Source organism: Stegodyphus dumicola, chromosome 9 (genome assembly GCF_044657685.1).
Source record: "Stegodyphus dumicola isolate Sdum_Otavi_A_Nest chromosome 9, ASM4465768v1".
In the NCBI taxonomy this organism is placed as follows: Eukaryota; Metazoa; Arthropoda; class Arachnida; order Araneae; family Eresidae; genus Stegodyphus; species Stegodyphus dumicola.
Window position 1 is genome coordinate 179,765,805 of NC_140776.1, and position 203,304 is coordinate 179,969,108.

Consider the following 203,304-nt stretch of genomic DNA (forward strand, 5'->3'; position numbering starts at 1 on the left):
ACTACATTTAGTAAGGAATTATAAGCCAAATAAAATAAAAACATCTGCCCTGAAGATAAGGATAGTGCTGACAGATCAACTTCCAATTCATTGGGCACCGCGGTGTGAAATTGATAAACAGATTTCAGAATAGTTAGAGAAACAAAGGATATGCCTTTATCCATTTTTTGCAGCAATTCCACTTTTTGTTTGATGGACATAGAAATATACTTTCGCTTTGTAGATCCTTTGGGAGCTCCAGCATTGGAAATTCTATTTGACATAATCGAAAGTTCAAGCTTACTTTTATAAAATTGCTCTTACAGTCTGCAAAAAAGAATAAGCCGGATCCAATTCGAAGATTAAGGAACAACTCAATCTGCAACATTAACTGAAATAGATAATTTTAGCTTATACCATCCGTTATACATTAAACGCACATGCGTAAACGCCTATGCGCGTGCATGCGCAACGCATGCGCAGAAAGTTTGTACCTTTGAGGTCTGGATTATGGGTGTGCGAATTAACGACTTTTGATCGTATTTGCGAAATGCCAAGCATATTTTCTTTGCTTTCATATTGACGAAGGATTCCCTTGCAGATCTCCCATTGTATTCATGTAACAGTTTCAGAGATAATATTTATGAAACATGTTCTTCTATCTCCTCTAAGCTTCACAGCATTAATATGCTGTGAAGCTATTTTTTAATTTAAATTTAAATTTTAATTTAATTTAAATTTTTTAATTTTAATATTGGGTTTTGTTTGATTTTTTTTTAGAATAAATCTCCAACTCCTTCATCTTGGAATGTGGTCCTGACTTCGATGCATTTTGAACAGTTTCATGCAGTTTCCATTATTTAATAACATCAGAAATAGTTGAAAACTTTACACTAAGAATTACTTGGATGTTTGGAATACTTTTACCATATTAAAAATGATGAATAGTTAAATTTCTAACAGAACTTGTTAGTTTGTAGCGTCCTGTCATGTTCAATTCATATACGGAATTTCAACATATTTTGTTAAACAAGTTGTAGAGACATTAGGTTATTTCGAAGGAGAAGACATGAAAAATGAGTATTGCCCTCGCCGAGACTCGAACCACAAACATCTCGAATACCCGTCGAGCGTGCCGACCACTACACCATGAAGGCATGCTAAGAAGGCGGGAGAAATTTCTTATAACTCCCCTTTTAAAGGGCGACTGAGGATTAGGAACCCAGTCGCCAAATCCTGGTGGTGGAGAATTATCATCCACCACCGTTTTTTAGTTCGGGGGCCACTGTAGAAACATTAGGGTTTTTTGGAAGCAGGAGAGATGAAAAATGAGCAATGCCCTCGCCAGGACTCGAACCACAGACCTCTCGAATATGTGTTCACTGCACCATGAAGGCAGGCTTAGTAGGCGGGAGAAATACCTAATAAATTAATAATATCCAAATGCAGACTGTAATTCATGTGATTTATTTTGATTTAAAACAAAAAATGTGACAAGAAATTTCATCTGTTAAAATATTTCAACAAAAGTTTCAAGTGTCCAAATTACTATGCGAGCTACCAATGCGTTCGAATAATTTATTGTTACAAGGAATATTTTGATATTTATTTTGTAACCATGAGCCACTGTATTTCTCGTTAATGGCCATGCTTCTGTTTAACCCTTTGTGGCGCATTATACGTTAACGTCGGAATTTCAACAAAAAACGTTGTATGCAGTCTATTTAGTCCTAAAGGAGTATACAAGTAAAATTTTGTAAAAGATGCACTTACCGATTTAATTCTGTAGGTGTTCCATGAGGTGGAACACTGCGCCGCCAGAGCTTTCAAAAGTGCGACTAAGCGAGCATTGCAGTGAAGCACGAAAATGAGTAGAAGCGTTTGTATAAGAATGAAAAACTCTGTATTATGGCTGTATACATGGTTTCCTGGATATACACAATATTCTTGAATATATACGGATAAATATCTATATACACAAGTCCTATATACAAAAATATTTACAAATTTTCGGAAAGAGCGCTTGGGAAAGAGTTAGACCTCTCCGCGCCATTTATGGAAAATTAATAATAAAAAAAATTAACTACGATTAATATTAACAATAAAGAAAAATAAGCCTATAATATATACATACACGAAAAATATAAACACAATTATTGAAAATAAACGGGAATGAGACTAAAAAGCGACAGCAAAAAATTCGTTCTATTCTAAGTAAAGATGAGTCAAGCTACTAATAAAATTCCCGCCTAAAAAAACAAGTCCCACAAAATTCGAGATGCATATATTAGGGTTTTCATAACACAAAACACACCTCACCCCTCAATACTGCTTTGTTTGAATTCATTACCCACAAAAAACAACGGATGTTTTCCTCTAAGCACAGATGTTCTGATTCGTAACCACCATGAGATCGCTAAAGGAGCAGTGTTCCCGCTAATGGAACACCCGGGTTTATTCAATGATTCTGCGTATGGTTTTTGTCTGAAAGATTTAAAAAAATATAGAACAAATAATTTGGAGTACAGCCAGCAAAATTATGCCTCATTTTTTTGTCCAAATAAAAATGTTTATATCATTAAAATAATAGAGAAAATTATTTGAAAAAAAGTGGATTTTAATAACACATAATAAATGAAAATTCTGTTTCTCCTTGTGATATGCTGCTATGTACTATTTAAAAAGAAAAGTTCAAAGTATATTATAAGGCATTTTTATCTATTTACGGTTGAATTTAAAGGTTTCAGGAGCGATTCAATTTGGGTGTTCCATGTAGTGGAACACTGAGCCGCAAAGGGTTAAAAGTCTGAGAAATCACTCCAAAAATTATGGTTATTTTCTTTCTCGTATTTATTTATACATCTCTAAGAGCTTTATTTAGTTTGACCACTTATTAATTCCGCCTTCATTAGAGGATCATAGTACAAGACCATTGCTTCATCACTAGTCACGATCCATTGTGAAGAATGTCCCCGATTTGCACATCTCCTCGCACCAAACGATAATTTTTGCAAAGTTGCAACATCTCCTCGCACCAAACGATAGTTCGCTACTTTTGAGCTGTTAAAAGAAATCGAGGTACCCAGTGTTGCAAAGAATTTTTTCGTGTACAGACGTTCATGTAAGAATGTAAGGAACATTTGTTTCAAGTAGATACAATCTGCAATCTCCTTGACTTTCAAATTTTCTCTTAAGCACTAGCAATATTTTCTGATGTCGATGCCTCTAGTGGTCGTTCTTCACGGTAATCATCTTCTACGGATTCTCGGCTCCTGATAAATTATTTTAACCATTCGTTCATTAGAGAACAGAAAGGTGGCGAACACCATATACATGGTTCAAGAGTTGTTTTATTTCTTTGGGTTTAAAATCTTCTTTTGTTGAAAATTTAATCACAGAATAATACTCAGCTCTAAGTATTTTAAAACAAATTAACATGTTACTTCATTTAGTAAGTACTCAAAAAAATAATGCAAGTGATTTCACAAATATATTTTTCAAATTTATTCATTTAGTATTCCCGTTGCATGTCAGTAAAAGGAATTTATTGCCATGTAAATTTTCACTTCCTTGTACGAAGTAAGAGAAGTATTTTAATCACGAAAAATTCCGGGTACCATATTTCAACGAAAATATACATTTTGACCGCTATCGAATGCAATTTAACGATATTTTTGCGTGGCATTCCTACGTAAAGACAGAATAAAGGACTTTTTTTTTTTTTTTCCACAAACGAATTATACAACTGATTTAAAATGGATTCAGAAGAGATATTTTGTGGCGCTTATACGTACGTACGTATCTTGCATGTCTCAAAAACGAGTAGCCTCAGAACATTGAAATTTTGTATATAGGACTCGTATAACATGTAGTTCTGCGCCTCCATTTTTGGCTGCAGTCGGCCATACCAAAAGTATATAAATACATAGTATATATAAAGTAAGAAATTTAGAACTAATATTTCACAAAGACCAGAAATTGGAATTCACAATTAATAAATTTCAAATAATCATATAAATGCAACAAAGAATTTTAAAACCAAAACTGATTGATTTCCTCTTCTGTTTTTGTTCATTTTTCATTAAATTTCATAATATTTTTAAGTGGGATTTTGCTTGTTCCAAATGTTTTGGTTTTAACATTTAAAATTCTTTGTTGCATGTATATGATTATTTGAAATTTATCAATTATGGATTTCAATTTCTGAAAATAATATTTCACTAATATTTCATAAAAAAATTCTGATGTGTACACCAGATGACTCCTTGTACGGAATATTAAACTATACGCATTTTTTCTGCATTCCATTTAAACGTATTTCCTCGAATTTCATTAGAGATATATTTCTCATTCAATTAATTCAGTTCTTATTTCTCGCAAGCCAAAAAACTCAAAATATTTCCATTAAATTTTTTATGAAATATTAATTTCTGAAATACATTTTTTGTGAAATATTAGTTCTAAATTTCTAACTTGATGTATTTAATGATAATTTTTCTGCAGCTAATGTGCAAAAATACTGGTCATGTTTGTGTTTTGTAAATATATATATTTCACAAAGACAAGACATATGTACCCACTCTGTTACTTGGCTCAGTGAGCTCAGTTTTTGTTATTCTTATATGTTGGTAAATTATGCATTTTTTGCTTTAAAAATGATTGAATTACGTTATTTTTATATTCTAGTTAAGGTTTTTATGCCTTTAGTTAATCTGCATGCAATAGTTGTAGAATTATCAATAATTTAGAAGTTGTTTAAGTGCTGCTAAGCCTGATGTTTTTACCATGGCAGTCATATTTTTTACATTTGAAACTTAGCAGAATAGAGAATTAAATCTTTCTGCACCTTCATTGTCTTTTTGCCCAGTGTGACCAAAGGAAACTTTTAGTTTTGTGCACCGAATAGTCTGCCTTCTAGCGTGCTCGCCAAATTACTTGTTTTTGTATAGAAACTGTAATTTTAATTGTGTTAATTGCATTTGGTTTAAGTTTTTCTATATCTTTCAATATTTAATGGAAATATTTTGAGTTTTTTGGCTTGCGAGAAATAAGAACTTAATTAATTGAATGAGAAATATATCTCTAATGAAATTCGAGGAAATACGTTTAAATGGAATGCAGAAAAAATGCGTATAGTTTAATATTCCGTACAAGGAGTCATCTGGTGTACACATCAGAATTTTTTTATATGACAGGTCGGAAACTTGTGTTCTACTTATGTAAATGGGCACAATTCAGCAAGGTATAATTTCTAAGTTACACGTACGAACAAATTTACTGCGTTTTTAACATTTGTGTTATGTTTCATGCGATATGATTGGATTGCAAATAAAAGCAACTGTAAATAACAGGCATCATTAAATAAAATGTTTTGGCACATTTTTTACAGTGGCTCACATTTGTTTTCGGGCACTGGGCATTTTGAAATTTATTTCCATAGACCTTGTACTAAGTATTCAAATACAGACTTCAATTTTTTTTTAGCCCAAAAGGCGTTAGCCCAGAAGGGCTGTCAATTTTGTTTTGGCATTATGCATCGATTCACTATAAATGTCGGTTCACTTTTCAAATTGTTGCCACCGAATATTATCTCCCTGTGTTATCTTTAAAGAAATTAAGTAATGAAGAATCGGCATAAAAGTATGTATGCTTTCTCACACTGTGATAAAAACGACTGTACTATCAAATTTTGAATGAATAACGTAATTCTCCAACCGAATATGGGCATCTGGAAGCTCAATTTGGATTTTTTTTATTACCTATTTCATATTTTGTAGAACATTAACAAAGTTTTAATTAACAAATTGAACGATTTCAAAGCGAGCAATGGCAACACTGTACAGGGGGAAAAAATTCTTATCTCCAGCGCGCAAGTCTGTGTGGTTCAGAAATTCTAAAAGTACGCTCTTTTTAAATTATTTTGTGATGTTGGATTGAATTTTATGGTTTAAATGCGAACATGATATTTAATAGGTAAAGGTAACAAAAACGTTAAAAATACTCCCCTTTGGAAATAAAAATAATAAATATAGCCTTCAGATTTTATTTTTTACATCTGAAACTTTATGGGAATAGTGAATTACTCCTAAGTCAGGTGGAGCAACTAGTGTGTCTTTTTGCCTACTTGAGACAAGTTAACTTTCAAGATTTTGCACCAAAATAAACGGGTCTTCCTGCCCGTTGGCCGAATTGTTTGTTTTCCCGGACACATTTATATTTTAATTTTTTAAAAAAACAAACTAATTGTTTTTAACTGTATTTGGCATTTTAAGTTTTTCTACACTTTTCAGTTTCAAATTCTATCAGTTTTTAAAAAAGTAATTTTGAGTTTTTATGTATTTTTGCCTTGCAGCGAAATGAGAATTACATCTCTAAGGAAATTCGAGAAAATAAGTTTAAATGGAGTGGAGCAAAAGAAATTGAAGTCATAAGCTGTTCACAACAGATTTTTACTATTAATATAATGTAATGCTATTTTTATTCCTGTGTTGCAAAATTAGTTGAATATTAATTCGTAATAAGAAAGAGACATCAATCAACTCCTCAGTGCATTACTGAATTTTTCATTTTAAGGGAGTAATACAACAGTTAATTAAATGCAGGAACTGACACAAAATGTAAAATTTAATCTCATGCACTCAGCAGAAAAACTTTTTATTACTTGTGATCTAAAAGAACAAAAGTAAATAAAGATTATCACTAGACTCCAGAAATTATAAGCGTGTAGCAGTTTTCGGCAATGAAAACGCGTGAGAAATAACAGCTGCATACTTATCAATAAATATCGGTATTAGGAAATTATACTTATTATTATGAGACGCAGAGCACCTGTCGTATAAAAGACGCTTCGAACAGATATATTACCGATGTACTTCCAACATATTTCAATGACATTCGATTATCACGTATATGTTTTATATCGCAAGCAAAAATTTTGCAAAAGTGTAGCATTTGGAAATGACATTTTGATAACACACAACAAATAATATACGCTTTCCTATTTACTAGTCTAAAGGAACAATTCCCCAGAAGGACTATTAATTTCGTTTTGGCATTTTGCATCGATTCACGTTAAGCGTTTCACTTTACAAATTGTTGCCACCAAATGTTATCGCTCTGTATTGTATTTAAAGAAATTAAATAATGAAGAATCTGCATGAATGTATGTATGTTTCTCGTATTGTGATAAAGCAACGGTACCGAGAGCCATCAAAATTTGAATAACGTAATTTTCCACAGAATATGGGCATGTGAAGGCCTAATTAGAATTTGAAATTTGTTTTATAACCGCTTTCATATTTTGTAACACTTCAACGAATTTCGATTTCAAAGCGAGCAATTGCCATCGCTCGCTTTGAAATCGTTTAGTTTGTTAATCAAAAATACAGTACAGTGTTTCCGTGCGGTGTTTGCCACACTGTACGAAAAGAAAAAACATTTTTATCTCCAGGGCGTAAAACTGTGTATCGGAAATTCCAAAGATATGCTCATTTTGAAATTATTTTGGATATTGCTGTCGAACTTAATTTTATGGTTTGAGTACGTAGAACGTGATATTTAATAAATAAAGGTAACACAGAAAACGTTAAAAAAAAAACGCCCCTTTGGACGTAATCTAAAATCTGAACCCTTTCAGACTTAAATTTTCCTTTTTAGTCCAAAGGAGCTTTGTTCCTGACGGACTGTTGTTTTCGTTTTGCGATCTTGCGTCGAATCACTATAAACGGGTATCACTTTTCAAATTGTTGCCGCCAAATGTTAGAGTCCTGCATTATATTTGAAGAAATTAACTAATGAAGAATCTGCATAAATGTGTGTATGTTTCTCGCATTGTGATAAAACAACGGTACATAGAGCCATCCAATTTTGAATGACGTAATCCTACTGCGAATATGGGCATCTGAAAGCCCAAATTTGAAAATTGTTTTATTATCGATTTCATATTTTGTAAAACTTTAACGAATTTTTGATTAACAAACTCAACGATTTCAAAGCGAGCAATGGCAACACTCTACGCCGGGGGGGGGGTGGACCTTTTTATCTCTAGCGCGCGGAACTGTGTATCGGATTTTTTTTTTTTTTTTTTTTACTTGTATCTTTTTTGGATTTAAATCAGCTTCCGATCAAACAGAGCCACATTAACAGAGCTCTGCCTGCTATTAAATTAAGTTTGTTTATTTCCGAGTGATTGAAAATCTATCGAAACCGCTATAGATATCTGCAGTTTGAAATTGTTGACGTAAAATACAATAGGGTGTTGGAATGCGGGCGGTAACTGCAATAATAGCAGAGGATGACTGTTAGATGAACTTTGAAAAAAAAAAAGTAATGTTTTAACCGGTCTTTTTTAGGCGAGTCTGAGCTCAGTAACATTTCTGTTGCAAATATTCTTTTTTAATGCTGTTTAAAACCTTGTTTCTTCATTTCGAGTAAAATATAGTCTTCCGTTATGTACAGGTTTTTGTTTTGCTTGGTTTCGTTTTGTTTCGAATTTTGATTTAATTTAGATAACCAAATAAATTTATTATCCAGACACTGGTTAGTTGGTTGTTAACTGTCCAGAAGAATACTGTTAATCAAGGTTTGCATCAGCGTTCCCCATTGGTAAACCCTTGTGCCAATATTCATGTTCTAGGGAACCCCAGCGTCCATGTATATATATTTTTATTGAAGATCATTAATGGAAACAAAAAATCTTATGTGTACACCACATGACTTCCTTGTACGGAATATTAAATTATACGCATTTTTTCTTGCATTTCATTTAAACTTATTGGATTGAATTAAATCTACTTCGCCGACAGCGCATAAACCACAATAGAATAAATGCATTCTTTAAAATTCACTCTAGTATTTGTTTACCATAGCGACACTCTGGCGCTAGATTCACTTAACAGTATTATATTTCGTTCATATTATAACTCAGAATGCTCAAAATTTTTATCATTTAAAGAATTATCTAATCGTTGCCACATGTTCTATTCAAATACTATATTAAAGCTAGAACGACGTATAAAAGAAATTAAACAAACAAAACAAAAAAGAAACAGTTTTTCACAGACGATTGAGTATTTCTCATTCAATTAATTCAGTTTTCACTTCGCGACAAGGCAAAAATACATAAAAACTCAAAATATCTGTATTAAAAATTACGAAGTAAATCTTAAACGCTTATTTCCTCGAAAAAATTCCAGAAAGGATTAAGCACGATTTAAATAATAAATGAAGGCGTTATCTTTATTGTTGCGAAGCTAAGTTTCTCTAGATTGACAACAAATCCGCTATCCTGCTGTTTCAAATGTAAACAAGAGCAATGGCCGCCTTCAAAAACATTATTAGGCTTAGCGGCACTTAAACAATTTTAAAATTCTTGATAATTCTAAAAATATTGCATACAAATTTACTAAAGGCATAAAAACCTTAACCGGAAGATAAGAACAACATAATTCAATCATTTTTAAAGCAAAAAAATATATTTATATACGTTTGGTGCGGCCGATTGCAACCAAAATACGAGGTGCACATCTGCATGTTATAGCAGGCCTATATACAAAATTCTGAGGCTACTCGTTTTTGAGTTATGCGAGATACGTACGTACATACCTTCGTACAGACGCCACGTAACATTCTCTTCAGAATTCATTTTAAAGCAGTTTTATAATTTTTTTGGAGGAAAAGAATCTTTTACTCTGTCCTTACGTACCGATATCACGCAAAAACATCGTTAAATTGCATTCGATAGCGGTCAAAATGGATATTTTCGTTTAAATATGCTGCGTGAAACTTTTCGCGATTACAATACTTCCTTTTACTTCGTACAAAGAAGTAAAAATGACTATCATTTTAGTATTTTTTTTCCATAACAAAAAAAGTGCTGTTACATGCAATTTGTTTAATTCTAAATATAATTAATTAGGTATAGGTAAATAATCTCTTTAGTATAGTTATTTATAAAAAAATATTAATGTGAAATCTGCGCCTGTTTTTTCGGAATATAAATGTTGAATTTTTAGTCTCAATTTCGATATACATACTCAGATTTAATCTTCAACAGAAAGGAGATGATTTCTATCTTTTCTCTTAAGACTTGTTAAACCAAAAAGGGCCTTTTTCACACATGTACGATGTTGAAAACTGTAGCAATTTGCTTTCCTAAGAATTGCTGGATACTCACTTTCATCGGAAATCCGGAATTTGCTCAAAAGCGTGACGGTTTTCAAGCCATCCGATTGTAAGTCAGAAAGTTCTTCCTCTTTTAAAGTTAGATTCTGCAGGTGAAGGGATCTGCAAAAGAAAGGTTTCCTCGCCTGATTGCGTAGTTCTGTTGACAGGGATAGAAAATAATACGACTGCTCCTCTTGGTAGTACATAATAACACTCGAAATTTGTTACTATCAATCTTCACTTTTTAGTCTCGCCAGTAATTCAAGCATATCAAGATTTCCTATTAATTACCACATTGTAACAGTTTAAATTTAAAAAAAAATTAAAAAATGATAAACAAAACCGAATAGAATACTAGTAAAGTAGTAGTAAAAATAATAGTTTAAAATAAAATAAATAATAGTAAATAATAAAATACGCATTAGTACTCTGCTTAACCAATTACATGATCCTACATTTTTGCGAACTATTCTAACTACTTTCATGTTGACATCTCTGTCCAAGTTAGTCCCTATGGACACTGTTCACATGTATGCGGACGGCAGTAAACTTGTTAATGACAGTTCTGGCAGTGGCATTTATATTAGATTTCGGGATCAAGAAATAAGAATTCAAAGAAGAAATCCAGACTTCTGCTCGGTATTTCGAAGCGAGCTTATAGCAATCCTGGAGGGTCTGGACTCCATCATGTGGCTTCCTCGGTTAAAAGATATCTGGATCTTTTCGGATAGTAGACGTGCCGTCCATCACTTGGCTGATTGGCATAATGTGAGGAATAGTACAAGTGCAGACATCCACAGGAAACTAAAACAACTTTCCCTTTCTCTCATCGGATCCACTTTCAGTGGATTTCATCCATGTCAACGTTCCTGGAAGTGAAATTGCAGACAGCTTGGCTAGAGCTTGTGCTAGGTAGACCACAACGCCTGCCGCTCCTCTTACTTATATGGAACTATTTTCTAAATGTAAGCCAAAGAATAAGGCCGTTTCGATGGTCCCACTAGTGCACCCCTGGTATCAGAGTAAGTGCTCTGGTGGCTCCTTGGTTCCTCAGAGCAGCAATAGACGAGATCAAACTGCACTTACTAGATCTGTTGTCAATGTTTCCTTAGTGGCCATCTGTTGTCAATGTTTCCTTAGTGGCCATCTGTTGTCAATGTTTCCTTAGTGGTCATCTGTTGTGATGACTTTTGTCGGTGGTAATAAACACTTTGAAATATGCACTAAGTGTTCTACCGCACAGGCCTCTCCTGATCACATCTTATCTTGTCTGGGGCTTACCAGACAGGATCTGGTTCAAGACACCCTTTTTGTACTGGACTCTTTCAGGGTGAATGGGCCTATGGACCTGACCTAGCTCTGCTGGTCACGAGGATGAGAAACAACAACACATTTTTGCATTACTAATACATACAGTATATACAGTACATAAATTCTAATCGTATATATATATATATATGTATATATATTAGGAAGCCCGGCGGTCATATGAAATGACGCTGTTCTAGATATTATAAACTAATTAAAATGATTTGTGCAAAGGTGTCTGCTAATTCAAACTGAATTACCCAGGGCAGGCGGCGAGGATGCCCCTTTGCTTACTGTCCCACGGGATTTCCCCTTCTACTTGCTTACTTGCTTAAAGTAGAGTGCAATGAAGGAAACCACTGCGGCGGTACATTTCTTAAGAACCACCGCTAGCTCAATAAATAAAGGTGATTTAAATAATAAAATGTTAATTCACATGTCAAAGATCTCTTTTCACAACATTTCTAGTGTAGCTCTTTCCATCAATTTTAAGCTCGCCTTGCAGAGGACCATCCATTATTTTTAATTTTACGTCCGCTCTTTCACGAACTCTTGAACAGGCAACATAAAGTTGACCGTGTCCATATGCAGGCTCAGGTTAAAAAAAATGCCAACACGCTTAAGCGCTTGGCCCTGAGACTTACGGATGGTGATAGCAAAGGCAAGTTTTACAGGAAATTGTCTATGTCTCAATTGAAACGGCAACCCTGTACCGTGGCAACTTCACCCCATTGGCTAGTACAGTTACGCAAGCAACAACCAATAAACTATCGACGACAAACAGAGACTTAAGCCGCATATATGGGGTGAAGTAACATCATCTTCCCCGAAACGGCTGGCTCCCGGGCTTAGCGAAGCACACGGTTTGATTCCGCAGGTCCGTGGCACGCCATTTTGACCAGTCGCGTCTTCGTAGTAGTTTAATTAGCCGAGATATTAATTAAAAACTAATTTTCCCTACATTTTCTACTTTCATTTTTGGGTTTTCCCTATTAGAGGGGTTTGTCTACGTGCCAAATTCTTTTTTCTCGAATATCTAAGGAACGTCGCCGAGTTGAAATTCGAGACGCGTATCCTCGGATTCCAAAAAAATTCTCCGAATCCGTCGACACCGTTCTCATCTTCATACGACTTTAATAGGCCGAAATATTAATTAAAAACTGCGGAAACATTAAATTGCGCACTCATTTTTCCGAGTGGCAACGATAAACTATCGGCGACACACACTTTAGCCGCTTATATATATAAAAAGAATTCTCTCATCTAAATTACAAGCCAGATTACAATACTGAATCAGGAAAAAAGTAAGTTTTCCCTTTTACGACATACGTGTTGTTTCCCAATTTTTTTCCGAACTATTAACAATCTTCCGCCAAATCCTAGTTGGGAAATTCTGGTTTAAATTACCGAAGGCAAACTATAACTGTAATTTGTTACCTTTTTTTATTGTTTGAATTATTAGCATTTTGAATTTTTCGAGTGTTTAGCTTTAAACTGCTAAAGATCTTCTCGTTTCGTATTTCAGTTTAACTTCCAGTTTCAGTAATTTAAATGACATATTATTCCGCAATTTATTATAAAACATTTTTTACTTGAATGATTTTATTCAGGTACAGTCTTATGCAAATTTTTCAAGTATTCTGAATGTAACCAAAACAATCACAGAATATCACATGCATTTTTGAGTTACGTTGTATCCAATTCTCTATTAATTTTCTAAGATCCATCATAAATGGAGGAACAGTTCTATACTATTGCCACTCCTTTTCTTCAAGAAAGATTTAACATCGAGTTTTCTAATTAAAATCGAGCATGGATTTAAATTTAACTATTAAAACCAAATCGAAATAAAAGCATCGTTCAACTGAGAAGCACTTATAATGCTCGTGTTTGAAGTTTTTACAGCAAATGTCTAGTTAAAATCACTTATATAATGTAATACTACCAGTTTCTAATTAGACGTTTTTATAACAAGTGTTCAGTGAAACTCACTTATAGAATATTGCCACTTTCTGATAAGATCTTTACAAATTAATAGCTCTTCTATGATATTGCCAGTGCTAGCATTTAGTTACAAACTTATTTTACATTGCTAGTTTATGATAAGTTTTTTACAGAAAGTGTCTTGTATGGATCATCCATACTTTACTAAACTTACTTTACTATACTTAAAAATACCCATATTTTACTATACTTAAAAAGTTGGCACTAATACTGCCAACTTTTTAATAAACTTTTTGGAAAAAGTATCTAGTTAAAACACCTGTGCCAGTTTTTGACAAGATTTTTTACAGCAAACATCTAGTTACAATCACTTAGATGATATTACTAAATTTTTATAAGATTTTTAGAGCAAGTGTATAGTAAAAATCACTTTTTATTGGCAATTTTTTGATAAGATTTTTACAGCAAATGTCTAGATAAAATATCTTCATATAATACTGCCAGTTTTTATAGTAATTGTCTAAGAGTATAAATTAAGAATACTTATGTAACGTATTATTGCCAAATTTTGATAAAATTTTTACAGCAAGTATCTTTCAAAAATTACTCATATAATACTGGCGATTTTTTATACATTTTTACAACAAATCTCTAGATGTAAACACGTGTCTAGTAATGTAATACTGCCAACTTTTGATAATATTTGTACAGCAAGTATTTTGCAAATATTACGTGAAAATGTTTTATATAATGCCGCCGATTTTTAAAAACTTTTTACAACAAGTGTCTAAATAAGAACATCATCTGTGTAAGATAATCTTGCCACCTTTTGATAAGATTTTTACAGTAAGTGTCGTCTGATTAATTTCAAACTCAAATTTAGCTTTAACCATTATTAAAACCAAACTAAGAGTTTTTATAAAAGCAGCAGGTTTTTCATAATTTAAATAGCATTAGATAGGAGGATGGATGTATATCGTGTTCCCTTTCAGAGCGGGCGGTATTAATTGCACATGAGGGGCAAGCAGCGGGGCTGACTCTTTACGCTTCACTTCCGGCGGGACAATTGGTATGGAATTAACTGGTCTACCGTAGAGAAAATGCGACATCTTTCTCTTGTCGAGCCAATCTGAAATCAATCAGATATAGATTCCATGTTCCCCATGTCAGCTGCCCTTTTAGCTGCTTTCTTCTCATCAGGATTAGGCCTCCGACACTAATCTCCTTTCTACACTCCCCACGTGTTATTGAAATTTAAAAGCTGGGGAAATAAAGTCGTCAAAACTGATCCTCCCCGCTGGATTAAAGCTGTGAGGGCAAACGCTAGAGCGCAATTGTCAGTGGTTAGGGTTGAAAGACGAAGGGTGAAGTTTATTTTAAATATTTCCGAGGTACTTTTGTGGACCCTCAAGCCTGATTTTTATAGAAATTTCGCATTTGAGTCTGTGGTATACAAATAAATGTGTAGGCGCATTGTTAAGACAGATGGGGCGTAAAAGATTCTTTAATTTTTCTTTGAAAAGACTAAATTCATTATGCTCTACGCATTAACTTAGAATTTTTACAGCAGATAAGGTCAGTTTAACGGCCTAGCTGAAGTGAGTCCAGTGGTCTTCCTGCATATCAAAGGATTTCTAAAATGTCAAAACGGCATTTAGGGAAACAAGTTCTGTGTAAATAAAATATAATTCTATGCTTAATTTTAATAAATAAACCTCAATTCCAACGTTCTAAAGTGCGCTTTTGCTTGTTTCTCTGTTAGCAAAATCGTTGATGACACTCTAGAGCTTGTTTCATAACTTCAGTTTCTTTTCTGGAGACAGTACAGTAAAAATTTTTAAACGCAAAGTACTCCTTCGTTTTTTACGTCTTAAGCGTTTTTTTAATGATTTTGTAATTTGAAAAACTCATTTCATAACTAGCGACACTTACAGCCAGTTGCGAGGAAAATTCGTAGCAGTATTACCAGTACTTGGAAACGTTTTCTCTGAAGATTAATTTAGAACAAACTGCAAAAGTTCAAAGCCATGAAGACGCAAGAGAAACAAGCCGATGTGGAAAATAAAACAGGCAAATCGACAACCTTGTATTCGGCGTAGATTTTGTAAAATCCCAATCGATTCCGGGGGCAAAAACGGGTCCCCCTTCATCACGAGCAAAATATTCTGCTAACCAAGAAATATAAACAAAATAAGAAACTCACCAACTTCCGAAAATAAGAAAATCCCAATCGATTTCGAGGGTAAAACGGATCCCCCTTCATCAGGAGCAAAATATTCTGCTAATCAAGAAATACAGTGTCTCACAAAAGTGATGGGACACTTGTGCTTTACAAAAGGAAACTGTAATAAAATAAATTAAAAAAATATGTCAAAATTTTTTGTGGATGTGTTTCATACTTAAATTTAGTAACAATTATTACATAACACGTTTTCTCAAAATATTAAAATATTAATTTAATAAAAATACAGGTGTTTAAAACGGAGCAAAAAATGGCTCACATAAGTGATGGGACACCATTGGATATTACTACGTACTACAATAAAAATATTTTTTTGGGTTTTTATTTTTACTCAAAAGCAATTGGCAATAATTTATAAAATCGTCTGCAGTATTTCTCTCCAGTTTGTTTTGGAATTTTTGTGTTTTTCAGCTCTGTGCGGCCATGAATGCTAAACGAAAAGAAACTTTGCCTGAAATTCGAGAATTAGTTATTAATTTGCATATTGAACGTGAAAATTCTATAGAGAAACTCCTGAAACATTTAACTTAAGTCATTCAACAGTTTACAATATCATTAAACGATATAAAAAGAATCATATGATTCAGGATAAAAGAAGACCTGGCCGACCATCAAAGCTATCCGATGGAATAAAGCGAATTATCGTTCGAAATATAAAAAATAATCCAAGAATGAGTGCTCCTAAAGTTGCTGCTGATTTACAAGCATTTTATGGAGTAATTGTTAAACCTGAGACTCTGAGACTATTAGAAGAGTAATTCGATCTGCTAGATATCACGGTAGAGCAGCCAAGAAAAAATTCTTCGTAGGTGAAAAGAACAGAAAACTCAGACTGGCTTTCGCAAAATCCGACATAAATAAGAATTCTGATTACTGGAATGAAGTTATATTTTCTGATGAGAGTAAATTTAATATATTTGGTTCTGACGGTAGAATCTTGGTGTGGAGAAAACCCAGGGAAGAATTTCAAAAACAGAACTTGGTGCCAACAGTAAAACATGGTGGAGGAAGAGTTATTGTATGGGGGTGTATGTCGTCCGTTGGAGTTGGTACTCTTGTTTTTATTGACAGTATAATGGATCAGTACAAGTATATTGACATATACTTGAATCAAAATTTGGATCAAGATTTGAAATTTAAATTTGAAAAATCAAAATTTGAAATCTTCAGCGCGAAAATTGAACCTTCATAACGATTTTAAATTCAACCAGGACAATGACCCCACGCACACTGTTTTGAACATTAGACTCTGGCTGCCGTATAACTGTCCTGAAATAATAAAAACACCACCACAATCTCCAGACTTAAATCCCATACAGAATATTTGGCAATAATTGGAATCAAGAATTCGCAAACACACCATTTCTTCAAAACAACAATTAAAATCGGTGCTTCAAGAAGAATGGGGTAAAATCTAGAAATCACAAAAAAAAAAAAAAAAAAAAAAAAAAAAATAGTCGAATCCATTCCAAGAAGATTAAATCATGTTTTAAAAGTAAGAAACATCTTCTTGGAGGACTTTCTAAGAAACACCTTCTTGGAGGACTTTCTAAGAGAAACTAGCTTGTATTCAAGCTATGCCTGAGGAACACTATTAAATGAAATACAGCCAGCCGCTCGCCTAAATTTAAATCTGATTCGAACTATTACTCTTTAGTGGTCTTATCAATTCGGCTGTCTATAAGCTCCAGGATCTTGAAGATAGAGAAACTGGGACAGGCAAAAGATTTGGTATTTTAATCAAGATCTCATTCATTTCTAGATATTAAAAAGATCAGGCGTTCCCAGAAAATGTAATTTTCAATTGTTTTAATAACCGCAAAAGATTAAAATACCCGATGAAAATAATCAGAAACGTATAATAGTAATGTTTCGTTTATTTCGGGGGTTCCCGATCTTCTTCACTCGCGGCCATTTTGTTTTCTCTAATCATATTTCAGTATCCATTCAAAGCCTCCAAGAATAATTAGAAACGTATAACTCTTCAGCTGTTTAAAAATAGCGTTCCAACGAGCTTTTCACACTGATGAGTCTGAATATTTTTCTACATTTTTATCGGAATCTTTAGGTTATGTTCTTTTTAGAAGTTTTTGTTATTTAGAGATGCAATTATTACCTTTCTTTTCCATGCACTCCAACCAGCATCTAATATTTCTCTTTGGCGTTTACATCAAGAACTGTGGAATTTCCTTTAATGATATCAGAGTCATTTCGTTCTTTTTCTTTAAGGGGGCTCATACACCTTAAACCCCTTATGATCTTCGAATATGGGACTGTTGCAAGATTTGGGATCTTTTATTTATTTTAAAAGCCATTACTTCCAACTTTTTACAGTTGACTACATAATATAGCTGCTTTGGAAACTGGTAACCAGAAAGTTTGTGCTGCCACAAATATTTTTTGTAATTTAATCCGCTTGATGACAAAATATTTCGTCACGTTTCCACCTTGCGCGTATGATATTTTAAAAATGGCTAATGGTACATACTTGAAATTGGATGGAATTCTTTATATGGGCACTGTTTTCCAACTGAACCAAAAATCGGATGAATGTTTTAATATTAAAAAATTTTATACACGAAAATATTACAGATTTTTTTAATAAAGTAGATTTTATAAACTCGTCTCCAAACAAAATAAAAATTTAACATGAAATTTTTAGAATTTTTGGTTCACAGTAGTTTCCAAATGTTATATAGAATTAAATTATGCAACAGAATGTTTTAAACTATGCGCGCAAGGTGAAAACATGACAAAAAATTTTGTCACAAAGCGGATTAAGTTATAAAAATATTTGTGGCAACACAAACTTTCTGATGACCATTTCAGAAAGCAGCTATATTATGTAGTCAGCTGTAAAAAGTTGGAAGTAATTTCTTTTAAAATAAATAAGTTATCCCAATTCTTGCAACAGTCACATATTCGAAGATCTTATGGGCTTAAGGTGTACGAGTCCCCTTAAATGTCTGCCAGAACCCCATTTTACACAGCCCTGCTTCATCATTTTATACTGTCACTGATACAGCGCTATGGTCCATTAAATTTGCTGGCATATTTTGCTGGCAGACGAACCGCGATTTTGAATTAACTGTTGTCGATATTCTACCGAGAGGTTTTACCCTGGTAACTCTGGAAGAAGTCTACTATATTTAATTTTTCTGCTGTTTCGATAATTACTTGCATAAAAGGTTACGTTATAAGGTATTTCTCTCGCCTTCTTAACATGCCTTCGTAGTGTAGTTGTCTGCACGCTGGGCGTGTATTCCAGAGGTCCGTGGTTCGATTCCCGGTGAAGGCGTTTCTCATGTTTCACTTCTTCTGCACGTTATGTTATTGGAACTTGGGAAAGTACACGAGGGATGTCTGCTTAAAGGGAGTAACGACTTCATGCAAGACTCCCTATGCGAAACAAGCCCGTATTCAAGTTTGGCTTGGGAAAATTGACGAAAACAACCATGTTGCCAGTCTCTTCGCCTGAGATCGAGCCCGGGTCGAACTACCAGTATTCAGCGGCTTTAATTGATCGGCCACTTATGGGTCTGCTACCTTCAAAGTCACAATAGAAATTCTCAGAAACGGAATTATATTTCTTTTGTTTGTGACTTTGCTGATTGTCTCAGGGAGCATAAATCGAAAATTTAAAATTATTATGCACATCATGTGATTCACAAAATTAAATTTCCGATTATTAAGAAAAGTACTTATTTTCGTTTCGAATTATATGAATTATATTTAAAAAAATTAGACTCTTGTTTTTTGCAATGGGAGCCGCGTTTAAGAAATCAAAGAGCCTCGATTTGGCCATACCTTCCAATACACAAAGAGAATAAATTTTTCATTGAAAATTCTTTGCGTATAAGAAAAAGTACTTCGAATTGAATGATTGGAGAGTTAGGTTTGGAAGCAACTTCCCCTTGATAAGTCTGTCCTCTGCCTGCTCAACAGTCATTCACTTATGCATTTTTTTAAAAAATTGTATGGATTAATTTTAATTTGCTAAATTTATGAATTTATTTTCATGGATTGGTTTTGCACTTGATTTGCTTATGCTTCTGAATTTAAATGATACTGTAGATTAGTTCGAGAATTAAATCTTTTACATGTTTACACATTTTTTTAAATATTATATATATATATATATATTTAAATTTTTTTGGCTTTAAATTTGCTTTTTTTAATTTTGGCTTTAAATTTGCTTTTTTACTTTTATACGTGTTTCTTAAAATTTAAATTTAATTTGTTTAAATTCTAAAAATATATATATATTAGTAAAGTTCTTTGATTAGCATTATTTTACATAACATTTATACTTTTAAAACTATTTTTTAATGTTTATAACTTCTCACGGGACCATTTGAAGATTTCATTTTCAAAAGGTGGTCAATACTCAATCCGATTGATCCATTCATTTTCTCTGCAGAAACACGACGAGACAGAACGGCGCAAACTGCAAGTGAGTCATTCATTTTTCTTTGTCGAAAGAGATCTGGAAAAGGGACCTCCAGACATGGCAAAAACGTAGCGAGATGAACCCGAACAGGTAGCGGAGAGGAGATTCGGCATCGACCGGCCGGACCAGCTGCGGACCTCTTGCGCCATTCCCACGGCGCGCCGTGCTCGCTTCATCTCAGAGTCAGCATTCGGTCCTCTCACACGAGGATTATTCTCTTACATATCGAGTGCCTCCTCTCGGCAGATCGATTGGAACTCTTGAAGAGAGCCTGCCGACAGTCTCTTCGGAGATAAGATAAACTACGACGGCAGACAAAGGAAATTAGGATCTAACAAATTTTTTCTTTTATTTCTGGATTCACAAAAACCCTTCAGTAGTTGTTAATTATGCTTAACATAATCCTGTTTCTTTCGTTTATATTATTCAATCGCTATTATTTCTGTTCTGAAATTGTGAAGGATGCTTTCTTCAAGTTCAAAAGCGATCTTCATTAGAGTGCTAGCACATCTTTATGATGAGACACCATTATGAAGACTTCTGTCTTGGAGAAACAGTGGCCCACTTTCATAAAGTTCCGTTACCTTTATGAGAGCACTGCTGAGAAGAGCTTCTGAAATCCTTATCTTGCATACAGACACTGGCACTTTTACTTTGGCACTTACTTATAAAGATTTATGTTTTGTGCAAAAGCCAACAACTCGCATAAAAGTGACAGAACCTTTATGATGCCGCGTTAATGCTCACTGTTACCCATAATGGCAGCATCGTTAAGATGGGCACTTTTATTCATAAAAAATCTGATGTGTACACCACATGACTTCCTTGTACGAAATATTAAATTATACGCATTTTTTCTTGAATTTCATTTAAATTGATTAGATTGAATTAAATCTACTTCGTCGACAGCGCATAAACCACAATAGAATAATAAATGCACTCTTCAAAATTCACTATGTTTGTTTACTATAACGACACTCTGAATGCACAAAATTTATATCATTTGAAGAATTATCGTTGCCACATGTTCTATTCAAATACTATAATAAAGCTAAAACGATGTATGAAAGAAATTAAGCAAACAAAACAGAAAAGAAAGTTTTTCACATACGATTTAATATTTCTCATTCAATTAATTCAGCTCTCACTTCGCGACAAGGCAAAAATGCATAAAAACTCAAAATATCTGCATTAAAAATTACGAAGTAAATCTTAAACACTTATTGCCTCGAAAAAATTCCAGAAAGGATTAAGCATGATTTAATTCGCAATAATAAATGAAGGCGTTATTTTTGTGTTGCGAAGCTTAGCCTCTCTAGATTGGCAACAAATCTGGAATTCTGCTGTTTCAAATGTAAACAAATATGTCCGCCATGTTATTTAAAACTTAACCGCACTTAAACAGCTTTTAAATTGTTGATAATTGTACAAATATTGCTTCCAGAATTACGAAAGGCATAAAAACCTTAACCGGAAGAAAAAAACAACATAATTCAATCATTTTTAAAGGAAAAAATGTACAATTTACAAACATATAAGAGTAAAGATACTGAGATCACTGACCCGGTAACAGAGTGGATATATATATAAATATATTTATATACGTTTGCTGCGGCCGATTGCAACCAAAATACGAGGTGCACATCTACATGTTATAGCAGTCCTATATACAAAATTTCAAAGTTCTGAGGCTACTCGTTTTTGAGTTATGCGGGATACGTACGTACGTACATACGTTCGTACAGACGCCACGAAAAATTCTCTTCAGAATTAATTTTAGAGCAGTTTTATAATTTTTTTTGGAGGAAAAGTGTCTTTTATTCTGTCCTTACGCACAGATATCACGCAAAAACATCGCTAAATTGCATTCGGTAGCGGTCAAAATGGATATTTTCGTTGAAATATGGTACCTGAACTTTTCGCGATTACAATACTTCCATTTTTCTTCGTACAAGGAAGTAAAAAGTATTATCATCGTTAAGATGGGCACTTTTATGCATAAAAAGTGCCAGCATCGTTAAGATGGGCTCTTTTATGCATAAAAAGGTGGCTCATCTTTACAGGTATTCTTAGAATCCTTATCACACAGAAAGGTACTAGCAGCTTGTACCGGAGACACCTTATAAAGGTTTCTGTTTCGGAGAAACGTGACCACAAATGTACCTGAACATTTCCGATGGAGCCCAGTGTTCGGTTTTAATATTTACAGAAATTTGCCTACATATTCAACTCCCGATTTGCCTTATTAGTACTAAAGACGACGACCACGGTTAACTCAAAATCATAATAAATCCGAGGGCATTTAAAAAACGCAGGAAAAAGAAGTAATTGACATTGCAGCTGACAGAATATCAGTATTATGAAAAATTTTACCTGAACTTTAAAGCAGTTTAATTTGGAGAATAAGTTCATTCGGCTAAGTAAATGAAATCAGTATTCAGAACATAAATAGTTTACTGCAAATAAAAAAAGAATGCATGTCGTTAGAAACGAACGACTACTTCCTGTCTTTGTCAGCAAAATAATAATCTCCAGAAGCTGTTTACTTATTTCCTAACACTTTTTTAATGCACATTTCATTTGAATAATTTGGCAACACTGCATACGTGTCATTCACACATCTTCGCTCCTGTAGCGATTTTAAGACTAATAGATATGTAACGACTTCTTATCTCTGCTAGCACGCGACTTTCGAGTGGAAAAGTGTTATTGGTGTCGTGAGAGTAAACATATCGAGTATTTGGTTAGTTTTCGGCCAGAGATCTCACCACGGAGACAAACAATATTTTCTTTTTTTGAGCAGCTGCGAACCATTGAACGACACTTAATTGCTGTGTCAATAATATTAGGGTACTTGTTAAACACCCGTTAAAGTGCAGATAATCGAAGTACCACGAAACGGAAACTCTAACCGGTAGCAAACGAGAGTTTTATCTTTTATTTGAATTAGCCAAAGCAGCCGTTCCATATGATGATAACGGAGTTTAAAAAAATTCGATTTGCTTTAAATTATTAATTTCTATGAAGATCTAAGTTAGGTAGTTTTTAAATCATTACCTTTCATCAAATCTTACAACTTAATAGAAAATGCAGAAAAACACATCTCTGACTCCAGTAACCTTCTTTACAAATTCTATATTCTACTATAAATTAGGTAGTACGATTAGGTTAACCTGATCCATAAAAACAATTAGAAAAAGATGTAAATTTATAAGATGATTAAGACAATTAGAAAAAGGTATAGAGATAATTATATTAAGTCATAATTGGTTTTAAAAGCAAACCAATTAAAGCTAAACCTAATTGTCTTACTTTCCAGACATGGAAAGCTAAAAGAGATAATTAGGTTAAATCATAGCTGGTTAAATGGCAATTAAAGCTAACGCCAACTGTCTTGCTTTCCAGAAATTAGAAAAAGGTAAAAAAGATAATTAGGTTAAATGATAATTGATTAAAAAAGCAAAACAATTAAACCCAACTCTAAATATCTTTCCCTCCAGACAATTAAGATTAATAAAGAATAGTTAAAATTAACAGCCAGGGTCTTAACACAATGAAGACAATACGGTTCCACGTCGATTTAGAATATCATATTTCAAAGAAAATATTCATTTTAACCGCTCTGGAATCCATTTAAATGATGTTTTTGCGTGACATCTGTTCTTACGGACAAAATAAAGGACTATTTTTTTTTTTTTTTTTCCAAAAAGGATTGTAAAAGGGTTTTAAAATGGATTCAGAAGAGATTTTTTAATGACGTCTATACGTACGTATCACACATAACTCAAAAACGAGTAACCGTAGGACGTCGAAATTTCACTTTATATGGGGCTGCTACAACATGTAGTTGTGCACCTCCTTTTTTCGTTGCAATCGGCCGCACCAAATGTATATATATGTTACCGTGAAAGACCGAAATTGGAGAATGTCAACATTCACCAAATACGTCGAAGAAAGATCGAATATTGCATTACATTCTTTTACATTCGGACCCTCACCGGTGTATGTCGACAATCGCAGATATGCTCTGGTGTAGGTTGGAAAGAGAGGTAATAAAGTGTTATAATAGTTTAAGTTGTTGCAATAAATAAGATTTGAATCACATAATTTAGTAAGTTTTTTATAACTATTATTTCATTTTCTCATTTAGAACGTACTGTATAATTAAGAAAGTTTTTAACTTCTATTATATTCCTTTCTCATTTTGAATGTACTGTGTGTTTTAAGTTCTTATATTCTTAAGTTCTTATTTTAAGTCTCAAGTGCGTTTTTTCGCAACTGAATTTCGGAGAAGAAAATATAATATTCTTATATGTTCAACATTCACCATTAGTACATGGTGAATGTCAACATTTACTGGTGTAAGTCAGAAATAAGAGTATTTGGAAAATATTTCGGACATACACCAAGCGACTATGTGAATGTTAACATTCACCGGTGAAAGTCGACATTCTTCAGATTTCGGTGTTTCACCGTAACATATATATGTGATAATAAAAGAAAGGAGAACAAACTAAAAAAAGATCTTTGTGGTTAAGAACCTTTTGCGCATTGCTCTGCAAAAATTAGAAAACAAGGTAAAAAGAATATTCTTAATGCTTCCGCTAAAAAGTTGCTTTGATACTTTGGTTCCGGTGAAAAAATTTTTAACATAAGGAAAATAAAATGCAAAGAAAAGCGTAAACAATATTATCACTAGAATATTTATAAATAAAATTCAAATCTAATTGTAATATGTTGATCTAAGTAAGGCAAACTTTAAACAATAGAATAAAAGTGTAACATAAGACTTAAGTAAAAATACAAAAACAAAAAAGCGGTAAATGGTAAATTAGCCCAATTCGAATCTCATTATTGACTCTTCAGGGGAAATTTATAATGATTTTCGAACCCAGCTAATTCCATATTGCGTTATATAACAGTGTATTACGTGGTTCTTATGTTCCGGTTAACGTTTTTATGCCTTTAGCTAATCTGCATGCAATAATTTTAGAATTATCAACAATCAAAAAGTTTAAGTGATGCTAAATCTAGCGAGACGACCATTTGTTTACATTTTTGAAACTGTTAGTATAATAGTGAATTAAGTCATTTGGTGTGACAAATTCAGCGCCTTTTTGCCCAGTGTGACCAAAAGTTAACTTTGTGTAACCAAAAACTTTGTTTTGCTCCCGAAGCCGAATTGCTTGTTGTTCTGTTACTCTTTTAAAGTAGCACGCTATAGTTACCTTCACGATACTAGAGTCGTAGCTAGGGTTTTCAGCGCCCAGGGACAACTGAAGATTTCGCGCCCCCTACTGCTTGCCAAGAATGGAAAACATTTAATTTTAAAATGTCGTAACATCAGTTTGGCGCCCCTTGGATTCTGCGCCCGGGGACAGATGCCCCCCTCTAGCTACGCCCCTGCACGATACGATCGACAGAATAAAAAGAAAAATTTTAAGTGATGAGTTAGAAGACGAATGCACATTTATTACCTGCACAGAGTCATCAAAGAAGTAAAGCTCTTCATTCGGCATAAAATCGACGCGACATAGAATCGACACTGGCTTAGGATCGGCTCTGGGTGTCATCGAAATGGGCATATGTAGATGAAAACAACTGGCAAAGGCGCCTATAAGGGGACAAAGAATTCAATGAAATTATTTTTTTAGGTTGCTTGCATAAGATCGACACCGTCATAGGATCGAAACAGATTTTGAGTTGTCGATCGCGTAGAAGCCGAGAAATCTTCGATTATTCGTAGTGTCAGTCTTGTGCGGCGTTCTAAAATAAACACCCAAGCAGAATTTTGTTTCCGCCAATTTGAAAATCAAATTTTCGAGCTGCGATAATTTATACTCGTATTTTTTTTTAAATGTTAATAGAAATAATTTTCCTCCTGTTCTTAACGGCACGTATTCTTGGCTCATCTGATCAAACAGAGGAAGAGGTTCTGAAAACCGATCCATTTTTTCCGTATAAACCGAAACCCGGGTTTCATTGTGGAAACCGTCCGCTACTGTTTACCGACATTTCACCCTGGCCCTTGCGCTTTTGGTGCCCCCGTCACGTGCGGTAAATAAACGCACAATGCACGGGGAGCGCGCACAAATGGAGGCAAACGAATCTCTGCACCTATTTCGAATAGGCAAACTGCGGTTAACGGCCACATGCGGCTGTTTGGTTCGTTAAATGCTTCTCGCGTTGGATCTGGCAGTAGTTTTGTTTTCAAATAATATATTGCAGTGCTAAGACTTAACACTTTTAATAATGTATAATTTAACTTTAAAGGGGAGAAGGAAGAAATTAACCTTCCACAATCGATTTTTTAATTTTCATCTTAAAAAATGGGGGGGGGGATATTGGTAATTGCAGGCTTAGATTTGAAAGGCCACAACCTAGAAAACTGTGGTGTAAAAGCTATGAATAGCAAAACAAAGTCCCTATTAATATCCCAAACAAATATCTAATATCCCAAACAAATATCCCAAACAAAGCTATGAATAGCAAAACAAATTTTAAAGAGACAATATTTGAAAGGTTTCTTTTAAACAGTTTTCGCTGCGATTTTTCAATATTTTTTCTAATTATTACTCTATATTTATGAAAATAGTATACCGCATATCCACTCCATTTTCAAATCAGGTTTAAAAAGAAACTTTTCAAAGATCTGAGTTCAAAGCAAATTTTTTCTGAATTTACTTTCTGTACTATATAGAGTTGAAGACACCTATGTGTTAAAAGAAGATAATTTTAGTAGATGGTGTGTTCAGAGCCTCAAGGATCCATCCAATAAGTCTAAGGCATTTCGCAGAAAACTTAAAACAAAATCTATTTTTCAAAGTTGAACCGGTGATTCAAACAATTGCTCAAACAGAACTCCTTAAAAGGCTAAAATAAAAGGATTGGATTATTGGATTATTAATTTATGACAAAGCATACGAGGGCTATCTGCCTAAAGGGAGGGATGCCTTCGTGGAGGACTTTCTAAGGGAAACTGGCTCGTATACACGTTACACATGGGGGAAAACCACGAAAACGCCCATGCAACCAGCCCGTTCGCGACTAAAATAAAAGGAAAAATTGAAATTACTATACTTTTTTTCTAATCGCGGGCACTTGCCTCTGCCGCCATCATCCACTCGTTCTCGAATTGTGATAAACCAACGGTATCTGAAGCCATCCAATTAGCCATTCAATCATTTGAATGACGTAATCCTACTGCGAATATGGGCATCTGAAATCCAAAATTTGAAGTTTGGAATTTGTTTTTATTATCGATTTCATGTTTTGTAAAACTTTAATGAATTTTTTATTAACAAACTCAACGATTTAAAAGCGAACAATGGCAACACTCAACAGGGAAAAAAAAAAAAAAAAAAAAAAAAAAAATTATATCTCTAGCGCGCGAAACTGTGTATCGGAAATTCTAAAGATATGCTCATTTTATAATTATTTTGCGACATTGCTGTTGAACTAAATTTTATGGTTTAAGTGCAAAGAACATGATTTTTAATAATAAATAAAGGTAACACACAAAACGTTAAAAAAAAAAAAAAATGCCCCTTTGGACGTAATTTAAAATCTGAAACCTTTCAGATTTTTTTAATTATTGTAAAAGGTCATATTCTGACGTTGAAGAAAGTCCAAGATTGCATGTGACGTCATTGTATGTCAAATTTTTTTCATTAATGCCAGCATTTTAAATAAATAGCTGCTGTCAGCAACTTCTTTATTTCAGGTTAGTATAATTGACTTATACTGAAATATTTCTATGCATTTGTTTTCCATGGGTACATAGGACTTATAAATTTTGCTTTGGCTGTAGCCCGCTCATCTGGAGGGCTTGCACGCTAGTAAGATGTTAAATTTTCATTTCAAATTTTATCTCTGTATTGCTGACTGATAAACTAAGCGATTTAAACGCAATAGATACAGTTTATTTAATCTCTGTTATTAAACTAGCTGTTATTAATTTCTAGCTGGACCTATGAAATGAACTCTTTCCATTAATATAATTGGTAAATCTTTACATTATGGTAACTTGGCGATTTTTTGGCGAACATTTGACAACCAACCCTGCTAGTTTTGTTTTGGACGCCATTTTATTTTCACGAAGTAAATGCTTTTTTTTTTCCTTAATATTTTTTCCAACAATCTGCTAGCCAAATTACGCTTATACTAGAACTTTTATGGAACAAAAGTGCTTAATCATGACGAAGATTAGGTGCGAAATCGGGAGAAAGTGCAGAATCGCCCACTGCTTCGCGCGTTTTTAAGAATTCCACATACACGGTATCCATGCACACGTCGATCTATCTTCACTTAAAACACATCCCAGAATTGCACAAAAATGGCATTGCGCACACTCTTGACTTTATCCATGTACACATCGACCTATTTTCACTTAAAAGTCAAAAGAAATGTGACAAAAATCCAATTCTTCTTAATCCTGTAAAAAGCGCCAAACAAATAAGTGGACGATTCTGCACTTTAGCAGCGAAATTCTTTCTAAGTGTTTATTAGCTAAAACCACGATCGGAATTTTCCGGACAATGTCACATGATATGTCTCATGATCTCTCATTTCTCTGAGACAAAATAATCTGTGATTCGAACTATGCACTTCTCAGATTATTGCTAAAGTCATAGCTAGTAACCTTTATCGCCTTACCGAAATGTCGCCAAACTACCTGTTACCATATTCTAAAGATTAACCATATAATTATATATATATATTTGTAACTATTCGAGGCGGCTAATGGAAATAAAACACAAATAACTCCCTTTATGTGAATTACTGCCGTAGCTTCGTTGTTTTTAGAAAATGCAGAAAACACGAACGCGTCGGCACTACACTGCACTATGTTATTATCTAATTTCATCGATTGACGTTATAGCCATTTTTATGTATATAGAGTTGCTTCGTGCATTAAATTATATAATTCCATCGACGCAGATCAGACCGAATAAATTAATCAAACGATTTTAGGAAAGGTTATTTTCGGATCATCCTGAACCTGTTTACCACATACACCGCAACAGCATACGCAAGGAAAGGCCATAATTTTTTAGAGATTTAATTACTAACCTTTGTATGTGAAAATTTAAACTACTATTTTTCATTCAAGAATGCAAGTCCATTCAATCGATGATTTATTTTCTAATAATTTTTGCAAATCGATTGCAGCTTCCCCACAATACGCTGTTCCATTGCTAGTTTTATTCTTTCCATGTGTTTGTTCACAATAAAAAAAAAAAAAAAAAATCTCATGTGTACACCACACGACTTCCTTGTACAGAATATTAAATTATAAGCATTTTTTCTTGCATTTCATTTAAACTTATTAGATTTAACTAAATCTACTTCGACGACAGCGCATAAAACACAATAGAAAAAATGCATTCTTTAAAATTCACTCTAGTATTTGTTTACCATAGCGACACTCTGACGCTAGATTCACTTAACAGTATTATATTTCGTTCATTTTATAACTCATAATGCACAAAATGTATATCATTTAAAGAATTATCTAATCGTTGCTACATGTTCTATTCAAATACTATAATAAAGCTAGAACGATGTACTCGTATAAAAGAAATTAAGCAAACCAAACAAAAAAAGAAAAATTTTTTTCACAGACTATTGAGTATTTCTCATTCAATTAACTCAGTTCTCACTTCGCGACAAGGCAAAAATACATAAAAACTCAAAATATCTATATTAAAAATTACGAAGTAAATCTTAAACACTTATCTCCTCGAATAAATTCCAGAATGGATTAAACATGATTTAATTCGCAATAATAAATGAAGGCATTATCTTTGTTGTTGCGAAGCTAAGTTCTGGCAACAAATCCACTATCCTGCTGTTTCAAGTACAAAAAAGCAATGGCCGCCATCAAAAAATTTATTAGGCTTAGCGGCACTTAAACAACTTTAAAATTGTTGATAATTCTAAAAATATTGCATACAGATTTACTAAAGGCATAAAAACCTTAACCGTAAGATAAGAACAACGTAACTCAATAATTTTTAAAGCAAAAAATGTACAATTTACTAACATATAAGAGTAAAGAAACTGAGATTACTGAGCCGGGTAACAGAGTGGATATATATATATAAATATATTTATATACGTTTGGTGCGCCCGATTGCAACCCAAATACGAGGTGCACATCTACATGTTATAGCAGTCCTATATATAAAATTTCAACATTCTGAGATAAATCGTTTTTCAGTTATGCGAGATACGTTCGTACAGACGCCACGAAAAATTCTCTTCAGAATTCATTTTAAAGAAGTTTTATAATTTTTTTGGAGGAAAAGAGTCTTTTATTCTATCCTTACGTACAGATATCACGCAAAAACTTCATTAAATTGCATTCGATAGCGGTCAAAATGGATATTTTCGATGAAATATGCTGCCTGAAACTTTTCGCGATTACAATACTTCCTTTTTACTTATTTTATTTTATTTTATTTTATAGGTTGCTTATCTCGAAAGAAACGTTTTCAGGTTATTATTGAAAGCAAAAAGTCTTCTTCCAATTTCATTGAAATTGATGTATTCAACTTTCGATTTTTGAAACTAATACTGAGGACGACTTCCAGGGTTAATTTAAATTAGGTTCCAGGGTTAAAAGGGTGTGTTAATTAAAAAATAGCATGTGGCATTGCTTAAGCATATTCTGTAAAACTTCTTCCGAGTCAATCTCTGTAAATGGAATTATAAAAGATTAATGACTGTAAATCTGATTTAATTTTATGGCTGATCAAGTTCCTTTTAATGCATGATTTATCAGTCTTGTTAGTTATTACAAATTATTTACAATTAATTATTATTATAATTAGTTAAATTACGTACTACTGTGGCTAAAATTTTACGATTTTTTAGAGCTAAGTTTTAAAGAAAATTAGGTTTAATTGGAAAAGACAGAGAGATGAAAAATTAGCACCGCCTTCGCCGGGAATCGAACCACAGACCTCTGAAATACCGGCTCAGTGTGCTGACCACTACACCCCGAAGGCACGCTAGGGAGGCGGGAGAAATACCTTACAAGGTTTTTCGTCTCGAATTTAAAGCATTTGTTGCGAATTGTCTAACAAAACGTAGTGTGAGAACTTAAAAGTTTAATTACATATATTCGTTTATATTCGTTTTTTCATATACTAGCAACAATACTAAATGCTTTCATGACCTACGCTTGAGCTTTGCGCAATGATTTGAGAAAATGTTCGTTTGTTTCAGTCTTAACTGATGCGGCCAATCACAAAGAAATAAAACTTTTTCCAATACTTGTTAGATTTATAGTTATTATTGTGGAGTTACAGTAAAAATTTTAGAATTTAAATCGGTAAAAATATATTTTAGGGTACCCCTTGGAGAAACTTGGCAATTTTTGGCGGTACATGGACACCGAGTTTGTACGATTTTTGGCGCAAAAATTGTCGCTACGCAAGCCAAAATAACAAGTCAAAAAATTTCACAAACTCGGTATCCATGTTCACATCGCCCTATTTCCACTTAAAAAAAAAAAAAAAAAATCCCCGAATTGCACAAAAATGGCATTATGCACTCCCTTGACTTTATCCATGTACACATCGACCTATTTTCACTTAAAAAAAACATCAGAGAATTGCACAAACTATGCTTTACGCACTCCCTTGAGTTTGTCCATGTACACATCGATATATTTTCACTTAAAAAGTCAAAGGAGCACCCAATTCTACAGTAGAGGAAAACAAAAAATACATAATCTCAATAAACTACATTTTAAACCAAACAATAAAATAACACAAAAAAGGGTACTATTCGGTTTCGAGGGCCGTAAAAAATCGCCAAACTGTTGTTGATGCCAATGCTGCCAAAAATAATTGCGGCAACCCTAATAATTGCGGCAAGAAAGGCAGTATAATAGTAAATAACTACAGTCAAAAGTCGTTAATCTGGACTCGTCGGGACTTCGGCGATTCCGGATTATCGATTTTTCCGGATTATAGATCATCAGTTTAAATCTCGTAAGATGGCATGCAGAAATTCTAAAATTAAAAATATGAAACCGTAATTTATGAAATAAAGAACAATTATGATCTAAAGGGTAACAAAATTTACAAAAAAAAGCTTAATATTTATTTGTTTACTTTATTAAACATTTCTATCAATGTTAGTTGTTTAAGTTGTTTCGTTTTATGTGATAATACTTTCTCTTTAATTCTATAAACAGACATAATTTCTTGTTCAGTTACAAAGTTCCGTTGTTCAAGTCCTATAATTGCGGTGTCGAGAATATCGACTAATTTGTCAATCGAAATTGTTTCGTTTTCGGTAACGTCTGTGTCACTTTCTTCACTATTGGAAGCGATATTTTCTGGATCTAGAACCATACTACATATTTCGCTGTCCGTTAATTGATTGATGATTGGTGCATTGTCGTCGCAATGAAAAACTTCTCTTATATCATCTTCATTTATTACCGCTTCTCCACATTTCTTTACAAAATCCAATAACTGAAAAATTTCACCTTTAGTTTGCGATGTCCGAAAACCTTCAAATTCGCCGCTATCATCTTCATTCTCCTCACCATGAAATATGGTAGATGGCCATAAATTATGCCAAGCATTTTTTAACGTACTTGAAGCCACATCCTCCCACGATCTTGCGACACGGCAGATTTTATGCTAAAAAATTTCAAAAATTCTTGAATAGTCTTGCCACTGTTCAAGAAATTTAACATAGATTTTAAAAATGCTGTTTTATATTTGCATTTCAGCGCGTGCACTATTCCCATAGTCATAGTCTGAATGACAGACGTACAATTTGAAGGGAAGAATAACACAGATACACTATCTTTCACTAAAACTTTAAGTGAAGTATGCGCCGAAAAGTTATCAACAATCAGAACTATTTTTGAGTTATCAGGTAAACCAACTGAATTCAAATGTCGCCGAGCCTCGGGTATAAAATGATTTTCAAACCAATCATTCATCAACACTTGTGTCATCCATGCTCTTTTATTTGCGCGATATATAATAGGGAAAATCGTTACTCCTTTAAAAGGTCGAGGTCGTGCATGTTTTCCGATTACGAAAAGTTTGCACTTGTGCGTTCCTGCAGCATTTGCGCACGCTAAAATTGTTAGTCTCGCTTTGGAATCTTTGACACCAGTTGGAGCCTTTTCTGTAGAGGTTGCCAAGGTATTTCGCGGTACATATTGCCAGAAAAGACCAGTTTCATCAGCATTGTAAATTTGTTCTGCACATAATTGTTCACTAGTAATGAATTCGATGAATTCATCTGCAAATTGTTCAGCAGCTTCAGTATCAGCTGAAGATTTTTCACCAGAAATTTTTAATTGTCTTATACCATGGCAATTTTTAAATTTGGTTAACCAACCTGTCGAATATGTGCACTCTCCGTTTAAGTTCATTTCTTCATGAAATATTTTGGCTTGAGCCATTACCATTGGACCCGTCAATGGCACGCCCTCGCTGCGACGCTGTCTGACCCATTCAATCATCACTCTGTCGTGATCGTCACTTTTAGCATAACGTACCCTTTTTCTGTTACTCATTGCAAGTGGGGTGTCGGAATCCACAAAAAAAATCAAAAAGTTCCTTTTTCTTTTTGCTTATGTCATATACAGTTGACTTTCCAATGTTATATTCCTTGAATAACTTTGAGACAGGTATGCCTTTATCCAATTTTTGCAGCAATTCCACTTTTTGTTTGATGGACATGGAAACATACTTTCGTTTTGTAGATCCTTTGGAAATTCCAGCATCGGAAATTCTATTTGACATAATCGAAAGTTCAAGTTTACTTTTATAAAATTGCACTAACAGTCTGCAAAAAGTAATAAGCGGGATCCAATTCGAAAATTAAGAAACAACACAATCATTAACATTAACTGAAATAGATAATTAGATCATTTTAGCTTACACCGTCCGTTATACATTAAACGCGAAGGCGAAAACGTATTCTGCACCTGCGCGCACGCATATGCGCAGTCATCCAAATCTTACGCGCACGCGTAAAACGCCTGTGCGCATGTGCCAAAGCGGCGCATGCGCAGAAAGTTTTTAGCTTTGAGGTCCGAATTATAGATCATTCCGGATTAAGGGTGTCCGAATTAACGACTCTTGACTGTATTTAAGATTGATGTTTTAATTTAGATGAAAGGTTAATTTCATATAATACTTTTTTATCATGATAATTTATATGAAAAAGTCTAAACATGACTGAATGGAAGCATGAGTCAATAACTATTTCAGATCATTATTATAATTTATATAAAAATTGCTAAACGTAACTGAATGGATGCCTGCATCGCTATTTCGCTACCGACTTATCGCTAAAGGATAATTTCATCTCGTTGGTTGTTCAAACGGTAATTTTCTATAATGAATGATGCTTTTTCTTTGAAAATATTCTCGTTAAAGTGCAGAATCGCTCACTTATTTGTATGCCGCTTTTTACAAGGGTAAAAACAAGGATAATTTCATCTCGTTGGTTGTTCAAACGTAATTTTCTATAATGAACGATGCCTTTTCTTTGAAAATATTCTCGTTAAAGTGCAGAATCGCTCACTTTTTTGTTTGCCACTTTTTACAAGGGTAAAAACAATTGGATTTTTGTCAATTTTTTTTTACTTTTTAAGTGAAAGTAGGTCGATGTGTACATAGATAAAGTCAAAGGTGTGCGCAGTGCCATTTTCGTGCAATTCTAGGATTTTTTTTAAAGTGAAAATGAGTCGATGCGCACATGGATTACGAGTATGTGCAATTCTTAAAAACGTGTCAAGCAGTAGTTGATTTTACACTTTACCCAAAATTCTATTGCCGAGTTTTCGTCATGGGCAATTCCCAAATTGTTAAACCCATAGGCTATCAAAAAAGGATTTAAAATCAAAAAAGGATTTAAAAATTAAACTAGTATTGCAATGGCGTCTTAAGAAATATAGAACTGTATAAACTTAACGCAATCTGAAATCAGCGCTTGATTTGGCGCGCTGTTAAATGGGCGCGTTTGCTAGATTTGACGCTTTTGCGCGTACATTTTCATTGCAATTTTTTACGACCCTCGAAACCGAATAGTACCCAAAAAAGAAAAAATCTGTTATGTATTTTAGCACTGCACAAAGCAAAAATCCCTTTACCTTATTTAGAAATTCTTTCGTCTTCAGTCTGTGGCACACAAAATTCCTTAACAGCAGCCAAAAAACTTCCTAACATTATCTGAACTACAATCCGTATATCGCGTCTATATACTATGTAGTTCTGGACTATGGCTACTAAGTAAATCTTCATTTACACAATTTATTCACTTTTCCCCTTTCGTTTCCAAATCGTACAGAAACTTCAAATTAATCCTACTACATTCAGCCATTGTATTGTCTAAACAATGGAACAAGCAATGTACTTCCTAAGCAACACACACCACAAAAGCCCTTGCAAAACATCCCATGATTCAAAATTTCCCAGAATAATGCAAACGATTATATCATAATAGGGTACCCATAACATTCAACTACTCGGGTTGCCATAAATGATACAACAAGTTGGCGATAAACGAAACAACAACTTGGCTATAAATGAAACAACAATTTCGCGATAATACAAGGGGTACCTTAAAGTCAACTCTAACCTTTAAATCCTTACCTGGGGAAACATCCGATATTGTCGGCAAATATTTAGCTACCTATCTCGAAGAAAATAATTTAAAAGAAAAGGCTATTGGTCTTTCTGCCTATAATACAAATTCTAACTTTGGAGAAACTGATAGACGTGGAGAAAATAACGTTTTCTTTAAACTGAAAGGAAACCTTAACCATGGTTTAACTGGAGTCGAATGTGCAGCTCATATTATCCGTATAACACTATAAGAACATCAGCTCATATTATCCTCATATGTTTTGCTATTTGATATCCCAAGTAGCACATGACGTAGCAAAGACGTTACCACGATCACTTTGCAACCTTTTGGACCAGTTTGCAACGTCTTTGCTACGTCATGTGCTACTTGGGATAGAAATGATTACTTCTAAGATATACTTTAGATCTTAAACTGTTAGAGTAGAAACATTGAAAATTTTTTGCAGTCTCCGCAGAAATGATCGCCCAGCAATTCTACGTACCGAATCATATTGAAGGAGGTTGGTACAAGTACCAAAGATCCCAAACACTGCCAACAGAAAACACCCCAGATCATGATTAGACCACAATAGCCTTGTACAGTTCTAACCTGGCATGAAAGATCCATGGGTTCATGAGCCTGACGCCCCATTCTCAGGCTTCCGTTTGTGTTAAGTAGTTGGAATCAAGACTCATCACTTCATGCTATTCGTTGCAAGTCCTCCGAGTCCATTCTCTGTATTCTTATGCTCAGGCAAGATGTGCAGCTCAATGACATGCGTTCAGCAGTGGTACTCTCGGGGGTCTACGGCTCCCGACATACTCTTGACACTGTCGACCTTGAAAATCCTAGCCCTCTGACGATTTCGGAAACTGAATGGCTCATGCGTCGAGCGCCTACTAGAAAACGAATTTTCAACGAAAATTAGGGTATCGTTAGCATTACTTCCTGCCATTGAAAGTGTAATCCAAATATTTTTACCACTGAAGGCTTATTTCAGTATCGAGAAAAAGTGTCCCATGCTGATTTTCAAATTCTTTGAAAATCCAGTGGCAGGTGCTTGGCTATATTTTATTATGACTCAAACTTCAGTATTTCATAAAGTTGTTACAACGCCTGAAAATCAAACCGCATCTGTATTTGATGCAACTGCTTCAACGCATGCTCTGAAAACTTTACTATTGAGCAAGAAAGAAGATAACTGTATTCCAACAAGTATTAAAAAAATCTCTAGAAAAATTTGAAGAGAATGCAGACGTGCCACAATAAAAACTTATTGAATTTCGAGAAGCTATTTTTTTATTTTATCAGAATGCTCCTACATATTCGGAGAAATGGACCAAAAAAGGTATTCCAAAAGATGGAAACGTACAGCTGGATCATATTAAATGAAGTCCCTTCTTGGAGTCAAGTTGAAACAGCTTTTTTGTTAATTAACAAAGTGATCCCAAGTCACAAATTATTGGAAATTGATATACACTGAAGTGCCAAGGATAGCAATTCAATAATGAGTTGGGCCTCCTCTGGCCTTAACAATGGCTGCCATACAAGAAGACAATTTCCGTACGATTGTGGAAGCATTCTACGAGAATGGATTGCCAAACATTGGATAGAGCTGTACATAAAAATAAGGAAGGGTCGCTGTTGTTATGTGATGTGGTTTCACACCTTTCTCCAAAATATCCGAAAGATGCTAGGTAGGCTTTAATTCAGGGCTTCTATGTAGCCTGAAAGATCCATGGCTTCAATTCATGGCATAAAAATCAACAGGAATGCTCATACAAACAGGCAGTAACGAACAGAGACCTGTAAGAAGCACAATTATCTTGTTGGAATATTCCATTTCAGTATGAATGACAGGACAACATAAATGGATGGAGATGATCGCCCAGCAATTCTACGTACCGAATTATATTGAAGGAGGTTGGTACAAGTACCAAAGATCCCAAACACTGCCAACAGAAAACACCCCAGATCATGATTAGACCACAATAGCCTTGTACAGTTCTAACCTGGCATGAAAGATCCATGGGTTCATGAGCCTGACGCCCCATTCTCAGGCTTCCGTTTGTGTTAAGTAGTTGGAATCAAGACTCATCACTTCATGCTATTCGTTGCAAGTCCTCCGAGTCCATTCTCTGTATTCTTATGCTCAGGCAAGATGTGCAGCTCAATGACATGCGTTCAGCAGTGGTACTCTCGGGGGTCTACGGCTCCCGACATACTCTTGACACTGTCGACCTTGAAAATCCTAGCCCTCTGACGATTTCGGAAACTGAATGGCTCATGCGTCGAGCGCCTACTAGAAAACGAATTTTCAACGAAAATTAGGGTATCGTTAGCATTACTTCCTGCCATTGAAAGTGTAATCCAAATATTTTTACCACTGAAGGCTTATTTCAGTATCGAGAAAAAGTGTCCCATGCTGATTTTCAAATTCTTTGAAAATCCAGTGGCAGGTGCTTGGCTATATTTTATTATGACTCAAACTTCAGTATTTCATAAAGTTGTTACAACGCCTGAAAATCAAACCGCATCTGTATTTGATGCAACTGCTTCAACGCATGCTCTGAAAACTTTACTATTGAGCAAGAAAGAAGATAACTGTATTCCAACAAGTATTAAAAAAATCTCTAGAAAAATTTGAAGAGAATGCAGACGTGCCACAATAAAAACTTATTGAATTTCGAGAAGCTATTTTTTTATTTTATCAGAATGCTCCTACATATTCGGAGAAATGGACCAAAAAAGGTATTCCAAAAGATGGAAACGTACAGCTGGATCATATTAAATGAAGTCCCTTCTTGGAGTCAAGTTGAAACAGCTTTTTTGTTAATTAACAAAGTGATCCCAAGTCACAAATTATTGGAAATTGATATACACTGAAGTGCCAAGGATAGCAATTCAATAATGAGTTGGGCCTCCTCTGGCCTTAACAATGGCTGCCATACAACAAGACAATTTCCGTACGATTGTGGAAGCATTCTACGAGAATGGATTGCCAAACATTGGATAGAGCTGTACATAAAAATAAGGAAGGGTCGCTGTTGTTATGTGATGTGGTTTCACACCTTTCTCCAAAATATCCGAAAGATGCTAGGTAGGCTTTAATTCAGGGCTTCTATGTAGCCTGAAAGATCCATGGCTTCAATTCATGGCATAAAAATCAACAGGAATGCTCATACAAACAGGCAGTAACGAACAGAGACCTGTAAGAAGCACAATTATCTTGTTGGAATATTCCATTTCAGTATGAATGACAGGACAACATAAATGGATGGAGATGATCGCCCAGCAATTCTACGTACCGAATTATATTGAAGGAGGTTGGTACAAGTACCAAAGATCCCAAACACTGCCAACAGAAAACACCCCAGATCATGATTAGACCACAATAGCCTTGTACAGTTCTAACCTGGCATGAAAGATCCATGGGTTCATGAGCCTGACGCCCCATTCTCAGGCTTCCGTTTGTGTTAAGTAGTTGGAATCAAGACTCATCACTTCATGCTATTCGTTGCAAGTCCTCCGAGTCCATTCTCTGTATTCTTATGCTCAGGCAAGATGTGCAGCTCAATGACATGCGTTCAGCAGTGGTACTCTCGGGGGTCTACGGCTCCCGACATACTCTTGACACTGTCGACCTTGAAAATCCTAGCCCTCTGACGATTTCGGAAACTGAATGGCTCATGCGTCGAGCGCCTACTAGAAAACGAATTTTCAACGAAAATTAGGGTATCGTTAGCATTACTTCCTGCCATTGAAAGTGTAATCCAAATATTTTTACCACTGAAGGCTTATTTCAGTATCGAGAAAAAGTGTCCCATGCTGATTTTCAAATTCTTTGAAAATCCAGTGGCAGGTGCTTGGCTATATTTTATTATGACTCAAACTTCAGTATTTCATAAAGTTGTTACAACGCCTGAAAATCAAACCGCATCTGTATTTGATGCAACTGCTTCAACGCATGCTCTGAAAACTTTACTATTGAGCAAGAAAGAAGATAACTGTATTCCAACAAGTATTAAAAAAATCTCTAGAAAAATTTGAAGAGAATGCAGACGTGCCACAATAAAAACTTATTGAATTTCGAGAAGCTATTTTTTTATTTTATCAGAATGCTCCTACATATTCGGAGAAATGGACCAAAAAAGGTATTCCAAAAGATGGAAACGTACAGCTGGATCATATTAAATGAAGTCCCTTCTTGGAGTCAAGTTGAAACAGCTTTTTTGTTAATTAACAAAGTGATCCCAAGTCACAAATTATTGGAAATTGATATACACTGAAGTGCCAAGGATAGCAATTCAATAATGAGTTGGGCCTCCTCTGGCCTTAACAATGGCTGCCATACAACAAGACAATTTCCGTACGATTGTGGAAGCATTCTACGAGAATGGATTGCCAAACATTGGATAGAGCTGTACATAAAAATAAGGAAGGGTCGCTGTTGTTATGTGATGTGGTTTCACACCTTTCTCCAAAATATCCGAAAGATGCTAGGTAGGCTTTAATTCAGGGCTTCTATGTAGCCTGAAAGATCCATGGCTTCAATTCATGGCATAAAAATCAACAGGAATGCTCATACAAACAGGCAGTAACGAACAGAGACCTGTAAGAAGCACAATTATCTTGTTGGAATATTCCATTTCAGTATGAATGACAGGACAACATAAATGGATGGAGATGATCGCCCAGCAATTCTACGTACCAAATTATATTGAAGGAGGTTGGTACAAGTACCAAAGATCCCAAACACTGCCAACAGAAAACACCCCAGATCATGATTAGACCACAATAGCCTTGTACAGTTCTAACCTGGCATGAAAGATCCATGGGTTCATGAGCCTGACGCCCCATTCTCAGGCTTCCGTTTGTGTTAAGTAGTTGGAATCAAGACTCATCACTTCATGCTATTCGTTGCAAGTCCTCCGAGTCCATTCTCTGTATTCTTATGCTCAGGCAAGATGTGCAGCTCAATGACATGCGTTCAGCAGTGGTACTCTCGGGGGTCTACGGCTCCCGACATACTCTTGACACTGTCGACCTTGAAAATCCTAGCCCTCTGACGATTTCGGAAACTGAATGGCTCATGCGTCGAGCGCCTACTAGAAAACGAATTTTCAACGAAAATTAGGGTATCGTTAGCATTACTTCCTGCCATTGAAAGTGTAATCCAAATATTTTTACCACTGAAGGCTTATTTCAGTATCGAGAAAAAGTGTCCCATGCTGATTTTCAAATTCTTTGAAAATCCAGTGGCAGGTGCTTGGCTATATTTTATTATGACTCAAACTTCAGTATTTCATAAAGTTGTTACAACGCCTGAAAATCAAACCGCATCTGTATTTGATGCAACTGCTTCAACGCATGCTCTGAAAACTTTACTATTGAGCAAGAAAGAAGATAACTGTATTCCAACAAGTATTAAAAAAATCTCTAGAAAAATTTGAAGAGAATGCAGACGTGCCACAATAAAAACTTATTGAATTTCGAGAAGCTATTTTTTTATTTTATCAGAATGCTCCTACATATTCGGAGAAATGGACCAAAAAAGGTATTCCAAAAGATGGAAACGTACAGCTGGATCATATTAAATGAAGTCCCTTCTTGGAGTCAAGTTGAAACAGCTTTTTTGTTAATTAACAAAGTGATCCCAAGTCACAAATTATTGGAAATTGATATACACTGAAGTGCCAAGGATAGCAATTCAATAATGAGTTGGGCCTCCTCTGGCCTTAACAATGGCTGCCATACAACAAGACAATTTCCGTACGATTGTGGAAGCATTCTACGAGAATGGATTGCCAAACATTGGATAGAGCTGTACATAAAAATAAGGAAGGGTCGCTGTTGTTATGTGATGTGGTTTCACACCTTTCTCCAAAATATCCGAAAGATGCTAGGTAGGCTTTAATTCAGGGCTTCTATGTAGCCTGAAAGATCCATGGCTTCAATTCATGGCATAAAAATCAACAGGAATGCTCATACAAACAGGCAGTAACGAACAGAGACCTGTAAGAAGCACAATTATCTTGTTGGAATATTCCATTTCAGTATGAATGACAGGACAACATAAATGGATGGAGATGATCGCCCAGCAATTCTACGTACCGAATTATATTGAAGGAGGTTGGTACAAGTACCAAAGATCCCAAACACTGCCAACAGAAAACACCCCAGATCATGATTAGACCACAATAGCCTTGTACAGTTCTAACCTGGCATGAAAGATCCATGGCTTCATGAGCCTGACGCCCCATTCTCAGGCTTCCGTTTGTGTTAAGTAGTTGGAATCAAGACTCATCACTTCATGCTATTCGTTGCAAGTCCTCCGAGTCCATTCTCTGTATTCTTATGCTCAGGCAAGATGTGCAGCTCAATGGCATGCGTTCAGCAATGGTACTCTCGTCGGTCTACGGCTCCAGACATACTCTTGACACTGTCGACCTTGAAAATCCTAGCCCTCTGACGATTTCGGAAACTGAATGGCCCATGCGTCGAGCGCCTACTATCTGTCCGCAATCGGAGGTGTATAAATTAGAATTTTTACCTATACTGGCAATTCAAACAATTTATTAACAAGAATCACAGTGCTAGCTTATGCAGCTACCACAACGACCTCAAATGAGCATAAATGCGGAGAAGCGCAACAAAATTTGCACAGCCATGTCTATCCCTAATTCAGTGGCACTTCGCAGTATATGAGGAATATATTTAATTAGTATATTGCAGAAGAAAGGTATTGTAATGGTGAAAAGATAAGATGCACCCAGTTCAGAGGTGGATGGAAATAACTGCATAGTTTATTAAAAATTGCATTCCTCGTTCAAATGTTTTAAAAAATTGCCGGAATATTTCTCTTGTCTTCCAGGCACTAATGCTGAAACTGAGCGAGTATTTAGCATTATGAATACTTATAATACTTTTTGGACTAGCGATGAGACACACCTTAAAGCTGACATTTTGTAGGTTACTATATATAAATATATATGTAATAACAGCACAATTTTGGAAGCCCTGATGTAGGAACACTAAGACGTAGAAGCATAGCAATGATGTCTAGCGTAGATACTTTAGGCTTACATCCATTTTGAAGAATAAGCAGACGAGCCGAATTAAATTCCATATTTATTTAAATTCACATTTTGTGGCCACAATTCACTTGCACTCCTACAGTTCCTATTTCAAGAACATTTTAAATGCTAAGACAATGGAAGCGAACATAGATGATAGCAGAAGTGTCTTAACATGGTGAAAGCATAAGGGTGAAGAGAGAGTGTAGCAGTAGTAAAGCAGAGAAAAGAAGGGAGGGAGTCGAAACGTTTCAGTTCGAGTTAGTTTTGATTTACAATTATTTTGATTGAGAAAGAGACATTTGCATTAAACGTTACGTTTCAGTTCGAGTTAGTTTTGATTTACAATTATTTTGATTGGGCAAGAGACATCTCCATTAAGCGTTACGTAAGATCGCATGATTAATTTGAATGACGTAGTTTAAACTTATGGCGTTATTTTTAGACAGAGAGAGGAAGTCCCCAAATTAAATAAAACTGAAAGAGGTTATAGACAATTAAAATTAGAAGTTTGTGTTCATATATTTTATCTTACACATTCCCCTCTTTCAAAGAGAAAAAAGCGGAGCGATAGAGAAGCCTTTTTGAGAGAAAAGAGCATTAGAGCACCAAAATTAGAGAGATATAATTTTGAATATACAAAATATTAAATTAGCTTTTGAACAATTAAAAATTATTAAGTCGTAAAATACTGAATTCAATAATAATTTTAAGCACCATATTCTTTGAAAATAATTGCACATTTTTTTTTAAGCTGTAGAGACATTAGGTATTTTTTGGAAGCAAGAAAGATAAAAAAAATTAACAAAACCTTCGCCGAGAATCGAACCACGGATCTCTGGATACCTCCCAGCGTGCAGAACCACTACACCACGAAGGCACGCTAGGAAAGCGGGAGAAATACCTTATAAAGTCTTATTAAGATTTGAGTTCAATCTGTAAAAAGTTTTTGTTTCTGGAACATTCACATCGCAATTTTGATACTTCAGGGAAGGATTTCCAAAAAGTTTTGCACACCATATCACAATTATAAAAATTTTATATATCCATTAATTATTACGAATAATCATAAATCTTAAAATTTTACACCATACTAATCTTCACATTTATCAGTAATATTTTATCATTTGTAATACTATTATAGAAATTATAGTTTTTACTTTATAGAAATTATAGTTTTTACTTACTTTGCGGAAACTGGAAGACCCCACAGCTTTCTCTTAGTTACACATATATCCAGTTATTTGGGCATATCCACTTTAACAAACTCATGTACTAAATTTTCATGAGCGGTTAGTATTAAAAAAAATAATCACATTCTATTAAAAGGCAAATAAAATTCCTATATAATAAATTAAATAAAGTGGGAGCCTTCTAAGTTTGTATTATATGAGGAGGGTAAAAGGAACTAATAATGCAGAGGTAAAACAAGCCTCTGTTTCTGTTTCATACTACCTCCACCACAATAATAATAATAATAATAATAATAATAATAATAAAATTTCTTTGTAAACAGAATTATTTAAAAAATTTTACATACATATATAGCATTTCGAATTCGAACTTCGAAATCTGGCCGCTTGAGGCTAAAAGCATCTTCCAAACATACTACGACATCATCCGCTACCACTGCTGTTATACCACGGATCATTATTATTATTGTAGTTTCTGTAGATAGTTTTGTTTTACGCTGATGATTTTTGTGATCGTAATTGTTCCATCCTTCTGTAATAAATGAGCATTTTCTTGAGACAGGATCCGTTTAATCTTCAACCGGATTGTCCGTTTTGTATTCATTTATTTAATTTTTTTTTAGGTAATTTTTATGAGAACAGTTTAAAACTGTTTTTACGATAATTTAAATTGCTTCGTTTTAAAACTGATATGCACATATACATCCCCCCGACTGATCATTTCTTCGAGGGGTAGCGGAATAGAAAAGGGGGGGCAGGTGCAAGCAATGAATAGCGCTGCCCGACGTAGCAGTGGATAAGTATGGCACTTATTATACCATTATCTATGTTGTTCTTACCCTCCCCGGCGGTCGGCGCGCACAATTGAGGGGTGGGCGTGACGTGTTTCTCTTCCCCCTTCTTCATATTCCCTCTCCGATATGTGACTGTGGACAATTGTGACTCCGCACGCCAAGCGATACGACAACGTCGCGCGCAGCAGGTGACAGTTGTTGGACATTCGCCAAGCGATTATTTATTGAAACTTCGTCTGCAGGTAATCAAGTGACGAGTCTCTATCTTTTTTTTTTCCGCTTATACGCAAGGTGCAGTGTTGTTCTTCGTCACCTGCAACCGCAGCGCAGTTCGCTCTGAAAAGAGAGTAAATAAAATCGTAGATCAAGTGTGCGTAAAAACCCGAATATGCTATTAACTCTCACCTGTGGTTTGTAGCCGTCATGTCGGAATTAACATTAAAAGTAAGAAAGTTCGCAACCTCTGATATTTTATAGGATAAAGGAGGAAATGTGTTCTTCTTTAAAATGCGCTTCTGAAAAAAACATCCGCTTCTTATTGAAAACTATGCAATTTAGAATTGTTTATACTCAACAGACCCTCAAAAAAAGTGTACAAATGAGAAAAATATATAATCGAAATTCCAACTAAATATAATATGTATGTTTTATCCATTTAAGTTGTTAGACTGCAGCCAACTCTCGATTACATCAGCGTAAAACAAAACTGTATGGAAGATACAGAAAGGGGGATAGTCTGTGGAATAATAGCAGTAAAATCAGGGGATGTCTGTCAAAACACAGATTGCGGTAATCGACACATTTAGGGTATTTAAAACTGATGATATTCTTCAAGATCTCTTGCAAAAGTTCAATTTACTTTCAAACATTTTTTTTAAACTTATTTAAAACTTTTTCTTCAAAGACTCATTTAAAATGCTTCAGATAACTATCAAAAGACAAGTGAAAAAATGAATTAACTCATCAGGAAACTTGACCAAAGTAAAGAATAGAATGAAAAGAAGCTAAGACATGCAAATATATGCATTCGTAAATCTAAAACTCAAAAAAGAATTTTATGTAAAGTCTAGACTAATCTAAATCCGTCCCCCTTACCCGGAATTTTGCATTAAATTGGTATGCATCTCATAAGCTGATAAAAATATGACGTCTGATTTAAAAATTCAATTAAATACACAACCCTATTTACAGTTCATCAAGGAAGTTCGACCCATTTTCGATCCTAGGTGAACGGGCCGACCTGCACGTGTGGTTTTCGTAGATTTTCTCATGTGAATACGAGCCAGTTTTCCTCAGAAAGTCCCCCGACAGTGACATCCTTCCCTAGACTAGACAGACAGCCCTCGTGTGCTTTGCAGTATGCATATAGTCTAGCCCACCAGAGGGCGAGCGGTAAAGTCGCTGAACACTGGTAGTTCGGTTCGAGGTTCGAATCCCGCAAACAGGCTGGCTGCATGGACATTTTCGTAATTTTCCCCATGTGTAACGTCTATACGAGCCAGTTTTCCTTAGAAAGGTCCTCCACGAAGGCATCCCTCCCCTTAGGCAGATAGCCCTCGAGGCTTTGCCATAATCACACATAATCACACACACACACACACATGATTTTGTAGACACCCAGTAAAACTATAGGTAAAATCTTTGGATTTCAATGTAACCTCTAACATGACTTTGCCATAATTAAATAAACCAAACCAACATATAGTCTAAACGAATCGGTAGAAGTCAAAACTTTTTCATAAAACCATGTGTACTCTCAGGAAAATATATGATGACGTTTTGCGTTATATAAGCTCGAATTTTTTTTTCGATTTATTAGAATTTTCTGTTGCATGTTGATTCTGAAGGAAAGCGCGGAACTATTTGGCGTTTGAGCTCAAAAGCTGTTTCCCAGATCATCAGTAGATTTATTTTTTTGTGCACTGAAAGTATAATTTCTTTACTCTTCCTCTTTTATTCGACCAGTCACTTACACGGCCAGCTTAAAAACTGCCATCATGAAAAGAAGTATGTAATGATTTTTAATGAGTTTAATTAGCTTAATTTAAAAATATTTATGACGGATCAAAATTTAATTTAATCAATCGTCCAAGTCCGAAAATCCTTCAGTGCTGATGCTATCAGGTTCAATGTTTCTTCTAACCTTTTTCGGGAACATACAAGGACCTGACTAGGAACAGAGAGCTTACTAAAGCTATGTTCACTAATTGTAGTAAGTAGACAGGATACAGACGAAGGGTATAGAAAACCCTTTATTTTTCTTTATATACAATGACTTCCGTACTTCGGAATACAATGACCCTCCACTCGGGGTCTAACGTAAAAGATATCAAAATAAAACTAAACTCTGATTTAACTTTAGAATAATACACGTGGAAGATTGGCCTTATAATAACAGGAAACGTATGTAGCACAGAGACTGTGAACACTACAATACGTTTAATTTATTAAGAGGATTAAAACCTCTGGCCTGGAAGGCAAATAGCAACTGCGTAACTTCTAAGGTAAGCCGCCTGCTTCGAACTCACTGCTTCCTCTCTTTCGCTTGGCAAAAAGGCCACACTTAAATACTTGGCGTTCGCCAGACAAACTTTGCATAAAATCCTTAACGCTTATAATTCTGGCCGGAAGTAGAAAATAAGAAGTGATAGTAAAGATTTAAAATAAAATAAACGTTAGTAAAACTTAAGATCCTTACAATGCAATAAAAATTATACAATGACCTGTAGTGATTACTACAGCTCGTTATGCAATTTCTTTAAGGGGACGAATACTTTTAATGAAAAGAACAATGAAGACAAATGTTTAAAAGCATTCTATTTTTCACCTAAATAGAAAGCCTCTTATTGTTTAACAATTAAATGCGAGGAATGAAATAGGGGTAGAAGCTGTTAGATTTTGTTCAAACAATAAGCGTAAAAGACTATTAGATCCCTCGCAACGAATCCAGTTCGAATTTCGGCGAGCCGGAATTCGAACTGGATCTTACAAGTACAGGTAGAAGCTAGGCCAGCACCTCCGCAGTACTGGCCTAGAGGTATTGCTGAACCTAGATAGCTGTTAAACTTTCCATCCCAATTTTGAGGAAGAACACCCCAGGCGGTTGTCCAAGGTTCTCCCGCCCCTCCTTTTATACCATCAACCACTTACAACTTTCTGAGAAGAATAGAACTTACAACTTTCTGAGATTGTAAGGATCCTAAGTTTTACTAACTTTTATTTTATTTTAAATCTTTACTACCACTTCTTATTTTCTACTTCCGGCCAGAATTAAAAGCTTTAACTTATTTATGCAAATTTGTCTTGCTAACGCCAAGTACTTAAGTTGTGGCTTTTTGCCAAGCAAGAGAGAGGAAAGAGTTATTGGAAGTAAGTCGCTGCCATAGTAGTTTTACTCGGTTGCTGGTTGCCTTCAAGGCCAGAGGTTTAGTCCTCTTGATAATTTCAAACGTATCGTAGTTTTAGCAGCTCTCTGTACTACATACGGATTTTGTTAAATAACGGCCAATCTTAAAGCTAGGCACTTGTATATTAATCCAAAGTTAGTTTTAGTTAGTAGTTTTATACTTTTACGTTCAGACCACAAGTGGTTGGTCTCTGTATTCCGAAGTTCCGGAAATCTCTGTAAAGATAGAAAAATAAAGGGTTTCGTATACCCTTCCTGTGTGTATTGTCTACTTCACAATTTATTGAACATAGCTTGAGTAAGCTCCCTGTTCCGAGTCAGGAGGACAGTTCATGTTTCCAAAGCAAGTTGAGAGGAACACAAGTCCTGATACGATGTCTGACTTCTGGTATTAATAGTGCACACAAATCCTACCGAGAAAAGCCTACCTGTCCTTGAAAAGTTGAACAACTGGATGCTTCCAAAAGTCTAAATGTATGAACAAATGTCCTTTCTAAGGCGGAAGGTCTAATAAGCAGGTCTTTGGAGCTCCATTCCATCAGCATTGCGTAGCAAAGTGAAATTGTGGGAACATTAAAATAAAAAAAAAAAAAAAAAAAAATTAAATATATTTTTACATCAGATCTTACATCGAATCTAAGATTTCATCGGATCTTACAGCTGGCTGGTACTGACCCCTACCTCACACATTTTCATAATAATTTCTCAGCCAATTAATTAATGCTCAAAATGTAAAGCGTATTTTTTTTTTAATGGTCGAAATGATAGCCTTTTTAACCCAAAGAGCGTTGTCTCAGAAGGGCTATTAATTTCGTTTTGGCATTTTGCGTTGGTTCGCTATAAATGTCGGTTCACTTTTCAAATTGTTGCCACCAAACATTATAGCCTTGTGTTATATTTAAAGAAATTAAGTAATGAAGAATCTGCATATATGTATGTTTCTCGCATTGTGATAAAACAACGGTACATAGAGCCATCCAATTTTGAATGACGTAATCCTACTGCGAATATGAGCATCTGAAAGCCCAAATTTGGAATTTGTTTTATTATCGATTTCATATTTTGTAAAACTTTAACGAATTTTTGATTAACAAACTCAATGATTTCAAAGCGAGCAATGACAATACTATACGGGGGGGGGGGGTAATTATCTCCAGCGCACGACACTGTGTATCGGAAATTCTAGAGATACACTCTTTATTGCTTTTGTGGCTGTGTGTGTGTAATTATGGCAAAGCCTCGAGGGCTATCTGCCTAAGGGGAGGGATGCCTTCGTGGAGGCCTTTCTAAGGAAAACTGGCTCGTATAGACGTTACACATGGGGAAAACCACGAAAACGCCCATGCAGCCAGTCCGTTCGCGGGATTCGAACCTCGAACCGAACTACCAGTGTTCAGCGCCTTTACCGCTCGGCCGCTGGTGAGCCCTTTATTGCTTTTGAATTTATTTTCATGTAGTCTAAGTGCGAAGAACATGTTATTTAATAAATAAAGGTAACACACAAAACGTTAAAAAATCGGCTCCTTTGGGAATAATATAAAATCTGAAAACTTTCAGATTTTTTTTTTTTTTTTTTTTTATCTTTTTATTTTATTAATGATTTTCTCGTTCGCTTTAACCAAATACCTCATTGAAGGTGAGAAGTACAAAAGAAAAAAAAAAAAAAAAAAAAAAGTAAATCTGCTTTAATCGACATGTCTGCTAATAGGCGGTGGGGCATACACGGGGTTGTGGAAAGAGGCCGCACACACACAGAGAGACCCTCAATTTGAAGCGGATGCTGCACGTGCACGGCGCGTGCTGCCCCTTTTGGGGGGGGTCACTGGCAAGGGGGTACCTGATAGAGTGGAGGAGAGCCTAAGAGTAGCTATCTTAACGTGGAGCACGTGCAAGCAAGTAGCCGCCACGCTTTATTACAGTGTACGCGTGATGCGTGACGCGTTATATTCGCGTGCGTCGATGTCTGCGTCACGGTGGTTCGATTTGATGTTCATTCGAACGGAAAGACTGTCTAATTTTTGGATACAACTTTTCATTTCTATCGATTTTGCTTCTTTTTTTCTTTCTCTTTTTGTGAGAGAGATAAATAGTAGGGAAAAGGGGGTATTCATCTCATCATTACGAGTCCGTACTCTATGCTTTCGTTCATCTCCCCGTGGCTAATCAATTGTCAGACGATTCTTTATCTACCAGTAATACGTTGTCATCCCCCCCTGCAAATGCTCCGTTTTCTCTTCAGACCCAGACGAGAGTTCCGTGGGTTCAGAAAAGAATATTGCCACTCAAATCTCATTAAAATATTTTCGTCTGCTGCATTAAAAAACCCTATCAATGCTTTCAGAGGAGCCAAGTTAGTAACTGGATAAGATAAAATTTCAGCAGTCAATTTAATAATAATAATAAGAGCGTTTTTTGAAAACCATAGACTGCAGATGAAATGTGTTTCAAATAAAACCATCTTACACCTTGTTAAGCACAGATAAAATCTTTAATTCGTTTCAAAAGTAACCAAAGCCAAAATTAACACAAATGACGCGGCAGAATTTATAACTTTTAAGACAAGAATACAGCAATATACATTCACAATGTCACAAAATTTATATGAATAAGTCCAAACACGATAGTTTATACAATAAATACAAAGAATTATAAAGTCGAAAATTTGTAAAAAAAATTACTAAACAACTATATTTGAAATGCACAAATTTCAAAATAACAACACATAAAAAAGCAAAAGAAATGTCTGTCAAACGAAACTTAAGGAGGTACGAGGAAAAAATGTAATTATAATACTGAATACGGTTCCGATATATGTTTTAGATTTCAAGGTAGATTTTAGATTATTAGCTACAATTAATAATTTAATTACATAAGTTATGGAATTTAGTTTACCCTTCTTAAAAAGTGGAGTTATAGATGAAATAAACTTTATTTATTTCATGAACCCCTTTATGTTACTAAAATTCCCAAGTAGTAAAAAGTATTTCTACTAACATAGGATGAAGTTGTTATACCTAAAGATGAAATTTTAAGCAGGTATTCTAAACAATGATCTTGAAATACACAAATTCGAATTAAAAAAAGAAAAAAAAGTCTGAAAGGTTTTAGATTTCAAATTACGTCCAAAGAGGCGTTTGTTTAACGTTTTGTGTGTTACATTTATTTATTTATTATCATGCTCTTTGCACTTAAATTATAAAATTCAGTTCAACAGCAATGTCGAAAAATAATTTTAAAATGAGCCTATCCTTAGAATTTCTGATGCACAGTTCCGCGCGCTGGAGATAAAAAAAAAGGTTTCCCCCCCCTCCCGTAGAGTGTTGCCATTGCTCGCTTTGAAATCGTTGAGTTTGTTAATCAAAAATTCGTTAAAAGTTTTACAAAATATGAAATCCATGATAAAACAAATATAAATTTGTTCTTCCAAATGCCCATATTTGCAGGAGGATTACGTCATTCACAATTTGATGGAATAACAGGTTATTTTGTCTCAGAGAAATGAGAGATCATGAGACATGTCATGTGACATTTTCCGGAAAATTCCGATCGTGATTTTAGCTAATAAGCACTTAGAAACAATTTCGCTGCTAAAGTGCAGAATCGCTTACTTTATTTGTTTGGCGGTTTTTACAAGAGTTAGAATTGGATTTTTGTCAATTTTCATTGACTTTTTAAGTGAAAATAGGTCGATGTGTACATGGATAAAGTCAAGAGTATGCGCAATGCCATTTTTGTGCAATTCTGGGATTTTTTTTAAGTGAAAATAGGTCGACGTGTACATGGATACCCCCCCCCCCAAAACAAAAACTAGCGATTTAGAGAGATTTATCATCAGAAATTACTGTTTTTAGAAAAGGAGAAGTACCCAAATTAAAACAAAAAATTGAGAGACTACTACAAAATAAAGTTATAAGTTTGCTTTATATATATACGAGGGCTATCCAGAAAGTAGATTACGTTTTGGAATAAAAAAATAAACAAAGTATAGGAAACAAATTTTATTATATACAGATGAAAGCCACACTCAAATACTACTTTTCTACATAGTCACCATACAAATTAAGGCATTTATCGTAGCGATGTACGAGCTTGGAAATTCCTTCGTCGAAAAATTCGGCCGCCTGCGCCTTCAACCACTTCGTTACCTCTTCTTGCAGCTGTGCGTCGTCATCAAAACGCATTGATTGCAATTTCGTTTCACAGTTCACATGTTTCACCCATGTTTCGTCACCAGTAACGATGCGATCGAGTAAAGAGTCACCATCCTGATGGTAAGCGTCCAAAAAGTTCAACGCTGCAGCCATTCGCTGATTTTTGTGGTCTTCTGTCAAGATTTTTGGAATCCATCTTGCACAAAACTTGTGGTAACCAAGCTTTTCGCTGATGATTTCGTGCAACAAACTTCGCGAAATTTGTGGAAAACTCAAAGAAAGTTCCGTTATTGTGAAATTTCGATTTTCACGGACTTTAGCATCGACTTTTTCGAGAAGTTCGGCGGTCACTATGCTGGGTCTCCCACTTCGATCTTCGTCGTGAACATTGGTTCGGCCATTTTGAAATCTTATGACCCACTGACGCACTCCACCTTCAGTGATAATGTTGTCCCCATACACTTCACGAAGCTGCCGATAGATTTCTATCGGTTTACAGTTTTTTGCAGTCAGAAACCTTATTACTGAGCGCACCTCGCAGGATTTTCAATTAACGCAGACATTTCAAACCGTCACAGTATCTGAACGGAGCACAGCACGAACCTCTCACTAGCACGGCTAGATGCAGACTGAGCTGCGCAACGCTCTGACCCCAAGATGGCCGCGCTAGCCCCGCCCCTAGCGGACACAGACGGAAACGTAATCTACTTCCTGGATGGCCCTCGTATATATATATATATATTTGTTATATATATATATATATATGATGTACCAGCTTTTGTCCGGAATAAATAGATTGATGAAGAATCATAGATGTAGTCGTAGCTTAAATTATCAGACGATAAGTTTAAAAAACAGGATCCATTTATTATTATTCAGGAGAAATAGCAATTACAAAAATCTGATTTGCGGAGTAAATAAAAAAGAATTACTAATAACTTTTTGTATGAAGTTTACTGCATCGTTACATTAAAAAAAAAGACCCCGATATTCTTTTGCGAATCCTTTTATAGCCTCTGGAAACGCGCAGCTTCCAAGAAATGACGTCAGCCTCGTCAGCCATTCCAGTTCGCTTTAAATATCTCCAGAGCATTCTATAACTGTACGTGTAGAAAAGGCGGGAAAAACAACTTGACTACGGAGCTGTGGATTTAATTCCACGTACTTTCAAATAAGAGACCTTCGCGTTTAAAAATGAAAAAGAACATACAGTTAGAATTTCAAGTGTATTTTTGACTATGGAATTTTTTTATTACACACACACACACACATACACACACACACACACACATATATATATATATATATATATATAAGAAAAATAAAGAATATGTAAGAGATTAAATTAGCAACGTAAATTAATTTCCCTCCTCTATTCTAAAAATAGTAACCTCTATTAGCACGGCGTCATTCTAGATTAATCCATATCATATGACTCTTACATAATTCTGATGATGTAAATGGAACTAAAACTCACACAGCCAATAGCAATTTTACAGCAATATTAACTATCCAATCAAAATGCTTTGAGAATCAAAACTAACTCAGTCTGAATTAAGATTTCATCCTGAACATGACGCACTTGCTTTCTATGCTTTGGCCTGGTCGAACTGCTATCTGCCTGTTCCTTATTTCTTACTGCAAATTTATCTAAGACGTAAAGCTTTCCTGTATGGGCACGATTAATGTGCCAACTTGATTGCGGCCACAACATGTTTGCTGAAATAAAAATGAAGACTTAATCTGCAGTTTCCTATCATTATGGATCAATACTTCTACGCTATCCAAATTTCTGCTGGTTATTAATTCTGACTTTTATATGTTTTTATTACATTGTAGAGTCATTAGGTTAATTGGAAGCAGAAAAGATGAAAAAACATGCAACCGCCTTCGCCGGGAATCGAACCACGGACCTCTGGAATACCGGCCCAGCGTGCTACCGTTACACCACGAAGGCACGCTAGGGAAGTGGGAGAAATACCTTATATACTACCCTTTTCAAAGGGCGACTAGGGTTTTAGGGGACCTAGTCGTCAAATCCTTATTGCGGAGAATTATAATCCACAGCATTTTTAGTTCGGGCGCCAGAGTCATTAGGTTAATTGGAAGCAGAAAAGATGAAAAATATACAACCGCCTTCGCCAGGAATCGAACCATGGACCTCTGAATACCGGTTCAGTGTGCAGAACCACTACACCACGAAGGCACGCTAGGGAAGTGGGAGAAATACCTTATAACATCTATATAAAGTAATAATTTGTAAATGTTGATTTCATGCAGATGCTGTGAAAAAGAAGCTCGCAGTTATATCTGATTTTAAGATTCCTTTTTCATTTTCTTGTTAACAAACATTTCTAAGACGATACAAATAAAGAGGAGCAGTAAACGTTCCTATTCTGGAACTTTTTATATTTTTTGAATTTGTTGCGGAAAATTAGAGAAGCTACAGATATAGTTAGGAAGAGAAGATTTACCTAGGCCATAGCTAGGAATAGATCGCACATATCACAGCACATGCGATGTATCTGAGAGAAAGATTAATATTTATTTCATTTTGACTGGTTATTATAACTCTGAAAAGTCTCACTCATCATTAGATTTACGTAAGAATCATATGACAGTGACTATTTAAAAACGACGTAGTTTAGAGAGGTTAATCGATAGATACTATTTAAGGGTTGACATGGTATCCAAATTGAAGTGGAGAGTTAAAGGACTATTCCCATAGAAATTTACATATTTTTTTATCTTATATATATATGTAAAAATACTATTACGCTCTCTCTCTCTCTATATATACATATATGTAATAATAAAATTTCCATAGTCAAGAATACACTTAAAATTCTAACTGTCTGTTCTTTTCATTTTTAATGGCGACGTTCTCTTATTTGAAAGTACGTGGAATTAAATCCACAGCCCCGTAGTCAAGTTGTTTTTCCCGCCTTTTCTACACGTACAGTTATAGAATGTTCTGGAAGTATTTTAAAGCGAACTGGATTGGCTGACGAGGCTGACGTCATTTCTTGAAAGCTCCGCCTTTCCAGAGGCTATAAAAAGACTCGCAAAAGGAATATTGGGAGCTTTTTCTTTAATGTCACGCCGGCTATCTGATTTTTGTAACTGCTATTTCTCCTGAATAATAATAAATGGATCCTTGTTTTTTAAACTCATCGTCTGATTATTTAAGCTACGACTAAAGCTGATACATCACATATATATATATATATATATATATATATATATATATATATATATACACTATATAATGTACACAGAAAGAAATTAATATTTTAAAAAAAAATTAAAGGTTATCCTATCTTAGAATGTGTAAGGTAGTAAAATTGTCTTATGTTAATTGGAAGTGAAGAAATGAAAGCCGATAACGAATTTTTTTCTTCTAAAGGGCAATTAAAGTTAGAAAAATGCATTAGTTGGGAGTAACAAATAAAAAATAAGAAACCATAAATTAGCTTATGTTTTATTATTTCAAAAAGAAGTTTTCAAGGGGTTAGTATTTAAAATATTAAAACCGGAACAATTAAGGAGGCGAGCAATGCGTTTTGTTCTTCCCGACACTAAGCGAGTCAAACAGCTGTACATTAACTATTCTCGAATGTGAAATGATATTTCTAACAGTGTCGTAATGCCAAGAACGACCCCGATGTGCCGTTCGTACGAGCAAGGAGTATTAGTAAATTCAAAATCAAGGCTAAACTGAATTTCAAAAAATATAAAAACATAATACACAGAAAGAAACTCAGAAAAACTGTACGCAGATTCTTACATATATATATATATATATATATTATATATATATATATATATGTGTGTGTGTGTGTGTGTGTGTGTGTGTGTGATGTACCAGCTTTTGTCGTAGGTTAAATTATCAGACGATAAGTTTAAAAAAAAAACAGGATCCATTTATTATACTTCAGGAGAAAATAGCAGTTACAAAATCAGATATCCGGAGTAAATAAAAAAGAATTACTAATAACTTTTTGTATGAAGTTTACTGCATTGTGACATTAAAGAAAAAGCTCCGATATTCCTTTTGCGAGTCATTTTATAGCCTCTGGAAAGGCGGAGCTTCCAAGAAATGACGTCAGCCAATCCAGTTCGCTTTAAATATTTCGAGAACATACTAAAACTGTACGTGTAGAAAAGGCGGGAAAAACAACTTGACTACGGGGCTGTGGATTTAATTCCACGTACTTTCAAATAAGAGAACGTCGCCATTAAAAATGAAAAGACATACAGTTAGAATTTTAAGTGTATTCTTGACTATGGAATTTTATTATTACAAATATATATATGCATATACAGAGAGAAAGAGTATTCAAAGCATACACCTGAAGTTAAAAAAATTATGTATCTCAAAAATATTGGTTTTATTTGAACTTTTCCCTTCAGAAGATATACCAATAATTTATATCTTTCAAATACGCATTAGTGTCTTTAACGCGCTAATTCGTACTTCTGAATTGAGCCCGTTAGAATTTTGGTTTGTTTTATGTGATTACCGCAAAGCCTCGAGGGCTATCTGCCTCAGGGGAATGGGTGCCTTCGTGGACGACCTTCTAAGGGAAACTGGCTCGTATACACGTTACACATAAAAAACCACGAAAACGCCCATTCAGCCTGCCCCTTCGCGGGATTCGAACCTCGGACTGAACCACCAAAGTTCAGAAACTTTGTCGCCCGGCCTGTCGTTGGTGGGCCGAGTTCATAATGCTGCTAAAAATCGGAAAGATTTTTCTTACAAAAGTTAAAATGTGATCTTCGGAAGTGTAAAACTGCACATTTTAAAAATCGCTTTGAATATAATTTTTGTAATTTTAAAATTAAGAAGATACCGTATTTAACTGCACGCAATTCAACGATCCGAGTTTTAATTCTGAAATTCAGACTTGTTCAGTGCACTTCCAAGTTCAAGATCATTCACTATTTCACAACTTTGTAAGAAACTGTTCTGTTCCCCAGCATATTCTGTCATGATTATTTGGTTAAGACATTCAACAAGGAAGATCCGAAGATGCAAGTGATTTTTCATATTTCATGTTCACGCGAAGCACCTCACAGTTTGTACAACTTAAGGCTCAACGAAAGACGTCATCCATAATTTTTCCTTCACCAATCTGTTACTTCAAAACCCGAAAATCCTCTCATTTTCTAATTTTCCATAAAACTTAGCCTGATGTGAAAAGATGACGAGTATGGTTTCTGTGGATTTAGAGTTAAGAGGTCAAAAATTTCACTTTTAACTTTTAGAACTGGGGTCTTCATTCAAAGGATTTTTTTTTTTTTTTTTTTGTAGATCATCTTTTTTTTCTGTTTTTTGCTATAAATTGTTTTATTCCACTCCTAGTGAAAGCAACATTAATTTGTGTGTTCGAGTTATCATCGACGTTGCTAAGTGGTTACGACCGCTAGATACTGATAGTTAGACCGCGAACTCCTACCCATATATTTTTTGTCGGTTTTCTCAACGCGAGTACGATTGTACATTCCTCATTGCGAATACCATCCAGTTTTCCTAAGAAAGTCCTCCACATAGGTATCTTTTAACTTGGGTAAACAGATTTCGTGTGTTTCGCCTTATTTAAGTAGCTTAATATAACTAATTATAGTCTAAACCAGCGGTTCACAAACTCGCAGAACCCTTTTTAGAATCAAATTTGTACGGCGGAGCTTCTTAGGCCTACTCGAAGTCTTACAAGTTAATAGTGTTAGGAAAGAAATGTCACGTAATGTAAACAACAGCACAATATACATGCAAGGAAACTATTTTAAAAACTTTTAAGATTTAAAGTCGCTTTATTCTCTACCAAACCGATGGCTTTGTCAAAATTTTACTATATATGAAATGTTTTTCAAAGTTTAATAAATTAAATTATTTGCGTTATTACAGAATATTGACAAGAATAACAATAACAAATCTGAAAGGTTTTTCAGATTTTAGCGATCGCCTAAAAGTATTTGTTGAGTTATTTTACGTTCTGGCCGAGCTCGCAATCTTTTAATCTGCTAATCTACTAATCTACCTAGGAATACATCGCTCCTACTAATCTATTTACCTATTTTTGCGTTTTAACTTTTTAGCTTTATTACTAAACCTCATCATTCTTCACACTTTATTTAAGCCATATTCAATTCAACAGGAAAATTACAATAATTTTAAAAGCAGAATAGACGCATGCGTTTAGAATTATCGATGCAGCTCAATGTGTGGGCATACATAAATTCGATTTAATGGCAAAATCCCGAAATATTTAAAAACAGCATATCTTTGGAATTGCCGGTAGACAGTCTCTCACGCTGGAGCTAAAAATGTTTTATTTCGTACAGGGTTGCCACTGCTCGCTATGAAATCGTTGAGTTTGTTAATCAGAAATTCTTTAACATTTTTCAAAATATGAAGGAAATAATAAAACAAATTCGAAATTCTGCCTTTTAGATGTCCATATTCGGGTAGAGGACTACGTTATTCAAAACTGGATGGCACTAGATACCGTTGTTCCTTCACAATGCGAGACACATGTATACATTCAAGCAGTCTCTTCATTATTTAACTTCTTTAAGTATAATGCAGGGCGATAATATTTGGTGGCAACAACTTGAAAAGTTAGACGCCGTTTAAAGTGATTCGAGGCAAAATGCTCTTTCAAGACTAAAATCGAAAAGTTTCGTGCTATAAAACACAGCCTTTTCAGTTTAATCATTACATTCATTTTAACTGAGTACAGATTCGTTCATTATTTTGATATTCAAAATTTTTATTATACCTTACAGAAAGCAACTTAAATTATTACTAAATTTTAATATTAAATTTTACTAAATTTTATTTTAATTTTACTAAATAATTAAATTTTACTAAATAATAGTGCACTGTAATGCAATGGGGGTTCATATAAAGTCATAACATGAAATATTTGACGCGACACTCGTGGTTGCAGTTAATAGCACATGTATTTTATTTTAGCTTCTTTGACAATAATAGGAGCAAATGTCTAGTTCTGAATTTTAGCGTCTTGTCTGTTTTATTTTGGTATTTGGTATTTGGCGGAGATTTTCTCTTCCCAGAGATATGTAGTTGAGAAAAGCACGAATACCACTTTGCTTTCTCAGACAAGATCCTGAATTCTTTTAAAGGCAGTCTATGAAGACTTCGTATTCTGCTGAATTCAAGGCATGTTATTTTGATTCACTCTGAACGCATTCAGAACCTATAAAAGTCACAAAGCACCTTGTGGAGTTCCTCATTTTGGAATTCTAATTTAATGTTGGAAGTGAAGAATCTAAGAACTGATAAGCGAATAATCGCTTGAGCTCGGTGACAAGAAACAACAAGATAGAAGGGTAACTAACCCTTTATTATTCCAATAAGATTTAACAAAACTCCGCCTGGGAGTGTACAAGCAAAGCCCGTACTTGGACTTGAACTTAAAAGACTAAGAATTAAACTAAAACTAAGATTAACTAAACAAGTATAGCCGAAGATATCAAGGTTCAAATCGAGTTGGCCCCCTTAACTTATTTGACTACGAAGCTTAGCAAGAGCCTGAGTACGGCCGAGCGTAATAACAGCTTTGAGAGAGAGAGTGGCCAAAAGGCAGACGCGCGCAAATCAGAAACTCTGATTCTCTCTAACTCTGCAAGTAAACTTCGCGGTTTAAATACCGCTCCTCCTCATTAAGTATTCAGAATGATTCCAAAACTACGTTCTGGCCGGAAGTAGTAAGTTGAAGTTAAGAATTTGACAGGAAAGGAATTTTAACTTAAAATTTAACTCTTAATAAAATTAACATAATCCTTAGAACCTTTTTTTGAGTAGCTGGAAAAGAATATCCAAACAAGTGTCAAAATTTCGAGAGCTCGTGAATATTTTTTCTGAAAGTCTAATGTTATTTTCATTCAAGAAGTTTTTTGTAAACAAGAAGAAAGCGATATATCCCTTTTCAAGCACTCAAATCAATATGTAAGTTTCCTTCTAAAAGAAGACACTTAGGCATTTACATCACAAAGTGTGGCATTTTTTTTCTTTGCAATGACAGATTCACATCGTTCTTTTGCTAAAAATGGTCCAAATATGTCAGTTCGCATATCCTGGCTTCAATTTTATTAACTGTTCTAGTATATAGTCGTCAAAAATATTGTTGCGTGTACACAAAGTTCAATCAAATACGCCAACGCATTTTTTCCTCGAGAGAGCCACCTCTAGCTGCAAGGGATAGTGGAGCCTTCTTCTACACACCACCAGCGTATAGAAGAAGGGATTTTTAGTAACTTCCCGACTTCATGCATTAATTTGAACATTCGGTTTTAAAGGGTCACGATTTTGCACAGTTTATTATTTTTATATCTTCGTTAACATTATCAAAAGTTTAGAAGGCATTTTTTTCGAGGCTAGTGGCTGTCTATGAAGAATGCAATTGCTGCTGTTACAGGGCTTAATTTCTAAGCTTAGAAGTGCCGGAGCCCTATGGAAGACTGTCAGCAAAGAGGAACAAGAGTAAATAAATAAATAAAATGACTATTAAAATCATTAATAATTTTAAAATTAAAGAGTTAATTTCTATCAAATAAATTGATAGCTATTTAATTAATGTTTATAAATTGTTATTTAATCAATAATTAATATATAATTAATTATAATTTAATTGATAATTAGATAATTAATTATTATTTATTGAAATAATTAAAGTTTAAAGTAATTGAATAATTAAAATTAAATAAAATGTAAAGAGATAAATTGAAATTTAATACGCGATTTTTAATATAATTTTATTGTTCAAATAAAATTTTCGAGATAAAATTTCTACTGAAATTGTTATTCAATTACATAAAAGAAGTGCCGCAGCCTTCTTATTCAGGGCTCCGGTGCGTTCCGGCTAGAATTATGATTTATTACAGAAACTAAGATGCACCGGAGCCGGGACCCGGTGGGCTCTGGTGCAATTTAAGCATTGTGCTGTTAGATTTCTTTGCTTTGTCTTTAATTTTGGCAATGGCTCTAGCATTATGGCCTATCATTGTGACTTATCAGTGAATATATACACTACTTTGCCAAACTTAAGCATCAAATTCATTTTTCAATATACAGATTTTCAATACCAATTTCACTGAACTATTGAAAAGGGCTTTTTGCGATGAATGCAATGAAAGGCCAACTCAGTAGGAAGGTGATGCAGATGCAAATATCAGCACCATGACATCAGAGGAATGTAGGCAAGCAAAACGCATGGGATCGGTGCTTGTAATGCAAGGCAGCTCAAAAGGAAGCAAAGAAAGCACATTTCCAGGCCCTTCTTCTGCAAGTGAAAAGGAAATTATGTATGCAGTATGGGCTACAAGAAAACATCAGGATGTCTTTACATGTGGTAGAATGATTAGCAACATTGAGAAGGCATAGTCTGTCGTTTGAAATTGATAAAAGTGTTATTTCACCTGCTAGAAAAGCCTTGCAAACGACAGGTACAGCTGTACGAAAGGCTGTTGGAGAATGGCCAAAAAAAAGCAACATTGTCTGATCACCACTATATCGCCCTGCAGTCGAAAAGAAAGCGAAACCAGACAGCGGGCAACACTACTCATCAGTTGTGTGTGGCAATAGGACGACATGTGTCCAAGTTGCTGTGGCTAAACGATTCATAAAGACGATCTAATCGACCGCCGTTCTGAACCCCTGCATACCACCGATACCAGCTCAACAGCTAATCTTTGGTGTTGACACTGTGTTCTCTACAGTGGTGTAGAGAACACAGAAATCATCGATAGAGTAATGTCTTCCTTACCGATGAGAGTCATTTCAGTCTGACAAACGATTCTTGGCGCTAGTTGATATGGAAAGATGTTGGGATAAACTTTCATCCACAAACATCACAGAAAAAGTTACTAGGGTGTTAGTGCAATAGTTACTAGTGCCTACTAGGGTGACCCTGCCGTGCTCGTTTGGGTGACATTATGATGAACGGACAGACAGAGTTCCACGTTTTGGACAGAGGTTCATTTGCTGAGACCGTTAGTGTGATGAAGTTATCCTTCCCCAGTGCGTCTTTTCCAGGGTACCATTAGTTCCGACTAAATCTTGTTTTTAAGAACTATAACCCAAATATCGTCTAATACTCAGTTTGTACTTAAAAGAATGTTTTGCTAATTCTAATCGTCGACGTCTTTTTATGGATGACAATGCACGGCCACACAGGACTCGTAATGTTGAAGAACTTCTGGAAAGTGATGATATGCACAGAATGGATTGATCAGCGTGCTCCCTTATTTAAAATCCCATCGGACATGTGTGGGAAACTCTAGGAAGACGCCTGGCGGGGCTTTTTTACTTTCCAGCGAACGCCTGACAATTGAAGTATTATACCTCTTACCCCCAAAATTGTTAGATAATCCTGGATATCGATAGACGGTGCAACGCAGATACTGCAGCTAAGGAAGGTCATATCTCTTACTAAAGCTTTTTCGTTTGTCATTCTCACTCTTGGCCAGAAAGTGTTTTGTACCAAAGTACCAAAAAGTGTTTTGTACCCCCCTCCCCCAATGGCAGGCACATGGCTATAACGGCATTGGCCACACCTAAGACAGAAGTGGTGGCTGTGGAGGCACCTAATAGCCGGCCTAATAGCCGGCCACCGCTACCTCCTACAAAGGGTCGGACAATTTTTACATCCATGCCTTCTCCGGGATTCGAACTCAGGCCGTTCGGTATCGCAGTCAGGCTTCCCTAACCACTATACAGTCCGGAAGACTTTAATCGGAAATTTATTCGCAAAACGTTAGCCGAGATTCGAAAAGATATATCCATTCTTGTAAACTCAAGGGTTATTGTGTTACTAATTTTATAACACTACTATATTCTTTATCATGAATTACTGAAAAAATTACATTAAGACTGATTGAAATTGATGCGCCTTAATGTAAAACACTATTAAGAAGATTTTGATTTCTTTACCTCCTATAGTTTTTTACCTTCACATAATTCTATTATTAAAAGTCCTTCGTACGAAATTAATTTAGAATTATCGCAATAAAAATCGCAGATTAAATGAAAGAGTACGATAGTTGTTGTAAACACAGCTGTACGCTTTGTTATGTGTATACATATTTTCACATGTACAGTTTACGTTTTAATTAGGTATATATTCCGAAAATATAACAATAAACCTATGTAAAACGTGTTTTCTACCCCTTATGTTTTGATGGAAATTTTACGCTGTCTATTAAAATTGAATCACAGCAATTATTCCTTTTGTGATATTATGGCAAAACTTCTTGCAGAAAATTTACTGCAGTTTCTTCTACTGGAAGCAAATTTCATAACTGCATACTTTAAAACTGAGTTTGAGATATAAAATATCACGATTTTGCTATAAATATCATTCAGATTTGGAATGCAATAAAACGAATGTATAAGACGTTTCTTACTAAAACTGAAGAATTGCGCAACGTTGCCCGAAGAATTGTTATGGCATGGTTGCCACACTTTGGCGCATTTTGAAAATCTGGCGACTTCTACGTTCATTTCGCTAGCACGTAAGTACCAAATAGTGAAGTTAGTCAAAATGGAAGATTTTATAAAACAGATCAAACATCATTCTATGAAAGCATCGACTTCGAATTCTCGCACAATGGGCAATAGTCGCACCAATGACCATGCCTATATTATGGCGTGAGGAAGGAAAAACTTGCTAAAATGGGATCCAAAACATTTGTTTTTGAATGTTTCTTTTTGTAAAAAACCGACTCTGACTTAAATATTTTGTCCTTTTCAATTTATTGATTAATTTATATTGAATTAGTAGATAGATTTTGATTTGTAGATAGATTAGTAGATAGATTTTGAATTAGTACATAGATTTGGGTAGCTTAAATCCGAAACTGGGTAATACAGTCAAAAGTCGTTAATTCGGACACCCATAATCCGGAATGATCTATAATCCGGACCTCAAAGCTAAAAACTTTCTGCGCATGCGCCGCGTTGGCACATGGGCACAGGCGTTTTACGCGTGCGCGTAAGACCTTGAATACTGCGCATATGCGTGTGCGCAAGTGCAGAATATGTTTTCGCCTGCGCGTTTAATGTATAACGGACGGTGTAAGCTAAAATTATCTAATTATCTATTTCAGTTAATGTTAATGATTGCATTGTTCCTTAATCTTCGAATTGGATCCCGCTTATTATTTTTTGCAGACTGTAAGAGCAATTTTATAAAAGTAAACTTGAACTTTCGATTATGTCAAATAGAATTTCCGATTCTGGAGCTCCCAAAGGATCTACAAAACGAAAGTATGTTTCGATGTCCAACAAACAAAAAGTGGAATTGCTGCAAAAAAATGGATAAAGACATGAAGAATGTGACAGAGAGGTTAGTGAAAACGAAAAAATTTCGATTGACAAGTTAGTCGGTATTCTCGGCACAGCAATTAACGGGACTTGAACAGCGGAACAAGAAATTATGTCTTTTTATAGAATTAAACAGAAAGTATTATCACATAAAATGAAACAACTTACATTGAGAGAAATGTTTAACAAAGTAAACAAATAAATATTAAGTTTTTTTTTCTGCATGCCATCTTACGAGATTTAAACTGATGAACTATAATCCGGAAAAATCGATAATCCGGAATCGCCGAAGTCCCGACGAGTCCACGACTTCCTTGTACGGAATATTAAATTATACGCATTTTTTTCTTGCATTTCATTTAAACGTATTGGATTGAATTAAATCTACTTCGCCGACAGAGCATTAACTACAACAGAATAAATGCACTCTTTAAAATTCACTTTATTTTAGCATAGCGACACTCTGGCGCTAGGTTCACTTAATATTTCATTCATATTATAACTCACAATGCACAAAATTTATATCATATGAAGAATTATCTAATGGTTGCCACATGTTCTGTTCAAATACTATAATAAAGCTAGAACGATGTATAAAAGAAATTAAGCAAACAAAACAAAAATGAAACAGTTTTTTACTGACGATTCAGTATTTCTCATGCAATTAATTCAGTTCTCACTTCGCGACAAGGCAAAAATACATAAAAACTCAAAATATCTGTATTAAAAATTACGCAGTAAATCTTAAACACTTATTTCATCGAAAAAATTCCATAAAGAATTAAGCATGATGTAATTCGCAATAATAAATGAATGCGTTATCTTTGTTGTTGCGTAGCTTAGTCTCTCTAGATTGGCAACAAATCTACGATTCTGCTGTTTCAAATGTAAACAAATATGTCCGCCATGTTATTTAAAACTTAACCACACTTAAACAGCTTTTAAATTGCTGATAATTGTACAAATATTGCTTCCAGATTTACGAAAGGCATAAAAACCTTAACCGGAAGATAAGAACAACATAATTCAATCATTTTTAAAGCAAAAATTGTACAATTTACAAACATATAAGAGTAAAGAAATTGAGATCACCGAGCTGAGTAACAAAGTGGATATATATATATAAATGTTTAGTGCGGCCGATTGCAACCAAAATGCGAGGTGCACATCTACATGTTATAGTAGTCTTATATACAAAATTTCAACGTTCTGAGGCTACTCGTTTTTGAGTTATGCGAGATACGTACTTACGTACATACGTGTGTACAGACGCCACGAAAAATTCTCTTCGGAATTAATTTTAAAGCAGTTTTATAATTTTTTTGAAGGAAAAGAGCCTTTTATTCTGTCCTTACGTACAGATGACACGCAAAAACATCGTTAAATTGCATTCGATAGCGGTCAAAAGGGATATCTTCGTTGAAATATGCTGCCGGAAACTTTTCGGGATTACAATACTTCCTTTTTACACTTCGTACAAGGAAGTAAAAAAAAAAAAAAAAAAAAAAAAAAAAAAAAAAAAAAAAAAAAAAAACTGATATTTTTCAAATTTAACGGTCGTCCAAAAGGGCTTAAGGTTTTTTACGCTCTTGCTGAACTTGTAGTCTATCTGTGTGCTGTTACACTCACTCCTACTAATACCCCCCTTTTTTTTTGTCTTTTTAGCTTTATTATTAAGCATAATTTTCTTATGAGATGCATAATAAAACGAATTCAAAATTCAGGATTTCAGCTGCTCATGGGCGATAATATTCGGTGGCAACGATTTGAAACATTTTACGCCACTTATAATGATTCAAGGCAAAATGCCGTTTCGCGACTAATATACTAATATCCCATTGCGGACATGACGCCTCTTTTAGACTAATTATTTTCATAAATACGATATAAAATGCATTTTCTGAACCAAACCCAGTGTAATAAATGTGACAATATTAATTTTAATATTTAATAGCTTTCACAGTTGTTTAACGACAACTTTTAATAATAAGAACAAAATTATTTAAACTATTTTTGTTGCGAAAGGTAACATACTTAACATTTAACAATATTACTGTTTTGAGCTATGTGGGTATTTTAAATAAACATATGCATTTTGTGGTCATAATACCAATTAATGTGACTATGAAAAAATTTCAGAACTCGGACTCCATTTCTGTTTATAGAGCATTTGCATTCAATAAAAATCCCTCATTTCTGCACGCTCTTGACAAAGATTTGTCTACATATTGCAGTATCACAAAATATTTATTAATGAACGATTCTAAACAACTTTCAGTAATTAAATGATTCTTCCAATGAAATAATTAATAATAAGATTTTCTCCAGAACGGGCAAAATTACTTCTCTTCTTACGATTACACCGATAAAAATTTATGTATGATCTTTTCTGCTACATTTATGGCGCAAGATTTAACATCAACTTGAATTTCTTTATTTCTCGATAAGTATTGCAAGACACAGAAACTGTGTAAATTTTAATGTATCGTCGAGGAACCTGACAAGATATCGCAATCATTTCACTATCGACCTTTAGATGCTCTTATCTTATTGGATCAGGAAAAATAAGGCGGGACTACGCATGCGTTGTTTCGCAAATAGGCGGGGTTTCTTCTCACGGCAGGTATCAGATCCTGAAATGATATTCATAAATGTCACGGGGAAGTGCTCGAGTAACTATCGTTGCACATAACTGCTTAGGAAGGAATTGGTCTCATAAGGTGTGTTACTTTGATTAAGGTTAATTTTACCCAGTGCTGGAATGTAATTCGATATTTCAATCGATTTCGGCTCAATCATTTTCATCCATTGCGCATTAAAGCACCGTGCGCGTTAAAACTGAACAGTTAAAGATTCTAAAATTTTGAAGTAACTTAGAGCTTCTACGGATCCTGAAAATTTTAAGGAATTGTGTGCTTATTCCTTCCATAAAGTGTGATCATAACTGGAAGATTCTAAAACAAGAGAAATTTGTGTATAGATCCAGTAGTATTAGGCATAAGGTAAGATTTAATTTAATTTTCTCCATTATGGAAAAAAATAATATTTCGAGCGAGTGCTAAAAATTATAAAATTTTCTTTCTCGTTATTAATCCAAAGGGATAATTTGCCCAGAAGTACTATTAAATTCGTTTTGGTACTTTGCGTCAATTCACTATAAACTTTGATTCACTTTTCAGATTGTTGCCACCCAATATCAGAGAAATTAAGTAATGCAAAATCTGCATAAATGTATGTAGCTATGTTCCTCGCACTGTGGTCAAACAACGGTACCTAAATATTTTTTCCAATTTTGAATAATGTACGTTTCCATCCATTTGAAAGCACAAATTTGGAATTGGTTTTGTTATCTATTTCATATTTTGTAAAAATTTAACGAATTTTTTATTAACAAACTCCACGATTCCAAAGCGAGCAATGGCAACACTGCAAGAAAAAAAAAATTCTATCTCCATTGCGCGAGACTGTGTATCGGAAATTCTAAAGGTGTGCTCTTTTAAAATTATTTTGCGATATTGCTGTTGAATTGAATTTTATGTGGTTTAAGTACAAAGGACATGATATTTAATAAATAAAGCTAATACGCAAAACGTTAAAAAAAAAACGCCCTTTTACGCGCTTTTTCTTTTTCTTTATTTTTTTAGTATTATATTTATTAGTTGATATATATATATATATATATATATATTTAGCATTATATTTATTAGTTGATATTTTTTAGTACTTCTTTCTTTCTCTTTTTTTTTTTTTTTCCTGTATTCTAAATCTGTTAGCGCCATCGACTACATTAACTAAATGCTTACAATTTTCATTTTCGAAATGAAACTATTAGTGGCAAGCAATGAATTATAGAATAGTCTATCGAAATCTCCTATAAAGAATGTAATTTTGAAGAGGACATACATTGGAAGGCCCCAACGTTGTTTAAACCTGCCCTGGTATTATTTTTATTTATAAATTTTAGACCAAACTTTCGTTTATGATTTTATTATATGTTGGATTCAAGGCAAGAGAGAAATGATAAATATTAGCCATATGTACATAATGCACCCATCTTGCGCATACATAAACTGCCTAAAAGATGAAAGAAATGCTTTCTAATCAATACAATCTTATGCAACCTAAAAATTACAAAGACAATAAATTTTAACAAAATATGCCTGAAAAATAACAAATGTAAATAAATTATTTGTTATGCGTAGCTAAACTTTCGCTTTTTAAAGATAAAATTAAATACAAGTTCTTTCTCTCTATATATATATGATTGTGATGTTATTTATAAGAAATATCAAAATATTATGCGATATTTATTAAAAATAGTTTCATTGTTTGAAATCATTAAACTAGTTAATTTAATCATATATTAGTTAACTTAAAGTTAAAATCAATTAGATTAGGACTGCTTTAACCCGTAACCTGTCAAGAACGAGTAGCCGTGTAAACGCTGAAATTTTGTATATGGAACTGCTATAACATGTAGTTGTGCACCTACCTTTTTCTTTACAATCGGCTGCACCAATCGTAACTATATATATTCTCTGTTACGTGGCTCGGTGAGCTTAGTTTTTTGTTCTTATATGTTGGTCAATTGTGCCTTTTTTGTTTTAAAACTAATTGAATTAGGTGGTTTTTAGATTCCGGTTAAGGTTTTTATGTATTTTGTTAAATTGTATGCAATAGTTATAGAATTATCAACAATTTAAAAGTTTAAGTGGCGAATTAAGGACCTCATGAATCGCCATTTGTTTATATTTGAAACTCAGTAGAATAGTGAATTAAGTATGTTTAAGTACGTTCAGTGCCTTTTTGTCGAGTGGGACCAAAGGTAAACTTAAGTTTCGTGCCCCGAAAAATCTGCCTTCTTGCTCGCTCTTCGAATTGCTTGTTTTTACGTAAAAACTCTAATTTTAATTGTAAAAAAAATGTTTTTTTAACAGTTTTAACTGTATTTGGTGTTCTGTGTTTAACAATTTTTAATGAAGGTGTTTTGAGTTTTTTTGTATTTTTGTCTTGCCGCGAAGTGAGAACTGAATTACTTGAATAAGAAATCTCTCTAATGAAATTCGAGGAAATATGTTTAAATGATGTGCAGCAAAAAATGTGTATAATAAGCCGTACAATGAAATCATGTGATGTCTACATCAGACACTTTTTTAATTGATTTCTCGGATTCATTTTATAGTGCTTTCTACAGACTATGACGATAATCAAAGGCCTCACATTATGTGCTAAAAAAACTTTTGATTATATATCGGTTAATATACAGGGTGGTTATAATTAAAGTCTCACTTGCAAATAGTAATAAAAGGGAAACTACTAGACTAAATGTTATCAAACTTGGTAATCGTTTAAAGGTGGTTAAAAAAAAAAAAAAAAAAAAAAAAAAAAAAAAAAAAAAAAACTCGCCACCAGGGCAAAATGGCGCTGTATTCAATATTGCTAAATGAAATAAGGGTCGGAATCTAACTTAATCTTTTGTTACACAGGTTTAACATGTTGTCTATCCTTAAGAAACGTTGACATAAGGAAAAGTACAATTTAAAGGCGTTAAAGACGATAAAAGCCATCCGTGCAACGGAGATTTTCGTCCGTGAAAACCACAAATTAGCGATTAGAAAATGTGAGATCGTAAATCACTCGCAAAAGTGTGCTCATTCTGGAAATGATTTTCTTACAGATCGCTAATTTGTGATTTTGGAAGCCTGAATTCGGCTCTAAGACATTAAGATATCGGTTTTAAATGTTTTTAGTCGTTTCTAAAACGAAACTGCTTGTGGGATGAGGCAAAACCGCATGACTTGTATTTGGCTCACGGCATGAAGAAGCAAATGATTTATGCAAATAATCTAAGCAGTTTGGAGTAATTGAAAGATGAGATACACAGACATGTCCGTAACATTCACCCTGATATGCTAAGATGTAATGAGGATGCCTTGTAACACGATTCAGAAACGATTAAGCACATTTTAAACCGATGTCTTATTACGTTTAATAATATTGTATACAGAGCTATTTTAGCCCTGGTGATGAGTGTTTGAACTTTTGTTTTTCTCGGAAAACAAATTCCCATGATTTCCTATACAAGATTGCAAAGTTTGATAACATTTAGTTCAGTACTTTTCCTCTTACAACCTTTTGAAAGTGGAACTTTAATTATAACCACTCTGTATACACTGACTACCAATAAGTATTTGGACACCTATGCAAATGACGATATCTGCGGTCCTAAGGTACGTCCCGGACTCCGCCGGTATATATCGTGTAGGAAACAGCATCGGCTTTAGTCGCATGCAAGCTGCCTCGCAGTTCGGAGCTCTCTGATTTCGAGAAAGGTATAATTATCGGGTATCACAAATGTGGCCTATCCTTAAGGGACATATCTAGCGATCTGAAGTACCCAAAATCGACAGTGGCCTATGTGATTAAGAAGTAGAAGGTGAGCGGTGATTATCGGAATGTTCCCAGAGTCGGCAGACCAACGAAACTGGGAGATAGAGACCGACGAGTGCTGTCCAGAGAATTCGGAAGAACCGCACCCAACCGATGGCCCTCATCCGCGACGAGTTTCAACAGTCATCCGGGATTATTGTTTCAATGAATACCACCCGTAAGGTAGCACATCTGCTTGGTTTTCATGGTCGTGCTGCTGCCCATAAGCCTTTGATCACTAAATACAACCGCGCTGCTCGGTTCATGTGGTGCAAAGTACATCGAAATTGGACCGTAGATCAGTGGAAACGGGTTCTCTGGAGTGAGAATCAAGGTTCACCCTTTACCGTTCGAATGGCAAGGTCTGGGTCTGGCGTCTACCTGGAGAACGTCTCCTGCCAGAATGCATTGTGCCAACAGTCAAGTTCGGCAGAGGTGGAATTATGGTCTGGGGGTATTTCTCCTGGTATGGGCTGGGACCCTTGGTCCCCCATTCATGGTAAGCTCTCCGATGTCTACTGGACTATTTTGGATGACAATGTGCTTCCTACGTTGTTACAGTTTTACGGGTTGGACCCCTGTTACTTTCAGGACGACAATGCCAGTTGTCATGTTTCGACGTTAACCAAGGCTTGGTATGGTGCCAATGGAGTTCATAGAATGGACTGGCCTGCCCAGAGTCCAGACCTGAACCCTATCGAGAACCTCTGGGACGAGTTGCATCGCCGAATTCAGGGGTGCACTACCTGTGCAAAATCGGTGAAGGAACTTCTACGTCTTCTCCAAGCCGAGTGGAAGAAAATACCATTAGCTGTCATACAAAGACTTGTGGAAAGTATGCCCTGGAGGGTCCACACTGTAATTACCTCTCGTGGAGGCTCTAGCACCTATTGATTTTGAATAAAGTTAGTTTTTCTTTTCTATCACAGGTGTCCAAATACTTATTGGTAGTCAGTGTATAATAAATTGCAGAAAAATGAAATGCAGAAAAAAATGTGTATATCTTAATAGACTATAGAAGGAAATCACGGGGTCCCCACCTCAGATTTTTCATATTAATCTGATTATTAATTCTTTGTAATCGTAGTGTTTAGTGAATAAGCTGTACAATTTTTTAAATATGACTGACAAGAAATAAAAGTGATTAGATCTTATTTTTGCTGCTACAGAGAGTATTATATATAAGAATATGAGTTTTTATTATTTAAAATATCATCTTCGCAAAATCTGAATTTATCTGCAGTATTGAACCATAGGTAAATTTTGCTAAACAACGAACTTTGTAGAGTCATTAGGTTATATCGATGCAGGAACGTGAAAAATGGGCAATGCCCTCGTCGAAGTTCGAACCCCGAATCTCCCGAACACGTATCGAGAATGCTTCCAATTGCATCCCAGTAGCATGTAGAAAGAAAGAAGCAGAAATCTTCATACCGGAAACATTTATCAAAATTAATTTGTATATAAATCTGGAAATAGCAAAAACAGAATTTTAGAGAGTAGAAAGAATGGAGGACATTAGAATTAATGCTGAAAAATGAAAGTAATAACGAAAAATGGTTTTCGAAATTCTGTAGTGCTCACTATGTATTTTCGGACGCAGAAAACATTTCAAGAGAACTGTTTGTTCTCTCCGGGATTCGAGCCGCAATACTTTCAATTGCTGGCTGGACCTGAAAAATGCTTACAGCGTAAGAGCATGCCCAGGGAAATGTGATAATGCCTTATATTTTCTTTCCTTTGAAGGGTAACTGGGAAGAGGTACAAGACCCAGTTGGCCAGATCCAAGTAAAGACGAATTATTTTCGACCACATTTTAGATCGGAATTCACAGTAGATATCATTATTCTTTTAGAAGCTGGACGTTTAGAAGGCATTATAAGTTATGCAGTAAATATTCGTCACACCACGCTTAATTTTAAATATTTTATTGTTCGTGATGACTACATATTTCCTTTCAAACAGCATTTCACACCAAAGATTTGTTCAGGGTATTTTATAATATATAGTTTTCAGTATGAGAACTATTAATTCGGGTATTTTTCACAGTCCTTTCCTAAAATTGCATATCATATGACAGACTAGAAAGAAAGAATTTAAGATCTCATTTACAATAGAAGTTTTCAGTCAGATACTGTTCTCTTTTTACTTGAAGACCTACAACATTAGCGAAATTTGTGAATGAGATCGCAGAGACTATTCAAACGAAGAAAATTCTTTTCAGAAAATTCCCATCCGCAACTACATTGAGTTTTCAATTCAGAACTACCTGTTAGGTAGTTCTAAATTAAAAATATTCCTCCTTTTCTTTCGAATCTGGAAGGTACCGTTTTCTTAGCTCAATTTTAATCCCTGGAAGTTAAAGAAAGACAGCTGACCATGTAGCAAAATTCTGTCATGATTAAATTTTGAATGGAAGAGTACAGTATTTAAATTAGATTCAGAAAACTAAAATGGATTTTCTTTGTAGCTTTAAAATATATTCTGCACTGCAGTAGTACCAGTTTCTTTCCGGTCCAACAACATCTGGACACTGAAATGAAACGGAAAGGGTACTTAAACAACTGCAATAGCATACATTAAGCGGAACTCTCAGTTAAAAAAAAGCTTCCATCAACATTGCGTCAATAAACAACTTTTCCAAAACATCCATTAACTTAGACAGCCAAGCAGCAATACTTTCCATCCAAAATCCAGACTATTCTCACCTGTCCGATGAAATTAATCAAATATCAAAGATCTTAATTCTGAAATAACCATAACTTGGGTCAAAAGGCAGGGGGCAGCGCTAGCTTGGCAAAAACACCGCCGGCAATCTAGCAAAAAAAGCAGCTCTTTCCCAAGAAGGCGAGCTCTTCATCATAAAGCTTCCGAAATCGCAACTACAACAAATCCTAAACAAATACCTAAACCAGAGTGGAATAACGCCACAACAGGCCGTCACAACCATGGAGGTAAGAAAGGTCTTACTACCTACTTCCACGGGGGCAACCACCAGTCCTTCCCCCCAAATCGGCACAGGAATCAGAAGCTAAAAGTCCTTCCTAACTTATTCTTTCACCGGTAATGGCCCATATCCAGATTAGTTTCTCAAAAAGAACCTCTCTAATACCGAAAGTTGCGTCTGTGAAGTCAGAGCAGATGTAGACCACTGCCTAGTTTTCTGGCCTTTTGTAAGTAACGTGCACATTTGAAAACCCACCAATTTAGACCTTAAGGGGACTCATACACCTTAAACCCCTCATGATCTTCGAATATGTAACTGTTGCAGGAATTGAGATATTTTATTTATTTTAAAAGCAATTACATCCAACGTTTTACAGCTGACTACAAAATATAGCTGCTTTGGAAACTAGTAGCCAGAAAGTTTGTGTTGCCACATATATTTTTGTAATTTAATCCTCTTTGTGGTAAAATATTTCGCCATGTTTCCACCTTGCGCGCATGATATTTTAAAAATGGCTAATGGTACATACTTGAAATTGGATGGAATTCTTTATATGGGCACTATTTTCTAACTGAACGAACAATCTGATGAATATTTTATTATTTGAAAATTTTATGGACGAAAACATTACAGATTTTTTTAATAAAATGCATTTTATAAACTCAACTCAAAATAAAATAAAAATTTAACATGAAATTTTTAGAATTTTAGGTTCACAGTAGTTTTCAAATGTTATAAAAGCTATATATTAAATATGGAATTAAATTATGAAACATAATGTTTTAAACTGTGCGCACAAGTTGGAAACATGACGAAAAATGTTGTCACAAAGCGGATTAAATTATAAAAATATTTGTGGCAACAAAATCTTTCTGATTACTATTTCAGAAAGGAGCTATATTATGTTGTCAGCTGTAAAAAGTTGGTAGTAATTTCTTTTAAAATAAATAAGTTATTCCAATTCTTGCAACAGTCACCTATTTGAACATCTTATGTGTTTTAAGGTGTATGAGTCCCATTAATTTTAAAAGACTGATGATATCTCAACGTCACCTATGTCCAAAAATCATGAAAATGCACCAAAATCTCATTACTCTAGGACTGGAGCTATGCCAAATCAAACCTTAAGACCGAAAACGAAAAAGCGGAAAGATCAATGACTCGGCTACACTCCAATAATTGATTTCGAACAACAATTTCCATAATGCTTCAAAACACCAAACGTACTGAGCTGAGCCCATAAACTTTATTTACGAACACTGGACTTTGGACTGAGAGAACTGAGTTCCGTACAATCTTACCTGTGACAAATATCCTCGCATAACAAGAATCAGACATTCCAACATATTAGCAAATTCCAGTCTCGTATGTTTACCTACTTACATAAAAGTGCAAAAATTCCAGTGCCAAGATCTTAAAAGTGTTAACGCTATTGTACTTTTATGTAATCCAATATTGTAATGCGTATACTCAACAGTTTATGTTATATTGTGTAACTTTGCCTGATTTTATTTTATTATCCTCTTATGTTTAAATGTAACAATTCCGATGTATAACGCCAGTATTCCTTAGGAAAAAACACATACAGGCAATTTAATTTCTCATACTCTAGCTGGTTAGTGTATTGGGGTAATACCTGATCGATTTTGTAGTAAAGACTCTACAAAAATAATTTTAAAAAATCTGAAAGGTTTCAGATTTTAAATTAAGTCCAAAGGGGCGTTTTTTTAACGTTTTGTGTGTTGCCTTTATTTATTAAATATCATGTTCTTTGCATTTAAACCATGAAATTCAGTTCAGTAGCAATGTCGCAAAATAATTTTAAAATGAGCCTATCTTTAGAATTTCCGATACACAGTTCCGCCCCCCCCCAATAGAAATAAAAAGATTTTTTTACCCGCCGTAGAGTGTTGCCATTGCTCGCTTTTAAATCGTTGAGTTAGTTAATAAAAAATTCGTTAAAGTTTTAGAAAATATGAAATCGATAATAAAACAAATTTCAAATTGGGTTTTCCAAATGCCCATATTCGTAGGAGGATTACGTCATTCAAAATTCGATGGCTCTATGTACCGTTGTTTTATCACAGTGCGAGAAATAGACATACATTTATGCAGATTTTTCATTATTTAATTTCTGCAAATATAATACAGGACTCTAACATTGGGTGGCAACAGTTTGAAAAGTGAAACGGACATTTATAGTAATTCAACGCAAAATCGCAAAACGAAAATAATAGTCCTTCAGGGACAAAGCCCCTCTGGACTAATAAATAATAATAATAATAATAATAATAATAATAATAATAATAAAATATTAAGTTTACTTTTTCTTGACAGTCCAGGTTTTGAAGATTATAAAGCTAAATTAAAAACACCCCGTCTTCTTTATTTTGTCTAACAATTAAATAAAAAGCTTTTGATTTGTTCCGAGGTTAATCTTTATTACATATTTACTCAAACATTTAGGTTCTTTCGCAGTTAAATATACTGAAACTTCTGTATTTAAAAATTCTACAGTAATCCTATCAGGCTTAAAGACGACAGAGAGCAGGTTTAAGACGTCACTTAAAGTAGGCTTAGGGATTATAACAGAGGACCTTCATGACTGAATGGTGGGATTTTATGAGATCTTTGTTAAGTATGTATTATGTGAAAGGGACTGAAAGTGGTCTTATTTAATTCACTGACCCCCCCAAATCACGAACAAAATTAATATTATTCACTATGGGTACCATTCGGTACGAATATCTATCTATCTAACAATTGAAACTGCTTGTGTGGTTCAGTTTTTTTATTTGAAACCTCATCATCACTAACAATTTATCTGTAATTTCAAGCAGTTTCATTTGGAGAAAAAGTTCCATTTCATTGCGTAAGTTAAATGAATATTCGAAACAGAAAAGAACATACTGTAAACAATGCAAAATAACGTCATCAGAAAAGAAGAAACTTCGGAAATTAAATTCAAAACGACATTGAAGAAAAATATTTGCAAGACAGCTTCTTGCAATGTAATTAAATTCAATTGGACCTTTTTGTTTTTTGACAATGTTTCCTCCTTTTTGACAGATAGTCTTATTATTTTAACATTAACTTATGATGTTCATACATTCTGGATTAAGTACAATCAACTTCAACGTTGTTGTGGGTAAAAGTTAATAACTAGGTACTGTAACATCGTCTGCTATCGCTGCTGCTATCTTACGCAGTTTCGTTTCCGTTTATATTTGCCGTAAACAATTTTGTTTATTACTAATGGTTTTTGATTGTTAATTGGTTTGATGTTTAACTGGGTTTAGTTTATCCGAACCCAGTTAACGTTGCGTTTAGTGTATTATGTATGCATATACAGTGGTGGACAAAATTATGGACACTTTTGGAAATTTTTATGTTTTTGAACTTTATATGCTTATAAGAAAACGTTACGTTTCACAAAATGCAAACTTGTATATATCATTTTAAAGAGAATTTATTACTGAATTCAATACAACACACAAAATTCAATTATTTGCAATACAAAAAAAGTTAAACGATAATAGTTATCGATATACATTAGATAGTGATGATTGCAGTGAGTTATCAGTACTTAGTAAGGTACCCTTATTTTTGATTACAGCTTCATATCGACGTTTCATTGAGCTGAAAAGAGTTTTAAGCTCTTCTTTCGTTATTACATAATACGAGGAAACAATTATAGTTTCAATTAGTTCCCTTTTATTTGATGGGCGCCTCATTCGGACAAGAGTTTTCAAACGGTGCCACAAATTTTCGATAGGATTGAGGTCAGGTTTGTTTCCTGGCCGTGACAACAATTTAATGCTCTTTGTACGAAACTACTCTTTCGATATTTTGGCCGTGTGGCAAGGAGCAGAATCCTGCTGAAAAATAAACGAAGCATTGTTGGGAAAGAGATCTCTGATGGAAGGTAGAAGTTTTGGTTCTAGAATAGTGTTAATGTATTTTCTGGAATTCAGTGTCCCATCGATGACATGAAGGCGACCAATACCATCTGCTGACATGCATGACCAAATCACAACACTAACTGGGTTCTTCACAGTTAGCTTGAATGCAGTCAGGATGTAGCTCTTCTCCTATTCTACGTCTTACATATTTTCGCCCATCACTACCGAATAACGATATCTTAGTTTCATCACTCCATATAACTTGTTATATATATTGTTATATATATATTGTTTCACAAGAAAATAGTAAAGTTAAATTTAAATAATTCTCTTGTGCCATTGCTGCAAGAAATTAAATTTGAATTTAACAAATATTCTCTATACGTAAAGTAAATATAAAATTCCCTATTCGTATAAATTTTCTATTCGTATTTTTTAAATTTTATTTATTATTTATTATTTTTATTTTTATTGTTGTATATATTTTAGGATTACACGCATAATTCGTGTATAGGAAGTTTCCTGTAGGCAAAAATTTCTAAATTACTTTGGTTTTCTACTCTTAATTGAGTTTTTATTACTTTAATTAATTTTAACTCTAGTCATTTACTTTCTATTTTTTCAAAATTCTACTGTTTAAATTATTTTTTTTGTAATTCACAACATTTGATTTTACTTTTGGTTTTGAATTTTATTTTTACCCTTGCCTATATGGATAACGAAACACTAATTTAGTAATTAAAAGTTAGGTATGGGGGGGGCAACTTCCCCTTGATAAGTCTGTCTCCTGCCCGCTCAACAATTATTCCCTTATGCAATTTTAGGAATAATAAATTTAATTATTTGGAATAATATATTTTTTCATGGTTTTAGATAGGTGCAATTAATTTACATATGCTCTTTGAATTTAAATGATATTGTAAATTAGTTCGCAGCAATTATAATTATTTTTATTTCTTTTCCGAGCGAGGGAAACTCACGTGATTAAATACTTCCTTTCAGTTTAAATAAACTAGCTTAGAATTTTAATAACATTTTTATTTTAACACATAAAATTAGTTCATGTTTTAAAATTTGTCTTTCGTACTTTATTTTTATTTTTCAGTGTACAAAAACTGTTTCTGGTGTGTCTAATTTAATACCTGTTATCTGTTAAAATTATGAATAAATCAGACCTAATCATATTTTTAGGTGATAAGGATTTAAATATAGAACAAGTCAGCTCTTGACGAAACCCTAAAATTTTATTTTACTTTGTGCACGCAAATTTGCTTAAAAATGATAAAGTTTTATTTTAAATTGAGCTTCCATAATCTTCAGTGAAAATCGGTATTTTTAGGTAAACAATTATTATTAGCAAAATAAAGATCTAGAAGGAAAGAACGCATTCCGATTGCTTTAATTTTCATATTAGTGCATGTCATAGCGTGTATATTTTATGAGTGAAAAAACGTGAGGCCCAATAGTTTTAGTTAAGGGAAACAAATTACTTAATTTTGCAGAAATTGATGAATTTGCATAATCTTACATAGGTACTACTTTGGTAGACGTTTGCACAGATTTTTGGCGATTTACATGGGCGCAATTGTTGACGCAGCCATCTTGAAAAGCGCTGTTTTTACGTATTTTAAGCATAGTAAAGTATTCGAAACGTTAAAAAAAATAAATATCGTTAAAAATAAGGGATTATTCTTTGTTGAAAACGTCGTTTTTTAAGATGGCAGGCAAATGTAAATAAATACATTTACTACGAGCATAAAATACTAAAGTAAGTTTAAATTATTACTTTCATATAACAAAGAAATAGAATAAAAACATTGCTCCAACGTTTAATTGTATTAAAATATTACTTAAATTGGATATCTAATTAACAACATCATACCAACGTTTATTTGACAACAATCAAAAAGATTCCGATACCAATAATTCTTGATAAGTACCAATAACAACATTCATCTTTGAAAAGGACATACCCGTTCGCTATGAAATCTAAGGAATTCGAGGAGATGAATAATAAAATTTTAAAATGGCGCGGTAAGGCACAAATATTCATTAACCAAGGAGGGAGCTGATTACAGCACGCATAAAATTAAAATTAATTAAATAATCATGCATAATAAAATCATTTTTCAAGAGAATACAAAATTAAATTGTATTTTAATATTTAACAGCCATAAATAATGTTTAAAACGTTAGATTAAATTTAGAGATATTAAAAACAATTACTTTTTAAGTAAGGTGACGTCATTGATTAAATCATCCACAACATAAAATTTCATAAAATATCATAAACAATAAAATTTTTATTTCAAATAAAAATGCAAAATTAAGTTGATTTTTAATATTTAGAAGTCATAAATAATATTTAAAACACGGAATTTATGCATAATAAAACGCATTATTTTAAAATAAAATGACGACAAAGCATCGTTTACCATAAATAACTTGTCCAGCTATGGGTTTAAGTCGTATCGCTTGCCCCCCCCCCCAAAAAAAAAAAAGCCAACCGTCTACCAAAGTTGCACCCTTATTTTATTCCAATTTCGCTTTAGGATCTTGAGTTTCAAAATTTTAGTTGTACATGTGTAATTTCATTGTTAATTGGCGTGGTCACTATGGCCCTACTTGTGTAATACTAATTTTAAAGTTCTTCAGACCCTAAGACAAAATACGGCAAACGTCCTACGAAAGATCCAGTTAAATCTTATTAAAATTTGTTGAGTGGAATGAGATTCCACCACATGCAGGTGTTAAATAACAGCAATATAAAATGCAACCTAAAATGGGTCAATGCAATTTTTTGCCTAACTAAGCGTTGACTCAAAATTTTCCAATGGCCTGATTTAACTTGGGTTGCTAGAACACTTACTGGTAGAGTTTGGGGCCGAGAAAGTAAATCTGCGAGCGTCTTGCTAACAGCTCTCTATCTAAAACCGTCAAAACCCTCGCCTTAAATAGTCTTAACTGATTCGCATCCTAGTGAGAACTAATGTAAAGGTGAAGTTATAGCAAAGATACAAATTCTCAATCATAAAAATGGATTAATTAGCATTAAATACCTTAGAAATCGAGCTTGGTTACTTAACATTAAATGGAATAAGAATCTGCAAGGCTTAATTACGATTGAGATAAACTAATTTTTTTTCCGAGTGTCTTTATAAAAAATTATTAAAGAACTTTATTTATTGTTTTCAATCAAAAAGGTAAGTAAATTAAATTCTAAATTTTTTCTTTTTAGTCAGTTTTCTCCGCATAAGATTTACGTATAAAAATACTTTCCTAAAAGGGATATATATGACTACTGTACGTACTTTCACATAAGATAACGTCTAGGAAGATGAGTGCTTTGAATCCCAGCGAGTGCATAATTTTGATTTCACCTCCTTGCTGCAAATTCTTTACATAACTCGCCAAGGTATTGTTTCGCAGCCCATTAAAATGCATTTTACATTTCATTTGAAATTTACTTTTGTTTTAATTGTAGAACTGTAGATTTAACTATAGCTCTCCTTAACAGAAACAATGTAGTAAATTACACAAAGTACTAAATTACCAAACTAGTTTCATTTATTACAACTACAAAACTAGCTGCAAAATAGCAAAGTAAAAAATCAAGCTTATAATAAAGACTAGTTACAAGCTATCAAACTCGTTTTAAAAGATACAAAATAGTTTTATCCAACAAGCTGATGAGAATTTCCTTCTCAATACCTAAGTCATCGATGTGTCCAAAAATAAATAAATTTTTCATTTGTCAAAAGGTGTTCATTCGTTACCTCATTGCATTAACAGCAAATGAAAATTTGAATTCACATTCATATATGTTAACAGAATATACGTAATCGTTGTTCATGAATAACAGTTTTTTTGCCTTTGGTCTGCAGGTGGATTCAAAGATTCGTGGGTGGCCGTCCGCCCCACGCACCCAAGCATCCACCATCGGGATCCTCATGGAGAACGTGGACCTGGTGAACCGCCAGTTCCTCCACCTGGACATGGACTACGATTCCCCACCTTACCAGCACTCGGACCAGGAGAACGTGCGGCATCGACGCCGTCGTCGCAAGTGCGTCCAGCAGCAAGTCCAGCAGCGGCAGGCAGCCAATCTGAGGGAGCGTCGTCGCATGCAGTCCATCAACGATGCCTTCGAAGGCCTGCGGGCCCACATCCCAACCCTGCCCTACGAAAAGAGACTCTCAAAGGTGGACACCCTCAGGCTGGCCATCGGATATATCAGCTTCCTCAGCGAGCTTGTCAATTCGGGGAGGCATCCTGCCGATCCTCTACAGAGCCAGGCTGCAGAACAACCCAAGAAAGTCATCATACAGTGTACGAGAGGTGAGTAATACTGTTATCAACACTTTCATCTACAATGATTTGAGTCTTACTTTCAGATGTCCGCCCTCAATTTGAAAATCTCAGACCAGCCTGAAACAATCTGAATGGAGAAGTATCTGTATTATATATTTACGACTACGCAAAGCTTCTGAATAATTCTTCATCATGAAATGCTTTACTAGCTCTTAAAATAACAAATTTTCTTAAACTTCCATGAAGTTCTTTTCAGTTTGATAACTATATAACATTATACGACTTACAATGATCTCCTCGCAGAGAAAAATAAATTGTTCGAATTGAATAAATATATAACTTTTAATTACAAACTACTCCCACAGTAAAATGAAATAAATTACGCAAGTACTGCTATTTAAAATTCTAAAGCAAAATACTATAATTAAAATTGATAATTTTGTATAAAATGTTAAAATCCGAGCGGAAATCCTTGAAAATCTGATGACGAAATCAGAATTATTTATTTTCATTTATTTCAGAACATGTGTATTAACATGTGAGCCTGATACCAAAGTAAACTTTGCCAATTCTCAATAACCCCACAGAATAATAATTTAATAACTGTTTCCTTAAATTCACCAACTTAATACGAAAGCCTCAAGCTATGCATTTCGCCCCTGTAAATGTCGTTTTACAGCAGTGATCGTAAATATAAGGAAAACTCAACTTTCTGTTATGGTTATATGAGGATAAGACAGTGGTCCTCAACAAATTTTTGCCCCATGCATCTCTCTCAAAGAACCATTTTCAAAACTCTAAAAATACATATATATATATATATTTATTTATTTATTTAGATTTCGAATACTTTTAAACATGCTTCATAAATTAAGCAGCAAAGAGTTTGAGAGTCATTATGTTATTTTGTTGGTGTATTTAATTATGGCAAAGCACACTAGGGCTATCTGCCTAAAGGGAGGGATGCCTTCGTGGAGGACTTTCTAAGGGAAACTGGCTCGTATACACGTTACACATGGGGAAAACCACGAAAACGCCCATGCAGCCAGCGCGTTCGCGGGATTCGAACCTCGGACCGAACTACCAGTGTTCAGCGACTTTACCGCTCGGCCGCTGGTGGGCATTATTATGTTATTTTGAAGCAGGAGACATGAAAGATGAACAATGCCCTCGTCGAGGCTCGAACCTGGATCTCTAGAATATGTGCCGAGTGTGCTACCATTACACCACGAAGGCATGCGGAAAGGAGGTAGAAAATACCTTATATATACTCCCTTTTAAAGGATGACTGTGGATTACAGGACCCAGTCGCTATATCCTGGTGGTAAAGAATCATCATCCACCACCTTTTAGTTCGGGCGCCACTGTAGAGTCATTAAGCTATTTTGATGCCGGAGACGTGAAAATATGCAGTGCCCTCACCGGGATTCGCACCTGAACCTCTCGAATACGGGTCGAGTGTGCTACTGTCATACCACGAAGGCGTGCAGAAAGGAGGGAGAAAATATCTTATAAAGTACAGAAAATATTGATACATACCAAAACTTGAATAAAAGTAGTTTTTTCTATATTCATAAACTAAAATTAAGTACTCAACAGCTAAATAAAATGCTGACTGCATTTGACCTCTGAAAATGCAAAATCTTTCCGGGATATAATATACCTCTGGTTGAGAACCCCTGGTTAGATTTTGCTCTACTGTGATACAGTCACTCATAGTGCTCTTATCGTAATAAATTCTGTTGCATTAAGCTCTTGATTTATCAAGTTTCTGAATTTTGGCCCCAAATTCAACAAATACAATAAGCTCCGTATTCACCTGGCATTAAACCATGTGTATTCTATCTTTTCTGGGCTAAAATTGCCATTTCGGGTTTACCATTTGAGTCTGCGCATGCAATAAAGAAAAATTAACCCTGAACGTTGAAGAAGTTTCACGAAAATGACTTGAAAGCAATACAGTTTCTGTTCAAAATTTAAAAAATTCCTTAAGTGCACTGTAATCGGAGAGGATAGCTTGGAAAAGACCACAGTAAATACTGATTAATAAATTGGTATTGCTATATTTTATGGAATCGTACAGAGGCTGTTCGCACATTTTTTTAGACGATTTTGTTAAGCGGTAACAAAAAATCGTTTGCTGCAAAAGAAGTAATTGCAATTGTACTATGTTTTTAAAAGTCAAAATTATCGTCTGTGGCTTGAAAGTTTTGTTTTTATTCAAAACGGCGAATTTAACAAAGCAGTGGTTCGAAGGCTACATTGACGCTCTTTCCGAAGAGAAATATGCATACTCCGTTATCCAAAAACGATGTGAGAGTCATGGTTTTGTGATATCTAAAGCGTCGATAGGTAATATCATCAACAAGAAAGGAAAAAAACGTCAAATTGGAGCCTCAAGTGGGACAAAAATTCAAAACAAGTATCCGAGGAAAAAATTCGGACATCTTCGACTATTGCAAAGGTACGTTGTTTAATGTTAAAAGAAAATCCCCCTAGTCAAAGGACAGTTGCAAAATCATTAAAATGCTCGGGGTCCACTGTAAAAAAAATGATAAACGTTGATTTAAATCTTAAGAAAGTGAAAAAAGGCAATGTGCATCGTCTTCTTCCAAAGCATATCGCTCAACGCAGGACACGCTGCAGAATTCTATATGAGAAACACTTATCCAAAGAAAAATGGAAAACCATTGTCACAATAGATGAAACATGGGTGTATTTAAATGATTGTAACAAAAAAAGAGCCATTTATTATCATAAAAGGGGAGAAAAAAATTTAAGTACATGGTTCAAAGAATCGAAAGAAAGTTTTTCTAAGGGATTCATGATTGTTGCTGGTTTTTCTTATAATGGCAAATTAAAAATAAAGAGAGTGCAAAAAAATGTCAAGATTAACTCCAAACACTATCAGGAACATATTTTATCGCCAATTTTTCTGAATGAAATACCATCACTTTACACACAGTGCCATCCATCTCTGAGACTCCATCAGGACAAAGCTAGCAGTCGCACATCAAAACCCACTGTAAATTTCCTAAAAGAAATGGAACAAAAAAACTGGTATCAAGGCCATACCCTTCATTGATATCCCTACTAAATCTCCCGATGTGTCACCTATGGATTTTTGTGCTTTCGGATTTTTAAAAACTGCATTATCCAAAAGTTGTCCCAAACCCCTAACAGGACTCTGGAAAGCTGTTCGGGAGGAATGGGATAGAATACCTCTTCTGCCACTTCAAAAGGCATTATTATCCTAGAAATTGTGGTGTCGAAAGATAGTTCAGAATAAGGGATGTCAAATAGAACATTTAAAACACAAGAATTTTATGTAATTTAGTTTTGTGAATACAATATACATCGTCTAAAAAATGTGTGAACAGCCTATGTGAAATAGATTTGATTATAGTAGTTATAAGATTAATATTATTATTTTAAATAATAAAAAGTCATTTTATGGTTTAGATCTTTACTGTCCCTTCTCTCTTCCGTTTCCCTAACAGAATGCAAATTGGTATCAGAATATTTAAGATGAGATTTTCGAATTGTCAGTAAGAGCGTGTTTCTGCTTCTCGAGGCCACGCTACTAAGTTTCTGCTTGCTCAGTTAAGATTACACACTTCGGTTTTGCATTATAGTTGCCGATATTTAAATTTTGCATTGCATCAATTGTGTAGACTTTGGCTACTAAATTTGAATTTTTAGATTTGAATTTACTTCTTATTTTAGGTTACATCGCCACAAGTGGTCAGCTGATTTGTAAGCACGAGTTGTGCATTTATGTTCCAATTCCGATTTAATAAAGAAGTTTGTTCTGAAACCTTCTTAATTGGACTCATACACTTTATAACCCATAAGATCTTCGAATATGTGACTGCTACAAGAATTGGAACATTAGAAGAATTGTTACAAGAATTATTTTAAAAGCAATTACTTCGAACGTTTTACAGCTGAGTACATAATATAGCTGCTTTCTGAAGTAGTCATCGGAAAGTTTGTGTTGCCACAAATATTTTTATAATTTAGTCCGCTTTGTGACAAAAGGTTTCGTCATGTTTCCACCTTGCGCGCACAGTTTAAAACATTCTGTTGCATAATTTAATTCCATATTTAATATAGTTTTATAACATTTGGAAACTACTGTGAACCGAAAATTCTAAGAATTTCATTTTAAATTTTATTTTATTTGGAGTTGAGTTTACAAAATGTATTTTATTAAAAAAATCTGTAATGTTTTCGTGCATAAAATTTTTTAACATTAAAATATTCATCAGACTTTTGGTTCAGTTAGAAACTAGTGTCCATATAAAGAATTTCATTAAATTTCAAGTATGTACTTTTAGCCATTTTCAAAATATCGTGCGCGCAAGTTGGAAACATGGCGAAAACTTTGTCACAAACGGATTAAATTACAAAAATATTTGTGGCAACACTAACTTTCTGGTTACTCGTTTCCAAAGCAGCTATATTATGCAGTCAGCTGTAAAAAGGTTGGAAGTAATTGCTTTTAAAAGAATTAAAATATCCCAATTCTTGCAAAAGTCATATATTCGAAGATCATGAGGGGTTTAAAGTGTATAAGCCCATTTAAGGCTTTGTAGTTCTTTTCAGACGAAGCGATAGTTCGCTCCGCGTCTGTTAGGGGTTTAATAGCACTTTATGATAACAAAACAAGTCAAACTCTGTATAATATTCTTTGTTTCACTTAAGAATCTTTAATCGCTTTTGATAAAAGTACACTTCCCTCTGGAGACACCGAATTATTCCACAAACAAATGATTAAGAATTTTAAATAAATGTAGGTAATCGTTAACCCTTAAGTTCAAATTACGTTACTTCGCGTAAGGAGGAGCTTTAGTACCTTTTTTTCTTTTTTTTTATTCTTATATATACGAGGCCGGAAACTTTTGGACCTGCTTAGGACACCTTACAACAGGCATCGGGCAGTTTTAGAAGAAAGTTATTTTGATTGACTATAGAAAGGCAGAAAAAACTTTCTCGGTTTCAGCCACTGATCTTCAATGCGCGTTACGCAAGTCAAAATCAAGACTCCATAGACATATCTTGCCGACCGCAAATCTAACCATCTAAAATAATTAATTGAATATTTATTTTTATTCCTGTTGTTATTGATACCCAAAATAATACGAAGTAAATTTGTTTTTATGAGTAAAATTGTAAGAAAAAAGGATTTCGATAACCCGAGTCATAGATTTGAGAGCGGGCCATGATGACATCCGTCATACCCTTCCTCAAGAGACAAAACAAATTTCTTCGCAATTTAACTCGTTGACGGAGGTTCTAATCCTATCTCACACAGACACAACTTAGAACACTCTGCCGTTCTCTTCGCACGGGTGAAGTGTTTCGGTTGAGCCTGGTTGCCACCCAGTGTGATGGAATACTGTCTAAAGCTCATTACATACTATACGAAGGCTACAACTTGGAAAGCATTTTTACTAAAACAAAAGCAAACAGATAAGATGAAAACCAAAATTTTCTCGAAAAGAAATCGCAAAACTGTAAACTCACAAGATTCACTACTACCTCTTTCTGTGAATAGGAAAAATTTCAAAATTCCCATCACACCATCAGCGCTGAAAAGCGCACTCTTCCAGCAGCTCAATCAAAGAATTTGATTGGAGACTATTCACGCTTTTTGGTTCAATAGTCACTTGCAAAATAGGGTGTCCTAAGGCAAGTTTATCTTATCCTCGTTTTCACACAGTTGGGTGCTGCACGTGTCTCTCACTCTGTGTAGAAAAGTGGGTATTTTCCTTCGCGAATGGAAAGTGAAATGTTGTTCGAATGCAGATAATGATATTCTAAACGCGGAATAATTTAACGGTTAGTAGTCTTTTTTAAAAACTTGCAGAAATTGCAAAAAATATAAAAAATCTGATGTGTATACCACATGAATTCCTTGGACGGAATATTAAATTACACGCATTTTTTGTTGCATTTCATTTAAACTTATTGGACTGAATTAAATCTACTTCGTATATAGCGCATAAACCACAATAAAATAAATGCACATTTTGAAATTCACTATGTTTGATTACCACAGCGACACTGGCGCAGGTTCACTTAACAGCGTTACATTTCGTTCATATTATATTATAACTCAGAATGCATATAAATTTATATCAGGTCAAGAATTATCTAATCGTTGCCACATGTTCTATTCAAATACTATAATAAATATAAAACGATGTATAAAAGAAATTAAGCAAACAAAACAAAAAAGAAAGAGTTTTTCACATGAGATTCAGCATTTCTCATTCAATTAATCCAGTTCTCACTTCCCGACAAGGCAAAAATACATAAAAAGTCAAAATATCTATATTAAAAATTACGAAGTAAATCTTAAACTCTAATTTCCTCGAATACATTCCAAAATGGATTCCACATGATTTAAATTCGCAATAATAAAAGAAGGCGTTATCTATGTTGTTGCGAAGCTTAGTTTCTCTAGATTGGCAACTAATCCGCTATTTTGCCAAGTTTGAAATGTAAACAAACATGTCCTCCATATCAAAATTCATTAGGCTTAGCTGCACTTAAACAACTTTTAAATTGTTTATAACTCCACAAATATAGCATGCAGATTTACTAAAGGCATAAAAACCTTAACGGGAGATAAGAACAACATAATTCAATCGTTTTTAATGCAAAACATGCACAACTTACAAACATATAACGGTAAAGAAACTGAGATCACAGAGACAGTTAACAGAGTGGATATATATATATACATATACGTTTGGTGCGGCCGATTGCAACCAAAATACGAGTGCACATCTACATGTTATAGCAGTCCTATATACAAATATTTAAACGTTCTGAGGTTACTCGTTTTTGAGTTATGCGAAATACGTACGTGCAGACGAGAAGAAATTTCTCTTGAGAATTAATTTTAAATGTTTTATAACTTTTTTTTGGGGAAAAGAGTCTTTTATTCTGTCCTTACGAACAGATGTCACGCAAAAACATCGTTTAATTGAATTCGATAGCGGTCAAAATGGGTATTTTTGTTGAAATATTCTGCCTGAAAATTTTCGCGATTACAATACGTCCTTTTTACTTCGTACAAGGAAGTAAAAATGGAAAAAACATTTCAGTCGAAGATATCCATACTGTTCATTATATCTGATAATCCCCTCTTCCTGATTAATTTTATAACTGTATGTTATTTTAACATTAAATGTATAGTAAACGGGACGGGACCAAAAGGTTTGCTCGTTATATTCGAGCACCTTTTATAAAGTTGTAAGGATTATATTTATTTTAACTAACATTTATTTTAAGTTATCTTTCCTGTCAAGCCTTTACTTTACCCTAGAATTGTCAATGCTAGAGTATGTAAATTGTAGTACAGCGCGCAGTATATTCAAATTTAGCGGAAGTAAGTTGAGTTTAAATAGAAGGCAAACGAGATTGTAGGTGTGTTTCTTGAATCGTGAACGTGAACGTCGCTCGGTAGAATTTAAGAACCGCGCGTTTCGGCCTGTGTGCCTATCTCAGCAGTTTTTGCTGGATCTTTCAACTGCTTAATCAGTAAGCTCGCTGAATATCAGCGGTAATGTTAGAACGCGGTTAGGTTAGTTTAAGATCTCAGAGCCTCGTGGATAGTGATCTCGCTATTTATTCATCCAGTCATTATTTTTCATTTCTACATTCTGTTTCAGTTAAACCGCTGGGTCGGCGTAATTTGTGAGCGTCAAGTGGACGCAGCTGTTATTTTAAAAGTTGAATAAAAAGGGCTTTAAACCCTTCTTACGTGTCTGTAAATTCACACTTAGTAGCAGTCACTACCACAGTTGCTGACAAGTTGGGGCCACAAGCCGATATTACAAAGTGATACACCTTTTCTAATGAGTATGATAAATATCGTGCATTTAAACACACGTACGGCGTTTGACTACATCATCTTATATTTAGCATAGTCTGTTAAAGAATCATAAGTTAGGATAACTATGAAATTTTTATTTAATATGTTAGAGAGTTTGCTTGACTCAGAACACAAACAGAATACAAATCAAACTTAGTCTTTGTAAACATTTAAATCGAAGTGTTAAAACAAAAGAACTTGTAAAAGATTCATTTATAAGCTTTAAATATCTTCAGGCTTACCTATTAGGCAATATTATCAGTAGTATATTCCATAAGAAAGTAACATGTTGAAAAGAATGAAGCACAAATACAACGTCAGCACAAAATCTTTTTCAGGCTTCTGCATCAGAATATAAGTAGAATCCTTTCTCGCCAATATGTATCGTCTGGCGCTCTTTTGTTTTTGACGTTGCCGAGTTTCATTATGAAAAAGTGACACTAATTTATTCTAATAGAGTAAACTGACGAAAAGTTCCATTGCGAGACCAACAGTCCTTTTTGGGACAATAAATAAGTAAATAAATGAAACAAATTTTGAATTTTACGTATGAATAATTATGGAAATATTATTCTACATATAATAAAAGAAAGTGTCTGTGTGTGTGTGTCTTTTGTTCGTGCTGCGCGTAAATTAATAGACCCAGGGCTACGAAATTTGGTACATAGCTGCATCTAGACAAGAGCCAGTGCACATCGAAGAGACTTTTTTTCAAAATTCGAATCAGATTTTTTTTAAATTTTATCTTTTTTGAGGAAATCGCATCATTTTGAATAGCTTCATTCTTTTAGAAATCTGTTTTTGGCAACAGTTTTTCATTCAATGTTTCGTATACTGGGCTGCTGACTGTTGAAAATATGAGATAAAATATTAATTGCTTATTTCAACTGTTTTTAAGATACTAAAAAGTTTACCATTTTTTTCTTTACAACGGGAAGTTGGTTAATTTATTTATTAGGATAATTAATATTTGTATTAAGCTTAATAATATGAATTATTTCATGCTACTTATTTTCTTTTGATGTTTGGACACGCACATCGCAATCTTATTCTGACGCTCATGTGTCTCGCGACGCACAACAGAAAGAATTTCCTTTTTTTTTTTTTTTTTTTTCTGTCTCTCTCTATTAGCTAATGACAAAGAGGTTTGTATATTTTGAATTATTTCATCTACAAAGCACAATTTTGGTGTTTCATTCTTTTATAAATGTGGTTTTTGGAAACAGGTTTTCATTAATTGCTTTGGATACTGGCTGCTGACTGTTTTTTCTTGAAAATATGAGATTTATTGCTTATTTCATTGTAATTTTTATGGTTAATTTATTTCTTAGGATAATTAATATTTTTATTAAGGGATATTGCTTATTTCATTATAATTTTTTTGGGCGATTTTTGGCGAAAATTTGGCAACTAACCCTGCTACAGCAACCTCCTAGTTTTTTTTTTTTTTTTTATTTACTCAACATTTTTTCGAACAATCTGCTAGCCGAATTACGCTTAGAAATTTTATGGAACAAAAGTGCTTAATCATGACGAATATTAAGTGCAAAATTGGGAGGAAGTGCAAAATCGCAAACTCCTTGCCGTGTTTTTAAGAATTGCACATACACGGTAACCATGTACACGACGACCTATTTTCACTTAAAAAAAAAAAAAAATCCCAGAATTGCACAAAAATGGCATTGCGCGCACTCTTGACTTTATCCATGTACACTGCTTTTTTCTCATAAATTAGAAAAATTTGCATGTAAATGCTGGAAAATTTTGTGAATCTTTAAAGTCGGTAAAAAGGACATATATGAAATTACCTGATCGCAAAAAAGTATATACCCTTTCCAAGGATGAACATTTGCAAGTATAAAATAAATAAAATATCCAAAATCTTTTCCCTCTAAATTATGCATTATAAACGTCACCTGCGAATTTATAAGGCAAACATTAAAAATAATTGCAAATACTTAGTGTCAAATATTCAACTTATTTCCATGCACGTATACTTCTACTGAAATGTATTCCAAAATGCTACAAACGCATAATTCCCAAAATCACTATGATTTAATTAAAATATAATTAAATTAAAAAACACTAGTTAAAATATAAATAAACACATACATTAAATTAATAAAAAATTAGCTTAAAATCTTAATTACTTTAAACTAATTTATTGCTAATAAAAATTTTCCAATAACAGCATATTAATTTATTTATTCCTTATATTTAGAACAATGCATAGAAATAATATCCTCAAATGATTAAAAATAGTAACTTACCTAATCTTCTACAGAATGAGTGCATAGCGGATCACAAAATGTCCATTTTCACCAGATTTCTTGCACCGCCATTCAAACTTATCTGTAATATCCTTCCTTTCACACAATCTCATTTCATTCCCACATGTTGGACATTCATACTTATCCGCAATTAATCCTACACTCATACACCATTCAAGCAATTCTTTTGGATTATCACATAAACGCAATAAAAATTTCGAATTTATTTTACATAGGGCCATAGGATCCAAATATTAAGCAACACTGTTTCACACAACATGGAATGAAGCTAAATACAAAATGCTATAAAGTACTGCAGATATTTTTGCAAATTTCCCCCCTTTTCCGATTAAAGAACTGTGATTCGTCCATAAATGTCACATGACATATCTCATGATCTCTCATTTCTCTCAGACAAAATAATCCGTAATTGAAACTGGGTACTTCACACATTATTGCCAAAGTCCTAGGTAGTAACCTTTATCGCCTACCAAAATGTCGCCAAACTGCCTGTTACCATATTCCAAAGATTAGCCATTTTTTTATATTATGTTTTAATTATATATAATTTTAATTATGTAAAATGTTTTGCATGGTTTTTTTTAGAAAACAAAGTTTTTAACTTCCTTTATACCATTTGAATTCTTAAGATTTTGCAACAGGAAGTGAGTTAATTTATGTATTAGGATAATTAATATTTGTATTCAGGGATATTGCTTATTTCGTTACAATTTTTTTAATATGTGATACATTTTTATTTAGGCATTTTTAAGGAACATTTAAAAGTCAGACAAAGGCTGGCTGCGTAGCGTCTAGTAATGAAATAAAGGGAAAAAATTGAAATTTATATTTATTTTCTATCCGAAATTCAAAGTTGGTACCTACAAGGAATTTCTATTGGTTAACTTTGTAATCCAAACGCAACAACAGAGAAATGTTAAATATACATACACATTTACTTTAACAAATCTACAACAAATCTTCATTCATTATATATGTCTTTCTTAACAGGTGCTCCAGGTGGTTATGTGCCTCTAGCTGGTCACTCTCTCTCGTGGTCAAGTGAGAAGCCGAGCCTACAGAACGGAAACGTCATGGTGGCGAAAGTGTGGACGCCCGAAGATCCGAGGCGTCACAAATCAGAAAACAGCTCGTCCCTCGGCTCTTCGTAAGAAAGCCAATGACAGTACAAAAATGTTCTCAAAGAAAAACTAGTCAGAATTGAGTGACTTCAGTTATGTGATTATGATGCACGTGCTTGCCGTGAAGAACTTTGTTCTTCAGACGCAGATGGCTCGAAAATATTCTTAGCTGCATTCTGCATCTGCTTTTGAAGAAAGATGGCTTTTCTATGGATGTACATAAATAAAAAAAGCTCTGCGAACATTTATGAATAAAGGATCTACTTACGTTTTTGTATAGTTTAGACACTGTGAATTCTTCTCACGCTTTGCTTGCGTGGAGTAGTAATTTGTTGAAGGCTCACTGTTATGTAATAGGTTAAAATAATAATACTATTGCTAAAAATCATGTTCTCTTCTTATTACTAAACTGAATCACATTTATTAAGCTAGTTAAAGTATACATTCAAGTGCTAGCAAAACTTACGTATTCCGTTGCGTTCATTAGAGCGCATGTAAAACAAGAGGGTCAATCTTCGGATTATGGTAACTTGGCGATTTTTTGGCGAAACGTTGGCTACCAACCCTGCTACAGCAACGTGCTGGTGTTTTTTTTTTTTTTTGGACGCCATTTTGTTTTCACAAAGTAAAGGCATTTTTTTTTTTTTTCCACTTAACATTTTTTCCAACAATCTGCTAGCCGAATTACGCTTATGCTAGAACTTTTATGGAACAAAAGTGTTTAATCATGAAGATTAGGTGCGAAATTGGGAGAAAGTGTAGAATCGTCCACTGCTTGCCGCGTTTTTAAGAATTGCACATACACGGTATCCATGTACACGTCGACCTATTTTCACTTAAAAAAAGATCCCAGAATTGCATAAAAATGGCATTGCGCATACTCTTGACTTTATCCATGTACACATCGACCTATTTTCACTTAAAAAGTCAAAGAAAAATTGACAAAAATCCAATTCTTCTTACTCTTGTAATAAGCGCCAAACAAATAAGTGGGCGATTCTGCACTTTAGCAGCGAAATTGTTTCTAAGTGCTTATTGGCTAAAATCCGGATTGGAATTTTCGGAAAATGTCACATTACATGTCTCATGATCTCTCATTTCTCTGAGATAAAATAATCTGTGATTCGAATTGTGTTCTTCTCAGATTATTGCTAAAGTCCTAGCTAGTAACCTTTATCGCCAAACTACCTGTTGCAGTGTTCGTACACATTTCTGCACATGGAAATTAAGTAAAGGACCATTAATGAAAAAAATTAAGGACTTATGAGCAAATGGGAACTGAATAAATTCAATACATGAAAATTAAAGTACTTTTAAGGACCATTAATGAAAAAATTAAGGACCTATGAGCAAATGGGAACTGAATAAATTCAATTGAAGATATTATCTATGCCTGAATTTCCCTTTTGTAATACCATCCTAAAAATAAAATAGATCCCTAAGTAGTACACATTATTACTAAACATGAATTAACATAATTGTTAATAAGTTTGAAAATAAAATAAACTTTATGCAATTTATCAAGTTGCATTAAATATTTTACACTTATAATTGTTGGTCATATTTGAAAGATGATAAGTGACATTTACGTTTTACTAACAGTTTTATGTTGATTTTTGTATGTCTCATTTTGTCACATACTTGGTCAGTGTAGAGGTTTAGTAAATAAGCAGGCAGATTTTATGTCAAACTGAATAGGTTAAAATGAGAAGTAAGATCATAATCAGCATGATTCATAACCAAAAGACTGAATGCTGTCACCGCAGCTGCTTGTCTAGAGAGAGACCTGCTGATTAGAACAAACCTAAAAGGACTGATGTAGGCAAGATTGGCAAGTCTTGAATGTTAGTCAGCTCTGTTTGATGCAGTTAGTGTCGTAGCTTCGTGTACATATCCAGGGATTGTAACCCAGTTAATATACTTTAAGGTACCAATAAGTCATTAAAGCACCAGAGGTGATAAGTTGTTTGTATTATTTTAAGTCTAAATAGATGCATAGTAGAATATGTTTTATTTGAATTTTTACAATTTTTTTTTTTTATCTTGTGACCACAGTGAGTGTTAATGAAAGGCAATAACTCGCTTTAATATGTAGACATAATTTTTAAGGGTAAGCAGTTATAAATAAATAAATTAGGTAATTAGATAACCTTGGTCATAATGGATTTACAAGACCACTACTAAATTTTATTTTTAACAATATTTGTTAAAAAAGCCCTATTAAAATCAAAATCTAATAAAATTTCCCAGTTTAAAGTATATGTAATTTATGACACAGATTCTTAAATGATATTAAGATAATTACGCATTAAAAGCTACTGAGCATTTATGTTTTGTAACAACAACAGTCCACAAAATATTTATCCGTCATTTTAATTTGAAACCTTCCCAGACATTTTGCCTAGTTTATATCGATTTCCTTCTCTTTAAGCATCTTTTCTAATAATTAGAGATTTGTTTCAATATGCAAATCAATGCTCTCACTAGTTTCTGCGTCTTTATCTCCTAACTTGTCATCCTCTCCACAATGTACCTATGAGGGTTTAATTGATCTGTTAAAAGTTAAATAGTCCAACACTCCCGACAGGCGTGAAGCATATTATCGCTATGTCTGAATTGGGTTATTAAATTATGGCAAAGCACACAAGGGCTATCTGCCTAAAGGGAGGGATACCTTCGTGGAGGACTTTCTAAGTGAAACTGGCTCGTATACGCATTACACATGGGGAAAGCGAGGAAAACGCCCATACAGCCAGCCTGTTCGCGGGATTCGAACCTCAGACCGAACTACCAGTGTTCAACGTCTTTACCGCTCGGCCTGTGGTGGGCCTTGCTATGTCTGAAATTAACTATCAGACAAAGGTTTAAATAAGCCTCTTATTTAAAAATAGCTTAGAACATAAAGGCATGTTCTGATGCTAACAAAATCAATTAAAGCTCACGGTGACGTAATTAAACAAGAACAGTCAAATTTAAACTAATAATGTGGACTTGTGGTTAAAGATTATACAATTCAATTTTAATTTAGTCTGGCTCAATAACTATCATATGAGGAAATAGAAATGGGGAATTAAAGTAAAGGTTGAAATCATAAACAATTGGGTAATTTACATAATAACAACTGCAGATATCTTTGAAGAAAAATTTCCTTTATGCATTCAGTTTCTTTCTTCAACGCGTTTCCTTTTCGTTTTAGAATTTTTGGATTTAATTAAGGATTTCTGATATTCTAAAAAACACTAAATGCATTTAGAATGTACAGAAAAAGCGGCTAATTTTATTTCTTCAGTAATATGAACATTCGGAAGCAATATGAAATATATATAGTAAAGGCCGGTTAGGGCTGATGTGGCAGAATTTCTAGAATTTAGTGACACACCGAGCAACAAAATCTAGAAATGGTAAAACTTTTAGAATTTAGAGCAGGCATTGGAAGCAGAATTTAGAAAGGCACTAGGCAGCAGAATTTAGGATCCACAGAGATTGCATCAGGTGGGAAAATGCCTAGTGCCAGCTATCTGCTTCTTAATGCATGTATGATGCATTAAGAAATATTAGATGAATCTTTTAAATCCTAAATTTTTTTATTAATAAAGAAATTAAAGTTTTCAATTTCTTTATTAATAAAAAAATCCCTTTCTATAATGCTTGCCCATGTGATAAGATCAGAAGCATTTTTGATATTTTCCATGCTTCTGTCTAGTGAAAAGTAGAGAAAATAAAGAGAAGATAAATATGTTAAGATTTTAGCATCAGAAGTAAAACATTCAAATATTATGTTTTCATTGTTCTTCCAGATGTTCTCCAAAAATTAAGAAATTCATTCCAAACTTTCTGTAAAATACATCCATTACGTGTTGATACCATGGAGACATTTTTCATTTTGTCATATATTTCTCAAATCTTCTAGAATTGTGGGTCTATAAGTCTTGCCTTCAAATCCTTCTAATCTTTCCAAGCTGCAATGTCTAAAATCCTAAAGAAAATTATCCCTACCAATGCTGTAACAGCAAAAGGCCAAAAATATTTTGGGAAAAAATAGGACAGGAAAAGTATAAAATTAATTTTGTAGAGAAAACTGATGCACTTTCTGAGAATTTTGAATATTCTGAGACAATTACATGGGAAAAACTCTTACTATGAAAAAAATTAAAAACAAGACATTTTTAATTAATTACATAGCTAATTTTGCTTTTGCTAAGAGCTGTTTCGTAAATTGTGCTTTATAGCATTATATCTTGTTTATTTTTCAAATTTAAAATATTGTATAATAAGTTGCCAAAATGAAACTTTATAATATTACAGTGAAAAATAAAAATGTTTTATTTTAATGTTATTTTTTTTAAATATAATTTCAATATATTACCATTATTTTAATAAAATTTATCAATGTTACGATGCTGTCGAAAAATTTTCAGATCTCGGAATTAAAAAGTTTCTGTAGAAATTAATCTTAAAATCGCCAAAATGTTGAAAAGTCGCCAAATTTAGAACCGTTTAATAAAAGAATTCATATCCCCCAAAGCGAAAAGTTGTTTAAGAGCTCTTTACTAGAAAAAATTAATTTCTAAATGCTTATGTTTCGCTTAGAAGTTCTAGTACCCCATCATTTATATTAGAAATAGAAACAAATTATAACTCATGAACCCATTCAAAAGATAACCATATATACGGCAGTGAATCGCCAAAAATATTCCTCAAAATGCTAATTCACACTCAAAATGGCAGTCGTAAAAACAGCCGGAAATTTCAGATGATTAAAATTAAGGACCTTCTGCTGATTTTGGCCAAAATTAAGGACTTTTAAGGACCAAAAATCGATTCCATAAAATCTAAGGACTTTTAAGGACCGTACGAACCCTTTGTTACCATATTCCAAAGATTAGCCAACGAGAGACATCCCTGCAAGCTATCAAAGCCGTATACGATGTGCGAATGCCAAATAATAGCAATTTAAGCAATTTTATATAAGTTACTTCCAGTGATTAATGTTACTTATTAACGACATATATATGTAATGTGTGATGTGTAGATGGATAAAGTCAAGAGTGTGCGCAATGCCATTTTTGGGCAATTCTGGGATGTTTTTTTAAGTAAAAATAAGTTGACGTGTACATGGTTATGGCGAATACGGTTTTCAATCAGTGCTAAAAGCAATAGCCAAAAGATTTCCGCCGAAAAAATAATTCTGCAACTTATTCAAATTCGAAACCGGAAGGGTTTAATTTTTATTTTATATTTTAAAACAAAATAATATAAACTGTATTAAAAATTATCTGTAATTAATAAATGTACATTTTCTTTTTATTCATACTTTTTTTACTCAAACTTACAAATCGCGCCAACCTGGTTGCGATAATACGTAAGTACCGAAAAGGATGACAAAGACAAAGCTGTGCCACTAAATAACAATACTGTTTGCAGAAGAAAGATGAAATGAGTGAGGATATTGAAATACAACTTGTTGAAAAGCTGAAAACAAGAAAATTCTCGATGCAAATGGATGAACCAACTTTGAGAGATAGTGAGGCCGTACTTGTTACTTATGTAAGATATATTCATAAAGGGGGGATTTTGCTGAAGAAATGTTCTTCTGTAAATCATTAGAAAGCACCACTACCTCCAAAGATATTTATAGTAAGCTAAAAAATTACTTAGATATAAAAAATATACCAATAAAATATATAATACATCTCGTACTGCAGATGGTGCTCCTAATATGATGGTTGAAAAATAAAATAAATCACGGAATTTGAAAAAAAGTTGCTTAAAATTGACAAAAGATGAGAATCCAGAAATGGATCTTGTGCATTGTGTTATTCATAAAAACCTGGTTAAAGTGTATCAATGCTATAAAAGCTAGGGCCAAATGTAAATGTCTTTTCAAGTTATTTTATGAAGAACAAAATGAAGAAAGACTATACGAGATTTATACTTCACACTCAAGTAAGAAGGCTGTCGAAAGGGAACAGCTTGGAAAGATTTACGGAACTATTTGATACTCTTAGTTATTTTTTAAGTGACAAACCTGAAATGAAAAATCCGTTAACGGATGATAACAAGCCATTTGTGAGTTATTTAGCCGATATCTTTGAAAAATTAACTATATTAAATAAACAACTTCAAGCAGCAAATAAAACTTATGTCGATGCAAATGAGAAGATATTCGGTTTCATTATCTTTGTTGAATTTTGTCAGGCATATATTATTTACCACAAAAATTTTGAAAAGTTTCGTTGGCTCTAAAAATGTGACGTGACGGATACCGCTATACTTGTTATTGTCGATCTAAAAAATTTGGGGTTAATCCTAGTATCCGGTGCACACGGGATTTGTCTACTTTTGGCGACTTTATGATGAGCAATAAAAACGGGACATATACGATGAGTAGTAAACGGGTCATTCAAAGAATATATATAGTTATTCATAGTATATACTTAGTATATAGTGTATAGTATATACATAGACGTTGTTTGAGTATGTATATAGTGTATAGTTAGGCGTTGTTTGGGTAATTTTTGGTGTTGGCGATAATTTTCAAAATCGCGCCAAGGCTGCAAGGCTGCACCGTATACTAGGATTTTACCAAAATTTATCGGCTGATTTAAAAGGTTGTGTTGCTGAAACAAAATTGATTTCCCAACTTGGATGATGCAGCCAATGCTAGTGGATTTGGCTGATATTTCAAATATGCAGTAAAAGGAATAATTCGCAGAAATGCAAAATGATGAGTCAATTAAATCTTTATTTATTATAAAAGGAGCGATGACATAGCTTTGTGAGGAAACCAGAATCCGATATCTAAATACAACAAAAATTTGCAAGAGAACTATTGTTACCGTTTCCATCTTCATATATTGCTGAATGCGGATTTAGTGCTATAAATGATTTGCTGCTAAAAAAAAAAAAAAAAAAAAAAAAAATTGTTGGATATAATGAAACCGGGAGATTTGAGACTCAAGTTATCTAAATTGGAACCTGACATAAAATCTCTTTGCAGCAAATATCAAGCGCAAGGAACTCACTAAATTTAAATAATACAAATTACTAATACTTAAAATATTTCACTAAAATGAGTTTGTTCTTGAATTTCAGTTTTCCATGTTTTGAAAGTTTACTTACTGTATTTGCTCACAAAATTTCGTAGTCATTTCTTCCCAAAAGCTATCATTCAAGTTTCTTTTGCGAACATTTCAATTTTTAAATATTAAACATTTTGTATATACTAGGTGGAGCTTAATAATTTTAGAGAGGATTAGGTGGGGCATAGCACAAAAAAGGTTAGGAAACACTGTCCTACACAGTGTTGAACCTTTGCAAACTTGAAGAATTACCCATTTGAACGTATTAAGTATATTGCTTCGTTGGATTGCTTCTACTTTTGCAACCTCCGGCACCAGAGCTTTGATTGGGACTTGTTTGACCAGACCACTCGTTTGTAATCGATTAGCCTTCTGTTTTAACCGAGTAACAAAATAAACAGAGAAACACGACAGTGTAAAACTTAAAATTAGGTAAAACAACAAGCATATTATAGCGTATGAAACCCTATTGATGTCGAGGGTGATCAGACAAAGTTTCCTTTTCTTTAGATTAGAAGCAAAAACATTCTGCAGAATTTGTTCGCTCTTGAAGAAAAGGAATTTTATTAAAAAAATCTACGCCCAAAAAAGGTTGCTGTTTCGCTTATTTTTAAGTAACTGAACTAATTTTACTACACTACCAGGTGACTTTTCGTCTCGTTTTAAACTTTGATTACTACAACACAATTCATAAATAGGAAATATAAAAACAACTAAATTATTACACTGACTTGAATTCTCTAAAATAAAGGGAAAAGCTAAACTTCTGCTGCTTGCAACCTTACCAGTACAATAGTAATGCGATATTTACAAATCCAAAGTATTAAATCCTAAGAATCTCTCTCTTGAGAAAGCATATTTCTTCAGGTATAAGTATGTGTGAAATTCACCCATCTCTATGGCAATACATTCCTAGGAAGAAAACGGGATTGTTATGTACTGTATCTTGCCCGAGCTTTTTCGCTTAATTTGAGATGTTATCTCTTATTTAAATCTCTGGAACTACTCTGATATGTGCCCTCAAATCGCCAAACATTTTTGGCGAGAAACTCCACGCTGCCATATTGCTATCTAAATTTTTTGTCTACATTTCGAACTTTAAGCCTAAAATGTCTCCAAAAACACGGTTTTCGCGAATGTAAAAACCACGTTTCGAACACACAATTTAAGCTAAAAATCCGAAGCAAAAACAGAAAATTTAGATAGCAAAACCGTAAAGTTTCTAACTAAAATTATTTGACAAGAGTCCATGTACACAGCGATATGTTTTAACTTAAAAAAAGATCTACGAATGGCACAATCTAGGCAAAGAACGAATCTACGAACTACGCACACCTCGCTTTAATAAATTAACATAACAATAAATTTCAAAGAATACCATGTACACTGCATCCTGTTTAAACTTAAAAAAATCTAAGAATTGCACAATTTAGGCAACAAATGAATCTACGAACTATGCACACCTCACTTTAATAAACTAACATAACAATAAATTTCAAAGAATACCATGTATACAGCATTCTGTTTCAACTTTAAAAAACATCTACGAATTGCGCAATTTAGACGGTTTGCACTAATCAACAAAATAACTAAAATAAATTTCAAACAATTCAAAAAAACAATAACGACAGAAATTCATATTAAAAAAGCAATGAACATAACATTCTACAAAATAAGAACAAGAATAAAATAAAATGCACTTACCATGAATTAATGCTTTTCGAACATGAGAAATACCAATTACATGCCGCCACGTAATCACTATAGTATTTATATGACAGCCAGACACACTATCCAGAAAATTCATTCTATGGTTTACAAATAAATACAAATCCTTACTTCTATCATGCACAGCCACTAAAAATAATCTCCCCACACCTCCAAATACCCACTGCCCTCAACAGGATGGCCACGACGATATTTCTTTTTGCCGAACTTCAATTCAACAACTTCCAAAATTTTCTCTTTCCCCCTAGCTTCTCAGACACAGAGCATGACGCGAACCAACGAACTCCAGCGAAAGATTTTTCAACGTCAACAGGGTTGCCGTACAACACGCAATCGAGCCAAAAACCAGCGCAGAACACATATCGCCACATTTGGTGAAATTAGGACGTTTATCAGAGTTGTACCAAATCTCTTTCCAGTTACGTTTCCTAGTGGTGTAGACGAAATGATACTTTTCTATTAATGGCGTTTCAGTTTTCGGAGAAGATCAAACACTAGCGACATCTATCAAGTCAAATACATGTAAAGTGACAAAAAAATAAACTCTCTATGACAAGAAAGCATAATTTTATTAGCAAGATTGCTATTTCGAAAAGACTTATTTACATATAGCTACCTCGAACGATGATCGCAATTACCATTCTGCAATGGCGAAAATACTAAGAAAGAAATACTACGAAAGAAAACAGCTCACGTTTATTAATACCTAGCACCAGTCGCAAAATGCAGCAGCCTCTTTACATCGCATCATGAATGCCGTGCAGTTACATAGTTACGAATAAAGATGAAGAACGAACATCAGTGCAGCAATTTTCTCTCCTAGATTTTCATTTGCTTAAAGTGTTAAATTGGAAGCTGCTATGCAGAAGCATCTGTAAGTTAATTACAAATAAATCTGATACGGGGTGCCATGTGAAAAATTGAAGAAATAAACATCAGCCCGACACTGGCTGACACCATCTAGATGAATTTAGGCAGCGGCGACTAAAAATATTTTCCGCAGTTTTGAAAGAAATCAACAGTTTTTAGACCTTCAGTGTAACATGAAATGCTTCTGGTAAAATCTACTTGTTTTTATTTTTTGCATTTATTATGAATTTAATGAAACGGTCATTCTTTTTATGACGCTTTTAAGAGCTTTCATTACGGAGTTAGATTTCTCGCCAACATTAATGTTTGGCGCCAAGTGGAGCCCCATTACAGAAAATTACCGATAAAACAATAGAAGATTCAACACAAGAAATAATACGTTAATTAAAATAAATCCACCGACCCAGACCAAGAATGAAGAACGTTAGCAATTATTGCCAAGGTTATTACTCTTTTATTTAAAAATAGTACAAAAAATTTCTCTCAAAAACGTATTTTTATTGAAATATGAGAAATGTGTGGGCCGTGTAAAACATTGTTATTTCAGATCATTATCTACTATACAGGTATACAGTCTAAGATGGCGTCTATTTCCTGTCTTGCTAAAATCCAATGCTGTGATATCCAGCTGTGGAATTCGAACTCCGAGATGAAGAAAGTTCTTTTGTTATTCGAACATTTGCCACTGTCTTTCAAGGTTCATGTCTAAAAATAAAATGCAACATAATAAAAAAACAATGCAACATAATAAGTTCAGTTTCAAGATGATAAATGAAGTACATACACATAATAAAGTAAACAAATATTAATAACTTTATAGACATACAGTCAGATTCCTAATTGGCCGGGGTAATAGTGGGAAGGACATCCAGAGATAATTCAAAATCATGGTTAACACGAATGTAGTAAAAGAAGAACAACTCTTAAATAAAAATTAATATAAAAATACTCTAGAACATTTACCTGTATTTTCAAACAGCTTAGGCTGGAGAATTCTTTCAGTTAGTTATGTAAATTAAATCTGTACTGAAAACAACGAGAACGTACTGTAAATAATGAAGGAGAGAGCTTAGTTGAAACGAGTAACTTAAGTAATAACGACTTAAGCATCGTGCTTCGGGCCAGATGCAACCCTTTTCTATATCTAGCCCATGAACGGAACATCTAGACTTCGACATTTGCAAGTACCATCGATCGGTTAGCATAGTAATTAAAGAATGAGCTGAATACACGAAAAATCATGTAGGGCTTATTATCAAATATTCTTGTTGTTGTTGCTAATGCTCACTTGTCTGACCTATAACCCAAGCCTACGATATTCCTCGTGGCTAGGAGCGCACGTTGACGCCTGTCGTTGGCTACAGCACCTTTCAGGTGACATTGAGATTCAGCTCAGTTCTGCCCCCAATTTTGATGGAGTGTCTCTGGGGTGGAAGGGTCCAACGGTCTCTCACCCCTCTTCCCCTACTACCAACCTCTCGAGAGGACTTTTCCATGCCTTCTCCAGGATTCCATGCCAGTTCTCCAGTTTTGAATCCAGCATGGAATCCTGGAGAAGGCCAATCCAGGCCTTCTCCAGGCTGAATAGACGAAGGCCTGGATTGGATTGGCCTTCTCCAGGATTCAAACCTGGGCCTTTCGGCACGGCAGTCAGCTACGCTAACCACTAGACCGGTTGCGTGGCGATAACCAAATATAGACGGCCCCAGGGAACCAACAAAATTCTGAATGTAGGAATTTAAGAACATATTACATAGGTTTTCGTTCTATCTTGATTATGCATCATTTGAAATTTATATCCAATCGTGAAAGCTTTTCTCCATCTGTAAGTTTATTTACTATATTTCATTGTTTTGGAGAAAATTTTACATGGATTGCTGTTTAAACATCTTGAATATTCTATTGAATTTTCTATTGAATTAGAAGTAAAAGATCATATCTCTCCTTAATTGGTAGTGGAACTAAACACCGTCGTACTGTCACACGTCTGGTGCTCAAGGCTCTTTCTTGCCAACGACAGGCGCAATCAATCGTGACTCCTTGCCACGATGAATTTTGTCGGCGCCATCTGATTCAGACCAGCGAGATTAGTAATAACAACAATAAAAAAAAAGGTTATGATACAATTATCCCTTCCCCAGTTTTTGAAAGATAAGCAAAGAGTATTAATCTTATGCGTAGGTAATCACACCCCTGCTTTCGATTCGTGTGGATATGTTGTGTGGGGAAATTCCAAAGCGAAAATTATTCATAGATTTCTTATTCATCGGAGCCCACCAGCAGCCGAGCGGTAAAATCGCTGACACTGGTATTTCCGACCTAGGCTCGTTTCCAGGCGAAAGGGCTGTGTGTACGGACGTTTTCGTGGTTTTCCCATGTTTCATAACGTGTATACAAGCCAGTTTCCCTTGGAAAGCCCTAAACGAAGGCATCCCCCCTTAGGCAGATATCCCTAGAGTGCTTTGTCATAATCTACCAAACCAATCTAACTTGTTAAAGCTTAGTTAACTCAGTGTTAACCAAGTTAACTTAGCGCTTGCTACTCATACATTTAACTTGGTTAACTTAGAGCTTGCAACTCACACAGTAAAAATGTGAAAATTTAACATAAATAGCTTAGAAACAGATTAAGTAAAGGAAAAAAAGCTGAAACAAAAAGTATAAAAAAAGGAAAGAAAATCTGAAAGCTTTCAGATTTTATATTACCCATAAACGAGCCTTTTTTTTTTTTTTCGTTTACATATGCATACATGTTTCGTGAGAATTTGGGGTAACGCCACTTTAGGCTAAAATGATATTTTAAAACATCATATCTTTAGAACTTCCAATAAACAGTCTCGCGCTCTGGGAATAAAAATAAGTTTTTCCGTACAGTGTTGCGACGACTCGCTTTGAAACCGTTGAGTTTTTAATAAAATTTATTAAAGTTATGAAATAGACAATAAAACAAATCTGAAATTCCAAATTTGGGCTTCCAGGAGTCCATATTCTAGTGGAGGACTACGTTATTCAAAAGCGGATGTTTCTAGGTACCGTTGCTTTTTATAGTGCGGAAAACATACCTTCATTCATTCAGATTCTTCATTATTTAATATCTTTAAATGTAATAGAGGGCGGTAATATTTGGTGACCACAATTTAAAAAGTGAAACGCCGTTTATAGTGAAAAGACGCAAAATGCCGTGTAGAAATTAATAGCTCTTCTGGGATAAAAAGTTATGTAATTAAAGTTTATGTAAAAGAGTTGTGAAGCCACAAAACAAATTTTATGTAAAGTCATAAAAAATAAGATTAAAATCAAGTCAGCCTATTTACGTTTACCTGAAAGGCTGATACAGCTTTGGAATACGATTTCCTTCCTGTCAATAAAATAATCTTACAAGAATATTTTGGGCTTGAAACTGAAAGTCACTGATCTTGAACTAATAAACATCTTTTTAACACTTACAAGCTACGTTCATTCCATTGATTATACCAGCGTTTCTGACAGGGCTTAATTTCTAAGGTTAGAAGTGCCGGAGCCCTATGGACGACCGTCAGCAAAGAAGAACAAGATTGAATAAATAAAATGACTATTAAACTCATTAATCATTTTAAAATTAAATAGTTAATTATTGTCAAATTAATTAATAGCTATTTAATTAATGTTCATAAATTATTATTTAATCAATAATTATTATATAATTAGTTAGTTAAAATTTAATTGATAATTATTAGATAATTAATTTTTATTTATTGAAATAATTAAAGATTGAAATAATTAAAATTAAATAAAATGTAAAGAGATATATTAATAATCGCTTATTAAATTTCAATTTAATTTTTTATTGTTAAAATAAAATTTTTGAGATAAAATTTCCACTGAAATTGTTCAATTACATAAAAGAAGTGACTTCTTATTCAGGGCTCCGGTGCGTTCCGGCTAGAATTATGATTCATTACAAAAACTAAGAAGCACCGGTGCCGAGATCCGGCCCAATTTAAGCTCTGATCGTAGGGGGGGGGGGAGTTCATTTATCATCACAAAAATTAAATATATTTAATGAAAATTCCAGGGCGAGACAGAATAGGGGTATGAGTGGGTGGAAACAAAAAATGAGGGTAATCTTGGTGAGACAGAACGTTTTCTTTGACCGCGGCTCTGTGGTGATATAATTATAGCCATCAAGCACATGTATGTCAGGGGTAAAATGCGTCCTAGAGAATCTGATTTCTAAGGATGAATGTAAAGTTGCTGGTTACGCTTTCCCCCCATTAGTGGATAGTGTGGGAAAAAGACGATGTATAGAACTTGCTTGAGGAGTTAGTTTATCTCAATATTTCACTCTTATTGCACTCGCTGTCACTTAACGCACATTTAAGAACACAAATTTTCCTTCCTGCGAGGATAACTAACTGTAAGCATCGATAACAATACACTAGATACGATGGCATGACGAGAAATTTACGCGTTCCTAAACAAACTCCCCCAAATTTATTCCCTTTCTTAAAGGGAAAGGTTTCCGCATGTGCGTGAAGGGACTTTACTTGAATATCTCATGTTCTTATGAGTTCGTGTTTCTAGGGAAATAGAGTATTGCAAAGTCTGCTTATTGTTAAACTAAAACGTCAGGAATTCTAATTTTTTTTCCCTTTAAATTGTGGTTCAGTTTTATAAAAAGAAGTACCGGAGCTCATCTTATTTAGGGCTCCGGTGCGCTCCGGCGCAATTTAAGCACTGGTTTCTGAAACTTTTTTCAAGTGGGGAACACTTCTTGAATTTTGAATGTTTTGCAGACCACCTTATTTTATCCCCTTCGAAAGCAACTTTATGTTCTTAAATTTAATTAAAATTCATTTTTACTCTTATCAGAGATTTATCCCAAGTGAGACTGCCACGTCCGGGATTTTAATTAATTAAATGTGCCTGAGGGATTAATTTCATCCAGCCAGAGTTGCAGCTTAGCGTGATAAATCTGATCATGTAACGGAGGCTATCTTCCTATTTATATGTTGATATTAAGTAATTAAAATCGTTTATTCTTAATTCAAGGCTGTTTGAGTTTGGTTAATCGTTACCTTATTAACTAAAAGTTAGTCATTTAAACGGGATAGCGGTTAGTGGCTCTAACTACCGAATGGCCCGGCTTGAATTCCGGAGATGGCATGGATGCTTGCAAATGTATATAGCTTCATTGCGGTATGGGGGCATTCTAAATATATGGCGGGCCGAAGGTCCTCTCGTGTGGATTAGTGGTAGGAAAAGAGGAGTGGGAGAGCCTCGGAACCCCCCCCCCTCCAGATGCCTTTCCTCAAAATTGGAAAAATCGTACTGTCACTCAAGGCTCTTGTCAGCGATAGGTGTAATCTTGCAACGCTTGCCACAATGGATTTAGTGGTCTTGTTCTGATATCAGACAAGCGAGATTAGTCTTAAAAACAACAAAAGTTAAAATAAATGTTGGCAGTCTCATTAATGAGGTAGATCAGTTTGCACAGCTGCTCTATATTTAGACGTATGCTGGTAAGTCTACTTTCGACACATACAATTAAGTCGATTATAGTACTTTATTTTTATCTGAGTTGGCGATGGAAACCCTTTATCACACAGACGAATTTTCACACACAGTTTTCGTGTACTTTATCACGAAAACTGAATTATAATTTTTAAAACTCATTTATGCAATTCCTGTATTCCGTTCCCACTAGTAACGAGCCCATTGGCGCCATATGTGCATAGAAAGAAAAGCGAGAAAAATCCCATAATCATAGAGCTTTAAGTTCCTCTTTTGTTGTTAAGAGTTGAGTGAAAATTCCGTATACAATGTAACGGTAGTAAATTTCTTAAAATAGCGGTCTTAGGGCGGGGATTGCTATGATGCTTAATTTCCACACTGTGAGATTTTCTGTTGTTATATGGTATTCGCAGTTAATTTGAATTTTGTTTTTATCTTAACTGGAAATTTAGAAAGACAACAATGGCAAACTTCGAAAACGACAAATTAAGAAACGATGAATTACATTATCAAACTAAAATTCACTACTAAGAACATATAGTGAATTTGATTTTCAGAAAGCAGCGCCTCCTTTTACTCTGTATCCCGTGAAGAACATCAGTAAAACAAAAAAAAAAAAAAAAAAAAAAAAGAAAGTAAAAGCCAGGTGGCCGCCATCAGTCGACGAAAAAGGTGAATTTCTGGTTGACGGTTCAAATCAGTGAACTGAACTAGTACGTGAGTATCAGTGAACTAGTACGAGTAAAAAAATGTTTGATATTGAACTAATTATACGTAATATTCTTTTTAACACTTATGGGCTCGTTTATTCCATTAAATCATAAAACAACACACAAAAATTTAATTTTGAAAAACTAAATATGTTAATATTATCTTTTTAAATTTTAATATCGAATTTTATGTATAAAACATGCTCCTAAAGGAAAAACTCAGAACTTTCTGCTCTGAAAATCTCGCTGGATGCACTCCGACAACCGACGCGTGGCGCCCTCTTTTGTACACTTAACAAGTTAAAAGCAATCGCTGAAACTTCATTTCATTGAATTACGATTTAATCAAATATCATCATCACTTAAGACATGATGTCATTTCCATGAAATTAAGGAATCATCTCAATTAGCAATTTAAAATATGTTGAATGGGAAACAGAACGGCATTAAGAAACGAAAAAACATTGTTTGCGTTAAAACTTTTTTGAAACTATTTAATTCTATGTCATAAGTTTGCAAGCTTACTAAATGCAGCGCGATCAGAAAATATCGAGGATTCAGGACTTAGGGCATAGAGGTCCAGAAATGAGTGGGCATATCAACCTTCCTTATCTTCGCTCTACAAATTAACCCTTTCAAATTGCCTTACGCAGTGAGTAATATAGTAAATTCAAAATAACCCTCACCTACTCAAATTCACTTATGCATTGCAGTCTTTTTGTCCGGCGCTCAATGTTATTTTTCAGACAGCAGAACAAATGTGACCTATCAGAATCTTTGCATAAAACTTCTGCCCCGTGATAGAGTTTGTGGGAAAACATGCAGCACTATTCTGGCACATTGCGCATGATGTTTGCGTATAACATGAGTCACTGGTCATAAGATTGATAGTTAAAGGTAATTTTTTCTTTCTCCCCCCTGCTGATGGAAGCCTACTGGTTGCAATATTTGCACAGATGGTAAAAACAATTATTTCCCCTAGATTTTGTTTTCGCGTAGATCAACCAGTGAAAGGAATTAAGATAACAGGATCTGATTTTAAGGAGACTAACTGCGTAAAATTTCCACTAGCTAGAATTTCTCGAAACCTTTTTCTGAACGAAGTGTTGAGGACTGATAGCAGTTTGGTTAAATTTTAGCTATATGTGCGTTTATCAACATATCTTTATTTCCAAATCTTTCTGCGAGAAGTTTTACTGAAGTTTCGTAATTTTCTTTGGCTAGTTTCTAAACCGTCTGGCCCACCAGGGGCCGAGCGGGAAAGTAGCTTTCAGCGGACCGAGGTTCGAATCCCGCGAACGGGCTGGCTGCATGGGCGTTTTCGTGGTTTTCTCCACGTGTAACGTGTATACGAGCAAGTTTCCCTTAGAAATCCTCCACGAAGGCATCCCTCCTCTTAGGCAGATAGCCCTCGAGTCTTTGCCGTAATTAAATAACTTAACCTCTAAACCGTCTGATACGCAATCGTGTTTCATAGCGAAACAATAGCTAGCTCAGAAACTGAATTCTTAAGAAATCGTCATCTGTCCAATCTTTGATGGAATACTTACTTTGATGGAATTTATATTGTCAAGCATACAAGCACTTTGTTTTGGTGTATGGCTGATGAAAAAGTGTTCAAAAATATCAGCCATTCACAATTCGGTACTACTCGGTTTCGAGGGCCGTAAAAAATTGTGCGAAAATGTACGCGCAAAAGCGCCAAATCCAGCAAACGCGCCTATTTAACAGCGCGCCAAATCTAGCGTACGCGCTGATTTCAGACTGCGTAAGTTTAAATAGTTCTATATTTCTTAAGACGCCATTGAAATACTAGTTTAATTTTTAAATCCTTTTTTGATTTTAAATCCTTTTTTGATATCCTATGGATTTAACAATTTGGGAATCGCCCATGACGAAAACTCGGCAGTAGAATTTTGGGTAAAGTGCAGAATCACCCACTGTTTGACGCGTTTTTAAGAATTGCACATACTTGGTATCCATGTGCACATCGACCTATTTTCACTTAAAAAAAAATCCTAGAATTGCACAAAAATGGCATTGCGCACACCCTTGACTTTATCTATGTACACATCGACCTATTTTCACTTAAAAGAAAATTGACAAAAATCCAATTGTTTTTACCCTTGTAAAAAGCGGCGAACAAATAAGTGAGCGATTCTGCACTGTACCGAGAATATTTTCAAAGAAAAGGCATCATTCATCATAGAAAATTCCGTTTGAACTTAACCAACGAGATGAAATTATGCTTTAGTGATAAGTCGGTAGCGAAATAGCGATGCAGGCATCCATTCGGTTATGTTTAGCATTTTTTATATAAATTATAATAATGATCTGAAATAGTTATTGACTCTTATGCTTCCATTCAGTCATGTTTAGCCTTTTTCATATAAATTATAATAATAAAAAAGTATTATATGAAATTAACCTTTCATCTAAATTTTAAACATCAATCTTAGGTAGTTATTTACTATTATACTTCCTTTCTTGCGGCAATTATTATGGTTGCAGCGAATTATTTTATTGCAGCATTGGCATCAACAATAGTTTGGCGATTTTTTACGGCCCTCGAAACCGAATAGTACCCACAATTCTTGCCATAAAACTTCGAAATGGTAATTATTGTTCTGTATTAATTTATTTCAACTTTCTGTTAGCTTTTTAGTTAAATGAAGTTATTTTTCCAATATATTCGTCCAAATCGTTTAAACCGTAGTATAGATTCTTTATACTTATGAATTTTCCTATATCTGCATTTGTTTGTTTTGATTCATTTGATTTTTCAAACAAGAGTTAAGGAAATTTCTATTTCCTCTGCATTCACATTCATTTTTGATTCTGCCAGTTATTTTTATAATGGAAGTCTTTATGTGGCCTCGTTTCCTTTCTAATGTATCAATATCTTCCGTCATTCAATTTATTAATGATCAGTAATTTACTAATTTATTAATGTATCATAGATATCTGTTTCAACAGTTTCAATTGGTTTATTATATTAACAATTGGTTAATTTAAGGGAAAATAGCAGTTATTGGCAGTCCCTGCTTGAGCACCATGTTAAATTGTAAATTAACTAAAATTTGGCAAAATTTAACTATGATCTCTGTTCTCACCGGTCTACCAGCGGCCGAACGATAAGACCGCTAATTACTAGTAGATTAGCATGAATTAGAAATCCAATCAAACAGCACAGCTTTATGAAAATTTGTGGGTTTTTTTAGCCTGTAACGTCAATGTGAAACGAGTTGCCCTTAAAAAAAAACCACATCCCTAGTTGTAGGTTGACGGTATCTTTCAATGCTTGATCATAATCCAAGTAATCCAGTTCAATACTTGCTCTCCTCGCTCAAGCTGATTCTCGATAACTCCTATTTACCTTTACCATTGACGATGTTTGCGACACCACTTCAACATGGAGAACGTTTCAAGCCTGTCCGGACAGATTTCAATCGGAGAGGTGATTCGGGTAGAAGCGTTGACGAAAGGCCAGCTTCCAAACGCATACAATGCAGGCTGCCCTTTAGAATGCCAGTATTGGAAAGATGCCAGCTAAGTTGTTTCCACAAGAAACAACTAAACAAATGTATATTTTCCTTTCAATTATTAAATATGTTTAGTTTATGCGAAGAGTCAGTTGTACTAATCGTTTAAGGCGCCGAAAATGCTGAAGCTGGTCCTGAATAGGCATCCATAGTATTCTTGTGTTTTCCCCCCTTTTTTTAGTGTTTAAAAAATGTACGAATCACCCGGACTGTTGTGATGCTTCTGCAATCACCATCATGACGCTCTCGGAGATTGACTTTTTGCCTCGCTTTGAGGCGCACGACTGCTCTGTGTTGATCACTCATAATTAGATGATGTCGGGGAGGATCATGATACGATATTTAAAGTATTCCATTCCAAATCATTCAATACTTATGCATATTTGAGCCCAAGATTCGGTCAGTTTGTTCTCGAGTGAGCTGCAGCTCGTAAGACAATTCGGTACTCTTCTGTTATCAGGACCGGATTCGTAAATGCATGTATCTGTGGATGGATGTGTTCGTATATGTGTGTATATATGCACGTACGTATGATGTATGTGTATATACCATACATATATATATGCACATACACACATACATACATTACATTTGTGAATTCCGTCTCTATAACAGAAGAGTACTGACATTTCTTTTTGTGTATAGATAAGAATTGCACGATGGTGCTGTCTGCATTTTCTCCCCGAAGAAGCATTGTCGCTTCCAGGGCACTAAATTCTAAGAGTCAGGTGGTTTTTAGTACATATTAATTAGTATATGTATGCTTTAATTTGAGAAAACTGAGCAAGGAAAAAATTCCCGCTGCGCAATTTAAAAATCTGCTGACAAAGATTTCTCAGAGGCTAAACAGACTTGAGTACATTCTACGAGGCGCGTTAGCCATCGGGCTTCTGAATTTGCATGAGTTATTTCGCAACTAAACTAAATGATCTTCGTTTCTAGGGATTAGTTGTTGCCTGTCAATATACCAATAACAATACAATGCAAGACTGTTTTCCTAGAGCTTTGGAGCCCCCCCCCGGACGCTTTACAAGTTGTTCGGGACTTTTCCAGAAAAAACAGATTGGTTTTCGGGGGGGGGGTTAATGTTTTTTACTTACCTAGGCTAAAAAAGAGTAGAATGGTTTCTGTTTTTTTTTTTTTTTTTTTTTTTTTTCCCCCATTTATTTATTTCACCATCATCTGGAGGCTAATTAGAACAAGTACACATCTGCATTGCAACAGATAGGCACGTGATACAAGTATTTTGCCCCAAACAACGCGAATACTTCAACATACTTTTTAAGACAGAAGTTGTGCTATGGAAATATGATGTTAACGAAAAAATCAGTTCCCTTCTTCAAAATCTCTTCAATCAATCAATCAATAAAAAAAAAAAAAAAAAAAAAAAAAAAAAAAAAAAAAAAAAAAAAAAAAAGGGGGGGGCAGGTTGCTAAGAGTAACAATATGTTAACCATATAATATACCCATCAAAAAATAAAGAGCTGTTTCATGGATCTACTAATGTTGAAAATGCAGTTCTTTAGCGAAAAGGCGCCATGAGATCATTAGCACTACACGGACAAGCACTACTACGAATCCGTAATTGGAACTCTAGTTGGAGCCGTAATCTGTAATAGGATACTATTACAGATCCATAGTTAGGGCAATACTCCAACTATGGATTTTCATCTCTTTTCGAAAGTTCTACCATTTTTCATATTACAATATGTTCTGTTACTTGATTTTTCACATTTATTAAATATAAGCAGAGATTTTAAAAATATTGTTCAAGTATAGTTAGCTATCTTCTTCAGTAGACCAACTATTTAAAGCCGTTAGCTTTATTTTCTTCAGTGTCGGGATTTTAGCATATTCATAACGATAAAACTCAGTTTTTATATTCCCGAAGAACAGTGCTCTTAAAATGTAATCCTTGTTATGATTTCATTCGCTGTTTTAGAAAGAAGATAGATAACTGAATCCGGAAAATCATCAAAACTGAATAAGCTAACATAAATAAACTCACTCTCCAAAATGCTCTCCTTCCAACAAAGAATCCGGCATTTTTTGGCCTTTAGTTTCCGGCAGAAGAAGTGCCAGAAGCCCACTGGACACAGCGAGGACGGCGTAGATAACATTAGGTACGGAAGGATGCGTGGCTTTACCCTGCATAAAAAGAATGAAAATTTTCATTACATTTTCATTTCCTTACATTTTATTTCCTCCCACTTTTTTTAGTTTCAATGCTGGTTCAATTTAAAAATTCTAAACGTTACAAATTTAAAATTAAACTAGCTATATTATAATTGGTATGTATACCGTATAAGGTATTTCTCCCTTCTTATTGCATACCTTAGTTTTGACACTGGAAATGACGTCCAGGTCGCAATTGGAAGATCCGGAGTTTAAATTTCGGCAACGAAATTGCACATTTTTCACGTCTTTTGCTCCAAAATAAAAATGTTAAATGATTTCCGCAGTGGTACCGGAACTAAAAAGGTGGTAGATGATGATTCGTCAGCATCAAGATTTGACAGCCTAGTCCCTCTTTTCCAGTTGCTCTTTAAATTGGGCGAGAATGTAAAATGCCTTCCTCCCTCCTGATCGTGGTGTAATTGAAAAGAACATCCAGTGGCTAATCGGTAGATCCGGAGTTCGAATCCCAGCGAGAACACTGCAAATTTTCATGTTTTCTGCTTCAAAAAAATCTAATAACTCTAAAATCGTGACCACATAAATCCTTATTCAGTCTTTATTTTCACACCCGCATGCCGTAGACCTATAATTCCTTTTGCAAATGTGTTTCAAATAACACAAATACGCTTGTTTTTGCAATTTTAAGTTTAAAACGGACAGTTTTTTAAAAAAATTAAGAAAGTAACTTTCTATACGTTCCTCCGATCTTATGCTTATGTTTCTGAAAATATAATATAAAAAAGAATATAATAAAAGACATATAATAAAAGAAAGAGTGTCTTTTGTTCGTGCTGCGCGTAAGCTAATAGACGCAGGACTACGAAATTTGGTATATAGGTACATCTAGACAAAAGCCAGTGCACCTCGAAGCGATTTTTTTAAAAATTCGAATCAGATTTTTTTTTTAATTTTATCTTTCCGATTTTATTGCATCATTTCGAATCATTCTTTTAGAAATGTGGTTTTGGCAACAGGTTTTCATTCAGTTGTATACTGGACTGCTGACTATTGAAAATCAGCACTGTTGCCACTTGAAAAAATAAGGGCGATAATTCTGTGCAGTTTTTGGAAAAATGAGGGAGATAATTCTGTGCAATATGTTTCTCTTGGATACTGGACGTTTGTCGACAGAAGGCTATTTATTAGGATAATTAATATTTGTATTAAGGGATATTGCTTATTTCATTGCAATTTTGTTATATGAATTACATTTTTTTTAAGTTGTTCAGCAGAGTAAAATTCTGCGCAGTTATTAAATTTAACGTTTGATGTTCCCTTCAGGAATTTTTCTGGTACATTTAAAAGCAGACGAAGGCTGGCCGCGTAGCAGCTAGTTCAGAATATAAGAAAAAATACAAAAGTTTGTTTTCCGTAGGACAGAAATGGATCGAGATATTACATTTTAAAGATGCTGATTATTTTCAAGAGTTGTACACAAACTGAAGAGCGAAATGTTTGCATTTATCCTTAGCTAAAAATAAAATATCAGTCTAGAAAAATGTTAGACTTTTTCGTAACAGTTTCTATTCACAAATATCTTACTCTTCTTCCAAAAGGTGTTTTACAATATTGCCGATTTTGTGATGAGATTTTGGATTAGTTATGATGTTTCTTCAAAATTCGAGTTCATTTTAGTTGATCTAACGCTGTGATGTGCTTGTATTAATAGGCATGAGAAGAGGAAGTGTTCTAAAGATTCTTCTTCGTTGTAAACACAGTTGTCTGAGGAAACTATATTGAACTCTGATTGTGTTAATACTAGTGTAGCTACCACTGGTCAGACTCCTGATAATTCTCATCCTCCCCCCAGATCGGTAAATGCTGCTAACGTTAATTGTGTTAATATAACTCATAATACTGATGATAAGACTAAGACCATCAACATTCCGCCTATTGTGGCGAAATCGAAAGAGGGAATTACGTTTTATCAATTTCTTTTTTTAAGCGACGAACTGCCTTAGTTGTAGTTTTTGGCCGACTGAGTGGTGAGCTTTTGAAAGTCTTACTCTTAGATGAGGAGAGGCTTTCTTCTGAGATGATTGACCTCAATATTAGTTTTATTTTAGAAGCTGTTACTGAAAAAGTTTTTACTGGTCAAAAAATCGTGCAGCTCACGAAATACAAGACAAAAGCCCCAATGCCCCTTTGTCAGGCGCAGATATTACCTACTGCAAACTTTTAAAGGATTTATGACATGATAAAGCTCATGTTTTTCCAAATTAAGGTTGAAAAATATGTCATAAAAAACCAGGTTCCTGAGTGTCAGAGCAGCCAGAAATGGCATCATTCGACCGAGAATCGCCATGTGGTCGCTGAGATCTACAGAACTAGTAATTGGTATTACCAAGGTTGCCTGGAGAACCCAAGTGTGAGAACTGTTTTGTTGGACATGTTGCGTCTCACAGGACTTTCTCGAAATTTCCTTCAGTTAGAGAAAGTAAAATTTCTTCCCAAATTAAGTCGGGCATTAACACAGGCACTTAAGCCAAAAACTGTACCACACGAAATGACTCTGCTGAAGCAGCTACACAGAAAACCCAAATTGATAGCCCCCTCAAAACCCTGGAAGAAACACCCATGTTATTTAGCTATTCGAACTTATGCAAGTTCTGATTGAATTTCATCGAGCCTTTGGCGCAATCTTACCCAAATCATTCGAATTTACAAAAGTAAAATTAATTAAATCAAAAACTGTGCAAACATATTAGATAAGATGCATGTCTTATATGAGATTCTTGATAAGGTGTAAGGGCCTTAATGCCCAAAATTAGGCTCCATTTGCATCTGTTTTCCTGATATTCTTGTATGTTTAATACATATTTCACTGCCTTTTACGTGTTATCTTGTTTTCATCTGGCCTGGGTCTTTTTGTACTCTAGTAGCTCGCACTTAAGCTAATTCTCATTACTGTTTATTATTCACACGCAATTCTGCTATTTTGTAATTTGCTCGCAGTCTCCAAGCCTGGTGGCTGGCAGTGGTTAGTTAGGTTACGCTTTACCTCTTTGTTGGCTAATTACATGTGTTGTACCCGCAACGAAAGCTACATCTTGTTGTTACCCAGGATATAGTACAGAGTTGCTTATAATTTCTGGTACTTAGTCTGTAGCTGGTCACTTGGTTTACTTTGAAAATTCATAAAAGTTCGAAAATCTCTCATACGTTGATATACTTGGAAAGCTATAAAACGCGGGTGCCCACAACAGCGAACGCTTCCCGAGTTGAAGAATAGGTATTTCTCTCGTAGTAATAAACTGGGAAGGGTGCATCACCTGAATAATGATCAAAATCTTCAGAATCAAGAGTAGTAGCTGCATTTTAAGCGAGGGAGTCGACGTCTTCGTTTCCTCTATTCACGTTTTTCACTTCGTTTTTATTTCCTTCATGCTTTCACCCAGCCAAGCGAAATTTTAATTCGACGATTTTTTTGGAGGTGGTGAAAATATTTCTTGAACTGGTGCGGAAGCATGTTTAAGTTCGCTATTGCATGCAGCGAGGAAAGGAAATCTGAATTGTGAGCTGTCTGCATTTATGTAAGGAAGCTTATTCTTAAGCTCTAATATTTTGGTTAGCCCCGATAGAAGATATAAAGGATGTATTCCGAAGAGTACGCACAAAGCAGTGTTAGAAGTGGTGGGAAAGGATCTTGCTATGTTGAGGAGAAAGGGTCGTTGAGTGGCACGGAACTGTTGCTTCTTCCTTTCTGTCACAGGTATAGCCAAGGTAACAGCTCCATAATTAAAAATTTTTTTCTTTCACCGTATTGAACAGTAGTTCCAAAATATGAGGATTTAATCCCCAATCATATTCCCTCGTTCTTCTTATGAAGCTAGGCTATTTTTGAAATTTTTATTCTAATGTTTTCAGTTTTGTCTATTTTAATTCCTACAAATTGGTTACAATCTTTGTTCTTTTTTCGTTAATTCGGAAGGCTGGTTTTCTTTTTACTTTTCATAGCTTTTAATCATTGGAAACTGAATCGTCTGTAAGAAACATTTTCATTTAAAAATAATGTTTCTGTATCTCTGTCAGCTCTGATAATTTTGCAGATTTTCGGCTTTGCGTTATTGCCGCTGACATTTTAATTGAATAAGCCGATTAGAGTTTTTGAGTCTGCTTACATTTAAATTTATTTACGTAGTCTTTGACTATAAGTTTACTTTTTGAATTTGACTGCTACTTTAGTTACATCGCCCCAAGTGGCGGTTGATTCTGTTAGCACAAGAAATGCGTTTATGTTCAAAGTTTTGTTTAAAGTCTCTTGTAGTTGCTTTAGACACAGCGAAAATTCGCTTTATGTCTTTTAGGAGTCTGGAACTAGTTAAACTACCAAAGCAACTCAACATCTATAATATTATTATTATTGCACATTTAATATGTCGTTAAATTGTTTCATTTTTGCTTCCGTTTTTTTCCTCAATCTGCCTGTTAGAATAGATTGTAACGGCATTTTGTTTAATTATTATCTCTTGATTATTTATTTAATAAATTTCGCAGCATACTGAGCAACTTTAATAATAATAATCTGAATTTTGAAATTTCTAAACTCTCGTTTTAAATATACATATATAGCTATTATTGGTACTTTTCCGTTTTGCCGGCGCAAGCGAAAAAGTCGCCAATAATGGTACAACCGATGCCAAACAGAATATTCTCGCTGGTAACCTTTTACGCCTCATTTTCAAAACATATTGCAGCTTTTTCTGATTGTTTCTTTCAATACTGGCATATAATTACATAGAATTTTTATCAGATAGTTCAGTTTTATGTCTAAGGCCATTTCGGTAGTTAAGTCAATTAGGATGCAATCACAGCGCTTACGCGAAGCCGAAAATATAGAAAAGGTAAAGTCAAGGTCATTAGAATTCACGAATTATAATGAGAATGCATTAGCGAATTAAAGCACTGCGGTTTTAAATTTCTGAGTAAGCTATTCGTACGAATTGAAATATTTCTTGCATTTAAACTTGTGTTCCAAATTAAGATTTAACTTGAAATTAATGTAGATAATTACTAAGAGCATTAGATTTTTGTGGAGTAGTTTACGTGAAATGAGATCGCTTGGGGTCACGTGATATGAACCCTCGAATCAGGATATTGAACCATGAAAGCATAGTAAATTCTTAAATTAATGCCTTTTTACAAATTTATTGTCTTTATTTATTGGCTTTTTATAAAATTTTAAGCGATATTAAAATGTTTATGCCTTCAAAAAAAGAATTCTTAGAACTAACATTTTTAAAATATTTTTTTATGTGTATACCGTATGTTGTCACCAATAAAGTCTGCTTGGTGAAATTTGCGCCGGCGAAACGGAAAAGTACCCTATTATTATATCACAATACAATCATTAGATCTCTCTTAAATGAAGTATACTACTAATAATTTTAATGGGATGAGTTTTTCAAATACGCGCCACTTAATGATTACGTCACTTAAGATACATAAAAAATTAAATAAGTAAATATTAGATAGAACACAAAACATAAAATTTGTGTCAGCTTACTTCTTGTTAGATATCTACGTTTAATTCCCCCATCATTGAAACTCCCCCCCTTAAACCTGTTCGGCGAAATGAGATGCTAGCAAGCAAATATCTGCATCCAAACGAACTTCTTTTTTTGCGATCGAAGCCATAAAAATTAATCCAATCAAACTTCATATGCCTTGTATAGCTGAAGACTACCGAATTTTACTATCAAGACGAACAAACGTAATTTGAAGAAAATAAGGTGTGTAATAGACATTGTTTACCAGTTTTCCAGTAAATCGAAAAAGAAATGGCTAACACTTTTACCGTTAAATATATATTAAAAAAAGTGGTATATATACTAATATTATACGGAGTAGTACAAATATTTAATTTCACTGCCGGCCATTGTAAAAACGCTCATTAGTTAAAATTCTGGTGTAAATTTTACAGGCAATAAACTTACACGTATTTACCATACCACTTTTATTGTTATCATGCTAATATTGCATAACAGGTACAATATTAGTATGATAACGATAAAAGTTTATTTCAAAAAATGCACGTGATATGAACCCTCGAATCAGGATATTGAACCATGAAAGCATAGTAAATTCTTAAATTAATGCCTTTTTACAAATTTATTGTCTTTATTTATTGGCTTTTTATAAAATTTTAAGCGATATTAAAATGTTTATGCCTTCAAAAAAAGAATTCTTAGAACTAACATTTTTAAAATATTTTTTTATGTGTATACCGTATGTTGTCACCAATAAAGTCTGCTTGGTGAAATTTGCGCCGGCGAAACGGAAAAGTACCCTATTATTATATCACAATACAATCATTAGATCTCTCTTAAATGAAGTATACTACTAATAATTTTAATGGGATGAGTTTTTCAAATACGCGCCACTTAATGATTACGTCACTTAAGATACATAAAAAATTAAATAAGTAAATATTAGATAGAACACAAAACATAAAATTTGTGTCAGCTTACTTCTTGTTAGATATCTACGTTTAATTCCCCCATCATTGAAACTCCCCCCCTTAAACCTGTTCGGCGAAATGAGATGCTAGCAAGCAAATATCTGCATCCAAACGAACTTCTTTTTTTGCGATCGAAGCCATAAAAATTAATCCAATCAAACTTCTGTAAATTCTTCTGAATGCCTGTAAAATTTACACCTTGTCCCGAAAGCGCTAATTTATCCGTCGCGAATGATAGATTGAAATTCATGCTTGACACATTGTCACAACAAAGCACAGTTTTAAGCACAACATCCGATAGAAGAAAAATGAATTGCTTGTTTTGATGTTCTGCAAAATAAATTTGATCCCAATCTCAAAAATTGGGGTAAAATCCTAGTATCCGGTGCAGCCTTGGCGCGACTTTGAAAATTATCGCCAAAACCAAAAATGATCAAAAGAACGTCTATATATATATTATACACACATAGTATATGTATATACACACATAGTACATATATTATATACATAGTATATAATATGTTTAACTACATATTTTCTTTGAATGAACTACTCATCGTATATGGCCCGTTTTTACTGCTCATCATAAAGTCGCCAAAATTAGTCAAATCCCGTGTGCACCGGATACTAGGATTAAACCAAAATTGGTATGACGAAGATTGCAGATTTTTTAATACACTTCTAAAACTACGCAGAGAATTTTATGTTAATTAGCCAGTTATTTATAATTTTACCCTTAAAAATAACCTAGGCTGGAGAAACAAGACGTATATTTTAACATCAAAGGTCAGTTATAAATACTAACTTACCAGTTCCTTGACAAAGGGTGCCAAAATAGAACCCACACGGGCCCACATCGAACATGTACCAATTGCAACATTCCTGACAACTGTCGGGAAGAGTTCGCTCGTGTATAGGTAAAGAATGCCAAAAGAACCCGATATACAAAATTTTCCAATCATGGCGAATGCCGTTGACAGCCATGAAATACCTAAAAAAATTAAATATATTAAAGTCATGAATTTAAGAATACTTAATGTAAATGTTAAATGGATCGAAATTCGATGTACTCCTCTCTTAGATTCTAGAACCTTAGAAAATGGTTGTTAACGTGAAAGAAACTGGTGGAAACGCTACTGAAAGCAGAAAGAGCGGAGCTGTTACTAAACTACTAGCAGGATAACAAGAATAAAGTACGTTCAAGGGCGAATGGGAATGGTCTGACCGGCGTGGCTAACTTGCGCAAAGGTATTTGCATTTTTTTTTTCAAAGTCTGGTGTGAATTTCCACCTTTCCTTACTTCCCCTCTCTTTTTTTGTTGTTGAGCTTTAAAATTTCTCTAGATATTTGGCTAAATCACAGTTGATGTATTACTTGATACTGTAGTTACCATTATGCTATTCAAGCAATTAAAAAAGAAAAATCCGAAAGTTTTCATATTTTATATTACGCCAAAAAGGGTGTTTTTTAACGTTTTATGTGTTATCTTTATTTATTAAACCACATAAAATTCTATTCAACAGTGATTTCACAAAATATTTTGAAACAGCATTTCTTTCCGATAAACAGTCTCGCGCGCTGAAGCTAAAAATATTTTATTCCGTATAGAGTTGCCACTGCTCGCTTTGAAATCGTTGAGCTTGTTAATCAAAAATTCGTTAAAGGTTTCCAAAATATGAAATAAATAATAAAACGAATTCGAAATTCAAAGTTCGAACTTGCAGGTGTCCATGTTCGGGTGGTGTGTGTATTATTATGGCAAAGCCTCGAGGGCTATCTGCCTAAGAGGACGGATGCCTTCGTGGAGGACTTTCTAAGGGAAACCGGCTCGTATACACGTTACACATGGGGAAACCCACTAAAACGCCCATGCAGCCAGCCCGTTCGCGGGATTCGAACCTCGGACCGAACTACCTGTGTTCAGCGATTTTACCGCTCGGCCGCTGGTGGGCCACGTTCGAGTAGAAGATTACATTATGTGAAGTCTGATGGTTCTAAGTACCGTCGTTTTTTTTCAAGTGCGAGAAACATTCATGCAGTCATGCAGATTCTTCATTATTTAGTTTCTTTAAATATAATTAATACAAGGCGATGTTTCTGGTGGCAAAATTTTAAAAAGTGATTCGCCGTTAATAGTGAAACGCCACAAAATACCGTTTTGAAACTAATAACCCTTCTGAGCTACCACCCCTTTGGGTTTAAAAAAAAGAAAATGAAAAGAAAAAGACCAATTTTATATTACCGATACAAACTATGACAAACAGTTTCTAGAATATACCAGATACGCACATGACACAAGCGTAGCCTGCTTGATGCCATTTTACTCTTTCCTTCATAAAACATCACCACTTTTATTTTGAATAATTGAATTTTATAAAATTCCTACACTTTTGTTTTACCGAATCAAAGCCATTCATGTTTGGCTCCAAAAGCCTTTGCTTAAACCTTACGCCCATAAACTGGAATCAAATTAAATCAAACATACATACATTAAAATTATGTTAGAATAATCAAATCACATTTATAAGTTCTTAATATAGTTTTTAGCCGTCTCATTTTTAAAGCTTAACTCTCTCATTTTAGGAACATTATAAAATGGCAGTTATCTTATAATCTGCGATGCCGTGACCGTTCCAGTCTGATGGTTTTGAAAGCGCAAGTCTTAACTAACACTTAACGCCCTCAAAATCACAGCTGAAAGTAAGCAACTACCACAGACAATAAAATACTGAACGTGTGTGTGTGTGATTATGGCAAAGCCTCGGGGGCTATCTGCCTAAGGGGAGGAATGTCTTCGTGGAGGACTTTTCAAGGGAAACTGGCTCGTATACACGTTACACATGGGGAAAACCACGAAAACGCCCATGCAGCCAGCCCGTTCGCGGGATTCGAACCTCGGACCGAACTACCAGTGTTTAGCGACTTTACCGCTCGGCCGCTGGTGGACCTAAAATACTGAACGAGACTTCCAAACGTTCAAGCCACAGTTTTAGAGTTCAAATCAAACAATCTAACTTTGCACAAGAGAAGTTTCGATTGTCTCGTTTTTGGGTTGAATGATTTCATTTGATTCATTATTAAACTGGAGCCAAAGACCTACGACAATTTCCTTAAAAAGGCCTCTCTGTAAGATGTGACATAGTTGCTTGGCGATGCTATAAGTTTTCTTTGCGAATTGGTTACCTGACAAGAGAGTTCGTTTACATAGGACGATTTTGCTCTAAAATTGCTCTAAGCCACTAAGACATTCAAAAAGGTTGCTTTAACCTTATTCATAGGATGATTTACTTGAAAAATTTGTTTCGAGATGTTGGGGTTGGAGAGAAAGTAATTTCAGCTTTTAAGTTTGAAATTGAATTCAATTTTTCTATACAAAAATTGAACTTTAATCAGCCAAAATACGTTCCATTCTGTTGGATGACCTTTTCCCTTCTTTCTGGTAACTTCATGATTCCATGCTGATAGAATTTCTGGTGTTAATAAACAAAAAACTTAACTAAGCACAATTAGAGGTTATTGTGTGGAGTCAGTAGCTTATTTCTGAAACAGAAAGAGCAACGCCTTCGCAGGGAATCGAACCACGGACCTCTGGAATACGATCCCAGCGTGCTGACCACTGCACTACGAAGGCATGCTAAGAAGGCGGGAGAAATACTTTATAATTATTATTGCTGAAATTTTTACCATTAAAGAAATTTTATAAACTTTGAAATAAACGATTTTAAGGTTTATGAAATAAACGATGATCCGATGATTTATAATTGTTATTACTGAAATTTTTACCATTTAAGAAGTTTTATAAACTTTGAAATAAACGATGATCCGATGGTGCAAGATCGGACTATACGAGAGATGGGAATTATTTCCCAAACGATCTCCAACAATTTCGCACATGTTGCTAAAGATGTGTGAGACCTCGCATTGTTGTGGTGGAACGCGATTCCTTTGCGATTTGCCAATTTTGGCCTTTTCTCTTTGATTACGTCCTATAGTCTCATAAGCTGTTGACAGTAAGCATCTCAGTTGATCGCTTGGTTGCTTGAAAACAGCTCAAAATATAAAACGCGTCTGTAATCCCACCAAATTGACAGATGATCTTCTGCAGTTTCGCTTTCTATTTGATTTGTCTGATTCATCATGTTTGGATCATGTTCTTTTCGAGGTAATGTTATTGTAGACGATCCATTTTTCATCCCCAATGATAATTCAAGAAAGGGTCTACTACATTGCGTTTGAAATACGCATCCCAAACATTGATTCGTTGTGTTACGTGAATTTCTTTCAATTCGTGTGGAACTCAAATATCGAACATCTTAACGAATCCAAGACATCTTATGTAATTTTCAATTCCTGTGTGGGATACATTTAACCTTTTTGCATCTCTTACAGTTATATGACGATTAGTTTCATGTATAGCTTGAATTCTGTCATCATCAACTTAAGAAGGTCGGTGAGAACGTTAGTCATTGAAAAATCTCGTGAACGAAGTTTTTTAAAGCAATTCCAACGCATGCGCTGTAAGAAGATGTCAACATCATTAACTTCCCATATTTCTTTGTGAGCCTCATCTGCTTTCTTACCTTTATGAGCATAAAAAAGGGAAATATCTCGAAAATGTTTATTTTTGTACTCCATGTTAAAACTGTAAATAAACTAAATAAAAATACACGAAATTTGTTTTTGTAGTAATCTAAAAGTGTCAGCTGCCAAATCTAAAAAGAATAAAAATATCAAATTGATATAAGAGTAACAAAACGAACATAACGCTACCTTAAATTAAGATAAAATAACACGCCGAGGAATTTAGTGGGCTTTGGTTGACTATAGGTCAGACAAGTGAGCAGTAATAACAATAACAACCTATTTGCGCAAACCGAAATTACTTTCTTGTCAACCCAGTATATCATCTCCAGAATGGATTACACATGATTTAATTCGCAATAATAAAAGAAGGCGTTATCTATGTTGTTGCGAAGCTTAGTTCAGGGTTGCCACGCTACCTGGAAAACCGGGAGAACCGGGAAAAGTCAGGGAATTCGAAAATTGACCAAAAAATTCAGGGAAAAGTCAGGGAATTTAAGTATTTTTGTCAAAATCTGGAAAAGTCAGGGAAGTTCATACAATGATCCCGCCAAAAAAAGCGATTTTTGCGCCGACGTCGGAAGAGATAACTTTTTTGGCGAATTGCGTATCACGTGAGTGTCATTCGGGCAGCTGGCATAGAGCAATTTTCACAGCTCCAATTTGATTCTCTTTTAGAAAGGCAAAGCAAGTTTCCCGCAACTTTTGGTTTCCAGTATTCTCGAGAATCGCATGTGCAGTGCATGAACTAAAGAAAGTACCTGTTCTCGTATAAAACAAAATGGGCTTAATCTTAGTATACGGTACCATGGAGGTTAGAATCAAAGAATATGTATTGTAAAGAAGGAAAACCTCTCTGCAACAGACGTGGCTCCGTTCCATCATAGAGGGAAACAGCTGTGCATGCGTGATATATCTGCTGCCAAAGCTCGAAACCGGTGTGGAAGTTCGAAGGTCACGTTATCAAGAGTTCATTAAATGAATATCCTTTAAAATTTCTTTAACCACTTGCGCTAAAAAGACGTGCCACGCACGTCGAGATGTTTTTGTCTCAAACTGCGAGCGACGTGAACACCACGTCGGTAAGCATTTATCGCAAAAATGAAAATAACATGGTGCACACGTCGCCTAACAACGAGATTGTTTATTTCTCGAGTTACAGCTCTGGATTGCACTCGCAGATGCGGAGCGGCGTAAATGAGACACTTTACCGCTTGCTATATTGTAGCGCACGGCACCGCAACCGTGAAGTTCTTAGCGCAAGTGGTTAAACTCTAAAGGAAAAGAAAATATTTTTTGGCGCAAGTAAATTAATTCATGGGTTAGTAATTTTCAGGGGGGGGGGAAAAACTACGAAAATCCGTTTTTAAAATTATTGCGAAAAATCTAAGAAGAAACGTCCTTTGATAAAACCTTTCTTCTTGGATTTTTCGCAATAATTTAAAAACGGATTTTCGTAGCTTTCTTTTTGTCAAAGAACGTTTCTCAATTTCCGGTACACATCGCGGAGAGGGAAATTCTGGCCGCCAGGTTCCGTCGCCAAATCCCTTGGCATATTTTCCCTCCGCATTCTAGCGGCATAATAGCATTTTACTTGTATGGAACTTTTCTTCTTTACATAGACCAAAGAATTAGAGATTCTTTGCATAGACGTTCTTTGGTTAGAATAATCTCCATGTATGGTACAATGGGATTTGGCGACATGATGATGCGCAGTAAACGGGTCATTTTGGTCTTGGCGACAATTTTCAAAATCGTGCCAAAGCCTTACCGTATACTAGAATTTTACCGCAAAATCTTTTTAAACTTTTTTTTTTTTTTTGTTTTTAATAAATACCTTGCCATTTTGCAGTAAAATAAAAAAATAGTAATCTGTCATCTAGGCTAATCATGTAATATAACTATATTCGCTAAAATATCGTTGATTATTCTAATTCAATTTTTAAGTAATTATCGTTATTTTTATGTTATTCATATAATTTAATGATGCTTCTTCCCTCTAAATTTATTTATTATTAGTAAATAATATTTCCAAATTTCAGGAAATTTTCTCTGGCATAATCTTGAAATTAATTCTAGCAGTATGCTGACATACGATCACGAAATTTAATGCACATATTTTTTCCTTATGTATGCTGCGAAATAAATATAAAATACCTCAATTTATAAAAATAGATTTCTTTCTTTCGTTTAGCTGCAGAATGTCTGCAAAAAAAGCCTCATTTTATTCCAGATTGGGAAGATTCTAATCTCAATCTTCAATGGAGAAAACAACAACTATTATAATTATACTTGTGTTTTCAAGTGTTAAGGTGCTTTTTAAGAACATACTTCACACAAATTAAATTTACCTAAAATCTAACCTAACTATTTAGCATTGCGTTGTGATTTATAAGGGCCGGATTAGCCTCGTGTTGAACTGGTGATGATCATGAGTAATAATTAACTAAAACATACATTTGTTATCCAATTTATATATCTTAAATTTTATTAAGTTTCTTAAGTGGAAAAGTAAACAAAATTATCAAACAAAGTATACCAAGAATAATTAAGAATAAATGTCTTCTGGGATTTATTGAATAATTAAGTGAATTTGCTACACAATACAAGTAATACCATAATTAATTTACCTCTTAGCGTAGCCAAAGTACATTATGCGGATAGACTGGAATTTTCTCGAAACACACCTGGAAAACCTGGAAAGTCAGGGAATTTCATTCTCCTGTTTGAGTGGCAACCCTGTTAGTTTCTCTAGATTGGCAACTAATCCGCTATTTTGCCAAGTTTAAAATGTAAACAAACATGTCCGGCATCGCAAAATTCATTAGGCTTAGCTGCGCTTAAACAACTTTTAAATTGTTGATAATTCTAAAAATATTGCATAGAGATTTACTAAAGGCATAAACACCTTAACCGGAAGATAAGAACAACATAATTCAATCATTTCTAAAGCAAAAAATGTACAATTTACAAACATATAAGAGTAAAGAAACTGAGATCACTGAGCCGGGTAACAGAGTGGATATATATAAATATATTTATATCAGAAATGTCACAGATTCCGAATCTTTTAAATCCGAACAGATGTGCTGCAGAGTCTCTGGAAAAGTACTCTTCTGGAATAACTTCATAGTTTGAAATTTCAATAAAATTTGCAACATGATTTGTTTCAGCATTACGGTAGAAATTTTTATTTAGCTCATTGAGGTAGTTCTTAAAGTAATCAATCTTTAAGGCTTTATATGCAGATTCTTGTTTCTGTGAGACGAAAGGACTCAGGTAATAATAATAAGAAATTTATTTTTCAGATTTGTAACTTGTGCTTCTTTTCGATAGTGTCTTTAGTCGCCAATCTAAAGATACTTTGCTAATAGTGTATAGCAGATGCCAACCAATTACTCCAGCTAAACATAACCTGTGCTAAAGCGAGACGCTTCGAAACTTATTTTTTGGAAATATCGCCAATTTGATTAAAATTCGCCAATTTCTGCCAACGGGGGGGGGGAGGGCAAAGATTGTCGTCAAAGCCCGATAGAAGGTTATATACCTATATTTCTGGTTCTACTCAACTTATATCTACAATTTCAATATCTATCCACTAGGAATTTAAGAATTGATAATGTAACATAAGAAATAAATGTATACAAATACTCTAAAGATCATAGTTTTAAAATTAAGTAGAATATACAATAAATAAGGAAAAACTGCAATAGAAAGTTCTTGTTGCTTATCTGTGCGGCAAGGGAGCATTCAAAATCACAGCAAGCCGGAAGTCCTCTAAGAGATTAGTGTTTAGTGTTGAGGGGTGAAAAACCCTCGAACTGTTCCGGGGTGTTCCTCAAAATTGGCGCGGAACTGCACAGTTAGTGCGGAGAGATTTAATCTTGTACTACCAATGGTGATATTCTGGTGTCTCGACTACTTATACCTGCACCTGCATAACAGTGCAAAATAGTTTAAAAATTATTATGAATAAATCAAGTAAATACGTAAGAAAATTTGGAATAACATAAACGCATCAAAAATACTTTTAGTTTTTAACATGCAAAGCATTTTAATTTATTTGCGAAATCTGAACCTACTGAAATCCACACTTCTGGAAACAGCATTTGCAAAAAGCTAATCTAAAAAAATCTAATGCGTACACTGCATGACTTCCTTGTACGGAATATTAAATTATACTCATTTTTTCTTGCATGTTATTTAAACCTATTGGATTGAATAAAATCTTCTTCGCCGATAGCGCATAAACTTCAATAGAATAAACGCACTCTTTAAAATTCACTATATTTGTTATTCACTATATCTAGGCGCTAGGTTCACTTAATAGTGTTATATTTCAATCATATTATAACTCAGAATGCATATAAATTTATACATTTGAAGAATTAGCTAATCGTTGCCACATGCTTTATTCAAATACCATAATAAATCTAGAACGATGTATAAAAGAAATTAAGCAAACAAGCAAACAAACAAACAAACAAACAAACGAACCAAAAAAAAAAAAAATGTTTTTAACAGACGATTCAGTATTTTTCATTCAATTAATTCAGTTCTCACTTCGCGACAAGGCAAAAATACATAAAAACTCAAAATATCTGTATTAAAACTTAAAACTTATTTCCTCGATTAATTTCCAGAATGGATAAGGTATAATTTAATTCGCAATAATAAAAGAAGGCATTTTCTTTGTTGTTGCGAAGCTTAGTTTCTCCAGATTGGCAACAAATTCCCTATATTGCCGAGTTTAAAATGTAAACAAACATGTCTGCCATCGCAAACTCAATTAGGCTTAGCTGCATTTAAACAACTTATGCACAACTTACAAACATATAAGAGTAAAGAAACTGAGATCACTGAGCCGATTAACAGAGAGGATATATATATATATATATACATATGTATACATATATTTATATACGTTTGGTGCGGCCGATTGTAATCATAATACGAGGTGCACATCTACATGTTATAGCAGTCCTATATTCAAATTTTCAATGTTCTGAGGCTACTCGTGTTTGAGTTATGCGAGAATCATACGTACGTACGTACAGACTCCACGAAAAATTCTCTTCAGAATTCATTTTAAATCAGTTTCATAATTTTTTTTTTTGGGGGGGGGGAAATCTTTTATTCTGTCCTTACGTACAGATGTCACGCAGAAATATCTTTAAATTGCATTCGATAGCTGTCAAAATGGATATTTTCTTTGAAATATGCCTGAAAATTTTCGTGATTACAATACCTCCTTTTTACTTCATACAAGGAAGTAAAAAATGCATGTTACACATGTACTTTATGTTAAAACCATAAAACAATTTGCAAGGTTATTTTTTGGCTTGTATGCCACATAATTTTAAGCTGTTCGAGAGTATAAAGAAGGAACAGAACATGTTTCATCGAAAATTATTATCTTAATTAGTTATATCTTACTTTCTGGGACGGCTATAATAGCTGCGCATGCACAGCCTCCAACCAGCATGAAAAAGGTCAGCGTTGGTCTTCTGCCCCATTTCTTTATACCAAAGAACACAGACGCGTATGCTGGAATCTCTAGTGCTCCGGCAAGGAAGAAATTCAAATACGGATTTCCAGCAAGGTCATTAGTGTTGTAAGATAAACCATAGTACATAAAGGCATTTACTATCCTGGAAAAAAAAAAAAAAAAAAAAAAAAAAAAAAATACAATGATTCTTAAATGTATATTGCTGCTTGCGTACAAGTTCGTAATAGATTGAATTCCGATAATAGATTATTAAAAATCTATTTTTATCAAAAGAAATATATCGGAACTCGGAATACCAGAACTTTTCACAGAAATATTCGTACAAGTGTTCACAGTATCACACAGTATAATCAGTAGTACCTGCAGTACAACCTTAATTATCCGAACTTCAAACTGCAGTACTACCTTAATTATCCGAACTTCGACTATCCGAATCCCTTTCAGAATTTCAATATTTTTCAGAATCATCTGAAGAAGAGAGAGAAATGAGAAAATGGAAAAAAGAAGCTAGAGAAAAGGAAAGGAAAGAGACAGGAGAAAATGAAGATGATGTGTTACCTGAGGAATTAAGAATCATTCTTTTGAAAATTCCTGGATGTTCAAAAGTTAGTGCTTAGGATGCAGTAGAATGAATGGTTTGTGATTTTTCAGACCCCGGGTTTCAAATCCTAAATGATGATGAACTTATTGAAAGTGTGAGAGAAGAAAGTGTCGAAGAAGAAGATGACCTTAATAGTGAAGTTAAAACACAAACGGGACCATCAGCTAGTGAAGCGTCTTCCAGCCTTGAAACTGCGTTGAAGTGGATGAAGCGTCAGCCCGAGTGTGACCACATGCATTATCGAGCGGATGCGCGACTTGGCTACTCGAAAACGGAGGAAGACAGTCAAACAGCTTGCTTTGACCGAGATGTTCAGAAAGTAATGACTTTCAGCCCTTGTAAGTACTGTACAGTACGCTATATAACATATACGTAAAAGTCTTCCCTTTCCATTTTAATTATTTAAAACATCCTTTCTTTAAAAACAGTTTTTTTCTCCTATTTTTAACATATACATACAATAATTAATTAAAGTGTACGTAGACCCTTTCTTCGGAAAATTCCATTTATCCGAATTTTTGATTATCCGAATAGGGTCCGGTCCAAGTGGTTCGGATAATTGGAGTTGTACTATACTAAGAACGTTAAACACAACGCAATGCAAAGCGCATTTAAAGAGAAAGCTAACTCGGATTTATCTCAGTTCACGCGGAATTAAAATTCGCAACAATAATAAATAAACGACTTCGGCCTTAAATAATTTTCAACCGGTCAAGCAATACGAGAGCGGAATCACGGTTACAGCTAACATAGTGGTCAATTACGTTTATTCAGTTGCAATGCTTATTACGGTGATACAGGGCCAGACCAAAATGTCACTAAATTTGGCTACAAAATGAGTTGCCAAAGTTCGCCTGAAGAAAAGTTTCTGCGAAGTATGTATTATATGAGATGGGTTGAAAGTGTTTTTGTTTAATTCATTCGCTCAAAAAAATCGTGATCAAAATTAGAAAATTTCACTTTCTACACGTATTAGCGATATTTAGTTTCGATCCACATTCTGGCAAAAATGTCTCGTCTGACGCGTGTAATTGCTTGTATGATTTTTTTCCTAGAATCTCTAGATCTGAAAATATACTCATATTACTCACCTTAGTTACTACTTTCATATTCACCAATAAATTGAAATCTTGTGTTTTATTGAACCATTAGCGATACGTTTTAATTACAGTAGTATGGAACTTCTTTTTCAGTGCTTCTGTATTAACTTTCCACAACATTACCATCTTTTTTAACCTATAATAAAGATACACTAGGCACTTCAAGGCCATTTCTTCCTCTAAACCATGTCTGATAACCATGGCAACGATTGCTGCGGTAAAAAAGTCGAATGTTCTAATTAACTGAAATCTCCTAATTCCTTCTGCACGGTAATGACAGCACACGTTACGAAGGTAAATGAGCGGAGAGTTGCTAAGACGTTGAAATGCCTATTTTAAAGTAACAGACTATGCTGAGTGTCTCTGCTGATTTTGTAAGATAATAGGTTGTACTGTAGAGTCTCTCTTTCTGGGAGCATTCACAATAAACCCTACGTAGAAGACTAAGCAGCAAATTCTCGCTATATCTTTGAAGAACAGATACTACAGAAGAAGGTTTAAATAACGTTTTTATTTGAACTAACGTAGCAGGATGCACGCACTCGGTGCTCACAATTATGGCTGAACTAAAATAAAATAAAATAAAAATCTGAAAGGTTTCAGATTTTAAATTACGTCTGAAGGGACTTTTTTTAACATTTTGTCTGTTACCTTTATATATTATACAGTCAAAAGTCGTTAATTCGGACACCCATAATCCGGAATGATCTATAATCCGGACCTCAAAGCTAAAAACTTTCTGCGCATGCGCCGCGTTCACACATGCGCATAGGCGTTCACGCGTGCGCGTAAGACCTTTTACGACTGCGCATATGCATGTGCGCAAGTGCAGAATACGTTTTCGCGTACGCGTTTTATGTATAACGGCCGGTATAAGCTAAAATTATCTAATTATCTATTTCAGTTAATGTTGATGATTGCGTTGTTCTTTAATCTTCGAATTGGATCCGGCTTATTATTTTTTGCAGACTGTAAGAGCAATACTATAAAAGTAAACTTGAACTTTCGATTATGTCAAATAGAATTTCCGATTCTGGAGCTCCCAAAGGATCGTACAAAACGAAAGTATGTTTCGATGTCCATCAAACAAAAAGTGGAATTGCTGCAAAAAATGGATAAAGACATGAAGAATGTGACAGAGAGGTTAGTGAAAACGAAAAAATTTCGATTGACAAGTTAGTCGGTATTCTCGGCACAGCAATTAACGGGACTTGAACAGCGGAACTTTGTAACTGAACAAAAAATTATGTCTGTTTATAAAATTAAAGAGAAAGTATTATCACATGAAATGAAGCAACTTACATTGAAAGAAATGTTTATTAAAGTAAACAAATAAATATTAAGCTTTTTTTTTTTGTAAATTTTGATACCTTTTAGATCATAATTGTTCTTTATTTCATAAATTACGGTTTCATATTTTTAATTTTAGAATTTCTGCATGCTATCTTACGAGATTTAAACTGATGATCTATAATCCGGAAAAATCGATAATCCGGAATCGCCGAAGTCCCGACGAGTCCGGATTAACGACTTTTGACTGTATATCACGTTCTTCGCACTTAAACCACAAAATTCAGTTCAACAGTAATATAGCAAAATAGTTTTAAATTCAGCATATCTTTAGAATTTCCGATACAGCGTCTCGCGCGCTGGAGATAAAAATGTTTTTTCTGTACAACGTTGCCATGGCTCGCTTTCAAATCGTTGACTTTGATACTAAAAATTTCGTTAAAGTTTTACAAAACAGGAAATCGATCATAAAACAAATTCCAAATTTCAAATTGGGTCTTCCACATGCCCATATTCGTAGGAGGATGACGTCATACAAAATTCGATGGCTCTAGGTACCGTTGTTTTATCGCAATGCGAGAAATAGGCATACATTTATGCAGATTTTTCATTATTTAATTTCTTCAAATATAATGCAAGACTCTAACATGTGGTGGCAACAATTTGAAAAGTGAAACGTACATTTATAGTGAACCAACGCAAAATCGCAAAACGAAATCAATAGTCCTTCAGGGACACCAACTAGAGAGCTGTTTCAAATGTGCAGTATAAACTCAGTACTGACTCCGCTACTGCTCCTCACGAGCTCTTAAAACGTAGCTTAAATACTGCTTCTGAACACACGTAGATTTTCCATACTACGTCATTAAAATTTACATTTTGGCAAGAAACTGTAATCAGGAGGGAAAGGAAAGTCGAACTAAAAATAATTGGTTAGAATAAACTAAGGTCTTTACAATATGTAAAGAGTTTTTAAAGTTTTTATCATAGTGCAGATACTTACCAAAGGTAAATCATATTGAGCACTCTGCATCTCATTTTAGGACTTCTGAAAAGATCGAAAACAGTGCTTCGATCTTGTCCAGGCTGAAAAAAGACAAAATAAAATTTAAACATACTAATTTGATATAATTAAAATAAATAAAAGACCATGTCAAAGGCTAACGCAACTATAAGCAACGTGATTAGGCGTAATGTGAGTACATTATAAAGAGTACAGCTCCGAAGGTTATATAGAACCTACTTCAGCTGCGGAAGTGAAAATGGCAAAAATAGAAGCATGTGCCTACGTGAGTAACATGAAGAGAATTTCGAGAGCTTTCGTTTTCTATATGATTCCTTTTTTCTATTATGGGTTTATGGTTTTCTCATCTTTAATATGAATACGAGCTAGTTTTCCTTAGAAAGTCCTGTACCAAGGCATCTCTCCCCTTAAGTTGTAGTTCTTATGTGCATTGCCATTGAGATAACTTACCCTAACTTACCCTCCTTCCTGTATTAGCGCTTTCGAAAAAAAAATTCATATAAAACATTATTTGGCGTTGGTGACATTTCCCGGTTGCAAACTTTTCAGGAAATTTTTTGTAAATCATAGGCTGCGAAATTTCACGATTTACTTTGTAATGGTATCGCAATTTTTTTAACTAAGAACATTACTCCAATTGAGATTTAAATAATTTAAATCTCGAAATTAAAAAAAAATTTAAATTCAAATTTTTTAATTTAGAGATTTAACTACTCCAATTTTTATCGAGCATATTATAAAATATGCATTTTTGTAATACATAAATTATAAATTACATTATTATATCCCTCTTTAGAAATAAAGATTGTAGGGTTTATATTTATTTTAACTAACATTTATTTTAAGCTATCTTTCTTGTCAAGCCTTTACTTTCCCCTGGAATTGCCAATGCCAGAGTATGTAAATTTTAGTAGAACGCGCAAAGTATTCAAATTTTCAGCGGAAGTATTTTTGAGTTAAATAGAAGGAAAACGAGTTTGTAGGTGTGCTTTCTTGATTCACGAGAGTGAAGGTTGCTAGGTAGAAATTTAAGAACCGCGCGTTTCGGCCTGTGAGCCTACTTCGGCAGTTAGTTGAATCTTTCAACTTCTTATTCAGAAAGTTTGCTGAAATCTCAGCTGTATCTTAGAACGCAGTTAAGTTAGTCACGTTTATAGAGCCTCGTAGGTAGTGACCTTGCTATTTATTCATCCTGATTACTTATTTTTAGTTGTACTTTTCGATTTTTAGTTAACCGCCGGGTCGGCGTATTTTGTGAGCGTCAAGTGAACGCATCAGTAACTTCTAAAGTGGAATAAAAAGGGAGTTAAACCCTTCTTAAGAGTTTGTGTAATTTCCGGTTCATAGCAGTAACTACTACTGTTGCGGGCAAGTTGGGGCCACGCAACACCACATTGGCGCCCGAACACTTTTCGAACTGAAATGGCCGAAAACTGGATGGAAGCTCCTGTACAAGTCCAACAACAAGAAATGGCGACTCAATTAGAAGGATTTGGATGCCTGGTCCAGACGATGAGAGCATCAATGAAGCCAAACGTCAATTTCGACGGAAAAAATTCGGTGGCGATATTCTTAGAAGGTCTCGAAAATCATTTCCAGCTATACCCTGTGCCTGAAAGACAAAAATTTGCCATTGCCACGTCTGCACTAAGAGGACAGGCCTCACTATGGTAGAAGAATATAGGTAAATTTTTATTAGGGGAATCGGAGGCCAAACATATACCTTTGAAAATTTCAAAAAATCATTATTAAAGGCCTTCCCCATAATGAAAGGCCGAGCAAAGCTAGAAGCCGAACTGTTTTTTATCCCTTCTTAAGAGCTTGTGTAATTTCCAGTTCATAGCAGTTGGGGCCACGCAACACCACATTGGCGCCCGAACACTTTTCGAACCCTTTTTGGGGCCACGCAACACCACAAGATTAAAAAAATCATCCAGTGGCTTGTACTTTGTTTTAGAATCGTTCCATTTGTTAAGCAACGCATCGCTTGAATTTGGAAGATGAACTGAAGATTTTCCTCCTTTTGAAAGACCAACACATATGAGAGCTGTCAGTTTGCCATTTCTCAGAAGTTCTCCAATGGTAATGAATTAAGAGCAACAACAAAACGATAAGAATATAAAGAATAAGCAGGCATTTCTAGTTTTTTTTTCTTTTCTTTTCTTTTTTTTTTTTTCTTCTTAAAGCTGAAAAATCCTTGATTTTACATTTTATGATGAAGTTCTCAAACAGTTCTCTGTTTGTGTAACTTAATTTATGTAAAGACAGTCCTGGATAAGAAAGAAACTAATTTGAGAGTTTTTAATGTTAATTCATATTAAATTGGAACTTACATAAGTACAGACCTGAATCAGTTAATTTCTGATGCGCACATTTAAATTGCTGTGTGATTTCCTTTTTCGTCTACCTTACGAACATTTGTCTAGTTTTATAATGCATGATTTTACTGCTTCATTAGCAATAATCAAACATTCTCTTGATGTGAATCAAATTTTTAAGTTCCTCTTTTGCCTGTCGATACCTCTAGCTTATAATACGTTTTAAACACGAGCTTTCGGTAGATGTTTTTGCATACATCATTCAGTGAATCAGCTTTCATTTGCTTGAAAAGCTGACACATAACTGCTTGTGTCGACTAATCAAAAACAAAATGCTTCACTTCTATGTTGTTTTATGGAAGAAATCAAAACGTTTCTTGTGCACTGATTTAGTAAACGATTCCTTTGATAAAGATTTGTTTAGAAACATTATCTTGTGCATACTCAGTGACTCAGCGTCTTCTCTGACAGCAATCGCAGGACAAAACAATAGGAGTCCGTTGGCAAAGGCACTTGATTATACGTCTTTGGCCCCCATGCATCTAAGATGCATGAGAATGGAGCATGAAAGAAACAAAAAAGTTGAATTGCAAAAAGACGGAACGGTAACTACCTCTTTACGATAACTACATCGAAACTGGAAAATGGAATGAAAAATGACCACATTAAGAAAATAAGATGCTGTATGTCAACTGCATCAACTCTCTAGCCTACCAATACTGTATAGGTTTTATTCCTTTAACGAGGAACATTTTAGCAAATGATCTCTGTCCATCTCAAAATTATGGTTGCACAAAGGATTATCATATATACCAATGCGCTGCAGATGTTTAGTGGGGCCATCATGTTCGTTCTCCAAAGGAAATGGTGCAACTGCGAGGGATCTGTGACAATCCGGGAAATCGAATCTCTCCACTTCTTAATTTTTTAAGTAATTTTATAGAGTCATTAGGTTATTTCGAAGCGGGAGACTTGAAAAATGAGCAACGCTCTCGTTGGGAGTCGAACCACGGACCTCTGGAATACGCGCCCAGCTTGCAGACCACTACACTACGAAGGCATGCTAATAAGGCGGGAGAAATACCTTTTATACTTCCCCTTTTAAAGGGCGACTTGGGTTTTTAGGGGACCCAATCGCCAAATTCTGGGTGTGTGGAGAATCATCATCCACCACCATTTTAGTTCTGCGCCACTGTAGAGACATTAGGTTATTTTAAGCAGGAGAGATGAAAAATGAGCAATGCCCTTTCTGAGAATCGAACCACGGACTTTTCGAATACGCACCGAGCACTAAGGCATGCTAAGAAGGCGGGAGAAATACCTTATAACATGTACCCGTTAGAGTTGGAGGATTCGCTCCGGAACTGATTCAAAGAATTGATTCCTTGGTCTTGTTTACAGTTCACGAGTGTTCTTATTGGAAGCATGTGAGCAATAGAGATATGCTGTATTCACGAACTGAATCTCTGAGTGTGCAAGCATTCGAGAACAAAGAGCGAAGCCCTTTTAGAGTTTAACCACTGAGAGTTCTTGTTGGAAGCACGCCAGGAAAGTTAGACTCGTATTTTAGTAGATAAGAGAATGTTTATTCTTCTGTGTTAAAAGTGAATTGAATTTTTATTATTTTCCAAAACTTTGAAAAAATTTTCACCCCAGAATTTTGTTGTTAGTTCTGTGTAGAGAAGTGTGGCATGGGGACATTTGAATTAACATGAATCTAAACGTGTACAGATTCTACCAACTTTGAGCCAGATTGGGACAGAATTGGGCAGCCTTATACTGTTGCCAATAAATTGTGAAAAAGCTTTGTCAGTGACAGCCCAACAAATCTTTTCAAAACTTTGCCAACGATTCGTTTCTCTCGAATGATGAATTCATGGACCTGATTTAGCTACATTCATATTATGAAGATTACTCGCAACAATAAAAATAATCTTACTTTTTGCTCCGTCAACATTTTCAAATCTTTGATTGCGTATTTTAATTCCTGGCCATTCAATTTAGCTCCTTCGATCAGTATTTTTTCGAGCTGTTTGACCTTTCCTTGTATCAGCAGCCACCGAGGAGATTCAGGAATAAACCTGAAATGATAAAATTTCGCGAAGATAAGGAGTGATCCAAAATTATGTGTACATTCATTAAATACTAATTATTAAAAAAACTATTTAAGATGACATTAACTGCACCTTTTTATCTGAAATTGCAATATCTACATTGAGTAATCATAAAAGCATTTAGGAATTCTCTCCTTTTTCCTTTCGCTGGTGGCAGACGGTTTGGCAACAATATAGTTTCCCAAATATGGGCATGGTTAAATTTCTTTGCTGTGAACTGCGTCTTTGCATTCAGCGCCAATATAACTGCGTCATCACTCCTCCCTTCCTGTTTCATGGGGGAAAGCTCTATGAACTAACCCTTCTCATCTGAGTCTTGCAATATGCATGTTCTCGCCTACAAATAGGCATTCTGGCCTATCGGATGAGCTATGGTTCGATTGTAAACAAAGATGCATTAAAAAGAGCAGCATTAGGGAAATTAAAATATGCTTTAGAGTCTGATTGCTTAATATTTTTTAAATAATCATTTAAAAATTTGTTTGAAAACAAATATTACGGTCACTCAACTTTACAAAAACTATACCTAATCGACCTTTCACTCATATTGGTCCAAACAGTAATTCTAAGGAATTGGAACTTACAAACTCCGTAACAAGTATTCTAAAACTGTGACCATACTTGGAATATTATCCAGTATACCCACGTAGCGTGTTATTTTAATATATAACACACCGTGTGCTTGGTAAGAATCTGTACATTGTTTGTCAGATCTGTAAATGCAATGAGATCGTCACAATTTTGTTTCCATGTTGAGTGATGTCTTTTAATTAATTATTCAAGGCACTGAAAATGTAGTAAATATCTAAAGCGTTTGATGCAATTTTAATCAATGCTTACATTCTGAAAATATAAGATATATCCTTGTTCAAAGGACATTACAGTGCTGAAAGTTAAAAGGACATTTGCCTTCTAAAGGGGCAGTAAGCCAAACATTTTGAGCAACTAGGTGTACAAAAAAATGGCAAAAGCTATCATACTGTTTTTCAAGTAACTTAAATGTATTTTAAAAAGGAGGTGAAAAGCTAAGACAGTGCATGGAATGCAAAGATAATGGACACGAGACAAGCGATTGAAACTATCAGTATTTTCTTTCCATTAGAAATGATTTTCGTTGTTTATCATCTACAGCATATTGTTATAAATTTCTGTGGATATATAAATGAATTTGATTGCATTGTTGTTTTTATACATTACTGTATTATCGTGCATTGGTTTATGTCATTCAGGGTTCATAGCCACATTTTAGTTAAAAAAATAAGCACCTATAAGCACTTTTCAAGCACATTTTAAGGAAAAAAATAAGCACCTGTCTAATTATATTATACACAACTGCATAACCTTAAAAGAAAAATTAGACTTGCAATTTAAAATATGAGCAATGCAATATTTATTAAGAGAATACACCATTACCTCAACCATGGAAAACAATTAACTTTTTTTTTTTAAATTTAAAATGACAATTCAATTTACAGAATTAGTTTACAATGAGAGGAAAAAAACTATGCAGAACTAAACTAAATTACAAGATTTAATGATGAAATTTCAGTTCAAAATATAGAAAATAAATAACAATAAGCCATATTAATTGTATTCGGTTGGCACCTAATAATAAATACAATTTATTTTTCCACTCATATTAATATTTAAATAATTTAACTTAAATCAAAATTCCGAACATTTTCTAAATTTTCATTGCATAACAGTTTTGCCTTAACATATATTCCAAGTAAAGTAAAACAGAGGAACATTTCTGCAATCAGGACACGGGAAATTGCTTCATGCAGTCATCTTTTAACAGTAAAAGCTTAACTAACCCGCACACGCGGAAATTGCCGAATATTCCGTATAGTCGAGCGTAACTGGAAAAAGAGGAGGGGGGGAGATTGTAGTGGTTCTTTAGATTTCTCGGCTAAATAAATGATTTTGACACTTCGATATGTGCATCATATAAAAATAGACCAACGGAACTGAGAAATATTCTGCTTAGAAAGCACAGTAAAACTCTTTTAAGTGTTCATAAATAAATCTCAGACTGAACATCAAAATTAATTATCTCTGCAAAATACCGCAAACGGTATTGCGCAATACATGCGGCGTAATTCTTCCATACGTGATATTACGCAATCGGAATGAACAGCTGCCGGTATTCGGAGAATAAAGAACTAAATAAAGGAAAAGAAAGAGACTTACTAATCTGGGGTGTTTTTTATTCTAATTTTGAACAGACTGCTTTAAATTTCCGAAATAGAATCATTCTTCGCTTGGGTTGGGTAGACTGCAAAACTTTTAGTCCTATTCAATCCAGATTGGACAATTACCCAAAAAAGAAAAAAAAAAAAAAAAAAAAAATCCGCTGCTTCAATATTAGAGATTTTGCGGTGAAGGGGAGAACCTCCGTACTGTATAATGTATTGGGATTAAAAAAAATATTTTGACTATTCGATACTTTCTATTTATTTAAGCTATTCTGAATATTATTCCTTAGATAGCTAATCTGTATAAAAATACACCCATTTTTGGAGGTTTATCTACACTTCAGCAGCTACTGCAACTATATTGTATAGTTTAATATAATAGTTTAATAATTTTAATAAACATATATCATAATAAACACGAATATGAACTGACCACGCGGAACGAGAATGCAAATTATTAAGATCTTGATAGAAATTCAAACGAGTGTAGTATTTGGGTGGGGGGAAAAGAATACCGAATGTACCGGAATTTTCTACTGTTTTCGCAATTCTTTGACCAATAGAACGACGTGCACCCATCTGTACTCTCGCGCACACCAGACGTTACGTTAATGCAGAGAAAGGGGGAAAAGCTATTTCCGGGAGTATGATTCACCATCCGACGTTCCATATAAAGAAGAAAAGTTGTTTATTTAGTACGGAGGAAAAATGCGCGTTCATTAAAAAAAGCACAAAATAAGCACTAAAAACAAAAAAATAAGGGCTTTAAAGAAAAAGTAAGCATCTATAAGAGCCTTTATAATTTATTTTCAAATATAAGGACTTATAAGCACTTGTAAGGACCGCTATGAACCCTGTCATTGCTTATTTATTTGCTGCCGTTAAGATTATAATTTCAGGCTTTATTTGGCATTTCAGGTCGCGTGTTTTGTATATAAATGATTATTTCTTATATAGAAATGGAGATATTCTAATTCTGAGTCCTATAACTTTAAACTGTAAAAGTGTTTCAAGCAGAACGCGAGATATACGCAAATAGGCTCCTCAAACGTCTTATTGATTTTTTCCCCAAAGATTCCAAATTTTCGTACATCATAACACTCATGCCCAGGATTAAACTATACAAATACGATTCCGAGAAATGGACAAATATTTTAAACATGATACTGAAAGAACCTAGAATTGTGAAGATATAACAGTCAGTTGTGTATGCGTTTTTTGTGGATTTCAAGTGTTCCAAAGAATAAATGGAGTTAATAAATTTACTTCACGATTTTGACATAGAGGATCTGATTCAACTTTCCTACGAAATGCTTGATCTAATATATTTCCCGATTAATTTTCATCACACAAGGAAATTTTTTCATAAAGCGAAGATAGAGGATGACCATTATGTAGCTCACAGTTGCAAAAATAGAGAGTCTGTAAACCCAGGCTCGTAGTGAAATGCCAATTCATGCGAAACTCAAAAAAAGTGGAAATTGACTTTATCGTGCTTCTCCAGTGTGAAGATTTCCCAATCAAGAGACTGAATGTTCTTGAGGATAAGGTACCTACAACTGGTCAAAGTTGTTCAATTGCTAAAACTAAAGATCTTGCTCGTGATGTCAAAACGCTCCCCCCCCGAAAAAAGACTAACTTTGAAAAATCGAACATTGAAGCGGGGGGGGGGACTAATAAAAAATATTACCGACGGGGGACAAGGAAGGCGGTTGGACTTCTTTCAAGAAACCGGTCAAGCTGCTTCCTCTCTCAGATGATATTCCGGCTTCGGATCATCCAGTCTCAAACCAGTTTGATTCTTTGAAAGTTGCTAATCTAGATGCCCTGTACCAAAATTTCTTCTCTGATCTGAAGGAAATCAAGACCAGATGGAAGTGGATACAACAGCTGATTCTGTTACTACTCTACTCAGCCTACGAAAGAACGGTTGCCTCCGGTCATCTGCTCAAGTCCGGAAGTAACGTGGAAATTAAACAGAAATCTTTCCAGGCAAGAAAACCTACACGGTTACTTCGCTACAATCACAAGAAGTGAAATCAGTGTTACGTTTTCCTCGAACTCTATGCGGGACAGGGTGTTAGTTTACTTTATGAAAATGGAGTATTTTGCTTCCAATACCTTCAGAAAAATCCGGAATCCCCAATTAAAGGGGCTATTAGAGGACTTCCTACTGACACTGATCTTGATCAAATCCTAAAGGATCTTAAAGAAAAGGATTTTAGAATTTTCGCGTTAAGAAACTTGTCCAGCTCTGTTGGAAGAAAACCGGAGTCCCTGAGCTACGACCTGTGGCTGCTCCGAAGCAATTCTTGGAAGTGGGAAGACAGATTTTTCATCTCAAAAATTTCTGTAGAAGGTACAAGGTACTCTGTAGTAGGTTTCCCAAGATGTGCTTTCGGTGCCAGAGGTTCAGCTATGGGCAGATCGGATTCAGTAATAAGCCAATATGTTACAAGTGCGCTCAGGATTATCAACTTACACTTGCAAACTTCTGAAGAATGAAAAGCCAAAATGGGCGAGATGGGGCACTGATCATTTTGGCTTCCTTAAAATCCTGTCCTATCCGGAATCCTTAAAATCCAAGTCTAAAACTCAACATCCCAGAAAGAAATTGACTTTTTTTCCCAATGGCAGATTGTGAACAGTTGCAGTGTAACACAGCCTATTAATCTATACAAGACCAGATGTTGTGGCCTCTTTATTATGGACGCACTAAATAGGTGGGCCACCATCGCCTCCTATGATGGGACGGACAATTATAACCATGCCTTCTCCGGTATTCGAACCCAGGCCCTTCGGTATCGCAGTCAGGCTTCTCTAACCACTGTACCATCTGGGCAGCTTAAGAACTTGACTTTAATTTAGCCAAATAAATGACAATCCGCTGTTACTGCCTAAAAAAAAAAAAAAAAAAAAAAAAAAAAAAACGGAATACGATTGCGCATGAACTGGTCGAAATGAGTGTCGACGCCGTTAAGGAACTGTTTACCGACTCTCGATTTAAAAAGCTGAAAATTGCATTTAGCTTGGTGCAGTTACTTTTAAAAAGACCAATGAACTGATTTTAACAACTGGTTTAACGCAGAACGATGATTCGTTAGAAGCGATTTCATCTTTTCCTACTGATTGGTCACTGACGATATCTTCGCTAAGACTGAAGTCAACCCAGAATAGTTCATACACCGCAAATCAGCTCAGCTCCTTAAGATTTTCTAATTCGAAGTTTCAAATGATGAACAGCAAACTCAAATGTTCATAGGTCTCACCTTTATTTAGATTTCGAGACTGCCGAAAAATGATTAGTTCAAGAACATTCAGTTTAAGGCCCCTGTTTGGGACTAACTGAAAATTAACGCCAAACAGATCACTAGAAAGAGCTGCTTAAAAGAAGGTGTTGAATGGCAATATAATAAGCAAGTATCCGAGCCGAATTAGTTAGTTTTTCGCTGTGAAATTTAGGGATTCAAAGGAACTTTAACCCTTGTGAGAGATTTTTTTTATAATGGACGATATTTCTCGTGCTTTAAGAGGGAATTGCTTCATATCCGCTTGTCCTTGGGTTGTTCGCAACTTTTTAATATGCTGTGTAAAGTTAATCAATTTGAAAGTAAACTAACAGTTTCTCTCTGTTTATCTGAAGTTATTTTTTAAAATAAGATAGATAAACAGATATCAATAAAGCCGAAGCCCGAAATACTATTAATGCGAGGGGTAGCTAGTTTGAACATATATAGCTTTAACATATGCAAAATCAAAAATAACTTCATATTTTTTGTTGATAGTGTTTTTGTTATTAGTGTTCAAAGCGTATAATCGTTATTTAAGGGTATCCTGAGTACTGAGATTATAATAGAATTCAAAAACTACATATTATTAACCAGATTATAATATGATTCATAAACTAGAAATTTCATGACCTAAACTAGTGTATACATAAAAACGGCAGATTGAATATAGTGAACTCTCGATTAACTAAGTCATTCGAGGGACGATAGCCACGTTTAACTCAAAATCATGGTTCATTAAAGGACAGATAATGAAAGGAAGAAGAAATAACCTATATTGAAATTAATATTAAAATACTTGTGACGTTTCATTTTCTTTGCTAACGTAAAGTGTACGAAATTTAAAAGACGACAAGTGAATTATCACTATGTCTTGTAAGCACCACAGAGACAGAAGAAGGGTGCAAAGGACCCTTTTATTATACTATTTTATTGAACTTTTATTAGAAGTCACTACTTTTGCTTACTAAAGCCAACAATTATGCTTTAAATCAAAGATAATGGGTTGACTAAAACTAAGAAAAGTAAGTTAGCCTAACGGCTGCACACTTAGCAAACGCGCAGGCTAGCTCTGACCAAGAGTAATGGCGAGAATAACGCAAAGTCGCAGACAACTACTCTCAAGGAAATCGACTTAGCAACGTCGCCTTCAGCAGGTAGGCAACGTTGATTATCCTTTGATGAACCATGATTTTGAGTTAAACGTGGCTATCATCCCTCGAATGACTCTAGTTAATCGAGAGTTCACTATATTCAATCTGCCGTTTTTATGTATATATAGTCAAAAGTCGTTAATTAGGACACCCATAATCCGGACCTCAAAGCTAAAACCTTTCTGCGCATGCGCCGCGTTGACACTTGCGCATAGGCGTTTACGCGTGCGCGTAAGACCTTTTACGACTGCGCATATGAGTGTGCGCAAGCGAAGAATACGTTTTCGAGTGCGCGTTTTATGTATAACGGACGGTATAAGCTAAAATTATCTAATTATCGATTTCAGTTAATGTTGATAATTGCGTTGTTCCTTAATTTTCGAATTGGATCTGGCTTATTATTTTTTGCAGACTGTAAGAGCAATACTATAAAAGTAAACTTGAACTTTCGATTATGTCAAATAGAATTTCCGATTCTGGAGCTCCCAAAGGATCATACAAAACGAAAGTATGTTTCGATGTTCATCAAACAAAAAGTGGAATTGCTGCAAAAAATGGATAAAGACATGAAGAAGGTGACAGAGAGGTTTGTGAAAACGAAAAAATTTCGATTGACAAGTTAGTCGGTATTCTCGGCACAGCAATTAACGGGACTTGAACAGCGGAACTTTATAACTGAACAAGAAATTATGTCTGTTTATAGAATTAAAAAGAAAGTATTATCACATAAAATGAAGCAACATTGAAAGAAATGTTTAATAAAGTAAACAAATAAATATTAAGCGGTTTTTTTTTTTTTTTTTTTTTTTTTTTTTTTTTTTTTTTTTTTTTTTTTGTAAATTTTGATACTTATTAGATTATAATTGTTCTTTACTTCATAAATTACGGTTTCATATTTTTAATTTTAGAATTTCTGCATGCCATCTCACGAGATTTAAACTGATGATCTATAATCCGGAATCGCCGAAGTCCCGACGAGTCCGGATTAACGACTTTTGACTGTACAATAGTTTAGGTCATGAAATTTTTAGTTTATAAATCATATTATAATCTGGTTAATAACATGTAGTTTTGTAATTCTATTATAATCTCAGTACTCAGGATACCCTGAAATAACGATTATACTCTTTGACGCAGGTAGGCTACGTACTCTATGATTCTACCGATCAGCGTCAGGATAATCAAGAGTTGACAGTAGTTTATTCTTCGAGCGTATTATTTGATGTCTAAGAGTGAAGACTGTTAAACTTACTTGTAGGCGAACATTAGAGGTAAGAGAGGTACTGACATTGCAACTTGGAACCAAAACCAGTGCCTGAAAAGATAACCTACAAGTGCCAAAGTGATGAAACCCACAGTCCATCCTAACTGGATGGCAATTCCTGCTTCGGTTCGATGATGAGGTCCAACTATTTCCATCACTTAAAAGAATCAAAAATAAACGTATAAATAACATTAAATTGTGTAAAAAACTACAGATTCAAAGAAATGCTTATTCTTCAAGTTTATTGATTGAAAAAGACAAAATAACGGTGGTGTTTACATTGCAATACCTCGAAAGGATAATTACGGTTTTCATGAAGCATGTTCTAATGGAATATATAAGATGATTCATGCTTAACATTACGATTTAAGTAATAAATAACTATTTTTTATTATACTTTTAGCACAAAAGTGCCATTAGTCTCCTAACACGATTTTGCGGTGTTTCACGTTTTATTTAAATCCGTTATCATTCATCAAAATGTAAGATATTTATATTTCGAATTAACTCAGTCTGTTGATAAAAAAAACTAAATTAAAAAAAAAATATTTACTTTTTAATTTTGAAGCTAACTGATTTAAAGAAGAATGAGAATAAAAAGGTTCACCAGCAGGAATAATGAATAATATCACCATCGAAAATAATATATAGAACGGTTATTATAACACATAGAAACATTATAATGTATAGAAATTATATTATCATAATATACAGAATAGTATATACAAAAGTTCGTTACCAAGAATAATATATAGAAAGGTTCATTACTAAGCAAAGGGCGAAAGGTGCTCCACTTTACTTTGAAACCCAGTACTCTGTTATTTTCTGCAACGAGTATAGCTCAACTTTATGTTCGGAAAACGCATAGGAACCCAACAAGTTAGTAATAGATTCAAGCATTTTCAACAATTTATCGATAATTCTCTGGATATACAGCATTTCTAGTTGACGCTAAAAGTACCGTCATTTGCTAGATTTTCTTTTTTTAAATGCATTATAAATATAGAATGCAGTATATACTGTACATTCCTAAAGCCTGTAGCATTTCTATGCAAATATTAGACGTTACTGAATATGTAGTTAATGCCTTCACTAAAAAGTCGACAACAGCGGCAAGCATTTTAGATTTTTAAAAAGCATCTGGTAGTAAGGTCTTATATTTATGTTAAGTGAAATAGTATATTTCATAACAAACATGTCTCAAATGTCGTACTTTATCAAGTACGTGATGGAAATGTATATTCTAGCAAGAAGCATATATGTGCTAGAATTCTTCAAGGATTGGTTTTGGGACCAATCCTTTTCTAAATAGTTTCAGATGACATTCCAAATCCTTTATTAGCCGAAAGAGCAAACTTTGCTAATGGCAAGCCATCAACAACCTCCAGTTTAGAATAAATATCATCTCAAAATGGTGTGACACCCGGAGAATAAAATTAAATGCTTCGAAACTCTGTGTCTCTTTCTGAAGATACTGAAATTTAAATACTTAAGTTCTGACTTTAATATAAGCAATGATATTCTTCCACCGGTTAGCTCCACAAAATACCTCGGAATTTATTTTGAAGAACATAAATTTAAAGACCAAATAGTCTCGATTACAGAAAGCAAATGCAGCTTTCATGATTACATACCCACTTACTGGATACCGACCAAAACTGAATCTGTGTGTCAAAAGGACACTTTACGTACGATTTGTCATATTCTTTTCCATGCATTTCCTATTTGTACAACAGCCCACAAATCATATAGGAAAAAATTACCTTTTCAAAATAAGGTTCTTAGAATCATGACTAAAGCACCATGGTTTGCAAGAAATGCACAATTATATAAAGAACTCGACATTCAGTATGCTTAAGAATTCATTTTTACAAACGTACACAGTTTCTTCTCACATGTTTGAAACTCTAAATGGCCGTCAGTGGCAGAGTATTTAAGACCATCGAGTACTGCGAGTTCGATTTGGATTCGAACTCAGTTGAACGGATTGGCTGTAAGATAAGTTTTCGTGAAAACACTAGTATCAGCAAAAACACATTCTGCAAGATATAATCATGAGGCCTTTATTAGTGATATAGCAGAAGGAACAGCAGAACCTGAATATATATCGACGATTGAAAAACTGAGGACGATACAATCAGTGCCGTCTACACGAAAATGTGGAATAACTATATTTTTTAATGTCAAGTAGATTGAGAAACCTGAATTCTGTCTTTCAGGCGGAATACACATTTACATTTCTCAAAGCAGTAAAGCAGGATCTCTATAAAAACTTTAGAACAGTTATACGTCCAGACGGCATGTCTAGTACTGAAGCCATTAGTGATGGCTCTTTTAAATGCGAACTTGTGTATTCTGTTAGAGAACTTCTTCTCGGTAGCGATGGTCTCATCATCCTGCAATGGATCAAAGCCCACGTAGGGTACGACATAAGTGCATTGGGAAAAATGTTGGAAAAGGTGCAACATACACGTTTCTATGTATGGGACATATTCCCAATCCGGAGTCAACCCGGAAAAGAAAATTCAAAATAAACGCGGACAATAGCAATAGGACACAGAGAAAACAAAGCGTTTCACCCATGAGTCTGCTAATCTCGTCAGCCCTAAAATCAGAAAACTCCATGTTGATTCAAATGCACACTGCCCTACACCGGCTAATGTATACAGGTTCGGACTAGTACTCCTAGGATAAAGTAGACAATTTGAGATATTACTTACACGAATGAACTCTAACACAAGACTTCCATCTCTCATAATTCTCTGGAAACAATCTTCAGACCTGGAGAGCTCAACTAATGGAAAATGAAAAATCGTTTGCACAGCACATTACTCGTAACTCAGAACTATCTCTTGAAACGTACATTGCGCTCAGTCTTACATAACGTTTAATTTGTATTGATGTAAATAATCCTATAATTTATACAGCGTAGCTTTTAAGCTTTTCCTGCCCAGATGGTATAGTGGTTAAATGAGTTGACTGCGATACCGAAGAGCCCGGTTTCGAATCCTGGAGAAGGCCAAGAATATAAATTGTCTGTCCCTTCATAGGAGGTAACGGTGGGCGACTATTAGGTGCCTCCACAATAAAATGACCACCAATTCTGTTCTTAGGATTGGCCAATGCTGAAAAAGGCAAGTGCCCGCCATTCGATTAAAAAAAAAGAGCTTTTAAGCTTATGATATACAGCTTACTTGTAGCAACATAGGATTCCAATACGTTTCGTTCAAGGCCTTGTATGCCTTGTTTAAATTATGTCGCTTGTCGTCCCGGACCTTGGTACACATATCTTAGATTTTTCTCCTCCAGAGGACACGCAGTAACAGCTTAACCCTAGGACAAACAACCCTCATGTGTTAATTTAGAACCCAAACAACAACAAGCAGCGTTATGTTTCAAATTTGAAAACATTTTTGCTGTTTTGACTTCTAAATTAATACTTGTTCAGCGTGTTATTGTATTTAAACCGTCATGTGTTTGACCATATTCATATAATCTAACCTAATCCTAATGTGCACATATTGCTGTTTTTGCTAATTTTGATCCCACTGTAGAACAAACCGTATAAGCGTCTACGCACGATTCATCATAATTGTTCCTGATAACTATTTCACAGAATATTTTCAATTATTTATTTAATGAAGCATTCATTTTCTTTGCATCATATAATTTCTGTTACGCATACCCTTTCATGTCACTGACTATATTACAGCATTCAGCAGCAATTTTTACATCAAGAACTCTATTTTGTGTTCTATTTTTCAAACAGTTTTTACATCTGACATTGTTCCTGCAACTTCAAGACCTCAACGTTTTACCTGCAACAATCTTTTCCACCTTGCTCTATTGCTTCCAATCTTTGCCTGTACGACGGTATATATGCATCGTTTTGTAATTAACGTAACCGGCCTAACAGTCCTTCAACTAACGTAAAAGGTTCCTGACCCTACGTTCTGTGGTTTCACTATTGCAAACATATCGTTGCTTCTGAAAAAGAGGATTTCCTTAGTTTATGAGGTATTTCTCCCGCCTTCTTAGCATGCCGTTGTGGTGTAGTGGTCAGGACGCCCGACGCATAATCGAGAGGCCCATGGTCGCGATGATATTGCTCATTTTCCCTCATCTCCTGCTTCTAAAATATCCTAATGACTCTCTCATGCTTCGAAATAGCTTGATGTCTCTACAAGTTTACTACATAGTTATTTCAATTTTGGTATCTTTTCTGAATCCTCTATTTCCCCTCGCATTTCCTCGTCAAGTTGCAAATTAAGCGGGTGAAAGAGAGTGTTTAAGCGGTTGAAATGAATAGTTGAGACACAGCGTGATTTCGCTAGTGTTGCGCACGTTTGCTATTTTGTCCTCCAGTTGTTAACTTAGTAGCAGCTACGCATACTGGCCGTTTAGTTAGTCTATCACTGGTGAAGGTTGCTGATTCGGCCTGTTAGGTCAAATTAAATTGTGAAGTCTGGCACTACGTCTTATTTTTCGAATCTATTGTTAAATTTACCTTAAGTTCTCACCGCAAGTAACCGTGTTTTTCGGGAGAACGAAGTCCATGCCTTTCGGTTAAGGTTAAAGAATTGTGATAAATAAAAATGGCTTTTTAAACCCTCGATTTCTTTTCAAGCCTGTGCGAGAAGTCGCCTAGCTAGCCTTTTAGATCTAAACGATGTCCGTGTCTTTTGGTTAAAGAGCTGCAATAAATAAAAAAGAGCTTTTTACACCCTTTTTCTCTTGTGTAACTTTTCACGCCTGTGCGAGAAGTCGCCTGACCAGACTTTTAGATCTAGATTCGAAGTCCGTGCCTATCGGTTAAAGAGTTGTGATAAATAAAAAAAAGGCTTTTTACACTGTGTAACTTTTCACGCCTGTGCGAGAAGTCGCCTGGCTAGACTTTTAGATCTAGATGCTGTGTATAATAGTAAAGAAAGTTAGTTCTGACAGAGAGACGTACACATGTTTCATCACTCTCAAAATCGACAGAATTTTATTCAAAATCTACTCCAATAGGTTGCTTTTCCACCTAATTTTAAACTTAAAATACACTTTGTTGATTTTCATTACCATATAAAGGGTAATTACTAAAATTGGAAAATATCAGCGATTTGAAAATGTTTTTAATATTAGTAACAACAGCATGAAGAGCCTGAATAGCACTTACACAATACGAATCCAATGGTTGTCAATCCAGTTCTACCAAATGCCTGAAAAAAGCGCAGTATGACGAACATGAGGTACGATGTGGATAACAAAGACAGAAGCAGACTGATACAGGAAACGACATACGAAATGGCGATCGTAGGTAAGCGCCCGATCCTGAAATCCGAGAAACTATTTTAAAAAGTTACAGGACATGTGCTTACAAATATCAAAGATTGAAGATGATATGTTAATTTTTCAATTAACTAATACATTGCTGAGGAATTGAGAAGAAGATTTAAGCATTCAAAAACTGAAAATGAGTAGAAAAATAATATTGGTTACAGCAGCAAACATAATTTTAAATTTATATAGTCAAATAATAAAAGTTATTAACAAATTATTCTCTTTTAAGTGGTAAAAAAAGACTAGAAAAGAGAAAATGAGTAACTGCATGTAGTTACCTCTATTAAAACTGTTTAATTAATTATCATACTAAGATATTACGTTATCTGCTATAAATCACATTAATTTTCTACTCATTTTCAGTTTTCGAATGCTTAAGGGTCTTCCTTGATTTTTCAGCATAATTTATTAGTTTATTCAAAAATATAAAGGTAAAATGTTCATTACTTCTTGCGCTCACAAATCATTATGCGAATATGTATTTACAACTTTTAAAGCCTAAAAACGCATGTCTGCGATGTTATTGTCATGCAGTGATTTTGTAGGGGCTTTAATTTTTACCACAATACTTTCGATTACAATGTTTTTAAACAGCGAAGTAATTGAATCGTTTGGCTATCGACGACGATATTTTGCATTAAGATGTTTTAGAACTGCGGTGCTTCTCTTTGCTTTCTTTTCTTCCGTTGTGTTTTGTACGACGACATTTTCGCCTTGCTTTGTTTTCTCCGCGAAATTTTGGCATGTAACCGATTTTTTAGTGGGAGAAAATACAAGGAGCCCATGTTCTTGTGGGCGAACGGGTGTAATTCAAAAATTAAAACATTCGAACTAGCATTTGAAATGTTTGCCATATCCAACCAGCCTTGAAGAAATTAGCAATCGAACTAGCACTTGAAGGTCCATGGCTCGAATCACGACAAAAAGACAGCTAAACGTTTCCTGTTCTGGAAGACTAATAATCCCTGCAAACAAGCTTCAAAATTATCTAATACATGAATAAATCACTCTTATTTTTTAAATATTGATATTTTGAGGGAAAATAAAACAGTTTATTTCGTATATATGTTTTCAAACCATATCAAACAGATATTTTTAACTAAAAGTTTAATTTAATTTTGGTAAGAAAATATATAATTGCATTAATAGCTAAAAATCTTTATTCGTGAATGCAAAAAAAAAAAAAAAAAAAAAAAATTGTCTTTAAATAAATTAGTAATTTATTACAACTATTCGGACTTAGGGTTATGCTTAGCATTTTAGACCCGACGTCAGCTCGATATTCTTTTAATTCTTAAAATTCCAAATCTTTCCAAACCGATTAAGATAGGTAATGTAATTATTTAATTACTAGAAATTACACGACCACTTAGGTAAAGTGATCTAAAATAGAAAACTTAAAGGAATATAAGAATTAAATCTAAAATTGCAAAATAAACTCAGCTTGATAATTTGTTTCCCAAATTACTTACCAGTCGGATAGCTGCCCAAAGAATATTACAGATATCAAAAATCCTATCATGTATATTGATTTAGCTAGAGATACGAGCCATTCTCTATCGCACACAAGATCAAACTGAAAAAGATCAACAACAAAATATTATGCGTAATTTTTATAATAATTATAATTTTAATAATTATGCATAATTATTACTTAAAGATATATAAGAATTAAATAAATTTATTAATAATAATCATAAGTATAATACTTTTGCATAATTTTAATAAAAACAATCATAACTCGTTTATCGAACGTAATCCGCTCCAAAATAGCATTCATTCTGCGAATGTCATTTTAGAGCGAGTAATTTTAATGCTGTCCATCCAAGCGCCATCCGAAATAGCGAAATATCGTAAGAAACTTTAGAACTATCTCTATTTTAAAACTAAGCAAAAGCGCAATCCTAAGTTGGGGTAAATTTTGAATAAAACTCTCATAGAAACATATTGCAAAAGTAAACAGAATCAGATTGAAATAAACTTCAACTAAACCGCAATAAGAATACATATTAAAAATTTCAGAGTTCTTTTTACGCCTTTATTGCGTGATATAAGCTTATTTGGTCTGCTGTTTGCTCAATAAATTAATGCATAAAATGATTAATTAATACCGGATGGCTTTTCAAACTAAAATTGCTCAGAAGGAATTCGAAATTCTTATTCGTTACTTTAATGCCAACAAGCAAATCAAGAGTCATAAAAGATTCTCTTCAAAAGCTAATAACAGATTTAGGATCAGAAGACAGCCAATAAGAATAAAGCACCACACTATATAGCAGACTGCGAAATAAGCAGCAAATCATAGCGGACAGAAAAATTTAAATCTAAGTGAACGAATAAATATAAACATGAAATAGCAAGAAATGTCAGAGAAAACATGATACAAGTGAAACACTGTGTAGGGTTTATATTTATTTTAACTAACGTTTATTTTAAGTTTAAACTATCTTTCCTGTCAAGCCTTACTTTCCCCTGGAACTGCCAATGCCAGAGTATGTAAATTTTAGTAGAACGCGCAAGGATTCAAATTATCAGCGGAAGTATTCTGAGTTAAATAGAAAGGAAATGAGTTCAAGGTGTGCTGTTCTTACTTCACGAGCGCGGAGGTAGTTAGCCAGAAATTGAAGAACCCCGCGTTTCGGCCTGTGTGCTTGCCTGGAAGTATTGTTAATCGTTCAACGTGATCTTCAAGTTTGCTGAATTAGCAGCGGTATTGTAAAACGCGGTGAGGTTAGTTACTTTTAGAGAGCCTCGTAGTTAGAGTCTTGTCTTTAGTTTCTTTTCAGGTTATTATTTTTATTTGACCGCCGAGTTGGCGCAGTTTGTGAGCGTCAAGAGCACGCACTTGTAATTTATTACGTTGAATAAAAAGGGACCTAAACCCTTAACAAGACTCTGTCTTTTATCCAGGTTTCACAGTCACCTCTTGGTTGCGTGCAAGTTGGAGGCGCGCAACGCTACATTGGCGCCCGAACACTTATCGAACTAAAATGGCCGAAAATTGGATGGAAACCGCTGGACAACACCAAGAAATGACAAGCCAATTGGAAGGATTTGGATATCTGGTCCAGACTTTGAGAGCGTCAATCAAGCCAAACGTCAATTTCGACGGAAAAAATTCGGTGGCGATATTTCTAGAAGGCCTAGAAAATCACTTTCAGCTCTACCCTGTGCCGTAAAGACAAAAAGTTGCCATCGCCACATCCGCACTAAGAGGACAGGCCGCGCTATGGTGGAAAAATATAGGCAAATTTTTATTAGGGGAATTTGGAAGCCAGACATATACATTTGAAAATTTCAAAAAATCGTTAGTAAAGGCCTTAACCATAGTGAAAGATAGAGCACGGCTGGAAGCCGAACTATATAGTTTCTATCAACGGGATATAGAAGAATTGACGGACTTTATTCTACGAAAAATTAAGCTGACGGATATGCTGTATGGGAAGAAACCCGATGCGGAGATTATTGAAATAATCTTACCAAGATTGTTACCCGCTGTTCAAGACTACTTTGAAATTAGAAACCCAAGCACATAGCAGGAGCTCTTCGAATTGGCGGTGAAGTTTCAAAATCGCAGAATAGCGGAAAAAATCTAGAGGAAAACAATGTAGCTGACGCACTTTCTCGTATAAAATTGGACGATGAAGGAAATGAACTTAAATGCGCTGTGTTGACTTCAAAAATTTTAGATTCCAGAGATACGATTATTACTGAACTGAAAGCTGATCCTGAATTTGGAAATATCTATGCATATTTGAAAGACCCCGAAAGCTTTGAGCACACAGACATCGATGCGATAAGAAATAGAGCAGAAAACTATGAAATAATAGATAATTTATTATTTTATACAAAAACAACAAACGAAAATCTTGAGTACAAACCAGTCATCCCAGCCTCGCTTCGATTAAGCATTTTGAAGGAATTACACGACGCGAAAACAGCGGGCCATTTAGGGGTCAGAAAAACTTTAAAAAGGGTACGCGAGGCGGTATATTTCCCGCAATTATACAAAATAGTAACGGCGTATGTCAGGTCCTGCAATCAATGTCGGTTAATAAATGATATTAATTAGAGCCCGGCCGGGTACTTAAATAGCATTCGCGCTACATTTCCGAATGAAATTTTAGGCATAGATCTTCTTGGTCCCTTCCCCCAGAGCGAGTTAAATAAAAATCGTTTTCTTCTAGTAATAGTAGATCATTTTTCAAAATGGACAGAAATTGTTCCACTTAAACGCGCGTCAGCCAAAACAGTCGCAGATGCATTCTTACACAGATACATTTTAAAATACGGTGCACCGATAGAAGTCATTAGCGATAACGGAAAACAATTCATTAGTCAAATATTTGAAAACATATGCAATGGACTTGGCATACGCCATATCAAAATGGTTCAGTATAGACCACAGGCAAACATAGCAGAAAGAGTGAATAAAAACATAGTAAAAATAATTCGCAGTTACGTGAGCACACATCACACGCGCTGGGATGGCTACATAAATGAATTAGCTTATGCTTTAAGAACGGCAAGAAATAGGCAGAAAGTATATTATGATAGAAAACGCCGTGAAGCAGATTTTAAAGTTGGGGATAAAGTATTGAAGCGGAAATTTTCTTTATCAAGTGCCCCAGACAATTTTACGGCAAAGCTAGCTCCAAAATTTGAAGGTCCCTATGTAATTCAGGAAATCAAAGGAGTAGTATTATATCTTAAGAACGAAAGAGGGGAGGTCTGTAAAGCAAGTCCCGACCAGGTGAAAAAATACTATAATCCAAATGATTTTGAAATCCTTAAAAGTTTCTTGCAGGACTCAAGTCTAAACGAAGTAGAAGGTCCAGAAATAACAACTATTCCACCACCCAAGAAGCAGAGAACTGAAGAGAGACCTAGCCCTTCTACAACCCGGACGTCGGTATCAAAAAGAAAAAATAACTTTCAAACTCCAGCGTTTAAGAAAAACAAGAATACAGATGCACCGCGTAAAGAAACCGTGGTAAAGAGCAAAACACCACCTACAACGGATCGCAGGAGAAATTATACATCAAGGAGAACGCGCACACGGCCACAGAGTCAGGTGCCAGCAAGGCCGCCGTTCCGGAAACTGAAACGGCAACAGGAGGAACAAAAATACCAGGAACAGAAGAAATTCAAGAAGGACTCCAGACCGGAGGACGTCAAGACCAGCCGTCACATGGAAAAACGGAAATGCCAACAACCAGACGATTACTCCGCCAAGAGGCCAGCATGCAGAGGACGCAAAAGAAAAACTCATGTGGACGATACTCGGAGGTCAGTAAGGAGAAGATTGACGTCCATGAAACCGATAACTTGGGAACAATATTGCCACAAAAGAATGACGGAGTTTCAAGGATCGAAAACTCAAAGATAAGTTAAAATCTTCTATAATTTTTTTTTTTTTTCTCTTTTGTTCCGAAATGTTATGTATAAGTACGAAGTTCTATGTTTTGACGAAAGTCAATATGTCTCGGTTGAGACTTAGTTTTGTTTTACTTTATTTAGCTAAGGCAAAAGTATTATTTTCTTTAAGTATAAAAGCTAAGAACAAGCATTTTCTGTTGGTCGAAAGACTAATTCTGTTATGTTAAAGCCAAAATTTGGCCGAAGATAGAAATAACTTCGTATTCTTGTATTAATAAAAATTTTAGTTTCAGTGCCGCCAGCTTGGCGAAGAATGAGTAAAGTAAAAATTTATTTTCTCTTATTCATTGTATGGTAAATTGTAAAAATTATATGTATTAAAATTTTGTAAATGTACGTAAATACTTGAATGTTATGTAAAATATGAATTTAGTCTAGAAGCATAAAATTTTAGATGCTAAAAGTGAATGCTTAAAAGCAATGAAGTCAAAATTTAAGTATTAAATTGTAGATAAAGTCATGCTTTAGAGCGAAAGCCTGCATGTTTAAAGATGAATGAGGGGGGAAGTTAGAATGAATGTGTTTTGTAGGGTTCTCCACCTACACTTGAATTTTTTAAGAATATTAAAGTAGCTCATCGAGTTGTAGAATGTCGAGTAAGGTGTGTCCATTTGGTCGTTGAATTCTAACAAATCATGGTGGTTAGGGAAAGTGTTGTAAGACTAAAACACGAATATTCCCGTTTGACACCACACATGGTGGAGAGCCATGGTAAAGTTAAATTAATGCTTGAAAAATTGAATGAATGTGCATTAAGCAATAACTAAGAAAAACGAATCGTTTAAAAACAAAAATTTATTGTGTCAAGAAAGTGTAAATTATAATGTATTTAGAAAGATACTGATACTTATTCCTTCCAGATGCTGGAAGGAAAGACCAAGATTGATTGATGAAGTCCAGGAAAAGTTGCTGTAAGAAGAGAGAGTTATAACTATCAACAGAATTTTAGTATACAATTTGTTACATAAGATTTTTTTTTTTTTTTTTTTTTTTTGTGGAAACGAGGTTCTCGACAGTTAGTTCAGAATTAGAGAAACTTACAACAGGTCGTTTGTAGGACCTGCTTCCAAGTTTTCCAAATTCTGGCAGCGGCAAATGCAGGGTTTATATTTATTTTAACTAACATTTATTTTAAGTTTAAACTATCTTTCCTGTCAAGCCTTACTTTCCCCTGGAACTACCAATGCCAGAGTATGTAAATTTTAGTAGAACGCGCAAGGATTCAAATTATCAGCGGAAGTATTCTGATTTAAATAGAAAGGAAACGAGTTCGAGGTGTGATATTCTTACTTCACGAGCGCGGAGGTAGTTGGCCAGAAATTGAAGAACCCCGCGTTTCGGCCTGTGTGCTTGCCTGGAAGTAGTGTTAATCGTTCAAGTGATCTTCAAGTTTGCTGAATTAGCAGCGGTATTGTAAAACGCGGTGAGGTTAGTTACTTTTAGAGAACCTCGTAGTTAGAGTCTTGTCTTTAGTTTCTTTTCAGGTTATTATTTTTATTTGACCGCCGAGTTGGCGCAGTTTGTGAGCGTCAAGAGCACGCACTTGTAATTTATTACGTTGAATAAAAAGGGACTTAAACCCTTAACAAGACTCTGTCTTTTATCCAGTTTTCACAGTCATCTCTTGGTTGCGTGCAAGTTGGAGGCGCGCAACGCTACAACTGTAAGATTTAACTCTCTTCACTATCATTAAATAAACTGGATCTTAGTAAGAAACACAGGCGTGAATAATACCAGCACAGAAGAAGGGTAAAATATACCCTTTATTATTTGTCAAACTCTTAACACAAATTCGCATACTTCGTACTTGCAATAACACCGACGATTTGCGGTGGAACTTAAGAATAATTTCACAAAAAATTCAAAGATAGCAAGTAGTTAATTAGCCTGAAATTAACTAACAATTTAACATCAGGCTAACTAGGCTGACTCAACGACCTACCCAGTCATATACTTATTAAATGGCTAAAAATGCATATCAGCAACTCAGCGTAATAGCAAAATAGTAAAATCCACCGGCTAGCGAAATCCTGCTCTGATTGAACTACTCGCTTCGTCTGATTTTATACTCACTTCACTGAACTTTAAATTTGCGTCTGGTGAGGAAATCCGAGGGAAAAACGAGAGGTTCAGGAAAGGTACCAATTAAAATAACTTGTTATGCAGACTAAGGGAAACCCTACAAACCAAAATTCGAAATATCAGTATGTTATCTCTGTGTAGACGAACTGGTACAGGACTATAAAAGAAACGTATTTCAAATTATATGGCGATAGCTAGACCAGCAGCCATCAACCCTTAAAGAACTTCACAGACCACTGCATATGTAATTTTATATTTGGCGGACCACTAATATAAATTTAAAAAAGGTAAATACATTTATACAATAATAATAAACAAACTACACATATTTCGTTCACATTTAAAAAAACTAAATGAAAAGTACAAAAATATTACCTTCTTGTACAGAAAGCTTCACATTTCCATATCACTGAAAAGGAACTTCATAAAAAGCAAGAACAAATCGGCAAAAGCAAAGCAATATCAATAAACTGATAGCCTTATGCCTCCAATTTTTAATTATTGTAAACATAATAACCATCCCTTACTCAGCAATGGCGTCATTGATCAACATATTGACCAAACAAAAACTTTCAGTGATGCAATTATAAACAAGAAGGCAGATGGTTCTCATAAAAATTCATCAAGTTGCCTATTGACACAGAGAAAAACTGTGTTATTAACAACTACAATAACATATGTTTGTAATTCAAAAGGAAAGAGAATTACAGTTCACGCTAATATTGATAGCAGCAGCATATCCATGGATGCCAACTCTCACTTTCAAATGTCGCTAGATACACCTGCAAAAGTAGCTAAAAAGGTCGCTAAATTTATAAGGAATTTCGCTAAAAGTAGTAGCTAAAATTAAAAAAGTGTAATCCATATTCCATAATAAGTTTTGTTACTCATCATCATTTAAACTGAATCTTCATAAAAATATTAATAATGTCCCAATTTTCCTGCAGACCAACAAAACGTTATCACGGAAAAGTGGACCACCGGTTGGCGACCGCTGATCTAGACCAATCTTATTACGAGCACGAAGAGCACTCTTAAGAAACTCTTCGATCAACTTAGTTCACAAAGTGTAGGATTTAGTGTCTCCAAATAAAAGTTGGAAGTATCGGAAACAACATTCTTAGGGAAATACTAAAGAAGTTCAACACCAAAAAGGCATTAAACATTTATCTGATAAGATACGGATGCTTTTGGAATTTAAAGAGTTCGAGACGACAAAAAAAAACTTGTGATGGTTCGGTTGTAGAGACATTAGGTTATTTCGAAGCAGGAGAGATGAAAAATGAGCAATGCCCTAGCCGGGACTCGAACCTCGAAGCTCTCGAATACGCGCCGACAGTGCTGACTATTACACCACGAAGGCATGCTAAGAAGGCGGGAGAAATACCTTATACACACCCTCTTTTAAAGGGCGACTGGGGACTCAATTGCCATATCATGGTGGTAAAGAATCAACATCCACCAACGTTTTGAGTCGAAATTATCTTGGGAATATGCTAAGAGAACATTAAGTACTCAGAAAGATAAATCTGACATATCAAGGGAATATTCCAGATGGTTTTAAGGATGTGCTTTTATCTCTTGAGCAACATCTTCAGGAGATTTTATGTAATTAGTTTTGGTACATAGAAATGATTTAAAATATTTATGAAAGGGTTTACCTCGCTAACTAAAGTTTGAGAGGTATAAGAAGTATCATAGTGCCACTTTGTGCAGGGTACTATCTCTGGTTGAGATATGTTGACAAAAGAAACCATAGTGACATTCTGTTCTGAATATACGGTTATCATACATTCATCCTTAGAAGTATCGTTGTTAAGTCTTCTGAGTATTTGATCGGTGCTGTTTAGCAAGACGTGAAGGGAAGAAGAGTCCGTACTGTTGGGTTCAACACACCAGAAATCCATATTTGGAGCCAAGAAAGTGATAGAGAGGTTTTGCCAAATTCCAACGATGTTGATATAAAAGAATATTATAAACACCCGTTTCTGCCAAGGACCAAAACTTCCAACGACGTCAGAAATATCCTGCACTTCGCTGGATGAGATGTCCGATGGTTTCTTGTTTTTCATTATGGTTGGTGCAAAAAGAGCCGCCAATCTGAAATGCATTAAGAAAAAAATGTCAAGTAATATTCAAGGAGAACAATGTTTTTTTTAGTTATATTATTATATATTATTTTCTTAGTTATGTTTCTATTCGACTTCATAGCAAAGAAAATAGGTTATTGCAGGTTAATGGTTTCTCTTTCTTTAAAAGGCTTACAATCATATGATTGACACTGCTCTAAATTGACACGGCGTAGATTCGACATTGCGCAAGATCTACCGTTTATAAAACTCATACTGCATAGGGTCCACATAGCGAAGAATCGACAACGTACAGGATCCACATAGAGAAGAATCGACACTAGTTACAAAATGCGACTGACGAGACAGACAGACAGACACACACACACACACACACACAAAACAAAAAAAAAAAAAAAAAAAAAAAAAAAAAAAAAAATTGATCGTAACATAATATTGACTAAGAGGAGTAATGGACATTTGCCACTTGATGTAATACTGAGTAATGAACAGCTGTCATTTATCAAGATGGGTCCTAGTTAGAATCCCAGATAAGGCATGGAAGGAAAAGGAAATGCATAGGTGTCGGCTTTTCATCAACCAGGGTTCGTACACGTTTCTGCACACGGAAATTAAGGACTTTTAAGGACCATTAATTAAAAAATTAAGGACCTATGAACAAATGGGAACTGAATAAATTCAATTAAAAATATTATTCTATGCCTGAATTTTACTTTTGTAATACCATCCTAAAAATAAAATAGATCCCTAAGTAGTATGCATTATTACTAAAAATGAATTAATTAAACATAATTATTAATAAGTTTGAGAATAAAATAAACTTCATGCAGTTTTCAAGTAGCATTAAATATTTTACACTTATAATAGGTTGGACATTTTTGAAAGAAGATAAGTGACATTTACATTTTACTAACAGTTAGCTTTATGTTGATTTTTTTTATGCCTCATTTTGTCACGAAGAAAAAAATAGGTACTACCCAATGAAGCAAAGTACTTTTAACTACTTATTTCAAAAATTAAAACCCTAACATCCTGATTGAGTTTTTTCTCTAACACTTGTATATTTATGCGATCTGAGCTTTGTTCAAGAGTGGTGCTGGTACTAGTACTTTGTAGTGGTGGTACTAAAGGTTTTCATAGTCAAAAGATTGAGAACCGCGGGTCTAGAGGTTTAGTAAATAGCAGGTAGATTTTTATGTCAAACAGCATAGATTAAAATGACAAGTAAGATCATAATTAGCATGATTCATAACCAAAAGACTGAATGTTATCACCGCTGCTGCTTGTCTAGAGAGATAGGCCTGCTGATTAGAACAAACTTGAAAGGCCAGATGTAGGCATGGTTAAGCAAGTTTTGAAAGTTAGTAAGGCTCTGTTTGATGCAGTTAGTGTCATAGCTTTGTGTAGAGTTCTAGGGGTTGTAACCCAGTTAATATACTTTCAGGTTCTAGTAAGCCATTAAAGCACCAGAGGTGATAAGTTGTTTTGTATTATTTTAAGTGTCTCTAGACGCAAAGAATAAGTTTTACTTGAATTTCTACATCTTTGTGTTTTATCTTGTGACCACAGTGAGTAGTAATGAAAGACAATAATATGTAGGGATAATTTTTAAGGGTAAGCAGTTAGTTATAAATAATTAAATTAGGTAAATAGATAACCTTAGTCATTATGGATTTACATGGCAACTATTAAATTTTATTTTTTAGCAATATTTGTTAAAAAAGCCCTATTAAAATCAAAATCTAATAAAATTTCACAGTTTAAAATACATGTAATTTATGACACTGATCCTCAAACAACAACACTCAACAAAATATTTATCCGTCATTTTAATTTGAAGCCTTCCCAAACATTTTGGCTAGTTTACATCGATTTCCTTAATTCAAAATTAACTCAAACTGTAACTGTTAATAAATTAACATAATCCTTATAAGTCACTATGCAGTCGAATTTAGGATCCACAGAGATTGCATCAGATGGGAAAATGCCTAGTGCCAGCTCTGTGTATGATGCATTAAGACATATTAGATGGATCTTTTAAATTTTAAGTTTTCAATTTCTTTAGTAATAAAAAAAATCCCTTTCTGTAATGCCTGCTCAATGGTGTGGTGGTGTATTTAATTATGGCAAAGCACACGAGGGCTATCTGCCTAAAGGGAGGGATGCCTTTCGTGGAGGACTTTCTAAGGGAAACTGGCTCGTATACACGTTACACATGGGGAAAACAACGAAAACGCCCATGCAGCCAGCCCGTTCGCGGGATTCGAACCTCAGACCGAACTACCAGTGTTCAGCGTCTTTACCGCTCGGCCGCTAGTGGGCCTGCCTGCCCAATGATAAGATTAGATGCATTTTTAATATTTTCAATGCTTGTGTCTAGTGAAAAGTAGGGAAAATAAAAGGAAGATAAACATGTTAAGAAAAAGATTCTAGTGTCAGGAATAAAAAAATTCAAATATTATGTCTTCATTGTTCTTCCAGACGTTCTCCAAAAAGTAAGAAATTAATCGCAAACTTTCTATAAAATACATCTATTATGCGTTGATACTATGGAGACATTTTTCATTTTATCACATATTTCTCGAATCTTCTAGAATCATGGGTCTATAAATCTTGCCTTCAAATCCTTCTAAGCTTTCCAAGCTGCATTGTCAAAAATACTGAAGAAAAATTATCCCAATTCTGTAACAGCAAAAAGCCAGAAATATTTTGAAAAAAAGAAAGGAGGCAAAAAGTGTAAAATTAATTTTATAGAGAAAACTGATGCATATTCTGAGAATTTTTAATATTCCGATACAATTACATGGGGAAACACTATGAAAAAATTAAAAAGACGACATTTTTAATTAATTACATAGCAAATTTTGCTTTTGCTAAGAGCTGTTTCGTAAATTATGCTTTATAGCATTATACCTTGTTTATTTTTCAGATTTAAAATATTGTATATAATAAGTTGCCAAAATGAAACTTTATAATATTACAGCGAAAAATAAAAATGTTTTATTTTAATGTTATTTTTTAAATATAATTCCAATATATTCCCATTATTTTAATAAAATTTATCAATGTTTTAAAAAAAATCGTCGAAAAATTCTCAGATTTCGGAATTAAAAATTTTCTATAGAAACTGACCTTAAAATCGCCAAATTCATAAGTTTAATAAAAGAATTCACATTCCCCAAAGCGAAAATTGTTTAAGAGCTCTATTACAAAAAATGAATTTTGAAATGCTTATGTTTCACTTCTTGCTTAGAAACTCGAGTATCCCATCATTTATATTAGAAATAGAAACAAATTATAACACATGAAACCATTCAAAAGATAGCCATATACGTCAGTGAATCGCCAAAAGTATTCCTCCAAAAGGCTAATTCACACTCAAAATGGCAGTCGTAAAAACAGACAAAAATTTCAGATGATTAAAATTAAGGACCTTCTGCTGATTTGGGCTAAAATTAAGGACTTTTAAGGACCAAAATTCGATTCCAAAAAACTTAAGGACTTTTAAGGACTCTTAAGGACCGTACGGACTCTGTCAACCCTGTACATCAATGTATCACTTGTTAACACTTCTGTTATCATAAATACTTAAGCTGTGTTATGGCAGGGTGCCCTGCGGCTTTCAAAATACATCTTTTCACAACAATTTCTCCTTACTTCAAATATTACTGTGTAACACCTATTTTTATGGAATGTCTCTGCTGCTTTCGTTTCAGGCTCTTCTATTCTTGCTCATGGATTTCTCGAGGGTTTCTCATGTGTTTGCATCTTTATCTGCTAACTTCATAAGGATATTATCCATAAATCTGTTTTACTTGTAGTTTCATGTACAATGTTGTTCAGATTTCTTTCTAATTATTTTATCTTGTAACGCTAGTCTTGGTGCTTCTTATGTAACAGACTTGCCGTTCTTAAAATTCCTCTTTACATGCTGTATCGAATCACTGGTTTGAAGATGTTAAGTAGAATTAAAGGTATGAAGTTTTAAACCAGTGGTCTCAAACTGGCGAACTAGGCCGAAACTATAACCGAGACAATCGGAGCAGAGCTCAGGGACCCCCAAGCTTAGGGGTCCCGACTGAGGAGAAGAGAAAGGTATCGGTTCTTTTACATTAGCGATTGTATTTTACAAAAATTAAAAAATAAAATTACTCTAAGATACTTACATTTTCACATTTTAAGCTGAGAAATTATTTGTCTAATTAAATAAAGAATGATACCAGTGAAAGCATCGATGACTAATCAGAATATGTTAACCCTGCTACCACATAGTTCTGTAAAATACTTAACAGCCCGAAATGAGCTTATCAAAATTTCAGCATCTAAAATTAAAGATAATATCCCTTGAAATTAAAAAGTTACGAAGTTTTATTTCTTTTAGGAAAATAAAAAGGCAATCATCAGAAGGCCTTGTCTTTCTTTCTTGAACATAAATTCTGAAATTTATGTACACGAAAGATTTGGATTTAACAAATGTCTTGAGTAAGGACATGGTGGTGCAGCAGTAATGAGTGAGGCATATAATGTTACGAAATACTGTTTAACAGAAAAAGTTTCTTTGTACATCGTTTCTTTGTAAAACATAATCCAAATTAAACTTTTAAGGATGCTATTGAATCAACCATAAAAATTCGTCAGCTTTTTGAAACAGTTCAAAATGTATATTGTTGTTTTCATCATAATATTTTTCGGTGGGAAGAACTGGAAACAATAGACCACAAAGGATAACATAACAAGGAAATGGGTCTTAAATTTCTAATCCCAGCTCGCTGGGCTAGCAGATACGATGCATTCTATGCCTTAAAGCATATATTTGGTGAAGTGGTGAAATGTTTTAACCGCATAATTCTGACTAACCGAAACACCAATGAAAGGAATTGAAGCGGAACATCTAAAGATAAAAACTAGGATTATTTTAGGAATGATTAGAGTTTTGCCTGAGTAGTGTTAGGAAAGTGAAAGAAATTACGATGAACTATACGAATGTGAGTAATTAGAAGATTGAGAATCTCATTTTAGGGTAAGTTTCTTGTACCCAATGATAGATATTCTATGCGCGTAGCTTTGTCAACATTTCAAAGGTATAAAAGTATGTACTCGAATTTCTTCTGAAAGCAAATATAAAAGAAATCCAAGACAAAGCAGTTGATTTTGTACGAACGTTTTCAGAGCCTGCGCCATCAACATTTTCATCCTAACTTAAGATGTTATTTAAAGAGTATGATAATTAAAACATTAATAAGCGTCAAATAGATTAGCCGAATTAGTGATAATAAATCACATTTCTCTTTCATAGATATATGCAGAGAGTGCATCATTTAGTTCAAAGGTTTATGAGACTGTAGACAAAGCTGAATGATCATTCACAAAACTGAAAAGGATTAAAAAAATTATTTGCGAAGCATTATGAGATAGGAAAAAATGGCCAGTTTAGCTTTGTTGTCAAATGACAATAAAAAGTTCACCTTGATAAAGTAACTAAGGAGTTTAATTCGAGTTTTATACTCCAAGTATAAAAAGTAGAGACATTGGCACTTTTAGAAGCAGGAGTACATGAAAAATGGGCAATGCTCTCGCCAGGACTCGAGCCTGGACCTCTCGGCACGCGCCGAGTGTGCTACCGTTACACCATGAAGGCATGCAGAAAGAAAGGAGAAAATCCTTTTAAAGGGCGACTGGGGATTAGGGGACCTAGTCACCAAATCCTGGTGCTGAAGGATCATCATCCACCACCTTTTTAGTTCGGGCGCCACTGTAGAGGCATTAGGTATTTTTGATACTCTGGAAACGTGAAAAATGAGCAGTGCCCTCGCCGGGACTCAAACCTGAACCTCTCGAATACGCGCCGAGTGTGCTACCGTTACACAACTCAGTCATGCAAAAAGGAAAGAATAAAGGCATATTCTGAATAGTTTGCTAGTTAACATTTCACCTTGATTACTTCGCAGATGTTTCATATTACGCTCTCTATAACGTCTAAAATTTAGAATAAAATATTCTTTTCGATCGAAAGGGAGTCAGAATTAGCATATGCATCAGCAAGACATTTGTCGATGACATTCTCATTCGATTAAAATGTATAAAACTACTATAATTATTACGAAAATGATCAACCATAACTAGGGAGAAAAATAGTTACGATTGCTAAAAAGGGTTTTGCTCAGTAGAACGGGAGATACAGAAATGTCCCCTTTTCTGTGTGTGTATGTGAGTGTGAAAGGTATTATCCAGCTGCATAATGGGAGACCTCGCTATTGTACGCTGATTTGCGTTTTTCAAACATTACTCTGCTCTCTCTGTTGGCATCTGTTTAAACAGTGCATTCTGTTGGCAGATGACATACTTGTAATTGGTTTTATTGCATTTTATTGACCAATCACATGAATTGGTTAAAGAAGTGCTCTAGCTACTCACGAATACACTTTTAACCCCTTAACTGCCGCGGGCGTATATATACGCCTTGCTCAGCCGATGTGTTAACTGCCACGGACGTATATATACGCCCTTCCAAAATACTATCATTTGCTTTGCTCTGCTACCCGTAAAATTATTCGCAAAGCTTTGTCATTGTGCAATACCACAATAACCTTGACAAAGTATGCGAAGGAGGATACTATTTTAAAGAGGGGGAGGGGAATTGGAGAGGGGATGTTTGCCGTGAAAGTAATGACTGCGCGTTATTGGCTGGTGTTGTTTGAGTAAAACGCATTTTTTTAAAATTCTGTGTCCTTCGTTTTTGTTTACTTTTTATAGTAGGTTCCAGGAATAAAGAAAGATATAACGGATGTTTCAAACCCATTTATCATTTTTGAATTATTTTCTGTGTAACTGCTCGGGCTTCATATTGTTACTGAAACTGAGTATATGAACCAACACCTTGCAAACGAAAAATCAAAAACAAAATCGTGGCATTCAACCAGTTCAGAAGAAATATGTGTTTTTTTTTAGGCATACTGATTTCACAAAGTATAACACTGAAACCTGATATTACACTTTACTGGTCTAAAAATAAATTGATCGAAACTCCATTTTAGGGATCTTTCTTGTTATAAAAACATCATTTCCATTATATTTACATCTTTTTATTATACTTTTACTCAAAACATTAAATTTTGTGCATTCATGTATTTCTTTTATTCTTTATTTTGTGAAAGTAAACAGTTTTTAGAAAGTAAAACTTGCACTTGTTTACCCCCTTGTACATCGCATAACAACGCGCGCCTGTGTGAAAAACCGTGGCACTGGGAAATGAATCTTGTACGTTCCCCGCGGCAGCTAAGGGGTTAATTATGTATTTGTTGCAAATACGGTACTTACAATTTTAGAGACATAAAGATATGGACTGAGCTCATGTGCGCGACTGCTATTTAAGAAAAAAAAAAAAAAAAAAAAAAAATAGAATGAATAAGTTGAGGCTTTTTTTATTCTTTGCTCGTACGCCCTGCCACGCGATTACATTAATGTGGGAGAATTTCCCCCATTGGTACAAGCAGTAAATTAAGTTTGCCAGTTGAACGCTGGAGACGCTTTAGTATTCTAAAATTTTTGCTTTCTGGTTAAGGTTAAAAGTAAGTTATCTAATGGTTAATTCAACATACTGGAATTAACTGAAATAAATGCCGGTCTAAAATTTAATATTTCGACATAATCTGAATAATTCGATCCCATCATTTAAAAAGCTAATAAAGTTATAGATATAGGGTGGTCATGAAAGAATTCGATATATGAAGTCCTAGCGGCCTCAACCAACCAAAATGAAATTTCAGATATTGTTATTTGAAGGTATGCGCTCAAGATTGTGATGATTTAAAACAACTGAGCTTTCACGCTCAGTTGTTTTCTCAACTCACTCTCAGTCAGTTGAGTCTCACCCTCAGTCAGTTGAGCAACTTAGCTTTTGACTATAAAACATTTCGAAATTATGGAGCGGCAATTATCACTTTTTTTGCAAAAAAATTTATCAACGCATTTAAAACCATAAATGGCTTTAAAACACGTGTGACAAAAATTGCATGTGTAAACCTTCTCAAAGAAAAGCATTGTAAAGGACCAATTACCACACAAGACAGGAGAGGGGGGGAACTTTTATTGAAGTTGCAGGTTGCTCAATATGCCCAGCTTCGCAGATGATAAATTGCGTACGGGAGATTATTGTAAAAAGTAACGAACGTCACATCGCAGGAGAAGTCTGAATAATTCCACGCTTTATGGCATCTTTCAAATAAACAAATCTCGTGGATTTGATGTGTACACCTTATACAGTCAAAAGTCCTTAATTCGGACACCCATAATCCAGAATAATCTATAATCCCGACGCATGCGCGTAAGACCTTAACGGTTGCGAATATGAGTGTGCGCATGCCCAAAATACGTTTACGCATGCACGTTTAATGTATAACGGGCGGTATAAGCTAAGCTAAAATTATCTAATTCAGTTAATATTGCAGATTGCGTTGTTCCTTTATCTTCGAATTGGATCCGGCTTATTATTTTTTGCAGACTGTCAGAGCAATTTTATAAAAGTAAGCTTGAACTTTCGATTATGTCAAATAGAATTTCCGATATATATTTACTAATATGTAAAGGATCTACAAAGCGAAAGTATGTTTCGAAGTCCATTAAACAAAAAGTGGAATTGCTGCAAAAAATGGATAAAGGCATATCCTTTGTTTACCTAATCATTCCAAAATCTGTTTATCAATTTCACGCTGCTCTGCGGCGGGGGGACGCCGCGGAGAGCAATGAATTGGAAGTTGATCTGTCAGCACTATCCTTATCTTCAGGGCAGATGTTTTTATTTTATTTGGCTTATAATTCCTTACTAAATGTAGTATTTCATCCCGATGTACTCCGTCTTTGATGTGATTTAAATCAAATTCCTCGTCATCATAATTCGCTTCCGATAGCGAAGAAAGTAAAGTAAACAAATAAATATTAAGCTTTTTTTTTTTTTTTTTTTTTGTAAATTTTGATACCCTTTAGATCATAATTGTTCTTTATTTCATAAATTACGGTTCCATATTTTTAATTTTAGAATTTCTGCATGCCATCTTACCAGATTTAAACTGATGATCTATAATCCGGAAAAATCGATAATCCGGAATCGCTGAAGTCCCGACGAGTCCGGATTAACGACTTTTGACTGTATTTCAGATAATGCCAGAACCATAAATCCGTAGGAGGGAGGATGGAAGGATCTCAATGGGCACGAAACTGTGGAAGATGACTCTCTTCAAACTGCTGTTGCTGCACTTGTTGAACATATGGGGCAAAATGTAGAGGAACACCATCTTGCATCCATACAATCTCATTAATGACATTTCGCTGCTGCAGCTCTGGAATTACGTAATTCTGCACCATTGTTATCTATCGAGTAATTGCGATGGAGCGCGTTTTAATACCTGTGGAAGTGAGCTCTTCGAAATAATACGGAGCGAGAAAGAATGCGCTTGCTATGCCGTACCACACACTTACCGGTGCCACATCGTGACGATTTCATTCAGCCCAGCGCGAACGTGGTTTTACGGTTCCAGTTAAGGAAAAATGCCCTTCATCCGTCCATAATATCTGCAACGGCCACCTGTTATCTTCCTCATATCTGATGAGAAGCAAATTTGTACAGTCCATGCAGTGTTGTTTATCACCAGATTATAGTTACTGGTCGCCGTGGAATCGATAAAGAAATCTCCGCAGAACAGAGCGCAGATGCTTGAGGACTGTATTTTTTGGTGCATTCAAACTGCGGGCAACACTTCTTTGCAGTGGGCCTGCAATAATCGGATTATGTACTTTCGCAACAACTTCACTAGGAACATCCAGATTGCAGTCTATTGCAGGTGCATAAAGTTTCTTCAAATTTTTACGCCAAATCACATACAATTTGTGCGGAACTTGGGCCTTGTTTTAGCTTATGATTTCGCAGATAACATCGCACTGCTTCGGCAGCATTTTCCGCGTTCAGATAAAATCTGAATCTTTTTTATCTGTTCAGCTGGTTGTTTCCCTGCATATGCCATCTTATTATCACGTTTGAGGACCTGAAATCAGTCTTCCTACAAAGAATCAGTCTTCCTACAATGTTTATTAATGGTTTTTCACAAGCATGTTTTGCGCATGGTGTTCTGTGTTTGATTATAGAGACATTAGGTATTTTTTGGAAGCAGGCAAGAGGAAAAATGAGCAATCGCATTCGACTGGAATCGAAACATGGACCTCCGGAATACCGGCCCAGCGTGCAGAACCACTACACCCCGAAGGCACGTTAAGAAGGCGGGAGAAATGCCCTATATACTCCCTCCTTTTAAACAGCGACCGGGTTTTTGGGGAGACCCAATCGCCAAATCCTGGGTGAGGAGAATCATCATCCAACACTCTTTTAGTTCGGGCGCCACTGTAGAGACATTAGGTATTTTTTTGGAAGCAGGCAAGATGAAAAATGAGGAATCACCTTCGCCGGGAATCGAACCACGAACCTCTGGAATACCGGCCCAGCGTGCAGAACCGGCGGGAGAAATACCTTATATGGTGTTTAACCCTGTGAATTAAGCAAAGTACACTAATGCAGCTCCTCTCTGTGTTTTCGTTGGTCCCTTACGATCTTGTAAATGTTTAACGTTGGCATTTTTTGCAATATCTTGCAAATACCCCTGCAGTTTTTGCAATATTTTGCATTGGAAACCATCGCACTGCATCGCAACACACAAGGTATAATGTTGCATCTTCCAATTTGGTTGTACGCCTTCAGTTTTTGCAATATCTTGCAAGTGTTTTAAGCTAATAAATTTCGTTATACACGTATCGTTTCAACGCTGTTTATATTTTTCAATGCACTAATCAATTTGCACAGAAAAAAGTGGGTATTGCCGTTCGAAACTTCTGAAATTTTTTCACTGTAAGCGTAACCGGGAAATCTCTACACAATCTTGAGCAGATATCTTCAAATAACAGTATCTGAAATTTCGTCTCGATTGATTTAGCGGATAGACCTGTATGGGCTCATATATCGGGGCAGTTTCTTTTTACCATCGTGTACATATGTATGAAATGTCGATTGGCTTTCAAAATTCGGCTTACATTCATAGGATCAACACTGAACAAAATGGACACTACACAGTATCGATATCAGCCTACCACAGGCACTAGCCTGCAGCCACTGATCGCCACGATAAGAAAACTATTTTGACAGTGATGTAAAAATTAAAACGACTAATGTTAATCTGCCACTTGCGAAGAGTTGTCACAGACATACATTTGACAGGGTTATAAGGTAGTATTTCTCCCGCCTTCTTGGCATGCCTTCGTGGTGTGGTGGTCTGCATGCTGGGCGCGTTTTCCAGAGGTCTGCGGTTCAAATCCCGGCGAAGGCGGTTGCTCATTTTTCCTGCTTCCAAATTATCTAATGTCTCTACAGTGGCGCCTGAACTAAAAGGGTGGTGGATGATGACTCTCCTCACCCAGGATTTGACGATTGGGTCCCCTAGAAACCCCAGTCGCCCTTTAAAAGGGGGGAGTATATAAGGTATTTCTCCCGTCTTCTTGGCATGCCTCCACGATGTGGTGGTCTGCACACTGGGGGCGTATTCTAAAGGTCCTCGGTTCGATTCCCGGCGAAGACGGTTGCTCCTTTTTCATCTTTCCTGCTTCCAAATTCCCTAATGTCTCTAACAAGGTGTAATGTCGAGACTAGCGCAATATCGAAATCAGGTTTTAGAGACGATGTGTCAATCCTGTACCAGCAGAGTTAGTAACGGGGGATGTGGCCACCATTCCTCTACCATTGTGGTTAAAGCTCCACGTCCAACATTCTCTAAAGCTGTACTTATGCGGAAGTTGTCTGAAATGAAAATTATTATTTCTTATGCGGAAATTGCGGAAGTTGTTACTTCTTATGCGGAAGTTGTTTGAGAATATGTTTGATTTCAAGTATTGATATTAATGTCATTCTCCATCTCCAGATTTGTCGGAAGGAATCCTGTACCAACAAAGAGGCATTCGATTCTATGCAGTGAAGCATTCCCTAGTGTTCACTAAATATGTACCTTATTGAATATTTATGGGAGAAAGTGCATGACCATGCTTACGATATTCCCTAGATATGTATATAGTTAGAAAGAGAGATAACTTTCCTTAAAAAAAAAAAACCTGCAATAAACTGTGATATAATTTCTCGGAAGTTTGATTACATTTCTGAATCGCAGCTCAGTCTTGCTTTATAACGATAAGGCTTAAAAAACATGTTTCATTAAAACACGCATACAAAAAATTCTATCAGTCATGTAAAAAATACGCTTATCTTATCTTTCTTGTGTACTTCAGTTACCAAATGAAAGATCTATTGTATATTTTTTACGCATTCGAACAGCTGATTCCCTTTCACTGAGTTTTTAATAACTGATATCTAATTCATACTCTTCTAGAATATACCTCAGAAAGAGAGTTTTGAGTAGAAATTTATGTACTTATTAACCCAAACGGGTGTTAGCTCGACTGAGCTAACATTCTCGATACGGGATTTGGCTGTATATCACTTTAAATGTCTGAATCACTTTTCATATTGTTGCCACGAATTAGTATCGTTATGTATTATTTTTAAGGAAATTAAATAATGAAGAATCTACATGAATGCAATTTTCTCGCACTGTGAAAAAACGATGGTACCTGGGGGCCATTAAATTTTGAATAACGTTGTCCTCCACCCGAACATGTACACCTGGAAGCCCGAATCTTGGATTTCGAATTTTATGATTCATAATTTGTAAAATTTACGAATTTTCAACAAACTCAACGATTTGAAAGCAAGCAGTGGCTACACTGTAAAACAGGGATGTCAAACTCATAGGTACACTGGGGCCAAACAAACAAGGTTTAACTTTAGGCGGGCCGCAAAAAAAAAAAATCAATATTCATAGAAACGTAGATTTATTTCGAAAAATACAATAATAAACATATATATATATTTATATAGAAAAGAAGAAGAAAAATTTAATGTATACGTCCTGATACTTGACATCTCCTCTCTGCTATTATCTTTCCTATTTCGGGAGAAATTTTGTTTGCAGTGATAACTTTCGACGCTGACCCAGGTGAGCATCATTAAGTAAACAAACAGTTCGCTAGAACTACAGCTACTACCGAGACGAGTTGTTTGTTCTCGGCTTTTACAAGCTTTATAATTAATTTCTCGAATATACTGGAAACATCTATAAATATCTGGATTTTTGTGGATGGCAACAGCAATTACGAGATATTTATTTATTAGGTATTAAATGCACGCGCTGTTCTATTTTTAACCTTCCAACGCAGCTGTCTTTTCAAAAATCGTCTGCGTTGCTAAAGCAACATGAAGCAAATCTAATTACAATTCTAAATAAATAAAAAAAACTAACTAAATTAATAACTATGAAATCCGTAACAATATGAATTAAGTAATAATTAATAATAAAGCAAAGTGCATGCACATGCATGCACCAATATATCGTACAAAACTATGATTGGAAAACGGAGACCATGAGTTCGGCCACATTCGGCTATCGGGGGATGCGTACAAGTTCTGAGTGCACGTGTCCCCCAAAAGCCGAAGGTAGCTGAACGCAAGCTACTCACACGCATTTGTAATTTAAGTAGTGTGTGTGTCGGCTCGCTGTGAGTATGTTAACAACACTGAATAAATTATCGTTAATTACTTAGCAGTAAACATTTCATTTTTTCTTCGTCGATATGTTATTTTATTATTATATATTATTATTTGCCGATATATTGGCCGGGCCGCAAAAATATCTGTTGTGGGCCGCGAGTTTGACATCCTTGCTGTAAAACATTCTTATTGCCAACAGCGAGAAATGTCTAAGCGAAGAGCATGATATTTAAAATTTAACACACAAAACGTTAATAATGAAAAGACAAAAAAGAGTTTTGCTAGCCATTTTACGAAGAAAACTGTACATTGATATGATAAACTGAGAAAAGAATGTAAAAACAGAAAAATGCATGCCAACACTTTATCGGGAATTCTAAACACACGCAGTTTTTAAAATTTTTGTAATTTTGCTGATGAATTGCATATGGCGTAAGTGCGAAGAAAATTATGCTTAGTAATAAAGCTAAAAAGACAAAAAGAAATGGGTTAGCAGGAGTGAGTGCAACAGCAGACTGGTAGACTGCGAGCTCAGCGAAAGAGTAGAAAAAACAAATCCTTTTGGTCAACCGTTAAAATCTGAGCCCTTCGAGAATTTTTTCATTTTTTTTATTATTTATATTTTTATTATTATCTGTAAAATAACAAGTCGTTTCTTTTTTACTCTGAAAATAAAACTTAAATGAATTTCTCGCTTATCAAGTGTGACACTTTTAAAGAAGGGAGAAGGCTGTAAGATATGAAGATCATCCTAGAACAATACGAGTTCGAACAGCGTGGCTTTCCATATACCGGTATTGTTTGAATAACAATATTGAATTTGTCCCAGTTTAAGGTATCCGACCTCGTTCGCGTACCATTTTTTTAAAAATGGTTTTTATTTTAACTATAAACATATTAATTTGAAGATAAGCATATTAATGAGTGAAAACAGTTTAAAACGTAATGCTAAGTAATTTTAATTTTGAAAAATAATGGAAAAAAAAAAAAAAAAAGGGATAATTTTTGCTTAAATTTTGCCTTTACGGCAACAACCACGGTGAACAATGTATATATAAATATGCGGGTTTTTTAATTTGTATTTATGTTTACACTTGTTTCGTATGCAATGAAGCAAAATAATTAAGAAATATTCATACATTCTTGAGATATGTCAAAATGTATAGTACACTGACTACCAATAAGTATTTGGACACCTATGCAAATGACGATATCAGCGGTCCTAAGGTACGTCACGGACTCCGCCGGTATATATCGTGTAGGAAACAGCATCGGCTTTAGTCGCATGCAAGATGCCTCGCAGTTCGGAGCTCTCTGATTTCGAAAATAAATATAATCGGGTATAATTATCGGGTATCACAGATGTGACCGATCCTTAAGGGACATATCTAGCGATCTGAAGTACCCAAAATCGATAGCGGCCTATGTGATTAAGAAGTGGAAGGTGAGCAGTGGTTGCCAGAATGTACCCCGAGTCGGCAGACCAACGAAACTGGAAGATAGAGACCAACGAGTGCTGTCCAGAGAAATTCGGAAGAACCGCACCCAACCGATGGCCCTCATCCGCGAGGAGTTTCAACAGGCATCGGGGAGTATTGTTTCAATGAATACCATGCGTAAGGAAGCACATCTGCTTGGTTTTCATGGTCGTGCTGCCCATAAGCCTTTGATCACAAAGTCCAACCGCGCTGCTCGGTTCATGTGTGCAAAGTTCATCGAAATTGGACCGTAGATCAGTGGAAACGGGTTCTTTGGAGTGACGAATCAAGGTTCACCCTTTACCGTTCGGATGGCAGGGTCTGGGTCTGGCGTCTACCTGGAGAACGTCTCCTGCCAGAATGCATTGTGCCAACAGTCAAGCTCGGCGTAGGTGGAATTATGGTCTGGGGGTGTTTCTCCTGGTATGGGCTGGGACCCTTGGTCCCCATTCATGGTAAGTTCAACTCTGATGCCTACTGCACTATTTTGGATGACAATGTGCTTCCTAAGTTGTGGCAGTTTTACGGGTTGGACCCCTGTTACTTTCAGGACGACAATGCCAGTTGTCATGTTTCGACGTTAACCAAGGCTTGGTATGGTGCCAATGGAGTTCATCGAATGGACTGGCCTGCCCAGAGTCCAGACCTGAACCCTATCGAGAACCTCTGGGACGAGTTGCATCGCCGAATTCAGGGGTGCACTACCTGTGCAAAATCGGTGAAGGAACTTCTACGTCTTCTCCAAGCCGAGTGGAAGAAAATACCACTAGCTGTCATACAAAGACTTGTGAAAAGTATGCCCCGGAGGTTCCACGCTGTAATTACCTCTCGTGGAGGCTCTACCAACTACTGATTTTGAATAAAGTTAGTTTTTCTTTTCTATCACAGGTGTCCAAATACTTATTGGTAGTCAGTGTATTTACTGTATATTTTTCTATTATTGCATCCAAAATCTAAAAATAAAAAGTAACAATTCAACTTCTAATTAATATTTTTAAAATCTTCCGCTTCAGAGCATGCATAAGATTATATAAAACATGTATAGAAAGTATCATTTAATTTTATCCATAAAGTTTTGAGTTATGGCTGTTACCATTGGCAATATTTACAGAAAAAAACATTTTTCAGAAAACAAGTTTAAAGTTTTCATAAAACAATTTCTTAATGAAAGAAGCATCCCTGATAATTAAAATTCCCCTGCTTTGTAATTGACACCTTGTTTTTTCTTCACACACTTTGCACTTTTTCTTTCGAGAAAACGTAATTTTTTCTTTGTGTTTTTGTAAAACTTGTAGAATGCCGCCAAGAGTCATGATTTTGCACTTTATCAAGTTTTCGAATTCCCTGCTCAGTATAAAATTCAAAACACATACCTAACCTTGAAAATGCTTCAAGCAAACCTATAAATCCATCATTAAATAACATTAAATAACACAACACGTACATTTGCTCCAAAGATTAATGTTCGCAAGTTTATGAATGTTTCTTTAGGAACAATTTGCAATAAAATCCCATTAAAACGTTCCTTGATATTTTCTTCTTTTTCCCATGTATGCACTTTTAATAACTCTTGTTTATGTAGTCTACTCCATATATGTAGGTTTAATTAAATTTAAAATATATATTGATATACCAGAGGTTTTTGCCTGTATTTTTTCCCCTGATTTCTGCAATCGCACGTTCCTATTTGCACCAACTCTTCATTGAGGAGGGCATTCATTGGCTTCGAAGAAGAGCTACAATGGAACAAGCAGCTAGTACAACCTGCTGCATCTCAATTAAGTTTCCAACATTACTTCTAATTGCAATCCCTAATTCTGCAGTTTATCAATAAAAGAATCAGTCAGTTTACCTTTTCCTTTCAATTCAGGAGCGGAGTTTTTTACTTTTCGTAGTCTACTATCAACCCTTTTCTGTACATGTCCAATGCATTCCAGTTTCTTGACCGAATCTTTACCTTATATATATGTTTCACAATTAAAAACCCATCAGAATCCCCACCCTCGTAATACTCCGTGTACTTCAGCTTTCCTAATGTAATAGATCATTCAAACGGCGGATAAGCACTAACTATGCTTCCATACCCGAAGCTGCTTCTTTATAATTTGCAGAACAATTATGTTACGCTTTACATATGTCGTGCTGAAGATTGCATTCCATTCTGTTTAGCTTGTTGCAAATGATGCAAAAATGTGACATAGCTTTCAAATCAAGCACTTTGTCAACGCTAATCGACAAAACAGCAACACATCCATTCAATGTCGAATACCCTCTGCGCCAAACTAAATACGAAATTAAAGGAAAAAACTATCGCCAGATTCTTAAAATGTATTACAAATGTATTACAAAATATCTAAACTTAGTACGCAGGTTTATAATTTACAAAATCTTGATGATAAATAAAGTTTCTAAATAGGCATTATCTATTTAAACGCTCCCTTCCGGCGCAGAATATTAGAACTTCATGTTTATTCTGTTATAGAAAAATACTTATAACTTCAGTTATAATTAACCTATCAAACAAGAAAAAACTTGTATTTGAAAGCTAAAGATGTACTCTTTAAGATAATGTAATAAAGTAAAAATCGAAATTTTGACCGAAAATCGTCTTTTGTACGAGGTTGGATACCAAGGAATTCTTGAACAAAACCTTAATTCTAGAAATATGAAAAAATAAATGTAGTATAAGGTACGTTTTAGTTATTTAATGAGTTATTTTATGTTAAACCGCTTTCCTTTTCTCCTCGTTTCCATTTTCTTGCCATAATGTGAATTTCTATCTCGCAGGATATTCAAATGAGATAGGAAGAAGATAATATCTAAAGGAAGATTTTAGAGGATAGAATGAAACCCTCCTTTATAGGTTCTCACACGCCCGTGCCAAAGGATCACGCACTTCCTTTTACCTTTTAAAGCTTCCGTCTCTACGGATTATATTTATTCTCCGGTCTTCAAATGACTAAAGAAAAACGACTGCCCTCGATATTTTGCCCAAGACCGGAGGTTACTTGGAAGGAGATTAGAACACGGTCTCAAAAAAATGGTGTAAATAATTTCACTGGTACTCTGACCAGAGATAAAATTATCAATACTTTTGACAGTGCATTAAATCATCATCGTGCTTTATCCAATTCATTAGAAAGGCATGATACTGGACGACGTATTTACAAAAAGCCTACAATCCTTAATCTTAGGATGTTGATCAGAAAATATCGCAGCAATCGTAATCTTACGATGTGTTTAGCTGCCAATGATTTGGACATGGAAAACTGTATTGCAACAATTTACTAAGATGTTTAATTTGTAGGAAAGACCACCTGGAGTACACGTGTACTTTTCCTAAAACAAATAAACTCACCCGTATCCACTGCGAAAAAAATCACGGAGCCTCATTTAAGGGATGTGATTTTTACCCTAAGATTCGCAAAAATCATGCAGAAGATAAGAAAGCTGCAGAACCGCCTAAAAATCATTTAAAGATTTTTCCGCACAGAAGGAAAATCCTCCTGTGACGAACTCTACTACGCATGCGCCGATTGTTTCTCCTGAACCATTGATAAAATGTGAAACTGTCAAAATTACAAACACTATCGGCAGATTATTAAAATTTGGTGAAAAATTCAAAAAAGAGAAGTCGCCAGCGGAAAATCTCTAACTGGCACTTTGCTTGGTTGAACTTCATGATGTAATGGAAAATTAATTTCCCTTACCCACAGGGTATAGGTACACCACTGAGCAGGCCCCCGACCTAAGGTCCGACCAAACGGAGTAATGCCTGATCCAGTGGAAGAAATCTACTACTAACTGTCACCTCAGCCATCAGAACTGGCTGGCAGTCAGTCGGGCATTTATTATGCAAAATTCATTTATTACAATCAGTGCTATTTTTGTTCATAGACATCTATTAACATATGATGATTTTCATAACACTTGCGGAATATGAAACGAGGTATAATTGAGTCCGCTTTGCGAGATATGAGACACACATGCGAGTATTAAAGACGCTGTTTAAACACACATTTTATAGTTCATGTGCACTATAAAATGTGTATTTGTTCAGAGTTCCTGATGCATTGTTCATTGGTTCGTTCACAGAAAGAGTTCATTACATGTTGCTTAATACCATGCGAGAGTTCTAAGTAAAGGGTAAGTTCCATGACATATACATATGTTCCATGACATATACGTAAGTTCAATGACATATACATAAGTTCAGTGACATAATACAGAAAATATATACAGAAGATACAGAGATAGCGGTCAGCTCTTTAAACTTATGACAAACTTGCGATTTCTTCTCTTAGCTCCCTATTGCATGCCCCTTCTTTTCCCCATATTTCACATTAAGATCACTCGTCATTTTCTTCCTAACGGCAAGAGGTGAATAAGCATGCGGAACACCGGGATTTTGTCATATTTGATAGAGGCACTGCTCTGCTATGCTATTGATCCAGAATAGCACATTGCAAGGTCCCTGTGCTAGCTTTCTAAAGATACTGTTGCGAGCGTACGGATTCATGAAAAACAGAATGCACCCAGAACTGGTGATAGCTTGATAAAATTTATTGCTACCAAAAGAATCACTTTACAATTCTGGAATTTTCCATAAAAGAACTCGTACAGCCCATCTGCGTATCCCAGAGCACTATCAGTAGTTACACTTCAAACTGCTAAGAACGTTAAACGCAATACCTATCTAAAAGGGCGAGGCTCTCGCTGATAAATACTGCGGATTCAGCTCTGGGCTAACAACTGAGAAACTGATACTCTTTCCGTTCTTACGCAGTTTTCTCCAGCCGCCGAGAAATTTCTAGTACCTTCCACTTCTCGAAGTTACTGGAAGGCACATAAAGGCAGGATACGGTTGCACTTACATATAGGGATCAATTACATTTATTCAATCACAACAGCAACTACGCTTATATAGGGATCGGAAAAAAAGGTAGCCAAGTGGTCGCCAAGTTTGGCGACTATTGACGATTTCTCACTAAATTTGACGATAAAAGTTAGCCGTCAAAACCGTCGCCAGCTTGGCGATATCTTGCCAATTCAGCAAGTTCAGTATTAAATAGCCTTGCCTCTGCATTCTTAATTTTCCGGCAGAGCTTCCTCTCTTTCAAGCATGTTATTCTACAAAAAATACTGCGCTAAAATTAATGAATTAAGTTCACTAAAATTATTTACATATATACAAAATTCGTAACAATATTAACTTTAGTGTTAGAGGTTACACTGAAATCCAAAAATTTTACCTGCAGTTTTACTGGATGTCTACAAAAATCATAATTTTGGTTGATATGTATTGTAAGGAAGGATGTTTTTTTTTCTGAGAATTACCACTCACACATATTCTTGGCATTCTTCCGTAAAGGTACTTGACTATTTCATTAATCTTTTGATGAATTTTAAAGTGATTATAAAAATACCTTTGAATAGGATCTTGTCCAAGTCTAAACATGAGAGTCGAAACGAAAAGGTACTTACAGGTTTGCCATCTTGGCTTCACTGGCGAAAATAAAAAACCTTGGCTAGAAAGTAATCGAAATAAGACGTACAAAAAAGTGAAATTGTGCTTTTCTGTATTGATTAACAAGGTTTTTTTTCACGAAATCTGTTATATGATACAATTTCTAAATTGGTCTCTGCTTCCATCTGATAACAATAAATATTGTTTCCGAACTCCAGGCTTAAAATTTCTAAATTTAGCAAAAGTGGACGAACTACGTTATGAAAAAAACTATTAGATTAAAAAGAATGGTTGTAGTTTCGTAAGAATCAAAAGAAAGAAATAAAAAATATATATAAGCTAGTTTTCTTCCTTCTTTTCACGTGTGCCTTCGTGGTGTAACTGGGTAAACATGTCCGGCTAACATTGAGAGGTCCGGTATTCGAATCCTAGCGAGAACATTGCACACTTTCCTTGTTCCTTCATCGATACAACCTAATGACATTTTTCTTTATTTACTAAAATCATTTTTCTTTATTAATTTAACTTCTACGTTTAGAAGTTTTCTGTACCATATCCGAAACTATGTAATTAAATTAACTGCAATCAAAAAGCGAATGAGCATAATCTCAACTTGCATCTCCTGATTATCTCGGAAGAGATAACCCGAATCGCAGATTAACAGCACTCTGTCTTTAAAAAAGAAAAAAAAAAAAAAAAAAAAAAAAAAAAAAAACTGATGTGGGCACTTCATGACTTGCTTGTAAGCCATATAATATTATACACATTTTTTGCTGCATTTCCTTTAAACTCATTTCCTTGAATTTCATTAGAGAAATATTATATATATTTCGCATTCAATCAATTCAGTTTTACTTCACGGCAAGGCAAAAATACATAAAAACACAAAACATCTTCATTAAAAATTGTAAAATATAGAGAAACATAAAACAACAGATGCAGTTAAAAACAGTTACGAAAACAAATTTTACAATTAAAATTAAAGTTTCTGGGCGAAACAAGCAATTCAGCTAGCGGCCAAGAAGATAGCATTTTCGGTGCACAAAACTGAAAGTTAACTTTTGGTACCACTGAGCCCACTGAGCAAAAAGACACGGAAGTTGGTGCACAAAATGACTTAATTCACTTTTTCACTAAGATTTCCAAATGCAAATGAGTGGCAGCCTCGTTAGGCTTAGCCTCACTTAAACTTTTAAATTGTTAGTTCTACAACTATTTCATGCAAATTGACTAAAGGTATAAAAACCTTAACTGGAACATAAGAACAACATAATTCAATCATCTTTAAAGCAAAAAATGCACAACTTACCAACATATAAGAATAAAAAACTGAGCTCACCAAGCCGGGTAACAGAGTGGGTATATAAATATACATATGTAATACTATGCGATAGTAATTTAGAGTGAACTTTAAGTTTATTGCGTCATACTACTCAAACAAAGAAAGACAGAGCGGCAGCAAAAAGGTGTTTCAGCGGCAGGCGGAGAAAAGCAATCTCTGATGCAAGATGGCACGAATTCTTCATTTATAAGTTTATTGCGTCATACAGCTCAAACAAAGAAAGACAGAGCGGCAGCAAAAAGGTGTTTCAGCGGCAGGCGGAGAAAAGCAATCTCTGATGCAAGATGGCACGAATTCTTCATTTATAAGTTTATTGCGTCATACAGCTCAAACAAAGAAAGACAGAGCGGCAGCAAAAAGGTGTTTCAGCGGCAGGCGGAGAAAAGCAATTTCTGACGCAAGACTTAGACAATCCTATATTACCGAGCTATTGCAGGTGCAACGTTGCCGGTTCCTTAAATTAAACCCAAGGGCACATGACATAATGAATTCAGGAAATTTAAAACATCTCGGATGAGAAAACGGAGAAAGGAAAATTGAGAGGGGTACCAAAAGGAAAAAGGCCAAAGGCATCTAGCAGGTGAACGGAACTTGACAAGATGAAGTGGCACGAATTCTTCATATATAGGAGTGGTTAGGTAATATGCTCGAATGTTCTCGAAAGTACTGGTCTAGGGGGAAGATCCTGAAATTGTGGAAAGTTAATTAGAGGTTGCTTGTTCGCGTAGAGCAAAACCATTGTATTTTTTATATTTTACATATACATATTTACGTATAAAAGAGATGGATAAAGAAGGATGTTTTAAATGGTATATAGTTCTTTTTTTTTTAAATTACTGTTCTGTTATTAACATGGTCTTATATATTTTTTAAAATCGTCATGAGTAGCCCATGACGTGAAGACTTTTTACTTTTCTAACATAGTCCTTTACTTCCTTTTTCAACTCTTTCTGTAATTTTATAGTACAAGATTTAAAAACTAAAATTAAACTTTATAGATATATTACTGATATTTACAAAACAATTATTAAAAACCATTTGGACAACTTTTTGAGTTTTTTAAAGGCTTAATTGATTTTAAAATTTAATTATATTTTTACACTAAATAATATTATTTATTTCCCTTTTTGTTTTACATAAGTTTTTACTTAAATTTCATTCAATCAATAAGCAATCTTTTTCTTTGTCTAAAAAATAAAAATAAATTTTCCTTGAAATATTTAAAAGTTTTTCTTTTGGTTTCAAAATTACATATTAAGCACAAGATTTTAGCCTTTTGAGCGATTACTTTCTAGCAAAGGTTTTTTAGTTTCGCCAATGAAGACAAGATGGCAAGCCTGTACGTACCTTTCTGTTTCGACTCTCATGTTTAGACCTTGGAATCTAATGAGAGTGATGGTAGTTATTACTTTTAATAGTAGTTAATTACTTTTTATGTGTTCTAAATGGGTTTTCTCAACTACATCTTAATTCATTGGATTATCTGTTTAAAGGTAAACATTTTTATTTAAAATTTTTCACAGAAGTATTTTGTTTTTTCACTTTCGTTTTCAATTCTTTTAAAAGGATTGAATTTTATTTATTTATGGTTATTCTAATTTTTCTAATTAGAATTTACTTTGTTTTTTCCTTGCTTTGGGGAAGGGCCAGAATTTTCGGTGAGCTATTATAATTATAATTAAAATACGTTGAAATGCTTCATCGGCTAATTCTGGATACAGAAAAGCAAGGACTTTTGTAAAAGAGATATTTCAATTAATTTCAAAGTTTTCTTCCCCCCCCCGATGAAGTGAAATTGAGGTGGGGTTTTTCCTTGTTTGAAATGTATTGCTTTTAACATTTTAAAATTCTTTGTTGCATTTATATTGTTACGAATTTGGTATTTAAAAAGCTAATGTTAGTTCAATTAGAAATTAAATGGTTTTATTTCTCGCGCAGTGCAGCGCGTGACGAATATTAAAAGAAAGCTAAGCCGGAAAATTGAAAATACAAGAGCGCGTGCATTAAATAAATAAATATCTCTTTTTGATTTCGAGAAAGTACTGGAAAATTCTAGCGCGTGATTTTAAAATTTTATAAAAGGAGGAAAACATCTCAGTTTGGAGTAGTTGCTTAGTTTGTTGTTGTTTAGAAAACTACTGTTGTTGATTGTAGCGAATTCGCGGATTAGCGTTCTTTAGCTGTTTTGAATTACGTTCTATTGACATTTGAGTAGTTAAAAGAAAACTAGTGTGAGATATTGTAATACTGCATGATAATTTGAGAAAATTTCAGCATTTTTGTTGTGATAATAATAAATTTTTGTTCATTTTTCATCGGACTTGTGCATTCATTTCATAACGAACCCGTACGCACGCAACAATTTTTGGTGTCAGGAGTGGGGTTTGAATGCCAATAACAAGAGCGATGGAAGAACAATTGAGACAGCTCATTAGTGCTTTTGCTGCATTCCAAGAAAAGATGGAAGCTGGCCAAGCATCATTTAAGGAAGAAATGAAATTGGGCCAGGAATCCGTTAAGGAAGAAATGAAATTGGGCCAGGAATCCGTTAAGGAAGAAATGAAATTGGGCCAGGAATCCGTTAAGGACGAAATGAAAGCCGTTCAAGCTGGTCAAGAAGAAATGAAAAAAGAAATTACTTGCATAATAGAAAATAAATTTGAAGCTATGGAAGGCAGAATTGACGCAGTTGAAAATAAAGTTGGGCATATTGAAGAAAGAGTTTCTTCGGTGAAAGAAGAAATAGAAGAAAGAGTTTCTTCTGTAAAAGAACAAATTGATGAGAGAGTTTCTGCAGTTGCCAAAGAAATGGATACTTTAAAGAAATTCGTAGCGTCGGCAGGGAGCAGGAGTGATGATTTTAAATTCTTACCAATGCCTGCTCGTCCACCTCTGAAGCTATCCACATATGATGGGAAGACCTCCTGGCAGGTGTATAAGACACAATTTTCTATCGTGGCGGATGCGAATGGATGGGATTCCCAAGCTAAGGCCTGTCATCTCGCCGCTTCTCTAAGAGCCGACGCAGCGGATATCCTTCAGACTCTTCCCGAAAACAAAAGGTTAGATTTCGAAGCTCTGTCCGGCGCCTTGGAGTTGCGCTTTGGGGAGAAGTGTTTAAAAGACTACAGCAGGCTCCAATTAAAATCTCGTCAACAGAAGCCTACCGAAACACTTCAGGAGCTCGCCGCGGATGTTGAAAGGCTGTCCCATCTCGCCTTTTCGGAATGCCCGACAGAAACAAGGGAAATCCTGTCCTTGCAATACTTTATCGACGGCATCCGAGATACTGAAATACAGAAAGCTCTACGAATGGCGGATGTAAAAGACTTAAAAAGTGCTCTAGTTTACGCCATGAAATTTGAGGCAGCCCAGCAAGCCACTCGTCGAGACCGCCACCCAGTCAGAGCTGCTCAAGTCCAGGAGCCAGGGGATCAAGTCACCGCTCGACTTGACGATTTAACTAGACAACTGAACGTCTTGAGACGGAATATTGGTGAGAAGAAACCGACCGTTAAGTGCTGGAACTGCGGTGCTGAAGGACACATACGACGAAACTGCAAAACACCCCAGGGTACTGATGTTAAGACCACTTCTAACAAGCAGCAGGGAAACTAATTAGTGGCCATCTCGCGGGGCGGAGGTTGCTAGATAATGAAAAGCCCCCGTTTAAAGCGCTTCAGATTTCTGCAGTGAAAGGCGGCAGTAATGGACTTTTCATAATAGCACATATTAATGGAGTTCCGTGCAATATGACTATAGATACAGGAGCCAACGTCACCATCATCCGAAAAGATTTGGCTCAACAACTAGGAAACAAACTTATCTGGACGCCGCCCTGCGTTACCCTCCAGACTGTGTCCGGTGAGAAGATCGACATCGACGGAAAAGTAAATGTTAACATCACGTTTGGAAGTGCCGCTTACCATCACACGGCATATGTAGCAGAGATCACTGATTCTTGCATACTCGGATTGGACTTTCTAAGGAAATACAATTTTTCCTTGGATTTTAAAAATAACGAATTGCATTCTACATCTGAGGACATAGCGTTATTTCTCGTTAATGATGAAGAAGTTAAATCTGTCCATAAAATCATAGCACAAGACTATATTACAATACCGGCAAGAACAGAAATTTTACTTCCTGGATCCATAGCCGAAAATAGAAATTTCCGCTACGGCATCATAGAATATCCCAATAACTGTAATATTCCAAAAGGAGTATTAGTAGCCTCAACACTCGTCGACCTATCCAGAACGGTTATCCCGGTGAGAGTCGCCAATGTAACTGAAAAGTCGAGAGTTATTAAGAAAGGTGAAGTGGTTGCAACATGTACTCCAGTAACCAGCGTTGAAAAAAAGAGTAACATCCCAGAATCCGTGTCCTCAGAGAGCATTACATCGGAGTTATTGCAGAATGCACAATTAAACGATAAAGAGAAAAATGCTGCCGATCGCGTCATTAAAGATCTTCAAGTTGTTTTCTCCCGCTCGTCTTCTGACGTGGGTCGAACTAGTTTGACACAACATAGAATAGATACTGGCGATCATCCCCCGATCAAGCAACATCCAAGACGTCTACCGTTTGCTAAACAGGAAGAGGTGCGAACACTGTTAAAAGATATGGAAGAAGGCGATGTCATCGAGCCTTCAGCGAGTCCATGGGCATCTCCCATCGTTCTCGTCAGAAAGAAAGACGGCTCAACAAGATTTTGCGTTGACTATCGCCGGTTGAATGAGGTTACGAAGAAAGACAGTTACCCTCTTCCTAGAATTGATGACATTCTAGACACTCTTTCTGGAAGCAAGTGGTTCTCAACACTTGATTTAAAGAGTGGGTATTGGCAGGTAGAAATCCATCCTGATGACCGAGAAAAGACGGCATTTACTACGGGACAAGGACTTTGGCAGTTCAAAGTGATGCCGTTTGGACTGTGTAATGCGCCGGCAACATTCGAACGTCTTATGGAGACTGTTTTGAAAGGCCTTTCTTACGAAGCCTGTCTGATATACCTGGACGATATCATCATCGTCGGAAAGAGTTTTGAAGAGCATCTAGAAAATTTTAGAAAGGTGCTTCAGAAACTGAAAGAGGCCAATCTGAAGCTGACTTCCGCTAAATGCAAATTGTTTCGAAAGGAAGTGACTTACCTGGGACATGTCATCTCTGCAGAAGGTGTGCGCACGGATCCTGAAAAGGTACCAGCGGTTAAATCCTGGACGCGTCCCGAAAATGTCCATCATCTGAGAAGCTTCCTAGGGCTTTGCACCTACTATAGGAGATTCGTGAAGAACTTTTCTTCCATCGCAAGACCACTTCACAAGCTGACAGAGAGCAAGCAAAGATTCTTGTGGACAAAGGAATGCGAGGATGCATTTAACAACTTAAAGGAAGCTTTAACATCTGCTCCAATCCTGACGTATCCTCAGCTCGACAGACCATTTATTCTCGACACCGACGCGAGCAATGAAAGTGTCGGTGCTGTTTTGTCCCAAGAAATAGACGGCCAAGAACGTGTAGTAGCTTACTGGAGCAAGTGCCTGTCTAAACCGGAGAGGAATTACTGTGTCACAAGGAAAGAGTTGCTCGCCATAGTCAAAGCTGTAGAACATTTCCATCATTATCTATACGGGAGAAAATTCCTCCTCCGCACGGACCATGCCTCATTGGCGTGGCTTTTAAATTTCAAAAATCCTGAGGGTCAAATAGCCAGGTGGATACAGAGACTACAAGAATATGACATCACTATCCGTCATCGTAAGGGATCATCACACGGAAACGCCGACGCCCTGTCTAGAAGACCTTGCCAAGAAAACTGCCGATATTGTTCCAGGGTGGAAGCGAAATACGAACTGCTGACTCCGGTCGCAAGACAAATTACAACATCAACATCGGCTGCTCGAGACCCGTGGAGTGATGATGAAGTCAGGAAAGACCAGCTGGAAGACCGCGACATTAAACCCATACTTGATTTAATAGAGTCATCAAACAGAAAACCTACATGGCAGGACATTTCTATCTGTAGTCCTACAACAAAACAATACTGGGCACTCTGGGATTCACTTCACATTCGAAACGGCGTCTTATACCGGAAATTCGAGTCGGATGATTAGAAGACGTTCCGATGGCAACTGATACTTCCGAGATCCCGGATTCCTGATGTCCTCAAAGAACTACATAACAGCCCTACAGGAGGTCACTTTGGAATTATGAAGACCTTACAGAGAGTTCGTGAGCGCTTTTACTGGAATAATGCAAAGAATGACGTGCAAAAGTGGTGCCGATCTTGCGATGCCTGTGCAGGTCGGAAAGGACCGAGGAAACGCAGCCGAGGCAGACTGCAACGTTACAACGTAGGTGCGCCTTTTGAACGTATCGCCTTTGACATCCTGGGACCTCTGCCACGAACTGCTAATGGCAACAAATACATACTCGTTGTCATTGATTACTTCACCAAGTGGCCTGAAGCTTATCCTATTCCTGATCAAGAGGCAGTCACAGTAGCTGAGGTAATGATACAGCACTGGATTTCCAGGTTCGGAGTGCCTCTTCAGTTACATTCCGATCAGGGAAGGAATTTTGCATCGGCAGTAATCAAAGAACTATGCAAACTACTTGGCATTGACAAAACTCAAACGACGCCATTGCATCCCCAGTCGGACGGCATGGTAGAGAGGTTCAATCGAACCATCCTTAATAACCTCTCATTAGTGGTTTCCAGAAACCAACAGGACTGGGACAAGAAATTACCACTCTTTTTACTGGCTTACCGCAGTGCTGTCCACGAGACTACCGGCTATTCTCCATCACAGATGCTCTTCGGTCTTAACCTTCGTCTGCCTTGTGATCTATTGTTTGGCCGCCCTCCGGATGCTCCTTCATCGTCTGAGGAATATATTCAAGATCTCCAGGCCCGGTTTGAAGTGATGCACAATTTTGCACGAGAGCGAGTCAACTTGGCGACGGAGAAGATGAAGACCCGATACGACACAAGAGCTACTGAACATCAATTCCACGAAGGAGACAAGGTGTGGTTGTGGAATCCGACTCGACGGAAAGGACTTTGTCCGAAATTACAGTCACCTTGGGATGGGCCGTACACAGTCCTAAACAGGCTGAATGACGTCGTGTTTCGGATTCGTAAGTCTTCGAACTCTAAACCTAAAGTCGTTCATTACGACAGGTTAGCTCATTACTATGGCCATAGTACATAATGTAAATAATTGCAAATAGTATAAGACCATGGTCCATTTTTGGTTTTAAATGTGTATTTGATTTGTATTTGATAGCATTCGATTTGTTTTATGTATTGCATTTATTGTTCATGTTGTTTATTATTGTAATGTAATGCTTATTAATGCATTTATGCCACAGTTGTAATTTTTGCTTCCTGTCCAGGGATTGTACTGCCCGGGACGTGCAGTCCTTGGGAAGGGGGCAGTGTTGCGAATTTGGTATTTAAAAAGCTAATGTTAGTTCAATTAGAAATTAAATGGTTTTATTTCTCGCGCAGTGCAGCGCGTGACGAATATTAAAAGAAAGCTAAGCCGGAAAATTGAAAATACAAGAGCGCGTGCATTAAATAAATAAATATCTCTTTTTGATTTCGAGAAAGTACTGGAAAATTCTAGCGCGTGATTTTAAAATCTTATAAAAGGAGGAAAACATCTCAGTTTGGAGTAGTTGCTTAGTTTGTTGTTGTTTAGAAAACTACTGTTGTTGATTGTAGCGAATTCGCGGATTAGCGTTCTTTAGCTGTTTTGAATTACGTTCTATTGACATTTGAGTAGTTAAAAGAAAACTACTGTGAGATATTGTAATACTGCATGATAATTTGAGAAAATTTAAGCATTTTTGTTGTGATAATAATAAATTTTTGTTCATTTTTCATCGGACTTGTGCATTCATTTCATAACGAACCCGTACGCACGCAACAATATGATTATTTGAAATTTATTAATTATGAATTTCAATTTCTGTCTTTGTGAAATATTAGTTCTAAATTTTTTACTTTATGTCTTTAATGATAATTTTTCTGCAGATTAAGGCGAGAAAATGCTAGGAATGTTTGTGTTTTGTTTTCAAAAGAATTGTTTTGTAATTATAAGTTCATACAACATTATATATATATATATATACACATAAATTTAAACAAATTTAAATTTTAACAAACATGTATAAACGTAAAAAAGCAAATTTAAAGTTAAAATAATTAAAAAAATATGCAAACATATAAAAGATTTAATTTACAAAGTAATCTACAGTATCATTTAAATTCAGATAGCATAAGTAAATCAAGTGCAAAACCAAACCATGAAATAAATTCACCAATTTAGCAAATTAAAATTAATCTAAAAAAGAATTTTTTTTAATTTATAAGTGAATGACTGTTGAGCAGGCAGGAGACAGACTTCTCAAGGGTAAGTTGCCTCCAAACCTTACTCTCCAATCATTCAATTCGTGTTTCGTCATTCATGCAGGCAAGGGTAAAAGTCAAAACCAAAAGCAAAGAGTAAAGAATGTCCAAAAAGAAATACCAATAAAGTGGTACCTTTAGAAATTAGCAATTAAAAATTAAATTTCTAAATGGAAAATACCAATGAAGCCTTTTGAGAAATAAGTATTAAATTAAACTTTTTTAAAAAAATTAAATTTTTAAAAACTTAATTTTTCAGAAAAATTAATTCAGAAAAAAATGCATTTTAGAAACCCTTGTCTACAGAAACCTACCCGACACGAATATGCATATCAATAAAAAGAAACTAAAAAGGAACTAGACATAATTTATATAAACCAATAAGAAACAGAAAGAACTAATTTATAATTTAAAAAAAAACAAATATATACTTAAAAATATAATTTCATATCTAGAAAATACTTAAATACTGCATAAAAATATTTAAAAAATACTTAAAGCAAGTAAATAGTAAGTTTTAATTCTAACTTACCTACTATATTAGCGTTGGGGTTTACGTATATACATGTTTGTTAAAATTTAAATTTGTTTAAATTTAAATTTCATTCCTTGAAGCAATAGCGCAAAGAATTAATTTAATTTGTATTTAAATTAAATTTATTTAAATCCAATTTATTCTTATACATACACATATATATATAGTATTTTTTATTTAAAAACATGATTATTGCTGTTCAAAATTGATCTGATCAATTTTCAGTATCAGTAATATCATGTTTTTAAAATAGTCAAAAAGTAAGAAATTTAGAACCTATTTTACACGAAGATCCAAAAAAGTGAAATTCAGTACTAATAAATTTCAAAATACTCTATAGATACATAAAATAAGAATTAAAGAAATGGGAATTTGAAAACTAAAAATTACAAAAACCTGGAAAAATACACCAATATTAGAAAAATAAAGAAGAAAAATTCCATTAAATCTGATGTAACGTTATCAAGGGAGAATACATCAGACTCAATTACAGCCCTCCTTCCACTTCAGAAACCTTGCATTTCTGTATTCAAAATTAGCCAATGAACTATTCTAAAGTTTTTTTTAGTTATAACAAACAGTTCATCGAAAATTTTGATGTCCTTCTAGAGGCAAGGAAAATTCAATGTTAAATCAAGTAAAAAAAAAAAAAAAAATAAAATTATACTTTTCCACTGTATTTAAAGTTTAAATAAAAAAATTACAAAAATAAACCGAGAGTATAAATTTAAAACTCATTTAGAGGACGAAGTAACAATTTGGTAGTGAAAAATAGTAAACACATCCAATTGAAGAAAATCCTAAATTTGAATAAAGTAAATCGTTAAGCAATGTTTTACATTAATGTAAGATTAAAATTGAAAAAAATTGAACGTAAAATGTAGAAATAGAATGTACTAAGAAATAAAGCACGAACACCGTAATCAAGTATAAACTACAATTTTGAGTTATGCGAGTTAAATACACACGTATGAAAATACACGTGCTGAAATCGCTTCTGAATGCATTTTACAATCCGTTTTGAAAAAAAAAAGAAAAAAAAAGAAAAAAAAAAAAAAAAAAAAAGAGTCCTTTATCCTTTTATTCTGCTTGTACGTACAGATGTTACGCAGAAATATCGTTCAACTAGATTCGAGAGCGGTCGCTGAAATATGATACCCGAAAGATACTTCCTTTACTTCGTACAAGGAAGTTAAAAAAAAAGATTAAATTTTTTTATTGAGAAAGGACGGAAAAGTTGCTACTACAAACCTTAAGAGAATTTTTTTTTTTTTTTTTTTTTTTTTTTTAGAAAACGCAAAAGAGAATAAAAGAAATTCGTGAGCTATCAAGAGTAACAGCAGATAATGTTATAGCACTTAAGATTTCTTCAATATTCAGTTTAATTGTACTTAATACAGAACATGCAAATTTTACACAAGGAAAAACAAATTCTAACTGAGAATTTTATGCGAGTTCATAATTTCAATAAATTTCTTATATAAATACTCTTCTTCAGTGGCATTTACTTAATTTATTCCTTTTTAATGATGTTTATTATTCGTTATTGGCAATGTGTTCTTTTTCTTTCGAGTATTAATTTAAGTAATCTAATATACTTCTTCAAATTAAACTACTTGAAAATACAGATGAACTGTTACTATTATTTTTCTGTTAATTATAATATGAGTTGTTACTCATTTTTGTGTTTAATAATTAATACGTTGGCGACAAGTAATATCCTTGGACTACTTCTATCTAACCAGCTCACGTATAATGTTAATTTCAATCAGCAGAAGATTACATATATTGGCTAGAAATGCAAGTATATAAAATTCTTTTTATTCAGTTAAATTTCGTGACTCTAAAGCGCATAACAATGCATAAAAACTACGAAAAGAACAAACAATTAACATCGTTTGCGAATCCAAACTCCATATTTTAGCTTTGCATATTTTTTAAAGGTAAAAAATCCACACTGTAAGCAAAATCGTTACATCAAAGAATGATTGAAATTTCATAAGAAAAGGATATATCCGAGGATAAAAATGACAGTTTTTTATACCAGTTTACATTTTTATTTAAATACGTTTTCTAAAATTATAACTTGAAATTAACAGCAGTTTACAAACAAACAAACAAACCAAAAAAAAAAAAAAAAAAAAAAAAAAAACTAACGCGTTACAAATATAAACTGAATTTTATTTTGAACCTTTACCTCTGACATAGCCGCTAAAAGTTAGTATTTGCATAAAAGTGCAATGTTCGGTATCCACTATAAGGTTTGACAAGAAAATAAAAAAATAAACTGTCATACAAATCGTTCTTCCTACCTGCGCACGTTTAACGATTTACTTCATAACCAACGGGAAGAATCCGCTTGCCTCACTGCGAGGATTTAAAGGCAACTCTGCTTGATAACCGTGAAGACTGAAAAACTGTTTACATTAAGGAAATGTAGCAGCTGATACAGGTTTTCGATCATAGGTCAGTGTAGAAGTTAAAGAAGAAATATCGGGCTTTAAACGAAAGTTTCCCGCCACCGCAAATATCATCTGCGCAAACAGTTCGCATTGGCGTGTTTAATCATATTTCGCTTAGCGATTTTTAGTATTTGAAAGAAAGAGATTTGCTTTAGAACACTGTGTTGTGAAATTTGTAAAATAATATAGTTATCGTTAAGGTGTCTGAAATAGAACTATGACACTACCAGATTAGAACCATCATTTGCTTCCAATTCTGTTGCAAACCGTCAGCTACAGAACGTCACCAAATCATGTGCCCAGCCTGAGGTACTAATTTTGTATCATATGACACTGTGAAGAATTTAGTACCGAAAGCTCAAAAACATGGACTATGATATTCAAGAAGTAGAGCGCTCTACTGATGTTGATAAAGCTCGCCTGAGAGAATATGTGGAAGACGATCAGTATGCAACCACTCGGGAGCTTGCTAAGGAGTTATTATAGACGTTAGGGACAATGTCCATTAGTCGCGCTATACAATGCATAAACTTGACCAACTTTCTGGGCCGAAAGCCTTGAAAAACTACCAAAACGTAGGTAGAGAAAAATCATAGATTTGGATGGTGATTACTAACCGCACTAAAGGTACTGTTTTTTTTTTTTGTTTTTTTTCCCCTCTCTAACTTTATTAATTACGTTTTTTTGGCGGAAAAGTTTCATTACAGCCAGATAATTCTAGAATAAGGAAACCAACTGAATTTCTGATGAGAATGGGAGTTGAAAAGCAGCAAAGCTATTGAATTTCTGTAGAAAACATTTCTAAAGATAGCTGAAGGGGTAAATTATCTGAGAAGGCCTCCGTCCTGAGGACAAACCAAGCGGAGTAATGCCAACTTGAGTGAGTGACGGGGTAACGTGCGCACCATTCCTCTATCATTGTGGTAAATCGGTTTAGCGCCACGTCCACCATTCACTAAAGTTGCACATAATGCTCGACACAGTACTCGACATAATACTGTACATAGTACTTAAAATAATACTAGCTAATACTTAACATAATACAATACTTAATACATACTTGCCATGATATAATACTTGACATAATACATATTTAACATGATATAGTACTTGATAATGCCCACTCAGAAAAAAATTCAAGAGAGCCTGGATGACCGGATGTTTGTAGCTTAGACTGAGGTAACTGCTGTTTCTTTAAGTACTGTAGACATCTTACATGGTGATGTTGCCTAAAATTCGCTGATGTATGTTGCATACAATAAAAATGCGTTGCCTAGAAGGAGAAGTTACATTATATAACACTGCACTTAAACTACAATTATTAAATTATGCAGATGATAAAACAGTAAAAAGTGAATTAGTGTAACTAGGTCAGAGGTTGAAAGCATTTGTTTAATCACTGTTATCGTGTACGCGTCGTTCCATTATTTCCGGGCCCACCAGCGGCCGAGCGGTAAAGTCGCTGAACACTGGTAGTTCGGTCCGAGGTTCGAATCCCACGAACGGGCTGGCTGTATAGTCGTTTTCGTGATTTTACCCATGTGTAACGTGTATACGAGTCAGTTTCCCTTAGAAAGTCCTCCAAGAAGGCATCCCTCGCCTTAGGAAGATAGCCCTAGTATGCTTTGCCATAATTAAACCAACCAAAATAAATGTATTATTCGCATCGTACAGTCTCAACTCGTTTCTTAATTTCCTGCCTGATTCAAAAATATAGCTTTAGATTTGAGATGTTCAAGACCTCTCTGCAACATTACTTATATATTTAAAGACTATAATATTTTCTTATATACCTCTAGAGCAGCGTTCTTCAGATTGTGTTCCAAGGAACCTTGGCGTTCCACGAGTCAAAATAAAAATTCGAAAAGAAAATCCACACTTGTTTGGCTATAATGCTTATTAACTAAAAATATAAAGCTATATTTAGTTTTATACTTTTACCCTTGCCTTTCCTTATTTATATTAATATTTTTATAATAATAATATAATATTTATACATATATTATATTTTTATGATAATAATATAATATTTACACCCTTATTATATTTTTATAATAATAAATATAATATTTATACCTTTAATATATTTTATAATAATAATATAATATTTATACTTTATTTGTATTAGTATTATTATTATTTATACCTTATTTTGCCTTACTGTATTTATACTTTTCATTTTGCTTATATGGATGACGAAACACGAATTGAGTAATTGAAGAGTTAGGTTTGGGGACAACTTTCCCTTGATAAGTCTGTGTCCTGCCTGCTCAACAATTATTCACTTATGCAATTTTTAGGAATAATAAATTTTTTGGACTATATTTTTTCATGGTTTTTAGATAAGTGTAATTAATTTACATATGCTCTTAGAATTTAAATGATATTGCAAATTAGTTCGCAGCAATAATAATTACTTTTATTTTTAATTCTTTGCAATTAACATTTCTTAATTAAATTTTTAATTTTATATCTGCTTTATACGAATAGAGAATTTTATATTTTCTTTACACGAATAGAGAATATTTGTTAAATTCAAATTTCATTCCTTGCAGCAATGGCGCAAAAGAATTATTTAAATTTAATTTAACTTTACTACTTTCTTGTGAAGCTATATTTAGCTATATTATTAATTTTAAAACTTAACATGTAGTCATTATATGTGAAAGAAAATGATATGTAATGTTTTGCGAACTAAACAGTATTTTAATGGAAAATGAATTTAAACGAAAATGTTAAAAATTATACGTGGAAGTACCTTTTTTTAATTTAAGAAAATTATAAGAGAATACTCCCCCCCCCACACACACACAAAAAAAAAAACCTGTGTATGATTGGATAAAAAATCCGTTCGAGTATTACTATAAATCAGAAGTCTTAGTAATAAAGGAAAGGAAAGAATTTATCGACGTATCAGCAAAGTGGATGTTAAAATCAAAATTTAAGCAAGAACATCTAAATTTTGGTTTGCAGGTTCATGAAAAAAAATTTCTCACGCAGTCACAAATAGTCTAATGCCATTAGGAATATCGTAGTTAAGTAAAAAAAAAAAAAATATTACAGCGTATGTGGCAACAAAAAACAAAACTATAGAAATAAATTAAATGCAGAATATAATATCGTTACCAAACACCCAGATGCGGTCTTAGTAGTTTGAAATCTAACTACTAATTATACTGTGTGATGCTATGAATACTTGTATGAATATTTCTGTTGAAAATTCCAAAGTTCTGAAATATTTCTTTTGATAAAAATAAATTTTATGAATTTATTATCGGACTTGTGCATTTAGTCTATTACGAACTCGAACTCGTACGCACACAAAAATATAATGAAAAAATAAAACATTTTATAGGAAATTATATGAAAAACTTTTAGTTGTTGATATATGGAAATTTCTGGCAACTCTGGATGAGGCATAGGTATATTTAAGTGACTGTAATAAAAAATGAATAATTTTCTGTTGCTCAACTGATGAAAATTACCTTACAATACTGCTTCATGATAATTGCAGGATTTTTTATAATGGTAAATTAAAGCTAAAAAAAGACTCAAGTTTATTTGATTATGGCAGAGCACACTAGGTCTACCAAGTAAGGGAAGGGAGACCTTCGTGGAGGATTTTTCAAGAGAAACTGGCTTGTATAGATGTTGCACATGATCAAACTCACGAAAATCCCCATGCAAGCCAGTTCGTTCGCCTGAAATCGAGCGAGGTCAAACTACCAGTGTTTGGAAATTTTGCCGCTTCGGTCTCTAGTGCCATCAAATAAGTCTTAAGACTGAAATTAATTCACTGTGCTATCAGAAAAAGATTTTAGAAACAATTTTTGAAAAAGATATTCCAGCATTGTATGGAAAGGATATCAATAGATTTTAAGCGTCATATGGACACTCCCTCTATCACATGTCATCTGCTGCACAGTCATCTGCCACTTATTTAGCAGAGAAAGAATAAAAAGCAACTTAACCAGAGCGGAGGCACTCCCAGACTTGGCTAGCTCGAGGCTGCTTACTCGATGAAGCTCCCCAATCCCTGAAGGCAATCCATAGAAGCATAACTTCCCGGGCGAACCAGGAGGGATGAGAACAGATGGTCTGGGGTTGAACTTAGTACAGTGACAAAATGAAGATGAATATAATAAAACGACGTCAGTCAATCTCCGAGTGTTGACCGAGGGAAGCCAAACCCCCAAGGACAACCTAAGAAATCTGACCACGTAGCCGACCCACAGCCAAGCGACAGACAAGGCAGTACTAGTACTGTCCCTGCCAAGACTGAACACACACCCCCGACTGAAAGGAGTTTCTAGTCCTGTGAAGACTAATTATTTGCCCCGTAGTTGAGACTGCCTAAGTACAAATTCTAGCCAGTACTTCCCCTGAGTCAACCTCCGGGGGTGGGGGGAAGAGAAAGAAGCAGAATAAAATGCATTTCATTTAATGTAAGCGCATCGAAAGAGATAGTTAATCCGACCTCAGGCTGAACTCGCAACAATAGCAATAGCAGCTAACTAAACAACTCGCAACAACAATAACTAAGCAAGTGAACTCAGATGCTCTCTCTCCGGCCTTTTATAGTTTTCAGCCGGCCAGATATTTCTAGTACTTCTTAAAATTACTGGAAAGCAATACGATGGTTACAGTTAACATAGTGGTTAATTACATTTATTCAGTTACAATACTCGTTACAGTAATACAGGGACCGGACCAAAATGTTGCCAAATTTGGTGACAAAATAAGTCGTCAAAACCATTGTCAGCTTGGCGATATCTCGCCAAATTACCGAGATACCCACTTACTCAATCTTCATGCACTTGCCCTTTTATTACTATTTTTTCGACATAGTTTTCTCTTAAAATTTGTTACAGTACACAGAAAAATACAATTTACTTATGATTCTACTAACATTACCTATCTAAGTAGAAAATTCGTAACAATATGTTTTGGCAAAAAAGGATGAACTTCAGGTTTAACTTCGAATCTTTATGAAAGATAGTTTTAGTTACGAGGCAGTGGATCTCTGAGTCGGTGAATTTTCTTCCAGGATCAGAGACTTCACTTTCTTAATATTTACTTGCATTTGAACAATCTTAGAATGCTGTTTTCCTGCCATTTTTTTTTCCATTTTTATATTCAGCTTGTCACCTTTCTTCCTTTTAAGTTTAATATTGTTGCGTTTTTCTCTTCACGTACGTTGCGTATGGGTTCGTAGATTTGGGGCAAATAATGACGACACTTGATGAAGTATCAAAACATACATTATTGGCCAATATTATCCAAGACAGTTCCAATAGTACGTGAACAGTCGTTGAAGAACTACTATAGACTCGCTGTAACATTCAGACAATCAGGCTATAAGGGTGAAGACAACTTCACGGCAAAGCACCAGAGTGCAGCTCCCGACTCTGATCTGTCGTTCTCGGATCTCTACGTACTTTCCAGACTCTCCACGCTACAACTCACGATGCAGTCGACGATACAACCGCTCTCGAGTCGGATCAGTCGTTCCCGGAGCTCAAGACACTCTAAGATAAAACTCGACAATGCAATAACTCGCCATACACCGAAAGACTCTCTTGATGCATTCGACGACCAACTCGGCGCTAGAATTCGAGACACTCGCTTAATGACTGACTATCAACACCGTAAACGAGATACTGACTAACTCTCCGCTTACCAGCAGGGTTTATATAGCTTTTGGCTTGTGGTCGAGAACATTCTGAGCTAAACCAGGAAGAATTCGTTCTAGAAGGTTCTCCATCCATTTCGGCACATCGCCAATTTTGTCGCCAAATGGGCGATTTCTTGCCAAATGTGGCAATCCTGCCTTCTCTTGCCATTTTATGGCAACCCTAAACCTGCTGCTTTGCGGGGAAGCTATCTTACCGCGCCTGGACATTTCGTAACAATATATTCAGAATATCTTTCTTTAAACTGCGGTAACGTATTTGATTTTTAAATCACTTTACAGTTTTTTGATACGAGTATTTTTCCTCGAAAATGGCATTTATGTAACCTGTCAGTTTTAGAAGCCATTTCTATTGCGAATTTTAAGACTCCAGCAGGGCAATTGTAAGATATTATTAGTCTTATCCTTATGAACTAATTTTTTAATTTTCATTCTGCGAATTGTTTTGATGCTAGTTTTAAGATGTGAGATTAATGAGTTTTAAGGCATGAGTGGTCTACTTTAGTTACTGTCTGCTTTAGTAACTACTTATTATTAGTTAGTTATTACTTCTAGCGTTGCAGTGACATCATCTTGGTTAATATAATTCAGAAAGACAAAGAGAAAAAGTGTGTAGGGCATGAACGCATTCAGCAAATCAGAAAATGAGAGAAATTAAAAATAGTTCGTTTGATTTATGTGATGAATTAATTTAATCATTTAATAAATTAATTTTAAGCGGTTTGTTTGATTCGCTTATTCAATTAATTAGAGTCGGAAAATTACTAGTCCTTTAATTAACAATGCGCTTCTTTTATTGCTAAATACAATCTTTAATAGTGTTAACTCTTAATGCCTATTGCATGTCGGTGTTCCTTAATCTCTAGAACAAGAAAAATATTCTAATAATAATACATTTAGTTTAGCAATGGTTATTAGGCAACTCTAATATATGTATATTTCTGTAGAAAATTGTTTGGCTTATATTGTCAGATAAGGAGAATTATCCATTTATTAATATCAATTATAGTTTCGTTATGCAAAATTTGTTATAATTTCCTGCCTCTATTTATTAACTTCTCAAAATATATAACAGCTCTTAATTTAAATGAACAATCGTACGTAAACTGCAGTAGTGAAATAAACAGAATACGATTTTCATGTTGAAATTGCTTGACTTCCTTAGCATTATTGTAGCATGCTTCCATCGCTAGTCCGAAATGTATCAAATTGAAATGGTATGAAATGAATTTTAGTGTGTGAATAGTGTGCAAACCCAAAGTGCAATTAATTTT

At 34.8% G+C, this 203,304-nt stretch overlaps 2 protein-coding genes across 9 annotated transcripts; one reads left to right on the top strand and one right to left on the bottom strand.

Moving 5' to 3' along the window:
- The first annotated feature begins 67,315 nt into the window (after nt 1-67,315).
- LOC118191980 (pancreas transcription factor 1 subunit alpha-like) lies at nt 67,316-93,948 on the top strand. 2 transcript variants are annotated; one of them, XM_035362852.2, is made up of 3 exons: nt 67,316-67,676; nt 81,837-82,290; nt 93,433-93,948. In XM_035362852.2, exons 2-3 carry the CDS (start codon nt 81,903-81,905, stop codon nt 93,591-93,593), a joined length of 549 nt encoding a protein of 182 aa, XP_035218743.1. In that variant the 5' UTR covers nt 67,316-67,676; nt 81,837-81,902; the 3' UTR covers nt 93,594-93,948. The 2 variants fall into 2 exon arrangements, with proteins under 2 accessions (XP_035218743.1, XP_035218744.1); XM_035362853.2 differs by having other exon boundaries at nt 67,327-67,394.
- Nucleotides 93,949-103,674: 9,726 nt separating this feature from the next.
- On the bottom strand, nt 103,675-196,348 carry LOC118191981 (organic cation transporter protein-like). 7 transcript variants are annotated; one of them, XM_035362854.2, is made up of 11 exons: nt 196,189-196,347; nt 162,574-163,012; nt 154,864-154,967; nt 153,228-153,382; nt 148,055-148,223; nt 139,989-140,130; nt 135,711-135,793; nt 131,644-131,858; nt 122,436-122,617; nt 114,997-115,136; nt 103,675-103,948 (listed from the first exon to the last, which is right to left on the bottom strand). In XM_035362854.2, the coding sequence occupies exons 2-11, from the start codon at nt 162,982-162,984 to the stop codon at nt 103,936-103,938; spliced, it is 1,614 nt and encodes a 537-aa protein (XP_035218745.2). In that variant the 5' UTR covers nt 162,985-163,012; nt 196,189-196,347; the 3' UTR covers nt 103,675-103,935. The 7 variants fall into 7 exon arrangements, with proteins under 7 accessions (XP_035218745.2, XP_035218746.2, XP_035218747.2 ...); XM_035362855.2 differs by having other exon boundaries at nt 196,074-196,232; XM_035362856.2 differs by lacking the exon at nt 114,997-115,136 and having other exon boundaries at nt 196,189-196,348.
- Nucleotides 196,349-203,304: the final 6,956 nt, after the last annotated feature.

Bases quoted from the DNA above. Each gene is read 5' to 3' on its own strand.
- LOC118191980 (XM_035362852.2), top strand. From the start codon at position 81,903: ATGGAGAACGTGGACCTGGTGAACCGCCAGTTCCTCCACCTGGACATG. The intron at 82,291-93,432 runs GTGAGTAATACT...CTTTCTTAACAG, and splicing joins CATCATACAGTGTACGAGAG to GTGCTCCAGGTGGTTATGTG.
- LOC118191981 (XM_035362854.2), bottom strand. From the start codon at position 162,984: ATGAAAAACAAGAAACCATCGGACATCTCATCCAGCGAAGTGCAGGAT. The intron at 140,131-148,054 runs GTAAGTTTAACA...TTATCATTTCAG, and splicing joins CCTCTAATGTTCGCCTACAA to GTTTATTCCTGAATCTCCTC. The intron at 115,137-122,435 runs GTAAGTTAGTAT...CTTTTTATGCAG, and splicing joins CACCCTTTGTCAAGGAACTG to GGTAAAGCCACGCATCCTTC.